Below are 288,358 nucleotides of genomic sequence, written 5' to 3'. Positions count from 1 at the left end.
AACAAGCTGTTGAAAGGGTGGAAGGTAGTTTGCAGTCTTTTCTGAGATCCTTGTTGGAGCTCTGCAGTTAGAAACAAAATGGGGAAAGAAAGTGTGGCCGGGAGTTGTGGGGCAGTGATGGGCTGAGAGAAAAGGGAAGGGGTCAAAGCTGGAATTTCAGCCATGTCAGGGTGTTACAGCAGGACAGCATTGATAGTCTGGGACGTTAGGAACCTGTGGTCAGGGTGAGGAATTCAGATTTAGTATTTTAAAGGTGGCTCAGTGCTGGGGATGCGAAGTGATGTGTTGCAAGAGGTGCTGACAAAGAACTAGTAACATGAGTAGAGGTGACAGAATGGCCATCTTCTAGCTGCATGTATCAAGGGGAACTTCATGGAGACGGTGACATCTGAAAGAGCATGGAAGAAAATGGGGAATGATGATTATTATTATTTACTGAAGCATAGTTGATTTATAATATGTGTCAGTTTTTGAGGTACAGTATAGTGATTCAGGATTTTTACAGATTTTACTACATTAAAAGTTATTATAAGATAATGGCTATAATTCGTTGTGCTACACAATATGTCCTCGTAGCTTATATATTTTATACCTAGTAGTTTGTTAATCCTGTACCCCTATTTTCCTCCTCCCCTATATTCTCTCCCTACTGGTAACTATTAGTTTGTTTTCTGTATCCATGAGTCTATTTCTGTTTGGCTATGTACATTCATTTCTTTTATTTTTTAGATTCCACCTATATAAGTGATATCACATAGTATTTGTCTTTTTCTATCTGACTTATTGTACTCAAGAAAATATTTTCTAAATCCTTCCACATTGCCAAAAATGGCAGGATTCCATTCTTTCTTATGGCTGAGTAATGTTCCGCTGTAAATGCACACCACATCTTCTTTATCCACTTGTCTGTTGATGGACACTTGGTTTGCTTGCGTATCTTGGCTGTTGTAAGTAGTGCTGCTATGAACATTGGGGTGCATATATCCTTTTGAATGAGTGTTTTCTTTTTTCCATATATATACCCAAGAGTGGATCATATGCTAGTTCTATTTAAAAAAATTTTTTTTAACATCTTTATTGGAGTATAATTGCTTTACAACGGTGTGTTAGTTTCTGCTGTATAACAAAGTGAATCAGCTATATGTATACATATATCCCCAGATCCCCTCCCTCTTGAGCCTCCCTCCCACCCTCCCTATCCCATCCCTCTAGGTGGTCACAAAGCACTGAGCTGATCTCCCTGTTCTATGCACTGCTTCCCACTAGCTAGCTATTTTACATTTGGTAGTGTATATATGTCCATGCCACTCTCTCACTTCATCCCAGCTTTTCCTTCCCCCTCCCCGTGTCCTCAAGTACATTCTCTACGTCTGCATCTTTATTCCTGTCCAGCCCCTAGGTTCTTCAGAACCATTTTTTCTTTTTTTGTAGATACCATATATATGTGTTAGCATAAGGTATTTGTTTTTCTCTTTCTGACTTACTTCACTCTGTATGACAGACTCTACGTCCATCTACCTCACTGCAAATCACTCAATTTCATTTCTTTTTATGCCTGAGTAATATTCCATTGTATATATGTGCCACATCTTCTTAATCCATTCATCTGTTGATGGACACTTAGGTTGCTTCCATGTCCTGGCTATTGTAACTAGAGCTGCAATGATCTTTGTGGTACATGACTCTTTTAGAATTATGATTGTCTCCGGGTATATGCCCAGTACTGGGATTGCTGGGTCATATGGTAGCTCTATTTTTAGTTTTTGAAGGAACCTCCATACTGTTCACCATAGTGGCTGTATCAATTTATATTCCCACCACCAACAGTGCAAGAGGGTTCCCTTTTCTCCACACCCTCTCCAGCATTTATTGTTTATAGATTTTTTGGTGATGGTCATTCTGACTGGTGTGAGGTGATGTCTCATTGTGGTTTTGATTTGCATTTCTCTAATGATTAGTGATGTTGAGCATTCTTTCATGTGTTTGTTGGCAATCTGTATATCTTCTTGGAGAAATGTCTGTTTAGGTCTTCTGCCCATTTTTGGATTGGGTTGTTTGTTTTTTTGTTATTGAGCTGCATGAGCACCTTGTAAGTTTTGGAGATTAATCCTTTGTCAGTTGCTTCATTTGCAAATATTTTCTCCCATTCTGCGGGTAATCTTGGGTAATCTTTTCATCTTGTTTATGTTTTCATTTGCTGTGCAAAAGCTTTTAAGTTTCATTAGGTCCCATTTGTTTATTTTTGTTTTTATTTCCATTTCTCTAGGAGGTGGTTCAAAAAGGATCTTGCTGTGATTTATGTTATAGAGTGTAAATATATAAATAAATAATAAATAAATAAATAAAAGTATTAAAATAAAAAATAATTATTAGAAATAAAAATTTAAAAGGTCATTTAAAAAAAGAAAAAAAAGAAAGACGAGAGCAACCAATCCAAAAAAACAAATCCACCAACGATAATAAGCAGTTAAAACTATGCTAAAACAAAAACAAAAACAGATAAACAAACAAACAAAGAAAAAAACAACAGACAGAACCCTAGGACAAATGGTAAAAGCAAAGCTATACAGACAAAATCACACAAAGAAGCATACCCATACATACTCATAAAAAGAGAAAAAGGAAAAATATATATATATATATAAAAATGAGGAAGAGAGCAACCAAATCAATAAATAAATCTACTAATGATAATATACTCTAAATACTAAACTAAGATAAACATAAAACCAGAAACAAATTAGAGGCAGAAAGCAAACCCCAAGTCTACAGTGGCTCCCAAAGCCCACCTCCTTAATTTGGGATGATTCGTTGTCTATTCAGGTATTCCACAGATGCAGGTACATCAAGTTGATTGTGGAGATTTAATCTGCTGCTCCTGACGCTGCTGGGAGAAATTTTCCTTTCTCTTCTTTGTTCGCACAGCTCCTGGGGTTCAGCTTTGGATTTGGCCCTGCCTCAATGTGCAGATCGCTTGAGGGCGTCTGTTCCCACTCAGACAGGATATGGTTAAAGTAGCAGCTGATTAGGGGGCTCTGGCTCACTCAGGCTGGGGGGAGGAAGTGGTACAGAATGCGGGGTGAACCTGCAGTGGCAGAGGCCGGCGTGACGTTGCACCAGTCTGAGGTGCGCCGTGTGTTCTCCTGGGGAAGTTGTCCTTGGATCACAGGACCCTGGCAGTGGCGGTCTGCACAGGTTCCCAGGAGGAGAGGTGTGGATAGTGTCCTGAGCTTGCAGATAGGCTTCTTCGTGGCTGCAGGAGCAGCCTTAGCATCTCATGCCGGTCTCTGGAGCTCGTTTCGGCAGTGCTCTGAATCCCCTCTCCTCGTGCATCCCGAAACAATGGTCTCTTGCCTCTTAGGCACTTCCAGACTTTTTCCCGACTCCCTCCTGGCTAGCTGTGGCTCACTAGCCGCCTTCAGGCCGTGTTCACGCAGCCAACCCCAGTCCTGTCCCTGGGATCTGCCCTCCGAAGCCAGAGCCTCAGCTCCCAGCCCCCACCCGTCCTGGCGGATGAGCAGACAAGGCTCTCAGGCTGGTGAGTGCTGGTCAGCACTTATCCTCTGTGCGGGAATCTCTCCGCTTTGCCCTCAGCACCCCTGTTGCTGCACTCTCCTCCATTTCTCTGAAGCTTCCCCCTCCGTGACCTCCCATCTCTGCCAGTGAAGGGGCTTCCTAGTGTGTGGAAACTTTTCCTCCTTCACAGCTCCCTCCCAGACGTGCGGGTCCCATCCCTATTCTTTTGTCTCTGTGTTTTTTCTTTTTTCTTTTGCCCTACCCAGGTATGTGGGGAGTTTCTTGCCTTTTGGGAAGTCTGAGATCTTCTGCCAGCGTTCAGTAGGTGTTCTGTAGGAGTTGTTCCACATGTAGATGTATTTCTGATGTATTTGTATGGAGGAAGGTGATCTCCATGTCTTACTCCTCTGCCGTTTTGAAGGTCTCCCCCCGGTAGTTCTATTTTTAGTTTTTTGAGGAACCTTCATACTGTTCTCCATAGTGGCGGTACCAATTTACATTTCCACCTGCAGTGTAAAAAGGTTCCATTTTCTCCACATCCTGGTCAACATTTGTTATTTTGTGTACTTTTTGATGATAGTCATTCTGACTGATGTAAGGTGATACCTTGCTGTTTTGATTTTCATTTCTCTAATAATTAGCAATGTTGAGCATATTTTCTTGTGCCTATTAGCCATCTGTATGTCTTCTTTGGAGAACTGTCTACTTAGGTCTTCTGCACATTTTTTGATTGGGATGTTTGTTTTTTCAATGTTCAGCAGTATTAACTGATTGTTTAATTTGGATATTAACCCCTTGTTTGTCATATCATTTGCAACTACTTTCTCCTATTCAGTAGGTTGTATTTTCATTTTGTTGATGGTTTCATTTGCTGTGAAAAAACTTTTAAGTTTAATTAGGTCCCATTCATTTATTTTTGTTTTTATTTCTTTTGCCTTAGGAACAGATCCAAAAAATATATTGTTGCAATTTATGTCAAAGTGTGTTCTACCTATGTTCTCTTTTAGGAGTTTTATGGTTTCAGGTCTTACATTTAGGCCTTTAATCCATTTTGATTTTATTTTTGTATATGTTGTGAGGAAATGTTCGAAACTCACTGTTTCACATGCAGCTGTCCTGTTTTCCCAGTACCGCTTATTGAAGAGACTCTCTTTTCTCCATTGTATATTCTCACTTCCTTTGTCATAGATTAATTGGCCATAGGTACATGAAGTTATTTCTGGGATTTCTATTCTGTTCTATTGATCTATGTGTCTGTTTTTGCACCAGTACCATACTGTTTTGATTATTGTAGCTTTGTAGTATAGAAGGAAGTCAGGGAGGGTGATACCTCCATCTTTGTTCGTTTTTTCTCAAGATTGTTTTGGCAATTTGGGTTTTTTGTGCGTTTTGCCATATACATTTTAGGGGTATTTGTTTCAGTTCTCTGAAAAATGGGTATTTTGATAGAGATTGAATTAAATCTGTAGTTTTTTGGGGTAGTATGGCCTTTTAAGCAATATTAATTCTTCCAATTCAAGAGCACAAGATATCTTTTCAATTTCTTTGAATCATCTTCAGTTTCCTTCATTAATGTTTTATAGTTTTTAGGGTATAAGTCTTTCACCTCCTTGGTTGAGTTTATTCCTGGGTATTTTATTTTTGATGAGATGTTAAACAGGATTGTTTTTTTACTTTCTATTTCTGATTGTTCATTATTAGTGTATAGAAAAGCAACAAATTTCTCTATATTAATCTTGAATTCTGCAACTTTTCTGAATTTATTTACTAGTTCTAATAATTTTGAGGTGGAGATGTAGTGTTTTCTATATAAAGTATCATGTCATCTGCAAATATTAACAGTGTTAGTTCTTCCCTTCCAATTTGGATGCCTTTTATTTCTTTTTCTTGTCTGACTGCTGTGGCTGGGACTTCCAATAGAATAGAAGTGGTGAGAGTGGGCATCCTTGTCTTACTCCTGAATTTAGGGAAAGGGTTATCAGCTTTTCACTGTTGAGTATGATGTTACCGGTGTGTTTGTCATAAATGGCTTTTATTATGTTGAGATTTGTTCCCTCTGTACTCACATTTTTGAGATTTTTTTTATCATGAATGGATGTTGAATTTTATCAAATGCATTTTCTGCATTTATTGGGATGATCATGTGATTTTTATACTTCCTTTTGTTTATGTGATGTTTCATGTAGATTGATTTGCAAATATTGAGCCATCCTTGTGTCCCTGGAATAAATTCAACTTGATCATTATGTATAATCCCCTTTATTACATATTGTTGGATTTGGTTTGCTAATATCTGGTGGGGACTTTTACATCAATATTTATTGAAGACATTGGCCTGTAATTTTCCCTTTTTTGTAATATCTTTGTCTGGTTTTGGTATCAGGGTAATAGTGGCCTCATAGAATGCATTAGGAGTGTTCTGCCCTCTTTAATTTTTTGGAATAGTTTGAGAAGGATAAGTAGTAGTTCTTCTTCATAATTTTGTAGAATTCCCATGTGAAGTCATCCAGTCCTAGATTTTTGTTTGCTGGGAGTTTTTTATTATTATTATTATTACAAATTCAGTTTCACTACTAGTGATCAGTCTGTTCAAATTGCCTGTTTCTTCTTGATTCAGTCTTGGAAGTTTGCATGTTTCTAGAAATTTGTCCATGTCTTCTAGTTTGTCCAATTTGTTGGCATAAAACTTTACATAGTATTCTCTTATGATATTTTATATCTCTGTGGTATTGGTTGCTATTTCTACTCTTCAATTTCTTATTGTTTATTTGGGTCCTCTTTCTTCTAGGTGAGCCTAGCTAAAGGTTAATCAGTTTTGTTTATGTTTTCAAAAAACCTGCTCTTGGTTTCATTGATCTTTTCTATTGTTTTTTTTATAATCTCTATTTTATTTATTTCCTCTCTGATCTGTATTGTTTCCTTCCTCTGCTGACTTTGGTTCTGTTTGTTTTTCTTTTTCTTATTCCTTTAGGTTTGTAGGTTGGCTTGTCTATTTGAGATTTTTCTTGTTTCTTGAGGAAGACTTGTAACTGTAAATTTCACTTTTAGAATTTTGTTGTATCCCATAGATTTTGGACTGTTGTGTTTCCATTTTCACTTGTCTCAAGGTATTTTCTGATATCCTCTTTGATTTTTTCATTGACTATTTTTTAGTTTTTTAGTAGCATGTTGTTTATTCTCCATGTGTTTGTTCTTTTCCCATGTTTCCTTCTGTAATTGATTTCTAGCTTTATACCACTGTGGTTAGAAAAAATGCTTGATATGATTTCTATCCTCTTAAGTTTATTGAGACTTGTTTTGTGGCTTAGTGTGTGATCTATCCTGGAGAATGCTCCATGTGTACTTGAAAAGAATGTGTATTCTACTGTTTGGGGATATAATATATTGTAGATATATTTAGGTCCAACTGGTCTATTGTGTCACTTAAGACCACTGTTGCCTTATTGATTTTCTATCTGGATGATCTATCCAGTCATATAAGTATGGTGTTAAAGTCCCCTACTATCATTGTATTATTGTCAATTTCTCCCTGGTAGTATTTACTTTATGTATTTAGGTGATCCTGTGTTGGGTGCATATATGTTAACAAGTGTAATATCCTCTTCTTATGTTGATCACTATAACATTATATAATGCCCTTCTTTGTCTTTTGTTATAGCCTTTGGTTTAAAGTTTACTTTGTCTGATATGAGTATTGCAAAACCTGCCACAAAGGAATATTTACTTTTTTTTTTGGAGAATCATAAAGACAAAAGTTCCACTGTTTCTATTTATCTAAAGATCCCAAGACACTATTTTCATTAAATTTAAGTTTATTGTTATCCTGTTTTATTCAGATTATATTGTTTACAAATTTCCTTTCCATGACAGATGCATATCTGTTGTTATCATTATTTTTAATGTCTACTTGGATCAGGCCCTGCAGAAGGCCTGGTGTACCAAGATAGAGGGGCTCAGACCCTGCCCTCAAACTGTCTATCCACTGCTGTTGGAAACCAACATACACACAGACCATAATATGATTAGAGATGTACAGAAGGTCCAGAAGAGAAGAAGAAAGTAGTACTTAGCTCTTTCTAAGAGAGGCATTCACAGAAGTGGTACTAATTAAGTTGGGTCTTAAAGAATAATAAAATGATAATAATCATAATAACATATATTTATGCCAGTCACAGTTATAAGTGCTTTACGTATATTGACTTTCCTTTAGTCTTCAAGGCAACTGTATGAGGTAGGTTCTGTTATTATCCTCAATTTACAGGGGGAGGAAACTAAGTCACAGGAAGTTTAAGTAACTTGACCAAGTTCATATAGCTAGTAAGCACTGCTGCCTGGGTTCAAACCAAGGCAGTCTGCTCATAACCACTACCTCACATTGGGTAAGTAGTTGTTTCCCTAGGAGACAAATATGGGAAGGCACGAGAGTATGGAATGTTCTGTAAATCACAGGCAGTTCAGTATTCTGGATGTAAATTACATAATTGAAGGTTGGAGGTAATTAGGGAGAAGGACATCATCTAAGGGAGTTTAGATATTAGTCTGTTGACCATGGGGACCGTTGAACAAGGTAGAGACAGAGAGTGCCCTGTATCAGGTTTCCCTCTTAGAAAAACTATTCTGGGCAAAGTATGGAGAGATTGGAAGGAGGCAAAAACTAAAGACGAAAAGAGCTCTACAGAGTTTTTTTGACAGATACCAGGTGAACGTGATGAAGTGAACCAGGACATTGCAATAGGCAGTTAGTTACCAGGCTGGTTTGGAAGCATTCTTGCCATTTGTGCTCTCAGATCTGTTCCCTGCCCTGATCATCCTTATTCTCTGTTCTTGTGGGCAAGAATTGCATTTCTCAAATTTCCTCCCTTCTGGCTTCCAAGTAGCCATGGGCAATGGAAGACAATAGCTGAGATTCAGAGAAAGGGAAAATCCAGGGTATTTCTTCTTTCTTAACAGTGCTGCATCTTCAGCAATAGCTGCATGTCCTCCACGGCTCCAGATCAGCTGGACAACCTCTCCCTACATGACCCCAGTTCCTACAGGACGGCCTCTGCAGTGTTATAGTTCTTACTCAAAGGTCCCACCTTCTGGCTTCTGACAGCACTACCTCTTCCATTTGTCCTTTTATCTCTAAGGCTGATAACAGCTTGTGGCTGTTACTAATTGCTGAGTTGTCTCACCACCCCCTTGTTGGCCACTTTCTGTCACCTGTGTAGCGAACGTCTTACATTAAATTCTCCACTGGAAACACCTAGAGTGATTTCTGTCTTCCTAACTGGACCCAGATTGATGCATATATCAAGAAGTCCAACCACTAACACCAACACCTCCCCAGGCTTAATATACAAATAAAGTTAAGAAAGAAGATAGAAACTGCTTGGGAGGAAAGGGTGGCGAGATACCATACTGCAGCCTGAGTAGCTCATAGGTTGAGGGACATTTTTGTAATAGGATTCTAATTTTTTTTCCCAGTTTTACTGAGATATAATTGACATATAGCACTGTATTAGTTTTAGAGGTACAACCCAATGATTTGATAGATGTCTATATTACAAAATAATCACCACAATAAATTTAGTTAACACCCATCACCTCACATAGTTACAAAAAATATTTTTTCTTGTGATGAAAAGAATTATTTTAAAAAGATAGATATTTTGACCTTTGTTTAGGTAATTTAGGTAATCTGGAATTAGACCTTATATGCCTTTTAAAGAAACAAAAAGGTGCTAAAATTACCTAAAGAGCTGAAGTACAAGTTGCAGTCAAGAGAATAAACTCTATTTGAACTGTTGTCACTTTCTTAGCTCTTTTACAGATCTTTGAAGTTTTCATTAGTTATTTATCTGTCACTTGTGTTTTATTCCGAATGTCCTCAGGGATGACGCTCTTGTGTATTTCAAGAGAACTGTGAAAAGGCCCATTTACATATTATTGTCAGTTAATATCGATGATCAGTCATGATGATCATTATTCTGAAAAATATTGATTAGGAACACACTATGTGATATTGTACCGTTTGTTATCTTCAGTACGTGAACGCTTCAAAAGGCTTATTTTTTTTAGTTTTTCAAACTTATTATCATAATGCCTATTATGTATAATAGAGCATAATATAATATAATTTAGTTATTATATTGTCATAACTCCTAATATAGTATGATGCCTTAAATTATAAAATTCAGCAGATAAAAATGATTATAGAAACTGAGAGTTTTGTCACAGGTTGGCTTCATACTCTGAGTTCTGATATATTTCTTGTATTTTTAGTAACATTTTTGACTCTTCAGTTAATGAACCTATTTATATAATGTGTATTTTTATTAACAAGACTCAAGGCTATGTTCTTCCAAGTTTAAGTCGTACCTTTCCTATAACTAGCATCTTACTATTATACAGAAGCTTGGAAATTAAAAACAAAATTAAATTCAACTCAGATGTTCCAATATGGCTTGGAACACGAATCTTGGAGAGAAACCACTTTTTTATGTGACTAGAGTCGCAGTAGTAAAGCAACTAATTGAAATTCTAGCTCTAAGGAAAGCCATTAAGGTTCACATACTTCTGGAGGGGAAAAAAAATTCTTGAGGCAAAGGAATGCTTCCTTGAAAATCTCATACAGTATTTTTAAAAGAATCAGCAGAATTTGTAATCGGATGCTTTTTCAGTTAATCCAACTAATTCGAAGAATCAGTTTTCTCCATCACCCCATCTTCAAGCAAAACCCCCAATTTTGTATTTTAAAATTAAGAAAAAATAGCATTTGGATTAAATATAAAGACAACCAAAGTCACAGTAAAATTTTGTGCGCCCTCTCATCGGTCTTAGGCGTTTTTTCAACGTCTCGTTTCGGGCTTTAAATTTAACCTAAGGAAGTTGTAGCAGGTTCTTCCTTTCAGCATTGCTCTCTGCGCTCCCTCTAGTGATCCCACCATGTATAAACATTATTTCTGTGTGTGGGAGAGAATTTCCCCAGAGGCCCACAAAACACTTAATGAAGTGCGAAGCACAAACATTTCATTACAACATGTTGTGTATTTTTGCCTTTAATAACTACATTCTTCATCCGAGAAGTCTCCACAGCTTTCAAAAATGAACTGCAGGAGTATTATTTTTCCCAGAACACAGTTTTTCCGTGACGGAAACAGCACTTTCCTCAACTATTGTATTTATTAGCAACCTGTTGCCCTTGGACACCGGAGCCGTTTTCATCCACCCCAACTGAGTATGGATCATTTAAACTTCCTTTTAAAATTATTAAAGTAGTTTTATGTTATTGGATTCTTTTTTTCTTTACTGTACACAGCCACCACCTAAAATGATGCACGGAGAGGGAAAGTGTGAATTCGCGGAACGTTATGTTGAGTGGAAAAGAACGTTCTCCACTGCCAAAGAGCAAGCATTTAATTGAGGAGTGAGGGGGTAGTGGGGGCATCTTTCCCATGACTGAGCACAAAGGAGGCAAGTAAGCCCTGAATTCCTGCATTTTTCTACTCAGCACTTTGGCCCCTCCAGAGAAACCCTCTGTCTTCTGCCTTCAGTCTCTTCCTTCACAAGGCAGCCTCCCATTGGCTCTTTTAAACACATCAAGTGATTAGGAAGCAACTTGCCCTGTTGACTATGGGCTTGTGCCTGTTAACAGAAGCTGATCGTCGTCCAACTCCATAACTCCAAAGGGACATTTAAAAGCTATCTTAAATGTTCACAGTGTGTGTGTGTACCTGTGTATTGTATCCTAAAACCACCTTTTCCACAAAATTAAAACAAACCCAAACAACAATAAAAACAGACCACACCAAGAACCTGTGGCGTGTAAGGAGAAAGCCGGCCCTTTTCAGTAGGTGTATATTCTTAATTTCAAATGATGTAGGGTTCCTCAGATGAGGTGGGTTATGTAATGGTATTTTATATTATTGCTTTCTATTTCCTTTGGAATCATAGCTGCATCTCATAGCTTCCCTGAATATCGGTTTCTACTAATAGTCTGTTCAGAGTTATGGGAAAATTAAAAGGAAAAATTTGCAAGTGATATAGAGTTTTACGTGGTTTAGGAACATGTTTGTGCAAGCAGATATAAAGCTAGGTTCCTTTCTTCCAGAATCTTTTTTTACTACAGTGAATTACCACGGAGCTTGGAAAAACAGCTATCTTACCTCTCCCTTCTCTAACAAAGCAATATTTCACTAAGCAAAAATATATTTTTACGGTTTCTTGAAATATTTCATTTGTGTTTTTTTATATAAATTTATTTATTTATGGCTGCATTGGGTCTTTGTTGCTGCACGTTGGCTTTCTCTAGTTGCGGCGAGCGGGGCCTACTCTTTGTTGCTGTGCGCAGGCTTCTCATTGCGGTGGCTTCTCTTGTTGTGGAGCACGGGCTCTAGGCATGCGGGCTTCAGTAGTTGTGGGACACAGACTCAGTAGTTGTGGCTCATGGGCTTCAGTAGTTGTGGCATGCGGGCTCAGTAGTTGTGACGCACGGGCTTAGTTGCTCTGTGGCATGTGGGATCTTCCCGGACCAACGCTCGAACCCGTGTCCCCTGCATTGGCAGGCAGATTCTTAACCACTGCACCATGAGGGAAGCCCCTCATTTGTGTTTATTAAAATGGGAGATTTTTATCCACCTTTATTTCCATTAGATGTGACCCTAGAAGCTGCTTTTGAATCTCTTAATAATCCTGGTATTTGAGTGATGAGCTGCCATTAACTCATTAGGGAAGGCAGAAGGGACTAAAGCTTGTTGGTAGCTGTGAACTTAGGGATGGCAACACTCAACGGCCAATATTATGAATATGATGTGAAATACTTTGTCTTTGTTCCATGGTAGCCTTCGTGGCTTTATCAGTGAAGTGAGTTATCTAAATGTTATTTCATATTGTTGACTTTTAATTCACTTTTTAATTGTTAATAGTTTATGTCTAAATTATCATTAATACAAAACACCCATTTTTTTACTTTCTTGGATTTTTTTTCTTGGATTTTTCTTAGAAGGTAACCTTTTAAGGATGTTATCAAAATCTGTTCCTTACTTGTGAATGAAATTAAATTGGCACATGATAAGGTTCTCTTAGGCAGATCTTGAATAGACGAAATAAGAAAAGTTATTTCAGTGATTTATAAATCTATTATGTATATATTACATATATCATCAGTTGTTTAAGGTTTCATTCTTGGCCTATAAACTTTCTGAAAAAAAAAACCACGTCTTTTTTTATTTTTGGAGGCAAAATGAACAAATTGCTATTTTCCTTGCAGTCAGAGCATCCAAGCAATTTTTCATCAGTGGTAAAAGAAAAAGGAGACAGTTGATGTTGAGGACCCTCTTTCTCTGCCACTTGCTTCTTTCTTCACAGCTTTCGGTAAACAAGGTAACTTATTTTAAAGGGTAGTAGTTTGATGATTTAAATAGAACTCTTAAATGAAACATCGAGGTTTTTACTGACTCCGGGTCCCTTTTCTTAACTCTCCTTTGTCCCTGTTTTCTATACCGTACCTGTAATATACATTCACTCAGACATTCATTCATTCAATACACAGTCACTGAGCAACTGCCTATGGGCAAATGGGAAACACAAAGCTGAACAAACATGGGTTATGTCCTCAGTATGCCTACTAGACCTGGTAGATCTTGTAGGTTGGGTTAATCTTCCCTGTCCCAGTTTTGTCATGCCTTTCTGTATTATAGAGGATGGACACCTAGGAATAACATTTCTCAGATGCCCTTGTAGCTAGAATTCCATGTAGGCACTAGGTTTCACTAAATAAATGCACCCACTTAAAACTTTGAAAATGGAAGTAAGTAACATGAGCTTGGAGTCACGTGTGGGGAGATTGAAGGTTGTGGTGGAAGTATTTGGTTTTCCCAAGGCATCGATTTTAGACTCTATGTTTTGTCCTTGGTAGTTACCATGAATTGAGAGGAGGCAGTAGAAATGGAATTTCTATGCAAACAGTCCCTTTGGCTGCATTGCTCCTGGATGTAAATGACCTATGCTTGATTCCCTGGCCTTCCCAGTAATTCTATAAGCTATATGTTTATAGTAATTCTATAAACTAATCTATATGTATACATTACATATATAATTCTATATGTAATAATCTGTAATGAATGCCATTCTGTGTAAGCTAACTGGAGTGGATTCTGTTGTCTGCATCGAAGTACTCTGACCTTTACACTATGCAAATGGCAGGTGTAGTGGGCACAGATTATTTTCATATCAAGTAAATAATAATGTGCTATGGAAAGGGAAATATAAATTTGTAAGAAAGATGGGAGAAAGAGTTATTATTTCTTGCTTGGGTGTTCAGAGAGAGAGCTATTGATTCTTGAGAAAGGCTTTGAAAACTTCTGGAATGGGGGAAATGGCACACCAAATGAAGGAAGAGCATAGAATAAGATATAAAAATAGGAGTAAAGCTGGAACTTAGAAACATAATAAGCAATCATGAAACAATGAGATATAGTGTTAGAAAGATAAAAATAATGAGACACTGACATTTTTGTGTAGGATGGAAAAGAATCATAGACTGATTTGTTCATTTAACAAGTGTTTCTTGAGACCCTATCCTGTGCCATGCATTGTGCCAGACAGAACTCTGCCTCGTTATGATTAATTTCATAGCAAACTAAAGAATAAATTTTAGTGATAAGAGCACTGAAGACAGGGATCCAGGAGACTTTTACTGTAGTCTAATGACAGATAATTAGCAGTGGCAATAAGAATGGAGTTTACTATTGTTTTCATTGTTAACTTCTTTACTTGTCCATTTTTATTGCATGGCACGATTTTTGACTTCGCTATAATAGTTTAAAAGTTCTGATGTATGTATTGACACACACATGATGAGTCGTGGCTTGCTTATAACTTCACGTGTGCCTGCTTTCTCACCTCCCATGAGATTGCAAGTTCCCAGTGAGTAAATGACTCATATTTTAGGCATACAATAGACACAATAAAAGTCTTGATAAAAATCCCCAAGTCTACATAAGATTTGCAGAAACCATCTGAGAGCTCTATGACCCCATGAAACCACATACAAGCCAGATATTAGCATGGGTCATCCAGGCTTTTGTGATTTAAGAAAAATTGGTTCAAACCTCCATCTCACCTGCAGTGGAAGACCTGGCCTCCCTGAGAACCTCTGAGTGTCCTCATGGGATGGGCTTGGGGTGGGTGAGGAAGGTTGGGATTATCCAGGTCTCCTCTGGTCCCAAGTCCTGGATCATCTAACTGTCCCAGTTTTGCCATTCTGTCCCATAGTGAACAACACCTGGACTCGTTCACTGACCAAAATACCAATACCAGCCTTGATGTAAACATTCTGATGGGTTCGAGTCACAGAGATGGTTTATATAGTTTATATTAAAGTAGGCAAGTGCTTTTCAGTTGGTTATTAAGAAGTCCTGTTTCTAATAGTCTTTTTAAGCACGATGCCTGTCAATCTTTCTGCATTCATTTCTCTGTCAGATCCAGCTTTTTAACATGCTGCTCTCTTTTTTGGTTCTGTTTTGTTCTCCTTTTCCTCCATTTTACTCCCATCTCCAGTCCTCATTAACTGTGTGAATGAAACAATCCAATTATTTGTTGGTTTACTACCCTCTCCTCCAGGTCATCCTCTTGGATTAAGTTAAGACCCAACTTCCTCATGCAAGGCTGCCATCCATCATGGAATTTTCCTAAACAATCAGGGAAACTCTTGTGTTAACTGATAAAATATATGCATTCTGCTATGCAATAGTAACAAAGACAGTATATTTCAGGAGATTCTTCTGTTAGAGGAGGACTTGTATTCCTGTCAGGAAAAAGGAAGTAAAATTGATGAGGGAGAATTCTCATCAATGAGAAAAAATTGATGCCAATTTATGAAAAATCATGTAGACAGAATTAAAATGTCAATTGTTAAATTGTGATAAATTCTTGAATTCCATTCCCTATGGAAAAAAAAGGAGTAAGGTATTATTAAAATTTTCTTTCTCTCTTTTTAAAAATTTGTCTAAAACTGTAAGAAGCGAACCTAATTTACTAGTCAATTCCACTATGGCAACACTGAAATACCATAGGGTTGTTGTGCTTAATAAAATGTAAATTTGTTTCAATGCCTTTAGAAGTTTAAATTCCAAATATTTTGCTACAGATCAACCAAACTTCTGAAAATTCTAAAAATCCTTCCAAAACATAAGATTTTAATGTATTAGATGGTTTAAAATAAACAAAAGCCTTATTCCTTTGCCCATCTGTGAGCCAGAAATATATCGGCTTCTAGAAAGTCACAAATCAATTAACAAAGGCGTCAGAGGCTTCTAAAGCCAGGGAAAGCATTCAATTAAGCCAGAAAAGCTCTGTCTGATGAGTCCTCTGTGGCTGGTTCACACTGATACTTCGTAAAACCTGAAAAAAGAACATCAGACAGTGCCAAACGAGGAATTTTTCTCTAACCTACTCATTGGCTTCCAAATGTGCTGCTTTGCGTCATGAACAAACAACCCTCATGCATCTTTCTGATTTTGGGTTAATGCAGGCTGTCAGTGGTTGATGTCATGTGACCTATTTCAATTCACTTCTCTGCGCATATGCAATACTTTCAGCTCAGAATTCTCGCTACTTTGGATAACTTACAGTCATTCTTTTTTTTTTTTTTTTTTTTTGCGGTACGCGGGCCTCTCACTGCTGTGGGCCCTCCCGTCGCAGAGCGCAGACTCAGCGGCCATGGCTCACGGGCGCAGCCGCTCCGCGGCATGTGGGATCTTCCCGGACCGGGGCACGAATCCGTGTCCCCTGCATCGGCAGGCGGACTCCTAACCACTGCGCCACCAGGGAAGCCCCTGTCATTCATTTTTGAACAAAAGATATGAGTGCCTAGGGAGGGAAATGGTCTCAATTCCCCCTAGCTTGAACTAGGGAAAGGCATTTCTCTAAGGCCATATTAAAAAAAGAGTTTGTTATATACTTTTTCTGAATATGGAAATGATACATTTTCATTTTGGAAAATATTGAAAAAGAAAAAAGTAATCATCATACCCAGAAATGATCATTGTTATTATTTTTTCTGTTTTTACTCTAGTCTTACAAATATATTTAAATGTGTATAAATGTATGTATTCTATTATACATAAAAGAAATCGTACTATTTTGTAAACCTTTTTTTTATATAATACATTGTGAGATCTTTCTATGTCACTGGATAGTCTCCTAGATTATTATTTTCACTGGCTACATAATATACACATATACCATCATTTATTTCAATCAGTCCCATACTGTTGCATATTTTGTTTGCTTCTGTTTAGTATTTCAAATCATGTTTCAAAAACTGCATATGCTTGCAAGTATGTATGAAATTGCACCTACTTCATTATAAAATAAATCCTGAGAAGCACAGTTTCTTCATTGAGAAAGGGTAAGGTTTTTAACTGTTTTTGATAAATAATGCTCTATCATTCTCAAGAAATGCTATACTGCCAGTGGTGTAGGAGAGTGGTCATTTTTTAGGTGGTCATTTGGATTGACATTGTTTACCTTAACCTTGTTTATTTCAATATTTATCATTTTTATGCTTTTTCTAGAAATTGCATTATATTAGCTTTTTGTTACTGGTATAACAAATTACCACAAATTTAGTGGCTTTAAAAAAAAACCCCACAAATTTACCATCTTATAAGTATCATCTTATAGTTCAAGGCCAGCAGTTTGCAATGATCTCATGGGGCTAAAATGAAGGTATCAGTAGAATTCTAGGGGATAATCAGTTTTCTTGCCTTTTCCAGCTTCCAGAGCCTGCCTGCCTTCCTTGGCTAGTGGCCCCCACTCCATCTTTAAAGCCAGCAAGGGCTGATTGAGTCTTTCTAATAACACTATCTCTATGGTTCTGATTCTTCTGCCTCTCCATCCCCTTTTTATGAACCCTTGTGTTTACATTGGCCCACCTGGATAATCCAGAATAACTTCTCTAGCTGATTAGCAACCTAAGTTCCATTTACAACCTTAATTTCCTCTTGCCTTGTAACACAACTCATTCACAGGCTCTGGGGTTAGGACATGGAAATCTTGGGGTGGATGGGTATTCTGCCTACAATTTGTTTCATCTCTTACAAGGAAAAATACAGCATAGCAAAGAATTTTTGATGAATTGGTACATGCAATTTGAATTCTACATTCACATTACCTACGTGCAGATATATATATGTATGTATATGCATGTCATTTTATGTATACAGATGATCCCCAACTTAGATGGTTCAACTTACAATTTTTTGACTTCATGATGGTGTGAAAGCAATATGTATTTAGTAGAACCTGTACTTCGCATTTTGAATTTTGATCTTTTCCCCAGCTAGTGATATACGGTAGGATACTCTCTCATGATGCTGGACTGTGACAGCCGTAGCTCCCAGTCAACTGTGCAATCACAGGGGTAAACAACCCATACACTGTTTGTGACTGTGTAAAAGTGACTTTTGGTACAGTAATCAATAAATTACATGAGATGTTCAACACTTTATTATAAAATAGGTTTTGTGTTAGATGATTTTGCCCAATTGTAGGCTAATGTAAGTGTTCTGAGCACTTTAATGTAGGCGAGGCTAAACTATGATATTCAGTAAGTTAGGCATGTTAAATGCATTTTTGACTTACAATATTTTCAACTTACGGTGGGCTGATCAGAATGTAACTTCATCCTAAGTCGAGGAAGTTCTGTATTGTACTTCTGTATGTATGGCTCTAGAAAAAAATCCTTAAGCTTCCTTCTGGATAATTTCTCCATTAAAAATGGGACTCTGATAGGAGCTCTGTCAACTTCACTTGGATACCTATGTATTTTGATAAGCAACAGTGATAGTTGAGCTTTAAAAAGTAAATCTTGAGAAATCACTATTTTGAAAAGAAATTGCCACATTGGTATATTCTGTACTCCAGCACTAAAAAATGTTTTGGTTGTACTTTCCTGGCTTTCCGTTCTGTCACTGATGCCCTACAGGATCTCAGAATACCTTCATTATTTTTGGCATTGCTTTATGGCAAAGGACAAATAGGTTACAGACAAAACAGCATATTGAATTTTGCAGTAGCCCTTTGAAATATATTCAAATCCAAATGTTTAGAAGGTGTATTACTTCTTTTTTGACTGTAAGTGATCTAAAAAATAGTTTTGTAGCTTTCCATGCACAGGATACATGCCACAGAGATACAGAGATGCCACAGAGATCAGCGCTACTGTATTCTACTGAAATATACAGAGGCTAGAGCAGAGTGCCAAGAAGAACCAGCCCAAATTAATTGTGAGGAGCCTCCCTGTAATAAAGTTTAAAGTGAAGTGATTAGAAATATTTTTTCCTTTAGAGTACACTTGAAAGGAAGGGCAGAAAGTAGGGAAAGCCAACCACCATGACATAACTTCATCAAGAAGCACTTAAAAGCAAGAGAGAACAGCCCAGACAGTTTTAACACCTCTGGTTTTCAGAACACAGTTGGATGTAATGTCAACATCAAGGAACTGACAGATTGAAGCTAACTGGTTTGAAAAAAATCCACCCCACTCCTTCCGAAGAAGCTTCTAAATACCAGTTGTCTAAACCTATTGGTAAGCATGGGTACATTATTAATGAAGCCAGCAGTCTGCCTGGTGCTACTCAGATGGTTCAAGCATTTAGTAGGAAACATTTCTGTGAAGTTCTGCACAAAATAATGACAGTGTCTGTCTTAAATCGAAACAAATGGCTGTTGCAGACTCTGGGGAGGCTGGGAGGAAGCAGCTGCTTTCCAGAGAAAGGCAGAGGGCCACCACCTGCTGAAGACAGACGGGCAGGCAGTGGCCCACTGAATATTGACTACTTAATAATTCAGGATAACAGGAACCCCTGGCTCTTCGAACATGGCACTGCTCCTTCATCACAGGGTTTTCATCACCCTAACGAGCTACTTGAAGAATGAGATGCTAAAATGTCTTCCAGCAATTCTCCAAAGTCTGGGACTCAAACTGCCACAATGGAAAGTTCTCCTCTGGAACTAAAGGCTCTGTTTTCCTACTTTCTCTCTCTGTTCCTTTCTCTTTTTTTCCTTCTCCCTCCCTCTTACCCTCTCTTCTTTTTTTTCTTTCATTGTTTGTATTTCTTCCATCCTTCCATTGACATCATAAGAATGCCAGGTAAAATACTAAGTTGGAGGAAAGCTTGAGAATCACTTTTCTCCATAAACTTCTGATGCATTGAAGGAACAAAAAAAGATACCTGGGTAGTCTGACTAGGTCCCTACAAGCATCATTTGGAAAAGGTTGTGTGCTTGATGGGGTGTTTGTCTCTCTCGGAGACTTTCATAGCCAAGCTTGCAGATGAATCCAACTTTCCTACCTTGTCATGCAGAGGGAGAGAAACTCTTGGGTTCAGCAGATTGAGTCCAGCCAGCTGAACTGCCTCGGTTGTCAAATATGAAGCCTGATTCTTGTGACTCAAACAGATCATAACTGTAAGAGGGGATTTAAGATTTAACTGGTCACACAAAAGGACGGTATTGGCAAAGTGATGTTTTTATTTATTCATTGAATAACAATTTTCTTGGTTTTTTTTTTTTCCTGATTTGTTTAACGAGGGTTTATTGAACCCTACAACACGTTAGGCATGAGAGGAGGTTCTGGGAAAACAAGAGTGTTGAAGGCTGACCTCTGCTCTTATGGGATTTACACTCTCTTTAGGGATATACAAGTAATAAACAATACATAAAAGCAGCAATTAGTGACTGTGTTAAGTGGTTTGGGAGATGAAGCAGGGTATCATGGAGAGAATAACAGGGTTAGGGATGGAGGCTCTTACAGACTAGAGTTGTGAGGACGGTCTGGCTGAGGAGATGGCATTTTACCTGAAAAGTGAGAAGGAGCCAGCCATGGAAAATGTCAGATGACAAACTTTCAATGGAGAAGGAAAGCACTTGTAGGAATTCTACAGGTCCTACCAGGAAGCTATTATGTTTGGAGCAGAGTGAGTGAACAGGAGAGGGCATGAGATAAGGTTGAAAATATTTATCTTCAAGTATATAAGTCATTTCAGCATTACAGAATGTGGTTTTCCCAATATCCATTCTTCTCTCATTCCTTACTAACAAAGTCATGATTTTATTCCAAGCAGCAACATGCCTAGATAAAGATTACTTTAGTTTACTAAACTAAAATGTTTATTTTTAGTTTAGTTTTTAGTGCTTGTTATCATTGGTGGATTTGTTTTTTGGTTTGGTTGCTCTCATCCTTCTTTTGGTAAGGATGGTTAATGAAGTATAAGCAGAAGATATTAACACATTGGGCAGGATTTCTGGGAAATCTCTTTAAGAGAATTGACTCAGCTAGGAAACATGACTTTTTTGTCCTTCTTCCCCTTCCTCTTTTTTCTTGCCTGGAATTCAGTAGTTAAGCTGGCGCTCCAACAGCTATGTTAGGCCATGTGTCAATACTGAGAATAAAAGCTGTGACTAAAAACAGTAGAGCACAAACTAGAAGAAGCAAAGTCCCTGTTGACTAGGGCATCTCCATATTAGCCAATGAGTGCCTAGCCCCCATATAATTAAATAATAAACCTCTTATCTGATTCAATTTATACTGAATTGCTATATGCAATTAGTGGAACATAATTCTTTCAGAAACACCACACCAAGTCGTGTTTTAGATTTTACCTTCTGGATTCAAATACTAGTTGTTGAAAGAATGAATATGATATAGTTTACTAGGAAAAGAGATATTGCTAAGATTTTTTTAAAAAGAGGAATTTTGAAAAGAATTTTCTCAGTACTAATAATGTTCTTGGAAAATTATTTTCAGAGATGACTCATATATACATTCTTTCACCCTTTTAACATTTAAAATGAGACAACTTGAAAGATCTTACAAGTAGAGAAATGAAAATCTCAAAATGTCTTATGAGGGAGACCCTACAAGATGGTGGAGGAGTAAGACGTGGAGATCACCTTCCTCCACACAAATACATCAAAAATACATCTACATGTGGAACAACTCCTACAGAACACCTACTGAATGCTGGCAGAAGACCTCAGACTTCCCAAAAGGCAAGAAATTCCCCACGTACCTGGGTAGGGCAAAAGAAAAAAGAAAAAACAGAGACAAAAGAATAGGGACAGGACCTGCACCTCTGGGAGGGAGCTGTGAAGGAGGAAAAGTTTTCACACGCTAGGGACCCCCTTCACTGGTAGGGACAGGGGGTGGGTGGGTGGGGAAGCTTTGGATCCATGGAGGAGAGCACAGCAACAGGGATGCAGAGGGCAAAGTGCAGAGATTCCCACAATGAAGATTGGTACTGACCAGCATTCACCAACCTGAGACGCTTTTCTGCTCACCCGCCGGGATGGGTGGGGGCTGGGAGCTGAGGCTTGGGCTTCGGAGGTCAGATCTCAGTAAGAAGACTGGGGTTGGCTGTGTGAACACAGCCTGAAGGGGGCTAGTGTACCACAGCTAGCCTAGCAGGAGTCTGGGAGAAAGTCTGGACCTGCCGGAGAGGCAAGAGACCATTGTTTTGGGGTGTGCGATGAGAAGGGATTCCCTCCCTGTGTGCCCACAGAAGGCAGAGCACTGACTCAATGATCTCCAGAGACGGGTGTGAGCAGCAGCTATCAGATCGGACCCCAGAGACGGGCCTGAACCGCTAACGCTTGCTGCCACTGCTGCCACCAAGAATCCTGTGTGCAAGCGCAGGGCACTACCCACAGCCCCCTGGAAACCTGTGCAGCCAGCCAATGCCAGGGTCTGTGATCCAGGGACAACATCCCTGCGGGAACACACGGAGTGCCTCAGGCTGTTGCAATGTCATGCTGGCCTCTGCAGCTGCAGGCTCGCCCCGCATTCCAATTATGACTACCATACCCCTCCCTTGCCCGGGCCTGAGTGAGGAAGAGAGCCCTAATCAGCTGCTGCTTTAATCCCCTGTCTGGGTGGGGAACAGATGCCTGAGGGCGGCCTACACATAGAGGCAGGGCCAAAACCAAAGCTGAACCCCAGGAGCTGTGGGAACAAAGAAGAGAAAGGGAAATTTCATCGTGCAGCCTCAGGAGCAGCGGATTAAATCCCCACCATCAACTTGATAAACACTGCATATGTGGAATACCTGAATAGACAATGAATATTCCCAAAAAGGAGGCGGTGGACTTTGGGAGCAGCTGTAGACTTGGGGTTTGCTTTCTGCATCTGATTTGTTTTTGGTTTAATGTTTATTTTAGTTTAGTTTTTAGTGCTTGTTATCACTGGTGGATTTGTTTTTTGGTTTGGTTGCTCTCTTCTTTTTTAAAAAAATTTTTATTCTTAATTTTTATAATTTTACTATTTTTATTTAAAATTTTTTTTCCTTTTTTCTCTTTTTGTGAGTGTGTATGTGTATGTTTCTTTGTGTGATTGTGTCTAACTTTACTTTTACCATTTGTCCTAGGGTTCTGTCTGTTCAGTTTTTTCTTTTTGTTTGTTTCTTTTTAGGACTGTGTATGTGTATGTTTCTTAGTGTGACTTTGCCTGTTTAGTTTTGCTTTTACCATTTGGTTTGGGGTTCTATCTGTTCTTTTTTTTTTCCTTCCTTTTCTTCTGAGCCGTGTGGCTGGCAGGGCCTTGTTGCTCCAGCCAGGTGTCGGGCCTGAACCTCTGAGGTGGGAGAGCTGAGTCCAGGACACTGGATGACCAGAGACCTCCTGGCCCCATGTAATATGAATTGGCAAGAGCTCTCCCAGGGATCTCCATCTTAACACTAAGACACAGTTCCACCCAATGGTCAGTAAGCTCCAGTGCTGTATGCCCCAGGCCAAACAACTAGCAAGACAGAAACATAACCCCACCCACTAGCAGAGAGGATGCCTAAAGTCATACTAAGTTCACAGACACCCCAAAACCACACCACCTGCTGTGGCCTACCCCACCAGAAGGACAAGATCCAGCCCCACCCACCAGAGCACAGGCACACCTCCACCAGGAAGCCTACACAAACCACTGAACCAACTTCACCCCCTGGGGCCGACACCAAAAATAACAGGAACTATGAACCTGCAGCCTGCGAAAAGGAGACCCCAAACACAGTAAGTTAAGCAAAATGAGACGACAGAGAAACACACAGCAGATGCAGGAGCAAGGTAAAAACCCAGCAGACCAAACAAGTGAAGAGGAGATAGTCTACCTGAAAAACAATTCAAAGTAATGATAGTAAAGATGATCCAAAATCTCAGAAATATAATGGAGAAAATAGAAGAAATGTTTAACAAGGACCTAGAAGAACAAAAGAGCAAACAAACAATGATGGCAACACAAGAAATGAAATTAAAAATACTCTAGAAGGGATCAAGAGGAGAATAACTGAGGCAGAAGAATGGATAAGTGACCTGGAAGATAAAATAGTGGAAATAACTGCTGCAGAGCAGAATTTGGATTTATACTGTATAAATGAAAATGGAAATCAAAAGAAAGCTGGAGTAGCAATTCTCATATCAGAAAAAATAGATTTTAAAATAAAGACTATTAAAAGAGACAAAGAAGGACACTACATAATGATCAAAGGATCAATCCAAGAAGAAGATATAACAATTGTAAATACTTATGCACCCAACATAGGAGTACCTCAATACATAAGGCAAATGCTAACAACCATAAAAGGGGAAATCAGCAGTGACACAATCATAGTAGGGGACTTTAACACTCCACTTTCACCAATGGACAGATCAACCAAAATGAAAATAAATAATGAAACACAAGCTTTAAATGATGCATTAGACTAGATGGACTTAATTGATATTTATAGGACATTCCATCCAAAAACAACAGAATACACCTTCTTCTCAAGTGCTCATGGAACATTCTCCAGGATAGATCATATCTTGGGTCACAAATCCAGCATTGGTAAATTTAAGAAAATTGAAACCATATCAAGTATCATTTCCAAGCACAATGCTATGAGACTAGATATCAATTACATGAAAAAAAGTGTAAAACATACAAATACATGGAGGCTAAACAATATGCTACTAAATAACTGAGAGATTGCTGAAGAAATCAAAGAGGAAATAAAAATATACCTAGGAACAAATGACAATGAAAACATGATGACCCAAAACCTATGGGATCCAGCAAAAGCATTTCTAAGAGGGGAGTTTATAGCAATACAATCCTACCTCAAGAAACAAGAAACATCTCAAATAAACAACTTAACCTTACACATAAAGCAATTAGAGAAAGAAAAAAAAAAAAAACCCCAAAGTTAGCAGAAGAAATCATAAAGATCAGATCAGAAATAAAAGAAAAAGAAATGAATGAAACGATAGCAAAGATCAATAAAACTGAAGCTGATTCTTTGAGAAGATAAACAAAATTGATAAACCATTAGCCAGACTCATCAAGAAAAAATGGGAGAAGACCCAAATCAACCAAATTAGAAATGAAAAAGGAGAAGTAACAACTGACAGTGCAGCAATACAAAGGATCATGAGAGATTACTACAAGCAACTATATGCCAATAAAATGGACAACCTGGAAGAAATGCACAAATTCTTAGAAAAGCACAAACTTCCGAGACTGAACCACGAAGAAATAGAAAATACAAACAGACCAATCACAAGCACTGAAATTGATAGTATGATTAACAATCTCCCAACAAACAAAAGTCCAGGACCAGATGGCTTCACAGGTGAATTCTATCAAACATTTAGAGAAGAGCTAACCCTATCCTTCTCAAACTCTTCCAAAATAGAGCAGAGAGAGGAACACTCCCAAACTCATTCTATGAGGCCACCATCACCCTGATACCAAAACCAGACAAAGATGTCACAAAGAAAGAAAACAGTAGGTCAATCTCACTGATGAACATAGATGCAAAAATCCTCAACAAAATACTAGCAAACAGAATCCAACAGCACATTAAAAGGATCATACACCATAATCAAGTGGGGTTTATCCCAGGAATGCAAGGATTCTTCAATCTACACAAATCACCCAATGTTTACACCATATTAACAAATTGAAGGATAAAAACCATATGATCATCTCGACAGATGCAGAAAAAGCTTTCGACACAATCCAACACCCATTTATGATTAAAAAAACTCTCCAGAGGGCTTCCCTGGTAGCTCAGTGGTTGAGAGCCCACCTGCCAATGCAGGGGACGTGGGGTCATGCCCTGGTCTGGGAGGAACCCACACGCCACAGAGCGGCTGGGCCCGTGAGCCATGGCCACTGAGCCTGCACGTCCGAAGCCTGTGCTCCACAACGAGAGAGGCCACAGCAGTGAGAGGCCCACGTACCGCAAAAAAAAAAAAAAAAAAAAGAACTCTCCAGAAAGTGAGCATAGAGGGTACCTACCTCAACATAATAAAGACCCATATATGACAAACCCACAGTCAATATTGTTCTCAGTGGTGAAAAAGTGAAACCATTTCCTCTAAGATGAGGAACAAAACAAGGTTGTCCACTGTCACCACTATTATTCAACATAGTTTTGGAAATTTTAGCCACAGCAGTCAGAGAAGAAAAAGAAATTAAAGGAATCCAAATTGGAAAAGAATGAGTAAAACTGTCACTGTTTACAGATGACATGATACTATACATAGAGAATCCTAAAGATGCTACCAGAAAACTACTAGAGCTAAACAATGAATTTGGTAAAGTTATTAGGATACAAAATTAATGTACAGAAATTTCTTGCATTCCTATACACTAATGACAAAAAATCTGGAAGAGAAATGAAGGAAACACTCCTATTTTCCACTGCAACAAAAAGGATAAAATACCTAGGAATAAACCTACCTAAGGAGACAAAAGACCTGTACTCAGAAAACTATAAGACACTGATGAAAGAAATTAAAGACAATACAAACAAATGGAGAGATACACCATGTCTTGGATTTGAAGAATGAATCAACACTGTGAAAATGACTATACTACCCAAAGCAATCTACAGATTCAATGCAATCCCTGTCAAACTACCCATGACATTTTGCAGAGAACTAGAACAAAAAAATTTCAAAATTTGTATAGAAACACAAAAGACCCCAAATAGACAAAGGAATCTTGAGAAATAAAAATGGAGCTGGAGGAATCGGGCTCCTGGACTTCAGACTATACTACAAAGCTACAGTAATCAAGACAGTATGGTACTGGCACAAAAACAGAAATATAGATCAATGGAACAGGATAGAAAGCCCAGAGGTAAACCCATGCACATTTGGTCACCTTATCTTTGATAAAGGAGGCAAGAATATACAATGGAGAAAAGACAGCCTCTTCAATAAGCAGTGCTGGGAAAACTGGACAGCTACATGTAAAAGAATGAAATTAGAACACTAACACCACACACAAAAATAAACTCAAAATGGATTAAAATCCTAAATGCAAGAGCAGACAGTATAGAACTCTTAGAGGAAAACATAGGCAGAAGACACCATGATATAAGTCACAGCAAGATCCTTTTTGACCCACCTCCTAGAGAAATGGAAATAAAAACAAAAATAAAAAATGGGACCTAATGAAACTTAAAAACTTGCACAGCAAAGGAAACCATAGACAAGATGAAAAGAAGCCCTCAAAATGGGAGAAAATATTTGCAAATGAAGCAACTGACAAAGGATTAATATCTAAAACATACAAGCAGCTTATGAAGTTCAATAAATGCCTGCTGTAAATGACTTACAAATGGTTGTTGTGAGACCTCATCATGTTCACAATCCTACGATATACCATCCACATTAGCAATGGCTGTTGACAAACTTTGTTCTCTGCTTTTAGCTGAAGAAAAGTAAACATGTAAAGGCAGAAATATAATTGTTCTCATTAAGTTGCCATTATCTGTCAAATGGAATTTGAATTACTTTACTATTAACTTGGTTTCTCAAATAGCAAAGATTTTAGACATTTCAATGAAAATTCTTATAGAGAAAACCATTGACTTCTTTACCAATTGTGTTTAATAAGTGGAAATATCCTTTGTCTATTAAGTTATACAATTTATTTGCTGAAAGGAGGTGAAGGCAGGGCATCAAATAAATATTGTCCAAAATTTAGAAAACCCATACTGAGAAAAATACCCCACACAATCAGAAGTGTGGTTATGAAGGTGACAGACCTCTATATACCCAACCTTGGTTCACACCAAGATGGGATTGATAATATAAATAAAGTGGTACTGTAACTCCAGGAGAAATTAATTCTGAATATGAGAATCAAAGAAGTCTTCTGAGATGGGAAGGCAGTTGAGTGGGGTCTTGAAAGACAAGAAAGATTTTGAAAGTCTGCAGATTGTGAGAGCACTATCCAGGCAGGGAGCAGTGTATTTGCAGAGCCTGGTGGGGTGGAAATGCTTGGTAAGTTTGGCAGAACAGGGAAAGTTCAATTCTTGGAGGCAGGAGATGGGGGAGTGGATGTGGGACTTAGCAGGACTCTTGTTCTTGAAAGCCACATCTTATTAAGGATACAGACATGAGACAAATACCTGAGTGATTAGGGAGGGAAGAATGAAAGGGGAAATAGGGTGTTAGGAGAGAGAACAGCCAAAGTAGGGCCCTGCTTGGGCAGGCTGCCAGGCCCTTCCAGCAGCAGTGAAACAGACCTGAAAAGAACCAGCCATGGAACGTTTGGTAAGGATCACTTAGACAGAGGGAGCAGAACACAGTATTTTTAAGAGACTGCAAGTGTGTTGAGAGGAGTTGAGCATTGATGGTGGAGTGGTGGGAGGTGAGGTTGGAGGCATGTATCAGCATCAGACCATGGCCAGCCTCTTGTGCCATGTAAGGAGCTTGGGTTTTATTCTGAGCACAGGTGAACCGTGAGTATTTATACCTGGAGGTGGCATGGTTTAGTTTATGATTTACTAGGTCATTAACTGACTTACAGATAATAGATTGGGGAGGAAGCAGAAAGACTAGGAGGCCATTGCAGGAATCTGAATGAGATATGGCAGTGGCTTAAACTGAGGGATGGAGGTGGATATGAGAGGTAGGTAGAATCAAGAGGATTCACTAAAAAAGCTGAATGTTGGGTTAGGGCAGTAGAGAGGGAGCAATCAAGTACGATTCCCTTAAAGTCCCATAACTAAAGTTATAATGAAATTCCTAGAGTCATCGAATTCGGGAAGAGGTTTTCAAAGAAGTTGGAATTCTCTAAAATTTTCAAGATTCCCATTCTACTTAAAAATTATAGAACAATAAACAGAGATAGGGACTGTGATGTTATAAAAGTCAGACCTGTTTAAATCATAGTCTCCCTTCAAAGGACCCACTACTCTAAGCAAATTATTTTTAAACAAATTTATCTTACTGACAGTCTAAAAGTGGGTGTCCTAAAATAAATATAATACTTTGTGGTAGTTGTAGGTTAATTTTTTATTTTTCTTGCCACATTTTTGAATGTCTTCTTTATGCCAGTTACATTTTCTTGTTGGTTCTGACAATTTATAGCTTAATCTCTTTTTTTCTGATGTTAATGTTGAAATATTTATCTCCTGTGATGGTGGACAGATTCAGCTGAATAACTGAATATTTCAAAACTAATTTTAATCATCTAATTATTTTTCCTACCAAGACTTTGGTTTGTTACAAAGAACAAGGAAGAAGGATTTATTGCACTCCTCAATTTTGCACTTGATTCGGTGGAATGATGATCTGAGCAATCCCAAAAGGAGTAGAAAAGGAACTATATTGTTTGAGTGCCATGACTTTACCCATATAATTGATTTTTGGCTAAAACTTATCTTTAAATAGTCTACATATTACTACCTCATGCACTGACAGATTTTTAAACATCTGAGAAGCCACACATCTCTTGTTATTTTCAAATTTCAAAAGAAAAGTTTTCAGAGCTCAGGTAAATGAGAAGGTCAGTAATATTTTTCCTGATTGCTGCTGTTCCACCATCTAGAAAGAAGAATTTCTTTTGAAAGATGTATTTTTAAGTGTCTTTTAAAGAAGTTTGGATTTGGACTCCTGGTGGTGTCCAGGAAGTAAAATGAACCATAAATGAGACACATCAAAAGTAACTTACAAAGAACTTTTTTAATATTAAAGTGATGAATCAGAGCTCAAATTAACAAGTAAAGGAATCCACCTATAATGAAAACCTTTTTCCAACATAACACTTCATTATAAAGGGAGTTTTTCTATAATAGAAGCAAGTGTAATTACATTTTTATATATAATTAGGACATTATTATCATTTCACCATATCAAAGTTCATTATGACATCTCTGATACATTTTTCATAGAGCAAAAATAAAAAGAGAACAGGAGTCCTTCAATTAGACTCATATAAGGACATCCACAGAGACTGAAAGAAGCTGATCAAACAGCTTACTTAGCCCAAAAGGGACCAGGTAGAACCCATGTTGCTTTTATGACACAGAAGGTGCTTTTTTTTGTATCCCGTATAATTTCTAATTATAGTTTTTCACTCCGTTCATATTCAACCATAAGAAATTAAAGGTGCAACATTCCCAGCTGGACCCAACTTTCTCCAACATTTCAAGCTCAGCTCCCCGGTGTTTACTGGGCTGGGCGGAATTCCTTTTGTGCCCAGTGCAAACACCTGTCAAACGTGAGGCAATCTACAAACTGTTCTGTTTTGCCAGTTTTATAAAAACGGCTAAGGCTCCCTTCTTCCCTTGCTCCCACCATCTTGTAATATCTTTGGAAGATAACTAAAGTAGCTTCTAAAAATATTGAAAGGTTCCATATTTTAGAACAGATTATCTAACAGAAATATCTTGAGCATGAAAAATGTGTCACGGGTCAGGATTTGTAAATGTATGATCAAATAAACTTTGACTTGTATAAATTAGCATATTAACATGTTCAAAGTTAATTAAAACAAAATGCATTTTTTATGCATGAGTTTACAGTGAATGTTGCTTTCGGTGCAGATGAAATGTTGAAGATAGCATGGTTTGGGGAACTGACTCTTAGTATTCCAATCTCAGAAATTTTTGCTCTTCAGTTTATTTAAGACCACTCACTAAGCAATGCCCCCATGAATTTATCATTATGTTCAGCTTGGTTTTAAGACCTTCAGCCTCTGCTCTACATGCAGGATGTGTGGGAAGTGCCAGAGAAAGATTCTTTCCGACCCCGTAATTGGAGCACATGAAGATCAGCACTGGGAGGGGTCAAGGGCTTCAACTTTGTATAGATGGGGAAACTGAAACACACAAAAAGCCATCCCTGCTCCTAGAACTGGACTTTCCTGACTCCATGGCCAGGGACCTTTCTGCTCCACTGCATTCCAATGGCACTTGTCACATTTCTCTACAATTCTCAGTTTCAAAAAAGATTTTTTAAAAATTAAATTGTTGTCTCTACTGCATTAAGTAATGTATTTTTATTTTAGAGATCTTTGTGTGTGTGTGTGTGTGTGTGTGTGTGTGTGTTTACGCTATACCACTGCAAACTTCCCACCCTTTTTTTTTGATAGCAATTTGGTATGAATTAATATCTGTAAACAAACAAAAGACATATACGCTATCTCCAAAACTAATGATTCAGAAGGTACTTCAAGGGTGCCATATATATAATTCTAAATAGCGATATTTTTTATTATTGTTAAACTATTGACAGAAATATCACAATTAGTTGGATTTTCTGATTAATATAATTTAAATAAATAGTTTACATATAACAGTTTTTTCTGGGCTCTATTGATCATTTTGTTCTTCGTTTTTGATTCTGCTGGATGCATGCTATTTCTTATAATATGCCCATAGACTGTACATCAACATGTTAAAGAAGAGGGCTTTCCTGGTGGCACAGTGGTTAAGAATCCGCCTGCCAATGCAGGGAACATGGGGTCGAGCCCTGGCCCGGGCAGATCCCACATGCCGCAGAGCAGCTAAGCCCGTGCGCCACAACTACTGAAGCCCGCGCGCCATGCTCTGCAATAAGAGAAGCCACTGCAATGAGAAGCCCGCGCACTGCAACGAAGACCCAACGCAGCCAAAAATAAAAATAAATAAAATAAAATTTTAAAAAAATGTTAAAGAAGACTCTAGAAAAACGGATCATTTATGGCAGAGATGGATTTGAAATAATGCTTTTATTATTTAAACCTAACCACACTGCTTTTCAAAATAAGTGGTAACTCATAGATGTTACAATTGTGACTAACTTGTTTGACCATTCACTTACACAGCTGCAAGTATAGCTGTTCAGACCGAGTGAATACTGTTAAAAATTAACTTGTCTCCCGAATTTCTTAACCCAAATATAGAGATCAGTAATTTCTTACTGTACTCATGTTCCTGCCTGTAATCCTACCATGTATATGATTGTATCATCGTTGTCTTATGGGTTGAATCTTTATTAAAAATATAGCAGCAAGTATTTCTGTACTCAGATAGACCTTCTGCTTATTCCTTTAGAATGTTTATGAGATTTGGCTGTAACTATTAAAATTTTCTATGAGAAATTATTTCTTAGAACCAGATACTTTCTTCTTTCTCTATCCTACTAAAATGTTAAGATGATTATAAAATTAAGATGATAGTCTCCGTTAGTGATTCTTAATGTAAGGGGGGAAAATCTGTTAAGATGCTTTTTTATTCCTTGCCTTGTAAATTTAAAATCCCTATATTAGCATAGAAATGTGTTGCAGTTCCTTCCAATTAACCTAAAAAATTATCTTCTTTCTGGTACATTCTTTAAATATTTCAAGTTAAAAACCTACAAACTATCGTGGCGTGTTTCTAATAGCTAAAGTAAAATTCATAGTCTGTTTCAATAGCTAAAGTAAAATTCATAGTCTGTGCAAGACAATCAACAGAAGACTGTAAATCAATTATTGGATTAATTTTATTAAATCTTTATCATATTATCAAACAGTAGAACTACTACCTTAACTCACAGTAAATAAATGCTTTGACAGAAAATGACCAAGTTGATATTGTGGACAGAACTGTCATGCAGCTGTGTTTCTGTGCCTGGCAGCCCAAGTTTGGAGGCCATCTCATATGAAATCAGCCTGCTAGTGAGGTGCCTTTGCACAAACTTGTGTGTATTCACTTGTGCTTGGTTTTGCATGTGCTGATTTTTAAAGATTCACATGCATTTGTTTATATATGTTTCTTCCATTTGACTATAGGCCTTTTGAGAAAAGGAACTCATTTGCTATTTTATTTATACCTTTCCATGGTACCTGGTAAAGACCTCTGCCCATCACAGGTCTTCAGTAAATATGATTGAATCATTTTCCAACTGCTGATTACATTATGGTTTTTTATTTCTTTCTTTCTTTCTTTTATTTTAGTTCTGTAGTATTGCTATCTCCCAAGTAAGCTGAAAACATCTTCCCTTTAAGAATATATGAATGCTGGTGGGGAAAACTGGGCCCGAGGAACTATAATGTCACCGCCACATTTGTGATAAATACATTCTAAGGTTTCAGATGTCTTCCTAAGGAAATGTCAAGTAGGTGCTTCTTATTTACAGCAGATGCATCTTTTCACGAATCAAAGGAAGTACAGGTTTTCCAATTTGCTTTCGGAGTACAGGGCTGGATGAAGCACCTGTTTTAGCCTATCAAAGGACTGATCCCACGGTCAGAGTCTGAAGTTATGTGGATTCATATTTAATTATGTTGGCCAATTATTTTGCTACACTCACAGGAGGGGAAGAGATTGTGACATAGAAGAGAATTCCCGGACCACATACTATTGTTATTCCTCTCAGCCATCACTCCAATACTATCTACATATTCCTGTATCCTTTTTTTAAAAAAAATGAAACTTTCAAAAAATAAAAAAATAAAAAATGAAACTTTCATCTGTGAAAAGAAAGCATTAACATAAAGCACAACAGAAGGAAGCTGCATTTGGCATTGAGCAATGTGCTAGAAGGGCTTGCAGTTTAGAAATGCATTTTTTGCTTCTTCAGAAAGAAAAATTCTTAATCTCACTGTGTTTACAGTAGAAAGCTCTAGACGTATTTTTACAGCCTTGACTCAAAATTGGACTGATTTATTACACTTGGAAATGGGAACTCTGCTCTTTTTAACCTTTAGCTCCTTGAGGTTAATATTAATTAATATTTTTCACAAAGAATGTGTGTATTATATTTGTATTTCTTTCTAAGTGGTGGCTATAATTGGGACAGCATTCAGGTAAAATTGAAAAGGTGCTTTGCAACACTTAATGAAGTGACCAGTTCTCAATTCAGTATGTCATTTTCTTGTGCAAGAAACTAGAAATTTTATGATAAATTAAAGTATCTAGATCTATTCCTTTTATTAATATTTCTGGCCCTAGGTAAGGGGCCATTAATAAAAGACTGAAATTATTTTAAGGTTTTGTTTGTGTCTTCATATATAAGATAGAGTAAATCCTGTTGTAATTCTCCAAGTGAACTTCTAACTTCATATTTCTACTCCAGAAAATTAGGTAAACAACAGTGAACTATCACTCACAGGAGAAGATCTTTTTATTTGACTGTACAACCAAACAAATAGACTTAAAATGTTTTTTCATCCATGACACCTGTTCTTCTTTTTAACATCTTTATTGGAGTATAATAGCTTTACAATGCTGTGCTAGTTTCTGCTGTATAACAAAGTGAATCAGCTATACATATACATATATCCCCATATTCCCTCCCTCTGGCGCCTCCATGCTACCCTCCCTATCCCACCCCTCTAGATCATCACAAAGCACTGAGCTGATCTCCCTGTGCAGCTGCTTTCCACTACTTATCTATTTTACATTTGGTAGTGTATATATGTCAATGCTACTCTCTCATTTCATCCCAGCTTCCCCTTCCCCCTCTCCGTGTCCTCAAGTCCATCCTCTGCGTCTGCATCTTTATTCCTGTCCTGCCCCTAGATTCATCAGAACAATTTATTTTTTTAGATTCTGTATATATGTGTTAGCATATGGTATTTGTTTTTCTCTTTCTGACATACATCACTCTGTGTGACAGACTCTAGGTACATCCACCTCACTACAAATCACTCAATTTCATTTCTATTTATGGCCAAGTAATATTCCATTGTATATATGTGCCACATCTTTATCCATTCATCTGTCGATGGACACTTAGGTTGCTATTGTAAATAGCTTTTGCACAACACAGGAAACCATAAACAAGACAAAAAGACAACCCTCAGAATTGGAGAGATATCTGCAAATGAAGCAACTGACAAAGGATTTATCTCCAAAATATATGAGGCTCATAAATCTCAATATCAAAAAAACAACCCAATCCAAAAATGGGCAGAAAACCTAAATAGACATTCTCCAAGGAAGATATACAGATTGCCAAGAAACACGTGAAAGGATGCTCAACATCACTAATCACTAAAATGCAAATCAAAACCATAATGAGGTAACAGCTCACAATGGTCAGAATGGCCATCATCAAAGAATCTACAAACTGCTCCAACTCAGCGCTGGGGCCTCTGAGGTGCCTGCAAGCAGCTGGAGCAGATCTGGGGCTTTGTGATCCACTTTCTGGGTGTCAAGGGGCTACTGGGCTGGGGCCAAGGCAGGGAGCAGCCCTCGGAGATGGTGGCTCATAGGTGCTTCTGCCAGTCTTCTAGGATTGCCATAATAAAATACCAGAAGATTGGGTGGCTTACACAACAGAAATTTATTTTTTCACTGTTCTGGAGGATGAAGTCTAAGGTCAGTCAAGGTTTGGTTTCTTCTGAGGCCTCTTCCTTGCCTTCTGTGTGGCTGACAGGGTCTTGGTGCTCTGGCCAGATGTCAGGCCTGTGCCTCTGAGGTGGAGGAGCCGAGTTCAGGACATTGGTCCAGCAGAGACCTCCCAGCTCCACGTAATATCAAACAATGAAAGCTTTCCCAGAGATCTCCATCTCAATGCTAAGACCCAGCTCCACACAACAACCAGCAATCTACAGTGCTGGACACCCCATGCCAAACAACCAGCAAGACAGGAACACAACCTCACCCATTAGCAGAGAGGCTGCCTAAAATCATAATAAGGTCACAGACACCCCAAAACACACCACGGGACACAGTCCTGCCCACCAGAGAGACAAGATCCAGCCTCATCCACCAGAAAACAGGCACTAGTCCCGTCCACCAGGAAGCCTACACACCCACTGAACCAACCCTAGGCACTGGGGGCAGACAGCAAAAACAACAGGAACTATGAACCTGCAGCCTGCAAAAAGGAGACCCCAAGCACAGTAAGTTAAGCAAAATGAGAAGACAGAAAAACACACAGCAGATGAAGGAGCAAGGTAAAAACACAGCAGACCAAACATATGAAGAGGAAATACGCAGTCGACCTGAAAAAAATTCAGAGTAATGATAGTAAAGATGAGCCAAAATCTTGGAAATACAATGGAGAAAATAAAAGAAACGTTTAACAAGGACCTGAAAGAACTAAAGAGCAAATGAACAATAACAGTCTTAGAGAACACAGGGACAACATTAAACACACCAACATTCGAATTTAGGGGTCCCAGAAGAAGAAGAGAAAAAGTAAGGGTATGAGAAAGTATTTGAAGAGATTATAGTTGAAAACTTCCCTAATATGGGGAAGGAAATAGTCAAGTCCAGGAAGCACAGAGAATCCCATACAGGATAAATCTAAGAAGAAACATGCCAAGACACATATTAATCAAACTATCAAAAATTAAATACAGAGAAAAAATATTAAAGCAGCAAGGGAAAAACAACAAATAACACACAAGGGAATCCCCATAAGGTTAACAGCGGATCCTTCAGCAGAAACTCTGAAAGCCAGAGGGGAGTGGCAAGACATATTTAAAGTGATGAAAGGGAAAAACATGCAACCAAGATTTCTCTACCCAGCAAGGATCTCATTCAGATTCGATGGAGAAATTAAAACCTTTACAGATAAGCAAAAGCTAAGAGAATTCAGCACCACTAAACCAGCTTTACAACAAATGTTAAAGGAACTTCTCTAGGCAGGAAACACAAGAGAAGGAAAAGACCTACAATAACAAACCCAAAACAATTAAGAAAATGGTAATAGGAGCATACATATCGATAATTACCTTAAATGTAAATGGTTTAAATGCTCCCACCAAAAGACATAGACTGGCTGCATGGATACAAAAGCAAGACCCATATATATGCTGGCTACAAGAGACCCACTTCAGACCTAGGGACACATACAGACAGAAAGTGAAGAGATAGAAAAAGATTCCATGCAAATGGAAATCAAAAGAAAGCTGGAGTAGCAATTCTCATATCAGAAAAAAATAGACTTTAAAATAAAGACTATTACAAGAGACAAAGAATGACACTATATAATGATCAAGGGATCAATCCAAGAAGAAGATACAGCAATTGTAAATATTTATGCACCCAACATAGGAGCACCTCAATACATAAGGCAAATGCTAACAGCCATAAAAGGGGAAGTTGACAGTAACACAACCATAGTAGGGGACTTTAACTAGGGGATTTTAACACCCCACTTTCACCAATGGACAGTTCATCCAAAATGAAAATAAATAAGGTAACACAAGCTTTAAATGATACATTAAACAAGGTGCACTTAATTGATATTTGTAGGACATTCCATCCAAAAACAACAGAATACACTTTCTCCTTAAGTGCTCATGGAACATTCTCCAGGATAGATCATATCTTGGGTCACAAATCAAGCATTGGTAAATTTAAGAAAATTGGAATCTTAACACGTAACTTTTCCGAACACAATGCTATGAGACTAGACATCAATTAAAATCTGTAAAAAATACAAAAACATGGAGGCTAAACAATACACTACTTAATAACCAAGAGATCACTGAAAAAATCAAAGAAATCAAAAAATACCTAGAAACAAATGACAATGATAACACAACGACTCAAAACCTATGGGATGAAGCAAAAGCATTTCTAAGAGGGAAGTTTATAGCAATACAATCCTACCTCAAGAAACAACAAACACCTCAAATAAACAACCTAACCTTACACGTAAAGCAATTAGAGAAAGAAAAACAAAAAAAAACCCCGAAGTTAGCAGAAGGAAGGAAATCATAAAGATCAGATCAGAAATAAAAAGAAATAAAGGAAATGATAGCAAAGATCAATAAAACTAAAAGCTGGTTGTTTGAGAAGAAGAACAAAATTGATAATCCATTAGCCAGGTTCATCAAGAAAAAAAGGAAGAGGACACAAATACAAAATTAGAAATGAAAAAGGAGAAGTAACAACTGACACTGCAGAAATACAAAGGATCATGGGAGATTACAACAAGCAACTATATGTCAATAAAATGGACAACCTGGAAGAAATGGACAAATTCTTAGAAAAGCACAACGTTCTGAGACTGAACTAGGAAGAAACAGAAAATATAAACAGACAAATCACAAGCACTGAAATTGAGACTGTGATTAAAAATCTTCCAAAAAATAAAAGCTCAGGACCAGATGACTTCACAGGAAAATTCTATCAAACATTTAGAGAAGAGGTAACACCTATCCTTCTCAAACTCTTCCAAAATATAGCAGAGGGAAGAACACTCCCAAGCTCATTCTATGAGGCCACCATTATCCTGACACCAAAACAAGACAAAGAAGGAAAACTACAGGCCAGTCTCACTGATGAACACAGATGCAAAAGTCCTCAACAAAATACTAGCAAACAGAATCCAACAGCACATTAAACGGATCATACACCATGATCAAGTGGGGTTTATCCCAGGAATCCAAGGATTCTTCAATATACGCAAATCAATCAATGTGATAAACCATATTAACAAATTGAAGGAGAAAAACCATATGATCATCTCAATAGATGCATAAAATGCTTTCGACAAAATTCAGCACCCACTTATGATAAAAAAAAAAACCTCCAGAAAGTAAGCATAGAGGGAACCTACCTGAACATAATAAAGGCCATATATGACAAACCCACAGCCAATATCATTCTCAATGGTGAAAAACTGAAAACTTTTTCTCTAAGAGCAGGAACAAGACAAGGTTTTCCACTTACTCAACATAGTTTTGGAAGTTTTAGCCACAGAGAAGAAAAAGAAATAAAAGGAATCCAAATCAGAAAACAAGAAGTAAAGCTGTCACTGTTTGCAGATGACTTGATATTATACATAGAGAATCCTAAAGATGCTACCAGAAAACTACTAGAGCTAATCAATAAATTTGGTAAAGTAGCAGGATACAAAGTTAATGCACAGAAATCTCTTGCATTCCTATACACTTATGATAAAAAATCTGAAAGAGAAATTAAGGAAACAGTCCCATTTACCACTGCAACAAAAAGAATAAAATACCTAGGAATAAACCTACCTAAGGAGACAAAAGGCCTGTATGCAGAAAACTATAAGACCCTGATGAAAGAAATTAAAGATGATACAAATAGATGGAGAGATATACTATGTTCTTGGATTGGAAGAATCAACATTGTGAAAATGACTATACTACCCAAAGCTATCTACAGATTCAATGCAATCCTTATAAAACTAACAATGGCATTTTTCACAGAATGAGAACAAAAAACTTCACACTTTGTATGGAAACACAAAAGACCCTGAATAGCCAAAGCAATCTTGAGAGAAAAAAAAAATGGAGCTGGAGGAATCAGGCTCCCGGACTTCAGACTATACTACAAAGCTACAGTAATCAAGACAGTATGGTACTGGCGCAAAAACAGAAATATAGGTCAATAGAACAGGATAGAAAGCCCAGAGTTAAACCCACACACATGTGGTCACCTTATTTTTGATAAAAGAGGCAAGAATATACAATGGAGAAAAGACAGCCTCTTCAATAAGTGGTGCTGGGATAACTGGACAGCTACATGTAAAAGAATGAAATTAGAACACTCCCTAACACCATACACAAAAATAAACTCAAAATGGATTAAAGCCCTACATGTAAGGTCAGACACTATAAAACTCTTAGAGGAAAACATAGGCATAACACTCCATGACATAAATCACAGCAAGATCCTTTTTGACCTACCTCTTAGAGAAATGGAATTAAAAAGAAAAATAAACAAATGGCACCTAATGAAACTTAAAAGGTTTTTCACAAAAAAAGGAAAACATAAACAAGATGAAAATCAAACCTCAGAATGGGAGAAAATATTTTCAAATGAAGCAACTGACAAAGGATTAATCTCCAAAATTTACAAGCATCTCATGCAGCTCAATATCAGAAAAACAAACAACCCAATCCAAAAACAAGCAGAAGACCTAAATAGACATTTCTCCAAAGAAGATATACAGATTGCCAACAAACACATGAAAGAATGCTCAATATCAATAATCATTAGAGAAATGCAAATCAAAGCTACAATGAGGTATCACCTCACACCAGTCAGAATGGCCATCATCAAAAAATCTACAAACAATAAATGCTGGAGAGGGTGTGGAGAAAAGAAAACATTCGTGCACTGTTGGTGGGAATATAAATTGATACAGCCACTATGGAGAACAGTATGGAAGTTCCTTAAAAACCTAAAAATGGAACTACCATACGACCCAGCAGCCCCACTACTGGGCATATACCCTGAGAAAACCATAATTCAAAAAGAGTCATGTACCACAATGTTCATTGCAGCTCTATTTACAATAGCCAAGGACATGGAAGCAATCTAAGTGTCCATCAACAGATGAATGGGTAAAGAAGATGTGGCACATATATAAAATGGAATATTACTCAGCCATAAAAAGAAATGAAATTGAGTTATTTGTAGTGAGGTGGATGCACCTAGAGTCTGTCATACAGAGTGAAGTAAGTCAGAAAGAGAAAGACAAATACCGTATGCTAACACATATACACGGAATTTTAAAAAATGGTTCTGAAGAACCTAGGGGCAGAACAGGAATAAAGACATAGACATAGAGAATGGACTTCAGGGCACGGGGAAGGGGAAGAGGAAGCTGGGGCAAAGTGAGAGAGTGGCATGGACTTATACACACTACCAAATGTAAAATAGATAGCTAGTGGGAAGCAGCCGCATAGCACAGGGAGATCAGCTTGGTGCTTTGTGACCACCTAGAGGAGTGGGATAGGAATTGTGAGAGGGAGACGCAAGGCAGAGGAGATATGGGGATATATGTATATAAATAGCTGATTCACTTTGTTATAAAGCGGAAACTAAGAGACCATTGTAAAACAATTATGCTACAATAAAAATGTTAAAAAACATCTACAAACAATAAATGCTGGAGAGGATGTGGAGAAAAGGGAACCCTCTTGCACTGTTGGTGGGAATGTAAATTGATACAGCCACTATGGAGAACAGTATGGAGGTTCCTTAAAAAACTAAAAATAGAACTACCACATGACCCAGCAATCCCACTACTGGGCATATACCCTGAGAAAACCATAATTCAAAAAGACACATGTACCACAATGTTCATCACATCTGTTCATAAAAAGCTCTCTCGTCAACTCTCTACACCAGGGTGTATGTGTTGTTTTTTGCTGTCATCATGCTGTCTGTTCATTCATGCCTGATACATGCTTTCATTCAGAGAGTTGCTTAAGGACTAGCCACAATGCTAATAACTGCTCTTGGGGAGCTTCGAGCCTGGCATTAAAGCTCACTAGACAAGCACAAACATGAGATTAATGCTTTTTATATTTTAAAAGCAGTATTTGCTTGCTTTTCCTACATCCTCCTCCAGGAGGGTTGCTTTGCCTGGGAGACTTGCCCCAGGGTTGAAACACCACAGCAGCAGCGAATCTGGTGGACAGAACCTCTTCTCCAAGAGAAGATGCAGCCCCAGCTCTGATGCTGTGAGTTGCATCTCAAGGGCAGCTTGGACAGCTGTCACGGCCAGCTCATCTCTCATCTTTTCTGACCTCTTCTGACCTCATTTCATCCATAAGTAATGTCTGAAGTTTCATGCAGTGGACGATGCTCTGGCTTTGATAATGTAATTATTAGGGTCCCGCAGTCGACCAGTTGGCCAGATGAGCATGGAGAGCATCTCTCCCAGATGCCCTCGGCGCCTGACAGATGGCTGTGTCAATTGTGTTTAAAGACACTGTGTCCTCCTGTTCCCTTTCAGGTTCTTTTAAAGCTGTAACCAGCCAAGCTGAGTGAGAGAGAAGGTGTAAACATCACGGTTGAAATGAAACTCGAAAACCACTGAGAAAAGAAATGAGGAAGATATTTTGAAAGGACACGATGCAGACTGGCGATAGGTATGATTGGGGCATTGTCTGTGAAACTGGTCCCAGCAATATGCTTTTCCATTCATTCTAGTCCTTTTACCTTGAGTCCAGGATCCCATTCTCCCATCCAGCTCTTGATTTTTTAAAAAAACCCTCAAGATGGACACAACTCTTAGATTTTAGTTACCACTTGCCCCTCGGCAGGGTGTCTTGGTGCAGTGCCCAACCTACCCACTGTCCCTGTCCGCTGTGTTCACCTAGTGCTTCTTTAGTAACATCAGCAGAAGGCAATGGATCTCTTATAGCATCGGGAGCTCACTACCTCCAAAAAGTCCAGGCCTGGACAGTCACTCCCTGAAGCACGTTTACCATGTAACCACATAGACCTGCTGTGTGTGCATCACTTGGAAATCTGGGAAATCAGCATTCTAGGTCACTACCTAAAAACTTAGTTTATACTTAGTTTATTTCTACAAAGAGGCGGGCACTCATTTCAATAAAGCCCCAGAGCATAGCTTTTTTATTGTTTACAATAAACTGATCTCTTTCCTTCTCTCAAAATAAAAAAATTAAAATAAATTTTATAATCTAGCAACTATTTTAAACAAACACAATGCTTTTTTACAATCTGGATGGGGAGGAGGGTGTTACACTCCAGTTTTGTCACTCATTTTGATTCATTCATTTGGGAAAACATCATAAATGTGTGTTCTCTTCAAAGTTCTATTTAGATGCCATCAGAGGTAACGAAGGGGATAAGGCATGGCTGCTGTCTGTGTTCACAAAGCTCGAGGTGTAAGAGGGAAGACCAATAAGATTTTTTTCATGTATCTTATTAGACCCTTATGTGCTGAGTGCGTTTTACCTGGAAAGGAGCCTGGGCTTCCGAGCAAGTTACCTTGGAACTGCAAGATAACGGTAAGATTATCCTGGAGGGGCAGGGGGACGATGTGGTTACTGGCAAAAATTTTGAGCTGAAGCTCAATTCTGCTCCTCTAAGTTTCTCAATAGTGTCTCTTGAATCCAGCCTTTTTTCTTCAGCTAACTATTGTCATCACAGTCTGGAGAACTGCACAGACGTCCTAAACAGTCTCTTCTAGAGGGGCCACGTCCCTTCCTTACAACTATCATTTATCATAGAAGGGACGTCAGATTGTGTCACCCTTCCCCTTTGCCACAAGCTTTCTGTTGGCTTTCTGTTGCCTGTAGTGTAAATTCTGAATGCCTTAGCTCAGCATAAGAGGCCATGATGGGCTTCCCCGGTGGCGCAGTGGTTGAGAGCCCGCCTGCTGATGCAGGGGACACGGGTTCGTGCCCCGGTCCGGGAAGATCCCACATGCCGCGGAGCAGCTGGGCCTGTGAGCCATGGCCGCTGAGCCTCCGCGTCCGGAGCCTGTGCTCCACAACTGGAGAGGCCACAACAGTGAGAGGCCTGCGTACCGCAAAAAAAAAAAAAAAAAAGAGGCCTTGTAGAGGCTGCTTCAAACCCTAATCTTATTGCCCGTCATTCTGTCCCCCAACCGTGGCCTTCCACTGAATACAGCTTAAGCTCTTGCCGTGCTGACGTCCTGATCACTCCCCAAAGCTCTGCTCATCCATGACTCCAGGCCTCAACACATGCTTCTCCATCATGTCTGTCCAGCTGGTATGTTTCTCCTCATGCCTTAAAGGTGCAGGATTCAGATGTAATCTTGCCCCATGTGGTCTGGCAGACAGAGCCATTCCCTCCTGGGAGAACCCACAGCACTGCTTCATTCCTTTAAAAGATGATATTATTGGTTTTCTGCTTGCACGTGTCTTCTCCACTAGACTATGAGTTCCTTGAGGGGAGGGGTTTTGTTATATCCTAGGGACCTAGCGAGGTCCCTGGCGTAGAGTGGCATGTTGACAAATGCTCCTTGAATGAACAGATACATGAAAGAGAAATTGCACCTGCTCCAAGGTCTTATGTCATCAATACCCCCTTTTATTCACTGTTTAAAAGAGCTCAATGACAAAGTCATTCCATGGACGTTTCCAGAGTGAGTATGTGACCACCTCTGGCACACACCTCATTCAATATCAGGTTACTGATGCTTCGAATGTAGCTACAAAAAGCCAAGTTCAGTATACAAGCAGATTACTTCTTAAGCCCAGAACCTCTGTCCCTGCTTTCTCTCAGCTCCCCCATCATTAGCATCTGGGTCAGGTCTCTCTGTATGGAGCTGCTGACAGTCTTTTTTTTCCCTATCTTTTTTTTCCCCATCTTTTTTTTCCCCCTGGCTTCGAAGAAGTACAGCAGTGCTGTTTGGATGATTGTGGCTCTGTGATGCCAAGATATTTTAGAACAATGTTATGGTGCCTGGTCACACCTACTACCACTGAGACAAGCCCAGAAGTTAAATTATGAAGCAAATGTAAGCTTTGAAGAAATTTTTATTTAATCTGAATTCCCCTGTTTCATCTGCACATCCATCCAACACAATCTGCATCGTTATTAGCCACAGCAACTTGCTAAAAAAAAAAAAAGAGAGAGAGTAAAAAGTAAGACATCTGTGTTATAGCATTAATATATTCAAAGGTTTTTACTTTCATCTTGCAGGCATTAACATTGTGTAAATGCAATGTAAGTGCAACTTACAACAGCACTAAGTTAGCAGAAGGAAAATGTACTCGGGAGCCTAGCCAAAGAAGGGAGCCAACAAAAGAGAAGAAAAAGAGAAAAAAAGGTATGTTTGTGTGGAGGGGACAAGCAGGTTAGGAATTATGTAAAAAGCAGAATTTTACCTAGAAATAGAGTCTTTTTCCTATTGCTCTCACAGAGCTTCCTTTCTAATTGCTAGCACAATTTCTAAGGCACTGAGGCAACCCTCAAGCAGTGTGCGGAAGGTGTGTTTGTGCTCCTATGCCCTCTGGCCTGGCTGCCAGCCTATTCCCTTAGATCAGAGCCAGCAGGCAGACTGTTTTCGAATACCGATCACTTCACCCGGACCTAATCCTTTGAGTTCTCTTTGGCATCCATTCCTTCTGCCAGTTTCCTCTTCTGTTCCTCTCTTTTCTTCTGAAGTTGACAACAAAGACATCCTCAGGGCCCTCCTTGATGTAAGACCACTCTTGATGTTATCACAGTGTGTTTTTTTTTTGTACCCTAAAGTTGTGCTACTTTTATATTCAGCTAGCACAATATTTGCACACCAGAAGATAAAGAACATGTGAATAAGTTATCCAGAGTGATCGTTTCTTTTTAATTTGTACCCCCCCGTGTTTTTTTGATGTAAACTCTTTCCTTTCCCTGTCACTCATCTCCATACCTGATCAAGAACCCGAAGCTCTCTTTAGAGACGATGTTACTTCTATACCTTAAATTGGCCTGACCTGCCACTTTTAATTTCAAAACTATGGCTGTATGAGATATGGATGAATATGGAATTTCTATGAAGCACAAAACTTTTGAACAGTTCCTGTCCTCTGTGATAGTGAGTTTTTAAAGAGAAATCTCCAAAGAGCTAATTAGTAGACAAGTAGAGCTCAGCCTGAACAAAGCTGAAAAGATAGCAGGTAACTAAAAGGACCTGGCCATAGCTGACAAAAATCAAAGCCCTGACAGAGAGCTGGCAGTAACCTTGGGCTGCTAACTGACAGAGACAATAAAAAAAAAAAAAACCCTCTGAACCTGGCAGAGAGTGACAGCCCCACTAGAGATTCTCCGAAGAGCACAGGATCTCCACTGCAAGGAAGTGGTAATCTTCCAGCAGGCAAATCCAAAGACTTTTACTGCCCATCTCAAGTCTAAAAGATGTGAACTGGTTCTGCTCCGACCATCCCTTATGGAGGGGAGAGAGAGAGAGAGAGAGAGAGAGAGAGAGAGAGAGAGAGAGAGAGGAGAGATGAGGCCCAGGAGTTTTTTTAAGTTACTTGAAAAGTTCCATGCTGACCGTGAACTTGAGGATGGAGTCGTGGGAAGGAAGACTGTGCAGCAGCCCGAGGTGGAGAAGAAGCCTGACTGTTCCTGGGGGTTCAGGCGGATGGCAGTGAGGAAGAGCCGGGAGCAAGTGTCCGTTGGCAAAAGCCAGTGCAGGCCAGGACTTAACGAGCCCAGCGACCTACAAAATATGGTTGGAAATAAAAGGGATTGCCGTTGAAAGAAACCTGAGGCATGACAGGGAAAAAAGAAAGTGGGAGTCAAGGAAAAGAGTCACAGCAAGGGCGAGAGTCGTTCCTTCTTAGAACACAGACTTTATGAGGGTGTAGAGCAGAGAGCTGCATTTTCAAAGTCCTAGAAGCAAGAGAAAACACACAAATAATGACCTTCTTTCTTTAAATTAATTTTTATTGGAGTATAGTTGCTTTACAATTAAAGAAGGTTTTTAAAAGATCATTATTTTTGACACAACATTGTAAAAAGAATGCTCTTTTAAAAACCCTCTTGAATCCTCTAAAAAGAGAGAGCAAGCTCTGACGGTTTTGTTAGGTTTAGGCACTCATGGGCCCTCTTCTAAAATTCCGAGGGTGCAAAGGGAGGTAAGAAAGGATGCTTCCGTTAACTGAGAGATCTGAAAATGTCTTTCTGTAAGCACGAGATTCCGTGGTGTAATTCTGGGCATACAAATAATTCTATTTAGGAAAGAAGCCAAGCTCTAACAAAGTGCTATAACTACGAGGAGGGAGAAAACTTGAAAGCAAGCAGTTAAAAAGCATTCTGCTTTGAAACCCAAATGCTAATAACATACATTAGGTGGTTTTCATTATCCCTAAAGAAGGTCTTAGTTCCAGACAAGTACTTCTGCTTCTATATTTATTCCTCCCCAAGATACTGAACTCTGAATCCTTACAGACATTGCAGCCCTTGAAGACACGACCAGTGTTTGCAGACCCCAGGGACATCATCTCAGAGGCAAATAAGCAGGACCAGGTGAAAGCTTTAAAAGGATAAACCCAAGGGATGGTTTAAAAAGAAAGGCATATAAATATGCTTACATTCAGGGAAAAATGCATCTCAGGTTTCTTGCTCAGACTCCAGTGTCTGTAATCATATACCTCAAAATGTGTATCATATTGATATAATTATATTTTTATGGTAAATATGATTATATGTGTCATTTATCTTAAGAGTGTCATCGACTCCTCCCTCCACGGCAACCCTATTTCCACAAAGAACACATTTGACGAGTTAAAAAGCTTGGCTTAACCCAGAATGAATCTGATCTCAGACATCTGTCGGAATCTGAGCAGGAATGACAAATAATTGAGAAAGGTCTCCCTGAGTCAAGCAAATATCTGAAGACTTGGATCATGGAAAATCTGCCCTGTATTAAACTTGGAGTAAAGGGAAAATTTTCTCTTTTAATTTGGGCTTGAGATTCATCATCCAGTTTGAAAAACATAAATGTATATCAGAACACTGTTTTATTAAAAATATATCTGCTCATAGTTAGAGCTGAGAATATAATCTAAAGCAAGTTTTTAAAAACAGTTATTGTTTTTAAAAAAAGCAAGTAACTTAGAAGCTATTATAAGGCACAGCCTAGCAAACTTTGGGGTTTGGGTTCTCCTTAACTAACATCTGTAAGAAAAACTAAGGGTTCTCTCTTTCATATTTAATAATTCAGGCATGGTGAAACATGTAATGAGTTATTTTCTCTAGGAATGGAAATAGATTTTTGGTGAGCCATTGGTGGGGCTAAGTCAAACATCCTCATCCCAGGGGCCTCCCTGGTGGTGCAGTGGTTGAGAGTCCGCCTGCCGATGCAGGGGACACGGGTTCGTGCCCTGGTCCGGGAAGATCCCACATGCCGCGGAGCGGCTGGGCCCGTGAGCCATGGCCGCTGAGCCTGCGCGTCCGGTGCCTGTGCTCCGCAACGGGAGAGGCCACAGCAGTGAGAGGCCCGCGTACCGCAAAAAAACAAAAACAAAAACAAAAACGCAAAAGAAACATCGTCATCCCAGACCACTAGCACATATTTGGGGTGCCTGCAGGATTCAGAGTAATAATAGGGAGAATCTAGAAGGGTTTTGGCCCCCTGCTGTACAGATGAGGTTCCCGAGTCCCAGAAAGGTTGGGAAACTTAAGCCGTGTGTTAAGCTGTATAGTGGCTAAGCCAGAAGTAGAGTGCAGGCCCGATTCTCTCCACCAGACCTTTCATCATTAAGAGACACATGAATCACACTGGTTTAGTCCTGTCTAGCTTATTGGTCTGCTTTAGTGTAAATCAATTACTGCTTTTTCTGTTTGTTTGTTTTGTTAGGGGTAAAAATAAACCTTCCAAAAATAAAGGCCTTAATGACCATCTCTAAGCTGTGTATCTTACTGCTGAAATCCCCCGCCCCCGACCCCTTTCTCCCCTGAAAGAGGCTCTCTTAGTCTGCTTGGGCTGCTGGCTCTCTTAGTCTGGCTCTCTGGCTCTCTTAGTCTGCTTGGGCTGCTATAACAAAATGCTATAGACTGGGTGGATTAAACAACAGATCTTTATTTCTCGGTCTGGAGTCTGGAAGTTCTCCAGCACAGGGTGCCAGCGTGGTTGGGTTCTTGGTGGGGGGACCCTCCTCCTGGCTGCTGTCTTGCTGTATCCTCACGTGGCAGACAGAGAGCAAGCTCTCTGATCTCTTCTTGTAAGGACACTCATTCCATCCTGAGGGTTTCATCCTCATGACCTCATGTAATGCTAATCACCTCCCAAAGGCCCCACTTCCAAATACCATCACACTGCGCATTAGGGTTTTAACATGAATTTGGGGGAAAGACACGCATTCAGTTCATAACACTTGCCATCGTTTGTAGTTCTCGTTTTCATTTACCTTCCTAAGACATATCAGTTTGAGAAAACACAAGTATGATTTTGGTTTTTCCCCTCTAGCATGTATAGTGGTTTCTGGCATACAGATACAATGATAGCAGGCATGCAGAAGGTGTTCAGTTATATTTTTTTGAATACGTGGATGAACCAGTTTTCAGTTCTTGGTTGAAAATCAGACAATAACTCTGCACACAAATCTTAGAACTCATGAACATGATCCTAATAGGCTCACTGCTCCTCTCTCAATTTTCCTGGTGGTTATGCCTTCCTGATTACCCATCTATGACTTATTGATTGAAACCTCTCCTACAATGGATTGATTGACACAAATGCTGAAAATCCTTCCTGTACTTAGTGATTTTTTCCTTTGTGGTTCCCTGTGACAAAACTTTGACGTATATCATAGCAAAATGGAAGAGAGAGTTGGAAACACACGGTCATGTTGACACAGATTATTTATGCTTCATTTACATAATGTCTGACAGACTGCCTTTTTTTTTTCCCTCTCTGAATTTCTTCAATGGGAACTCTTTAATGAATTCTTCAGATTCTTCAATGACTTTGAATAGATGCTTCCCAGTCGTTTTTTAGCCATCCAACTCAGCATTTTTTAACAGACTATGGCAGCACCCATGTACATTGCTATCAACATAATATACAAATACTACATTTTCCCAGTCTTCACACATTTTCTTTCTTTCTTCCTTTCTTTCTTTCTCTCTCTTTCCTCCCTCCCTCCTTCCTTCCTTCCTTCCATCTCAATATATCATTTGAAAGTACGGAAAAATCATGTTTGAGATCTTCTAAATACATTCGTTAATGTGATTTTCTTGTCTTCCTTTTTAAAGATTTACTTAAGTCCATGTATTTCAGTGTAGGCTACATTATACCAATCACTAAATTGCATTTAGAGATTTCTTGCAAGCTAAAATTCCTACGTTGCTTACATTGGAGTAAGGATTCTTGATGGGAAATTTTTCTCTATATATTTTTATATGAATGCTCCTACATTTCTATGAATGGAATAAGTCACAAGGAAGTTATCTATAAAGTTGATGCTTATAATAAGACCAAGACCTATGGTTCTAGAATAACTTTTGCTGGCTATTTAAAAAAATGATTTAGTTTTTTTAATGATTAATTATATGTTTTTTATAGATATAGAGAATAAATGTAGTGAGTCCTTTATGGCCGTTTTCTTATTCAATTTTACAAGGTTTTGCCTCATGAAACAGAGTAAATAAATTAAAGATCTTAAAGTGAATCTACATAATCAAGTTAAGTTGACAAAACTAGTTGAATTAAATCAAACAGTTATTCTCAGAACAAGCAGTTGAATTCAATCAAAGGCTATTTATAAAAGAACTCTGTTTAATGAACTCTTTTCATGTGTTTGTATGTATGTGTGTGTACATATCCACACATATGTACAAATATTCATATAGAAGAGATAGATAATCTCTAACTCTCAAAACAGTACATCACTCCTAAATACACAGCTCCAATGTCACGAAGAGCATGTAGACTAGTCCATGAAAGCCAATTTAATAGGCATGGTACACATTGGCAGTGAAAATTTCAATATATCCCCTCAGCCAAATTTTACCTTTATAATTTAAAAAATGATAATTGTGCTTATGACACAGCTTTTATTACCCTTTATCATCTAAAATATGACTTCTTAAATTTATACTTGTCATTTTAGCTGGGTGGGATTAAGAATAAAATTTATAAACTGATGAGTTGTAGTAATATATCCTTCTCTAACTCACTGTGACTTTGTAGGTTTCCCTTTCCTCAGTTATCTTATTTATAAAACAATGATTCCAATTATAGTTGAGAAATACATACACTCAAAAAAAGAGAGACTACTGCTTGTAATGATTACATTAGATGTCTCCCAAGCTTCCCCACTTCTCAAATACATAAACTAACACCAACAGAATCTATTATACTACGAGATCTCCAATTAGTGGCCAATACAAATCATTATGGTGTTTCAATTTAGAACTACATTTTGTATATATGTGGCAACAATTTCCATCTTAAAGTGCTTCATGTAAACGCTTGTCAATGATCTCCCCACTCAGTTTTATAGATGGCAAAAGCAGGGAGTGTGTTAGCAAAGTTTTAAATTCATGATTTCCTGATTCCCAGTTTATCCATGAGACACACTCTGGTGATTCAGTTGCCTCTTTGAACATACTGATGAAAAATGTGCTGTCTCCTTCATAAACGGCCACAGAATAATATTTAATATTAACATAATTTTTAATTAAAAAAGTAAAATAGCTTTCCAGTATAATAGCCTAATGCCTTTAGTATAATTACTTCAGAGTTAATTTTTCTAGGTGAAGATAAACATACCATGCTTTTCTCTAGACAATGCTTTTCTGTATTTTATCATCAAATCAAATGATGCATATATCACAGAACTGACTAAATAATGCTCACAGTAACACCAACAATGGCTGCACTCAGCATTGGATTGAAAGCATTGTAAAAGCCAGCAGCTGTTCTATGTAAGAGGCAAATTATACATGATGAGTGTCTAATTTGAGAATAACACAAAGCTCATTTCATCCAAACAGCAAAGAGATTGATGTGACATACTCAATGTATCTTATGGAGTTTTTGATTGACCTCACTAAGATGAGGAATAAGTGAATGCCAGTCTCTACTTGTGGCTCAGAAACCAGGGAAGGGGGTAAATTTTCCTCTGGGAATGACTTCTGACTTGTTCATGCTGCTGAATAATTCTAAGTACCTTACTATTTAAATAGGAATTTCTTGGTTCAGTACTGAGATGCTGGACGTTGTCATTGAAGGCCAGTGTTGCCTTTCCTCAATACCTCTGCAAACTATAAAAGTACCCATTGGGTAAGCACGTTGGTGAATTCAGAAAATCAACCACAAACTTTTCCTTTAATGACTTGTCTCATATTTATGAAATATCATGGTTGAAGTCTATCTGATAAAATAAATATTTTAAGCCTGACTAAATAGAGAACATTACTATCCTGCTGCCTTCTTTAAATTTCATAAATTATTTCAAAGAAGCAGTAGCTCTTTGTACTTTGTTTCTCATACTCTGAGGCAGGCTGCATGGAGCCATAGACCACTTCAGAGTCCAGAGGCCAATCTGTGCTATGCTGTCCTCTGTAGGGCCTTTCCATCTTGCGTGTCACTCTATCCCAAATGTCTATCCCAGATAGTTGGCAATCAATATGTTTTTGGTGAAAAAATTGAATGGATGGAAAGAGAGCAGTTATGGCTAACCAATTGCTTTGAGGTCTAATGATGTCATGTCTAGGTAGTTGTAAGGACAATTTCTTACAATTTCCAGTTTTTTCTAATCACTGTTTTGCCTTCTACAGGGGATATAGCATCATATATCACACATGGTGAGGTGAGACCCTTAGAGGGTTGAATCAATCAGATGATGTACTATCACCAGGTAAATGATAAGACCACTTAGAGGAAAGAACACATACCTTTGAAACAAATAGATTTAGGCTTGTATCCCAAGATACTTCAACTCTCAGCCCCTTGGGTACCTTGCCTTAAAATACCCACCTTGAAGAATTATTTTCTTAGATGAGAAAATGAATGTACACTCTATAGCATCACACCTAACGATATGTAGTAGATCTGGATTACATATCAGCTCCTTCCCTCTCCTTTATAGCCATATATAGGCGATTGTTATATTCATATGGAGAATTTGAGGGAAAGAATTCTTGAGAATGCATTAAAATACTAACCTTCCATTTTAGCTTCACTATAACCTGTGAATTATGCATCATTCTGCTGTTTCCACTTACAGCTCTGGACAGCCTGTCCTCTGCTTATTTGATCTAGTCTCTTTACAAAACACAGAACCTGACTCTTAGATGGACTCCTCATCCAAATTAAGCAAAGACACATAGACATAGATTTCCAGCAAGAAGAGAAACAGCTACTTAAAGGAAATCAACATTAAACTCAACAGACCATATTAAACCCACATTAAATCCACCTGAGCTGTACTCTCCTCTTGACAGGGTAATTGCAGGGGTGAGTCGTGAGGCTGGAAGGTGAAGTGATTGCACAGATGGTGGGAGGGGGAGAGACAGGTGTTTGAGTAGACTCACTAGTCTGTCCACCTCAATGATTTTCAATATATTTTTTTTGCCCCACAAGCTCCATTTTTTATTCGTATTGGTTCTGCAGATGGTCACTGAGTAAACAGATACAAATGACAGTAGAGTAGGTTTAAATATTAAACATGACATTGACATGGACTGATCTAACCATTGGAAAGATAATTGTGTACATGGTGTCCTTTTGTGATGAGAGGCTCTCAGTGTTTAATGCCATCAGTGGGCATGAATTCTGAAAGCTACAAGCAGGTTTGGCTGTCAGAAGAGAATCACCTAATCCTAACAGTTTTATCTGATCACTTACGTTGGAGTTAGCAGTGCACTGTCTACCCTACTCCCCGTCAACACCAGAAAGGGATAAGCATGCATAATAGGTCAGCTGATGTCAGTAATTTTAGAAGAATATTTGGGGACATAAGAACACAACTGGAAACTGCATTAGATTGAATCTGGCCCTGCTGGAGACTGTCCCAACCCAACTGGCAACATTTGGTCAAAAGTCCTTGAGGATCCTGGGATGTTAGAAACCAGTCATCGCACCGAGAAGCACAGATTTTTTAAAAAATTGAAGTGTAGTCGATTTACAGTGTTGTATTTGTTTCAGGTGTACAGCAAGGTGATTCAGTTATACATATATATATATATATATATATATATATATATATATATATATGTATCCTTTTTCAGATTCTTTTCCCTATAGGTTATTAAAAAATATTGAGTAGAGTTCTCTGTGCTATGCAGTAGGTCCTTGTTGGTTATCTATTTTATATATCGTAGTTTGTATCTGTTAATCCCAAACTCCTAATTTATCCCTCCCCCCTTCTCCCTTTCATAACCGTAAGTTTGTTTTCTATGTCTGCGGGTCTATTTCTGTTTTGTAAATTAGTCCATTTGTATCATTTTTTTTAAGATTCCACGTGTAAGTGCTATCATATGATATTTGTCTTTCTCTGACTTACTTCACTCAGTGTGATAATCTCTAGGACCATCCATGTTCCTGCAAATGGCATGATTTCATTCTTTCTTTACGGCCGAGTAATATTCCATTGTATACACGTACCACATCTTCTTTGTCCATTCATCTTTTGGTGGACACTTAGGTTAGAAGCACAGATTTTGGATGTCGTTGTTTCAGAATAAAGCATGAGGGCCCGGTGACCAGTGTGAAGAAGCTGTGCAGTTGCACGTCAGGGGAGGATAATAAGAGACTTGCTGCAAAGGAAGTGGTGTCAATAAGTAGAGAACCAAAGATATTGTCTCCTTTATTTCATACAACGTACTAGTCATTCTTCTCTTTCTTCCAACTACATTCTGCCCTTCAGCCAGATTCCACCTTAACTAAAAAGCCCCGCAACTCTTCTGCTTACAGTGGCTGAAAAGGTTGTGAATACTGAGCATCACATTGTTTTCATGGGGGGACAATGGCTGGCACCGCTCTGCACGTAGAAGGTTTGCAAGCTTGCTACTTCCATCCTTACCGTGGTGCTGCGATCTGGAGCCTATCCGGAACAATTCTACCTGGGGATGCAGAAGGGATCCTCTCTCTCCTCTCAGCAAATGAATGCATTGAAAGCATTGTATGTGCTCTACCTGAGGCAGACACCTTGGGATGGAAACAAATCTGGGTTGTTGGAAATGCAGATCTCATTTGTTCCTTCACCCAGTCTATTTAGTGCTTGTCACGTGATAGGAACTATGGCGGACACTAGGGAAAGAATGATGGGTAAGATACACCGGACTTGACTTTCATAAGACTTACAACCAACTGGGGGTCACAGACAGCACAAATAAGTACACAAATAAGTATTAAAGTATGTGACTTGGTATATAGAAGAAGCAAAATATGCCAGGAGCACGTGTAATAGAATGACCTGGCCTGGGCTGGGGCGGTCAGGCAAAGCTTCTCTGAGGAAAACAGTATTAATGCTGAGACAGGAAGCATGAGGGGTGGTTAGCCAGATGGAGAATGGGGAAGAGTGTTCCAGTCTTAGGACAGTACATATGTGAAGGCTCTGGGATGAAGAAGAGGGTGGCACATCTGAGGGGAAAAAGGAAGATGAGCAGAGTTGAACATAAAGATGGGATACACAGGGGCAAGATTGTGTAAGTCCTTATGGGAGCTTAGGTTTATCCCTTGTGCAGTGGAAACCATTGAAAATTTACATACAGGCTGAGGTACAATATTTTTAAAGGTTCACTTTGGATGCATTGTGGGTAACTGGAGAGATCAAAGGTGGAAAGGGGCTAAGAGACTCTCACAACATTTCAAGTCAGAGAGAGATGATGGTGAGTCGAACGAGGCTGGGGTGGTGAGGTTGGAGAGAGAAGCCTGTACATATGTGAACTGGCTTTTCTGCAAACTTGACCTGGGCTATGTCCTTTTTCACAGCTAATTAAGCCAAAGCATTTAAGCCAGGTCATTTCCTGGGTAATAATGGCTCCTCTTTCTGTAAAATGGTACATCCATACTTGTTCCATCACAAACAGTGCTTAGCGCAGCCGGACACCACCAGGAAGATTCCAACAATGTAAGGTTAATCCATATCTGAATAATAATAGATTTTAAGTGAGGTGATATCACTTCTACCCCTTGATAAGGGACCCTCAATACACGATACATGGAAAATAATTGGTTTCGTGTAATGAATAAAATTATAACTGTAACTTAATAAGATTAAATGGAACACCCAGATGTATCATAAATAGCTGAAACCATCCGAATTATAAACGAACGTGCATTTTATTTAGACCGCCAAGCCTTCCTTAAGTAGGTCGCTGACGGTGGCTCCTCGCATCTTTATGCATCTGCCTCCTGTCTCTTTCTCTTTGCCCACCCGTCCCTGCTGGGCAGTCTGGTGGGATCCTCTGTGTTTCACCACCTTCTTGCTGTGCTCATTCTCCTGCGCTCAGCTTTTCCGTTGCATTTCCTCCCTTTTTTCCTCTTACTTTGCAGCTCTCTCTTTTGTTCTCTCATTTCCCTTTGGCCTGATCTGCCCCTTCTCTTCTGCCGCTGCTCCCTGCACTGATTTCTTGCCCTCTCCTTCTGTTCTTTGTTCTTTCTTCTTTTCTATCCTCACTCATGGTTTCTCTCAGGCATCTCTGCTACTTTCCAGAGGAGAGAAAGAAAGTTAAATTCCAAACTTACCCAGTTGGGAATGAAGCCTGTGTCTCTAATGCAGTCAGGAGAAAAAGCTGATTGGATTAACCAGAGAGCTCCAGCCCTATTTCTGGGAAGCAAAAACAAGCGATGTTTACCAGAGACTTTTCAAGGCTCCATCAGCACCAATTTTTCCCCCAAGAAGTTAGCCTTGATGCCCGAGTTCTACCACTAAAGCTCCTCCTTTGGATGAAGGCTTTACCTTCTTCTTTACCCTCTTTATTACCAGACAGGGGGTAACTATTAGCACATTTTTTGATAAACTAATGTCATCGCACATACAGCAAACTGAAACAAACACACGGTCACCCGAGATCAGAGTTTTTAGAATTGCAAGGGACTTTAGAAAAGTTTGAACAGCACGTTAGTTGACAAGAGTAATTAGGTCTCACCTACCAAGGAGGAGGCTTTAGGCAATAAAAGTAACGACCGGTTCATTTTTATGGGATGTAGAGTAAAGGACAGCATGAGGGGAATGAAGAATGACTCGGCTGTGCTCAGGGTCCCTGGGAAGAAGATACCAGGACAGAAGCCCACCAGCATAAGGAAAGGCAAAGAACACAAGTGGTTCCCACTTTGTCTCTGGGCATATGCGGGTGCCAGACCAGGTAGGCACAGCTTTGACAATGGAGACTATATTCACTCACTGTGAATTTTCACTGCTCATATCCTGAAAGTCACAGAAAAAGGAATATGAAGGCTTGAAGTCATTTATGTATTCATGTCTTTAACAAATAATTATTAAGCCTTTACTTTGTGCTCGGTACTATTCTTGACAAAGAGAATACATAGTAAACTAAACGAAATGTCTGCCCTTAAGGAGCTTACGTTGTAGTGAGGGAGACAGATAATAAATCCCTAAACCTATAAATGAACCACTACAACTATTATTCCTCTTGTCATTACTACCACTACTGTTCCTCTACTATTAATAATGATAATCAACCCTTATCTGATGCTTACAATCGGCCAAATATTGTTCTGATTCTTTTTTTTTTTTTGTCTGCGCCACACGACTTACGGGATCTTAGTTCCCTGACCAGGGACTGAACCTGGGCCCTTGGCAGTGAAAACGCAGAGCCCTAACCATTGGACTGCCAGGAAATTCCCTGTTCTGATTCTTTTACATATATTAACTCCCTTAATTCTCACAACTCTCTTCTAAGGTAGGTGGTATAATGATTCTCATTTTTTTTAAACCTAATTTTTAAAAATTTATTTATTTTTGGCTGCGTTGGGTCTTCATTGCTGTGCACGGGCTTTCTCTAGTTGTGGCAAGTGGGAGCTACTCTTTGTTGTGGTGCACAGGCTTCTCATTGCCGTGGCTTCTCTTGTTGCGGAGCATGGGCTCTAGGCGTGTGGGCTTCAGTAGTTGTGGCATGCAGGCTCAGTAGTTATGGTGCATGGGCTTAGTTGCTCTGCGGCATGTAGGATCTTCCCAGACCAGGGATCGAACCCACGTCCCCTGCAATGGCAGGCATATTCTTAGCCACTGTGCCACCAGGGAAGTCCCATGATTCCCATTTTTACAGATGAAGCATAAATAGGTATTTGTGGTGTCAAGATCACCCGGCCATAAGTGGAAAAGTAACATAATGTCAGTGATAAATATTATGAATAAAAAGAAAAGTCCGTGCCTGCCATCTACGATGGAAGTAATAGAATGCAGAGAGTAACAACAGTACAGCACTTGGAATCTGAGATCTTGGGTCAGTGTGCTGTATCTGAGCTCTGTGACTTTAGGTAAAACGTATTGCTTATTTGGGGCCTCAGATTTCTCCTCTGTTAAATGCGGATAATGAAACCTAGTTAGTGGGGTTATAAACGTAAAATCAGATTGTGTAATGATCATAAAGGACTGAGCACAGGCATGGCATTCAATATATACATAAAAATTAAACAACGGGGCCAAAACAAAGTGAGGAGAAAACAAATTGCTTGTGGCTGAATGTTTCTGGGACAGGAAATAAGTGTGTTTTCTTAAGGATTCATTAAGTCAGAAGACTAAGAAGAAATAGAGGAGACTCAGATCTTTCTGAGGGAAACGAACTCTACAAGAAGTGATCATTTCCGGCAGATGTGTGAGGAGCTCAGGCTGGCTAGGAGAGAGCATCAGAGCAGAGGGAGAAGCCAAGCCCCGGGGGACTGTGGGACTTGACACACCACAGGGGCCCCTGGAGGGATCTCACAACCCCTCTTGGTCCTAAAACACAGGCTGAAAAAAAAACAAGGGCTGGGCCAGCCTGGGGCCTTGTTATTGAAAGACATCTCACCTCATGGTGTCTAGGTGGCTCTTTATAGAGATCTAACAGGAGAGAACTTGGCCTGAAGCAACGATGTCTATTTTCATTAGTCTTAGGCAACCTCATAATCCTCCCTTTTGCTTTTCCCAGACTTACTCTGCTCAGCAGGGATCTAGATAGTGTTTCCCATTATCATAAAATGAAAAGAAAAATCTTTAGTTGTCACTAATGTGTTCCTCGGTTGTTTTCTCCTTCCTGTAATCATGTTCTTTGCTTGTCAAACAATTCTCCTTCATTATTACCAGTCTGAGATGTGGCCAAGTTCATTCAAAGGATATTGTGGAGAGACATTTTATTCTTGGTTGGTTAGTTGGTATCCTGAAGAAATGTAGGCTTCGTGATCCCAGAGTGATTTTCTTGGTCAATCAAAAAGACTTCAGGAGCCATGACTTCTGCCCAAGGGCAAAATAAAGAATGTTTAGTTCTGGTGTTAGAATGTACCTTAGCATTGGAGTCAATACTCATGGTTTGGAAGTGAAGATAAATGGATTTTATGCTGGGTTTTGCCAATATAACATTTTTGGAAAGCCGTTTAGCCTGTTTATGACGTGCTTTTTTCAGTGGTAAATGGGAATAATAGAGGTTCATCAGGTGAGTGTATTAGACTGTGGTGTGGCTTCAGCGGGATTTGTCTTAACTCATACTGGGGCATTCAATCAAGAGAGAGTAACTTACTGCAATAACTTTGTGGGGACAGAAGACACATATGGTACAAGGTAAACTTTGTTATATTACAAAACGTGGAGTTTAACCCATGTAATATCCTTAATAAAAAATGTATTAAAAATAAACACATTCTTTCAAACTACTTGATTTTATTTAGTGCACTTGAGAAGTATACTAGGTGGAAAGTGCTGAGGGAAGAATTACCACATATTTGTCATTACCAATATTAACATGCTTCCTTAAATGACTAAGTATATGTCATCCTTTGTGGAATACCTAAAACACGCTTGCTGGTGGCATGCGTCAGTGAGGTCAACCTTGATCTAGCTTCCTTGGTTTACCAGATGGCCTATGGGCACTTTTGAGTGACTTCTAAGTGAGTCAAAGTTGGAGCTCTCAATTGTTTTTTGGCCTCTACTTTTTAAATTATGAAATTAATAATCAATTAATTTCCAGCTTTGACCTCCATATATTCTCTTGATTCAAATGCCTGACACTTGTTAGTTAAATTTTCTGAGACAAATAACCTGGAATGACTAATTGTCACCACAGCAACTTCAAGTTTTATTCATTAATATATATTCTTACCTGTAAATCCAAGTAGGTGCCCAATAAATACATGTAAGTCTATTAATAGTCATCACCAGTGTGAGTGATTAATGCTCTCCTCCTTTACTTGAAAGACCCTGTCCTTTGAGTGTGAAGCCATTTGGACATATAATTGATGGAGAATCAACACTTGATAGAGAGTTTTGATTCACTCAGAGGAGTTACAATAAGAGATTCAAAATGGCAACAACACACACAATATTTTTAAAAAAGCGTCAGGGAAACTGGCCTGTAAACCTGACAGGTACTTTGAGTGGGATTGGGATAGTAGTCTTTATGGAAAGACACACATTAGTAGCTCTAGAGTGGACCGATGGACTTGTAGGCAACATCTGAGCAAAAATGATTGATTGCCTTTTCAGTATAAAAAAAGTCAGTTTCACATTCACTTTTCAAACATTTTTTTTGCTGAGTTTCTAGCAAATCAAAAGCATCATCCTTCATTTTTTAAAAAGTAGAGTAGACTCTGCGAAACATTTTGAGCTCTTGGGATATAAAAACAGAAATACTCACGTTACTTTTCTTTTTCCCTAAGTTTATTAGAGCCCACTTTCCATCATGGCAGTTACCTAAGCTAACTCTGCCTCTCTCCCCACCAAGGTCAATAGCAGGTTATGGAAGGAATGGTAGCGACGCCCCATTCCCTGAGTGTGGGGTGTCATTTTGCTCTACTCTTCATGGGTAACTACATTCTTTCATTAATTCAACAATTATTTATTCAGAGCCTACTATGCGAGATGCTGAAGTAATTTATGGCTGAGGCAAACCCACCAAGCCAAGTGGGTTTTTTCACTGTTTCTTATGTAACCCTTTCAAAGAGAAAAACTTACCTGTCAAATACCCACCGCTATATTATCCTGTCCTATGAAGACATATGCCTCATATTACGTTTTTTTTTTAAATAAAGGATGAAGCTTTTGATTTGCTAGAAACTCAGCAAAAAGTGTTTGAAAAGTTAATGTGAAACGGACTTTTTTTATACTGAAAAGGCAATCACTTTTCTCAAATGCTGCCTACAAGAACCAGGGAGGCCAGATGTGGGTGTCCACACTTTCTAGTCCTTGTTTATGGAGAGTAGTGTTTGCACGCTGCTGTCCTGCTTGCAGTGCATCTGCTTCTCTCCCAGGACTGAGGTGATGCTACAACAAAGTACTCATGGAGCAATACAGAGTAGAGGTCAAGAGCTGGGGTCCTGGAGCCACCCTGCCTGGATTCCAAGCCTGATTCTCCATGTGTGAATCTGAGACCTTGAGCAATTTGCTTGAACTCTCTGTAACTCAGATTCTTCCTTGTAAATAGACAACACAAAAATAAATATATACTGTCAAAAAGATAAGTGCTATGCAGAAAAATAAATGATGGTGAGAGACTAGACAGATGGAGTCATCAGAACAGTCTTCTCTTAGAAGATGACATTTAACCAGAGGTCTGATTGTAGTGAAGAATAAACCCCATGTAACTGCTGTTCCTTTCATAGAAACATGCAGGTGCAAAGGCCCTGAGGCTGAAGTGTGCTTGGGATAATATTACCTATTAAATACAGTTGTGAGTTAATTCATTTAAGAACTTTAAATAGAGCCTGTACATAAATATTTCTTGATAAATGCTAGTTGTTAGTATTATAAGACTGCTTCATATATTATAGCACAGCTAGTTCAGATCCCCACCTGATGTGAGGCCACCCTGATGTTTGGGAACACTGCCACCTGCTGGAAAAACTAGTTCGTATGTGTAAAAAGTTGAGACGCCAGTGCTATGTCTCATCTGGGGCTCACCATTCCTCCCGTGTCTTTGTTTCTACTGGCCAGACATCCATTCAACTCCTTACGTCAACTCTATCTTCTGCTTCATATGAGATTTCTGTTGCCAGTACTGCCTATGTCACTTGCCAAGCCCCAGCCCTCTCACCACCATCGTGTCAGGGATCCAGGACAATTGTTTATCTTGTAGGGAGATGTCTTTAGACACAGAATACATGTGTCACTGGGGCCTGTATTTTTGTCAAATGGCTACTTTTCTCTTTGAGCTTAAGAAACCCTACAGAAGAATAAAGACACCCAATTATGGTGGAGTTTATTAGACCACCCACCTGCTCCAGGGGGGCTCTGGTGGTCTCATGAAAGAAAAATAGACAAGCTCCCACAGAGCTACCACTGTCTCAATGCACACACCAATGGGGGCTTGCACCTGCTCCCACGGACTCAGGGCCTTCTGAAACAGTTCTGTTGAATTATTCATGATTTGTCATTTTCAGAAAATTATACTTCTGGGTACCTACCATCTTGTCCATAGTTGGAAAAGTGACAAGTGGAAAATGGCCTTCTAGTCACACCTTGGTCTGGCTGTGCACACAGTGGTACCATTTGGTGTTTTCGTGTGTAAGAGTGTGGGTATCTACAGAACTTGCTTAAGGAACACATCTCATATGACCTTGTGTTCCATTGCCCTAACATAATCCCCTAACATGGTATTCCACAGTCAATCTCAATAACATCAGCAACAACAGATATTAATTGTCAGCCTATTAAACCTTAGATATCATGCTAAGGTTTTTCCTTTGTTACCTCATTTCAACCTCACAACAATACCACGTCACCCAGAAATTCCATACTTCGGTAGCACCATTAATACCCAGGTCGCAATCATCTGGGTCTATACTTTTGGTCACTATCAGTTGTCCAGCATCTTTACCAGTTTCCCTTCCATGAATCTCTTGGAACCCTAGGAGATTCTTCCCACCCCCAAACCTGGCTCTCTAGGCCAGGCTGGTGTGGATTTGGGCCACCCCTGGGCTTTTTGCAGGTCTCCTTTTCCTGCCCTGAGATTTGTTTCACTCAGGCAGCAGCTTCCGTTCTCCCTGACACAGCTTTGTCTCAAGTGTAGGCTCAGATGCTTCCCATATTTCCCTTCTGTGGTAGGGAAGGTTGAGCTGTGATGTTTTAGCGAGACTCACGAAGGCTTTGCGGAACAGATGGAATAATACACAGAATATTTAAAATTGGTTACTAGGTATGATTGCTTTCAGAGTCCTTGGGCCCAAGCCCCTCTGAGGCCCCTTCTGAGACCGAAGCCCCTACCATGTACTGATCTCCCACTCCTTTCTTCCAACATGTTGCAGAGGCCAGCTCATGTTGGCAATGAGGCTTCCTCACAAATGTGTCTTGTAGTCTGATTCCAAATTTCTCCTTCAGTTCTAAAGATGGACCAGCCATGGGGGCAGTTATCCCCATTATCTGAAACCTAATCCTTGGGCTCTCATTTTCCACCCCAGGATGTAGAAAAACCTGGTCCCTATCCACAAGGCCTTTCCCTAAGCCCTACCCCCATAGGCAATGCACAAAAGCACAACAAACCAACATCAGGACGTTTGCTAATTTCTGAGTTACTTCCTGTTGACTCACCTCACATTTGAGATATAAAGAGAGACATCCAAATTCAGCTTCAACATTCCCAGCCCAGGCCCTCATAAACATGAGACTAAGACTAGTGACTGTATCCCCCTGATACTTCCAGGCTGTGCTCCCAACCTCTACAGTACATATTATCCCAGTGGATTCCCACCACAGCCCTATGGAATAGGTAGTATAGGTGTGCCTTTTGTCATTTATTATGCATAAACATTGATGAGATTGGAACTATTATTAGGTCAATGTAACAGACAAGGAACACCAGGTTTAGAAAGTTTAAATAACTTGTCAGACATGGTGGACACTTGTGCACAGAGCGCATCTTGGGTACTACACGTTCCCTCATCCAATGCTACCCTCTTGGTCAAGGATAATCTACTATCCTTATAAACTCCTTGGCCATTTTGAGACAGGCTGGGACCTGGGACCTGGGATCCTTTGCTGCAGTGCTTGCACCTGAACAAACATCTCCTCAAGCAACAGAATACAAAGAAACTATAAGGGGCTAAAAATAGCTGTATGTGTGCACAGTTGGGGCAAATTATGGACAACAAGATACAAAAAGACCAGAAAAATCTGACTGCCACTTCTGAAGATCTGGGAGAAAAACCAGGGTACTGCAGCATGCCCCCTGCACTCAGCACCACCAAACGGGTGGACAAGCCACCTAAGACAATCCTCGCACCTCACCCCTGGACACATACCTACCCTCACCCCATATCAGGAACGAGTTCAGCTCATCCCTCCTCAGGGAGTAAAGCCTTGACTGAATTTCTTGTCTGGCCTCTTATCATTTTCTGTTGATTGGGGAAGGCCAAGAACCCTGATCAGTATCAATTTCACTAACTACCACTGTGTCTAGTTTGCCTTCTAGCTTGGGAGTGGGCTGTACAGATGTGCAAGCATGTCTCCAGGTCTATACCCACGGACTAATCACCAAAAAACACAAAAACCACATTTTTGAAACATGCCATCCCTGATTTATCACTCATGGACAACACAGCCCTCACTCCTCAACCTTGGAGTCTCTACAAAGACTTTTTTGGACTCCTTGATCCACAGAGACCTTCCTTGTCTGCACTGCTATAAGCACTTCTTTTTATTTTCCTTAAACCACAAAACATGGCGTTTTAGTATGTATTACAAAAGGTCTTTATTAATCACTACATTTCATCATACTTTGTTCCCTTATGCTTTTTATTTCTATATGTGTTGGACTTGTCTTCCACATACAATTAGAACTCATTTGAAGGTAAGGACCATGTCAAACTTATGTTTTCTCCGAAGAATTTAGTATTATGCTAAGTTCATACAAAATGCTAAATGAATATTGGCTTGATATATTGTTAACAAGAATTAACCAAAAAAAAAAGAAACTGGTACGAATAATTTTATAATGTCCCTTAAAGTGTATGTTTTGAATTATTTTCATATGGACAAAACATTTATAAGTGCTACAAATTGTCAGTGATCACTCTAGAAGCAAGTAGTAAAGCCTTTTTATCTTTATTAAAAATTTTTCAAAGAGATGAATCTCATAGTTCATAGATAAATGGTGGAAAAGGAAACATACACTTATGATTTTTAATAACTTGAAAAAAGAGTTAAATTAGTTTCTTAGGGTTTCTGAGTAATAATTTTCACACATTAATTGTTAAGTGGTCTTTTTGTTTTAAAGCTTGGTGCTATTTTAATATTGATTGATTGATTGAGTTTTGGCTGTGTCGGGTCTTAGTTGCGGCATGTGGACTTCTCTCTAGCTGTGGCGCAGGGGATCCAGAATGCGTGGACTTTGTAGTTGTGGCACACGGGCTTAGTCGTCCCTTGGGCATGTGGGATCTTAGTTCCCCGACCAGGGACTGAACCCGTGTTCCCTGCATCAGGAGGCATATTTTTAACCACTGGACCACTGGGGAAGTCCCAATTGTAGGTAGTCTTATCTCAACATTTTCTAAAGTGTCTCTAGATGTCTTAATCATCCACCTTATATAAACATATTAAAAACTTGAGCCTTGCAATTATATATAAAAAAAAAGGAGGGTAGTGTTTTGGTTTGATTTTGGTGACACTGCTTCATGAAGGCAAGTGCCAACACCTCCTGTTGAAGCATTTCAGTTTAATGAAGTTCCTTTTAACATATATTTAATAAAATACTGTATAAAAAGCTCAAGTATTTTACTACGTGCTTTGTGAACAGCACTTCTCTTTCTGCCTTTTTGGGAAACTCTGCTGCCTTCTGATTATAAATGATCTGTATTTTGTATTGTTTCTTAATGTTTCCGGAGTCTAACATTATGGAAAAACGAAACCTACCTCAGGAACATTAACATATAAAGCCAAAGATTATCTTGCCATGAGCCATCGCTATGCCCTTAAATAATATAAATTTGATCAAAATCAGGTATTGAAGTAGACGACATTCACTGTGGAAAGTTGGCATTCCTTTTCCTACTTTCTGAAAATCCCCAGAAACTTGTTTATTTCAGTAAAGAGCCCACCATCCTCCAAACACATCAGCCTTTCGAAAGCTTTCTTTAAATACCTCTGCCAAATGAAAGGTTCCTTTCATGCCATTTCAAGCCCTGAAGTACCAAAAGGGTAAATAACTTGAAGTATCACTTTTGACTGACTTGACTTTGAAAGAGGCACAGGCTGGGTAAACAGCCGCTCAGCTGCCAGACGCTCACCTGCCTCTCTAAACAGTCATCTGCTAATATTGGGAACAATGATCAACACCTTAATTCACCGGATTAATGAGTTAGAGCCCATAGAAAAGGACAAAAACCCATAACTTTTCCACAAACTTAGTTAAATGTCAAGGTGTTTAAAGGCCTAGTTAGCAAGTATATTAGATGAGATATGTCAGTTTCCCAATTTATGACTCTGACTTGTCTCTTGTGATTCCTTATAGCCTCTAGCCATTCTCCTCTTACCTGAGGCATTCTCTGGCAAAAACCTGATGCTTCCAGTCATTCTGCATTCTTGTGTTTCTTCAAAAATAATTGGACAGGCACCTTTCCATAAACAATCATCATTAGTTATATACGGTACACAGATCCGAACACCACACAAATAAGTTTCAATGGAATGTCTTGAGCCAAATAGTAGTAATTTGCCCTGTGTGTTACAGACGTGATTGACAGAGAGTTAATGCACTTAGCACTTTTCCAGGAGGCTCTGAGCATCGGCTCCTTGATGCTCAGAAAGTCCTGCTCCCAGAAAAGTGACATAGACATTGACCATTGAGTTTGTTGCTATTCAATAGACGGTCCGTTTCCAGAATCTATGATTAAAGTCATTATAGGAACTGTCAGCGGGGGAAAGAAATGGAAACTGTCACAAGAAGCAACTGTCTGAAATGTTCATGATTCCCATAATATTTAACAGTTTTAAAGCAGGGGATTTTAACCTAATGAAGATCAACCTGAATTATAAAGCTGCAAGCTTCAAATATTTTCTGCTAGGTTGATGAATCCCACATCCCTTTATTTTTCTTGACTTTTAACCTTCTTGGGAAAATTCCGAGAAAATAAAAATCAAAATAAACCTTTGTACTTACGGCTATGAATGAAGTTTACAACAAAAATGAATTAACATCTTTCAAGTATCTGTTATTAGAAGCAGGCATACTCTGTAGAAAGGTGAGGAAATAAAGCTGAAACAGTAAACTAGTAGCACATAATTTGAAAGATTTGAATCATTATTTTTATATTCAAAGATGATGATAAATGATAACTTTAATATTTGATAGAACACAGTATTTCCAATCCGGCAATGATCCTGGACATGTTTATAAGTTGCCAGCAGATTTTTTTTTTCTGATGTTAGAAATGAAAAATTCTGATTTAAAATGAGAATTTGTTATGTTTTTGAATCTTCTATAGAGAGCATTGGCTCTACAGACCGTTAAAATGATTTATAAGTTCAAACATATTTTTTGAAATGCATTCATTCCAAAAAGATTCTAAGTATATATTTTGAGTGTTTATTACCACTATTAGATGATCAATGACTAGTTTAGCTCATTTTGTACAGTATTTAAAAACAAATGCCATGTCTGAAAAACTGTCACAGACCAGAGGAGCTTCAGAGACGGAATGACTAATTGTAATGTGGTATCCTGAACGGGATCCCAGGACAGAAAAGAGACATTAGGAGAGGCTAGTGAAGTTGAATAAAGCATAGAGCTTAGTTAACCAGCACTGGTTCCTTAGTTGTGACAAATATGTAATAGCACTTAGAGTGTGCCATGGGACACATGTATACTAAAAAAATGATTTGTTGTTTATCTGAAATTCCAATTTAACTGCGTGTTCTGTACTTTATCCGCTAAATCTGGCAACCCTAGTAGCAACGTAAGATAATAATGTTAGGGGAAACTGGATGAGGGGTATACCGGAACTTTCTCTAATATCTTTGCAACTTTTCTGTAAATCTAAAATTATTCCAAAATAAAAAAGTGTATTTACATTTTTAAAAAGCAATGGGAAAACATACAGCCAAGAAATGTAGTTTGCTTCACTATTTTAGTTAGAGCATTTTACACACCTAAGAAAGATTAAAATCTGACACCAGCCTAAACTTTAATTTTTTTCAATATGTAAACAAGTTCACCCTTTAAAAATAATGTATGTTTTAACCCCATTTGTCAGTAAAAGGAGAGCCTAATACAATAATACTAACAGTAATATTCTTCTATTTATTTTTCGTTCCTCACCTGCTACGCCCAGGTTTTGACATTAAGAATATTGTGTTTGATATTTTCTGCATTAAAAGCCACTTTAGGCTTTGGTTCCATTTTACTCCCAGTCAGAAAGATCAGAAAAATCTCAGGTCACACAGTGAGAAACTTTATCCACTGAATGAGACATTATCCATTCCACCAGACTGCAAATCAAAGGGTATCTCTTAGGCTGCTTAAAAATTCATTTTAAAATCTGATCCTGATTGTACTTTTATGGTAATTTCATACCATCAATCATCCTTTTACCTTTAGTCTCTGGGTCCACTGGTCTCCCCATAGATCTCATTCACTCTCCCTCATTATAATTCTTTAGGTGAGAAAACAGGGGAAGAAACCTTAACAGAAAATGAGGGAAAGATGTAAATTTCTTGAGAAAAGTCAGGTTCACTAAGAAGCAGAGCTAATGATATGTTCTGATCTTCCCTTCTTTGGGCAATTAAAAGATGGGAGGAAAAAAGAACCCCAAGAAGGCAAAAAAAAAAAAAAATCTCCCATGCAAATAACATATTTGTAATCTGCATTTGATCTTACTAACAGACCTCATAGTTTTAAGTTATCAGCCTCCTGACTTGTTTTTGCCATTGGACGTGAACAAAAGAAATATTTTTGAAACTCTTGAGAACTCTTTCATTGTGTGATGCTTGCCTGCCCTTCACCGGGCTGCCTCCTTTCTAATTCTGTTTTTAGTAAACGGAATTATCAGAGTGTAGAATTATCAGCTGGCAGCTATGAGCCACACAGAGTAGGCCCCTCTCTAGGTATATAGGTTCACATAGAGTTATGGGAAATCAATAATATAACTTTGGTTATTATTCTCCATTTGGCAATGTATATATGCCTGCTCCAGCTAACAATTAATCACTGGAAGGGAGTAGCATGGGACCCTGTATCAGCCAGAAAGCACTCGTGGCAAGTGAAATGATTTCTAACATCCAGTTTAAGTCAAGCATTCAGTCAGCCTTTTCAGCATGATTCAATTTTACTAACAGTAAATGCTATATTTTGGCTCCATTGATTTGAATGCTGACTCCGGTGTAAAGCATATTTCTTAGAGCAACAAGAAATGTAGCAGGTAATAAACTCAGCAGCGAGCTCAGCCTCGGTACATTTAGATTGGAATAAAAAAAAAAAAATGGCCATTAACCACAAGGGAAGCGACTGACTTCACTGAAGCCCCAAGTCCAGCTGCACCATCGTTTTTAATGCCTTTAACAAAATGTTGCCATAAACCACAGAATGCCAATAATAGCAATAATCCCTCCAAAATGGGTTGTTACCAGCAGTTAGTGACCAGTTTCTTAGTTAATGGCCTGAGGGGAAAGGCTTTAAGAAAGCCGAATTCGCTATTTCCTCTCAGGCAATTTAACTGGATGCATTAAACTGCATTTTCAGTGGGATTTCAAAATGTTTGTGCTCTGACAAGGCACTCATCTTAAGGTCTTTTGATTAAATCTCCATCGCCACAGTCTTAGGAAGAACAAATAAGCAACCCATCTAAGTGTGGGAGGGGGATAATTTGAACAGTCTCTTAATTAATATCAAGTGACAATCTGAAATATGTAAAAATATATTTGCCGATATCATGCGGAGGTTCTTTGTTCTGATGTAACGCTCTCTGTTGTTGATGAGCCGTAAATGGAAGCCTCCCCTCCACCCCCACCCCCACCCCCGCCCCCTTCATTCATTTCTTCATGCAAATGATAATCTCACTGCTATCTTTGTGGGGTTGACTGTGAAGATCAAAGGCGATTCTATTTGTGGAAGAGATCTTGGTGATGCTGGGTACCAGAGGCAGGAACTGCTAGCCAGCCTCCACCTTCATCACTAGTAACCAGATGCGCTTTGGCACAGCTACCTGGTTGATTCTCACATACGCCCAGAGGGTTAAATGCTAACTTCCCTTGCAAAGGCAACTGGGGGTGGGAGTGAGGAGGTGACCAAGGAAATGAGCTTTTGGTAACTGCTCCCAGCCAGAGTTTAAGCCCATTCAAATTTAGATTGAAAAATCAGGATTTAAGGGATTCCGTTTTTATTTTAGGGCTTATAAAACACCAACCCCACTTCTGAAAATGTAAACTTTTTATCAGATGTCTGTTTCTTATAGGATAGTTTCTGTTAGAAAGAAATTGTGCTCAGCATGTAAATTAAATCAGGCCCATAGACCTGGGACTTTGAAGTGATTATGAGTTTTAAAGTCCCATAAGTGAAATAATATTGTAATTATTAACATTGGGACAAATTGTCTGATGCTGTTCTTATTGGGCACCATACTGTACATGAACACAGAGGTGTTTTACTCACATGTGTGAGAAAAGCTGACTTAAATATATTTCAGGTGATAATACAGTATACCATAGCTGAGATGGACTTAACTAAATAAGAATAATAGTAATAATGCATGTAACATTTTTCTCTCAGAAACTCCAACATAATATTTCAAATGCCATCTTTTGTGATGCATTGTTTTTCCTATTTACACCTAAAGTAATTTCTTCTGATTCATATTTTACATATGCAATTAACATATTAGCATGAGGCATGGCCATCAAAACACTTCTCTTACTTCAACACGTTAATCACAGGAATATACGTCTATATTTTTTTTTTTTTTTTTTTGTGGTACGCGGGCCTCTCACTGTTGTGGCCTCTCCCGTTGCGGAGCACAGGCTCTGGACTTGCAGGCTCAGTGGCCATGGCTCACGGGCCCAACTGCTCCGCGGCATGTGGGATCTTCCCGGACCGGGGCACGAACCTGTGTCCCCTGCATCGGCAGGCAGACTCTCAACCACTGCGCCATCAGGGAAGCCCCTATACTTCTAGATGTAAACTCAAATGTTCTGACACTTTTTATATACCAATCATTCAGAAAGGTGAATAGGTTAGGTAGTAGTATGTAATTCATCTACTTCCACAGTCTATTGGTTTTAAGTGAAACACTTCAGTTGTTCATTATTTGCAACCATTTATCTAACTTTGCAAATTAAGACAAAAATGATTGACATTACAAAGAAAATGGCCTGCCTCAGGCACTGGTCTGCTGCTAGTCCTCAGGTTCAGTGCAGTCTCAGATTACAGATGCTCACTTTTATGTCTGCACGGAGGGGACAAAAGTAAAGGGCATGCCGTTTGTACCATCTAATCTATCTATCTATCATCTATCGTCATCATCTTTTCTTACATATTATATGTAATATGTTTCATATTTCACTGTGTGGGAAAGAAAACAAGCAATATAAATGAAGCCTTACATAGTAAGTTTATCAAATTGAAATTGTATTTCAAGGAAAATCAAATATCCATTTGAAATCAGAAGTTCCTGTTTTCTTCATAACCAAAGTTCAGGTGGGTCTAGCACCAATCCCTTTTAAAGGATGGTTGGAAAATGACAAGAGGGCAGGGTTTGTCCCCTGAAGTGGTTGTGTTACGAATGAATGGAAAGGAGGATGCTGCCCCACTCTGAGGCGCCATTTTACAGTGTGAAGGGCAGGAGGGAGACGGCCCAGCTCGAGGCGGATGAATAGGAATCCTTGTCCCAGAAACAGAGTTGAGCTTGTGCAGAGGAGGGAGGTGCTGAAGCCGCTTCCCTCAAATCTGGCCTTTCTTCCCCAGCCCCCCAAATGGCCATTTTATAGATGTCTGAAGTTATTGTAGGGTAGAAAAAGCTGTTTATCCTGCAACGCACCTCAGGAGAAAATGATGTAAAAGGTCTGGTTGGAAGGGTGTGAGGTCATGGCTTCTGCAGGGGAAGAATGGAGGGATTCCAAGTGTAGGCATGGATGCATAAGGAGAGGCTGTGGACGCAGTGACCCAACTTTGCAACACTTCGGTGTTTCTTCATTTGGCCAGTCCTTTTGCCTGTAAATGCATCTCTCAGGAACGTTATACAGGTTCTAAGATAGATTAAGAGTGCTGAATTCCTCGGAAGGAAGATAAGCAAGCATTCCACTATGACCACGTCTTGAAAGATTACGAAGAATGGAGAGAAAATGCCATGTCTTGCATATAAAGCATAACATTAATTCAGAATTCTGCTAACTTAATTTTCTTTTATTTGACACAGTGCTAATGTATTATAATCCGAAGAGTAAACAAAATTGTGAAAGGAACGGTAACGAGTACAAATTCTTTTGGAGGACCCAAGTGCTTTGTTTTTTGTTTGTTTGATGTTTTGCGGTACATGGGCCTCTCACGTTGCGGAGCACAGGCTGCGGACGTGCAGGCTCAGCGGACGCACAGGCTCAGCGGCCATGGCTCACGGGCCCAGCTGCTCCGCGGCATGTGGGATCTTCCCGGACCGGGGCACAAACCCGTGTCCCCTGCATCGGCAGGCGGACTCTTAACCACTGCGCCACCAGGGAAGCCCCCAAGTGCTTTGTGTTCACTCACAAATGTTGCCATTAGTGGGAGAGAGTGATGAGGGGTCACAGGGAAGAGGAAGACAACATGCTGATTGTACTGTTTGGTGTTTTCTCACATATTATTACATTTTAATTCTCAACTATGAGGTAACTATTATTATCTCCAGTTTACAGCTGGGAAAGCCATAGCATTATGCCCAGGCTAGTATTTTGCACAGCTAGTTAAGTGGCTGAGACCCCAAACCCCACACCAAGTCTCCCAGATGCCAACACCCAAGCTCTTTCTCTGGCAATAATTTAGGGTCCCAGTACATGCAAAATCAGCCTAGCAGGGCCTCTGCCTACAAACCCGTCGATAACAATTAATTTGAATAATTAAAACATATCTGTTATTGCAGTTACATTTTTAAATACCAATTTTAAAGTCTACACATTTCCAAAATAAATTTTCCACATACAGTTTTGATCCCTGACATAAGTTTCCATATCATCTTGGCTGGAAAAAAAGGTCTTTGGAAAGGATGTTTTTACCTCCACTCATGGCCTACTTACTTTGCCAAATGATCAAAAGATTAAAAAGAGCTTTTCTGAAAGGTTTTCTTAGGATTATATAGTATGTACATTTCTTTCACTCACTGCTCCCTAATCTGCTTTTATTTTCAGACTTTAAGAGATTTCCTAGGGACACACTTTTCCAAAGAATCTGACACCAACCCTTGGGCTGCTTATGGAAATGGAATTGCAAACACACAGCCCTTGTACCTTGGGCTTAGCCAAATGTGAAAGATTTTTCAAATTACAAGGTTATTCAGTAACCTAAGCCATTTAATATGAAATCACAAAATTTTAGGGCTAAAAGGGACCCCTAAGAACATCAAGTCCAACTCCTCAAATGTGTTTGAAATCATTAAAGTGAAGCACAGAGTACCAAGTAAAGCTGATTTCTTCAAAAGTTTTTATCTCAATGTGGACCCTCCTTGCTAAGGACACTTTACTACAAGAAATCCTCAGCATTCTGGCTGGATAACAGTGCTTGACTGTGAACAAAGTAATGAAATCTGATTTGTGCACATAAACTATATTATAACAGGGCAATGAGTTTCAGACTGCTCCCATTCTACAAGCTGGACCGTGGGGCTTCACTGTTAAAACTTAATGAATGTCATCTTTTTTCAAGTATGTAGGAAAAGATTTAATCGATAGAATTTTCTCTGCTAAAATTTTTACCCCCCGGCATATTTTTAAAGCCTTCTCTGTATAAGACTTTACTATAAACTATCTCGTTTAGAACTAAACTGAATTTGTCCCTTTAATGTTTCATTATGTTTCACGTTACGACTTTTAGTTGTTCAACTAGTTGAATATCTTTGGGACTCACAGTAATAACAGGCTACTTTCCTGGCCAAGAAACTGGTGCCACAAAAGTAAATTTTTTTCCTTTTTTAAAAAAATGCTATCGAAGAATAGTTGATTTACAATGTTGTGTTTAATTTCTGCTGTACAGCAAAGTGACTCAGTTATACATATATTATTTTCCATTATGGTTTATCACAGAATATTGAATATAATTCCCTGTGCTACAGAGTAGGACCTTGTTGTTATTCCATCTTATGTATAATAGTTTGCACCGGCTAATCCCAAACTCCCACATCATCCCTCCCCCACCCCACCTCCCCCTTGGCAACCACAAGTCTGTTCTCTATATTTGTGGGTCTGTTGTGGTTTTGTAGATATGTTCATCCGTGTCATATTTTAGATTCCACATATAAGTGATATCATATGATATTTGTCTTTTTCTGCCTGACTTACTTCGATTAGTATGATAATCTCTAGGTCCATCCATGTTGCTGCAAATGGCATTATTTCATTCTTTTTAGTGGCTGACTAATACTCCATTGTATATATGTACCACATCTTCTCACAAAGATACCATTTAACCAATTGTCAGAACTACTTTTACATCACACGGCATAAAATGTTCTAACCACATTTCTGTAAATGGTACATTATAAATAACATTCTGTAACATGTTTGTTAATCAAGTAGGGAAGCAAGAAAAAAACCAATGATACACATTTATCCAATAGATTCCCAGAGAAGTCTGAGGAGGCAACTGAGGACTCCTGGGCTTGGGCCTGTCCTGGGTGGGCCTGGACCAAGGGGTCAGGTCAGCAAATGGGGGGAGGGGGGAGATGCACCCCAGCAGGTGGTACAGTTGGTTCATTCTCTTCAATAAAGAAAGTAAATAAATAACATGGGTATGATTTCCAGGATTTTGCCCCTATGGCTCATAGTAAGTCATTTGTGAGTCAAGAATGAATCATAGTACGAGTGATGAAAGCACAAAATAATAGAAAGGATTCTGTTGTCAAATACATGAAAAGAAAGTCTAATAGGAAAAGTTGAGTTCATAAAATAGAAAGGAAGTGGTTACTGCTAATTCTTCAAAGAACTGACATAGAAATTTGAGACTATTTTTTTTAATGGATCTGGAAAGACCTATAAATTGTGCCTGACCTGGAATCTTTTAAACAAGTTCCTAAGGCTGGTATTGTCTCCTTTTGTTGGTGTAGCATTGTGATTCCCATCTAGAATGTCCAAAGTCAATGTAGGATTGCAGGATTAGCTTCCCGACTGTTCGGTATCAGAACAGAAGTTAGATGCTGAAAAGAGCCACCTAAGAAAAATGGGGCAGAAAGGTGGTAGTAACATATATTAGGATTCAAGCCTACATAGCAAGTTGTATGGGTGTCTCAGTCAACCTCGTCAGCAGAGCAAGTCAGGGGAGCTGAAAGTAGGAACAATTCTTCTCCTAGCAAGTGTCTGGGGAAGCTCTCCTAGTTGGTCCTCTAATTGGCCATGAAGATGGATAAGAGGATATGAATGAGATGAAATCAGCAAATAGAATTCTATGGAATAAGGATAGACTATATGCAGAAAAAAATAAACTAAAGGATAGAATTCTCCTGGCTGTACATGTTAATCCCCCAGGTTTTTTTATGCCTTCTCTGTGTGAGACTTTAGCCTAAAATAGTATCTCATTCAGAACTTGTTTCTTAGGATGAAGTGGTTTGGTTTTGATGACTGAGCAAAATGATGTGTTGGAAACAGCTGTTCTTTATCCTTCAGGGTGTCCTTACCACCTTGCTCTGCATCTGACACATAGTAAGTGTGTAATAAACTATCATTAATGATAAAATAAATGAATAAATGCTGTATGCATGGGATTCTGACGAGTGGAGAGGGAGACGATTGTAAAGTAGAATATTAGTACTACCTCAAAAGGGTTGTAATTTCAAAATTTCTTTCCATTTCCACTGCTACCGCCTTGGTCCAAATGTTACCATCTCTCACGTCAACCACTGCTAGTTGGCCTTCCTGCTTTTACTCTTGCCTCTTACACCATTCTGTTCTCTGCAGAAAGGCTGAAGTAATCTTGTAAAAATATGAATCGTGTCATGTCATGCTCCGGCTTTAAACCCTTCGATGTGTTCCTGGAGCAGTTAAAGTACAATCCGACCTCCTCACTGAGCCTACAAGGGCCCTGCCTCTCCTGGCACCTGCCTAACTTTCTTACATTTTATGCTTTGCTATCTGCTTTAACCCCTGTGCTCATCTTACACTTACCTTCTTCCTATGCCAAGTATGTGCCAAACTTATTCCCACCACAGGGCCTATGCGCTAGCTGTTCTCTCGCCTGGTAAGCCCAGATGCTCAAAAAGCACACTCCTTCCTATCATGAAGCCCTCAGCTTACATCTCCTCTTTGGAGAAGGCTTCTCTGAACGCTCTGACCACTCAGCCAAAAAAGTTCCCAGGTGTTCTCTAGGACATCACTGATTATCCTCATCATTTGGCACTTGTAACAGTTTGCTCCTTTCTTGTTAACTTTTTTATTGTCTGTCGCCCCTGTGTTAAAGGATAAGTGTCCTGAGAACTTATTCCAACATGCACCCCCAGGAACCAACCTGGCATTTAGTAAGTGTTCAGTAAAAGATTGTAGAAAAAAATGGACAAATGAGTTGTCTTGTCGTGACTATGCAAAGAGAAGTGCTTAGAGGAGTTAGTACATGGGAGGGGGTCGCCGCAGCGTGTGGACACAGCACAGAACATAGCACGGGCCGCCGCCGGCGGGTTGGGGAACTGACGGCTGAGTGGATCCCGCAATCCGCTGCCCACTCGCCGTTATGGAAAAGCACGCCGCGCTACACTATTGGCTGTTCTACACCAGCCGAAAGAGGGAGGTGGGTCTACACTCCTGTAAGGGCTGGGGTGGGGTTCTCGTGAAGCCCCCCTGGATGAAGGGGACGCCAGGGGCAGGAGGGGTGGGCAGAGGAAGGTCTTGGGGAATCCTGACAAAAGAATGGATGTTCTGTGGGCTTATGGGTATTTCTTTGCGTGTCCCAAATGTCAAACAACAGATTAACACAAGGGAGACATCATTTAAACAAGAATATTTTTGGTATCGTGGAGACAAAGCAATGGCTTCTTGAATGGGATTCTTTTCTTTTCAGCCTTTTATTTGGAGCAGTCCTCAGATGTGAACTATTTAAATTTCATTTGAGCACGTTTGAAACGTAAAGTTTTCAAGTGGCTGTTTTCTCATAAGTTCTGGCCAGTTTCACAAAATCTATAGCGTTTGGGTGGAAAGAAGGGAACCCTCCTACACTGCTAGTGGGAATGTAAATTGCTGCAGCCACTATGGAGAACAGGATGGAGATTCCTTAAAAAACTAAAACTAGAACTACATATGACCCTGCAATCCCACTCCTGGGCATATAGCTGGAGAAAAACATGGTCCAAAAGGACACATGCACCCCAGTGTTCATGGCTATTTACAATAGCCAAGACATGGAAGCATCCTAAGTGTCCATCAACAGAGGAATGGAGAAAGATGTGGTACATATATACAATGGAATATTACTCAGCCATTAAAAAGAATGAAATAATGCCATTTGCAGCAACGTGGATAGACCTAGAGATTGTCATACTGAGTGAAGTCAGACAGAGAAAGAGAAATATCATATATCCCTTATATGCAGAATCTAGAAAGAAATGATACAAATGAACTTATTTACAAAACAGAAACAGACTCACAGACTTAGAGAGCAAACTTATGGTTACAGGGGTGGGGTGGCGAAGGGTCTGGGAGAGGGATAGTTAGGGAGCTTGTACACACGACTATATTTAAAATGGATAACCAGCAGGGACTTACTGTATAGCACAGGGAACTCTGCTCAATGTTATGTGGCAGCCGGGCTGGGCAGGGAGTTTGGGGGAGAATGGATACATGTATATGTATGGCTGAGTCCCTTTGCTGTGCACCTGAAACTATCACAGCATTGTTAATCAGCTATACTCCAATAGAAAATAAAAAGTTAAAAAAAAATCTGTAGTGTTTTAGTGCGATTCTTGCCAGCCAGTGCAGGCAGGATGGTTTTCTGTGTTTCAGGTGTATAAAATTGTTGACAAATAAACACTGACTGTGTCAGGAGCTAACATATTCCTAGGCAGGGTGTTCTAATAGGAATTTGCGATGGGCTGGGGGAAGGGGTGTGGGTGATGAAGTGGAAATCTGTCCACCCACACTGGTGGAAAACCTACTTTAAAACTCACCCAGCACCAACTGTACTTAATACGGTTGTTACAGAGAGTATGTGTGCTATGATGGCAATGTGTCAGGCCTAATTGGGACCTTCTGAGAGCTAAGAGGACGTGCAATTCTAGCAGGAAAATGTTAATCCAGTCACAAACACTGAATTCACAGGAAAACTTCCCTTCAGCCCTCCCTGACTTTCTTACTTAGCTATTCAAGGCAAGTGATGGGTGCATGCAAACTTATAAAAATTTAAACTATTTGGGTGCTTTCGGAAATGAGTTACAGAGCCCAACTCAACAAAAAAAATTCCTCCATGAAAATGTGGTACTTAATAGGTACAGCTGAATCCTCTCTCACATAGGGGCAGGTCCAGCAGTCAGAAAACCACCTGGATTTACAGGAGTGACATTTGCAGGTGATTCAAATACAAACCAAGCCTACCCTGCGAATGTAAGCCCCAAGGAATTCACAGCTCTCGGCATTCACCTTAATTTCCAATTTTAGGTAAGTGTTCGCCAAACCATTTCTGGAATGATAAATGGAAAGTGATATGAGAGAGACATCTCTCCTTCTCTGGCTTAGAGGGAAGCTGAGCAGGGGTGGAAGGTTGTCTATGTTGATGTAATCAATTCTGATGTCATTAATACCCAGAGAGGGGGCTATTCCCTGCAGGGGGCTGACCAAGCTTATGGTTTCCATTGGTCTTTTGCTGAAGTAGAAGCAAGGGGTCAAGGTACTTCTCAGGTCATGAGATGACTCTAGAGGTCATAACCTTCACATCACCTTGCTAATTAACAAACAGTGAATGAGAAAAGCAACAACTCATAGATGCTAAGAAACAGTTTCCACTTCTCACTTGTGGGTCATACAGTGTGGTCCACCATGAAAGGAAGCTTTGACCAGTAAACCGTGAAGACCATAAAGATAGATCTAAAGGGAGTAAAGCCAGAGAACTTAGGGAAATGTACTTTACCATGTCTCTCCTTTGTATTTGAAAACAACAAAAAAAAAAACTCTAATGGGTTTCATTGGGAATCTAGATGTATTGGGGAAGTTTGATGTAATTATTGAATATTTTTTGTCTTGGCCTGTCTGTAATAAAATTCACTGATCACATACTATGTGCCAGATACTACCCATGGGCTTTACATTCAGTTCTCACAACGCTATTCCCATTTTCACACACAAAGGAGGTGCACTAAATTGCAACACTCCAATGAGAATAAAATCCCACCTAATGTATTGTTTTCCAAAAAGGATTTGAGCAAAACTGGAAGAATATTTTGACTTGCAAGAAGTGCAGACTAGACGATCCTTAGGAAAGGACATTGGCCACGATGAGGAGGAAGAGAACAGCGTTCCAGACTTAAATGAGACTTTCAGACACTGGGTATGAGCACTCGTGAGTCAGAAGCAGAGCTTCCATGGATCAGAAATCTTGCAGTCAGACCTTTTCCCCTGCTACCTAAAATGAAAGAGACCCTGGTTCATAGTATTTGCCTGGACTGCTCACCTGTGTCCTGATAGCTGTTTACTGATGTGTTTGCTTTGTTTGTATAAACATGTTATCTCAAGGGCTGCGAGGGGAGCGATGTGGTAAATCTCCGTAACAAGAGCTCTTCTAGGAGATCATTTGTTTCCCTGCATCCACTGTGTAACTACACGTCACTTCCTGATCAGTTACATTTAGGACGAGGTGGGGTGATGTGTCCTGCCAGGTTCCCCAGAAGCAATTCTTTGTTTATCCAGATTTCTTCCAGATCATTTCCAAAGATCTGTCTACTTGTGTTTTAGTTCACCAATGTTTTGTTTACAGCATCTCACGGAGACCAGGCAGTATAGAGAGGGACGCTGTGTTTTGTGATGTTTTACTTTCAAAGCTTCAGGCTCAAAGAGAATTGACTAGTGTCAGGTGACCTTTAGCTGAGGCTTAACAAATCAGTACCATCCTCTGAACAAAAAACAGCTTTATTGGACATCACGCACCAAACAAACTACAGCAGCTTAAATCGTTCTCAAGGATTCAAAGTTAGAATAATGCCTATTATAAAATAAAATTTTAAAATTTCCCTTGGAGAATTTTTGTCCCTTAAAATATTATTCCTCTCTGATGAAACTTATACAGAAGTAGCAAACATTACTTTTCCAGCCAGAGACACTAACTCCCGCCTTGTCATACAAGCTAAAGTGCTCTCACTATCTGCCATGCCAGCTCTAAACTTACTCAAGGAAAAAAAAAAAAAGATCTCAGCATGAAACTCATTCTGACTGTAGGGGGCCCCATGAACCGTGTTTAAAAATTCAGCAGAAAATGTCCTCATCTCATATATGAAGTTCTTTTTATAAATGCTTAATGCTTTGAATTTTAGGAGCCACTTTCATGATTGTTTTTCTGGGGAATCTATGAACTCAAGAAAATATGCTATTACAGGTGGCGTTTTCGGAGAATACGGCATGCTTCTGGCTTAAGAAGACCATGCCGACACTGCTGGTCCTTGTTGGATTCACACAATGAATGCTTTTAACATTGTCTTGTAATGCTTATTTCTGAAACTGATGAACCAGCCGGTGGCAAAATGGGGAATATTGCAAAATGGTTTCGGACACGGGAAAGACCGGCTTGGTGAGTGTATCTGATACCTGTATCCCCAGTCTACACCCACACACAACCCACATCCCCCATTAAGGTGGAGGGACACAATAGTGAGGTTTCTAATGTGTAGGATAACGTATTCAAGGACAGTTGTCAATGCTACTCGATGCTCCATCATCAGTAGTAAATGTAGAATTTTCTTTCTTTTGTACTTACTCTCCCCAATTCATCTCAGGCATCTCTGCTTTGGGTCATATGCATCTGTGTCAAGGCCCTCTAAAAGACAGGGCCAGGGAGATTTCTCTTTCTCTTTGGGGTGTGAGTTAGGTCACAATTCCCCCAGAGCTGAATGGATATGACGGGATACATAAACTTAAGGACATAAAAGGAGAAGCAAAGCTTTAGATTCCAATGGTCCAAGAAGACTGACTAACTCACCAGGCCCTGATGGTTTTCCATGGTGACCCACTCAGCACCCCTTCTAGAAAACAAGGATTCTTTGTTACTTAAGATAATCCAATGTTGATATTTCTTAGTGTCCTCCTGGGACCAAAATCACTTACCATGGATACTCATTGCTCTAGGTCCACAACAGTGAAAGGGCACTGGGGAAGGATTTGGGCATGGCCAGGGTGTAGACTCAGGCTGTCTATGAAATTAACATCTCTAGCATGATGGTTCTCAAACTTTGCAGCCAGAGTTTAGAAGACACCGACACATGTCTCGTGGCTCTTGACAGAGGCAATCTGACTGATGCATCCTTTGCATAGTCTGCCTATAAAGAATAGCAATTTTTTTGTTTCATCCATTTGTTTTTTGTATTGAAGCCCTAAGATTGTGCAACCAAAGGGCAGATTACAATGACTTGATTCTGAACAAGAAGGCAGAAATTATTTACCATAAATCTGGGAGCCTGAACAAAGAGGGGAGGGTCAAAACTTTATGATATGTGTCATATATATTCATAAGTCAAATTTTGGTAACATGCTAATATATGGAGGTTTAGGCATATTAAGAATAATTTTGGGGGCTTCCCTGGTGGCACAGTGGTTGAGAGTCTGCCTGCCAATGCAGGGGACACGGGTTCGTGCCCCAGTCCGGAAAGATCCCACATGCCACAGAGCAGCTGGGCCCGTGAGCCATGGCCGCTCAGCCTGCACTTCCGGAGCCTGTGCTCCGCAACGGGAGAGGCCACAGCAGTGAGAGGCCCACATACCACAAAAAAAAAGAGAAAACATCTACATGTGGAACAACTCCTACAGAACACCTACTGAATGCTGGCAGAAGACCTCAGACTTCCCAAAAAGCAAGAAACTCCCCACGTACCTGGGTAAGGCAAAAGAAAAAACAGAGACAAAAGAATAGAGACAGGACCTGCACCACTGAGAGGGAGCTGTGAAGCAGGAAAAGTTTCTACACACTAGGAAGCTCCTTCACTGACGGAGACGGGGGTTGGTGGAGCGGAAGCTTCAGAGCCACGGAGGAGAGCACAGCAACAGGGTTGCAGAGGGGAAAGGGGAGATATTCCCACACAGGATCGATGCCGACCAGCACTCACCAGCCCAAGAGACTTGTCTGCTCACCCCCTGGGGCAGGTGGGAGCTGGGAACTGAGGCTCAAGCTTCGGAGGTCAGATCCCAGGGAGAGGATTGGGGCTGGCTGCGTGAACACAGCCTGAAGGGGGTTAGTGCACCACAGGTAACTGGAGGGAATCCTGGAAAAAGTCTGGAACTGCCTAAGAGTCAAGAGACCATTGTTTCAGGGTGTGTGAGGAGAGGGTATTCAGAGCACCGCCTAAACCAGCTTCAGAGATGGGTATGAGTGGCAGTTGTCAGCGCAGACCCCAGAGACGGGTATGAAATGCTAATGCTGCTCCTGCAGCCACCGAGAATCCTTTGTGTGAGCACAGGTCACTATCCACACCTCTCCTCCCAGGAGCCTGTGCAGCCCACCACTGCCAGGGTCCCATGATGCAGGGACAATTTCCCTGGGAGAACACACAGTGGGCCTCAGGCTGTTGCAACACCATGCCAGCCTCTGCCGCCACAAGCTCACCCTACATTCTGTACTCCTCCCTCCCCCTGGCCTGAGTGAGCCAGAGCCCCTGAATCAGCTGCTACTTTAACCCGGTCCTGTCTGAGTGCAGAACAGATGCCCTCAGGAGACCTACATGCAGAGGCAGGTCCAAATCCAAAGCTGAACCCCAGGAGCTGTGCGAACAAAGAAGCGAAAGGGGAATCTCTCCTAGCAGCCTCAGGAGCAGTGGATTAAATCTCCACTATCAACCTGATGTACCCTGCATCTGCGGAATACCTGAGTAGACAACGAATCATCCTAAAAATGAGGCAGTGGACTTTGGGAGCAACTGTAGACTTGGGGTTAGCTGTATGCGACTGACTAGTTTCTGCTTTATATGTTTATCTTAGCTTAGTTTTTAGTGCTTGTTATCATTGGTGGATTTGCTTATTGGTTTGGTTGCTCTCTTCTTTTTATTATGTTTTAAATTTTTTTATTTTAATTTAATTTTATTATTTTTTCTTTCTTTCTTTTCTTACTCCATTTTCTTCTGAGCCTTGTGGCTGACACAGTCTTGGTTCTCCAGCTGGATATCAGACCTGAGCCTCTGAGGTGAAAGAGCTGAGCTCAGGACATTGATCCACCAGAGACCTCCCGGCCACACATAATATCAATCAGCAAGAGCTCTCCAACAGATCTCCATCTCAATGATAAGACCCAACTCCACTCAATGACCAGCAAACTCCAAGGCTGGACACTGCATGCCAAACAACTAGCAAGACAGGTACACAACCCCACCCATTAGCAGAGAGGCTGCCTAAAATTATAAAAAGTTCACACATGCCCCAAAACACACCATGGGACGCGGTCCTGCCCACCAGAAAGACAAGATCTAGCCTCATTGACCAGAACACAGGCACCAGTGCCCTCCACCTGGAAGCCTACTCAACACACTGAACCAAATTTACCCACTGGGGGCAGACACCAAAAACCATGGGAACTACAAACGTGCAGCCTGAGAAAAGGAGACCACAAAAACAGTAAGTTAAGCAAAATGAGAAGACAGAGAAATACACAGCAAATGAAGGAGCAAGGAAAAAACCCAACAGACCAAACAAATGAGAGGAAATAGGCAGTTTACCTGAAAAAGAATTCAGAGTAATGGTAGTAAAGATGATCCCAAATCTTGGAAATAGAATGGATAAAATACAAGAAACATTTAACAAGGAACTAGAAGAAATAAAGAGCAAACAATGATGAACAACACAATAAATGAAATTAAAAATTCTCTAGAAGGAATCAATAGCAGAATAACTGAAGCAGAAAAACAGATAAGTGACCTGGAAGATAAAATAGTGGAAATAACTACCACAGTAGAGAATAAAGAAAAAAGAATGAAAACAATTGAGGACAGTCTCAGAGACATCTGGGACAACAGTAAACAAAACAACATTCAAATTATAGGGGTCCCAGAAGAAGAAGAGAAAGAGAAAGGGACTGAGAAAATACTTGAAGAGTTTATAGTTGAAAACTTCCCTAATATGAGAAAGGAAATAGTCAATCAAGTCCAGGAAGCACAGAGAGTCCCACACAGGATAAGTCCAAGAAGAAACACACCAAGACACATATTAATGAAACTATCAAAAATTAAATACAAAGAAAAAATGTTAAAAGCAGCAAGGGAAAAGCAGCATATAACATACAAGGGAATCCCCATAAGGTTAGAAGCTGATCTTTCAGCAGAAAATTTGAAAGCCAGAAGGGAGTGGCAGGAGATATTTAAAGTGACGAAAGGGAAAAACCTACAACCAAGATTATGCTACCCAGCAAGGATCTCATTCAGACTCAACAGAGAAATTAAAACCTTTACAGACAAGCAAAAGCTAAGAGAATTCAGCACCACCTAACCAGCTTTACAACAAATGCTAAAGGAACTTCTCTAGGCAGGAAACACAAAAGAAGGAAAAGACCTACAATAACAAACCCAAAACAATTAAGAAAATGGTAATGGGAATATACATATTGATAATTACCTTAAATATAAATGGACTAAATCCTCCAACAAAAAGACATAGACTGGCTGAATGGATACCAAAACAAGATGCATATATATGCTGTCTACAAGAGACCCACTTCAGACCTAGGGACACATACAGATTGAAAGTGAGGGGATGGAAAAAAATATTCCATGCAAATGAAAATCGAAAGCTGGAGCAGCAATTCTCATGTCAGACAAAATGGACTTTAAAGTAAAGACTATTACAAGAGACAAAGAAGAACACTACATAGTGTCACTACATAGTGATCACTACATAGTGATCAAGGAATCAATCCAAGAAGAAGATATAACAATTGTATATATTTATGCATCCAACATAGGAACACCTCAATACATAAGGCAAATGTTAACAACCATAAAAGGGGCAGTCAACAGTAACACAATCATAGAAGGGGACTTGAACCCCACTTTCACCAATGGACAGATCATCCAAAATGAAAATAAATAAGGAAACACAAGCTTTAAATGATACATTAAACAAGATGCACTTAACTGATATTTACAGGGCATTCCATCAAAAAACAACAAAATACACTTTCTTCTCAAGTGCTCATGGAACATTCTCCAGGATAGATCATATCTTGGGTCACATTCAAGCCTTGGTAAATTTAAGAAAATTGAAATTGTGTTGAGTATCTTTTCCAACCACAATGCTATGAGACTAGATATCAATTAAAGGAAAAAAATCTGTAAAAAATACAAACACATGGAGGCTAAAAAATAAACTACTAAATAACCAAGAGATCACTGAAGAAATCAAAGAGGAAATCAAAAAATACCTAGAAACAAATGACAATGAAAACACAACCCAAAACCTATGGGATGCAGCAAAAGCAGTTCTAAGAGGGAAATTTATAACAATACAATCCTACCTCAAGAAACAAGAAACATCTCAAATAAACTACCTAAACTTACACCTAAAGCAATTAGAGAAAGAAGAAAAAAATAAACCCAAAGTTAGCAGAAGGGAAGAAATCATAAAGATCAGATCAGAAATAAATGAAAAAGAAATGAAGGAATCAATAGCAAAGGTCCTCTCGGACCAGGGCTCATTGCAGCTCTATTTACAATAGCCCAGAGATGGAAACAACCTAAGTGTCCATCATCGGATGAATGGATAAAGAAGATGTGGCACATATATACCATGGAATATTACTCAGCCATAAAAAGAAACGAAATTGAGCTATTTGTAATGAGGTGGATAGACCTAGAGTGTGTCATACAGAGTGAAGTAAGTCAGAAAGAGAGAAACAAATACCGCATGCTAACACATATATATGGAATTTAAGAAAAAATAATGTCATGAAGAACCTAGGGGTAAAACAGGAATAAAGACACAGACTTACTGGAGAATGGAGTTGAGGATATGGGGAGGGGGAAGGGTAAGCTGTGACAAAGCGAGAGAGAGGCATGGACATATATACACTACCAAACCTAATGTAGATAGCTAGTGGGAAGCAGCCGCATAGCACAGGGAGATCAGCTCGGTGCTTTGTGACCACCTGGAGGGGTGGGATAGGGAGGGTGGGAGGGAGGGAGATGCAAGCGGGAAGAGATATGGGAACATATGTATATATATAACTGATTCATTTTGTTGTGAAGCTGAAACTAACATACCATTGTAAAGCAATTATACTCCAGTAAAGATGTTAAAAAAAAAATAGCAAAGATCAATAAACCTAAAAGCTGGTTCTTTGAGAAAATAAACAAAATTGATAAACCATTAGCCAGACTCATCAAGGAAAAAAGGGAGAAGACTCAAATCAATAGAATTTGAAATGCAAAAGGAGAAGTAACAACTGACGCCACAGAAATACAAAGGATCATGAGAGATTACTACAAGCAACTCTAGGCCAATAAAATGTACAACCTGGAAGAAATGCACAAATTCTTAGAAAAACACAACCTTCCCAGAATGAACCAGGAAGAAATAGAAAATATAAACAGACCAATCTCAAGCACTGAAATTGAAACTGTGATTAAAAATCTTCCAACAAACAAAAGCCCAGGACCAGATGGCTTCACAGGCAAATTCTATCAAACATTTAGAAAAGAGCTAACACCTATCCTTCTCAAATTCTTCCAAAATATAGCAGAGGAAGGAACACTCCCAAACTCCTTCTATGAGGCCACCGTCACCCTGATACCAAAACCAGACAAAGATGTCACAAAGAAGGAAAACTACAGGACAATATCCCTGATGAACACAGATGCAAAAATCCTCAACAAAATACTAGCAAACAGAATCCAGCAGCACATTAAAAGGATCATACACCATGATCCAGTGGGGTTTATCCCAGGAATGCAAGGATTCTTCAATATACACAAATCAATGTGATACACCATATTAACAAATTGAAGGATAAAAACCATATGATAATCTCAATGAATGTAGAAAAGTTTTTGACAAAATTAAACACTTACTTATGAGAAAAATTCTCCAGAATGTAGGCATAGAGGGAACGTAACTCAACATAATAAAGGCCATATATGACAAACGCACAGGCGACATCATTCTCAATGGTGAAAACCTGAAACCATTTCCCCTAAGATCAGGAACAAGACAAGGTTGCCCACTCTCACCACTCTTATTCAATATAGTTTTGGAAGTTTTAGCCAGGCAGTCAGAGAAGAAAAAGAAATAAAAGGAATCCAAATTGGAAAAGAAGAAGCAAAGCTGTCACTGTTTGCAGATGTCATGACACTACACATAGAGAATCCTAAAGATGCTACCAGAAAACTACTAGAGCTAATCAATGAATGTGGTAAGGTAGCACGATACAAAATTAATACACAGAAATCTCTTGCATTCCTACACACTAATGATGAAAAATCTGAAAGAGAAATTAAGAAAACACTTCCATATACCATTGCAACAAAAAGAAGCCAATACCTAGGAATAAACCTACCTAAGGAGACAAAAGACCTGTACTCAGAAAACTATAAGACACTGATAAAAGAAATTAAAAATGATACAAACAGATGGAGTGATATACCATGTTCCTGGATTGGAAGAATCAAACTTGTGAAAATGACTATACTACTCAAAGCAATCTACAGATTCAGTGCAACCCCTATCAAATTACCAATAGCATTTTTCACAGAGCGAGAACAAAAAATTTCACGATTTGTATGGAAACACAAAGGACCCTGAATAGCCAAAGCAATCTTGAGAAAGAAACACGGAGCTGTAGGAATCAGGCTCCCATACTTCAGGCTATACTACAAAGCTACAGTAATCAAGAGAGTATGGTAATGGCACAGAAACAGAAAGATAGATCAATGGAACAGGATAGAAAGCCCAGAGGTAAACCCATGCACATATGGTCACCTTATCTTTGATAAAGGAAGCAAGAATATACAATGGAGAAAAGACAGCCACTTCAATAAGTGGTGCTGTGAAAACTGGACAGCTACATGTAAAAGAATGAAATTATAACACTCCATAACACCATACATAAAAATAAACTCAGAATGGATTAAAGCCCTAAATGTAAGGCCAGACACTAAAAAGCTTTTAGAAGAAAACGTAGGCAGAACACTCTATGACATAAATCACAACAAGATCCTTTTACACCCACCTGCTAGAGAAATGGAAATAAAAACTAAAGTAAACAAATGAGACCTAATGAAACTTAAAAGTTTTTGCACAACAAAGTAAACCATAGACAAGATGAAAAGACAACCCTCAGATGGGAGAAAATATTTGCAAATGAAGCAACTGACAAAGGGTTAATCTCTAAAATATACAAGCAGCTCATGCAGCTCAATATCAAAAAAGCAATCAACCCCATCCCAAACTAGGCAGAAGACCCAAATAGACATTTCTCCAAAGAATACATACAGATTACCAACAATCACATGAAAGGATGCTCCACATCACTAATTTTTAGCAAAATGCACATCAAAACTACAATGAGGTATCACCTCACACCGGTCAGAATGGCCATCATCAAAAAATCTACAAACAATAAATGCTGGAGGAGGTGAGGAGAAAAGTGCGCTGTTGGTGGGAATGTAAATTGATACAGCCATTATAGAGAACAGTATGGACGTTCCTTAAAACCTAAAAATAGAACTACCATATGACCCAGCAATCCCACTACTGGGCATATACCCTGAGAAAACCAAAATTTATAAAGAGTCATGTTCATTGAAGCACCATTTACAATAGCCAGGACATGGAAGCAACCTAAATGTCCTTCAACAGATGAATGGATAAAGAAGATGTAGCAGATATATACAATGGAACATTACTCAGCCATAAAAAGAAACGAAATTGAGTTATTTGTAATGAGGTGGATGGACCTAGAGTCTGTCATACAGAGTGAAGTAAGTCAGAAAGAGAAAGACAAATACCGTATGCTAACACATGTATGTGGAATCTAAAAAAAAATGGTTCTGAAAAACCTGGTTCTGAAGAACCAGGATAGGAATAAAGATGCAGACATAGAGAATGGACTTGAGGACACGGGGAGGGGGAAGGGTAAGTTGGGACGAAGTGAGAGAGTGGCACTGACATATATACACTCCCAAATGTAAAATAGCTAGTGGGAAGCCGCCACATAGCACAGGGAGATCAGTTCCGGTGCTTTGTGACCACCTAGAGGGGTGGGATAGGGAGGGTGGGAAGGAGACGCAAGAGGGAGGGGATATGGGGATATATGTATACATATAGCTGAATCACTTTGTTATACAGCAGAAACTAACACAGCATTGTAAAGCAATTATACTCCAATAAAGATGTTAAATATATATATATAAAGAGGTTGTGGACAGTGAAAATAAATAAATAAATAAAATAAAACTTCTTCTCAAACACATATGGGAGTGCCCTGAAACCATGTAAAGACATACTGAAGGCAAGAGCCGAAAACTGTTTGCTCTACAGGGGCCTCTTTGAATGGGCTGGCTTCCACATGTAATTGCTAACAAGCCACAGGAGCCAGTGCTGGCCTGATTTTGAAAAGAGAAATGACAAGTCTTTACCCATCATTCATCCCAAGGTGCGCTTGTCATCTCTCATAGCACATAGCGTGTTACCTTTTTATTAGTGGCTTTGGAAATGTTTTCGCAAGTGAGAAGCTGCAGCACCCTTACCCGCAAAACTGCTCGTAAATGAGACTATGCTGGATGGAGGATGTGCGATCCACCTGCCAGGAGGATGAAAGTTGTGTGTGCCAAATCTCAGGCAGTCGGATTAGGGACTCTTTCCTTCCTGCCTGTCTCTTCACACCCGCCAAAATGATGGGCACATGTGCTTCTCCCATCTTCCCAATTTCCCTGACCATCTAACCTGGAAATAAAGAAAATACTTTAGAGTTTTAAAATACAAAAATCAAGTTAATTTTACTGGTTTGTTTAATAATACAATCTGATGTTTAGTTTTCAAAATGCTTTCTCATAAGTCATTTTGCTTGAGCCCTACCAAAGCTCTTAAGATGAATATTATCTACTCCTTACAGAGGAAACTGGGGTTCAGTGAAATTTAATGCCTTGTCCATGGAAATCATGGAACTTGAGAATAGAAGGCGAGTTTTCTGATTCAAGGTTCCAACACTGTGACTGTGGACAAGTCTCAATTATTCTGCACCACCACGTCCAACCATATTCACATATCGCTTCCTTTTTTATTCTAGCCAGAGTCATATTTCCTATTAACAAATTTATAAGAATAATTAGACCATTCTCATCCTTTGACTGATCTTCATGAGTCTTCTTGCTTGGTCTTCATGCCTTTATTGTGACCCCCTTAAATCCCTCATCACCCACTTCTGTCAGAGTCAACCTCTCCTCAACACCTTGGCAGGATTCCATCAATTTTCAGGTACTTTCAGTACCATTTAAGTACCATTCATGTATTTAAGATTTGTCCTTTTCATCCTATCTTTTATCTCAATCTCGTCTAAAGCTCTTTTTTCCTACTCCCAATGTAAGTAGGATTTAGCACTATAGATTCTAACATGGCAGTAAAAACATTATCTGGGTCTCCCATGTGTACTCTCCCTCCCTCTTCTAGGTTAGTTCCTCCAGTTTCAGGATGGGAAAAAGGGAGAAAATAAAGACTATCTCCTAACTTTACCAACTTGCAAAGACTCCAGACAGCAGACGGGAAGAAACATTATAAAATCGTTCCATATTCTGGAGCTTCCACTGGCACTGTGTTCTTGCTGACCTGCTGATTCACTTCCTTCGTCTGAAGCAGCAGCTGCGCCTTCAACTACTCTCTCTTTGCCCCTGGATCTGCCTTCAGTTTCTCTCACTCCTGGGTTCAGGTGTGTGTGTTCACCTCCATGAAGAAGAGTCCTGGCTTCTGAAGGAGACACTCGTCATCAAGGTCAGAGGCAACAGGAATGGACACAAGTTTCAATCTGTCCTTGTAGGGGTCTGTCATCTTCCGTTCTTGAGTGCCTGCCTGCCCACTTCCGGCTTCAGCATTTGACAGAGACATTTTCACAGAGACTGCTCAGCCAGCCCCTGCAATTGTGTAAACCGATTCTACCTCTTGTGTAAATCTATGGATGTGTGTGTGTGTGTGTGTGTGTGTAGACTTCTGGTTCTGCTTCTCTGGTCAAATCCTAACTATACAAAATTTGGTTGTGGGCGTTAAGAGGCCATTGCTTTAAGGATGATAGAAATGACTGCATACCTTTAGGCTGATGGGAATGAAGCCAAAATTGTAGAGTAGTGGGAGAGGATGGCTGAAGCCACACCCTCGAATAGCAAAAGGGGATAAGTGTGGTGTATAAGAGAGAGTCCTGGCCCTGGCTAGGTGCATGAAAAGGTCATCTACAACAGCTAGAGAAAACTAAGGCTTGTATGGCTCCGATGCTTGTAAGTGGATAATTATGGTGCTGGCGCCATGTGGAAATTTTCTTTAGAGCATTAAATCGAGTGGACATACAAAGTGGAATTTCTAAAATATGTACTTCAAGAAGAAGGAAAATAATATGCTCCTAGAAAGAAAATCTGAGATACAAAAAGTAATAATGAGCAAAGAAAACGGTAAATGTGTGGGTAAAACTAACAAGATAGGGCTAAGTGGGCCTATACACTTGAATTAAGATCCACAAAGAAAACTCCAGGCTGAGATGGCTTCAGTGGTGAATTCTACCAAAAATAGATGACAGAAAAAGTACTAGTTTTACCCAAACTATTCTAGATAATAGAAGAAGAGGGAAAACACCTCAACTCACTCTTTGCAACAAACATTACACTAGTTGCCAAAACCAGACAAAAACTCTTAACATTTTAGCAAGTCAAATCCAGCAACATGTAAGATGGATAAGGAATTTAAGTCAGGAATGCAACATTACCTTAACACACTAAAATAAATTATTATGATTCATAGTATAGAGTTTTAAAAAAAGTAAACATTTGATAAAATGTATCACCTATTTGTAGTAAAAGTTCTCAGTAAAGGAGACAGAAACTTTCTTAACCTGATGAATAACATCTACTAAAATATGTAGATAACACCACACTAAATGGTAAGAGACTGGGTGTTTTCCCCTTAAGATCAGTTATAAGGCAAGGATATCTGCCTTTCTGGTTTGCAAATGTTTAAGTAAAATTTTTTATGTAGAAGCAAACGAAAAGTCATGCCAACACGGGTAAATGAGTTAAGCAATGCTGCAGCATTCAAAAATTAATGGTATTTTTATATACTAGTAAGAAACAATTAGAAATTGAAATTAATAAAATAAAATCATACGAAGTAACATTACAATTTTGAAATAAATAGGGAAAATTTAACAAAATATGTGCAAGATCTGTACACTGAAAACTTCAATATATTACAAGAGAGATCAAGAAACACCTAAGTAAGTGAGAGGTATATCTTTTCCATGGGTCAGAAGACTCAATATTGCTAAGATGTCAATTATCCTAAAATTGACTTAGAGATTCAAGGCAACTCTGATCAAAATCCCAGCAAGATTTTTACTGGAAACTGACAGGGTAATTCTAGAAGTGTATGGAAATCGAAGAACCTATAATAACTAAACTATTTGGAAGAAAATAAAAACCAACAAAGTCAGAAGACTCACACTATTTGATTTTAAGACTTACTATAAAGTTAACAAGGATTCTAGTAAGGCTAAACATACAAATCAATGGAACAGAATAGAGAGTTGAGAAATAGACTCACTCAAAGATGGTTAACTGAGTTTCCATAAAGGGACCAAGGACACTCAAAAAAAGGAAAACATTGCTGGAACAAATGGATAATCTTAAGCAAAAAAAAAAAAAAGGAAAAAAAAATGAACCTTGATCCTTGCCTTACTCCATACATAAAAGATTAACTTGAAATGGATCACAGTCCTAAATGCAAGGGTAAATCTATAAAACTTCTAGAAGAAAACAGAAATTTTTGTGACCTCGAGATAGACAGAGATTTCTTACTAATTTTTATGTCTCATTTCAAGGATACAAAAAGCACAGATCATAAAAGAAAAAATTGTTAGATTCAGTTCATCAAAATTAAAAACATCTTCTCTTTGAAAGGCACTGTTAAGAAGATTTAAAAAAAGCAAGCCACGGACTGAGAGAATACATTCACAAAACGTATCTGGTAAAAGACTTGTTTACAGAACACATAAAGAATTTTTACAACTTAATAGTAAGACAAAGCAACATGATTAAAAAGCAGTAAAAAGCTTCGCATCGAATCTTCACCAAATAACATATGCAAAATATATACATAAGTGGCAAACATGCAAGAAAAGATGCAATGTCGTTAGTCATTAGGGAAATGCAAATTACACCCCCATTAGAAGGGCTGTAGTAGAAAGAATGGCGATAAGAACCAAGTATTGCCAAGAACTTGGAGCAATAGGAACTCCTGGATGTTGCTGTTGGGAAAGTGAAATTATATAGCTATTTGGAAAATAGCTTGGCAGCCATAAAGTGAGACGTTTACCATATTACCCAGTAATGCTATTCCTAAGTGTTTTCCCAAGATAAAAATATATATATATAATGTCCATACAAGGACTTATACTCAAATGATCACAACAGTTTTATTTATAACAAATTTAAAAACAGAAACAACCCAAATATCCATAAACCCATGAATTGATTTAAAAAATGTTGCATATTCATACAGTGGACTATTATCCAACAATAAAAGCTACAAACTCTTATTTGAAAAGATACATGCATCCCAATGTTCATAGCAGCACTATTTACAATAGCCAAGACATGGAAGCAACCTAAGTGTCCATCAACAGATGAATAGATAAAGAAGATGTGGTACATATATACAATGGAATACTACTCAGCGGTAAAAAAAAAAAGAATGACATAATGCCATTTTCAGCAACATGGATGGACCTAGAGATTGTCATACTAAGTGAAGTGAGTCAGACAGAGAAAGGCATATACCATATGGTATCACTTTTATGTGGAATCTAAAAAAAAATGATACAGATGAACTTATTTACAAAAAAGAAACAGACTCACAGACATAGAAAACAAACTTATGGTTACCAAAGGGGAAAGTTGGGGGAGGGATAAATCATGAATTTGGGATTGGCAGTACAAGCTACTGTGTATAAAATAGATAAACAACAAGGTCCTACTGTATAGCACAGGGAACTATATTCAATATCTTGTAATAAACTATAATGGAAAAGAAATTTTTAAAAAGACCCACTGCCTAGCCCGCTCCAGCTTAAGGAGACTTTTGTTCGGGACTCAATTCGCCCATTTGGCCAAATTATTGAATAAATTGTTGAATTGGAAGAACAGAAAGAATGGGTGAAGGATAGTCAAATGCCAAGTCAATTACCTTGACCCATGAGATAAATTTTCTCTTGTCATTTACAGTATGTGTTGCTTATTTAATAGCAAGCCCACCAGGCAGAAGCCTTATGTTTCTGCAAGTTTATCATGGAGTCAAAATGTCATCAGCATTCATTGAAAAAGAGTAATATACTGAAGCGAGCTACTTTTTTATAATTGTTCATAATGCTGCATTACATCCAGACCATACCAGCAATTATGTATCAGAAGGTAGAACTTTGTGGCTATTGGTGATAAACTATCATATGAATTTTTTTCTTTAAAATCATCATGGTGACCATTTAGCATTTATTGCATGCTGATAGTATACTGAGCGCTGTACCAAAAGGAAAAATGACAATCTTTCTCATAATATATTTTCTATCTATAATTCATTGATACAAAAAGAAAGAAACAAAAAAAACCCCAAATACTCAAACCCACAAGAAAGCTCCGAACTCACTTGCGTGCACTGCAGAGAATGTTCGCCAGCCTTCTCTGATAGGACAGGCAGCTAACTAGGGTACCGCGGGAGCCCGAATCTGCCCTCTGCTCAGTTCGTGTAATCAGAGACCCGAATATTCTTAACCTTTTCTGGGTGGATGAACAACAGATTAGGAATTTCTAATTGCCTTCTCTCTGAGGGCTCTCTCCCAATCAAGTGGCGAAGGTATTAGCAGAAAAGTGTTGTGCTTCCAAGGTGATGTTAACTTTTTGTGAAAGTAAGAGACCTTTATTTGAAAACAACTTCAATAGCTAGAGGCATAGAATAGAAAGAAAGGTACTCCAGGCTGTAATAATTGCTGGCTGCCCTGGGAAATGGCTCCAAGGCTGGAGCAGTCATGGTTTCATGCAAGCACATCCTCTAATTATTGAAAAACCGGTGTCGAGTCTACATGTTAATCAGTCTCTCAGAGACTTCAGCTTTATGTAGTTAGTGCAGATTTATAGCACTTTTCTTTTCCTGTTATTAAAACTGATATTTCACAAGGAAGAAACTATCTCCAGACAACTGTTAAAATGCAAAGTTTCAGTCCTAATAGAGAACTGCCAGATTATTCTGAGAAGATTCCATAGAGATTTCTAAACAAGGATAAGAAACAATACATCAAAGACAGGCGGTGGGGCGGTGGAATTCAAAAATAAAAGGGCATGAGTTTAAAACATTAACCAAAAGACTCAACAGTTGGCCCATAGAATCAAGAGGTTAGAGTGTAATTAATTTAAGTGCTTGTTACAATTATGGAAATAAACATTTCATGCATAAATGCAAACTGAATTATACATAATTATGAAGGCACTAAACTAATTGGAACATTTGGATTAACATAGTAGAAGCCAAATTGCCTTTTTAAACCAATGATACAGTGCTTTGTACGTATCCTGCATGTGCATGGCAAATATTAGTTAATAATGGAAAGGAGCATGTTTAGAAACATATATTTCTATCAAGCTAGCATTTTGTTTCTCTTGTAAAGTATACACAGATATTTATCGATTAAATGATGTGATTCTCACTGAAGAAGAACAAGGCTAGAGCTGGCTGGTTGTGTCCATTGCAGCTGATTTGTAAAAGAAGACCAAGGACAGAGACTTATGTTCCAGGCTCAACTCTCCTTCCCACTCACCATTGGATACCCCAAGCTTGATGGGATACACGAGGATTGGTGGCAGGAATTGGCGATCTGAGAAAAGTGAAAGAAATTTGTGCTTAGCTGGGATGAGGCAAAGAAGGTTGAGGATGAGTTTCTCTCTCATCAAGTCTAAATTTAAAAGCTTGTCTGCACCTTCCTAACTACCTTCTGGCATTTTTCAGCATTGTCCATTAATGTGCTCTCTCCTCTCCCACATGTACCACATCATTGCAAGACTTTAAGGCTGTGCAAATCTTTATCAGTATATGCAGACATGACCCTCCTTGAAGTGTCCTATGTTGCAAAAACAAAAAGAAAAACAAACAATTATAGTGACAAAAATTGTCCTTTTTCTACACTTCTTCTATCATTCAAAACTCGCTTTCCTATAGAGAAGCAGAATCTAATCATCGCTTGACTTTAGGAAAGCAATCTGATTAAAATACATTGTTCTAAGGTTGAAATGACTAACAAGATCCTTTTTAACTGTCTCAGTGATAACATGTTGTTAATCCAAGTGAATCTGTAATTAGGTGGAAACAGTTCCCCAGACATGACATTTACATCAGATGAGGGATCATATTAACAGTAGTGACTCTCATCTCACTGGCTTCGACTCTATGTGTTCATACATCATCTCATTCCCTTGCAAGACCTCACTTCATGATTTCTATAGTCCCGGGGAATATCTTCCACGTGCTTAGATACGAGGTAGCTGGTTACAATATGTAGTTATGCACCATGGTCCTCCTGTCCAACTGCGGTCTTTTTCATTTATGTGCTCTCTGCAAACCCCCTCACTATGACCATTGTTCCTGGTGCCCTTAATGAAAATCTTGGCACTCAGACCAAAAGTACTATGTACTCTTTGAGAATGTTAGGAACACAGTCATTGGGGTCTTCAGTGATTTAAAGCCATTCTACCCAGTAGTAAGGACAATGTTTTCATTTCTAACCCTAGGTCGCATGTAGACGCCAAGGTAACCCCATGAACATATTTCTCCTGGAATCTTATTAAAATAGTTTCTTGAGATTTTTTGCTTCAAGTCCTCTTTACACAGGGCTCTAATACAAATTTCTGGACGTAGGTTGCATGAAGCAATAGACTCAACCTTCAAGCATATTCCCTCCTTTCCCAACTCTTTTATCCAGACTCTCAACCCCACACAACTCAGTTTATAAAAATAATTGCCTGTGGGCCTTTACCTCACTAAACCTTCTGACTTTCAAACCTATAACTGTGTCTGGAAAATAGCAAGGGTTTGGTGAATCTTTATAGAATTGACAAATAAATGAATCAATGGAAAAAATAGAATATTATGGATCCCAGTAGTAGACATTGTTTAAGCTATCGCTGGAGCTACTTTTATAAGCAAATTTCCAGAGGAATATAAAAAAAGTATAGTGGCCTTTCTGAGGCTCCTGAAACCCACTTGCCCCTCTACCTGAACACAAACACACACAAACACACACATATATATATGGGACTACAGAGAAGGAAAAGAAGATTCTTGGTAGTCCTGGCCCTTCCTTCTCTTTGGGAAGAGTCCTCTGGTAATGTTTGCCCCCCCTTTTTTTTTTAACATCTTTATTGGAGTACAATTGCTTTACAATGGTGTGTTAGTTTCTGCTGTATAACAAAGTGTATCAGCTATATGTATACTTATACCCCCATATCCCCTCCCTCTTGCATCTCCCTCCCACCCTCCCTATCCCACCCCTCTATGTGGTCACAAAGCACCGAGCTGATCTCCCTGTGCTATGCATGCTTGCCCTTTTATTGCCAGTGTTAATGCCAGGTTACTTGACTGTGGGTCACGGTCAACTTGATGAACCAGGACAAGAGGATCTGTCATATGCTTAGCAGTTGGGGACCACAGGGCAAAGAGGAAGGAAACTGCAGGTAGATAATCAAAGCTTTGAAGGGAGACAACCACACCTGAAGTTGGCTACTTATCATTGAGGACTGAATATTTTATTAATGTTATCTGAGTCTCTGAGAGGTTATAAAACTTGCCTAAAGTCACATGTCTAGTGAGATTCGACCCTAGTCTGTTTGAATCAAGAACTTAAGCAATTACTACCCCGATGCAACCTCAAAGCTAGCACGTGTATCATAAAGTCTGATCCACAATGAATAAGTAAATGGAAGATAATTATCATTTGATTCTATAAATGTTACCTTTATAAGTTTTCCTCTTATCCTGAATACATTTTTCTTTTCATTTACAGAATTTCTATAGCAGACTAAAGTACTGTCCATTAAAACGAGATGAGATTTTAGTCTTAGTCTAGCATCCTACTGATTTAAAAGATGTAATCTTTAGTTAACTTTAGTAAAAATGTTTTTTATCCCGTCTATTGTCTATCCCTAATCAGAATCTCTAACCTTCATTCAATAATTGCTCTATGTCTGGCACTTTATACAGAGTATTTTATCTAATCCCTTTACTGTTGTTATAAAGCTATTATCATTAATCTCATAAAGTAGATGAATAAATTGATGTCTAGAAAATGTAAGTATCTTGCCAAGATTACATGAAGAGAAGTGTCAGGACTGGAACGTGCATTTGGATTAACAAAATGTGTGCTCCTCTCCAGATGGAAATTTTAACTGTCTTTCACCTCTTGAATTCCCACTTATTCTCCATTTTACTGATAGCATTCTGAAAGTCATTATCCCTTACTGTGGAAACATTTGGCAGTGTAATATTGTAACATATTGATCGATTACAGTTTATAGTGTTCTTAGACATCCAAGAGCTCATCAGCGGACTCTCAGGGTGGTCTTTTAAACCTAACCACTTCCCCCTTCTTTTCTCAGCTGCCCTTAGACATGTTCATCCTTTGCTACTCACTGCACTTCATCTTTTTTTAAATTAATTAATTAATTTTTGCTGCATTGGGTCTTCATTGCTGCGCGCGGGCTTTCCCTAGTTGAGGCGAGTGGGGGCTAGTCTTTGTTGCGGTGCACGAGCTTCTCATTGCGGTGGCTCCTCTTGTTGCAGAGCACGGGCTCTAGGCACGCGGGCTTCAGTACTGCCGCACGCAGGCTCAGTAGTTGTGGCTCACGGGCTCAGCTGCTCTGCGGCATGTGGGATCTTCCCCGACCAGGGCTCGAACCCGTGTCCCCTGCATTGGCAGGCAGACTTCCCACCACTGCGCCACCAGGGAAGCCCTGCACTTCATCTTTTTTACTTCCTCTCTCCTACTGGCAGGTTGAACTGCCAGTAGAGAAATTTGGATATGATTTATTAGATAGTTTTAACCAGAAGCATCTGTCCAAAAAGAGGTGGCCTGACTGCTTTGCCCTGGGTGGACTTCTCAGACCAGGTGTGTTTCCCTGGAGGGGCTTAGGTGTGATGGGACAGGTAAGCCAAGGGTTTTCCACCATAGTAGACTCCCCACGAGCTGTGGACCAGCATCTGCTGCTTTACAACATTGCTATCTACTTACCCTGTGTTTAAGCATCCACCTGCAATTTTTAAAAGTTTTATAGAATTTTTTATTAGAGCTAGAATCGCCTAAAGAGCCAATATCCCCCACTGGCCATCAGTGGACAAGCAAGGGACAATCTTTCAATCTAATGGTTGGTTGATTTAAGTATTAACTCTTTTTCAGAAGATTTTTAAAAATCATGAGAGTAAAAATAATCTAATCTCATAACAAAAGGATAAACATATGCATAATTAATCATTTGATCTTAATCATATTAAGTTCAATAGCTCCAAATGAATACAAGATTTAATAACTAAAGACCCTTTTTCAACAGATAATTGAAAGGTTAACAGACACATGGACCCAGCCCTGTATATTCTGATTTAGTACTTCTCAGGTAGGACTTGGGTGCCCACATAAAAAATAAAAACAACTCATAGATGAAACAGTACACAGATGCATATATAAATGAACATATATCCAGGGTTGAGAAGCTGATATACTATGTACCATTTCTTAATAGATACCACTTGCCTTTACAACATCTCTTAAGTGGAAATGGCACTCAGTTTAAGAGAGAGAAGCTGCCACCCACACTGGGAGAAAACAGAGTAAGCTCAAAGCTCCTTATGAAAAAATAAATGACATCCATCTTTGTTGCCCTCTCCCTTGTGCCTTGCATTGGTCAGAGTCCAGGGATGGAGGAGAGAGGAATTAAGTAAGCCCTTAGGCAGCCCAGCCAGTAACAGCCTGGCTGTTCACTTTGTGAGAGATAAAGCCACTCTCAATGCCTCCTGGTTCTCTCAGAAGGAACCTAAGGGAACATGCCTTAGGAACATGGTCCAGCTGGTGAGGTCGCTGTTCTTTCCTGGGGTTCTTCAAGTTGCTAGGACCACTTACCCTGTCCTGCCAGGGCCCTGGAGTTTTTTTCACCCACTCTGGAAGAGTGGCATCAAACCCTTTCATCTTCTTTGGGGTGAGGAAGCCCTCACTGGGTGTGGAAAAGTTGGGGGAGCATTAAAGGTTGCTTTGGTTTTACTCTGTTATAGGGTCTGTGAACCTGTGTAAAAAGTGTTTCATAAGACAGACTACCATAGCTCCCTTTCTACCTCATCTGAAATTGCCACCGTTAGAAGTACTTCTACAAATTCAGAACTCAGGAAGACAAAGTCGATTTGCACAGGTCACTTCAGATGGGAAAGGGGTAGGAAAATTATTAACTACCCAGATAAATTTGATATTGTCAGGTTCCAAGTGAATAGGTAATGAATCAGGCAAAGTTGGATGGAATATGGTGCCAGGGAAAAGGAACGTAACAGGAGAATGTTTAAACACCTCAATTCTAGTTTCAGACCTGCTATGAGTTTGCTTAAAGACCCCATGCAAAGTGGAAAGGTGCTGGATTGTTTCACAATTTTTGTGCCCTTGGTTGCAAAGCAAACATATAGGGCATGGACACCTACAAAAAGTATTAATTCAGAAAGAAGGAGATTGTAAAATTAGAAGGAGGCAGATGCTGAATATTAATTTAGAATTATTAAATCCTGGTATCCCATTGATTGGAAATGACCACAGAAAGCATTGATTCATTGGCGCTTCTTGTACAGATGGAAGAGATAGCCACCCCTGAAGTTAAACAATATGTTCCAGGCTGCAAAAACTAACACATATGTATGGAATCAAAAAAAAAAAGTGGTTCTGATGAACCTAGGGGCAGGACAGGAATAAAGACACAGCCGTAGAGAATGGACTTGGGGACACGGGGAGGGGGAAGGGTAAGCTGGGACAAAATGAGAGAGTAGCATTGCCATACATACACTACCAAATGTAAAATAGATAGCTAGTGGGAAGCAGCCGCATAGCACAGGGAGATCAGCTCTGTGCTTTGTGTCCACCTAGAGGGGTGGGATAGGGAGGGTGGGAGGGAGACACAAGAGGGAGGGGATATGGGGTTATATATATACATATAGCTGATCCACTTTGTTATACGGCAGAAACTAACGTAACATTGTAAAGCAATTACACTCCGATAAGGATGTTAAAAAAAAAGCATACTAAGTGATGTGTGTGTATGTATGTGCCTGTGTGTGCATGTGTGTGTGTACTTTAGGACAATGAAGATGGAGTCAAATAAACATATTAGAAAAAACCCCACAAAACTATTAATCCAACTAAAACCGTGATTGTCTGATTCCCGCAGTTCAATGTTTTCCATTTGGTTTAGAGCCAGTCCTGATTTCCAGCTAAAAGTTTTATTTTCAAGACTTTCAGTGTAACATAGTTACTCTCAATAAGTAACTTAGCCCCTCTAAACCTCAGTTTCCACATTTGTGACAGGCTTGGACCAGTTTTTCCTACTACCTTAATAGGTCCTTCAGAATCTGAGACCATGATTCTTGAAAGCAAAGCCATTTTTCCATCATCAGAAAAGATCTGAGGTAGGAACGTTTGCTACGTGGATGCAAACTTTGCAGGCACATGTGTTGGAAGCTGAATGAATCCAAGCCTTAGATGATCTTTCTTGTCTCCAATTCCTGTTGTTCTTATTTTCCATATCTCTCAAGAGGTATTTATCACTTGCCTTACGCATAGTTACAAGTACATATATGTACATGTTTACACACAGGTTTACTTGGAGTCCCTGGAGGGCGGGAACTGCGACAAAATTCTTCAAATTCTCAGTACCTTGTACATAAACGTATAATAACCTTTTGACAGCATGAAGTTAGATGCTTCATTATAACTTTCTTAGTAAAGACATAGATGGTAAATTCATAGGGTATCTGGCAGGATCATTTCCTTACAACTAGCTCAGGTTCTCATTGGTATGGACGCATCTCTTCAGATTTTCTTCTCATTGCAAGGGATACGGATGGGAGCAAGGATGGGCCTAAATACAGAACCAAACTGCAGAACCATTAAGCAATCTAACAGCTTCGCTCTCTCTCATTTTTTTAACAAAAGGAAACAAAAGTAGCTTTATTTTTGCAATATTCACATTGCTTAATGAAAATGTACGTCATATGTTCACATGGCTATATTTAAAATGGAAAAACAACAAGGACCTACTGTATAGCACAGGGAACTCTGCTCAATATTATGTAACAACCTAAATGGGAAAAGAATTTGAAAAATAATTTAAAAATAAATAAATAAAATAATTTCTAACACAACACTAGAAAGTTGCATTGTGAGAACTTTTCTAGTCAGCCTTCCCTTTTCATCTCTCAAAGAGAATGGAGGCGTGTGTGATGGGAAGAGTTTGGGTTTATACCAGATAAGGCAATGTGACAATTTCTCTGAGTCTCAGAATCTCCATCCTGAAATGGAAGCAATAATGCCTTTCAGGAGATTCTTGTGGGAATTAAATGGAATAGTCCAGAGGATCCAGAATTGTCCCTGGTCCATAACAGGTACTCAATAAAATACTTGAGTTTGCAAGAAAAATGGACAACTATACTACTTGTTCACTGTTCCCAGCCAGTCACTTTTCTCCTTAAAATACTTGTCACAATACTTACTTTTTTGCAAATCTCTCAATGAAATGGAATTTATCCTTCATAACTAGGAAGCGGACTATATACAGATACACACATGTACACACACACTACTGCTCTCTCCTGTAAGTTAAGAAAATTTTAATATTTATGCATACATATGGTCCATAGTTTTATATATGTATGTATTGTATACATATTATATACCTATTATGTAGTCATTTCGCATGTAACTTCTTTAAGTACTAGTTTAATTCTGTTTAGCTCCTCTGGATATGAGAACACTACATAAATGCTGTTTTGGTTGCATTTTGTTAGAATAAGAGTTTCACTCACCACTGACTCATCCCTCGAGTGTTTCATATTCTAAGCAATTTTTCCCTCCCCAATCCTCATGCCTCCTCCATGCATTTGTCTTTGTATTTACATTGTCTGGTAATTTGGATATTTTTATTTGAGATTATTTGGCCTATGTCAGGTATTCTTCTCTGTGGTCCCCAGGGTCTTGTATCTTGTTTTTAACTTCTTCTTTTGCCTTGCTCTCTTTTTATCAGATGTCATCCATTGTGCCTCACTGTTTTACCCTTGGGTGTTTCAATTATGCATGAATGAGATCTGCCTCACAGTTGCACGTTTCCATTTTCAGTCTAAATAACTGTGCACAAGAATGAACGTCTCTGCATTGCACTTGAGGGGCTCTCCAGCTGCTTGCAGGTTTCATCTGGACTCACTCCGGTCCCCTCCCAGTAGCAATTGTAGGGTTGTGTTGAAGTCAGCTGTCCTCGGCATTTACCCTGCTGTTAGTATCACCCAAGCTCTTGCATGCAGCTCTCTCCATCCCTTCCTCCAATATTCCAGCTAAGCCACTATTTCCACGTTCGTGTATTTGCGATGACTGTGGTTATTTGAGTTTCTTTTCAAACAAGCACCAGATAATTTAGCACCAGATTCCCTAAGAGTCTTAAATCAATGACCAGTGTTTCAGCAGTACCGATAAATCACTATTCCCCTAGAAAGTCCCATGGTTTAAATCAGTCAGGTTCTCAGAATTTCAAACTTACTATGCTTCTGGGGAGGCAGGAAAGAAAGGGATGGAAAATATCATCTTAGTTAGCCTTAAAAGGTGTGTGTGTCCAAGGTAGGTATGGAGAAGAGCAAAAAGGGGGTGAAGGTTAGGGTTGGTTTCCCTTTGTGAATCATCAGTCTGGCCATGAATTATATTGTAGCTTATAGCTCTCAGCTGCCCCAGACATAGAACTTACTGACATAGAACTTACCATTATTGTATTGCATTTGTATGATTTTGTGTCTCCAATACCCCGCACAATGCCTGACCCATAAAAGAAACTCAGTGAGGGATGAATGAAAGAATGAATCTCAAGGATGTTACAACTCTGACAATGAAAAGAATTATTATGCTATGTATTTTAATTATACAGTGTAAACTAGTAAAGTAAATCTGAGGTAGTCAATATAAACAGCTGACCTCTAAAATCCTAGCTTTGTAACTAGAACAATTTTAGGGGGTCTTTTTCTTGAGCATGATTCTTGTAATCCTTTGAATCCTATGCACAAAATGATTTTAAATATGTAACTGCCATCTTTATATAAGAAGGCTTCTTATACATTAATACAATCAGAGTGGCTTGTGTGGTTGGAGAAACACAATACAAAGTAACTCCTCGCTTGAGAGAGCAAGGTGGTTATGCCTGCACTTAGCGTCATACCTTAGAGCATTTGTAGGGTACTTTTCAGCCCAGTTAATGGTGTAATTCTCCTAACTCTGCAGAGCCCCAGACATGGTTCATGCTGTGTAGACAATCCTTAGAGGCAGCGTATAGAGCAGAGTCAAGGTCTGGCTAACAGTCTCATTTAGAAGAGAAGCACGTGCTGCCTGGGCAAACGCGTGTGCGGATTCCTGAGTTGTTCTAGCTCCATTCCATTAAAGGAGAGCACCTCCTTTAACAACTTTGTGTCAGACACTCCAGTAGTGCCATCTGGTCACAGAGATCAGTACCCTGCACCATGGAGGTGACAAACAACCACGTGTTCTCCATCGTGCAGACATACACTCTTACCACATCAGAGGGGTGACTAGAATTCGGAAGCCGTAGCATCAAACATAAGCAAGAAAGCTGTACGTTAGGCCAGCATTTTCCAGGCATTTTCATAAGACAGACAATTTCAAAATATTTTTTAAAAGAATGAGCCGAACCAACAGAGAGGCCATTAAAAAAACAAACACATGCACCAGACTATTAACTGTCACCATCTTACATGGAAGGATAAGTAATGCTAAAAAATAAATAAATCGGGAAGGGCATTATTTCAGTAGTTCTATAAATGGCAGTTCTTTGTTTCTTTTGGTTTTTTTGGGTTTTTTTTCACAAGGTTTGGCCCTTGTGGTTGAGCGTTCATCTTGGCAACCGCCCAGGGAAGCCACCTGCCTCATCCTCTTCAGGAACAATCGCGTAAATCCTGTACTGAAGACCTCACTAGCCACTTCTGTTCAGTCCTGTGTGGGCACACAAGACATGTTTCGATTTTTACTGTTTCTTTAAATAACCAAATAGAAGTCTGTGTTTGTCCTTAAAGTAAACATTCAAAACCCACTCCACCAATACCAGAGTGACCCTCTTGTCCTGTGGAAATCTACAGAATACCAGGACCAAGAAAATCCCTAGGATATAAAAGCATGTAAAAAAGATGGAAAACTGAGTTTTTTTCACTTGCCAGCTGTGTTTTTTTCTCTTAAGAGGCTTCATTGTCATTCAATCTGGTCAATAATTACTCTTGAGTATACATTTTCAAGGATACTAAACAAAAGTGTTCATCTGTGCTGTGATCAGCAGTGCTTCTAACTGGATAAGGAGGAGAAGCAAAGTAAATACACATCAATAAACAAATGACTTTAGAAAAAATAACACCATCCCTCTAGGGAACTTGAGAGGAAAAAAAAAACAAAACAGAAAACAATCAACTTGCTCAAAAAAGACTGGGTAGAAGAGACATGATGGTTAGTTAAACCATCTTAATGAAATGTACAGACCTATGTGCTCTTAGATAATTCACGTGCAATTTTATCTCTCAAGGTTTAATTAAATATTTGCATTTTGGCTAATCAACAGCAATTAATAAGAGATGCTTATAGTCATACAAGTTATAAGAAATGGGGACGGGCTTCCCTGGTGGCGTAGTGGTTGAGAGTCCGCCTGCCGATGCAGGGCACACAGGTTCGTGCCCGGGTCTGGGAGGATCCCACATGCCGCGGAGCGGCTGGGCCCGTGAGCCATGGCCGCTGAGCCTGTGCGTCCGGAGCCTGTGCTCCACAACGGGAGAGGCCACAGCAGTGAGAGGCCCGCAAAGAAAAAAAATGGGGACGTGGCCTGCGCTTGAATTTTAATGGTCTTTTTTTTTTTTGCCACTCCGTGGCATGTGGGATCCTCCCGGACCGGGGCACGAACCCACATCCCCTGCATCGGCAGGCGGACTCTCAACCACTGCACCACCAGGGAAGTCCCATAACAGGCTTTTTAAAAAACTGTTGATTTCACTCAGCCCAGTTACTCTTCATATCTGAACGAGGTTATTCCTCTTGCATTTTCCACACACAGCACATTCATTAAGTGATCAAACTTAGTTTTCCCTTTAGAAAAAGTGAGAGAAATTTCCCAGTCTTGGGCACTAGAGAAAAGAAAGAAATTGTTTTAAAAAACAAACAGGAAAAAGAAGTCACCCCTTTCTGCAGGGGTTACAGTCCTGGTTGGGGCACAAAGCAGGCAACCGGACATGGGCTGGATTTTAGCCCTCACTTCACATCCCCTCTCCTCAGGAGTCTTTGTGACAGGTCTGAGGTACACAGCGGTGTCTTTGACCCTGTACTCATGTTCCTGAGGGGTCTGAATGAGATATTTCACATGACCATATCTGCTAGGTAAATTCAGTATCTTTCTCTCTTTCTGCTGATGGGAGTTGTTATCAAGTTACACAGCATTATCCTAATAGATGGATACATAAAGCTTTTTAACAAAGAAAACTTCAACTCACGCAGCAACAACCAGAAATGGATTGTTTGGAGAGACAGATCGATTTTCTGCTCTTACATTCTGCTCACCCTTACTAGAATCTGCACCTAAAAAAGCCAGGAAGGGGATAGCTACTCACAGAAACAGGAGATGAGCCCCAGAAGAGTCACCCTGGTTGGCAGATGGGGCTGATTTTGTTAGATATTTCACCTTCAGACCAGACCTTTTCAGGGGTCACTTTCTTTTTCTGGATCCCCTATCCATTGCTCTCAGAATTAGAAAAATCCTCTTTTACCTTGCTAACAGGGAGACAAGCCAGGAGAAAATATCTGAAACTCTTGGTAGGTCTGGGCCACAGGAGTTGGTAGTTGCTCGGAAGGATGGGAGGAAATTTTTGTTTTTTAACTTTTTATTTTATATTGGAGCAGAGTTGATTAACACTGTTGTGTTAGTTTCAGGTGTACAGCAAAGTGATTCAGTTATGCATATACACGTATCTATTCTTCTTCAAATTCTTTTCCCATTTAGGTTGTTACAGAATATTGAGCAGAGTTCCCTGTGCTATACAGTAGGTCCTTGTTGGTTATTCATTTTAAATATAGCAGTGTGTACATGACAATCCCAAACTCCCTAACTATCCCTTCCCCTCACCCTTCTCCCCTGGTAACCATAAGTTTGTTCTCTAAGTCCGTTTCTGTTTTGTAAATAAGTTCATTTGTATTGATATCATTTCTTTTTAGATTCTGCATATCAGTGATATCATATGATATTTCTCTTTCTCTGTCTGACTTACTTTACTCAGTATGACAATCTCTAGGCCCATCCATGTTGCTGCAAATGGCATTATTTCATTCTTTTTAATGGCTGAGGGAAACGGTTTTAAAGGCCAAGGGATGGGGATTATCTGGGATTGGGAGGGTGGGGCTGAGATAAAAGAGTGTCAGGGAAGATGGACTCAGCAATGACCATGGAAGCTCTCTAACACATGGTGGGGTGGGGCTGGTGTGGAGGATGTGAGCCCAAGAAAGTCAGTGTGGGTAAGTTAGCCGCCCCAGGAAAACACTCTCCAAGGACTGTGTCCCTTTGGCATCTGTCTATTTGTCTGTATTGGTGTGTATGGAATGACAGCTCTTCATGAGGAAGCCGGCTGATTACACGTCCCTCGTGTGTGCATGCATGCTCGGAAGTGGAAAGGAACACCTCAGTTTTCCTCTCCCCAGTCTGAAGACCATCTGTTGCCTAAACTTCTCCGGGGCAGAAGATGGGAAGGTGAAGGAATCGTGCACGGAAATGACTCACCAGTAGACCATTTTCATGTTCAGTTACAACTGCGCCTCTTGTGATGAGAGTAATTGTGCCTGAGTTTCCTATGGCAGGTTTCAATCGATTCTGGGGGAGGCTGGCCAGTCTTTATATTCCAGAGCAATTGTTCTACCAGGTCCAGATTCACCTGTGCTCTTTGAGATCTGAAAATGTGGTGAAGATTTTTGATCTTTACCAAATAAATACGTTAGTGTTAACACTCAGTCCCATTGGGGCTTATTGGTCACTTGGTGGATTGTTCTGTATCCTTTGTTTTCTCTCCTTTTCTGATTTTTTGGCCGTTTCACTGCTCATTAGCAACCCCGTAAGAAATAAAAGAGGAAATAAAAGAAGATTAAACTCTGATCAACTATGTTCTGTTATTTCTCTCTGATTTACTCTGATTTAGCTCTGGGGAAAGTTGGACCTGTGGGCTGAAAAGTTCAGGGCTTATCTGTGAATTTCAATGATCCATGGAAGGATTCAAAGATCCATCTCTCTAAAGGAGAGAGGGCATATTGTGTGTTGGAGAGAGGCCTGACCTTGTAAGAGCTGGATGACCTGTGTTCTTCTGCCTTTGCTTTTAGCTGGATGCTCATGTCATCCTTTGGACCTCAATTTCCTCAATTATAATTTGGACTGGATGATCTGTATATACCTAGAAAGCTTCTGTTGAGCCACTGGAAGTTATGGAAATGTATTTGCAACTAAGAGTCCTTACACCTATCTAACCTCCTTGTAACTGTTAGGCATCATTTTTGAGAAAGGCATCATTTTATGGAAGTTTGGTGCAATTTTTTGGTCATAAAACAGAGCCAGAAATCTGGCCTTGCTTTCGTTAATCCTTTGCTCTTTCCCCTGCTCTCACCTCCCTACAGAGCTCTAACCAGTTCCTGTTGCCATGCCTTACTCTCCTTGTTCTCAAGTACTAATCAGAAGTGGCCACTTCTTCCATCCTCAGTGCTGGATGTGTGAACTTTACTGTGAATAACTCGCTTATCCTACAGTTCAGGGCCCTGGCTATCCGGTCTACCTCTTTAGCGTCTCTAGACTTCAAGTTATGTAACTAACACTTATTCTAACATAACTCAAACATGTATTCTAACGTAACTCTCTTATTCTATTATAACTCAAACATGCTGTTTCTGTCTCTTTTAACACTTTATGTTTTTTTTCTTCCAAATAGTCCTGTGAAGTCTTTAGCCAGAGAATGCAATTTTGGTCTGTGTCTGCATCTTTTGGAACTCACTTTGACTTTATCCTAATTTCATTCATGGTATGATGTATGTTTCTTCATAGGGAGCCAGTGTTCATAACCAACTATATGAATGAATTGATAAGATAAAAAGAAACGCACAAACTACTCAATGTAGTTCATTTAAATACACAAATACCAAATTGTTGTATGCTACAAACTAGAACAATTTTGTTGAAATGTAGATCATATGCAGCACAGCTTAATTTCTTCCATAAAAAGTATTCATATTGAATAATTATTTTTATTCCCCACCAATTGTTCCACATATTATACAATTTTGCTAAGTAATAAATTTTTTACTTCTTATTTTTTAAATAATTATTACAAATTTTTAAATGTGCTATTACTAATGATAACTAGAACCCTCTGGTTCTCTGAGGGTAAACTTTCCTTGTCATGCATCAGACTAGATCCTTCTTTGCCACTTTTTCCATTCTGTTTCACTCTTTTTTACCATAAACCCTCTGTTTTCATTCTCTTTCTGCAAAGGTGTATTGAAGTTTCTAAAGCTTCCAGACTCATACTGCATACCTGTGTCTTGAGAAATAGATGCAATGAGGAAGTTTGATATCTTTGTAATGATAATTTAATGGCTGTTCCACTTGATGTTAGAAAATTCCTCATAGTAAAATGGTCCAAGTGATATTACAACGTGTGCAGTCATTAAGAATATCTGATAGGCATGGTATGAATCATATATTGAAATGCATTCTGACTTAAACTTAAAGCATTAGCTTAAACAATTCTCTGCAGAATAAATAGTATCTTGACCTAGATTTTGATTATTATCTTTCATTCACTCTTGAAGAAGACCTTCAAACTCACTTGCCTGAGGCACTGCTGAGCTCCAGGCTTTTTTCAAGCTCATAAAAGAAAGATAAGAGTCACTCTTGAGAAGTGAGAAATCCTACCGTAAAAACTCAGTGTGAGATTGTCTGTTTCCTTTAACCAAATCACATCTTTGTAGACCCTTGGTTTATTTTCTTCAATTTGTTTGACTCTTAAACCATAGTCCATGGCTGTCATGTGCTGGCATTACCACAACTAAAGAGTAAGAGAGGGTATAGTTCAAATGTGTACCATTAGGTCATTTTATTTTGGAAGTAATCATTTCTAACTACTAAATTAAAATGGCAATTTAACAGGTATGACTAACAGCTGAAAGCAAGGAAACAGAGATCACACAAAACTAGGAAAGGGTGAAGGTAGATTAGTAGAGATGGCTCACCAGGGATGAATCAAAGGCTCAAATGGAAACAGGGGTGGTGATGATGGGGGAACAGAAAGGGCTACCCAGGGAGGAGCTGGCCACCAAGATGGCTGCAGTGGGACTTCAACCAAGCTTGGTTTCACTATATCTACATCACTCCCATTCTCCAAATTCCAAGCAAATACTAAGGGCACATAAAATAATTATTTTATGAATATTGTTGAACGTAGTGATAATAGCCTACTGATAGTGTATCTTCTGATAGTGTATCAAGTTCTTCTCGTCCACCTCCTCTGACCCAGCCCCAGTCTACTCACCATCTGTTGGAAGGATAGCACAAGCCCCTCACTCTACAGCTTCTCTCACCTTTCATTTATTCTCACTTAACCTGCTCTTTCTCCCCACTTCCTGCCCCACCCCTCCTTCTCAAAGCCCCCTGACATAGGTCCTTTGGACTGAGCTCCTCAGGGATGCCCATGCCACCCCCAGCTCCTCTTGGCATTGGTCTGAAGTCCAACCTGGGAGCTGGAGACTGGGTGTTTGCAGACATCTTCCTTTAGTTGTATGATCCTTTCCCATGGGCTTGATTTTGCCCTCCATAGTTGGGCAAAACTCTGGGCTGTCCCAGACAGAAAAGCTGATCAGCACTGAGGCACGGAGCTCTGTACATGGAGCTCTCTGCACACCTACATGGCTGGGCTCTGCTTGTGCTCCTCAGAGCCCAGAGCTTTCCAGGGCTCCCAGAAGGCATCAGAAAAAGACAACTTGAGTTTAACTGGCCTGACACCCTTCTCCAGGGAAAACCTGTGAACCTGAGCCAAAGGGCTAGTAACACTTTTTTACTGTGTAAGCAAGAGGAGGAGAATGTGTGATGTACAGTGGAACCTTGTACAGAAAACATGATAGATTTGAGAAACCAAAAAAATGATGTTGACAAAGCAAAATTCTCTATTCAGTGCCAGAAGTGAGTTTATGTATTTATTTAATTTTTTCCTTATTACGTATCATATTAACCCTTTGATGGTTTTCATCCCATTTCTGGTTTTAACTACAGTTGGTGTTTTTTGTTTTTCTGTTTTTTTTTTTAATTATTTATTTTTGCTGTGTTGCGTCTTTCGTTTCTGTGCAAGGGCTTTCTCTAGTTGTGGCAAGCAGGGGCCACTCTTCATCGCGGTGTGCGGGCCTCTCACTATCGTGGCCTCTCTTGTTGCGGAGCACAGGCTCCGGACACGCAGGCTCAGTAGTTGTGGCTCACGGGCCTAGTTGCTCCGCGGCATGTGGGATCTTCCCAGACCGGGCCTCGAACCCGTGTCCCCTGCATTGGCAGGCAGATTCTCAACCACTGCGCCACCAGGGAAGCCCTCCCAAGTCGGTGTTTTAATTACTTCCAAATGTATATCACTCATACTGAGTTCCAGACCTATTTATTCAACAGCTTCCTTGACAACTTACCCCTGAATATCTCACTGACATCTCAAATTTAACATGTCAAAATAGCACCCTGGATTTGCCCTCTTTCTGTTCTACCTGAGAAACCCAACAAAGGTCTAGGGTTTTGTAGACTGCATTCAAATATTTCCTGACTCTTCTTTCTCTTTCTCTCTCTCTCTCTTTTTTTTTTAACCATACTCCATTTCTACCATCCTCATCTGAGGCACCACATTCTCTCCCCTAGATGAATGAAGGCAGCTGGCTTCTGAGAAGTCTCCCTGTTTCACTCATAGTTCACCCTTCACAAGTAACCAGGAAACTTTCAATCATGTCACTCCTTTGCTTAAATCTCCGTGATGACTTTCTGATACACTTATAGTAAAATCTGATTTTCTTACCATGGCCTGAAGTTCTATGTAGTCACCCTTCTACCTCATTTCAAATGTACTCCTATCCCCTTGGTTCACTACCCTCCAACCAAATGTGTATTCTGACTGTTGGGCCATGAATTGACTTTTATGTTCTGTAACAGATTGCTACAAATTTAACAGGTTAGAGGAACAACACATCTATTATCTCGTAGTTTCTGTGGGTCAGGAGTCCAGGCATGGTTTACCTGGATCCTCTGCTTAGGGTCTCACATGCTGCAATCAAGGGATTGGCTAGGGCTGTGTTCTCATGTGGAGGCCCAACTAAGGAAACATCGGTGTCCCCACTGGTGTGGTTTTTGGAAGTATTCAGTTCCTTGTGGCTGTGGTTGTTCCAAAGCCAGCAAGAGAAAAAGAGACTAGAGTGAGTCTGATAGCAAGATAGAGTCCTATGTCACATAAAACAATCATGGAAATGACTGCTTATCATTTTATTTTTAACATCTTTATTGGGGTATAATTGCTTTACAATGGTGTGTTAGTTTCTGCTTTATATGCTTATCATTTTATTGGTTAGAAGTACATCACAGGTATTACCTACACATATGGGGAGAGGATTATCCAAAGATGTAAACACCAGAAAGAGTCAATCATAAGGAAGCCCCTGAATTGTCTGTCTGCCACAGGCCAACATACCGACTCTGTTCCCCCCTCTGGAGCTCTGCTTGTTCTATTCCATCTACCTGTGATGCTCTCTCCCCAGATCTGTGCCTGACTTCTCTAGTCCATCATTCACTCAGGTTTCAGCTCCAATGTTACTTTCACATGGAGGCCTTCTCTAAGAATTCAGCCCCCAAACACACACACACACACACACACACACAACTCTTATATTATCTTGTTTTGTCTTATTCATAGCCCTGAAATCATCTTGTTTACTTATTTACTATCTGTCTCCCATTTCCCCCACTAGAATGTAATGTCCAAAAGGCCAGTTAGACTAGAGACCTGTGTGTCTTTTTTCGCACTGTGTTTTCAGCACTTAAAAGTGGTATGTACTAGCATGAATAATGTTGTTGGGTAAATTTAAAATAATATTGGATTAAATAACTGATCGTTCATAATTTTACTTAGCATAAAGAACTGAAAGATTATAAGATTCACATCTGAAGTTTTTTTAAAAAATGAATAAGTTTATCAAAACCCTGTTCTAAAAATTAATCTGTTAATGTGAGCAACAAAGTATAAAATAAAATACTTGGACTATGAAAGTCTAAATTAAAGCTTATGATTATTTATGCCTTCTTATCTAAAAGGATTATGAAAGAGAAAGATAGGGCTTATAAAATTTTTATCTCTGCAGTGATAATTCTATTCCTAAATACATAATACTTATTTATATGAAGATTAGCATCTCCATGTATATATGGTAGTGTGTCATTTTGTGAATTGTGCAGACTCTAATCACGAAGTTTCATCTCAATTTAGATAACTCCTATGCCTTTCCAAGTTGGAAAAATAGAAAAAATGAATGGCTGTAATACTTACTGGAGTTACAGAGATACCGAAGTAAGCTGCTCCATAGAGTTTCATGGGAAGGCAATCTTTGGTGGAAGCACCAGCTCAGTGTTTGGTTTATAGCCCTGCAGTTTCCAAAAGAAAAATATTTCCCAGTTCACCAAGAAATAATCAGGAAACAGAAACCGATTTACATTAACCAAACATTTTAAAAGCTGGTTTATACACCAGATTGCCAATTTATGTTCAAATCTGTGTTTGACCAGACAACAAATCCTGATTACTTACTTAGGACATAACTTCCCATTTCACAGTAGAAAGCAAATTGTAGATCAGAAAGTCCACTGGTGAGCACAGAATAAGAATGGTGTCAGATGACCTTACAAGACATGTCTGCCAAGCTTTGGCCACCTATAGGACCGCATTACTCTAGGGCGATCTCTGGCTCGATGATTGGAATTTGCCATTGGAGTCAACCCCAGCTTCTCTGGAAACTGCTACAGGACACATGGCAAATTTTTCTTCATCTACTGCTTTCCGTTTTTGTCAGTCATGACATTATCTCTTCTAGGCAACTTATATTTCGGTGGAATCAATTACAGCACAAATTTCCGAAAATATTACTAGGTCTTGATAACCACAAGTCCTCAGTCTCAGAGGCAACACTGTTATAAGCCATTCATACAATGCGCTACTTTTACAGGGGTTTCATCTGCCCATGAGAGTTGATTTTCACAGCTCTCAGTTTCACTTGATAACTTCTTCTCACTGTTCTCAAATCCTCTTGATAACAACCTCTTTGGTACCTGTAGCTTCCTATGAATTGACTATATGCATTGTTCTTTGTTTTATTAAACAATCATCTGCTTCAATCATTTTGGTGGCACTAACAGAAAAACTAGAAACTATTTTCATTATGAATTTCATCAATATTTTAGAAGAATAAGCTATTGGAAAACATCTGAAACTTTCTATCACAATTTTCAACTTTTTCTCTCTGGAACAGAAGGTGATGAAGAGAAAAATGAAAATACTGAAATAAGCAATTTGGGTGTCAAATTTATTGAAAATATTTTACTCGTCTTTTGATGTGTTATTGGAAGTGAAACATGACATCGATATGCGCTTCTGGAATTTATGTGTTTAATGACTTGTGGGATGAGCTCTATCTACAGAGGACACATACAATGGTAGTTTATTTGATCTTCGACAGCTCTGCTGTCATCATCTCATCTTTAAATCTGAACATTTTTAAAGGGAGGGGTGATTTAGAATGGAAACAAAATGTGTCTCTTGGTAGAATCGTATCTCCCTTTGTTACTAAGAATTCTAACTCAGCACATCTTGGAGTTGTGTTGCTGAGAAGTAAATTTTTGCAAATGGTGTACTAAGTGTAATATCAAGCAGTACCATTCCCTCTTCTACCTCTTGGTTCTTGGACCCAAGTATCCTGGCTCTGGTACAAGTACTCCTGGTTCAGAGTACATGCTGTATCCTATAGCACAATACCCCAAGCTTAGAAAGAAGTGTATGCCAGCTGTTCAAGCCTTCATTTGTTTCTTTCTATAAGATCAAGTCTTTGTGGGTGACAGGTTATGTGTAAAGGCAGTTTATCCATGAATATCAACCCCTGACTTAATCCCCGGAAGTCATCGGTACTGTGGCCATAAATAAGGCATTTATAAGTCCATAGGTGATGCTGCTTTCAGAAGCATTGCCGATAAGGAAGGCAAGCCTGTATACAGAATACATGTCTATTCTAATTAGGACAAGATACTGCCTCCTCTGTGATGGAGGGCATATAATATGACCAACTTGCTACCATCTAGTAGGTTGGCCCTTCCAGGGTATTGTGTCAGGAACATGGGGTTGCCGAATGGGCTCTCAGCAGTGGGAAAGACCATGTCACTGTCTTGGGGAGGGCAAATTCTTGTTGCTGTGCCTGACCATGTATAACCTCCAATCCTATCAATACGACCAAGTGGTTCATAAGTTATTTAGTAAACATTGGAATACATTTACCTCCACTGAGCAAGAAAGTATGTCTACCTGGTTATTAAGAGCCTCTTCTGTCCATTCTGGGTCCATTCTAAGTAGTTGTCCATGTAACTCTTTCCCCAAACCCCATGTTAGCAATCGTGCTTATTTCAGGTCTCTGATCATTCAGGAAAGCTACTAGAAAATGCCCATATATCAGTGTGGACTCTTTTCTCAGACACTTTCTCCATCTGGGTAAAGTGGACAAGAGTAAATGCCATTTAATGGCCATTTAATGGCTAATGGAAGGATTAACCCAATTGGCATTCTGACTTCGAATATCAAGACATAATATGTTGATGATAATTTAGTTAAGTTTTTAGAGGTGCTTGTCAGGTCCTTCAAGAGCTGATGTAAGGATGGGGTAATATGCAAGGGTTTTATCTGAAGATATTCCTATTGGAGAGAAAATAGGGAAGGCGCTGAAGAAGGCTAAAAAAGCCGTCAGACTATGACGCAATTCTGACCCCAAGGAGAGAGGGAGAGGTCAATTGAAAGTAATCTTAGACAGCTAGGAAAACCATAGGGGAATCCTTTAGCTAAAGTTGGCTTTCTGGGGAGTCCAGTGTCTCTCAGGAATGGGTTTGCCTTAGTACCTTTTTTTTTTTTTTTTTTGCAGTACGCGGGCCTCTCACTGTTGTGGCCTCTTCCGTTGGGGAGCACAGGACGCGCAGGCTCAGTGGCCATGGCTCACGGGCCCAGCTGCTCTGCGGCATGTGGGATCTTCCCAGACCGGGGCACGAACCCATGTCCCCTGCATCGGCAGGCGGACTCTCAACCACTGCGCCACCAGGGAAGCCCTGCCTTAGTACCTTTGATGCAGAGTTATTGGCTGTGAATGACCCATGAAAGGTGAGGAAACAATTTTCAAAACACAGTAACTGGGACCCTTGATTAACTACACACCCTGCAGTTAGCAGCCTATAAGGTACACTCTCATGACCACTGCAATGGATGATATATCCTTAATTATCTTATTATTCTAGAAAAATATTAAGAGGTTACTGCTGAAGTTGTTTATAGAACCACTGAAATTATTGTTTTTTGAACACTTTGGTTTGTAATATCCAAAATTCTGCCTTCCTAGCTACGTTACTAATTAAGTTTCATTGATCTTCTATTTTCTCTTATGGTTCTTTATGGTACTTAAAAATTTTTAATAAATCACATGGACTCATTATTATTAGTAATAAAGAGAGTCATGATAGAGGTATTACCAGGAGAAGTCAATGGTCCCTAAACTGGCCAGTATAAGATGATCCTTCTTGGATCGATTACCCTAGTCAAAGACCTATTCCTCAATTTTGGAAATCCAGAAACATGACTTTGAAGTATACCCAGAGGTGATCGAGCTTAGTAAAGCCTTTAACCCTAAATAACCAAACTCACACATGTTGACACACAAACCAAATGCCGGTGTATTAATTTATAGTGAAAATATAATTTCCAGGAGAACATAAATATTCATGTTAGTTAGCCAGAACATAATTTCCACCCATTTAAGAATCTCTACACTATACATAAATTATACTTATGAGATTGCTTGGAAAGCATGGGATTAGTGGAAAAAGAGTTAATTAAAAGCATAATTTAGGAGAAAAGCTTTAGAGTCAGCCAGACCAAGGTTCTTTGTAGAATGTTTTTTATAAGTAACCAAATTTCACCAATTTCATAAAGGACTGATGAATCTTTTATTTTATTTTCAAAGAATGACTTTATTTCTCTTTTCTTTTTAAAATTTATTTATTTATTTATTTATGGCTGCGTTGGGTCTTCATTGCTGCATGCAGGCTTTCTCTAGTTGGGGCGAGCGGGGGCTACTCTTCGTTGCAGTGCACAGGCTTCTCATTGTGGTGGCTTCTATCATTGCAGGGCACAGGCTCTAGGCACACGGGCTTCAGTAGTTGCGGTGCCTGGGCTCAGTAGTTGTGCCGCACGGGCTTAGTTGCTCCGAGGCATGTGGGATCTTCCCGGACCAGGGATTGAACCCATGTCCCCTGCATTTGCAGGCGGATTCTTAACCACTGTGCCACCAGGGAAGTCCCAGAATTACTTTATTTCCATCTTCTTGAGGGGTATTCATAATTTTCCCATGTCCTAGCTATGACAAATACTATAAAATCAACATCTATTCCAATTATAATCCTAAATATGCTACATTAATGAATATGTTGCTGTGTGTTCAGGTTTTCATTTCCTTTGTTGGAGCTCAAAATGTTATACTGCTATATTTTTTTCTGTGGGATAGATTCATCTTCTACAGCTCTCTGCCTCTGTATTCTAGAATTGCTAGTATCCCCAAAGCTAAGGTTTTCTGTACTTCTATTCCCTTCAGTACACCTGACACACCTCTACTCTTTTTTTCACGGCTCGAAATCACATCTCAAGAACTATCCCCTATGTGAACACTTTTGTGACTGACAAACTTCCACGCAGTCCTGGGCAGCAGTGTGGTCCTTCCTTGAGGCACCAAACGTGATATCACTTTTATAGCACATGTTATGTGGACTGTGGATGTCCACAGGACTGGATGATCCAGGGAGGACTATCAATCACAATGGTCTGTGCTGTACCAAGTTCCATTGGGATAACTGGTTATGAAAACTGTCTGGAGGCAGGTAACTAATGGGGTATAAATGCATGGGAGGCCTGAGATCAGTACTAGAGAAGAAAGCGTCCCATCTAAGTGCCCAGTTTAAGACCCTATATAAGAAATGAAGAAAACCATGCTTCAAAAAGATACATGTACTCCAATGTTCATTGCAGCACTATTTACAATAGCCAGGACATAGGAGCAACCTAAATGTCCATCAACAGAGGAATGGATAAAGAAGATGTGGTATATATATATATATATATATATATATATATATATATATATATTTAAAAAATGGAATATTACTCAGCCATAAAAAGGAACGAAGTAGTGCCATTTGCAAAGATGTGGATAGACCTACAGACTGTCATACAGAGTGAAGTAAGTCAGAAAGAGAAAAACAAATATTGTATAATATCACTTGTATGTGGAATCTAGAAAAATGGTACAGATGAACTTACTTGCAAAGCAGAAATAGAGTCACAGATATAGAGAAGAAACTTATGGATACCAAGGTGGGGTGGGATGAATTGGGAGATTGGGATTGACATATATACACTACTATGTATAAAATAGATAACTAATGATAACCTACTGTATAGCACAGGGAACTCTACTCAGTGCTCTGTGGTGACCTAAATGGGAAGGAAATCTAAAAAAGAGGAGATATATGTATACTTATAACTGATTCACTTTGCTGTACAGCAGAAACTAACACAACATTGTAAAGCAACTACATGCCAATAAAAATTTTTTTTTAAAGTTAAAAAGAAACAAATTAGGAGCAGAGAGGATTAGGAACAGATTGGGGAACAGAATGTAATGGTAGAAGACAAGGACATCAGTCCAGCTCTCTTTGATTCTGGTGAAGATGGGGCATAGAGCACGAAAGCAAAAAAACAGTTGTCTCTTTTGCACATCTGTCTTCACTTCCAGGCTGTGAGTTCACTGAGGACATGACTTACCTTTATATTCCTACCCTAGCAGACCACCTGGTTTGTTGAATGATGGATGGATGGATGGATGGATGGATGGACAGACAGATGGATGGATAGACTTAGACTTGCAAATTTAGCATTTAGGACTGCTACTTTATATATATTTTTTCTGTTATATCTAATTCAGTTTTTATTTATACTTTTATTTAATAAGTATTTTCCCTGTGAGACTGAAGTGGAAGTTATAGAAGAATTTTACCAAATGTGATATTTGTCATTTGTTTATAATAGTCTTTGAAAAATGTCATTATATTCTATATTTTTGTTCATGAATTTACAATTCCCCTTGCACATACACAGTTAGATTTTTGTCCTTGGAGAATGGGAAATTTCATTTCTGAATTGCATTGGAAAAATACTGATATAGCTCTTAATATCTTACAATGGTATTCGTATACATATAAGTAACTGGATGGAAGTATAGACATGTATACATTTCTTATTATATACACACATAATTAAGGTTTCAAGAGATTTGACAACTACTGAAGCAGATTATTTTGTGGAAATTAGTATCCACTTGTAGAAAACATTGCCATTGTACCTTGATCCAGGGTGTGAAGGCACAAAATAGAGTGAAGTTAACAATAAAGCATATATGTATGTTCAAGTTCAAATGACATTTTTTTAAATTAGCAGATTTAGCAGTCAGAGAGAACAGAATTGCACCAATCAGAACCAAAAGTATGAAAATACTGAAAAAAATGAGCAAATAAGTTTTAATACCAACTGATGTTTATGAGAGATTATTAAAGGAAGTTGCTTCTCTGCATAACTTTGGATTTGAAAACAATGTGGTTGTACACATTAAGAAGAAAAAAGAACTAAAACTAGATTAAGACCAAGGAAGTATACATTTGATGTTAAAGAAGGTAGTTTAGGTTTTCAAGCTAGGTCCTGAAGACTTTCCAGGCTTCTTAGATGTTGATGTTTTTAAAGAAATCCTTTTCCAAACCCTCAGTTTCTTTCACATGCGCTCTTTCCTAGCCTTGGCATGCCTGAGTGTTATGCCTTCAGTCTGCTCCTTCTTCTACAATCCCTTTTCATTTTACAAAATCTTGCCAAGTAAAGGGACAATTTGAGAATGCATAATTCAAAAACTCTTCATGATTCTATTCAATTGAATCTTAAAAGCTATTTTTCAAAACTGAAACCATTTCCTCTAAGATCAGGAACAAGACAAGGTTGTCCTCTCACCACTATTATTCAACATAGTTTTAGCCACAGCACTTGGAGAAGAAAAAGAAATAAAAGGAATCCAAATTGGAAAAGAAGTAAAACTGTCATTGTTTGCAGATGACATGATACTATACATAGGGAATCCTAAAGATGCTACCAGAAAGCTACTAGAGCTAATCAATGAATATGATAAAGTAGCAGGATACAAAATTAAGGCACAGAAATCTCTTGCATTTCTGTACACTAATGATGAAAAATTTGAAATAGAAATTAAGAAAACAATCCTATATACCATTGCAACAAAAATAATAAAATACTGGGCTTCCCTCGTAGCACAGTGGTTGGGAGTCCACCTGCTGGTGCGGGGAGCATGGGTTCCTGCCCCGGTCCTGGAGGATCCCGTGTGCCATGGAGTGGCTGGGCCCATGCATCCGGGGCCTGTGCTCCAGGGCGGGAGGGGCTGCAGAGGTGAGAGGCCCGTGTACCACAAAAAATAAAAATAAAAAAAGAATAAAATACCTAGGAATAAACCTACCTAAGGAGACAAATGACCTGTATGCAGAAAACTATAAGACAATGATGAAAGAAATTAAAGATGATACAAACAGATGGAGCAATATACCACGTTCTTGGATTGGAAGAATCAAAATTGTGAAAATTACTATACTACCCAAAGCAATCTACAGATTCAATGCAATCCCTATCAAACTACCACTGGCATTTTTCAGAGAACTAGAACAAAAAATTTCACAATTTGTATGGAAACACAAAAGACCCCGAATAGCTAAAGCAATCTTGAGAAAAAAAAAATGGAACTGGAGGAATCAGGCTCCTGGACTTCAGACTATACAACAAAGCTACAGTAATGAAGACAGTGTGGTACTGGCACAAAAACAGAAAGATAGATCAATGGAATAGGATAGAAAGTCCAGAGATAAACCCACGCACGTACGGTCACCTTATTTTTTATAAAGGAGGCAAGAATATACAATGGAGAAAAGACAGCCTCTTCAATAAGTGGTGCTGGCAAAACTGGAAAGCTACATGTAAAAGAATGACATTAGAACACTCCCTAATATCATACACAAAAATAAACTCAAAATGAATTAAAAACCAAAACTCTAAGAGGAAAACATAGGCAGAACACTCTATGACATAAATCACAGCAAGATCCTTTTTGACCCACCTCCTAGAGAAAGGGAATTAAAAAGAAAAATAAACAAATGGGACCTAATGAAACTTAAAAGCTTTTGCACAGCAAAGGAAAACATAAGCAAGACGAAAAGACAACCCTCAGAATGGGAGAAAATATTTGCAAATGATGTAACTAACAAAGGATTAATCTCCAGATTTATAAGCAGCTCATGCAGCTCAATATCAAAAAAACAAAAAACCCAATCCAAAAATAGGCAGAAGACTTAAAATAGCCATTTCTCCAAAGAAGATATAGAGATTGCCCACAAACACATGAAAGGATGCTCAACATCACTAATTATTAGAGAAATGCAAATCAAAATTACAACGAGGTATCACCTCACACCAGTCAGAATGGCCATCCTCAAAAAATCTAGTAACAATAAATGCTGGAGTGGGTGTGGAGAAAAGGGAACCCTCTTGCACTGTTGATGGGAATGTAAATTGATACAGCCACTATGGAGAACAGCATGGTGGTTCCTTAAAAAACTAAAAATAGAACTGCCATATGACCCAGCAATCCCACTACTGGGCATATACCCTGAGAAAACCATAATTCAAAGAGAGTCATGTAGGGCTTCCCTGGTGGTGCAGTGGTTGAGAGTCCGCCTGCCAATGCAGGGGACACGGGTTCATGCCCTGGTCTGGGAAGATCCCACATGCCACGGAGCACCTGGGCCCATGAGCCATGGCCGCCAAGCCTGCGCTCCACAACGGGAGAGGCCACAACAGTGAGAGGCCCGTGTACCGCAAAAAAAAAAAAGAGTCATGTACCACAATGTTCATTGCAGCTCTGTTTACAATAGCCAGGACATGGAAGCAACCTTAAGTGTCCATCGACATATGAATGGATAAAGAAGATGTGGCATGTATATACAATGGAATATTACTCAGCCATAAAAAGAAATGAAATTGAGCTGTTTGTAATGAGGTGGATAGACCTAGAGTGTGTCATACAGAGTGAAGTAAGTCAGAAAGAGAGAGACAAATACCGTATGCCAACACGTATATATGGAATTTAAGGGAAAAAAAATGTCATGAAGAACCTAGGGGTAAAACAGGAATAAAGACACAGACTTACTAGAGAATGGACTTGAGGATATGGGGAGGGGGAAGGGTAAGCTGTGACAAAGTGAGAGAGAGGCATGGACCTATATACACTACCAAACCTAATGTAGATAGCTAGTGGGAAGCAGCCACATAGCACAGGGAGATCAGCTCGGTGCTTTGTGACCGCCTGGAGGGGTGGGATAGGGAGGGTGGGAGGGAGGGAGACGCAAGCAGGAAGAGATATGGGAACATATGTATATATATAACTGATTCATTTTGTTGTGAAGCAGAAACTAACACACCATTGTATAGCAATTATACTCCAAAAAAAAAAAAAAAAAACAGCAAGCAGGAGGAATAAGTCCAAAGAGGCAGGAAGGAGTCTCCAAAAAGCCACGCTGGAAGTCTCATGTAGGAAGGAAGGTGCATGGAATTCACAGACGTTGAACCTGAAAAGGCAGGAAGGACTGGAACAGAATTAACACAGGTCACCGTGGAGTTGTGTTAAGGTGTTGCTAGAAACTGGGAAATGAGTTCATGAGAATAGAATGATCCTTACTGATGTGAGGGATCGCATGGAGCCCAGTCACAGATAGTCACAGTGATCAACTGAATGTATAGTGTAAATTTACTTGGTGGAAATAATTTAGTAATTTATTGCAGCAAATTAGATGTTGGAATGAAAGCGTGGTTATGGTTGTTATGCTTGTAGTCCAAATAGAATCGATTTATGGTTAGTAGAATGATTGGTGTGAGCAGTATTGCTGGCTTTCCTACTGTGTGTGACAGTAGGCAATGAATAAAAGCCTTGCCTTCCAGCACGTCTATATTTGGTGGAGTAATAGACAACAGCCTCACTCTCTTGCCCTCTATCTGTATGCGACAATGAGCTAGGAAGCTCACTTTCTTACATTTATATGTGAGAGGAGGGATGAAAGCATGGGCTGGGATTAACAGGCTGACATTAAGTGGGTGTAAATATAAAATCCTGAGTTTCAGGGGAAATTTTAAAATATATACATATAAAGACAGGACGGAGGAGGAGTCCATGTAAGAGACCTCGGGTTTTTAGCTCACCACAACTCAAAATTGGATTCTTTTTCTGGAGACAGGATTGGGAAAGGTATTTGCATGGGGCTAGAAAAAGATGGTTCTGACAGCAACAGAGGCTAAGGAAGGACTTATTCATCTGGTTAAAGTGACTTCGGGTCTTGATGGTCTTGATTCCCAGCCTGAGCGTTTTTCCATCAATCTGTGGACGACAGGGAAATGTTGCAAAATACTGAGGATTCGGTGCCGTGAAGGAAATGATTCAGGGCGGCAAATTCGAGGCTCTTCGGTTGCGTGAACTAATTTCTGAAAGAAGTCTAACTTCTGAGAGCAGTCTGGCGGGAAAACCCTGTTGGGTCTGGAGACCCAGCACAGCGCTCAGTAGGCCCCGCCCCTATAGGCTCCGCCCCCGTGCCCGACGAGCCGGGAAACTGCCCCAATCCCGAATCCCGGTTTAGCCTAACCCCGCCCCCGCCCGGCCCTCCCCGCCCCCTCTGTATCCCTGGAAACGCTCTCGCGTCTTCTCTCTGCGCCTGCTCTGCAGGGTGCGGAAACTACCGCGGGAGGAGAGGGCAGCGCCGGCGCCCAGCACCTGCTACCGGTCGGGGACACACTTAGGCGGAACGGAAAACCAGAGCTGTTCACCAGGGCCAGTCCCTCGAGGTTCGTGACGAACTCTTAGAACAGACGAGTCGTTCTTTCAGGCAGTCCTTCCCCTGACCCCGACAGACCTTACTCCGTCAATCTAGGGACTCAGGCTTCCTGAGCCAAGGCCCTCACCATTTACTTCAAGAAATGCATAGAAGGAGGAGCGCAGAAAGGCGCTCTTCTCGCCGCCTAGTTCACCCTGTGAGGGCAATGGAAAAAATAAACAGGAGTAGGAATAAATCAATTAGTCCTGTTTAGAACTGGATGGGAGCACAAGGGAACTGAGATGCCCTCGGTTTTGGTAGATAACCCAGTCTGTCATAAGTTTGAGAGATCCCTAATGTCACATTTGTATAAGAATATATCAAAACACATACATATTTCAGATGTATTGGCATTTCATTGAATTAGTGATTAGTTTCTTCCATAGGAGCTATACTTTGTAATTTTTTTTTATGGTTTGCATCTTTAATCATCGACATAATAAGTCATCTATCACAGCAGGATTTTTTTTTTTAAGTTTATCTAACTGTATAGTAAGTACCTGGTTTCTGTTGTATGAATAAATCTTATTCCATTATTTGGAGCATGAAGGGGGGTTATTCTTTTAACTAATTTTTAACTTTTTTCTTTCTCTCCTTTGCTGTTATTCTTTGCTTCCAAATTTTTAGGCTGAAGTCTGTAAGCCTGGAGAGGCCTTCAGCCTTAAAATTTAGTCGAATGAAATGTAAGTCGAATGAAACATGGCCTGCCTTCAAACACTTTTCCCGCTTTAAATTTTGATTTAACTGTCAATAAATGTTAGTTAGTAGGAAATCTGTGATTTCTATTTATTTAACAACCTAATAACCTACCAAAGAATGCTAGATGTATGCAAAAATTATGATACAAGGGATAAACATTTACTGACTCTTTAAGCTATTTTATGTGATATTTTTTACTCTTTCCAGGAGCAAATTATTGATATTTCTTCTGTAGTTTTCTTTAAACTTTCATAGTAAAAGAGCTTATGGTGATAATGTGAATAGTTCCAATTCTTATCAATGATTTTGTTGGAGATAGTAAAATCATATTTTGAACTCTCTTGATGACACATGATACATTTGCTTGCTGTGGTTTATTGGCTTTATTTCTCACATTTCAGCTTTTACCCCCAAATGACTGAATTCTGGAGACAGTGGTCAGCCTCAGACATAGTTACTCCTAGGTAGCCTCTGCCTATACAACTCTAGGCCTCCCCCTCCTTTGTGTTTCCTGATAAAGATCTCTGGGGATCATGAGCAAGAGGGCTACTCTTTGAAGAATCTTACCTGGGGACCAGAAATTTAAACTCACACCATGGGACACATTCAGCCTGATCCAGCCCTCTCAAACCTTTCATCCTGTATTTCTCCATTCTCATTTGTTTTTGCATGTGCAGGCCAAACTTAGAGACTGTAAATGTGATACAAGAGCCAACCAGGAGATCAGAGAATCCACCAAATCTCTTCTGAATACCAAAAGTGGAATGGCTAAAGGCAGCCTTTTGATCTTTGTCTCAGCACCTGTGGTGGCCGGAGTAGACTGCCCATTTGGTAGCACTGGGGGAGCTGCCTCTCGGTCCCCTAACAGACTGCTTCACCCTAACCTCCTGGGGCTAAGCTCATTTTGGTACCAGCCAGAGTAGTACCTGTCATTATCCTCCCTTATATACCTGAATCTGAACCATTCCCCTTCCTGCAGTAGCGCCCACTTTATCATTCTGCCCTGACCACCCCCATTCAGAGTTGTGCCTTGAGGCTTGCCAGCAGGCCTTGCAATACTTACATTAAACTAAATTTAAGAGTAAAGGTGCTCCTGCTGCTAATGTTCTCAGATCAGAGAGGAGCAAAATGAAGGAACTGGCAGCTGAAACTTCAATGGGTGGAAACGTTGACTCTGATTTTGAAAAAGAAAAATCGCAGTTGATCTGGGTGACAAAGAAGACGTTTTCCTCTCCATGTATATAACATTTGCATAAGATTTCATTAGAGGCTTATATTTTCTAGGAAAAACAGCCTGACCCAAGTAAACATCAATAAGGATAAATTTTATGTCCCAACCTGGTAGGCCAGTTCTTGGGAGGCTTATACACACCTTGATGGGAAACGTGAGATGGATCGGAGCTTCTGGGGTTTGATCCCTCTATCTGTGTACAAGTAGGTGGGTCTTCCTAGTTTGGGGAGAAATTACAAGTACTCTTTTCTCGTTTTGAAGTTCCTTGGGGAACCCTTCGGAGGTCCCTGCAATTATGCAGAGATACCTCTGCCCAGTGCCCTTGGTGACCAAAGTGGGAGCTCTCAGAACAAAGTCTTAATTTGTCAGGGAAGGACCTGCGTGCTGAAGCCAGCACAGGTATTGTTTCTTTCCCCTTCCAAATCCCCTGGGGGCAGAGAGGTCTGGGTTAAGAACTGAGATGGCCCCGATTTGCTCCATATCCTTGGAGGACTCTGGAACGTAGGTCTTCTCAGCTTCTCTGAAATAGGCTTACAAGAGGTAGGTTTGGGGAGCCTTTGCCCTTCAAATCTGTACACGAGGTCTAATCCTATGTTAGTTTTAACTTCTTGCGCATGCTCTACATAATGTTGCCATTTAGTAAGTTCTGGTTATCCAATTAACTCAAAGAGTTGTTATAACATGTGATCAGAAAAATAGATTTCTTTTTAAATACAAAAGAGTTAAGTCACTATATTAGGAAGTTATGGAGTATAATACATTATGTTTCTAATGTTTGTTTTGGAGGAGAGGACTAACATTTGCTGTTTAGACTGAGTGCTTTAAAGCTATAACTGTATAAAAATAAGTTGACCTTATATTTCATGGATCATACCATGCACTGATAATCTGGGTAATATCAGGATTCTGTTATATCATGACACTGATCTCCATTAGAATATTCTCTTTAATTATGTGAATAATTATTTTCAGGCTGGAGTAATAATCTTTTTTTCAGAAACAAAAAACTGCCTATTTCTACACTGAATTTCAAAAGATTTTCTCTCAAATCTCATTGCTTTCCACCCTCCGTCCCCCCATGGCTTTGTAGCACTAGAGGAATATCTTGTCTCTGCTGGCCACAGGTGGTGCTACCTCAGCTGTGACCATGTCTGTCCACCTCTACCATTCTCTGTCACCCAGATTTCACAGCAACCTCCAACTGGCCTCCGCTGCCTTTCCTTCTGCCCCCTACAGTCTAAGTCCAAAAGAGAAACCAGAGCAATCCTTTCAAGGTGTAACTCAGACCACGTCACTCCTGGGCTCAAAATCCTCCAATCAGAGTAAAAGTCACATTTTTTTACAGTAACCTTCAAGACCCTATACCATCAGAACAGCACCAGATTTCTCCTTAGCTTCTCTGACTTCATCTTTTTCTGCTCTTATTCATTCCTTGGCTGCTGGTGAGCAGCCGATTTTTACAGTGGAAGAGATGCTATGTGACTTCCAAAGCCAGGCCCTAGAAGGGGATACAGCTTCCATCTGGCTTTTCTTTGGGTACTTGCCTTTGGAGCCCTGAGTTGCCACCTAAGAAGTCTGAGGCTGCCATGCTGAGAGGAAGCCCAAGTTGTATGAGGAGATCACATGTATGTGTTCTGACAGACAGCCCCAGCTGAGGTCCCAGCTAGTGGCATCAGCCACCAGTTACATGAGTGAAGACCTTACAGAAAATTCCTATTTCCCACCACTGAGTTACCCCATGCTTCTGAGTCTTCCCAGCAGAGGCCCCAGTCAAAATTGAGTAGAGAAAAGCCATCCATTCCCATTGTGCTTTCTCCTAATTCCTGACCCACATAAAGTAAAAGACTTCTTTTTTTTTTTTTTTTTTTTTTTGCGGTACGCGGGCCTCTCACTGTTGTGGCCTCTCCCGCTGCGGAGCACAGGCTCCGGACGCGCAGGCTCAGCGGCCATGGCCCACGGGCCCAGCCGCTCCGCGGCATGTGGGATTCTCCCGGAGCGGGGCACGAACCCGTGTCCCCTGCATCGGCAGGCGGACTCTCAACCACTGCGCCACCAGGGAAGCCCAAAAGACTTCTTTTTACTTTGATTATTGTTTTAAACTGCTACATTTTTTTTAGTTGAAGTATAGTTGATTTACAATGTTTCAAGTATATAGCAAATTGATTCAATTATATATATGAATATATATATGTATATTCTTTTTCAAATTCTTTTCCAGTGTAGGTTATTACAAGGTACTGAATATGGTTCTTTGTGCTCTACAGTAGATCCTATTGTTTATTTTATATATAGTAGTGTCTATCTGTTAATCCCAAATTTCTAATTTATCCCTCCCCTTTTCCTCTTTCGTAACCATAAGATTTTTTTACTGCATCTGTGAGTCTATTTCCACTTTGTAAATAAGGTCATTTGTATCATTTTTTTTTAAGATTCCACATATAAGTAATATCATATGGTATTTGTCTTTCTCTGTCTGACTTACTTCACTTAGTATGATAATCTCTAGGTCCATCCGTGTTGCTGCAAATGTCATTATTTCATTCTTTTTATGGCTGAGTAATATTTCCACTGTGTGTGTGTGTGTGTGTGTGTGTGTGTGTGTGTGTGTGTGTGTATCATATCTTCTTTATCCATTCATTGGTCAATGGGCATTTAGGTTGCTCCCATGTCTTGGCTATTGTAAATAGTGCTGCTGTGAACATGGGGATGCATGTATCTTTTTGATTTAGAGTTTTCATCTTTTCCAGATATGTGCCCAGGAATGGGATTGCTGGATCATATGGTAACTCTATTTTTAGTTTTTTTTAAGGAAACTCCATACTGTTTTCCATAGTGGCTGCACCAATTTACATTCCTACCCACAGTGTAGGAGATTTCCTTTTTTTTAACACTCTCTCCAGCATTTATTACTTGCAGGCTTTTTGATGATGGCCATTCTGACTCGTGTGAGGTGACACCTCATTGTAGTTTTGATTTGTATTTCTCTAATAATTAGTGACGTTGAGCATCTTTTCATGTGCCTGTTGGCCATCTGTATGTCTTCTTTGGAGAAATGTCTATTTAGGTCTCTGCCCATTTTTTGATTGGGTTGTTTGCTTTTTTGATATTGAGCTGTATGAGCTATTTGTACATTTTGGAAATTAATCCCTTGTCGGTCACATTGTTTGCAAATATTTTCTCTCATTTCATAGGTTGTCTTATCATTTTGTTTATGGTTTCCTTTGCTGTGCAAAGTCTTTTAAGTTTAATTAGGTGCTATTTGTTTATCTTTGCTTTTGTTTCCATTACTCTGGGGGACAGATCCAAAAAAATATTGCTACAATTTATGTCAAAGAATGTTCTGCCTATGTTTTCCTCTAGGAACTTTATATCCAGTCTTACATTTAGGTCTTTAATCCATTTTGAGTTTAATTTTGTATATGGTGTTAGAGAATGTTCTAATCTCATTCTTTTACATGTAACTGTCCAGTTTTCCCAGCACCACTTATTGAAGAGATTGTCTTTTTTCCATTGTATATTCTCGCCTCCTTCATCATAGATTTGTTGACCTTAAGAGTGTGGATTAATTTCTGGACTTTCTATCCCGTTCCATTGATCTTTGTGTCTGTTTTTGTGCTGGTACCATACTGTTTTGATTACTGTAGCTTTGTAGTATAGTGTGAAATGAGGGAGTGTGATTCCTCCAGCTCCATTCTTCTTTCTCAAGATTGTTTTGGCTCTTTGGGGTATTTTGTATTTCCATACATATTCTCAAATTTTTTGTTCCAGTTTTGTGAAAAATGCCATTGGTAATTTGATAGGGATTGCATTGAATCTGTAGATTGCCATGGGTAGTACAGTCATTTTAACAATATTTATTCTTCCAATCCAAGAACATGGTGTATCTTTCCATCTGTTTGTATTGTCTTCAACTTCTTTCATCAGCATCTTATAGGTTTCAGAGTACAGGTCTTTTGCCTCCTTAGGTAGGTTTATTCCTAGGTATTTTATTCTTTTTGGTGCGATTAAACCACTACATTTTGAAGTGATCTGTACACTGTTGTAGCTATGTGCTCTCTCAGGGAAGCTGTCTCCTTGTTGAGAATTGTTCTTAGCATTTATCACTTCTAAGGGAAAGGCTTTATTTGTGAGTGAGAAAGTTTTAGAAGACAGCAAAGTATGAAAAAATTTTAATTATTGATTGTAACAGGAGTGAAAAGCATGAGCATTTGAAATCTATAGCTGTCCTAAAAATCTTCACTTTTTAATTGCAACCAGCTCCACTAACAAAACCCATAACAAAGCTCCTAATTGTCTGAATCTTCAATGCATTTATCAAATTTTCTCCTTTTCCACTTTGTGATGGAGGTGCAGACAAGTAATAAATTGGCCAAAAGGCAGATAGTAGAAGAAAATAATGAGAGAAGCAACCTGCAGAATTCACTCTCTGAGCTTCATGACTGAATAACAGAGCTATAGATCTACACACAGAGGCATTCTCAGCTCAGACAACTGACTGTGGATCTCTAATAATGTCTTAAAAGATTCTTTGAATGATTTATTCTTTAAAATACCATTTCTGGTTTTTTTTTTTTTGGTAGTCCAAAATGACCACCCTGCCCCCACTGTGCATGACATGCCCAAAGCTTACGGCCTTAGCCAGACAGAAGCTGCCATGTTCCCCCAGAACAATTCCAAGGTACGTGACCCTGGCTTTCATTTTTTATTCCTACAGAATGAATTTCTTGCAGTAAAATATGTAAATAGCATATCTCAGAAAACAAAATTGTTTGAAAACAAAAGTATACTGTTATATTCAGAATATTCAAATTTGCTGTTTCAGAAGGATTGATGAACCTCATTCAAAGATTAAGAATATATTTATTTAGCAGGCTAGCACTCATTTGATCATTTTATTTTCTATTACCATTATATTGTGCTTCCTGTAAAGCTTTGGAAATACATTTCCTTTTTAAAATACGTGTGGAGAATTGAAAGCAGAAGCTTTAGGCATGAAAGATGTATGGCATCTAAACCACAAGGTCCCAAGCACTGATTTCTGTTTTGGAGGAAGGATGACACAGTCTTACTACCGGGGTAAACTGGCAGGCATGATTTAGCTCCTGAAATGATCCTGGAGCTTGAAAATGCATCATTGAACCACCACTGCCTGTGAATGTCTGCTGAGCTTATGGAGTTTTCAAATGCAGCCGAAAAACTGCAGGGCAGGAACTTGATGTATTTTATCATAATTATGAATATTAACTAAGATTGTGTTATTTAGAAATTTCCACTTATAGTTTTATTGATTTTTAGTAATGCACATATTATTTATCAATATAAACCTATATATAGGATAGGTGGATGTGGAGAAAAACCCATTTACTCAAGAATGCAGAGTATTTTAATGTGTTGGTGTTTTATTTGTTTACACACTGAGGTTAGTATTCTTCCCTGCCTCTTTCCATTCAAGAAAATTAAAACCTATATATAGGTTTGATTTTTTTAATGCTTACCTTTCAATTCCTACAAGGCATAATGATCAAAGTATTATGAGACTACTTTGTTCTGAGAAGGACCATACCTCATTTTTGGTATTTCTGGCAAAGACCAAAGCCCCTGGACCAAAATAAATACATTCAGCTAAACTACCATCAAAGTTCTTTGGTAATAGAATTGAAAACTGTAGAAATAGTAAAATAGAAGTGTAGAAAATTGTAATTTTATTTTCAAATAATGTGAAAAACAGAAAATTTTCAATAGATGCATAATTCCAGTATATACATTCTTATTTTCCATTTTTCTTTTGAATAATGTGATGTATTTACAAAATCTGAAATAGCTAGCTTCTTCTTCCTGTCTTTTGTAATAATTGAGAGTACATTTTCTTTTCAACACGAGCAAAAACATAGCCCAGTCTCACATCCCTAGAATAAGAGAGATTTTAAAGAAAATTTTTTTGTATTCATTTTATTGAAGAAAAACATTTTTATCATAACCATTTAAGGCAAAGCTTTGTATCAACATTCTCCATTAGCTTCTGAATAAAAAGGTATCTGTGTATCCCATACTCCTATTGTCATAAGATGTTCATAGTCTGCTTATTTTTAAAGGTGCCAGGTGTATGAAGATTGAACATACTACATGTGTAATATATTTCTCATTAAAGTCTTCTTAAAATCACTTTCACCTTGAAGTTTTAATAATAATTTGAGTTTTATGTGTGATTTTAAAAACCACTCAAACAGCATGTCAGAGCAAAATTCTGTAATGTTTGCAACCAATAATTTTAACACATTTGTATCAAATAAGTATTATTAGTTCAAGATCCTGTGCCAAACAGAATCTGACTTCTGTAGCTGGAAAGTTATATTGTGAGAGAACATGAGTAAAATGGAAGATCTTATAATGCTTTAAGGAGAAAACCCTATTTACTTAAGAATGCGAGTATTTTAATGTGTTGGTGTTTTATCTGTTTACACACTGAGGTTAGTGTTCTTCTCTGCCTCTTACCATTCAAGAAAATTAAAATTTTGAAATTATCAATGAACAACTTAACTCTATAGCTTTTACAGAACATTAATTATCTATGATATTGTCCCCAGAATATTTCTGTTCTTCTGGTGGCATTTTATATGTTTGGTAGCTTTTCAACTCGATTTAAGGCAGTGCTTTATTATTTCTTTCCATTTCATTTAGGTCTCAATTGATCAAAGAAAAAGACGACATAGATCATTATCTGGAGGTGAATTTCAAAGGATTGTCAAAAGAGGAGGTTGCTGCGTAAGTATATACCTCTTAAAGGTACTTTAATATAAAGTTTGTTTATTTTGTCTTGATTCTTTATTGAACTTTCAATTTTCCTGTGCAGTCCACTTTTTTATTGGAACATAGCATTTAAAAATTAAAGCTCATATTAAATAGTGATAAATCATGTCTATTGATCTTACACATATCAGTCTTTAATTTTATGACTTTCAAAATTCTCATATTTACCAAGATATTATACTATCATATTTGCAATATTTTAGTTAATTCTGTGTTATTAATTGCTTAATAACTTCCATTTTAAGGTATATTGCCTCCATGGGGGAGGGAAAAAAACTTTAAGAGAAGGATTCATATATCTTTTTTTCCTGGTGATTTAAAAAAAAATCCCTTACTAATGTATATTCTCTCTCCTGCCAAGAACCCACAAAAAGAATTAATGGATCATAGTTTATTGGTTAATTTAAAAATAATTCTAAATTGTCTGGATTTATTTTTTTAATGAACAAAGTAAACTTTGCCATTTTACGGCTAGTCAGAACCTAATTTATGATCTGAGTAAAAACAGTATAAAAATCCAAGTAGGTTAGTGAGAAATAAATAGAAACCTAGAATAATAGCTAAATAGGTTTAATATTTCTTACCTATAGACTTGGTGACTCAGTTATCAGATTTTTATATGTAAGTATTGACAAATAGAAATCTTATATATGCACATGCATCTTACAGAATTCATTAAATGATTCAACTATTCAACTATTCAAAAATATTTTATACAATAAATGCTTTTAAAAGATTGTCTCTATTAATGTTGCCTAGTGCTCTGGGATTCCACTGACAGGGTATTCCTATTGATGGTTTTGGTATAGGTTTTCACATAGTCTAAAATTCTAAGTCTCTTGATATATTTCATTAGATAATTGTCAGTATGCATATAGCGTGGAAAAATGGAATAGTTCATTCTATCAGTAGCTGGTTTATTTTATAGAGTGACAAAATTTATAGTAGCTATAATCACTGTCTTCCTTGGAGTTGTATTGACTGCCAAGTGTAATATCTGGGACCTTTGGTTTTTAACTGCTATTCTAATTGCTAATTCATTAGCTTTCCCTGGTAGCCTATCGGACAAAATTAAAGGTCAGTGTTGTCTGATGATACAATTCCTTCTTAAAAGAAAAATATATATGAGTGATATTTGCTTTCTGATTTAAATATAAGGATACCTAAATAGCTATAATTGGCTTAAGAATTAGGAATTAAATTTGGAATTAAACTTATGCTTCACATATTTTAACAAATTAGACATCTATATACTTAATACCTGCTTTCAGTCTGCACTGAAGAAAACATTATTATAAGACGGTGCAAAATAGGCTATGTTAATGAGTGTTCTGTTACAAATATTTTTTTTTTCACTAAGGATATTACCAAATTGATTTCAAATCCATATTATGCTACAGAACACAAGTAGCCCTGGGTAATTCTCAACCCTTACTGTTGAATTCTCCTTAAAGCTTCCTACATTGAATACTTTTTTATAACAAAGCTCAAAGATAGTGGGTGCAAACCTTAGTAGGAAGGTAACTTGTACTTGGCTCACTATTCTGCTCCTGATTGATATACCCTGTAGACCTTGCCCCAAACAAATTGAATAGCATGCAAAGGAGAAAATTGATTTCAGCATCTCTCAGCAGCACCCAGCAGGTGCCATGAGGAATTATGCATATTCCAAAGAATTTCTGTGTAAAACTTTTTATCAGCCATTGAACTCTAAAAGATAAATTGGTCAGCAAACATTTATTAAGTGCCTACTTTATATCTAACACTAGGTTTTTCACAGAGGGGAAAACAATGTTATTTTAGTATAAAGAACTTGGTCTTATCCTTGTCTCTATTTGAAATAATACAAGCAGGAAATAAACATGCAATGAATGAGTTGCATAATTATACTGTGAGGTGAAGCCTAGAGGTCTGGAAAAAATCAGAGAAACTTAAGATGTTGGATAAAACTTGCCAAAGAAGACAGATTTTGAGTTTGACTCCATATCTGTTAGCATTACAAAATGATCAAACTGGTGCATCACAGATCCTCAGTATACAAGAATATAAAGGAGGGAAATTGGTGAATCAAATTTCCAATCAGGCAAAAGCAGTATCTAAGATATATTCTCAAATTCTTCTCTAAACTGCCTTATTCTTCCCTAAGATGATAACAGAAATATATACTTAAATAACTCATGTACACTAGCTTTGATATCCTGTAATATGGATGTGTTCTTTGTCTAGTCCCAGAATAACACTTCATCATCTACTCCAAAACATACCAACCTACTAATACGTAAACTCACACTCTGTGTCCCACCTATTGCAATGGGTGGAGAGTTCCTGTTCTTGTCTAAGGATGATGTCTCTACTTGTGCTCTGGATACCATCCCCTCTTACTTGTTCCAAGACTTTCTTCACCAGTTAAATGTGTTTTCTTGCTATATCATCCGTATCTCCTTTTCCATTGAAGCAATCTCACTAACATTCGTATCTACCCTAGTATCTCCCTTGACTTCTTATCCTCCTCCAGTTTCTACCCCATTTTTCTGTACCCTTCTCAGTAACCAGAAGCATTGTCTCCATCTTTCCACATCCCATTCTTAGCTCAATTGACTCTAAATAGGTTTCCAGACCCAGAACTCACTGAAATCTGTTTACCGTGACTGATGTCCTCCATTTTTATCACATCTAATGGTCATGTTTCTGTCCTCATCTTGCTTGATGTCTTCACATTATTTGATGGAGATGAATACTCTCTCCTTGAACATTCTGTGCTTGTGGCTTCCAGGATGCCAAGTTCTATGGTTTTCCTCCAAACTCTTCAACTATGCTGCCTTCAGTCTCCTTTGCTGGCTGCTTTTCTGTTTTCAAACTCTCAGTGGTGGATTGTTCTAGGGGTGGGTCTTTGACCCTCTACTCCAGCTACACTCTCTACCTGGATCTAGTCCTATAGCTTTAAATACAAGCAATACCTGATGGCTATCACATTTATAAATCCAGCCCTGACCTCTCCATTAAGCTTCAAATTTTTATATCCAACTGTCTCCTTGACATATTTACTTGAATTTTTAATACACATTCCAAGGCTAACATGGCCCCCCACTGGACTCTTGCTTTACCTCTGCTGCCCCTCACACTCGCCCCTCCTGATATCCCTCCCCCAGTCTTCCCTCAGTTCAGTAAATGGTACCAAGGCAGCCTTGAGTTTCACCTTGCCTTACAAGAGTCTCCTACTTGCTCTTCTTAAATCCCCTTGAATTCCACCACAATTCAGCCACCAGAATGACCTTTTAAAAATTAGATCATGGGGACACTCCCCTGTTTAAAACCCTCCAAGAGCTTCCCATTGGTCTTATGATAAACTCTAAACTCTTCTTCATGACCTAAAGCTGTGTGTGATTTGGGCTTTGCTGACCTCTCTGGCCTTATCCCCCATTCTCTCTACCATTCACTCCTTTCAGTGTGGCCTTACTGCTGACACTTCTTGTCATGCAGGTGTCACCTTGAATGTGACCTCAGTCTGCTATTCCCTGACCCCATAATCAAGGAGCCCTCACCCCACTCACACTTATTCCCAGTCAAATCACCTGGGTGTATTTCTGCAGTCAGCTGGTCCTCATCTTCTATTGGGAGTTTGTACGTCAGCTGTGTCATCCCTAGTGGAATGGATGCCCCACAGGACAGGAACGTGTCTGTGTGTACGCCACTGTGTCCCCAGGACTTAAACAGGGCCTGGCACTCGGGCGGAGCTCAATAACTTGCTGTTAAATGAATAAATTAGTGAAGAATAAATGTCAGATTACTAACACCATGAAATAGGTATCCTGCTGTGAATATTTTTTGATTACAACATTTTTTAGTTCAGTGTTGTAGGTAGCTAGTTTAACTGTTGTATTGAGGAAGTTTAATTCCTCAAAAATGTGACATGTTTACAAGTAAGAGTATAAAATTTAAGTGAGTAATTGAGCAAGACAAGCTAAAGTAGTTGTTACTGGAATGGTCAAACCCAATTGATGGAGGATCATTTTACTTTGGAATGGGGTAAAATGGGTCAAAGGCAAAGGGCTTCTGAGCTTTTTATCATCCACATTTACAGAAGGAATTCTACTATACTTTATTACTTTTTAAGTGACCAGATTATTGCTGTGCCTAATAGGTATATTTTTTTCAAATGTATTGTACTAAAGTACAACATAGTTGACACTGGTAATTTGACTTTTTTAGATAAGCCGTTGAATAGTCCATTGATAGTATTTAACTGATCTTTACCAACTAAAGAAGGGCATGTTGTAGTTCTGTACTTTGTGCTTTTTTATTCTGTACTATATTATCAGAATGCATTATTTAAGTGATACTTAAAGTATCACTTATTATCATATCATAATTGCTTTGAGTAGCTAAGTAATAAAAGTGTATTTATAGATTCAAATAAAATTTTCTGGGGGGCAGTTTTTACAGCTTTAGCTGTGTATATGAGGATACTAATAAGCAAAATTATCAAGGAACAGAGAATGTTAATCTCAATATTATTTTCTGCTTCAGATATCAAGTTCTATTATACAGAAGAATAGATTTAGCTCAAAATTGTGTACATCTCTAAGATATTGCTTTCTTTCAGAATATCTTTCAGCGTCACCAATTGGTATTTACTGAGCGTCACTTGGGCAGCACAGCCTCTCTCTCCTGCCTTTGAACGGTATTATACTTACTCAGTTAAAGTAAATTAGCATTTTGCCCATCTTAGGTTTTCGTCTTGAAAATATTCCAAAATTGTCTTCCAAAGGTGCTTTTAACAAACTACAGATATACTTGTTATGAGCAAATTTAGCATTTGGATTTGCAGCATGGTCAGGCACTCAAAAGTATCTGTAACAAGGTGAAGATGTTTATTCAGGATATACTATTTCATGATAACATTATGGGAATTTAGGCCCCTTTAGGTGAGCTCTTCCTCTGCTTCATTCATCTTGTTTACTTTTGAATAATTTTGTGATATCATCTAGTTTTATCTTAACATTTTGCGTCTCTTTTAAAGTAATAAATTAAATTCCATGCAGAGGTTTGCCAGTTAAACTTTCTGAAGATGCCAATTTCTGAATAAATGGTTACTTGACTAACAGGAATAGGCAGGAGAGAGAAGGAAAGGAAGATGACCCTCTTTCCTCCTAAGTAGCAAATTGGGTTTTAAGATCTTCTTCCTTATTCAAGAAAAAGAGACAGGATTTTGGTGTTCTGAAGTGGAGAGACAACTATTCCTTACTTTCTCCTGAATGTATAAAAAAAAGCAACAGCAGAGAATACACATGGGAACACAGGAGAGATGCCACTCCTTTTTATTTTTATTATTTACTTATTTACATTCTGATACTGTCTTCCACAGCAGATCTCTAAGATGTGAAACTAGGAAAGAAAAGAATTTTTGACAATAAAGTTTTTAAAAAGAATATTGATATCAATAAAGTTTAAATTTGGGAATTAAAAAATTGCAGTTGAAAGGCACTTTTAAAAATTGTTTAATAAGTGCAAAAAGGATCTCAAATTTACACCAAAGCCAAGTCTAAATAAATACGAAAGGAGGAAAGATTTCAAATGTCAACGGAACACAGAAATGCCAATTTCTTAGGCATTTATGTCTTTATGTTCTTTAAACGTTTGCTTTAACAGCTGCATAGCACACAGGAAGATCAGCTCGGTGCTTTGTGACCACCTAGAGGGGTAGGATAGGGAGGGTGGAAGGGAGATGCAAGAGGGAAGGGATATGGGGATATAGGTAAACATATAGCTGATTCACTTTGTTATACAGCAGAAACTAAACATTGTAAAGCAATTATACTCCAATAAAGATGTTTAAAAAAGTTTTCTTTAAAATATTATTTTCACAGATGGTGTTTAAACTTATCAGCTCTAAATAGACCTAAAAAACATCTTTGTAAGGGAAAAGCATAGGAATCATGACATTGCAGCTCTGGCTGTTAGGGGAGATGATTCCTTCCTCAGCTGGAAATTTGACTTTGCTACTTAATACTTCTGTAATTTTTTGCAGTTACATGACTTTGCTAATCTTTGATTTCCACAACTATTTGGAGACCATAATAATAATAGGACATTCTTGTGGAAGTTAAAAGAGATTCTCTATATGAAACACATATAGACAATTCTCACTTCAGCTATTATCGTTAACTGTCATTGATCATTTTTCTTTGGCTTTTAAAAGTTATAATGTAAATATCCTAAATATTTTGCATTAACTTTGTCTTGATATAGGTAGTAATATTAATTTATCATTTTTCTTTAAATATGTATAGTTCCATATTTACTTTGTGCTAGGTATCATATCCATCATGTTTAGAAGACAGAGTTTTTAGTGAAATACATTTCAAACAGTAATGCTAACTAATGAGGGGAATTTTTTTTAAATTTCAACTTATAGTAAACTTTTCAGAAATTTTTTATGCTGTGCTAAACAATGTAATTTGAAGAGCCCACTGAGCTATTGCAAACAGTTTTTTCAAAGGTCTATAAGTTGCTTAAACTTATTGTTACTACCATAAGATTGCTTTAAGTATAAACCTACTGCTTTAGAGATGTGTAGACTATAGCCAGAGAATGTGACTTTTTCTACAATAGCTCATAAACCTGGAAGTGCATAATGGCACTCTATTTAGAAATCATTTGGGAAATTTAGTAATGAAGAACAAAGTGATAAAAAGGCATAAGCACCCAGGTACTACAGAGGTTGAATCAGTTGGAATTAAAAGTGGGGTGAACAATGATCAAGCCTCATCATGCATAATTCATGGAGCAAGATGATTTTACTAAGTTGAGCCTTGTTTCTGATATTGTGTTCTGTCCATATTAAGAAAAGCTTGCATGGGAATATCTGAAACTAATTTGACTCTTTCCCATTCTCTGTTACGGTTAAAACATAATCCTCAAAATGTTGATATTGCTGCAATTCTATAAAAATCATCCCCCTAACTCATATCCATACCCTATTCTGTTTTCCATGTTGGAAAATGGAGATATTGTAGTAAACAGTGTCATCTCAGTACTTAAAGCAAAATTAGATTATGGGCTCACAAGTACTCTTGTGCTTTCCTAGGGCTTGCAGTATCCTCAAGTTTCTTCCATGTTGTAGCATTTGTAACAATTTCCTTCCTTTTTAAGGCTGAATAATATTTCATGGTATGTTTATATTTTGCTTACCCATTCGTTTGTCAATGGACACTTGGGCTGCTTCAGTGTTTTACCTATTGTGAATAATGTTTCCTGTGAACACGGGTGTATAAATATCTCTTTAAGACCCTGTTCTCAATTCATTTGAGTATATACCCAGGAGTGGAATTACTGAATAATTTGATAACTTTATTTAAAATTTTTTGAGAACACCATTCTGCCACCACAATGGCTGTACCATTTTTCATTCTCACCAACAATGCACACGGGTTACAGTTGCTTCACATCTTCACCAACGTTTATCGTTTTCTGCTTTCATGCTAGTAGCCATCATAATGAGTGTGAGGGGTATCTCACTGAGCTCTTGATTTACATTTCTCCAGTGATTAGTAATGTTGAGCATCTTTTCATGTGCTTATTGGTCCTTTGGATCTCTTCTTTGGAGAACTGTTTATTCAAGTCCTTTCTGTTTTTGAATTGAGTTGTTTTTTATTATTAAGTTTTAGGAATACTTCTATATTCTGGATATTAATTCCTTATCAGATATGTGATTTGCAATTATTTTCTCCTATTCCATTGATTGCCTTTTACTCTGTCGATAGTCTCCTTTGATGACAAAATTTTTTTAATTTCATGAAGTCTAATTTGTCTATTTTTTCTTGTGTTGCCTGTACTATTGCTGTCATATCCAAGAAATCATTGCCAAATCCAACGTTGTAAAGCTTTTGCCCTATGATTTCTTCTAAGAGTTTTATGCTTTTAGCTACTGTGTTTAGGTCTTTGATCCATTTTGAGTTAATTTATGTCTATAGTGTTAGGTAAGCATCCAACTTCATTCTTTTGCATGTGGATATCTAGTTTTCCCATCATCATTTGTTGAAAAAAACTGTCCTTTCCCTTTTGAATAGTCTTAATACCCTTGTCAAAAATTGTTTGACCATATATGTGAAGATTTATTTCTGAGCTCTCTATCCTATTCCTTTGGTCTACATGTTTGTCTTTATGCCAGTACCATGCTGATTATTGTAACTGTGTAGTAAGTTTTGAAATCAGGAAATGTGAGTCCACCTTTTTTTTTTTCAAGATTATTTTGGTTATTCAGGTTCCTTGACATTACATATTAATTTTAGAATGAATTTTTCTACTTCTAAAAAAATTGTCATTGGTATTTTGATAGGGATTGCATTGAATCTGTAAATTACTTTAGGTAGAATTGACATCATAACAACATTAAATATTCTAATCCATGAACATAAGATGTCTTTTTATTTATTTATGTCTTCTTTAATTTCTTTCAGCAATGTTTTATAGTTTTCATTGCACAGGTCTTTTACCTCCTTGGTAAAGTTAATTCCTGAGTATTTTATTTTATTATTTTTGTTATTGTAAGTGGAATTGTTTTCTTAATTTCCTTTTCAGATTATTTATTCTTAGTGTATATATATACTACTGAATTTTGATCTTGTATCCAGAATTTGTTATTACTTTGCTGAATTTGTTTATTAGTTCTAATAGCTTTTTGTGGAATCTTTCGAGTTTTCGACATATAAAAATCACAACAGCTAGAAACAGAGATAATTTTACTTCTTCCTTTCCAGTTTGAATGCCTTTTATTTCTTTTTCTTGCCTAATTGCTCTAAGTACTGTGTTGAATAGAAGTGATGAAACTGGGCCTTCTTGCCTTGTTTCTAATCGTAGAGGAAAGCTTTCAGTCTCACTATTGTGTATGATGCTCACTGTGAGTTTTTCATATATGAGTTTTGTTATGTTGAGGCAGTTTCCTTCTATTCCTAATTTGTTGAGTATTTTATCATGAAAGGGTATTTAATTCTGTCAAATACTTTTTCTGCATTGAGATGATCATATGGTAATTTTTTCTTCATTTTTTTAATATGATGTATTACATTGATAAGTATTAGTATGTTGAACCATCCTTGCATTCCAATTGGCCATGATGTATAATACTTTTAATATGCTGCTGAATTCACTTCACTAGTATTTTGTTGAATTAATGTTCATAAGAGATATTTGTCTGTAGTTCTCTTTTCTTGAAGTATTTTTTTCTGACTTTGGTATCAGGGCAATGCTGGCCTAATAGAACAAAATAGGAAGTGTTCTCTCCCATTCAGTTTTTTGAAATGTTTGAGAAGAATTTGTGTTAGTCCGTTACATTTTTGGTAGAATGAATCAGTGAGGCCATCATCCAGGGCTTTTCTTTGTTGGGAGATTTTTTTATTACTGACTCATTATCCTTACAAGTTATAGGTCAGTTCAGGCTTATTATTTCTTCATGATTCAGTCTTGGTAGGTTTTGTTTCTAGGAATTTGTCCATTTCATCTAGGTTATCCAATTTTTTACACAGAGTTGTTCGCAGTACTCTCTAATAATCCTTTTTATCTCTAAAATTGGTAGTACTTTCATTTCTTCCTTTTTCATTTCTTCCTTTTTTTGGAGTATAGTTGCTTTACAATGTTGTGTTAGTTTCTGCTGTACAGCAAAGCCTACTTTTCATTTCTGATTGTAGTACTTTGAGTCTTCTCTGTTTTTTTCTTAGTTGATCTAGCTAAAGGTTTCTCAATTTTGTTGATCTTTTCAAAGAACCAACTTTTGTTTTCATTGAGTTCTTTTTCTATCCTCTGTTTCATTTATCTCTGCCCTAATCTTTATTATTTTTTTTCTTCTGAAAGCTTTGGGTTTAGTTTGTTCTTTTCCTAATTAATTAAATTGTACGGTTAGAATGTTGATTTGAGATCTTTCTGTTTTTAAATGTTTTTTAAAAGATCTTTCTTTTTTATAAATTTAAGCATTTATAGTTTAAAATTTCCCCTTTAGCACTGCTTTCATTGAATTCCATAAGTTTTGCCATGTTGTGTTTTCATTTTCATTAATCTCTAAGTATTTTCTAATTTCCCTTGTGATTTCTTCTTTGATCCATTGGTTGTTTAAGAGTGTGTTATTTAATTTCCACAATTTGTGAATTCTCCAGTTTTCCCTCCCTTAATGACTACTCTAGTTGTGGCCAAAGAAGGTACTTTGTGTGATATCTCTCAAGACTTAATTTTTGGCCTAATATATGGTCAATCCTGGAAAATGTCCTGTGTGCCCTTGAGAAGACTGTGTATTCTGTCATTGTTGGGTAGAGTGTTCTGCATATATCTGTTACATCTAGTTGGTTTATTATATGTTCAAGTCCTCTGTTTTCTTACTTATCTTCTGTTTGGTTGTTCTATCAATTATTGAGAGTCAGGTATTGAAATCTCCAGCTATTATTGTATAACTGTCTATTTCTCCCCTCAATTATGTCAATTTTTGCTTTATGTATTTTGATGGTCTCTTATTAAGTGCATGAATGTTTATGACAGTTGTATCTTCTTCCTGTGTTGGATCTGTTATTAATATATTACAGCCTCCTTTGTCTCTTATAGCCCTTTTTAAATTTCAAGTCTATTTTGTCTGACATTAGTATAACCACCTCTACTCTCTTTTTGTTACTATTGCCATGAAATATCTTTCCCCATCATTTCATTTTAAACCTGTTTGTGTCTTTGGATCTAAAGTGAGTGTCTTGTAGACAGCACATAGTTGGATCACGTTTTTTTATTCATTCTTCCAGTCTCTGTCCTTTGATTGGAGAGTTTAATCCACTTACATTTAAAGTAATTACTAATAAGGAGGGACTTCTGTCACTTACTATTTGTTTTTTATGTACCTTATAGCTTCTTTGTTCCTTATTTCCTGCATTACTGTATTCTTTTATGTTGATTTTTTTTTGTAGTGAAACCTTTGAATTCCCTTCTCATTTCCTTTTGTGTATATTCTGTAACTATTTTCTTTGTGGTTGCCATGGGGCTTACATCTGATATCCTAAAATTATAACCTCTCTTTTGAATTTATACCAGTTTATCTTCACTAACATACAAAAACTTTGCTTCTTGAGAGGTCCAATCCTACCTCTTTTGATTATCGATGTTATAAAACTACATCTTTATACATTTTGCATCCAAAAAACAAACTAATCATTTTGTTATTGAAAGGCTTTATTTTTTTAGAGTTTTAGGTTCACAGCAAAACTGATGGGAAGGTATAGAGATTTACAGATACCCTCTGCTCCCACACATACATTAATAATTATTTTTTTAATGCTATATCCTAAATTATGTAGAAAACAACATATGGAGTTACAAATCAAATATACAATACTGCTAGTTCTTAGAATAATTATTTTTATAAATACATTAGTCTCTTAAATTATGTAGAAAACAAAATGTGAAGTTACCAACTATTGTTACAAAAATACTAGCTTCTATAATTGACCATGTGTCTACCTTTACTGAGACTTTTATTTCTTCATATGACTTCAGGTTACTCTTTTTCAACCTGCAGGACTCCTTTTAGCACTTCTTGCTTTTGTTTATCTGGGAATGTTCTTAAATTCTTCCTCACTTTAGAAGGACAGTTTTGTCAGATGTAAGATTATTGGTTGACAGTTATTTTCTTTTAGCATTTTGAATATATAATTCACTTCATTGTACAGTAACTAACACAACATTGTAAAACAACTATACCCCAATTAAAAAAAAAAAAAAAAAAAGACCCTGCTTTCTGGCCTCCAAAGTTTCTAGTGAGAAATCTGCTTAAAACCTTGTTGAGGATGCTGTGTATGTGATGAGTTGCTTCTCTATTGCCGCTTTAAAGATTCACTCTTTGTCTTTGCCTTTGGGAGTTTGATTATAATATGCCTCAGTGTGTATCTCTTTGAATTTTCCTACTTAGAGTTTGTTGAATTTCTCAAATATTTATATTCATGACATTTATGAAACTTGGGAAGTTTTCACCACTTTTCTCAAAAGAATCTCTGTTCTCCTCCTAGGACTCCCACAATGCATATGTTGGTCTATTAAATTGAATATATAAATTTGTAGGAAATATTTTTCCTCTATTATTTTTAATTAGATTATTTGGAAATTTTCAAAATTTTGTACTGGGATGAGTCTCTGAGATCATTTTAAATACTCTGTACTTTGAGCTGGGAGGTGTGTGTTTATAAATACACATATGTTTATAAATAAATATATATAGCGTGTATTTGTATGTATGTATGGAGCCATGGCTACTTTGCTCACATGTGCATCCTCAGTACTCATACAGTGCTTGGCTCACAGGTGTTTGGGCAGTTGATGAATGGGGATCTTTTACCCCTTGGTAGCCTTATATATGTGCTCTGCCTGAAATGCCCTTCTTCTCCCATGCCTCGTGTACTTGATAAACTTCTCTACCAACCTCAGCTTAACTGTTTCTTGCCCTGTGAGGCCTCCTTTGATCCATCCTCACTCACATGGTAAGAGTTCAGAGTGCCTGCTCGAACTCTCTTAATAGCCATTGACAGTCATGTACATGTGTTTTGGTTTTTTTTCCTTCCTGATTAATGTTTAAAAATCTAAGATTGTGGTCCATTAGTGGGTAGTGATTATGACCCATGAGTTTGGGTATCATGATAAGCATTTAAAATATGGAAGACTATAGAATTAGAAAGGGATTCCTTACATAGAGCGGGTTGCCAGATGTAATGAGATAGAGCATAGGTTCTAAAACCAGACTCCCTGGACTAAAACCCAGCTTTATACTTGCTAACAAGGTAACTGGTCAACTTTGGCCAAGTTACTTAACCTTTCTGTGCCTCAGTTTTCTCATGTAAAAAATAGGGGTAACAATAAGAGGGCCTGGCTCATGGAATGGTTATGAGGATTAATTGAGTTAATATTTACAAAGAGATCAGATCATTTTGAGTATTAGTGCTTTTACATTTTGTTTCATATACATCCATATGTGAAATATATATGTACATGTACTGAATTGCAATGTAAAATGTCTTTCTTGTTGTGAATTGCCATAAGGAAAGGATTCTGCTCTAGACTCAGAGTTCTTTGAAAGCAGTGTTTCATTCTCCTTTAAGATTCTTCTGACTTACATAAAATAATGCTTTATTTCTTGTTAACTTTCTTTCTGGAGAGGATTGAAGAAACTTAAAATTAATGTTTTATATTACATAGCTGTCAGATTATATATAGAAAATGAAAGGCAAATAAAGGAAAAGTATATAAATATACTCCCCACCAGGGTTAATATAGTTCCCCTGAAGAAACATTAAATTTCACTCTGAACTTCTGGGCAGACTGGGCAAAAAGGGAGATGTGATGGACTAGAGAATCCTCATTACCCAATGAAAGGAAACATATCATTTCTTCAAGAGAGATAAGCTTTTTCCTGATACTAAATTCCAAAAGAAAGTTATCACATGATCTTATATAAGAAAAATGGAGCAATATAATAAAACTTGGCACACCTAATGAACAATGAAATGGATGTATAGGCAGCTAGTCATAGATATTACATCTCTTAGCCAGGTTTTATTTTAGGCCAAATAGTAATGGGTAAGACATATTACATTAATACTGTGTGCTGGTCTGTGTTTTTAGTGATCCTCACAATAAACCTGGAAATAAACCTTGTTATTACTTCCAGAGACCAAGGCATAGAGAGATTAAGTACTTTGACCAAGGCAATCTAATGTTATAAAGAAGCAGAAACAATGAGACAGAAAAAATGATTCATAGAGAGGAAGGAATGAACAAGCTAGAAAGAAAATGAATCAGAGATCAGATTTCTAGACTCCTCGTGAATTCCCAGTACTGTTATGGATCTAGAACCTCCCTCTGGGTTCACCTCTTAAGGACCCAGTTATTCTATAACCCTGACTCATATTTCCATAAAATCCCCTTAAGCTTGTCTGAAACAATCCCTTATCCTACAGCCAGTGTAGCCACAGAAATACATTGCTGAATGAGGCAATTGTCTTAAAAGTTTAGTTTAGGAGTTTTTCTACTTCAAGATCAAGATGGATGGCTAAACACATTTCCTTCCTATATTTGAAATGACCACTAAAATGTCCAAAAGATAGTAAATTCTTAACATGATAGGAAAGGAAGAAAAATGAGAGATTCCAAGATTTTCAGAAATACATTTTCAGAAAGCAGTTGGAATATTACCAGAGATAAAAAGTAACATTTCATAATGATACAAGAAGTTGATTCATCAAGAACACATAATCCTAAATGTTTGTGTTCCTATGACAGAACTTCAAAGTAATAAAACAAAAACTGATAGAAGGAAAAGGAAAAACAGACAAGTCCACAATTATAGTTGGAGATTCTAACACCACTCTCTCAATAATTGATTAAAAAATCAGTAGAATATTGAAGACTTGAACAATGCCATTGATCAGCTTAAATAACTGGCATTTACATACATTCCACCAAACAACAGCAGAACACACATTATTTTCAAGTACACATGGAATACTTTTCGAAGGAGATGATATTCTGAGCCATAAAACAAATTTCAATATACTTAAAAGGATTTAAATCCTAAAAATTATTTTCTCTTACAACAATGGAATTAAATTAGAAATAATGGCAGGAAGATCTCTGAAAAATCCCCACAAATTTGGAAACTAGACAGTGTATTTCTAAATAAACCATAGATCAAAGAAGAAATCAAGGCAAATTAGAAAATCCTTTGAACTGAATTAAAAAAATATGGTATATCAAAATTGGTAAGATGAAGCTAAAGCAGTGCTTAAAGGGAAGTTTATAGCATTAAAATGTTTATATTTGAAAAATAGAAATGTCTAAAGTTATTGCCCTAAGTTTTCATTTTAAAAAACTAGAAAAAAATTAAACTGAAAATAGAGAAAAAGGAGTAGTAAAATGGGGGCAGAAAACAGGAAGACAGTAGAAAAAATCAATGAAACTAAAAATGGCTTCTTTGAAAAGATCAGTAAAGTTGATCAATCTTTAGTCATAATGGTCAGAGAAAAAGAAAGAAGACACCATTTACCAATTTCAGAAGTGAAAGAGGGGACACATCACTACAGATTACATAAATATTAAAACTCTAATTAGGAAATAAACTTTATACTGGTAAACTCAACAACTTACAGAAATGGCTAAATTTCGTGAGACACTGCCAAAATTCACTTAAGTAGAAATAGATATCGCAGTAGATTCACTAAACACATTGAATTAATAGTTTAAAAACTTCCCACAAAGAAAATTCCAGGCCCATTTTGCTTCACTGGTGAATTCTACCTAACATTTGGGAAAAAAAAAAAAAAGCCATCAATTTGGCACAAACTCTTCAATAAAATAGAAGAAACACTTCTCAACTCATTCTATGAGACCAGAATTATCCTGATACCAATACCAGAAAAAGCCATTACATAAAAAGAAAACCACAGAATAATAATATCCCTCATAAACGGTGACGCAAAAAAACTTTAAAAAGTAACGGTTGGCCTGAGCTCCTGTCAGGGAAGCTGGTGTACCTTACAGAGTCCTTTTCATTTGGCATCAGTGCAAGGAATAGCCAGCTTGTGCTCTCCCTACCCATAAATCTCAGGATGAATCCTGCAAACAGAGGAAACCCAAATTCACTACCTATGTTAAGAAATTGAGAACTTCATTATTATGAATAGACAAATAGCCTCTGATATTTGAGAAAATATTACAATACAAAAGGAAAAAAGATGAACAAAGAGAACACTCAATGTCAGCTGAAACAGTTTCTATAGGGAAAAGAGGAACTTTGAGAGATTTCCAATTTCTTTCCTTACAGACGTTGTAGAAAATCTTACATCCCTCAAATGTAACCTGATGCTATGAAATCATTTAAAGAAAAAGAATTCTTCAAAATTAAAGGTAGCTGAAATATTTTTTTAAAACTCAAAGGAAAGGATGGAAAAGAAAGATAAGGCTATCAACATGTAGACTAAAAACAGAAAAGATATAGAAAATATTTTAAAAGCCATAAGTACAGAACACAGTCCAGGTGGTGAATATTTATCCAAGAGAAAGAGATGAGAGAATGAATGATGATAGCTATATAGGTAGATATTGATGGACAGTGATAGAGATATGGTTAGAGACACAGACACATATCTTAGACTGGAAAAAACCCACAGATCTTTGGGCTGTGACTACCAAAGTAACCAGAAAGGAAAGAACAACAACAAAACAAAACAAAAAAAAAAAAAAAAGGGAAAGAAAGAAAAAGGAAAAAAAGAAAAGAAAAAACCCACTTTGATACATCTTTATGAAATATCAAAATGCTAAGTATACAGAGAAGATACTAGAAGCTTTCAGGGTTTGGGAGAATGGTTGTCATCAAGAAACAAAGATCAGACTACCCTCACAGTTGTCAGTAATAATACTTGGTTCTATAAGAAAAGGGAGGATGTCTTTAAGATATGCAGAACGATTATTTTAACTTAGAATTCTGTACCCAGGTAAACTATTAATCAAAACTGAGGGCAAAACAAAAATCTTTTCAGATATGAGGACTGGAAAACATCTCTTCCTATGCAGTCTTTCTGGACCCTTCATCCCTGCCCCAAATGGCCACTTTAGAGTCTAGGGGAAAGAAAAGAGAATTCAAGAAAGAGGAAGCTAGGGGGCTAAGAAAAAAAGTACTTAACTCAGAAGTTCAAAATGAATGTTACAAAGTTGCTTTAAAACTGTTGTGATTAAGCACCTGAAAGTTCTTAGTGGTAAAGGTTTAATATATACGTAACACATACATTAAGGTCAAGAAAATGATTAGGAAATTGAGATTTGTGTATCACTTAAATGTTCCATTAAATGTGGAAAGGTAATATAACATATGCTATCATCTATATTATTTATATACAAAAATAATAATATAGAAATATTAATATATAAAACATACAACCAACAAAATTTGCAAATAGATCAGTTGTACCCAAAACTTTCCCCTGAACTGAAATGTCACTTCTATTAAATACCAAATTTTCATGTGTGTATACATACACATATACATATATATTCTGTTCCATTGACTTATTTGTCTTTTCTTGTGTCAGTGCCACAAATCACTTTATTAATATAGTTAAAGTGTATTTTATATCTGGCAGACAGTCCCCCTCTTTGTTCCAAATGATCAGGTTTTTCTTGTACATTAACCATTCTATATGAATTTTGAATTATCTTGCCAAGAGTCAGGAGAATATAATTGAGGTTTTATAAGGACTGCCTTGATTTTATGTTATTTTAGGAGAATTGGTATCATTAAAATATTGAATCCCACATTGGCAAGAACGTCCATTTAACAGTACATGGTGTTAAATAATAGGAGTGACAGCAGGGATCCCTTCAAATTCCTTACTTTAGTGGAAATGATTCTAATGTACCCCAAAACATGAAGCTTTATGCTATAGGGTTTTAATAGATACATATTACCAAGATAGAGAATTCATTTTTTAGGTTCCACTTTTCTTAATCATAAATGAGTTTTGAACTTTACTAAATAATTTTCTAACATCTCCTGAGATTATCATAAAGTTAAGAGATTTTCTAATTTTGAACCGTTCTTGGAATTCTGGAATAAACCCTACGTATTCATTATGGTTTTAGTTTGCTATGAGTTCTTTTTTTGGGGGGTGGTATGAGGGAAATTTGTATCTAAATTATAATACTATTAACCCATAATTTTCTTTTCTTTTGCTACACTAAAAGTTAGCAGTTACTATAATTGTAATAGAAGATATATTATCTCTTCCATTCCTGGTACAATTTTGATGACTTATCTATTTTTGTTTTTCTTGATTATAAAGTACTTGCAAAATTTATTTGTCTTTTCACATAACCAGGTTTTTTTGTTTGTTTGTTTTATGGGTCACATTTTTTGTTCTCTATTTTATGAATTCATGCATTTGCCTTTAATATTTCTCTTCCTGTCCTTTATTTGACTTCATGTCATTGTTTAATTTGTTAGGATTTTATTTCTAGCATCCTAAGGTGAAAGCTAGCTTTTTCACTCCCAAGTGCTGCTCTTGTTTTCTAACAAATGAATTTAACTTATAAATTTCCTTTTAATACCATGATGATTTCTTCCCCCAGGATTTAATGTTTAATTTTTTCTTTCAGTTCTAAGTGTATGAAAATTTCTACAGTGGTTTCCCCTTTTGGCCATGAATAAACTAGAAGTGTATTTATAAATTTGCAGGTGAATAGTTCTTTCTTGTGGCTTTTTGGGTTTTTTTTTTTTTTTTTTTTGCAAGAGGGAATGCAGGATTGGGGAGTGAATATATACTTGTGCTCAGGAAATGTGCCATATGTGATATCAGTTTATGACATTTTTAGTGTGGCCAGTACATGATTAATTTTATGAATATTCCTTGTATGTCTGAAAAATAAATATATATTTTCTATTTGGTAGATAGTTCTCATACAGAAATGATCAGAATCCAATAATTAGATTGAGCCTGTTATTTCAATCAAGATAGACAATTGTTATTCAAATCTTTTTTCCCCTCTATTTAATTATAATTTTCTGAAAAAAATATATTAAGATCAATTTCTCCTTTTTCTGTGAATTTTATATATTTTGAAGCTATTGTTATTAAGAGTGTTGTTTTCTAGCTGCCATATTTCTCAGTAAAATAATCTATTTATGAATCTCTAATATTCATATGCCCTTTTAATTTTTTATGCCCTGATTCTATTTTATTTGATAGTAATAATGTTATATGATCTTTATTTGTGTTGGCATTTGCGCTATTATAAAAAAATACAAAAGGAACAAATAACATGTTCTCCATTTCAAGGAAGTTATAATCCCTACTATATATCTATCTTGTATAATTTTTTTAAAGTTTGAATTCAAGGCTCTTTTATTTTATCTTCTCACAAATACTTCCTTTTGTTCTTCCAATATTCCTATTGTTGCACATATTTGATTTGATATACCCTAAGGTCTTAGTTATAAGTAGGAATTTCCTAAATGTTTGAGATAGCTGCAATAAAATTAACATTCAGGAAATGCAATAAAATGCAACATTCAGGAAAATAGGATAGCTATATACAGATATTGTCTGACAAAAGCTTCAAAATTATCAACTTATTTTTTGTTTTTATTAATTTAGTTATTACTAAATGTAAAATGAAAAGTACGTTCTGGAAGTTTGATCACTGTGTACATATAGTTTGTGAGAAATCCTGGCTTCACTGTTTGTATGTGTAATGCATACCTCCTTGGCAACGGTAATTAAAGAGCACACAGTATGAAAGGTTTCTTCACATGGCTTACAACATGGTAGTTACCTTTTTAAGCATTCATGTTTGAAAGGGGAAAATATATTCTTGATTTATTTTTTGATATGGGGAAAATTGAAATATATTTATTGGAAAGAATTATGACACAAAAAAATTTTAAAAACCTAATGAGGTCACCAGCTGCCCTAAAATAGTCAGAACTTGACATTTATCTTCAGTTAAATTTACTCCAGATTTCTCATCCAAGAAATAAAGAATGATAGAGCAAGAATGAGCCTAAAAATCATTTGTTTTTTGGGTTTTTTTAATCTTAAAAAAAGGCAAAAGAAAAAAGAGGGGTATATGTATACGTATAGCTGATTCACTTTGCTGTACAGTAGAAACTAACACAACATTGTAAAGCAACTATACTCCAATTAAAATTAATTTTTAAAAAAGACAAAAGAAAAAGAATATAGTTAACAGATCCCAACGGATAGTTTTGCAAGGAAAAGTTTTATAAAGGTACATATTTTTTTCTCATGACAAAATATTGCCTCACTAGAAGAAATGCCATAATAAGAGACATCTAAATGTAGGTTTTATTATTTACCCTCACACTATCTTCCATTACATTGTTGAAAAGAGCACAAATAATGTTTTGTTTTCATTTCTAATTTATGTGATTTTTCCCTTTGTAATTTAAACATCAGTTATATATTTCTTAGATACCTGTCATGTTTATAGCCCAATGTACACTATTTTTCTTGCCATCATTTTAATAACTACTTACACATTTTAAAGGGATATATGTTTGGAAAGAGCAACATTTGAATATGTATGATAAAGCCATAGGGGTAAGGAATTGATTGGTTTACTTTTCCCAAAGAAAACCTCCACATGCAGTTGTTTAATGTGAAAGGTTTTTTCCTGAAAAGGTTAAAAAAGTTCTAATCAACTTTTGTACATTATGTAGAACTTCATTTTCTAAACTCTGCAAAAGAAAGTTTCATATTTAATGGGAAATCATGAATTATTCCATTTATTATCTACTTCCTCCTTTCAAAGACATGATCTGGATAAAAGGCGGGGTGAATAATTTCAAAAAAATACAATACATTTTTAATGGGAAGGTGCAAACTACAGATTCTCATGACTATTAGCAAGTGTAGAGGAAACAGAATTTTACTTGCAAAATTCGTCAAACTCTTGCAAAGATAAAATGTATGACATACTTTAGTTAAAAAAAAATACAGTGAGCTGAAGTTTTCTTTTTAATGCAACTTGTTGTTTTTACTAAGTTTTGTCTTTATATTCTCCAGCTTTCCATCTTTATTAAAGTTTGATTATTTCCCTCAATTTATGTGGAAAATTGATAGTTCTTTTATTTATAGAGGTGTAAAGATGAAGGATTGAAAGAAAAGTTTTAAGTGATATTATTTGAGACAAAATTTCCTAAGTAATAGAATTTCAAGAAATTTGAAGAGCAATCACTGAATTGTTTAAAAAAAAACAGAGTGACTCATATTATATGGAGTTCTATGCTAATTAAAACTGTAAGTACTAATTTAGACAAAAATATGGCATTGAGCTAGAATGATCATGTTTACATGTGTGTATAGTCCATTGTTTGTAGCATGAACCTTATTTTTTGTTTTTCTTACATTTATTGCCATGAAAGTAGGATACAGAATCTGACAGGATGATATTATTTATTCAGGGTTTTTTTTATCATTATAACTTAATCCAAAAGCTAAGATTATTTTTAGGCTTTATTTTTCAGGCTCTATTTAACTTGATAAGTTACAATATAATCAATATAAATTGGTTATATAATTATGTTTTCCTATAGTGGAAAGTTACAGTGTAAATTGAAAGAAAAGGACTTGATACGATTGCTTCGTTTAGCCAAAGGTGTTTAGATTCAAGTGTGGTACTTCTGGGTTGAAAATATGTTCCCTGAAAATTCTTCTTAAACAATGACATTCATTTTATACCTTTCCATGTTTGATCTTTGGCATAAAACATTCTTTCATTAAAAAGTTTGAATTTCTTGAAGGGGTTTGCAAGTAATAAGACCATTTATAAAGATTATATCTGTAATTAGCCTCACATAAGGAAGTTTCTTCTGGTGCTTTTTCACTGAACTGCTAATGAAATACTTTAAAAATGTGTTTAAGTTTGAGATTTTTCCAGTAAAGAAAATCTTTCAGTAAAGAAAATGTGTGTGACAGCTACATGGGTAAATATTTTGGTAATACCTTATATTGATTGATGCATAGTTTATTCCTTCCTGATTGATGATGATCACTGTACTTCAAATATTTGACTGAATGGAAATCATTTGAGTAAATCATTCTTACAGGGTATACACATAAAAAAATGCCTTTATATTATTAAGGGAATCATTTAAAGACATTGTAAGGATTGCAGTCAGTACTTCTTGCTGAATAACCACAGCTTTCCTCTGATAAAGGCTAATAATCACCAGCAAAAATACTATTTGACAGATTAACATTTATTGATCTCACAAAAAGTTACTGCCTTTTGTGCTAAATACCAGCTCTAACATAATCGAATCTGAGAAATCATCTTTATTCCATTCTACACCTATAGCCCATATATCCTAAAATAAAAATCACTCATGTTGAAGTGAATTCTTACTGTGCTATTGGGAGAATTCTTTGCTGATCAGATTTTTTAGTATTTTATTTTTTGTCGAAAGAATTAAATTAGTAATAGTCACATTTACAAAATGCCATGGGGTAAACTCTTAGTTATTATTATTAACATTTTTAGAAAAGAATTAAACGTTGAACTTAGTTAAATAATTGTTTTCCAAATGGAATTTTTCAATGTACATATACCTTTAAAATGTTGAAATTCTAACTGTGCTTTCTAAGTTTGATTATTAATAGGTGAAAATTTGTATTTTCAAAAAACACAAAGCAAAACTTGTATATGTAACAGTTTCCTCTAAAAATTCAAATTAGCAAACTTCTAATTGTTTAGAAAATCACAAAAAATTATATTCCATAACCTCTTGGGGGTGGAATTTATTTATTTAGTTATCAAGTACATACAGCTATAAAATGAATCTAAATCTAAACTGAAACAAAAGTCCTGCTATATTAATAACTTATGTTCTGATTTGATAACGTTTTATGTTGATTAGTTTTTTCGGTTTATACAATTAAAGGTGATATCACATTTATTTGGATGGTAATTCTAGTGAAGTTTCCAGAAACTATAAACTTACACATGCGTTAGTGGTATTTCTTTGGAATGAAGCTAAAATGTTAAATATTTCAATCTTTATTAGAGGGGTTTATATAAAATTATAGCAATAAAAAGTATATTATAGTACAATTAAGTATAGCACAATAGATATATCTTCATAATTATTTTAAATATTTTCTCTTAAAGTAAATATGACCAATACATTTTACAAAGAAAATCAAGATTGTTATAATGCCTGATATTAAAAATTCCTGTTACAAGATTAGTCACAACTGCAATAATATTATGAGTTATTTGGTTTATTTTAAATATATGTTAAAACTATGCATGAGGGGCTTTCCTGGTGGCACAGTGGTTAAGAATCCGCCTGCCAATGCAGGGGGCACAGGTTCGAGCCCTGGTCCGGGAAGATCCCACATGCCGCGGAGCAACTAAGCCCGTGCACCACAACTACTGAGCCTGCGCTCTAGAGCCCACGAGTCACAACTACTGAAACCCCTGCACCTAGAGCACATGCTCTGCAAGAAGAGAAGCCACTTCAATGAGAAGCCCGTACACCGTAACGAAGAGTAGCCCCCGCTCCCCACACACAGCAGCGAAGACCCAACGCAGCCAATACTAACTAAATAAAAAATTAAAAAAAATATATATATATGAGCTGCAATGATTGTATCATGTTCATTATATGTTCATTTTTCTTAAAGTTCTCCAAAAATGTTAAGGAAAAATTAATAACAATATTTATATTAATAACTAATTGTAATATTAATTATAATGATAGATACATTCTTTTGTTCCAAGTATAACAAATTCTAAATACTTTTTGAGATAGTAACACATGAATAGTCAAATTATATAGAAAATAAGTAGTGATTACCAGGTTATTTATGATTCGTGGACATGCTGAGATACAAAATGAATTTGTTTTAGAGAAACCATCATAATTTTAAAAGTGTTTTTTTGTTTGTTTGTTTGTTTTGCGGTATGCGGGCCTCTCAATGTTGTGGCCTCTCCCGTTGCGGAGCACAGGCTCCAGACGCGCAGGCTCAGTGGCCATGGTTCACGGGCCCAGCCGCTCCGCGGCATGTGGGATCCTCCCGGACCGGGGCACGGACTGTGTCCCCTGCATGGGCAGGCGGACTCTCAACCACTGCGCCACCAGGGAAGCCCAAAAGTGCTTTTTATATGCATTTAACTTGGATTAATAAAAATTCCTTACTAAGTATGTATATGTTTCTGTCTAGAATATATTTTTAATTTGTCCAAGCTTGAGAATTGGATGGTTTGGAAACTGTTAAATCTGTGATATGCCACCTGCCCTATTTACATTTTTAACAGTTGAGTATTTGTTGACTGATCCCAAAGACAGCTACATGTTTTGTTGTTACCAGATGGATGAGATAGAATACCATGCATAACTTTACATTTATCTTCTTTGAGTGTCACCTTATTTGCATACCAATTAAAATAATATCTGTATTAAAATGGATAATGAAAGTTATCACATTTACATGATGTGACTGCAGTTTGTGAAATTTCCAGTAGATGCCCCCAGAGACCAGTCAACTCATTGGAAATCCTTTAAATTTAAAAAGAGCCTTTTCTGTATTGAAACTTTTTTCTTGCTCTATTTTGAAGTACATAGAAAATAAATTTAAAGTTCTAAAAATCTCAACTGCAATGGTTTATTACACAAAAATACGTATGAGTGATAGTAGTGTATTCTTAATCCATATCAATCGTTAAAAACCTAAGTGGGTAATATTAAGAAAAACGCTTTCAGTTTTCATTGTAAAAGCATTCTATATGCTTTTAAAGTAAAATCATTTAAAACATAATTTTTTTCCTTCTAATTCCTCTCTCTTTATGTATTTATGTGGCTAAAGAAATGCTATGTCCTTGTTTTAGCTTTTTAGGAAAGAAAAGTATCCTTTTCATACACACAAAAAAACTATAAAACATATCCATACGAGATATGAGTTTTATCAGTGTGTGTGTGTGTGTGTGTGTGAAGAAATGGATTTTTTCCTTCAAATTATACCTAATATCTACCTACACTGAAAAGTATGAGTAAGAATAGAGACTCACTTTATTCCATGGAAATTATATTAACTGAAGCTATTTAAGTATTCATTTAAGAGTCAATGTAATTATCCCGTCGTGATTCCAATAACATTTATCCCTACAATATGAATGTAAGGCTATTGTTACTGGCACATAGATAACCCACTGGTGACTTATAAATATTAACTTAATGGAATAAAAGTATTATCCTGACTTTTGATTAGGTATAGCATATCTTTTGAGTTTATCTTTGTCAGATTAAATAAAAGTTTTATGATCGTGTTTTAAAGTATTGAGCTTATTGAACTGCTTTTGAAATATTTTACTAAATGTGCAGCTTTACCTTGATACAGTATTTCAGTGTGACTTATGAAAAAATATGTTAAATATATTAATCATATACTAGAATGGTTGATAATGCATTTTCATTTTGAAAGGCCATGTAATAACTAGATAAATACCTAAATACAAAGAGAATAATGTAGACTGACATATCTATTCATTCATGTTTTTCATATTTGTACAGTATTATCCTTTTTTATGTTTGTTTTATGTTTGTCGGTGTTTTCCGCATTAGACTTTACACCCTTGTGTGGGAATTGCATCTATTTAATTTGCTTTGCACAGATGCTACTGGTTGTCTGCTCCCTCATTTTAAGGAAGGGGATTCTCTGAGTCACAAAATAACACCAGTCTCTTTCCCCAGTCCAGCGCAAATGTGGATTAAGATGGATAAAGAAAATGGCTTTCTTTTTTTTTTCTTTTTGATTGATTTACAATGTTGTGTTAGTTTCAGATGTACAACAAAGTGATTCAGTTATATATATATATGTATATTACAAAATATTGAGTATAGTTCCTTGTGTTATACAGTAGTTCCTTGTTGTTTATCTATTTTATATATAATGGTGTGTATGTGTTACTCCCAAGAAAGATAATGGCTTTCTAATTGGAGAGTGACATCATACTTGTATAATGATGTCAAATTTCTAAACAATCAATACAAATAAACCCAAAAAATGTGTGCATGATGAGGAGGAGAAGAAAACTTAACAATATTTGATATAATAGGAGGCAATGTGGTAAAGAGAAAAAATTCAGAATTTGTAATCAGAGAAACCTGAGTGTGAAACCCACCCCTGCCACTTATTAGCTTATATGATTTTGGGCAAGTCACAACCTCACTGAAGATCGTTTCTTTATCTGTAAAAATGGAAGTAGTATTTGTAGAGTTGTTGTGTGATTTAGAAATGATGTCTGACACATCATAGGCGCTCTATAAATAGTAGCTATTCAAAATGGTTTAAGGTAGAATTTAAAAATGATATAATATCTCCTCTGTGGCTGCTTAATAGAAAGCTCCCCATTTCCCAGCATCTCCACACATTCAACTGCTATGGAGTTATGTCAGATTGTTCAGATTTACTTTATTCCAGGATACAGATTTTTTTTAACTTAGAATTTTTGGGGAAGTTTGGATGTAAATTCAAAATATTTAGAATATCTATTGAATAATGCCTTTAAATAGTAATAAAAATCCATATGAAATGCATGACCACTTAATTCCATTCTTAAAACCATTCTTCTCCAGCTACATCCCTTAGCCTGGTAAAGCCTTAGGATACTGCAGTGGCAAAGATCTTCCTTAGGATGTAAGTTTCTAGATATTCAGCATATCTGTGAATGTCACAACTTCTACTTCTATGAATGGCCTCTTTTCTGTCAGGAGAACTCTCCTCAAACTCCATAATATCAAATCTCTCCAGAAATTTTACTAGAATTCTTAGCTTCCACCCAGTATAGTGACTTCAGGTCAAGGAGATTTTTCTTCTGATACTTAAAAAGAGCATGTTTTAATTTAGATAAGTATTTGTTTTAATATGTAAATAAAACCAAAGACTAATAACTTCATGTCCAAATGAAATAAATAAAATAATGAATTTGGATTCTCTTTGTATTTCTATTTGCGTTTTTTAAAAATTCCTTTTTGTAAGCAAGTAAACTTGGGCTATGATTCTCTGTTATGAAATATAAAGCCTGAGAAATTCACATATAATGGTAGATATTGACAATTTTATAAATATTTTCAGATAGCAAATTTAAAAGATGAAAATTATTCTGGCTAAAAGAAATGATATTCATTAACTATGAAGGTTGAAATAGGAACCCATTTAGTAAAACACTAACTGCTCTTTCTGGCTCTCAAATATTAGTAATGAGGCTTAAATAATACCATACGTACGTATGTGTGTGCACACAAAACTGTGTATAAAATAGAGATGATATCAGCATAGTTATATAGGCATTTTAAATACATGTCTATTTGAAATCTCTTTTGCAAAGAATGGTCTTTTTAAAAAATTTACTAGAAATTTAAAAAATTGATATTAATTATATATCATGGATGTTTTGAAGCTGAAAAATGTCTTGGGTACCAAGACAGTCCCTTCTGAAGCAGTTCATATTCTTTGCTCACAGGGAGCAAAAACTGATTCTGACCAAATAAAATGGAAATGATATTATTAGAAGGATATTTGGTAACTAGCTGAATTTAGGGGAGAACCCGGCTCAAAAGAACAGACATGGGACACTTGAATGGATCTAGGTAGCAAGAACTACTTGCAACTCTAGTCAGAATGTCGCTGCCAGGTTGACTGAGTTCCAGCAACCTTCTACATCTTTGTGTTTCTTGCCTCAAGATTCAAAGTCCTGGGAGAGAGGCCAGTGGCTTAATTTGGGTCACTGATCCACCCCTTGGCTAGGGAGTCTTTGAAATCAAGTCCCACCAAGATGACACACGATGTGCCATTTCCAAAAATACTTTGGAGTACTGCTGTCTGTGGACATGAAACTAGATACTGGGTGGACCAAATCCAGCCAAAGCACCTTCGTCTTCCAGGTGAGGGAAATAAGGCCTAGGGAATGATGTTCTGCATTTCTGTCCCAGCTGGGTTTAGAACTGAGATGGCCTCCTCACATGTACTTATTTTCATTGTTTAAATCAACGTTCTAATTTTTATTTATTTATAATTTTTTTGCCCCAGTATGCTTTCTTTACTCACAGGAAAACATGATGGCAGCCAAGGCATAGACATACAAAGGTGGCAGTGCTTGTTGTTGTTTTTTAATTGAAGTAGAGTTGATTTACAATGTTGTGTTAGTTTCAGGTATACAACAAAGCGATTCAGTTATATATACATGTGTATATATATATATATATATATATATATACACACACATATCTATATGTATACATATAGATATTCTTTTCCAGATTCTTTTCCATTATAGGTTATCACAAGATATTGAATACAGTTCCCTGTGCTATACAGTAGGTCCCTGCTTATCTATTTTATACACAGCAGTGTGTATCTGTTAATCCCAAACTCCTAATTTGTCCCTTTCCCCACCTTCCCCCTTTGGTAACCATAAGCTTGTTCTCTGTGTGGCAGTGCTTGTTTGAGGCAAGGTTGGATTTCCAGCCCCTGTCCCCTCAAACCTCCTTACCATCCCTCATACTGCCCTTTTGGGTACCATCTGGATGTCCCCTTCAGTCTCCTCAAACTCAAGTTATCTGAACCCAGACTTATTATCTTTCCCCAAACCTGTTCATTCTTTTGTGTTCCCCTCTTTAGCAAATTACCAAATACCCACACGTGACTCCTGTTGTCACCCTAGCTCTTCTCTTTCCATCAACCCCAACATCCAATCAGTCACCAAGTAATCGGTATTTTTATCTCCTAAATATGTATTGAATCCACCTACTTCTATTTATCCCCCGCCTTACTTCAGTTCAGCCCCCGTGGCCTCTCCTTTGCGTGAACACCAGAGTCTCCCGTTTCTTCTCCCTGCTCCCGCTTCTGTTCTCTTGGATCTGGTGTGAATTTCAGAGTCAACAAGCTCAAGCATGCTAAATTGAAAGTCTTTGTTTTTTTATGACTTAATTTTAATTCCTGGCCCTAAGCCTCGATCCTCCCTAGTGTAAAATTCCAATCTCATCCCTCTTAGGTAAAGTCAGTCCAATTCAGTGATTTGTCAGGTTATTCAGATTCTAACACTTCCCCTCACCCTGTTTTCCCACGTAGAAGCAACACAACATGGGTGCAGGGTAGAGGGAAATAGGGTTACTAGGTTTTGCAAATAAAAATACAACATACACTTCAATTTGAGTTTCAAAAAAACAGAAAGTTTTTTGGTGTAAGTATTCCCATGCAATATTTGGGGCATACTAATAATACTAAGAAAAAATCATTCGTGGTTTATGTGATATTCAAATTTAACTGGGTATCCTGCCCAGTTTTATCTGGCAAACTTCGGAGTGGGAGTTTGTCAGCATTTACTCCCAGGTCTTAATCTAGGACCTTGTGATAGACATTGAACTTGCCTCCCTGGTATCCATTTCTCCCTCTTTGCTAACATAACTCCAGTTTCATTTGGGAGCAGCAGTGTGCCCCAAAACAGGCAGGATATTTGTTTTTCTAGTCTCCTGCAGCCAGGGATGGCCAAGTGACACAGTCCTCACCCATGGAACCAAAGTGGAACTCCAACAGAAGTTGCAGGAATGCTTTTGTTTTCCCCAATAATGGAGAAAGACACAGCTGATGCCACCGAACTCTCCCCTTTCTTCTTGCCTTGAAGGTGGACGTAATGTCTGGAGCTGGGGCAGCCCTCCAGTGACCAGTGAGGGGAAGGATAAAATAATCCCAGAGGCATGGGCTTTGAACTTGCCAGGCCGTGGAACCAAGGCCAGCAGCTGCCTACCCTTAGGTGTCTTGTGCTGTGAGAAATAGAAACCTCTAGTTTTGAAGGCACTGTGAGCCGAGTTTTCTCTTCCTTGGAGGTGAATGCATTCCTCACCTATGGGATGCTGTCCAGGGGTCCGTCACTGATGTACTCTATTCGTCCTTTTCTGTCAGCTCTGGAAATATGCTGACCTGACTCTTTCAGTAGCTCCCCAGTGCTTCTTATCCGCAGAGTTACAGCTGTGTCCCCCTTCCGTCCCCAGTGGGCAGCGCATCCGACAGCCTTTTAGCACACATCCCCTTGCTGTGGCCAGCGACATTGTGGCAAACATACCAACCCTCTCTTCCCATTAACTCTTATGTCACACACTCGGAGCCCGCTAGACAATTACGGTGCTGGGCCTGTACCATTCAGAGGCTATGGGACATTGTGCGGGCTGATTCCAATCCTCTTCTGCTGAGAAAGTCTCTGCATTGACTTTTGCTGCCTTTCCATGCCCTTGTGTAGGGGCAGGGGGGTGGGGGACGGGGAGAGAGGACCTGGCCCTTCTGAGCATCTCACTGTTCCCTTCTCTACACTCTCAGCTAAAGGGCAGAAACAAAAATCTGTGATAGCTCATGTCCTCTCCATTTCAAATATTTTTGGTCAGCATTTTGACAAGATGGTGGTTTTTGACTTTTTGGCCTGGGACTGCGGTTTCCTTACTCTCTTTGTGAACTAGTTCTATAACAATAGGTGGCTTGTACTGGCCACCAGGTGCAGGAGGAGGAGGGTTGCAGTTCAGCTGGGACATTCCTTCCATATGATTTTTCTAAAAGACAATCTCTTTGACTCATTTCCCTGACCCAAACCCTTCTACGGCTCTATCCCACTCTTAGCTTGGAGTCCAAACTTCTTACCATGGCTTTGAGGTGTCCATGATCTGGGTCTTTCCCCCCCTTTTTTTTTTTCACTTCCCTCTCCCCACTCCCTTTCTCACTGTAAGTATTTTGTTCTAGACCTAAGCTGATCCCCTGAGTAAAAAATTATTGGTGATGGGAGCTGGGCATTTTTGTTTCATTTGTTTTTTAAACTCTGTAGGGTGAGTCTATTGCAGGACTTCATGTTTCTCAGAGCATCTTCACATACATAATTTTGCTTGGTTCTTAGAAGAATCCTGTGATGTAGGTAGGGCATAGATTAATACAGGTTAATATACACATTTCACAGATGAGAAGAAATGAAGTCCAGAAAGGTTAGAAAGAGCTGACCTCAACCTTGGGTGTTCTAATTCCAGACTGTCTCTACTCCACACTGAAATGCTTATTGATAGTAGTAGAACATCAAGTCAGTTCTAAATATTTAATTGTCTCCTATTTAAAAAAATGTAAAATAATTAGTATAAAGGTATATCATTAGGCCTCTTGCTTAGTGTAATAATAGCCACCACAGAGCTGTTATTCCATAACCCTGTTTTATTTCCTATATAGCAATTTTCATCATCTGAAATTATTTATGATTTGTTTGCTTATTTGTTGGTTGTGTTCTCCCACTAGAATATACACTTCACAAGGGCATTGAATCTGTTTGGTCTAGAACAATGCCTGGCACTTAGCAGGAAACTCAATAGCTATTTGTTGAATAAATAAATGGGCTATTCAATTGTCATTTCATCTCCTTGCGTATGATTTATTATTGTTAGAAGTGAAATAGTACATAACAAATCATTAAGTTAGTCCTAACTGAAAATAATTTTTAAAATATATTTAGCAAGAGATTTCAATAAACATTTTCTGCATAAATGAATTAATGAATGAATGAACCTCCATAATATACAGTGAAACCACTTAATAGAGCTTTGTTTTGATATTCGACAACACATTTAAATTTTGCTTGCCTTACTGGTTTTTTGCTTTGTTTTGGTGGGTGGCTAACATATTAAGTATTTTTGGATACTGTCAGTTGCTATGGTCTGAATGTTGTGTTCCCTAAAATTCATGTACTGAAATCCTAATCCCCAAAGCTGTAGGTCACTGGGGCTTTTAGAAGGTGATTAGGTCAGGAGGGTGGGGCGCTCATGAATGGGATTAGTGCTCTTATAAAAGAGGTTCCAGATTATTCCCTAGCTCCTTATACTATGTGAGGATATGACTAGAAAATGCCGGCTGTGAACCAGGAAGAGGGCCCTCAGCAGAAGGCGACCTTCCTGGAGCCTTGATCTTGGACTTCCAGCCTGCAGAACTCTGAGCAATAAATTTCAGTTGTTTATAAGCTACTCAGTCAGGGGTATTTTGTTATATCAGCCCAAACAGACTAAAACATCAGTCAGCTAGCTTATTTATCCTTATCAAAGGGAGCTCAGCTCTGGAACTGATATGTTTATAATGTAATTTCACTAAAATTACTGTATTTAGATAGTTCTTGGCATCTTTCATTAAACTGAAGTTGTTCAGTTATAAGTATTTGAGGTCAAGATTGTTTTCAGCGCTTCCACTGAGGGAAAAAAATGCAGCGTGATTCAACTTTTAATTATTATAAAGATCAAAACACTGCACAGATTTAAAGGATTAAAATGACGTGTTCAGTGTTCTGTTCTTATTCCCAGTTACCGGAACTCGTACAAGAAGAACATCTGTGTGGACATGCTGCGAGATGGTTATCATAAGTCTTTTACTGAGCTCTTTGCTCTGATGGAGAAGTGGGATGCCCTGAGGGAGGCTGCAAAAGTAAGGTCCCTCTTCTGGCTGCAGAGACCCCTGGAAGAGCAGCCTGACAAGCTGGATCACATCTACTACTACCTGACCAGGGCCGAAGCAGCTGAAAGGAAAGGTGAGTGGATGGATTTGGGGAAGCAGCACTGCAGAAGGCAGAACAGTGAGCGCCTGAGGGAAGGTTCCAAATTGTTTCAAGTATGAATTTAAAACATTGAGACACCTTAGCACAATTCAACCTAGTCAGCTAAGCATCTAAATGGAATAAATGGTAGAGAACGCTGAATCACAAGGCTGGCCAGACACACAGCCATCCTGGTATTGTCACTCTAAGCCAGGGAAGACGATGAATAGCACCTAATAACATCTCCAGGGCTTTCCAATGTATTAAAATCTTTGGTATCATTAATTATACATCTTTCCATAGTTTTTTTTTATATATAATCTGATTATTGACTTTCACTGAGGAGACACTTTCAGAGTACTATAACTTGACAATTATACTTATTTTCTAGTATTTGTATAATGTAATTTAAAGATTTTATCCATAAGTTCTATAGATTTCTATCAGAGAATTTTTATTAGTGAATAGTGAGGAGACATAAAAAGCCTGCAATTTACAATTACGAATAAAATTGTTAATTTTATATTTTCTATCACATCATCTCTAATAAATTCCTTTTTTTTTGGTATCCTAAAAATTTCCAGAAAGTCTATATGCTTCAAGTATTGAAGAAAATATTTTAATCTCTACTATAATTATACCAATATTGTCATAAGTATTTATTTACATATTCATAATTGGTCATTTTATATAATCAAAGAAAGGAAATCCCAAAAGTTGGCATATAAATTTGGTGTTTTCACCAAACAAATCCTTTTGTTCAACTTTTTGTGTGAAAACACCATAGGACTCAAAAAGAGAAGCTCAGGCCACAACATGACGATGTCTGTACTTCATTTCAGGCCTTTCTATGGGAAAATAGAGTATTAGACAACGTTTTGTTAGCCAGTGCTGCAATGTGGAAAATTGATAGGGACGTAGAAACAGCATCAGAGGGGTAGCAGGAGTCTTTTAGCCTCTATAGTGTAGTCAATATACATATTTCCTATCTGGTTGTGACCTGACTTAAAAATATGAGATATACAAAAGTCCTAACAACACCACATGTGAACTAGAGTGTGTGTGTGTGTGTGTGTGTGTGTGTGTGTGTGTGTGTGTAGACAAGAGGTGATTATTTGTATAATGAAAATTATTTAACTGCAGAACTGACTTTAAAAATAGAGTCCTTTGGTGAATTTTAAAATGTGATTTACATATAATTTCTCAAGAAATTAACTGTTTAAAATTTTTAAATGCTATTGTAAGAAAACCTACATTCTAGTGTCAGCCCCAAACTCTGAAATGATATTTTTACTGAAAATAGAATTGATCCAGATGAAATTTGCTCATAGTCATTTTCTAAGGTGAATTAATCACATTCACTAAATGTTTTAAATAGAAGCATTCATTTTAGTAGCATAATATGAGCCAAACACATCACTAGTCATAAAGTGTCATAAATATGAGAAACTTGTCGTAAAGCATTTTGTAATTGTAAAGAAACTAAATGCCAAATAATCTGAAGGTAGAAAACTTTTAATTTGTAATCTTTTATTAAAGAAAAGTAAATATACATATAAATTAAAATGATTCTCCAATTCCAAATATTTTAAAAGTCCAAACTTTACAATAGCCAATGTCTTATACACATGGTACAAGTAATGACATATTTTCTTTACTGAGTGGTTTATCATATATTCATGGTAACTGAGGTTACATTTGTTAAATGGAACAAAATTACCTCTTGCTCAGAACAACTCTTCTGTAAGGTAATCGACTTCAAAATGCAGTGGTTTTTGCCTGGTTAAAATACAGAAAGTTAAAATTATTGCAAAAAAGTATTATTGGAAATACTTCAGTTGAAGGGCATGTAAATATTTGTATGCTCTTTTTAAAAAATGTGTGTAATTTTTTCACATTTAACACAGGAACTTCATAGGAGAAAAATTGTGATTGAGTTAAGCATGTCCCAGAAAATGGTATAGGGGATATGCACAGAAACTCTTATTAACTTGAATTAATTTTAAATCTTAAAACCCATACACACACACACACACACACACACACACACACACACACTTAATCTAGAATACAGAGATCTCTTAATAGTGCCTTGAAGATTTCACCCCATATGGTTGTGGAATCTGAGACAATTATCTTGAAGCAGCATATCTCTGAGTATTCTCATTGCTTTTCACTGGAAAGACCATCACTCTAGGGTCACAGTGAAGTCCATGTAATCAAAGCTATGGCACTAACAATAGTCATCTCAGGTCAATTCTGTCCCTTGAGACTTGGCAGAGCAGGAACCTAGAGTTATTTAAATTACTTTTCAAAATAGCACTTTCTGTTTTATAGCAAAGAAGTGTTTAAAGTAAGGCAGTCATTTCTTTTTGGATTATTTTCTATTTGTTAAAGTGTTTCTTTGTCCCTGATAGCATTTCTTATATTTCCCATTGTTGTGAATCATCTCTGTACCATCTGTAACATTATGATTAGGGCCTTGTGCCCCATGGGACTGGGGAAGAGATGGCAATAATGGTAATGGGTAGCCAAATCAATAGATAATTCAAACATGATTTACACTTGACTTTAAATTATTGTTAAGGGTTAAGCAGCAATTTTCTTTTCTAATAACATTTATTTAAGATACCCAAAGTATGTTCTACTCAAGCAGAGTTGGTTTATTGCAGGACTTATCAGAGCCTTTAACATGCTCATGTATATTGTGTGGTTCACTGAAAGAGGGAAATTAGCAAGAGCATTTTCCAAATTTATTTCATCATGAGATCTCCTTTTTAGGTAGCATAACGAATATTGGTCTCAATAATAAATCAACAATAAAATTGATTTTCATCTTATAAATATACCTGCTGACAATTCAAGGAAGTGTTCCACAAGCAAGGAGAAAAGGCTGCTTAGAATGTAAAGGGTACAGACCATATATTTGGATTATTCAAAGATTCAAAACTTGATATAGTCCTTTATACTTAATACTCTGAAAAACACTCAATTTTTCCATAGAAAAATAGCTTAGCTGACAAGTAGTCTTTAAGTATGTAATCTAAATAGCTTATATAACTCATTCTAAACAGAACCAAAAACTTCATTTATGAAATGTTGGAAATGTTTTTCTATTAAGGTTTAATTACTGAAAAAATTACTGAAAAAAGGAAAAATTATTTCAGGATTACATATATTTTTAAAAATCTCTTCATGTAACTTTTAAAAATGGAAGATATGAAATGTTTTATTTACAGGTTTTAAAAAACAGCAACCCTCTAATCATTAAATATGAGAAAGAATATAAAATGTTACAAAACATATTTTAGTGCTCTATTCATATTAGGCAGAAGGTTCAGAATGGAAAGATAAAGCATAGGAGAAGTCAGTTCTGAAATGAGAGTATTCGTTTTAAGTAAATAGCTCAGGGTACCCTCTACTTTTCACCTAAGCTATTGCCTGTTGTGAATACCTTAAAAAGCAGAATGGTCTCCAGAATCCCCAGTGCCTTCAAAAATGGGAGATAGGAGAACTGTTTTTTAACTTTAATTTTTAGGTCTAAAACTTATTTTGAGATAAATCTTCATTTCCTATGGAATTATGAAGCAATGTCTGTAAAAACATGACATAGGTTTTAGAAATTTCTTTGGAAACCTTGGAGTGAATTATGTACAGTTTTTGAAAGTTAATTTTTGTGGTAATCAGCCTAATGTCATTTTTTCTGAGCCTTTTGATTTTAATCTTATAGGAGTATCGGTGGGCAATATACAAATGCTTTTCATAATTGTAATTCTTTCAGGAGTATATAGGTTGACTCTTCTGATAGTAGTGAACAATTAATATCAGTTAATTCCAATAGATAATTATTGTTGTTAAAAATCCTTGGAAGGGTAATCCAGAGGCTACCACCCATTTACTGCTGTGCTTTAAGCACAAATGCAAAGAAACATAAAGCTAATGAATTTGTTCATATCCACCAATAGAATGAAATTTATGAGGGTGAGGCACAATTTAACATACACATTTTTGTTTAAGTTTATGACTGATTGCAGTGGAGTTTATAAGACTGATTCACAGTTTATTAATATACTTTTTTGTGTACAAATAGGTCAGATGCCACTTTGGGAAAAAAAAAGGGGGTGTTTAATAAACTGACAACTAATAAACTAGTAACTGAGTGAGAGGGATGACTAATATTAATGCATTTTCAGAAAAAATACTCATAGAAAAGATAAGCATAGAAATCCACTTTTTCTTAACATTGTTGGTAACTTGTATTGTCAGAAACAGCACTAGAAAGTGTAAGGAGGTTATGTGGTCATTTTGCTCATCATTTCTTCTATCTATAAGCTGCATGCTTGCCTTTTCTTCTGGGTGAAAATACCTTGCTATTTTCAGATTCCATCTGCTTTCTTCATTCATCTTTTTGCCATGGTTAAGAAACATTGCTTTCTCTGGAATCTCTAAATAATTTTCATACCTTCAATGGGAAAAGTACTTGCTGATACCACATACTTATTTCTTCCAAAAGAACTGAGCACATTGCTGGTAGATATCTTTCTGGTTTTTTGTGTTATATAAAGACTCCTGTTTCAACCAAAGAGTATGTCAATTTCTAACAGAGTCTAAGCTCTCCGAAAGAATTTTGTTGTTTTTCTCGTGTGCACATCCTTTAATTAATGTAATTATTTAAATAGTTAAAACATTAATTTTTGCATTTCCATTTTTTAAATGGTTAATCATGCTTTTAAGGAAAAATAGAAGATAAATGTCACTATATTCGTTTGTCATTTGAAGGGATGTACCTTGAGACATCTTTCTAATGCATTTTTTGATGTTTTTCTCTCTTTGAAGAATACTTTGAAGAGGTCTATAATAACTTGTATGCTCTGGCCTGTTACTTCAATAATTCTGAAGACAAGTGGGTAAGGAACCACTTCTATGAACGATGTTTTGAGATTGCTCAACTCATCAAAATTGACGGTGGGAAGAAGGAAGCCGAGGCGCACGCACACATGGGGCTGCTCTTCGAGGAGGATGGTGAGTAGCCATTTGTCAGGCTGCTGCGGGGGCTTTGAAGCATCCCAAGTCCAGGCAACCAGAAAGCACATGGGGGTAGAGAAAAAGACCCGAGGCTGAGTAGAAGAATGTGAGTTACTGAGTTAAAAAGCAAAAGGGGGCTTCCCTGGTGGCAGTGGTTGAGAGTCCGCCTGCCGATGCAGGGGACACGGGTTCGTGCCCCGGTCCGGGAAGATCCCACATGCGGCGGAGCGGCTGTGCCCGTGAGCCATGGCCGCTGAGCCTGTGCGTCCAGAGCCTGTGCTCCACAGCGGGAGAGGCCACAGCAGTGAGAGGCCCGCGTACCGCAGGAAAAAAAAAAAAAAGCAAAAGGGTGAGACTTTGGACTCACCCCCCATATTGCTACAGTCATACCTCTGCTGAGTGTTCAGCCTAGAGTTCCCAGCAGCGTCATCACAGAGCGAAAGCATCTTCCTCCAGGCCTCCACACACACCCTTCACCCACATATGTGCTGCACTGTTTTGAAATGCTTTTCCTTTCTTACAGACCTGCTTGTTCATTTTAACTTGATTTCTCATGTATGAAAATGGGAAAAAGGAAAGGCACACTTTGTGAATTTCCTAGCATCCCAAGTCCCTTATATATAACCTATATAACTCGGGTACCACCCCGTTGTGATTTTTTAATAATTTCTGAAGGAAATGTTCCTTTAAAAATAATGTCATTCTTAATAATGTTATCTTAAGACAAGCCAAAGTCTGAAAGGACAACAAAAATTCATTAGAAACATATTTTATTTGGTGGTTTAATAAGGATTGCAAACAGAAAGTTAAGAATTAAATTTATTTATAGAAGGATAGTGGGTAGATAGTATGCAAATAAAATATGTGAGAAGATGAAAATATTTGCTCAGAAATAATTGTTTCTTCCCTCAGAACACTGTCTCATTTTCCACAAGAGTTTTGACTTTGGCAAAAGAGTTAAATTAGAAAATATTTATTATCTTGTGGCTAGGACTGCATAGGGCTTTGAGAAGGGAGGGGAAAAGGTTTTTGTGCTTCAGGAAATTGCACTTTGTAATCTACAGCATGGTCGATGCTGGAACGTGGCTGATAGTCAGGGGCTCTCTTGAGTGATAGGTATGGGGAAGAACAGAACAATTCAAAGAAGTGAGAGATCGTACAAATTATATCCAAGGAAGCCACGATGGAGTCAGAAGGGACTGGTGGGGGACCTGGACGATGGGTGGACTTTAGGCGGGTAAAGAAACAGGAATATATTCTGTAAGAGGGAACTACATACGAAAGCATAATTAGAGAAACTGATAAGAGGAGTGACCTGGTTAAAGTGGAAAGTATATTTCTGAGCAGTGATGGGAACTGAGTATGGAAAGGCAAACTAGGAACATGCCAGCGTTCAGAGTTTGGGCTGAACCAAACCCTATAGAGTTTGGGCTATACCTTCAGGCCAAGGAAAGGAGTGTGATGGAAGTCTGGCTCTGATACACCCTGTGGGAAGAGGAATAAGAGAAAGGAGGGATGGTTAGGAAGCTGCCCCACTAATTCAACCCTGAAGAAACAATCCAAAAATATTGAAGAGAATGTGTTTAAGTGTATCCATGGCAGTACAATTTATGATGTCTCAAAACAGGGGATTAGCAGCATTAAGCAACACCCATGCAACAGAGTTCTATGCAGTCATGAAATTACAAACTAGAGCCAAATTCATTCATTCAACAAATATTTGTTTAGAACCTAGTACCTGGGGATAAAGCAGTAAACAAGACAGACAAAATCTTTGCCCTCCTGGCACTAACATTCTACTGGGAAAAACAGGCCTTAACCACTCATAGCTATATAACATATGAAGCATTGGTACGTGCTGTGATGAAATATAAAACAAGGCAAAGGGATAGGTAGTGGTTGCTACTTTACATAAGGTGTTCACCTTTTCGAAGGTGAGGCATGAATAAAGTGAGGGAGTAAGCCTTATGAGAATCTGGAGGAAGAGGTTTTTAGAGAGAGGACACGGGAAGTGCAAAGGCCCTGAGGCAAGTGCATGCTGAGCACTGTCTGGAGCCCAGTGAGGAAGGTTGGGGGTAGACGGAAAGGAGCTAAGCTTAGACCAGGAGGCTTGGGATCACACTGGGGCTTGTAGGACAAGCTGAGGACTTTGGATTTTATTCTAAATTGTATAGGAAATCTCAAATGTATATTGATTTGAGAAAATGCTCATGATATGTTAAATAGAAAACAAGATTCAAAACACAATGTAAAGTATCATTATATTTGGTATGTATCATATACCAATGTGTCAACAGCGCTTGTTTTTGAATGTGGAACCGTAGGTGATTATAGAATTGTGTACTGAAGGGTTATTACTTACTATAATTGAGAGGTTACCTGTTAAAACTCTTAGCCTATTGTTAAAAGTAGAGTTTAGTGTTTTAATTTGTAAAAATGGAATAAATTCTTGCTTAAGTAAAATTCAAAGTAAAACCTTTGCTTAAGCTTTTTAAAATTATTATTCTCATTTCATCAGTGATGTAAATACTTTTTTAAGCTTTTAGAAATTATTAACTTCATTTTGAATGATGAGGATACTGGGGCACAAAGAAATTAAGCTGGTTAGTGGCGGGGCTAGTGTTAAGTCAGCTGGATTCAGAGCCTGTGCTAGCAGCCATTACTCTATGCAGACCAAGAATTGCTTTACTTTCATGATGTGCTAATGGTGAAAATTCCTGAAAATTATACACTAAAGTATAGTTTAGCACTTTTTTGTTCTCTACTCTAGAAACATCCCTCAGTTGAAAAGAATTGTTTATTGTTTTCAGTCTTATTTTGTTTTTATAATTGAAAGCATCAAATTCTCCAATTATGAGAAATCAAATAATGGAACTGTCAATTACTGGCTCCGAAAAAAGAAGTCACAAAATAAATATGAAATAATATATGAAAATGAGGGCTGAAGACGCCAGGGCTACATTGATGAAAATTTAAGAGTGGCCTCAGTGAGGTTCAGATAGCTATCATAAATATATTCTGAATTTTCCTATAAATTTTATTTCTGACTTTTAAATTTGGTTTGATTTTTTGAAAATTTATTGCAGTAAACAATGTGTAACAGAATTTACCATCTTAACTATGTGTACGTGTACAGTTCGGTAGTTTTAAGTATAATCGCCCTATTCTGCAACTGGTCTCCAGAACTTTTTCATCAGCAAAACTGGCACTCAATACTCGTTAAACTACAACTCCTGATTTCTCTCGCCTTCTGATTTTTTATAATCTGTGAATGTATTTCTATTGGAGGATTTATTCATTGCTTCCTTTACTTATTTATTTATTCATTCATCTATCCATTCACTCATTCAACAAATATTGGAGCACTTACTAATGGCTACTAATACGATCAGTAACCATGGCACTGTATCATTTTAGTAGCTGAGAGTGAGGATGAGTTTGGGAGATGTGATCAGGGAGGGGCTGCTGTGATATTATCTTCACGGGTCAGTGGCTTACTCACAGTTAGATGCCCCACCCCATAGCATGATAAAATGCACCCAAATTCCATAATACGTAGAGAGTTTTGGCTATAAACCTATTTTTAAGTTAGATCGTGTTATTTTGTTTTGCAACCACTTTTTGAAAGATCTAAACTATTTTTCTTTGGCCTTAATCAGTTCATTGGCCACAAGAACAATGCCTGTATTATTTGATGGATAAAATGACAGAGTTGATGCTGATGGCAATTCTAGAGATTTACTGAGTATCTGATGTACTTAGCCATGGTGAAAATTATCTGTGCAGCTTTTGTAATCTGGGGTAGAATTTTTATGAGGAGGGTAAACTAGGACTACTTAAAATATGCAGCTAGAGTGCAGTGAGGGCTCACCTGAATATGGGGGTCCCCCTGAGGTGATGATGGTGTAGCTTCCACATACCTGAGCTGATTGGTCCAGACAAGCCCCACATATGGAGGCCCTGCAGCAACAGCTAGGCGGTAGCTGTGCTCAGGGGCAGGTGGCACCCTCCTGGTTCCAGGGGTGCCCATTCAGATTAAAAAAGCAGGATACCAGCCGGCAGATGGCAAAGGGCAGGTTGTCAGGGCCCAGCAAAGCAGCTGTAGGCCAGGGCATGGCTCCAGCACCCTCAGGGAACTAGAGAGCAAATGAACATGAGCAGAAACCGTGTCACAGGGACTGGGCACCTGGGTGCAGTCAGGGCCAACGTTCAGCCCACGAGCACACATGGGACCAGAGCCCCCTGGCCAGAGCTGAGCACAAGCTCTAGTTCCCACTGCTGCTGAAGATGGTGCTCGAGTATGCAATGGCCTGGCTTCTATTGGCGCAAGCGCTGGCAGTCCCATTCTTCAGGTGGAATATCTGCTGGGGTAGCAGGTGTGGAGTAGTTGTGGTCAGACAAATACTTGTAGCACATCAGTGGCTGTATCTTCTTTCAGAATTGACACCTATTTGGAAGGACAAATGGACAAGCGATATTCACACCACGTCTGTGGAGCATTGGAGAAAGCTCGCAGACCCTGGACCTCAAAGAAATGTGCCCATACATTCTAGAGCAGCACACAGAGGTCTATAGCAGGGCCAGTGTCAGAGCCTGGGAGAGAGAGGGTTTTTTAAGAGCCATGACTAGGGAAGCACCAACTTCCCCCCAGGTATGGTCTGCAGCCAAGGCAACAATAATAAGATGATGTGTCAGAACCTTAACTTCAATCCTCCCTTGCCAGGTCAGTATTTAGTGGTTGGGTCAGGGGACTAGGGTCCAAGACTTGCAGTTGCAGCTTTATTGGTGGGGAGCAAACCAGTGGCAGGGTTGATCAGTTGGCATTCATAGTTGAGCAAGCACCAACACCTTTCACCTTCTCCCCTTCCATTGATTTAGGATCTGAGTCCAAGCCTTGCCTTTGACCAGATCAATGAACTTAGCACTGAGACTGGCTGGTTTCCACGGAGCCTTGTAGGAGGCAAGTCTGTTTTCAGCAGGGGCTAGGCTAGAGGATTAGTATCGGTCAGGGTAACCCTTGATTTCTGTCTAGCTTTTTGTTATGTTCCTTCTCCCCCAATTCAAAGAGGGGTGGCTTCTAAGTAGCGTCTCTCACTCTGTCAGCAATCCATTCCATTTCAACCCATATGGGCTTGGGGTCTAGACCTCGCATCCTGAGAGACCAGGAGGATGATTAGAAGTAGATGTTGGCTGACAACGACGGGTGCTGATCATGTTCACTGAGAACAGGCAGGGGAAGGCCATTGTAGGTGCAGCTTGGAAAGTGCACATCTTCCAGTTCTGCAGGCCTTCATCTGCGATTTTAGCGTAGGGATTGAGTAAAGGCTAACCCAGATCTATAACATTGACCCCAAATTCTCCTAATGACCGGGAACTTCTGAAGAAGAGTTATCCTGGTTGGCTTGCTCAGTTCAGGGCCTAGAATTGATAGTTGACAGTCAGTTCTTTGGACACATTCTAGATGGTGTATCCCAGTGTGATTTGCCAGGGGCTGGAAGGAACGAGGAGAAGAGCAGTGTTGTGAATATACAGTGGAATGGTCCCCCTCTGCCCTGATGCATCCAGTAGTGAAAGGCAGCTACAGCAACAGATTTGTGGAGGAATCCACCACTGTAAGGGACCGTCTACCTTACAATCTTGATCTCATGGAAGAGAGTAGAACTTGGAAGTCCACTTATCCTGTCTTGCTCAGTCCTTCCCTAACACATGCTCCACCCATTTTTAGTGATCATGGGGAAGATGCCCCCTTTCATTTTTTTGGCATGAATTTTATGAGGGGCAGTAGTTCAGCTTTCCTCTCAGTGAAGTATCCCCCATGTATTAGGCCATTCCTTTCCATATCACACACACACACCAAAAGGAATTCTATCACTGAGAGTCTTAACCCCATAGGGTTCCCACTGCCAAGGATTTTTCAAGGCTAGTTACTGCTAATGGTCACTAACCAGACATCCTGAAGGCTGACCACAACAGCATCACTAGCAGACTCTTCCCACTCCCATCTTGGTCTTTGATCTATTTCCAGTCCCCTAACTTGCTTCCAGAAGGCCATGTTATTGGCCTGGAGAGATGCCCAGTTTGCTGAGACAACTGCCATGCTAACAAAGTAATGGGTCAGCAGCACTCACAGCAGGCCTGCTGGAGCAGTGCTGCTCTGAGAAAACTCAGAGAGACAGGAGCTGAGCAGGTGTGCTGGTCTCCCGTTGCCCTTTCATTGGATGCTCTATGTTTAGGGGAGTATTGTCTGATCGGGGCCAGACACAATACCAACATGACGTGGCAGAGCCTTGACACACGCTCTATCCTGCCATCCCAGCATTCATCTTTTGAGGTAGGATCAACCAGCCCCTCCGGGGGAGGGCGCAAAGGGGAGGGGCAGGGGATAAGGTCTCTGCCTTGTGGTTGCAGTCATAGGATATGGCACACAAATAGCAAGACTTGCCACATAGGCATTCATAATTTGGGGAGCCCCAACCTCTCCCCTGTCAGGAGAGAAGAACTCTAGGGTCTAAGTCTAGGGTCTAGGTCAGAATTAATTGTCCTAAAAGCACTGAGCCTAACTGGTTTCCTTGGAATTTTGCTAGAGTCCATCTCCTTTTCTAGGAAACTGGCCTGCAGGGTATCAGTCCTGGACAAGTTAACACTTACCGCTTAAATCTAGAAGTTCTGAATAAGGACTGATGCTAACATAGAGAGACCAGGGTCAGATTATGACCACAGAGTGCTGTCTTTTAAGAACTAGGACAAAGATAGAACCATGAGCAAGACTAAAAGTGTCAAAACGAGCTCTACCACCAAAGACTAGCTATTTTAAAGAACGGATTAAAGTAGAAGAGAAGCAGTCAGTTAAAGGAAGAGAAGATCCAATCTCAGTCCTAGAAGAATGCCTGCTAGACACTGGTACTGAGTGAGTGCTGTTCTTACCAACTGGAGGTAGAAGCGGAGGATTCTACTAGCTCCACGTAGCCAGCGAGCAGAGCCTAGGGCAGACTGTCTACTCTGCTTGCCTTTAATTACCTGGACTAAAAAGACCGCTCCTAATTGAGGGATGTAGAAAATACAAGGAAAACAAAACACTAATCTGAAGAACAAACCTGTAAATGTGATCATTTTAGAAAAATTCTTGATGTCTTCAGAAAGATACAAGTAGGAGACAGAAAGGCTTAAGGATAGAACCAAATGAGATGACAGTGAGCCCCAGATGAAATAAGGAAGGCTTTCTAAGAAAAGTGTTGGTAGAATTAAAATGCAGAGCAGAAAAAGGGCAGGATTGGCCCAATGGAATATTGAATCAGTGATGTTGAGGACAAGCTCAAAACATTTCCCCAAAATGCAAGTGAAAGACTAAGAAGTGAAAACAATGACATTATCAGTATGGAAGTTTCTGAGGTAGAGTAGATGATAACCAAAATGAAAGTCATAACCAAAGACATTTTAAGAAAACTTTCTTGACCCTAAAAAGATATGAATATTCAGATTGAAATAGCTCTTTATGCTCCAGTCAAAACTATAAGGAAAAATCCATTGCTAGATAATTCTCGGGAATTTTTTGAATGACTCAGATTAAGACAGACTCCCACCTGCATCCAAAGAAAAAGCACAGATTGCCTTCATTGGAACAAAAATTAGATAAGACTCACTTTTTTCTCCTTTGCTACAATAAGTGCCAAAAAAAAAAAAAAAGTAGAGTCCAGGGGGTTTGAGGGTAAAGAGAGTGGAACCCTATAAACTTGAGAACTGATAGTATGCTACAGAAGTAAGTTCTGTCCCATAAGAAGCAATGGGAAGGTATTCTTACTTATGTACTTCAGAAAGTACACTGTGAATGTAGTTTCTGTGTATGCTGTATTCTATCTACAACCCAACAAGAGATAAATCAAAATTAAAAATTTTAAGAAGAGGGAAGTCCTAATATCAAAGAACTGACAGTATACACTGGAACTGATTAAATGTTGTCTACAAAAAATGTCAATAATTTTAGAAGTAGAAGATACAAAGTATAAAAACTAAGTGTGATTTAAATTTTTCTCTTTATGATTTTCCAAACATTTTATGGTAATGTTAATTACTTCTTTATCTTATTTTAAAATTACATTTTATGAGAAACATTTAAAAATAAACGATGAAAAAAGTAGAAACTCGAGGCAAATATTTATTTCAGTCTTAGATGAGAAAGACCTTCGAAACGTGAAAACAATGAAACAAAGCACAAAGAAAAATGATGGGCTTTATAGGAGAGGTAATTATAATCTTCTCACTGCTCCAAGTTCAGAACCAATTCAGAAGAAACATGGGAATCAGATCATAATAGCTAAGGCTAGTTAGGGAACAGAGCTTATATCTGTTCAAATCAAACTCTATTATCTTGCAGAATTCATCATAACCACCTAGTTACTGAAAGACTGGTCATGTTCAGACTCTTCTACAGGTTCTAAGCCTGTGCCTGTGAACTTCAGCATGGAGCTTGAGAACAGAGTCCAGAGAGAATGGAAGTTCAGGATTTCACCAGTCAGATACATTGTTTTTCCTCCTCTGTGGTGAGAAGTGAAGAGGGAAGGAGAGAGGAGGTCCCCTCATGGAAACACGAGGCTAGCGGTACAGCATTCCCACTATCAGAAACAAACACTGAGAGAGTTGACATGTACTTAAAGAAAAAATTATTTATTAAAGACCTCATATAATTAAAGATAAACTAAAATTGGGAATTATTGGAAACAAATATAACTGGTTAGTATCATTATTATATAAAGGACATTTATAAATTGGTAAGAAAAAACACACACCAGTAGAAGAAATTAAACTGGGTATTAAACATTAAAATAAAAGCGAACATTAACAATAAAAAGCACAAATTAAAGCACTAAAGATATGCTACTTTTCCCCTGTAATTTTCTAACAAGCATTTATTGTACTTCTACTATGTGCAAGATACTGTGATAAGTGCTGGAAGTATATGGCTGAAAAAGATATTTATGGCCCCTTGATTCAGAGGCTTACATTTTAGTGGAAGAGGCAAGTCAATACTCTATAATTACAGTAATCTGAGAGAGTCGACTGATAGGATAGGTACAGAAGGTTTAAATGTTTAAATGTGCAGGGATAAATGTTGTCTATTTACTTATTAAAGATAGCATTTAATGCTGTGAAATTTTAAAAATTTAAGCAAGTTTTTCACATTGCTGGTGATAGGATCAATTAGCCTGACATTTCTAGCAAACAATTTAGGATTACATATCTAGGAAAAAATCAGATATGAAGACAAAAATTTATGTGAAGGCATATTATATCTTTATACATGTATTATTGGTAATAATAAAAATAAATGAAAACAATACAAATGTCCTACATTAGGGTAATAATCAATGGTGCTAGTTACACATGATAAATTCTATCCAGCTAGTCAAAATGCTGTTTTCCATTGACTATAATGATAAGAGCTACCACTTATTGAGTGCTATGTGTCAGCCACTATAAAAGTGCTAATTCTGGCCAATGGTCTATGAGCAGTCACTTCCAGGCTGAAACTTGGAGGAACAGATATGAGTCCTCCCTACTATCTCTGTTTTTGCCATGGTGACCATGGAGGAATTATGTTGAGATGGTGAAACCATGAGATGGAAGCAACCAGTTCCCTGAATGAGCATTGGGTGACTCTAGAGAGTCACCCACCCTCAGTGGACTTCACGTGAGCAAGAAAACTACTTTGTCTAAGCCTCTGGGATTTCAGGGTCTATTTACTACCACAGTGTAGCCTAATCTAACTTTGACTGATACAATCTCCAACACTTATATGCCCTTATTTTGAATGAGGGATTTTCACGAGCCGTCTGAGTGGTTTTTTGCTATTTCTTCGAAAATTTTACACTAAAGATTCCCTTTGGGATGTGATATATAATGTCTTTGTGCTTTTCCAAAAACTTCCATTTTAACATTTTTAGACACTTTACAAATCTCTCAATTTACTAATATAATTTAGTCTTCCAAAGATTCCATTTTTATTTTTAATATAGAACAAATATATGCATTTTTGTAACACATTTCTGTATTGTTTGAATATAATAGATGAACAACATATTTATAATCCAAAAAATAAAAATAGACAACTTTTTAAGCTCACTGACATAGAATGACTCCATCACAAGTCTACAATAGTGTTTTGCCTGCTATCCAGGGTCCTAGACTATTTCAAGATCCCATGATTATCATTATTTAATCCAGGAGGAAATAGTGGGTCCCTTGGCTGATCCAGTCTTGAAGTGTTTCCATCTGGAGCAGAGACTCATTCCCTGATCATGGGTCTTGGAATTGGGATCCAAACTTGAGTTCTCTGACTCAATTCTGGACTCCTAATTCCCCTCACTGAAGTCTCCTGGAAGCTCCTGCCAGGCTAACTCAGTAACTCAGTGTAGAAGAAGAACCAACCATTAGAGCAAAGATGTCAAAGGCGCAGGCATAGCAGTTGTGATTGTTAACATTGAAAACTGCTCACAGACACTTCAGACACTCGTCAAATGGAAACATTTAGCTGATGTAACAGATTCTGTAGATGCCTTATCTGAGAACTCAGGGGTGTCTGATCTGCTACCCCCCAGATAACCTACCCTGCAAGTATCTTTGCCACTCAGTCCCACTTCAACTATCATCTCAGGTAATTCATACAACTAGAAACATCTAGATATCTGTGGACATTCCCAGAACAGGCTTCCATTGCTGAAGAACAGCTTTAGAGAGATGTGTTACCTGTAGATCCCCACCATGGGCACACAGACTCTCGTGTTCTGCCTGTAGAAACATTTGGTGGCCTCAAACCATGTCAGTATATCTGCTCAAAAGAAAAAAAATCCCTGTACCCCTGCTCACCACCTATTGTTCATGAGCTTCTATATCTTTTTTATTTTTATCTTCCAGCTGCCCCAGCCTTGGGGCAGTGATTCTGTGCAGGATGGCTGCCATTCTCAACCTAGTTTCTCAGGGAAGCAAATATGATTGTTAATGTTGACCTAGAGAGCATTCTTATGAGACTGCTGAAATCCCAACACACGCATCCTGCCCCGGAAGCAGAAGTAGTAACACCACCACAGATTATGGGCTGTGGTCAAACGGAAATAGGCTGAGGGTCATGTGCTCCCTGAAGTCCTACAGCCTCTCTCTCCCACCTAGAAAGCACATTGGGATTCAAATAAAGAGGACTTTTTAAAATGGATAATAACAGATCATCATTATATGTAAAAAAAAAGCAAACCATTCCACAAGTTTGGTTGTTTTTTGTTATAAAAATTATTGGCAGTGCCTTTTACAATTGATCATGACACAGAACTGGGCCTCAACATGGTTCAGAGTAGTTTCTAGCTCTGCTCGATCCATCCACCCCAAAGTTTGACTAATACACTTCTGAAACCCTTTTCATCATCGCCACCATCCATCTGGCTTTCTTCCCTCCCACCTTCCCTTCTTTATCTCTCTGTGTACACTCCATATTTTCAAATCCATCATCTGCCAGACCATGAGACCCCATCCTTCATTTGATGCCTCTCCCAGTGGGTCCTTCAGAAGATAAAGGAGCCCTCCATACCACCCTGTCTCCTCTCTGCTTTGAGCTCAGATTTGCCACTGGCTTGGGCTCCCACACACACCTTGCTCGTAACTGTGTCTGTGATTCTAGTTGTCTCCGTGTTTGGTGGGGTAAGCCTTTTCACACCCAGCCTGCAGTCTCTTGTCATAGAGTCACATGTGCTGCACTGCTTGGCTTTCCTTCCCCAGTGTTGGTGCTGAATGGTTTTAGTAACTACACAGCCAAGACAGGACAAGTATTGCATGGGATGCTGGTACTTTCTGCTTTCTCATTTGAGAGAAAAAATTTCAACCCTATTTGTCATGAGTTGCATTGTGGAACCCCCAAAAGATGTTGAATTCTTAACCTTAACCTCCACTACCCATGAATGTGACCTTATTTGGAAATAGGATCTTTGCAGACAATCAAGTTAATATGAAGTTATTAGGGTGGCCCTAATCCAATATGACTGGTATCCTTATAAAAAGGGGAAATTTGGGCACAAAGAGAGACATGTTCAGAGAGAAGATTATGTGAAGATATAGAGAGAACACCATCTACAAACCAAGAAACACCTGCTACCAAAAGCTAGGAGGGAGACACTGAACAGATTCTCCCCCCTCAGTCCTGAGGAGGAACCAGCCCTGCAAATCCACAACTTGATTTTGGACTTCCAGCCCCCAGTTTAAGCCACCCAGTTTGTGGTACTGTTATGGCAGCTTCAGGAAACCGGTACAATATTCAATGTAGTGTCAGTGACTTTTCTTAACTAAAAAAATAAAAAAGATGTTATTTTAGGAAAAAATAAAGGAATATAATAATGGTGGAGTGATATGATTTGACATGTGAAAAATGTAATGTTCTTTCATTTTAAATTCTGACAGAACATTTATTGTGAGAATACTATCTAAAATAATATAAGGCAATTTTTAAAAACTCCTTAGAATCTGATGTAAACAATCTCTTCCTAGAGTTTTGGCTTTTTACCTTATTCTATATTCTATTATAAATATCACTTCATTTGGTGAATACTTTTATTCTTCAGCATTTGAAATGAAGTTTATTATCACAGTATTCAGTTCTCCAAAAAAAGGTTAAAATACAATTAATATCATCAAAGATTTTAATATCATCAAAGATGCCACATCAAAATTGATAGATATTTCATGGTAATTTCTATTTTGTCATGGAATAATGTTTGCCAGTTTCTTTAGAAAAACAGCCTTAATAACTAAAAGAAATGCAAAGGATATATCAGTTTTTAGTGTGGTGTTTTATTTTCTCTTTCATTTTATTAAAAATTAATAGAGATGTAAACGCTGTTGAGAAGATTTAAAACCCATCAAATACACAAAATCTCAACTGAGGCTACCCCAGAGAAGGGCACCAATGATGTGGAATGGCAGGAGGTATTTTGCATTATACGCCGTTTTGCACTATTAGAATTGGTTATCTTGTGCGTGTGTTATTTTTTAATGGGGAGGGAACTAGCTAATTTTAAAGATTTCATTGAATTAAAAAGTATTGAAAAGGACAGAAGGTTTTTACAGTTGGTAAGAAAAAAAATGGTGATGATTAAAGAACTATTAGAGATCCAATGATATTATTATCATGTCGAAAAGTGGGAGGAAATGTTAATTATTGATGGTTTTTCCAATAGTAAGGGAAGCCCAAATCTACAGGGATATTAGAAATATGGGACAAAAGCTTTTATAAAGATATAAGTCGGAAGCCTGCAAATTCATAACAGAGATTAAATTAGTGATGGTTGGATGATTGACGTTGGATGACTATCTTGGTCTGCACAGTTAACCTAACAGCATTTGAGCATCAGATTAGAGATGAAGTCTAGCAGAGGAAGAACTATTAGATTGGGCAGTAAACTTAGACTCTCTTTGGGCACTGCCACTTGCTAAGTAACTGTGTATCTGGGTAAGTTATTTAATCATTGTGGATCTTGCTCTCCTCGTCTGTAAAATGAGGCAGTGGGAGCAGATGCTCTTTGCTCTGAGTTCACGTCCAGCTCTGACTTTTGTGGTCACTTAAATGTCTACTGAAAGTTCAGTCCTTAAAAACTGTCAACTTCTTTACTCTTCCTTCAGAACATTAAGCCTATCTGGAGACGGGAGGCCTTGCTTCCATGAATAACTTGCCTGCTGCCTTTCCAAGTGGTAGGGTAACTTTTGTTTGTGCAGTAGGTGCTTAGTAGGTATGTATTCTCTTGGTCTCTAGGGCTTGCAGGCTTTTTATGCTTGTCCTTGTTGTACCACTTGGATGCTGGGCTACTGCATACAAATGAGGAAACCCTTTGAAGGGTAGTAGCTTGGGTGGGAAATAGAAGAGAATCGTTCTCTGAGGGATTAATTTTATATGTGTTCATGATTCCTGCAGTTGATGTTCAGGAAGGGATGATATAAGGGTGGCCCTAAGGGTCAGGAAAAACCTTTTCTATGGATTAACAGGTAGACATGTATTTAGTAGATTGTAAAATTGTTCTCAATTGTTGAAAACTGGGTTGGGAAATTATGTTGTTTAATTCTTTTAGATGAATGAATGTTAGAGCCATATTAGGTCTTAAAAGTCATCTGTTCCAGACCCTAATCTACTAGATGAAGAAGCTGAAACAGAGTAATGAAACAATTTTGCCATGGCCACATATTTTGTTAGTAGCAGGCACAAGACTTGGATTCAGAGTTCTACATTCATGTCAGCTCCCTCTCCACTCTCTGTGTCATACTCAACACAAATACACACAAACATCTCTATATGTGCATGGCTCTGCAAACTGGTTTAACTAACATTTAGGCAGGCATAGAACAAATCAGACGTATCTTCAACGTACATAATGGCAGTCACATATAGAAAGGTGTATTAGTAGATATAGATGATACAGATGTCATGCTTTTTCTCATGAATGAGGTAGGAGATATTATTCCCCTTTCAGATTTGCAGAAAATAGGATTCTGAGAGGTTAAATGACAACTAAAGCCTGTCAGAGCCAAGGCGGGACCCTGTGTCCTCAGATCTTTGGTTCAGTGTCTTTCCCACTCCCCAACAACACCTCCCTAGACAAAGGTTTGCTCAGCGGACACCTCACAAAGTTGACCTTCTGGGTTTATTTTTCCTGCATTTATTTTTACTTAGATTGTCACAAGAAAAGGCTTCTGAAAAAAAAAAAACTGGCCCTCACAAAATTATGAATAAAAAAAATTGTATCTCCTTTTCTGTGTCCTCTGTCATTTGCCAACTTGTCCAACCATTTGCCTCCATGGTCCTTCCCCAGCCCTACCCCTCCAGATGCCCTGGAGTGCTCAGTGAGAAGCCCATTCCATCAGGGAGTACCAGTGACATGACTCCCTCATGACTTAATTTCTGCTGCCATTTTAGCCTATCCAGATTACACATATAAAGGATGGTTCTCTAAGAAAACTAAATCCATAAAGGTTAATACTGTATAGAGGGCCTTCCAAATATGGAGAGCAAAGTGGAAAAGAAAATGACTAGCAAACTGAGTGAGTGGGGACCGGAAGGCTTGGGTGGTTTTACAACAAAGCTTTTTGTCATTTGGTGGAATCCATGTATGAATTAGGTTGTCCAGTAATTGTGGTGGGGTAACCTAGAACTGGGGGAACTAGAAGCAGGGGAAGATTAAGGAGGCATTAAGACTGATAAGGAGTGAGCCAGTCTGCTGGCTGAATCGATGGAAAGGATGAATTCCAGACATTTCAACAGAAGAGACAGTATTCAGATATGGAGTAGGGGGTGGGAGAAAGGAGAAAAAATAACTTTATATGCAGCATATATTACAAAGAAATTAGTAGGTGTATTCTGTGTAATGAATACATCAGTTGGTAAGGAAAATGTTAAGACCACTGTAATGAGTAGAAAAGGGATACAAACAGATAATTTGCCAAAAAGGAAATATGATATGTAATGAACATATAGGAAAATAGCTAACTTCTCTAAAAATCAGTTTGAATAATTGTGAAATATTTGTAAAATGCGAAAACAAAGCAATCATGGTTTGTTAAAATAATACTTATGTGTATTGCTGGTGATAATATGAATCATTTAAATGGTTTTGGACAGTAATATGGCAATGCATAGGAACTACAAAATTTTCCATACATCTTTATCTATTAATTTCACTTGTAGAAATTTAAAAAAAATTCAATATAGAAAAATACATGAAGGGGTTCATTGAAACATTATTTATAGTGGAGAAATAATCTAAATATAAAAGCACTAGACAGATGATTAAAGTATACATCCCCCCGCAAAAAAATATCATGCAGCCTTTTATAATGCAGTTATGGAAATATTTAATATGGAAAGTAATAGTTCTAATAAAATAATTTAGATAGGCAAACTAACTATAGTAACCTCTTTATAACTGTGTAAAAATTATGCATGGATAAGGAGTAGAATGATGCTTGACCAAAAAAACATTTTCATTGACTGATGGTGTCATTGTTAGTAATTTTTAAGATTTTTCCATGTAGTATTTCATTCATGCTGATGTAATATTTTTGCCCATAAAACAAGTAAGACACATACTGCGTTATGCTTTCGCTAAATATCACTTTTGTGTTTTACTCAATTATATTTTCAAAATTCTTTGTATTTTGGGTCAGTGTTTCAGAGACTGATCATCCCATTTGCCTGAGAATCAGGGGGTTCCCAGGACTCCACACTTTTGGGGTAGGAACAAAAAATGTCCGGGCAAACCTGGAGGAATTGGTCATCCTAAATATAGTGAAGATTCAAATTTTTCTTTTGTCTTTCTAAACCTAGTAGTTTATTCATGTACCAAACAGTGGTGAGAAAATGACATCTTTGTTATTTGCTATTAATAGATTTTGACAAGCATAATACGGTTATTTTTGGTTTTAAACAACTCTTATTTTCTATTTAAATTACTATCATATTTTAAAATTTGTAACAATGAAGCTTCCATTACATACAGAACACTGTAAGAGAAAACAGCACTTGAATCAACAAAGGACATCATATTCCATGTTTATCCTTGAAAGTAGATTCACTGGTGGACACTGTGGATATTTCAAAACAGGGAAAACAAACAAAAACCAACTGTAACAAAACCTCCCAATGGTTGCCACTGAATCATGACCAAAACTCTGCTGGCTTTCCCGCTGGCCTCTTTAAGTCCTACTGTACTTGCCCTACCTGTTCATACCTCTAGTACAACTCTGCCTGTTCATTGGGAACATTTTTTTCCTCTTCATAGTTAAAAAAATAAGTCCTGTTTGTTTGTTTTCCCCCACTTTTAAACTGCTTCTAATTTAGCATCTTAAAGTTTCCCTTTGGAGGAAACTTTTCCAAAAAGATTCTCTGGAAGAGCAAAGGCGTTATTCCATTGAGGTTTCCTAGTAACAATATGAAGTAAAGCCAATCCAGAAAGTGTCTAAGTATGAGCATTGATTACTCTCACACACCCACCCATCACTAAGGCTCTTGGGTTGACTGTAGGCCTGTTGAAGCATCTCCCCTTTAATCTCTGCAAGATTGCAAGACTTGCTACTTCCAGGATTTCATTTTCCAGGTAAATTCCAAAAATGGATTTAGAAAGTGGGCACTAGTATATGTTTTCTGAGGGGCATCTGATTTGATCAGTATTAGAAACTGAGTCACTTTATATTTGAATAAAAGTGAACGTCATAGTTAAAAAGTTTTTTTTTTTTCCAGAAGTTAAGTGAATTAGCATCGCTATTTCTACATAAATTAACTGTCACTTTTAAGGGCATGTCAGTTTATTCTCCATCTACTATGTGTACACGTTCCTAAGACCTTATAGTATTTAATGAAGAGATCCTTTTTAAGTATTGATAGCCACAAGAAAATTATTCCATGTTTGATCTGTGTTAAAGAATCAAAGTCCAAGATCTTTGAATGGAACTTAGAATAAAAATGTAATTAGGTTACATCCCTAAAGTCTGATATATCTTTAAACAAGACTGCAAATGAAACTTTATTAGAGCTTCAAATGAATTATTTCATTGCCTTTTTTTAATTCATTTTTTTCCCCTTCTCTTTCATGTCTGTGTTACTGACATTGTGGCTTGTATTTTACCTGTCTTTTTCAGGGTGTTTTAATTATTTACTGCTTAAGGAGTAGCACGCAGAGGAAGCCTCATTCAGAGGTGCCTGCTCTGTAGCGGGTTTCTCTTTTTCAAAGCTTTGCAAGGAGGTCTTGAATCGCTGCACTGAATCTGCAGTTCCTGCCCCACTGATTCACCCTTCTGGACGCAGTATCTCCTCTGACTCTCTGAGAAGAGGCACTGCTCCTAGGAGGTACCACTCACCAAGAGTGAGAGGGGTGCTGGGCGCAAGTTGGATGAAGTGTGCTGTTTCCAACTAGTGTCTTAAAAGGCTTTCCATTTGAATAAGCGACACTGTTGCATAACGTTTTGACGTTGAAGCATTCCACACAACAGGCTCATCCAGATATGGCTCCAAATGGCAAACCTGAAAAAAAAAATAGATAAAATGGCATGAAAACTTACTGAACGTCCGCAAAGCACCAGGCACTTTGCAGGGTGCCGACGCAGCTCTTTTAGTGCCTGTTACAGTCATACCCTGAGGTTGGCATTGCTGTCCTTGTTTCAGAGCCCTTAAAGAAAGGGTGCGAGGGGCCCAATGATATCATGGTGCTCAGGTTTAAACCTTGGCCTTTGCTTTTAAGTCAAACTGTCCTCCTTGTACAGTTTCCAAAGAGGGGTCACCTTGAGCAGATAAAGCCATCATGAGCTTTGGGCATCAGCTCTGCCACCTGCTTGGTATGTGAAATTTAGGCAAGAAAACCCCTGAGGCTCATTTTCTCCATCCCTAAAATATAGATACTATTATCGCGTATATATGGAATCTAAAAAAATTAACAAATGACAATAACAAAATAGAAATGGACTCACACATACAGAGAACAAACTAGTGGTTACCAGTGGAGAGAGGGAAGGGGAGAGGGGCAAGAGAAGGGTAGGGAGTTACGAGGTACAAACTACAATGTACAAAATAAATAAGCTACAAGGATGTATTGCACAACACAGGGAATATAGCCAATAATTTATAACATTAAATAATCTACAACAATTTGGAATCACTCTGTTGTACAACTGAAACTAATATAATATTGTAAATCAACTATACCTCAGTAAAAAATAAATAAAAATTTAAAATAAGATGTAGATACTTATATATGTATAAATATATATATACACACACATATATATCAGTTACTATTCATGCTAGGCATATGATGGTAAGGGCTCCACTAATATTATTTTTCTCCCTCCATACTCACCTAAATAGATTACTTTCAGTTAATTAGGTTTTTGTAATATCCAAAATTTGCACATGCATGTTGTCAATCAGAGCGACAATGTAAAGGGGAAAAGTTAATATCCTCACTCGCCACCATCTCCCATAAGAGAATCAATACTGATACTTTGGCAAATACGCTCTACACCTTTCTCTTTGCTCATATAAGCATATAGTACACACAATCCGAATGTGGTTTATTTAAAATCATGAGCAATCTATAATTCAAGCAAGAATTACATTATTGATTAAGTCCAGAGCAATAGAATTCATTAGCTGATCTAATGTCAATATTGACTTTATTTCTCCTCCGACTTTTACACTTGTCGACACATTTTACTTAGTATTTTGAGATGAGGTGGAATGTTTATAAGCTTTTTAATGGCTAGTATCAATTTCCTATTGTTTATTCATTATACAAGTGGTTTACATTTTTAAAAATTATTTGAGTGATTTCAATACTTCCAATTGTGAGCATTTAAAAGCAAAACTGCCCAATGCTTAATCCTTAGAAATTATAACACTTGGATGGAAACTACCATCTGAGGTTTAGTATGACAAGTTTATTATGACAAGTTTGGGCACCATGTCCATCCCTGACCACAATTCAGTAATCTAAAATCACAAACAACAACAATTAATAACAGTTCCTCCAGAATATTTGAAAAGTCCAGGCAAATTTTCTGGAATTTAAAAATTAACTCACCAGTATTGCCAACATCAGTGATAAAGCCTCTGGTGAGTTTCACCCACACCTGGCTTCCTGTCTTCCTGGGATCCTTTTCATTGTCTGGTTTAGTGACCTGTACTCTTTAACAGGGATATGATAGCATTCCTGTAATGTCTGTCTGAAATCTTTGCTCAAAATGATAAAGGATTCCATTTTTTAAATAACACTTCAAATTTCTTCTAAGTATCCCAAAGCAGCTACTCAAAAGTATGGGCACATTTTCTTCCCAGTTTATTAGGGAAGCCATTGAGTTACAGAAACCCAATCTTTGTTTTCCAGCATTCCATTTTGCAATGGTGTGCAGTGGGTTATAGTACAGAGCAAATCTCCCCTGACGAGAGATAAACCCTTGAAAGTGATAGTTTCCATTGGGAAGTATGACGAGCCCTTAATATTTCAGTGTGTATGGTGCCGTTATAATTATCATAATTGAATGTTACAACCTAAAGATAATATAAATTGCTCATGCAGTTAAACTGAAATGGAAAGCAATGTCTTTTGTTTTTACAAAAAGGCAATAACATATTTCTCTTTTTTCTGCTGTTCAATTTGCTTCCAGCAGATTTTATGTCTACGTTGCACAGAATAGTAACTTAACCGCCAAAGAGGTCCAGGAGCTCCAGATTAAAATGTAATATAATATACAAAAAGCTTTATTGTTCCTTTAGGTTGTTGTTTTAAACCAAAGTGGAATATTTCCCTAAATTCTTCAACAAATGTGCACCATTTACAACTAAATATGCTTATAACTTATACCAGGGCTGCTGAAGAAATAGGCCTTACGGACCTGTCAAATTATTTTCATGCAATTTTTCCTGTAGCGTTATTTTTACTGGCAAGTGTGCAAGTTGATAGAAAAGGAAATAATTAGCTATTTTCAGAATTGCTGATGCATGGAGCTAAAGCAGGCCCGCCTGGGCATCTTAGAGATTGTGACATTTGAAATTACCTGAACGATACCAGAGCCATTTTTGGACATAATTAACACCTTGCCTAATTAATGTCAGGTCTAGACAGAGTCACACTCTATTTAGGAAATTTTATTTCAAACTTGCTTACGCCTTTATTATATTGCAAACTTTAGATTTGTTTGCTGTTTTCTTAAGTGGAGCAACTTCTTCTTTTTTTTCTTTTTTCTTTTCCCTCCCCCTTCAAGTAATCAATGCACTGCTGAACGAGTTCATTTTAATGCACTCAATCATGCCTCTAATGTTCGTAGCTTACGGGCGCAAGCATCAGTAATGCAGGAATGTTATATGGCTTTAGTTTGGGCCATTTCATAAAATATTCATGGAATCAAAAATGTGCATCAAAATAGCGGCTGGGAGAATTACATTTATGTTCTTGCTTTTATGGCAGCTTCACATTTAAACCCATTTGTGTTAATATCTAGTCAATCTTCCTACTTTAAAAAAAAACTAAAATGGGAGAGATCATATACATTCTCCTTTGCTTAATATTTGTTCTAGACATCTGCTGTGATACAACAAATATCTATAAACTTTCAGAGATGTTGTACCAGGGAAGAGGGGTAAGCAACAACCTGGGTAATACCCAAATGTATAAAATCTTATTTTCTCTGTGTAGTATTTATCTTAACATCATACCAGACATTTTGCAGTTTACAACATTGTTTGGGTTTTGTTCGTATTTTTAAATAAATGGCTAGGTTTGTTGTTTATGTGGGCTTTAGGTAAAGTGAAGCTCCTTTGTAATAGTTTTATTTTAAGAGTACACTTTCTTTTGGGTGAAAAACTATAAATGCATACAACATTGTCGTTTATGTAGATGTTATATAATTGTTTAAAAAAAAACTAAAGCAAACCAAAAGAAAAAAACGAGACTGAGGCTACTTCTATCCATGCCTGGATTCTTGTCTTACACAATTGTTCAGTGTCTCCCATGATGTGTTTTCTGATACTATCTCATGTTCTTGAGCTAAATCCATTACTGATGGTATGGGTGGAAGGTCACCACCGGTCACTCCCACAAAACATCTTGGCTCCATTTTCTTCCCTGATTCATGTGAAATATTAGTGGACACTGGATTTTTTTCTTAGCATAGAACCAGGCACTTCGCTGAACAATGGTTAGTATGCCTTTCTTGTCACAGTTACTCCTGTGATGTTTGTTACTCATAGTGATGAGTAATTCCTGGTGCAACAAGATAAAGCTCATTTCCCCTCAGGATACCTTTAACATCTATGAATGTGCTCTTCTCTTTTCTGTTTTCAGTAAACTTTTACTTTTGTGATACCTTGGTGTAATTCTTCTTCTTCTCTCTGCCCTCTTTCTCAATGAAAAATAATGTTAACACTTGTGAATTCCACAGAGGGACGATTATCTAGACGCTTGTCCTTCAAGAAGATTGATGGTGGGATCTGGGAATCTTGTCTGGTCCTGATATATTAAAGTTTATTTGGTAACAAAGGGCAGACAACACATGAACACCGTGAAGAAGCTATAAAGGTTTGCCATGAGCCAAATTTGAAAATCTGGTTTATGATGTTCATTTGTATTTACATGTGTAGTGTCAGAATGACCACTTACAACATTTCTCTCAGGTATATTAAATTTAAAAATTTCAGATAAAAACAGGATGCATTATGTCTTAATAAATATCTAGGGCTGCCCCGGTGGAGCAGTGGTTGAAAGTCCGCCTGCCGATGCACGGGACGCGGATTCGTGCCCTGGTCCGGGAAGATCCCACATGCCGCGGAGCGGCTGGGCCCGTGAGCCATGGCCGCTGAGCCTGTGCGTCTGGAGCCTGTGCTCCGCAACAGGAGAGGCCACAACAGTGAGAGGCCCGCGTACCGCAAAAAAACAAAAACAAAAAAATAAATAAATAAAAGTGAGCTTAGGGCTTCCCTGGTAGCGCAGTGGTTGAGAATCTGCCTACCAATGCAGGGGACACGGGTTCGAGCCCTGGTCTGGGAAAATCCCACATGCCGCGGAGCAACTGGGCCCGTGAGCCACAATTACTGAGCCTGCACATCTGGAGCCTGTGCTCCGCAACAAGAGAGGCCGCAATAGTGAGAGGCCCGCGCACTGCGATGAAGAGTGGCCCCCACTTGCCGCAACTAGAGAAAGCCCTCAGGAAAAAAAAAAAAGTGAGCTTAGACTATTTACAATAACCAAGACATGGAAGAAACCCAAAGGGCCCATCAACAGATGATTGGTTTAATAAGATGTGGTGTGTATATATCTATATATATCTATAGATATCTATAGATATATATATAATGGAATATTACTCAGCCATAAAAAAGAATGAAATATTGCCATTTGCAGCAATATGGATGGACCTAGAGATTATCATACTAAGCGAATGTCAGACAAAGACAAATATTATATATCACTTACATGTGTGGAATCTAAAAAACAATGCAAATGAATCTATGTACGAAACAGAAACAGACTCACAGATATAGAAAACAAACTTATGGTTACCAAGAAGGAGAAGGCGGGGGATAAATGAGGAGTATGAGATTAACAGATAAAAACTACTATACATACAACAGATATGCAACAGGGATTCACTGTATAGCACAGGGAACAATATTCAATATTTGTAATGACCTATAACAGAAAACAATCTGAAATATATACACATATATATACTCTGTGTGTATATATATAACTGAAAAAAATGTTTAATTAAAAAAAATTTTTTTTTTTTTTTTTAAGAGTCAGCTTAGGGCTTCCCTGGTGGCGCAGTGGTTGAGAGTCCGCCTGCCGATGCAGGGGACGCGGGTTTGTGCCCCGGTCCGGGAAGATCCCACATGCCGCGGAGCGGCTGGGCCTGTGAGCCATGGCCGCTGAGCCTGCACGTCCGGAGCCTGTGCTCCGCAACGGGAGAGGCCTCGACAGTGAGAGGCCCACGTACCACAAAATAAATAAATAAATATAAATATATAAATAAATATATAAATAAATATCTAGTCAATAGTAATATGAGTCTTTACTCAGAAAGTAAGAAAACCTTTAAAATCTTGTTCATAGTTGGAAATATAAATTGCATGGAAATGATATCATTGTTAATCATGCTTAAAGGGAAATACTTGCCTATTTAAACTACTATGCTCCCTTCATAGTGTAGACATATTTTAATATTTTAAAATCAAATATTATACCATATTATAATATGTACTTTCAAATTCTGACCAGCCTTTAGAAATTTCAGCCTGGTCATTTGTGTGCTTCTGATTATTTGGATCAAATCCTTGCTGGCTTACTTATAGTCCTATTTGCCACCAAATAACTTCAGAAACGATTCCCTACATCTGAGAAGGGCTGGAAAACTCTTCTTCTTCTACGTATTCACCTTGGTTTAAAACAGTGCTAATCACTACTATATATAAAATAGATAACTAGTAAGGGCCTACTGGGTAGCACAGGAAACTCTACTCAATATTCTTTAATAACCTGTATGGGAAAAAAATCTAAAAAGAATGGATACATGTATATGTATAACTGAATCACTTTGCTGTGCACGTGAAACTAACACAACATTGTAAATTAACTAAACTCCAATAAAAATTTTTAAATAAAAAATAAAATTTAAAAACCGTGCTGTGCTGATCACAATCCCCAGTGACCTCCTCTGTGGCAAAGTGGTTAAGGAAGGGGACATGAAACCATGAATAACCTGTGACCACAGGTTAGGACTAAGTATGGGACATCCTAGGTGGCATCACCCCATGGATGTCACCTCACGGTTTAGGTTAGAGAATTTAGATGCAGGTTACAGAGCTGTTTTTACGTCAGACTCCTTCAGGTAGACCAATGAGAAGCACATCAGTGGCCAGTATCTGTTCTTTCATGTTGGAGGATCTTGTGATTGCCTGAGTAGAGTCACAGAATTATAGAACTGGTAGAGACTAGAAATCACATAACTCAAGCATTGTTTTTAACTTCAGATATTTATGTCCAGAGAATCTAACTTACTCCACCCAAGTTTTCTGACTTGTACGTAATGTGGCAGAACTAAGTTGTGTGGGCATTTGGTGATCCTGGGTTTAAATCCCAAATATCACTTTTTAGCTATTTGAGTCATTAAATGTTTGTGAGCCTCGGTTTTCTCTTTGGTGCAAAAGAAAAGTCATATTTACTGCACCAGTTTTGGAAGGTTAAATAAGATAATGTCTGGGGAAAAAAACGTTCCATTTTGACTAGCACCCAGTAGGCCTTCAAGAAATAGTAGCTCCCTGTTCCTTTTACCCAAGCGTCTTGGACTGCTCCTTCGTCATGGCAGACTTCAAATATGTCCTTGTAAGAGCTGAACCTTGGCAGATATTCATGACCTAAGCAGTACACTGATACTAGTCCCAAGTACTCAAGCAAAATTCAAACTCAACTGAAAAGTCTGTTTCTCAATCATTCCAAGGCCCCCTTCCATAGTAGCCAATTGAAACCAATGTCCCGAGAACCTCCCATTTCATTTCTGCTTAGCCTGTGCAGGAAACCTAATCATATCAGTAACAGAGGGAAGTCTGGCTTGTTTGGAATACAGAGACATGGTCCCCACCTTTGTCTCCCCCCTTCCCCCACTTCAGCCCTCTCCGCATTTCCTCCACATATCCTTTCCCCACTTTCACCCTCCCCTCTACTTACCTCCCCTTTCTTCCACCATGTGGATCAAATCTTGGACCCAGCTATCAGTTCTCATATGCTATTTACATCATTATGCCTCATTTGCACCTCATTGTAATTAGTTGGGTTATCCAAAGCTTCATCTCCTGGCTCTCCTCCTGGAATTCTTAGTGAATCTGTTATTTTATAATGCACTTTTGGACCCTCTTTCCATATGGTTACTGTGTGTGACCACAGATGCTGTTAGGCCCTTCCTAGTCTCCTTAAGGTCCCAAGTTTTTCTGGAACTACCTGGTTTACTCACAGTTCCCTGTATCCACTTGCCCCTATTCACATGGCCAAAAAGAAATATGTATCCATACTTTATAAATAGATGGATGCTGGATAAAAAAAAGAACTCTCGTATACATCTTTCCAGGGATACAGAGCTATACTTTACAGGCAGAAATATAGTTAACAGAGGAAACATAACATACATATATGTCAACGCTCCATTCGAGTTTTAAAAAAGAAACGAGAGTCCTGGGTATTTGGAGAAAGGTGTTTCTGGCAGAGGTGCTGCAGGAGAGAGGTGAAAAACTATGCCTGCTTTTGTGGGAGGTAAGAGAAAAATTGTCAGTTAAATGTAAAGATAGAACAGTAAACTTCAACCTTCAGTATTTGCATCAAAATGAAAAAGGACTGGGCATTAATTTTAAAATAGTTTCCATTATATATTTCTCTTTACAAACTGAACACATTTTGATGATAGAAACATTAGAAAATGCCAATAATCCGGAAAAAAAGCAGAAAAGAAACCAATTCATCACCCATATAACACTGATAATGCTTTGTAAATGTTATCTGACGTTTTTCAGTATTTTCACTTATCATAAGCACCTGTCCATGTAATCAGATATTCTTCTGTAATATATTTATGGCTTTGTAGTCTTTTATCATGTGGAAATTTCATAATACAAGTTTATAAACAGCTCAGAAGCACACACCCGCCTCTCTCTATGTATCTTTCCTGATATGCCCTCCTTCTGCATGGGACTCAGACTGGCCATGTCTTTACTGAATTTTTGTACAGCTTATTTGCTGATTATACATCTCTGTTGTGTTTCCTTTAAAATACTATTTGTCTTTGTGCATTTTTAATATTTATTCTGATAGCAAATTCAGTGCAAAAATAGGAGGAAATTATATACAATAGTGATGGCAGTGGCTACAGTATCCTGGAATGTCCAATCTGTAATATGCAGTGCATCTTATTTGAGGAAATGTATTGAGCCTAATATGGCCTACATAGGTTAATTTAATGAGTTGTGATAATATTGTCATAAGGACTCAACTACATATTTTGCAGGAAGACTATGTTGTACTTAAAGAAAGGGAAAATAAATAGTGGCGATAATCCAATTGGCCTGTGGGTTTTTAAAAATATTCTCACTGTGCCAGCTGGTAACAGCAGCTGTGTTTATTGAGTACCTACTCTGTATCAGATATTGAACAGGTATTAATTCATTTCTCACGATAACACCTTGAATAGTTACACTATAATCTTACTTGCAGAAGAATTAAATTTGGGCACAGAGAGTGTAGTAATTAACCTGAGGCTAAACAGCAAAAATGGTAAAACTGGTATAGGGATTCAGGCTGTCTGTTTGGAGCCTGCACTCACTCTTAACTACGACTGTTGAAATGCCTAGATGTAAGTGATTTTCCAGTTCATTCCAATTAGGTAACTCCAATACCATAAAGGAGCATTTACATTACAGGATTTTGTGTGCATTTCTACAAGGCAATTCACAAGTAAAATACAATCTGTATCATGGAACTACAAACTACCCTTCCAGAAACGTGCTTGCTCACATTTCAAGGAATCAAATGACTTAAAGTTAATTTAGAGTTTTGGCTTTGAGAAGATATATTTCGGGCTATATTATAAAATATAATTGAGAAGGGCAGTTAAGTTACATTGTAATTTTAAAATTAAATAACTTGGAAAGTCCAATCAAACGTTGAGAAGTAGTTTAAAGCTCCATAATACTTAAATTTGAAATTTGTAACAGTTGCATCCTTTCTCAAGACACCTGAATTCTCGAGAATGAAGAACTGCTTTCTGTTGGGAAAGCAGTGCAAGAAAGTGGTTTAGAGTGTGGGCTCTGGAATCAGACTGCCTGGACCTACTAAGCCACTGGCCAGGCAATCTTGCACAGAATTCTTAACCTCACTCTTTTCTACCTTAAAATGGAATCATAACAATCTCTTTTCCACAGGCCTGTTTTGACAATTAAATGAGTAATGCATATAAAGTGCACAGCACAGTTCCTTGCATATATAATGTTGAATAAATGTTAGCTAATATGATTGTTATTAATAATTATTACTTTACATTCACACCGTCTTTAAACATTTGCAATTCTCCTCAATTTCTGCTAGCCCAAGTATATCCCTTTAGCGGGTGTCCATTCAAAATCAGTGCTGAATCTGAGGTCCAAATTGAGATAGCTCCTTTCCCAGCTGAAGTCCTCTTCAGCCTTAGAAATACTTGGCTGCATTCCGTTGTTCTCTCCCCGCCCACACACACTTTAATAGTAAAGCACAAGATGTATGCAAAATATTTGAAAATATGTTCTGGCCTGTGGTTTGTATTTAGGAATGGCTTTTATTCTTCAGGTCAGCTTCTGGAAGCTGCGGAGCATTATGAGGCCTTCCATCAATTGACGCAGGGACGGATATGGAAGGATGAGACAGGCCGCGTTCTCAACTTGTTGGCCTGTGAGAGTCTCCTGAGGACTTACAGATTACTCTCAGACAAAATGCTGGAAAATAAAGAATACAAACAGGCCATCAGAATTCTTATAAAAGCTTCTGAAATAGCCAAAGAAGGTGGGTGGAAAAGAGCACTCTCACGTTGCTGCCTTTAATGGGCAGGTACTGCTTCTCCCAAGAGGGAGGTAAAAATTGTCAAGTGTTTGGGTGATTATTTCCTATGAAATGCAGGGACAAATGCCATCAATATACTTTCAAATTTCACTGTAAAACAGAGGGGCCTTAGTGCTGACAGCAAGAAATCCATTAGTTTCTTGAAAGCTTTATCTCCAAAATTGCAACCCTCTGGGAATAATGTTATAAAACAGTAAACCCATGATGAGAAGGTAAGGTCATTTGCAAAAGTTAACTCTGTGTGTGTGTGTGTGTGTGTGTGTGTGTGTGTGTGTGTGTGTGTGCGCTTAAGGTCATATATTCCTTACAATCTGAGAGACCTTTCATTGTTTGTAAATTCCCTATTGTCGGGTAATAGGAAAGATATGATAAATATTTAGTTAAGAGTAACAGGAAGATAGAACTTTAATATATTTTAGACCCATGCCTGTCAAAGTGTGTGGCCTTTGGACTGGCAGCATCAGCATCACCAGGAAGCTTATAAGAAACGCAGCATCTCAGGCCCCACCCCAGACCGACTGCATCAGAACCTGCAGGTTTGCAAGATCTCCAGGTGATTTGTATGCACGCTTACAGCAGTGAAAATGCTTTTGTGACAGCTGATCACATCCTTAATATTCTATTATCATTAAAATATGTATAAAATATAAAGAAAAAAATTGGAACATATACTCATAAGCTTTTACTTTGTGAGATGCAAGGATATTTTGTGACCTCAGAGTAGTATATTAATAAATTACTTTTCATGAAGGAGAAAAAGATGGAAGTTACGCTCTTGAACTAAGTTCATTAGCTCGTGGACATATTTAATCAGTTGGCTTATTGAGTAACAAATGGCTTATATGGAGTAAACAGGACTGATTTTCTGGGTTTGATTTTAATTTTTTAAAGAATGAAAGTAAAATCTTAGCTTATTCTCTCTGTTAATTTTTAAAAGTAATATTAGTTAAATTACCCATAGGACATCACCCCCAGTGAAAGATGTATCCCATTGAATGAACTGCTTCTGAGTGAATGGTGATCTAGTACCTTCCCCAAAGGGGTACACACTGAGATAAATAGTTAGCTCTTAGATCAATTTCAGCAGCTAAATTTAGTCACGTGAAAAGTTATGTGGATTTTTTTACACATCTTTATTGGAGTATAATTGCTTTACAATGGTATGTTAGTTTCTGCTTTACAACAAAATGAATCAGTTATATATATACATATGTTCCCATATCTCTTCCCTCTTGCGTCTCCGTCCCTCCCACCCTCCCTATCCCACCCCTCTAGGTGGTCACAAAGCACTGAGCTGATCTCCCTGTGCTATGCGGCTGCTTCCCACTAGCTATCTACCTTACGTTTGGTAGTGTATATATGTCCATGTCTCTCTCTCGCTTTGTCACAGCTTACCCCTCCCCCTCCCCATATCCTCAAGTCCATTCTCTAGTAGGTCTGTGTCTTTATTCCTGTCTTACCACTAGGTTCTTCATGACATTTTTTTTTCTTAAATTCCATATATATGTGTTAGCATACGGTATTTGTCTCTCTCTTTCTGACTTACTTCACTCTGTATGACAGACTCTAGGTCTATCCACCTCATTACAAATAGCTCAATTTCGTTTCTTTTTATGGCTGAGTAATATTCCATTGTATATATGTGCCACATCTTCTTTATCTGTGTCCATCTGTTGATGGACACTCAGGTTGTTTCCATCTCCAGGCTATTGTAAATAGAGCCGTAATGAACATTTTGGTACATGACTCTTTTTGAATTATCGTTTTCTCAGGGTATATGCCCAGTAGTGGGATTGCTGGGTCATATGGTAGTTCTATTTGTAGTTTTTTAAGGAACCTCCATACTGTTCTCCACAGTGGCTGTATCAATTTACATTCCCACCAACAGTGCAAGAGTGTTCCCTTTTCTCCACACCCTCTCCAGCATTTATTGTTACTAGATTTTTTGATGATGGCCATTCTGACTGGTATGAGATGATATCTCATTGTAGTTTTGATTTGCATTTCTCTAATGATTAGTGATGTTGAGCATTCTTTCATGTGTTTGTTGGCAGTCTGTATATCTTCTTTGGAGAAATGTCTATTTAGGTCTTCTGCCCATTATTGGATTGGGATGGTTTTTTTTGTTATTCAGCTGCATGAGCTGCTTATAAATTTTGGAGATTAATCCTTTGTCAGTTGCTTCATTTGCAAATATTTTCTCCCATTCTGAGGGTTGTCTTTTTTATGGTTTCCTTTGCTGTGCAAAAGCTTTGAAGTTTCATTGGGTCCCATTTGTTTATTTTTGTTTTTATTTCCATTTCTCTAGGAGGTGGGTCAAAAAGGATCTTGCTGTGATTTATGTCATACAGTGTCCGGCCTATATTTTCCTCTATGAGTTTGATAGTGTCTGGCCTTACATTTAGGTCTTTAATCCATTTTGAGCTTATTTTTCTGTATGGTGTTAGGGAATGATCTAATCCCATACTTTTACATGTACCTGTCCAGTTTTCCCAGCACCACTTATTGAAGAGGCTGTCCTTTCTCCACTGTACATTCCTGCCTCCTTTATCAAAGATAAGGTGACCATATGTGCGTGGATTTATCTCTGGGCTTTCTATCCTGTTCCATTGATCTATCTTTCTGTTTTTGTGCCAGTACCATACTGTCTTGATTACTGTAGCTTTGTAGTATAGTCTGAAGTCAGGGAGCCTGATTCCTCCAGCTCCGTTTTTTGTTCTCAAGATTGCTTTGGCTATTCGGGGTCTTTTGTGTTTCCATACAAATTGTGAAATTTTTTGTTCTACTTCTGTGAAAAATGCCAGTAGTAGTTTGATAGGGATTGGGATTGCATTGAATCTGTAGATTGCTTTGGGTAGTAGAGTCATTTGCACAATATTGATTCTTCCAATCCAAGAACATGGTATATCTCTCCATCTATTTGTATCATCTTTAATATCTTTCATCAGTGTCTTATAATTTGCTGCATACAGGTCTTTTGTCTCCTTAGGTAGGTTTATTCCTAGATATTTTATTCTTTTTGTTGCAGTAGTAAATGGGAGTGTTTTCTTGATTTCACTTTCAGATTTTTCATCATTAGTGTATAGGAATGCCAGAGATTTGTGTGCATTAATTTTGTATCTTGCTACTTTACCAAATTCATTGATTAGCTGTAGTAGGTTTCTGGTAGCATCTTTAGGATTCTCTATGTATAGTATCATGTCATCTGCAAACAGTGACAGCTTTACTTCTTCTTTTCCGATATGGATTTCTTTTATTTCCTTTTCTTCTCTGATTGCTGTGGCTAAAACTTCCAAAACTATGTTGAATAAGAGTGGTTAGAGTGGGCAACCTTGTCTTGTTCCTGATCTTAGTGGAAATGCTTTCAGTTTTTCACCATTGAGGACGATGTTGGCTGTGGGTTTGTCATATATAGCCTTTATTATGTTGAGGAAAGTTCCCTCTATGCCTACTTTCTGCAGGGTTTTTATCATAAATGGGTGTTGAATTTTTTTGAAAGCTTTCTCTGCATTCTATTGAGATGATCATGTGGTTTTTCTCCTTCAATTTGTTAATATGGTGTATCACGTTGATTGATTTGCATATATTGAAGAATCCTTGCATTCCTGGAATAAACCCCACTTGATCATGGTGTATGATCTGTTTATTGTGCTGTTGGATTCTGTTTGCTAGTATTTTGTTGAGGATTTTTGCATCTATGTTCATCAGTGATATTGGCCTGTAGTTTTCTTTCTTTGTGACATCCTTGTCTGGTTTTGGTATCAGGGTGATGGTGGCCTCGTAGAATGAGTTTGGGTGTGTTCCTCCCTCTGCTATATTTTGCAAGAGTTTGAGAAGGATAGGTGTTAGGTCTTCTCTAAATGTTTGATAGAATTCGCCTGTGAAGCCATCTGGTCCTGGGCTTTTGTTTGTTGGAAGATTTTTAATCACAGTTTCAGTTTCAGTGCTTGTGATTGGTCTGTTCATATTTTCTCTTTATTCCTGATTCACTCTTGGCAGGTTGTGCATTTCTAAGAATTTGTCCATTTCTTCCAGGTTGTCCATTTTATTGGCATAGAGTTGCTTGTAGTAATCTCTCATGATCTTTTGTATTTCTGCAGTGTCAGTTGTTACTTCTCCTTTTTCATTTCTAATTCTATTGATTTGAGTCTCCTCCCTTTTTATCTTGATGAGTCTGGCTAATGGTTTATCTATTTTGTTTAACTTCTCAAAAAACCAGCTTTTAGTTTTATTGATCTTTGCTATTGTTTCCTTCATTTCTTTTTCATTTATTTCTGATCTGATTTTTATGATTTCTTTCCTTCTGCTAACTTTGGGGGTTTTTTTGTTCTTCTTTCTATAGTTGTTTTAAGTGTAGGGTTAGATTGTTTATTTGACATTTTTCTTGTTTCTTGAGGTGAGATTGTATTGCTATAAACTTCCCTCTTAGAACTGCTTTTGCTGTATCCCATAGGTTTTGGGTCATTGTGTCTCCATTGTCATTTGTTTCTAGGTATTTTTTATTTCCTCTTTGATTTCTTCAATGATCACTTCGTTATTAAGTAGTGTATTGTTTAGCCTCCATGTGTTTGTATTTTTTACAGATCTTTTCCTGTAATTGATATTTAGTCTCATAGCGTTGTGGTCGAAAAAGATACTTGATACAATTTCAATTTTCTTAAATTTACCAAGGCTTGATTTGTGACCCAAGATATGATCTATCCTGGAGAATGTTCCATGAGCACTTGAGAAAAATGTGTATTCTGTTGTTTTTGGATGCAATGTCCTATAAATATCAATTAGGTCCATCTTGTTTAATATATCATTTAAAGCTTCTGTTTCCTTATTTATTTTCATTTTGGATGATCTGTCCATTGGTGAAAGTGGGGTGTTAAAGTCCCCTACTATGAATGTGTTACTGTTGATTTCCCGTTTTATGGCTGTTAGTATTTGCCTTATGTATTGTGGTGCTCCTATGTTGGGTGCATAAATATTTACAATTGTTATATCTTCTTGGATCGATCCCTTGATCATTATGTAGTGTCCCTCTTTGTCTCTTCTAGTAGTCTTTAAAGTCTATTTTGTCTGATATGAGAATTGCTACTCCAGCTTTATTTTGGTTTCCATTTGCATGAAATATCTTTTTCCATACCCTTACTTTCAGTCTGTATGTGTCTCTAGGTCTGAAGTGGGTCTCTGGTAGACAGCAAATATATGGGTCTTGTTTTTGTATCCATTCAGCCAATCTGTGTCTTTTGGTGGGAGCATTTAGTCCATTTACATTAAGGTAATTATCAATATGTATGTTCCTATTCCCATTTTCTTAATTGTTTTGGGTTCGTTATTGTAGGTCTTTTCCTTCTCTTGTGTTTCTTGCCTAGAGAAGTTCCTTTAGCAGTTGTTGTAGAGCTGGTTTGGTGGTGCTGTTAACCTTATGGGGATTCCCTTGTGTGTTATTTGTTGTTTTTCCCTTGCTGCCTTTATTATGTTTTCTTTGTATTTAATTTTTGACAGTTTGATTAATATGTGTCTTGGCATATTTCTCCTTGGATTTATCCTGTATGGGACTCTCTGTGCTTCCTGGACTTGATTAACTATTTCCTTTCCCATATTAGGGAAGTTTTCAACTAGAATCTCTTCAAATATTTTCTCAGTCCCTTTCTTTTTCTCTTCTTCTTCTGGAACCCCTATAATTCGGATGTTGGTGCATTCAATGTTGTCCCAGAGGTCTCTGAGACTGTCCTCAGTTATTTTCATTCTTTTTTCTTTATTCTGCTCTGCAGTAGTTATTTCCACTATTTTATCTTCCAGGTCACTTATCCGTTCTTCTACCTCAGTTATTCTGCTATTGATCCCATCTAGAGTATTTTTCATTTCATTTATTGTATTCAACATTGTTTGTTTCACATTTAGTTCTTCTAGGTCCTTGTTAAATGTTTCTTGCATTTTGTCAATTCTATTTCCAAGATTTTGGATCATCTTTACTATCTTTACTATCATTATTCTGAATTCTTTTTCAGGTAGACTGCCTATTTCCTCTTCATTTGTTAGGTCTGGTGGGTTTTTATCTTGCTCCTTCATTTTCTGTGTGTTTTTCTGTCTTCTCATTTTGCTTATCTTACTGTGTTTGGGGTCTTCTTTTTGCAGGCTGCAGGTTCATAGTACCCGTTGTTTTTGGTGTCTGTCCCCAGTGTCTAAGGTTGGTTCAGTGGGTTGTGTAGGCTTCCTGGTGGAGGGGACTAGTGCCTGTGTTCTGGTGGATGAGGCTGGATATTGTCTTTCTGGTGGGCAGGTCCACGTCTGGTTGTGTGTTTTGGGGTGTCTGTGGACTTAGTATGATTTTAGGCAGCCTCTCTGCTAATGGGTGGGGTTGTGTTCCTGTCTTACTAGTGTTTTGGCATAGGGTGTCCAGCACTGTAGCTTGCTGGTGGTTGAGTGAAGCTGGGTGTTGGTGTTGAGATGGAGATCTCTGGGAGATTTTTGCTGTTTGATATTATGTGGAGCTGGGAGGTCTCTTGTGGACCAGTGTCCTGAAGTTGGCTCTCCCACCTCAGAGGTACAGCACTGACTCCTGGCTGCAGCACAAAGAGCCTTTCATCCACACGGCTCAGAATAAAAGGGAGAAAAAGTAGAAAGAAAGAATTAGTAGAAGTAGAAAGAAAGAAAGGAGGGAGGGTGGGAGGGAGGAAGGAAGGAGGGAGGGAAGGAACGAAAAAAGAAAGAAAGAATATAAAGTAAAATAAAATAAAGTAAGATAAAATATAATAAGGTTATTAAAATAAAAAAATTATTAAGAAAAAAATTAAAAAACAAACAAATATAAAAAAACGGACGGATAGAACCCTAGGACAAATGGTGGAAGCAAAGCTATACAGACAAAATCTCACACAGAGGCATACACAGACACACTCACAAAAAGAGGAAAAGTGGAAGAAATCATAAATCTTGCTCTCAAAGTCCACCTCCTCAATTTGGGATGACTCGTTGTCTATTCAGGTATTCCACAGATGGCAGGGTACATCAAGTTGATCCTGGAGCTTTAATCCGCTGCTCCTGAGGCTGCTGGGAGAGATTTCCCTTTCTCTTCTTTGTTCTCACAGCTCCCAGGGGCTCAGCTTTGGATTTGGCCCCGCCTTTGCGTGTAGGTCACTGGAGGGCGTCTGTTCTTCGCTCAGACAGGACGGGGTTAAAGGAGCCGCTGATTCGGGGCCTCTGTCTCACTCAGGCCGCGGGGAGGGAGGGGCACGGCGTGCGGGGCGGGCCTGCGGCGGCAGAGGCCAGCATGACATTGCACCAGCCTGAAGCACGCCGTGCGTTCTCCCGGGTAAGTTGTCCCTGGATCCCGGGACCCTGGCAGTGGCAGGCTGCACAGGCTCCCCGGAAGGGGGGTGTGGATAGTGACTTGTGCTCACACACAGGCTTCTTGGTGGCGGCGGCAGCAGCCGCCTTAGCGTCTCAGGCCCGTCTCTGGGGTCCGCGCTTTTAGCCGCGGCTCGCGCCCGTCTCTGGAGCTCCTTTAAGCAGCGCTGTTAATCCCCTCCACGCACCAGGAAACAAAGAGGGAAGAAAAAGTCTCTTTGGCAGGTCCAGACTTTTTCCCGGACTCCCTCCCGGCTAGCCGTGGCGCACTAACCCCCTGCAGGCTGTGTTCACGCCGCCAACCCCAGTCCTCTCCCGGCGCTCCGACCGAAGCCCGAGCCTCAGCTCCCAGCCCCGCCCGCCCTGGCGGGGGAGCAGACAAGCCTCTCGGGCTGGTGAGTGCCAGTCGGCCCTCATCCTCTGTGCGGGAATCTCCCCGCTTTTTCCTCTGCACCCCTGTTGCTGTGCTCTCCTCCTCCGCAGCTCTGAAGCTTTCCCCTTCCGCCACCCGAAGTCTCCGCCCGCGAAGGGGCTTCCTAGTGTGTGGCTTCCTCCTTCACAGCTCCCTCCCACTGGTGCAGGTCCCGTCCCTATCCTTTTGTCTCTGTTTATTCTTTTTTCTTTTGCCCTACCCAGGTACGTGGGGGTTTCTTGCCTTTTGGGAGGTCTGAGGTCTTCTGCCAGCATTCAGTAGGTGTTCTGTAGGAGTTGTTCCACGTGTAGATGTATTTCTGGTGTATCTGGGGGGAGGAAGGTGATCTCCGCGTCTTACTCTCCCGCCATCTTCCCGGAAGTTCCTATGTGGACTTTTAATGTAAGTTAATGTTATCAGGTAAGAAAAGGTATTTCACTTTAGGTTCACATTTGCTAAATTGTAAGGTTGTTCACAAAGAAAGCAAGGTTCCTAGGCCCTCTTCCAATAGTCAGAGCCTGCCAAGCCGTCTCCTTTCTGAAAGCATCTCTCACTTTCTGAAGAACAGATGAAGAGAATAGGAGAAAACTTGCTTCTTCTGCTTCTTCTGCTGTAATAATTTTTAATATCTTTTAAAGCCAGTAAATATTTGTGCCCATGTTTTTCATATAAGATAGTAGACAGGTTAAAAGATTGCACAGCATTTTACAGAGCTCTGACAGCCGCTGAAACGCTCTGGGACAAAGCATCCCTTCTTACTGTTGTCTCCTACTTTGGTCAGGGAACCTGAAGCAGCAAGCTGACGATTGCATGGATAACGCCTGCCTCCCACATTGATTTACATGGTACTTAAGGAGGACTGACATCCACTGTGCACCTTAGTTAGGACACCTTGGTGTAATGCACAAGTATAGTACCATACATACAGTGGTCTCATGAGTCTATTATTCTATTATTTTCATCTTTCAGACATCAGTGCTCTTTAATAAATCCACAAAGTTGTACAAACATCAACACTGACCCCATACTCATTAGAAGGCATTCTCCATACCCTCCTTCCCCTATGCCCTAGCAACCATTAATCTACTTTCCATCTCTGTGGATTTACCTCTTCTGGATAGTTCACACAGATGGAATCATGCTATGTGTATTCTTTTGAGTCCAGCTTCTTTCACTTAGCATCATGTTTTCAAGGTTCATCCATCTTGTAGATGGTATCACTACTTCATTCATTTTTATGGCCAAATAATACACTATTGTATGGTTGTATCACATTTTCTTTATCCATTCATCAGTTGATGGACATTTACGTTGTTCCCACCTTTTGTCTATTATGATTAATGCTACTATGAACATCTGTGTACATGTTTTCAGTTCCTTTGGGTATATACGTAGACGTGGCATTGCTGGGTGGTACAATTCTATGTTTAACTTCTTGAGGAACTGGCAAAGAGTTTTCCCAAGTTGCTGAACCATTTTACATTCCCATCAACAATGTATAAAGGGTTTCAATTTAGCCACATCCTCACCACTACCTGTTACTCTCTGTCTTTTTACTGTAGTCATCTTAGTAGGTATAAAGTGATATCTCACTGTGAATTTATTTTGCATCTCCCTGTTGGTTAATGATGTTGATCATCTTTTCACGTGCTTATTGCCCATTTGTATATCTTCTTTGCAGAAATGTCTATTCAGTTCCTTTGCCCATTTTTAATTGGATTATTTTGTCCTTTTATTATTGAGTTACAAGAATCCTCTAATATTCGAGATGCAAGTCCTTCATCAGATTTGGTTTCTTTTCACTTCTGATGGTATCCATTGAAGCCCGAGTTTTTAATTTGATAAAGTGCAAAGTAATTTGTTTTTTCTTTCGTTGTTTGTGCTTTTGGTTTCATAACTAAGAAGGCTTCCACTAATCCAAACTCATGAAGATTTACTTCTGCACTTTATTCTAAGAGTTTTATAGTTTTAACTCCTGTATTTAGGTGTGCGTATGTGTGTGTGTGTGTGTGTGATGTCAAGAGGGTCCAACTTCACGTTTTGTATGTGGATATCCAGTTGCCCCAGTACCAGTTGTTGAAAATGCTGTTCTTTCTCAATAAATTGCCTTGGGACCCTTGTTAAAGATAATTGACCATAAATGTGAGGGTTGTTTTCTGGATTCTTAATTCTATTGCAGTGATCCTCATGTCTGTCCTTATTCTACTACTACATATTTTTTATTGTGGTTTTGTAGTAAGTTTTAAAATTGGAAAGTGAGAGTCTTCCAAATTGTCCTTTTTCAATATTGTTTTGGTCCTTCCACATTGCTTATATTTCCACATGATGTTTAGGATCAGTCTGTCTACTTCTCCAAAAATGACAGCTGGGATTTTGATAGGGATTGCATTGAATTTGTAGGTCAGTTTGGGAAATATCGCTATCTTCACACTGTCTTTCATTTCATGAATATGGTTATCAGTCTATTTACATGTTATCTAATTTCTTTTAATGATGTTTTATAGTTTTCAGTGTACACATTTTGCCCTCGGTTTGTTACATTTATTTCTAATATTTTATACTTTTTGATGCTGTTGAAAATGGAATTTTTTCTTTTATTTTCAGATTGTTCATTGCTCGTGTGTAGAAATAAAATCAACTTTTTTTTTTTCTTTTTTGCGGTACGCGGGCCTCTCACTGTTGTGGCCTCTCCCGTTGCGGAGCACAGGCTCCGGATGCGCAGGCCCAGCGGCCATGGCTCACGGGCCCAGCCGCTCCGCGGCATGTGGGATCTTCCCGGACCAGGGCACGAACCCGTGTCCCCTGCATCGGCGGGCGGACTCTCAACCACTGCACCACCAGGGAAGCCTAGGCTGATACTCTTTATCAATTATTTCACATATGTAGTCGCAGCTATGATGAATGACTATAGGTTTTACATGGTGGACCGGTATGGAATTTATATATGAATGTCAAAATGCTAATACTGGGTTTTGTATGTAGAGGGAAACTCCTCATAATTATATTGCTAATGCATGTTACTCACTTATTATCTGTGACCCAGGTAAATTGTATTAACATCAGCCTTATTTTTTTTTAACATCTTTATTGGGGTATAATTGCTTTACAATGGTGTGTTAGTTTCTGCTTTATAACAAAGTGAATCAGTTATACATATACATATGTTCCCATATCTCTTCCCTCTTGCGTCTCCCTCCCGCTCACCCTCCCTATCCCACCCCTCCAGGCGGTCACAAAGCACCGAGCCGATATCCCTGTGCCATGCGGCTGCTTCCCACTAGCTATCTACCTACGTTTGGTAGTGTATATATGTCCATGCCTCTCTCTCGCCCTGTCACAGCTCACCCTTCCCCCTCCCCATATCCTCAAGTCCGTTCTCCAGTAGGTCTGTGTCTTTATTCCTGTCTTACCCCTAGGTTCTTCATGACCTTTTTTTCTTAAATTCCATATATATGTGTTAGCATACGGTATTTGTCTCTCTCTTTCTGACTTACTTCACTCTGTATGACAGACTCTAAGTCCATCCACCTCACTACAAATAACTCAATTTTGTTTCTTTTTATGGCTGAGTAATATTCCATTATATATATGTGCCACATCTTCTTTATCCATTCACCTGTTTATGGACATTTAGGTTGCTTCCATGTCCTGGCTATTGTAAATAGAGCTGCAGTGAACATTTTGGTACATGACTCTTTTTGAATTATGGTTTTCTCAGGGTATATGCCCAGTAGTGGGATTGCTGGGTCATATGGTAGTTCTATTTGTAGTTTTTTAAGGAACCTCCATACTGTTCTCCATAGTGGCTGAACCAATTCACATTCCCACCAGCAGTGCAAGAGTGTTCCCTTTTCTCCAACGTCAGCCTTTTTGATGAGTACACAGTTAGGTTTCAGAGATTGTTGATATAAATCTGTATACTTTGTTATAATAACTTTCTACTCTGTTAAAAAGCAAAGATTCTGTTTGTTGTAATAAACCAATTTCTTTAATACCATAATGATTTTTTCTACATTTTCGTTTTAGGAAATGACAAAAAGATGGAAGAAGAAGCTTCCTATTACTTGGGCTTAGCGTACTTGGCTGCTGGAGAGTATGAAACAGCATTAGCAGTAAGTTCAAGTTGACTTTAATCACTGTCACTTTTAATTTTTATTTTATTATATTTGTTCTATTTTATTATGTTTGTTTTATATTTTTTATTGTATGTTGTTATAAGGCCAACAGAAATGGGGTGAGCTGGATGTCAGTGTACCTATTTATAGAGACTAAAGCAGAATAGCCCTATTCTAGAAGCATTAAAAATTGGTTTTATTGATGAAAGTTAAATATATGGAGTAATGGGACCCTCCACTCCTATATCACCAAGGACAAGAGGAAATGGGTTTAAATGACAGCAAATAGTAAAAAAAAAAATTACGGCACACATAATATGATCTGAGAAAGTTTTCTTAGAAAAAACTGTAGTTAATAAGCAATAGATTGAATTGCATCGCAGTGAACCTTTCCTTTGTGGGGAGCAGAGGGAAGGCGGGCTGCAAAGGTGGAAGGCATTGCTAGTCCCAATCTGAGAAGTAACCTGCTTCAGGATAAAAATCAGTGTTTGCCTATTTTACGACCGGGCTTGGTGTGTTTGACTAAAAAACCCAAAAACAAAATGTCAAGAGCTATCTTTTCCATATTAAAACTGAAATCATTTTTCTTTCATTCTTCTCTTACCTCTAATATATTCCAACTGTAACTTCTTATTGAATTTCACATACATCTCATGTAATAATCCTATTCGATAAGAAGTATTGGCTTTATTTTTCAGCTTTGAGGAGCTCTTGTTGGCTCTTTTAGATATTCATGCTAAATAGCATTTCTGTGATTGGGCTAAATATTTTCCTCTATCATCCTTAAAATTGGGTTTAATCGTAAGAGACTTGGGTTTTCCTAGTTGACTCTTCTACTTAATATTTTTTAGTTAATGACATGCACACAGCAAGGCTGTTGTGTTCCAGGTACTTTGAGGAACGCAGAGGCCAACAAGATGCACATTTCCCTTTAGGAGCTAGTTGAATTAGGGGGACCAACTTGTAAACAACTATAATTCAAAGCAGGATGAACAGGGGTTTTCTGAGTTCAGAGTAGTTAGTTTCAACACTGAAGATCAGGAAGGTTGCACAGAAGAGCTTTTGAGGGGCAGGATTTATACAGGCAGAAAGCGTGAGAGTCAAGGATGATAGCATATTAGACACACACACACTCCCACACTCTCAATATGATCATAGTCAGTGGGTTTGAGAAGCAATGAATTGTCATGTACAAGATAGGATACAGTAGGAGATCAAATTGGAAAATTAGGTGAAAATTAGCTTATAGATTCTCTCTGTCTCTCTATCACATGGCAGGCACATGGCAAAATAAATTCAAACAATACAATAGAGTTTACAGTGAAAAATAAATCTTCCTTCTGTCCCTGTACTCAGTCTCACAGTTCTTTTCTCAAAGGCAAATACAGTTACAAGTTTCTGGTTTATCCTTCCAAAAATATTCATAGGTATCCCTGGCATATAGGTGCATATATATATGTGTGTCCTTTTTGTTGTTTACAAAATGGTAACATTTTATACACACTGTTCTGTCCCCTGAGTTAACTTCCTCCATACTAATGTATATATAGACATGCCTCATTTTAAAAGGGACTCATAGTATCCCATGATATAGTTGTACTGTAATGGATTTAACTATCTCCTATTGGTGGGCATTTAGGTTATTTCCAATCAGTTTTGTTTCACAAAGGGTATAGCAGTGAAAGCTTTGTGCCAAAGTGAGAGAAGATCTACAGAATAAATTCCTAAGGGTGGAAATGCTGGTTCAAAGAGGAGAGGATATGAATTTAAAGATAAGTTTATTTTTATTTCTAATCTTCCCTTCAAAGAAACTTAACAAGTTTATTGTCACACAACAATAAATGAAGGTGCCTGTTTCCTCAGGAGCTATGTATATCTTTAGGAAATTAGGCATATGTATTAATACATGTTGGGAATATTTTTCCAGGCCACTGTTTTTTGGCCTTATTATGAAATTCTTCCATCAACTTTTAGATATGTGTGTGGCCAAATTTATCAATTTCTTCTTGTATGATTTCTGGACATTCTTAGAAAGGCTGTACTCATTCTAAGTACAGCCTTTCTAAGAATTAGGAATTCATCGTAATTCTGGGATTATACTTTTTAATCTTTTGGAGGGTTGGAGGGTCTTGAATGCTTTGTTGGAATGTGAAGCTTATTTTTTAAGCAATGTGGAATGTTTGGTGACTTTGATGAGGCTGGTGGCATGATCTCATTCATTTATTGACAACTGTTTATTGAGCACCTTCTAAGTGACAGACAACATGCCAGGCATGATGGATCTGATCTATAGTTTTGGAAGATAACACTAGTGGTATAGGATAGTCTAGTAATGAATGTATTTAAGAAGCAGCATTTGGCATCCAAGTGACAAATTTCTTGATACTGTTACTCCTTTCAGAAAAGTATTGAAATTATTTTTCTGGAGGTAAAGAAGCCATAAATCAAATGTGAAGCTCACATTCATATTAACTGTGTGACCTTGGACAAATCCCTTAAATTCTCTAAGTCTCAACTGACTCAACTAATAAGTATATTTACTTTTTGGGGGGTTGAATTGTGTTTTAAAAAGATATGTCCACTTTCTAACCCCTGGAATCTATGAATTTTACCATACTTAGAAAAAAGGTCTTTGCAGAGGTAATTAAGTTAAGGCTCTTGAGATGAGGTGATCATTGTGCTGGATTTTCTGGCTGGGCTCTAAATCCAGTGACAGGGTCCTTATAAGAAAAAGGCAGAAGGAGGTTTGAAACAGACAGAAGACAAGAAGACATGCCCGCAGAAGACAAGTCCCTGTGAAGATGGTGGTAGAGATTGAAGTTGCAGTGCCACAAGTCAGGTGGCTCCAGGGATGCCTGGAGCCACCAGAAGCTTGAAGAGACAGGAAGGATCCCTTCCCCATAAGAACATGGTCCTGCCAACCCTTTGATTTCAGATTGCTAGGCTTCAAAACTGTGAAAGAATCCATTCCTTTATTTTACTTTTAACATCTTTATTGGAGTGTAATTGCTTTACATTGTTGTGTTAGTTTCTACTGTATAGTAAAGTGAATCAGCTATACATACACATATATCCCCATATCCCCTCTCTCTTGGTCTCACTCCCACCCTCCCTATCCCACCCTTCTAGGTGGTCACAAAGCACCAAGCTGATCTCCCTGTGCTATGCGGCTGCTTCCCACTAGCTATCTATTTTACATTTGGTAGTGTACATATGTCCATGCCACTCTGTCACTTCTTCCCAGCTTACCCTTCCCCCTCCCCGTGTCCACAAGTCCATTCTCTATGTCTGCATCTTCATTCCTGTCCTGCCCCTAGGTTCTTCAGAATCTTTTTTTTTTAGATTCCATATATATGTGATAGCATACAGTAATTGTTTTTCTCTTTCTGACTTACTTCACTCTGTATGACAGACTCTAGGTCCATCCCCCTCATTACCAATAACTCAATTTCGTTTCTTTTTATGGCTGAGTAATATTCCATTGTATATATGTGCCACATCTTCTTTATCCATTCATCTGTCGATGGACACTTAGGTTGCTTTCATGTCCTGGCTATTGCAAATAGTGCTGCAATGAACATTGTGGTACATGACTCTTTGAATTATGGCTTTCTCAGGGTATATGCCCAGTAGTGGGATTGCTGGGTCATATGGTAGTTCTATTTTTAGTTTTTTAGGGAATCTCCATACTGTTCTCCATAGTGGCTGTATCAATTTACATTCCAACTATAAGACACTGATGAAAGTAATTAAAGATGATACAAACAGATGGAGAGATATACCATGTTCTCGGATTGGAAGAATCAACACTGAAAATGACTACACTACCCAAAGCAATCTACAGATTCAATGCAATCCCTATCAAACTACCAATGGGATTTTTCACAGAACTAGAACAGAAAATTGCACAGTTTGTATAGAAACAAAAAAGACCCCGAATAGTCAAAGGAATCTTGAGAAAGAAAAACGGAGCTGGAGAAATCAGGCTCCTGGACTTCAGACTATACCACAAAGCTACAGTAATCAAGACAGTATGGTACTGACACAAAAACAGAAATATAGATCAATGGAACCGGATAGAAAGCCCAGAGATAAACCCATGCACATATGGTCACCTTATCTTTGATAAAGGAGGCAAGAATATACAATGGAGAAAAGACAGCCTCTTCAATAAGTGGTGCTGGGAAAACTGGAAAGCTACATGTAAGAGAATGAAATTAGAACACTCCCTAACACCATACACAAAACTCAAAATAGATTAAAGACCTAAATGTAAGGCCAGACACTATAAAACTCTTAGAGGAAAACATAGGCAGAACACTCTATGACATAAATCGCAGCAAGATCCTTTTTGACCCACCTCCTAGAGAAAGGGAAATAAAAACAAAAATAAACAATGGCACCTAATGAAACCTAAAAGCACAGCGAAGGAAACCATAAACAAGATGAAAAGGCAACGCTTTGCAAACGAAGCAACTGACAAAGGATTAATCTCCAAAATATACAAGCAGCTCATGCAGCTCAATATCAAAATAACAAACAACCCAATCCAAAAATGGGCAGAAGACCTAAACAGACATTTCTCCAAAGAAGATATACAGATTGCCAACAAACACATGAAAGGATGCTCAACATCACTAATTATTAGAGAAATGCAAATCAAAACTACAGTGAGGTATCACCTCACACCGGTCAGAATGGCCATCATCAAAAATTTTACAAACAATAAATGCTGGAGAGGGTGCAGAGAAAAGGGAACTCTTGCATTCCTTTATTTTTGAGCCATTTAGTTTGCCTTGTTACTTCAGTCCTACGAAACTAATAATAGGATTATTAGAAAAGACAATTTATATCAAGTTTTAAAAGAGTGCCTGCCTGGTATATAAAAACTTTTGATAATTAGTAGCTTTTATTATTTTTACACTAATCAACTAAGTCTCTGGGCTTTAGTAGTAGTAGTGAATATGGAAGGAAATAGATTCAGAAGTTCTGGAGGACTTGGAATTAGATTAAATCTGGGAGGTGCAGGAGACAGTGGGGTCCAGATGGGCCTAGGTTCCTGGCTGTAGAGCTGCATGGCCTCTGGTGGGGGATGCCACAGGACGCCCAGGCTTGGGGGTAAACGAGGAGTTCAGTTTTGAATATGTTGAGTTTGAGGAGTTTTTGAGATAGCCAAAGAGAGATCTATAGACAGTGGTATATGTGGGCCTGGAGCTCAAGAGGAGGTCTGGATTGAAGATGCTGTGTAAATTTGAGGCTGTATAAATTTGCAAGTTTTCAGCATATTGAAATTGTTGAGTGCAGGAGATTTCCTAGAGACAGTTAATGTTGAATGCAAAAGTTCAAGGGCCAAGCTGGGAGAAGGAGGTGCCAAGGAGATTAAGCAGTGTCTCTGGAGAGGTAGCAGGAAAACCAGGAATAGATGATGGCATGTAAGCCAAGGAAACCAGCATGTCTAAAGGAGAGAAATGAGCACATTCCTTCTGTCTCCTATCCCTGTTTGGGGCTGGAATGAGAGAGCCCCTTGCAGATATTTCCAGTAAGATCTCAACCCCCTTACCCAGGCATGTACCTCACTGAGAGTCAAGGTTAGTTCATTCTTGTCATGTAACTCTCCAGGCAGGGCAGAGTCTTTGGAAAACCAGGCAGGCCATATTCCAGGCCTTGGCTCACTGCTACTGTCAAGAGTAGCCTGTGTGGTTGGGAAGAACCAGGGACTTGCTTGAGGCAGAATATTGTTACCTTTTTGGAACACAGCTCACCCAGAACTGAGAATTTGCAGGAATCGAGCATAAGATTTGAGCCAGACCCATGGGCAGAGCTGCAGTGCCAGTGAAGAATCTGTTGTCAGGTCTAGATACAAGATGCTAAAAGCAAACTCGAAAATGCATCAGATTCACAGCTGGAAAACAGGAGGCAGGAAACAGGTACCAGGGAATCACCAGAGAATGGGAATTTGGCACTGGGGTGTGGCTGGGTGGAGAGTGGACACTGAACAGTTGTACCTGATTCGGGGCATGGAGGTCTTCCAGCTCGGGCTGATTTTAGAGGGCAGCGTGTTTTTGCTGTTGCACTGAAATTAGTTCCCACAAAACCTGACATCTTGCTTTGATTTCAGATAGATGGCCACCATCTTTTCATTCTCTCTAGTATCTTACTTTAGCCACTTTTCCCTCCTTCCTTTCAGATATAAAAGGACATTCTTCCGACTTGAGTTTGAATCCCCTTTCAGTTTTTCTAAAATTTATTTTATTGAAGTACAGTTGATACACAATGTTGTGTTAATTTCTGCTGAACAGCAAAGTGATTCAGTTATATATACATTATTTTTTTATATTCTTTTCCATTATGGTTTATCACAGGACACTGGATAAAGTTCCCTGTGCCTTTTCACTTTTTTCTTTCTGGACTTGGTGAAGGTGATCGTATAAACTAGTGACCTATTTTCTATTTGCAAACTACAGCCTGTCTTTCCTTCTGCAGCTGCTCTCCATCTGAAGGCATGGCTTCTAGTTTACAAGATGTCTATTGGAAACCCACACCTTATTTAGTGAATGTATTGTAAAAGAAGAATTACATGATCAATTAATAAATAAGATTGATTCCCTGATTGGTTGATTAGGTATCTGCCTGGTTATCTAATCACAAGGTAAAAATTCAACACATAAAAAAAGAATTTTTCTTTTGAAGTCCTTTTTTATCCTACTTTCCCACCCTGTGCAGTATTACCAACACTATCTTCATCTGTTCTAAAGCATCGATGGTGTTTCTGTCACACTGTAGTTCTGGAGGGCAGTAAGAATGCCTTGAAATCAGCTTCGTCATGTGGGAACCAGCGTGAGAAGCTGTCCAGTTAGATTTAACATTGCCTTTTCATATTCAGTCTATCTCATCATCAATTCTGTACACTGTTTTTATTCTCTCACTTGTATTTTAAGCTTATAATTTGGAATATTTTCCAATTTTCAGGATCTTGCCCCTAGATTCAACCACTACCTCTAACAAATTTCTTCTCCCTTCCAGTAATGTTCATCTGTTTAAAGATTTTTACGTGAATTTTTCAAAGAATCTTGGCTTAGAGAAACCTGTCACAGGTAAATATCCCTAATTAATGGTTCTGATGATCTGAAACAGAAGGGACTCTGAAATTTTGCTAATGTATCTCAATTGAAAAGCTTTAATTTATTAATAAATGATTAATACATGTAATAGAAGAATATGTTGACAAGTGTATAAATAAGGTTTGGTCATCCATTCCTTGCTGACCAAGCATTCTTTACTGAATGATGGACTAGCACTAAGTTAAAAACAAATAATGGATTTATTTAGGGCTGAAATCTACTAATGAGAAAAGGGCATTTGGTGAAGAGAAGTGATAGTTCCTGTAATAAACCTGTGCAGCAGGTCACAGAGACACTGACATTTAAAGAGGAGAAAGCTACCCACGTATATCAATCAGGTGCTGAGGAAAGTAGTAATTCCCTTTGGCCATCATCAATTTCCACCTGAAAATGTTCCAAGTAGAGTAGATTCTGAATTTTAGAAAGTAAATACATCTTATGAGGGCTTCCCTGGTGGCGCAGTGGTTGGGAGTCCGCCTGCCAATGCGGGGGACAGGGGTTTGTGCCCCGGTCCGGGAGGATCCCACGTGCCACGGAGCGGCTGGGCCCCTGAGCCGTTGCCGCTGGGCCTGCGCATCTGGAGCCTGTGCTCTGCGGCGGGAGAGGCCACAGCAAGGAGAGGCCGTTGTACCGCAAAAAAAAGAAAAAAAAAATGTATCTTATGAAGTCCTAAGATTTCAAAGAGAAAAATATTTTACCAAAAATCACATTCAAGACCTTATGCAAAGTTGGCCCAGCTCCCGCAATCAAATATTGCAACCATAAAGTTATTTTAAGAAAAAGGATGGTCCTATCGTAGTAAATTGTTTTCATGCACGAATTTTCTTTCTCTCTAAATGCTCTATTCCACTTACTAATCTTAGGAACATCAACTTTACTTTGTCTTCGGTACATTCAGTGAGTTATTTGCTTCCCATTGTTTAGTGATAATGTAGCCTATCAAAAATTATATTGTGAAAGGAAAATTCACCATATTGATTTTGCTTTTGTAGTACAAAATTCTTGTCCTAGTATTTAATTATTCCATATACAAAACAGTAGCTATTTGTATGTTTGAAGACATGTCATCATCTTTATAATAACTTAGAATGCTTCTAATACTGGTGTTAGCTTGTATGCATGGTTAACCCAAATCTCTAGCCTCATCAGCAGCACCCCATAGAGAAATGCATGTAAACGATGTAGCAGAAAAAAATAGTTACACTAATATTCTAGCAGCTAATGGATTGTAGGTAAATATTAACAATGGAGGGTATGGGTCATATTTGTAAAATGATATATTCTTAAGTTTTCACTAAGTAATTGTAATTAAATTTTATTTATTATTTTAACTCAATAGATGCAAACAAAGACAAAGCTATTATATATCAGCAGGCATTTTTAACAAAGGATGATTTATTTGATTTGTAATGTTTAAGGCACAGAAAGTTTGGGGATTCTTACAGTTGTTTCCATTTAGTTTCTTCTGTGTTCAATTTGATACCTTCTCCCTTAAAAGTCACTCCATCCTTGATGACAGTGGGCTCTTCATCTAAATGGTAATCTAGCTGACACATACATGCCTTGGCAGATTCTAAGGTAACATACATAAAACAAATTTTCCTTTTGGTCACTTTTATAAGTGAAGATTTTTATCTACCATGAAACCATGATGCAACCTGAATAAATGTGAGCTCTTCATGGCTCTCTTGGTGGAATACCATATTAAAAGGAAAACATCCACCAAGCTAAAAGGAAAGTAATATCAATTTCTCCTTACTTGTCCTCAAAGAACAAGAGGTAAAGTTCTTAACTCACAGTAACATCGTTTAGACTCTTCTCTCCTTCCATTTAAAATTTTTTTTCAATTTGTCTTTCTCTAGATATCCTGAAGCCTGTATCTTCATGTCACTCTCTGGACCCCAAAGTTCCTTCCTGTGTTCCACTCACACATGGTTAATCACCCCTCTCCCTTCCCTCTCTCATCTGCCTGCTTTTCTTTCTCACATCTCTTCAACAGGCACATGAAAAGATGCTCAACATTGCTAATTATTAGAGAAATGCAAGTCAAAACTATAATAAGGTACACCTCACACTGGTCAGAATGGCCATCATTAAAAAGTCTACCAATAACAAATGCTGGAGAAGGTGTGGAGAAAAGGGAACCCTCATACACCATTGGTGGGAAAGTAAATTAGTGTAGCCACTATGGAAAACAGTATGGAGGTTCCTCAAAAAACTCAAAGTAGAGTTGCCATATGATCCAACAATCCCACTCCTGGGCATATATCTAGAGAAAACTCCAATTCGAAAACATACATGCACCCCAGTGTTCATAGCAGCACTATTTACAATAAGCCAAGACATGGAAACAACCTAAATGTCCATGGACAGATGAATGGATAAAGAAGATGTGGTATATATATATAATGGAATACTACTGAGCCATAAAAAAGAATGAAATAATGCCATTTGCAGCAACATGGACGGACCTAGAGATTATCATACTAAGTGAAGTAAGTCAGACACCATATGATATCACTTATATGTGGAATCTGAAATATGACGCAGATGAACCTATCTATGAAACAGAAACAGACTCACAGACATTGAGAACAGACCTGTGGTTGCCAAGGGGGAGGTGGAGTGGGGGAGAGATGGATTGGGAGTTTGGTATTAGCAGATGCAAAGTATTATATATGGAATGGTCGGACAACAAAGTCCTACTGTATAGTACTGGGAACTATATTCATAGTTTCCTGTGATTAACCATAAGGGAAAAGAATATGAAAAGAATGTATATGTATATATGTATAACTGAATCACTTTGCTATACAGTAGAAATTAACACAACATTGTAAAGTACTATACTTTAATAAAATAAATTTAAAAGAAATTGTGGTTCTTTTTAGCAGACTCATTTCTACTTCTTCTATCCTTACTCTTCCCCCCCAAAATTCTAACTCTCATCTGCATAGTAGAGGCCCAGTATGGGGGGCTGGTTTGGGGGAGGAAGGAGGAGTGGGCCAGGCCAGAACTAGTAGCTGGGAAAGGAAACAAATACTCGTGCAGGAATTGCTTTTGATTCTCTTGCTCTTTTTTTTTTTTTTTTTTTTTTAACGCGGGCCTCTCACTGCTGTGGCCTCTCCTGTTGCGGAGCACAGGCTCCGGACGCGCAGGCTCAGCGGCCATGGCTCACGGGCCCAGCCGCTCCGCGATATGTGGGATCTTCCCGGACCGGGGCATGAACCTGTGTCCCCTGCATCGGCAGGTGGACTCTCAACCGCTGTGCCACCAGGGAAGCCTGATTCTCTTGCTCTTTATGTGACACATTGTTGAAAACTATATGTGAAAAGAAAAGAAATGTTAAAAAAAAAAAAAAAAAAGAGAGAAATGGAAAGAAAGTAAAGAAGCCAAGGACCAAGGCAAAGGAGAGATGGAGAAAGAGGTGCTCTGAGGCTCTATCTTCATTTAGGTCTTTGGTGCATTCATTCACATGCTTCAACTCTGCAAAGTTCTGCACATTTGCAGTATAGGATGATATGATAAATCTTTCTGATGGACCATACCTACTAATGCACATAGTCTGAATCAGTTTGTCTACAGGAGGAATTGCTTCTTCAATCTGCCTTTCACCCTTTCCTGTCTTCTTTCAGCTCTGTGTACTAGACTGTGAGAAGTTTAGGACCAGTTTAATAGGGTATCATAATATTTAGTTAGAGTTGCCTGAGTGGATACAATGCTCACATCTGTTACCAAATCTGTGATTCTTAGAAGTCTGCATGAAGTAAAGGCAGTAAATGCTAGCATTCTTCAGATAAGGAACTCTCAATTGCTTTTTAGAGAGTACATTTAACAACTCTTTGAAAAGAGAGGACAATGTGAAATGGTTAAGATGGTGGACTTTAAAATCAGCTGATGGAGGATGGAATCCCAGCTCTGCTATCAGCGTACCATATGACATTACATAAGCAAAGTGACGATTCTGAGCATTAGTTTCTTCGTCTGTAAAATGGGAATAATACTGCTCCCTAACTCAGCACAGCTCTGTGAAAATTAAGTGAGAAAACGTGTGTAAAGTTTGTGGCATAAAGTCTAACATATAGAAAACTGTGACTATTATATTACCATTAATATGCATAAAATAACTAGTTTCCAAAGTGCTAGATGGTCAAACATCTACAGAAATCACAATTTCTGATTTTTGCTCTAGGCCCAAGTATTCCCAAACCAACAGTTAACATAGGATAAAATGTTAAATATGTAGGTGAAAGTCTTTAAAAAGCTGTTGGAAGTAGGATTTTATTTAGAAAGTATGTTACATGATAAAGATCATCTTTATGTAATATAGTTCAATTGTAATAGCAATATCTCTCTAATTGTTTTTTTATTGAAGTATAGTTGATTTATTATACAATGTTTCAGGTGTACCAGCAAAGTGATTCACATATACATATGAATATATATTTATTCTTTATATATATATATATTTTTTTCTTTTCCAGATTCTTTTCCATTATAGGTTATTACAAGATGTTAAATATAGTTCCCTGTGCTACACAGTAGGTCCTTGTTGTTTACCTATTTTATATATAGTAGTATCTGTTAATGCCAAATTCCTAATTTATGCCCCCCTTTCCCCTTTTGTAACCATTAGTTTATTTTCTATGTCTGTGAGTCTATTTCTGTTTTGTAAATAAGTTCATTTGTATCTTTTTTTTTTTTTAGATTTCACATATAAGTGTTATCTCTAATTGTTAAGTGGTTAAATATTTGAACTGACAGTAGGTTTTGAGCTATAGTCTTTATAAGGAAGGTAACTACGGTGTAGAAAGAGCATGTGAGAGTTGAAGTTGGAAGAGATGGCTCTTAGGCCTGTCTGCCACATACGAGCTGCTGACCTTAGCTTAGTCAGTTAATTTCTTGGAGGCTCAGTTTCATTTGTAAAATAAGGATGACGATGACAGCTTCACTATATCTTTGTGAAAATCAAAAGAAATAAAAGTATCTTTACACTTTAGACTACCAACAGTTTTCAGATGTAAGGTACCATTATTACTACAGGCTATGATATAATTAGCACTGAGCACTGACAGCAATGATACTCTAGTAGGTAATATTTACTGAGTATCTATTGAGAGCTCCTGCTTTGTACTTATTTTTTTCTTAACCGTAATTCACTAAATGTATCATATGTAAATTACATAGTGCTTACATTTATCTTTGTAGTGGCACATATTTTTCTAATGGAAATATAATAAACCAACATTTTATGGAAAACTTTTTATTAATTTATTAATAACTTTTCCTTGAGTTAAAAAAGGCATTTATCTCCCCCCAAAAAAGAAATATGAGTCATTTCTTAAAGATCAGAGCTCTTCACTGTCGACAACAATAGAAGTTGTCTTTACTTGCAATTAGAAATCATTACCTAAAATTGACCCTTCTGTTCCTGTTTAATGGCCTCAGTGTCTGAGAGGAGCTCAGATGCTGGCACAGAGGAAACATGGCCTCCTCCTCCCAGAGGACCTCTGGTTATCATTATACAAAACAGGCAGACAGTCCTGTGTGCAGCCAGTGCGCCTCCTGGTCCTGTGTAGTTCATCACCAGCTTGGGAAGCATGCTACAGAGGGCTCGCCATGCAGCTTGAGACGGTTCAGGTGTAAGCTCAAGGGACTCGGCAGTCATTTTCCTGCTTTGCATCAGAGTTTTTATCCGCCTTATCCTTTTGGCTCATGACCCACCTCAAGCAGTCTCCTTCTCGGGAATCTAAAGGAGCAGCTGTCCCATATCCCATTTCCCCCAGTTGTCGCCATGCAGGCCTCTTTCTATTCGGCATCGTAGACCCTCCACACACACACCCCAACCACTATCCAAATTAGCGCTTCCTTCATTTTCATTCTATACATTTTGCTAAGTAGAGAAATGTTCAAAATATCCTTATCTGACAAGCAAAAAAAGGTCATAGGATTAAAAAAAACACCGATATAAGAAGAAAATAGTCATATTTCCTAATTTTAAAAAATGGATTTATTTCCAAATCATAGAATTCTATTACTCTAAATTATTAAGCAATAACTTACAGCATGGTATGTGTGTATTCCACATCTGATGTTATTTAATACCTTTTGAACAGTTAGCCTTATTTGGAAAATAGTATTTTAAGTAGCTCATTAAAAATGTGTTTTAATAATTTGGAGATTATGAAAACATAAAATGTTTTACTAATAATTTTGCTACTGTTATCTCTGTATTTAAAGTCATGACCTTTCTAAAGCATTAAAACAGATGACCTTACAGTAACAAGTTAATAAAAATTTCTGTAGCAAAGACTGCAGACTAAAATCTTAGTAAATTAAATTTTAAAATTTCCCTGTTAATGGGGAGCTAACTCTCTTTAAACCCTTTATTTATTTATTTTTTTAGGTTTCCTAATGGTTCTTTTTCTTTACAATGTTACAGCTTAGGAAAATAGCATGTGTGTTTTTCTTCTTTTTAAATGATGAATACATAATGGTACTTCTCATAGAAATTACAGTATTTGTCACTTAAATGACAAAAGCATTATAGAAAAATTTAAAAACTCAAGAAAAAATAAAAGTCTGGTTTTTTGTTGTTTTTTTTTTTTGTGTGTGTGTGTGTGGTATGCGGGCCTCTCACTGTTGTAGCCTCTCCTGTTGCGGAGCACAGGCTCCGGATGCGCAGGCTCAGCGGCCATGGCTCACGGGCCCAGCCGCTCCACGGCATGTGGGATCCTCCCGGACCAGGGCATGAACCTGTGTCCCCCGCATCGGCAGGCGGACTCTCAACCACTGCACCACCAGGGAAGCCCAGAAGTCTGTATTTTTAAAAACAGTAATCTGTATGGCAAAATTTACAAGTTGTAGACTTTCACGGAAATGAAAAGAAGTTTTATGTCAGGAAAGAAAGTTCATGGCCTAAATGAATATAAACAGTGATTTTCTAGTAATAAAATTTATTTATTTATTTTTTAAATGTGAAAGCTGGTTTTAAATTCCCTTGAGCTCTAGAATACCACTTTAATCAAAACTTTCTGAATATTATTATTATTTCTTGTAAAAAAAAAAGTGCTGCTAGACTAGCTCTTTTCAAAGCTGCTGAAATTTTTGTTTCCAGTCATTTTAAGAAATAGTGCACAAATTTCGGATATCTGCTTTGAGAGAAAATGAAGAGAAGGATAATTATTTCTATTTGGTTCATTCTAAAGAGGGTGAACTTCAAGACTCTGAAAATTGAGACTCTAATCAACTATCCCGAATAGTGACATATGGAACATAATGTATGTAGACTCCTTAAAGTTCAAGGCCTAGCATATGAAAATGTTCTCTGGAGCAATAAAGCAACCTGCATAGTTCATCACAAGACTAATTGTATGACAGACCTAGAGGCAACGGCACAGCTGTTAGCAAACGTTAATCCAGAGGCCCCCAAAGAAGAGGCATCACACCTGCAAGAAGCCAGGGATGATTATAGGATTAGATGGGTTAAACAGCAATCCTGTGCAGATCATACTTCATCATTATAAATCGAGCCAAATTGTATATTTTTCCTCTACAACATGAGAGGGATAACTTCAGAAAGAAAAATGTCATTCAACATCTTAAAACTTATCCAAAGTATTCTCAAATGTATCTGCAGTGTAGATAGTTTCTTGATCTTCAATTAACAGCCGTATTGACTTATAGAGATTATCAGTATATTAGTGCTCAATAAAAACAACGTATACTAGACTCTAAAAGATAGCATTAATCCTATACTACTAATATTCAATCTATATACTTAAAAATATTTAAAAACTATTTTACCCAGTAATTTCAACCCTCTCCCTAAATAAACGTGTAAAAGTTTAGTTAATAACTAATAAAAATCGACTTGTTGAAGATTTAATCACCGTTTTTTTCATGAATGTCTTCTTTTGACCCTCTTTTTTTCTAGTATGTAACAGCTTTCGTTTGTGAGCGTTTCAAGGGAGAAGGTTAATATTCTTTTACATAAAAGTGTGACCTAGAGGCAAAAAAATTAGAAGGTCAAATAGTATCAAAGTCTGGCAAGGATGTGAAACAGCAGGAACTATGGTTAGAAGTGGAGTCTCGTTCAGAGTGATGGGTGGGGGCCAGTTAGTATATGATTACCCTGTGGTGCCAGCCCCACTCCACAGAGAAACTCTTCAGTGACATGTTACAGAGGGCCTTTGAGTGGAAAGGGAATAAAAGAGGGAGAGAGAATGGAGAAAAAAATTTATTAAAAACAATCGAGAGGGCGTGCACAAATCAATAGTGTGCCCTGCTCTAAAGAGTGCGGCTAACTTGATTCTGTGTGCTAGAGTTTCATAATAAATAATCACATAATGTAGCAGTGACAAAATGCTTTTTGATTGCAGCCTGAATGTGTCTCATGGTTCTTGCTCAAATAGATATTTGAGATATTTAGATGTTTGTTTTTTTTTTACAAAGCTCACAAAGAGTTCTTTGAGTTTCTGGTGGACATTTTTGCACTAGTATTCAACTAACCATCTTGATGTTTTGATTTGGGTTCCCCAGTAGCAGACTTTGAGACATGGTTTTGAGTACAGGTTGTTTATCTGGGAGAGGTTCCACAAGCAGAAGCATCCAGCCAAAGAAGGAGGCCACAGAAGGTGTGTTGCCGCCAATGGAACTCCATCCTGCTGGCACACTCTGGGAAACAGATCAGTTATCCCAATGGAGGAACAAGGGAGCTGGTGTATTTATCCACCAATTCGCAGCCTCTGTTGGTTGAGAGCTGCTTCCAGGGACACATTCTCTGGCAATTCCAGTTTACCATGAGGCCAGCCATCAGACAGAAAATTCCAGGTGCTGCCTCAGCAGCCTTTGGCTGCAGAGATGACAGGAGCGGCACTGACAGTGTCAGCTACACCCGTGCAAATCATTTGATTTCTAAGCTTCCTTTTCCATCCCATAAAATGGGATGATATAGTTGCTGTGAGGATTAAATGAGACAAGATAGTAATGTGCTTGGCACTTAGTAAGCATTCAATAAATGGTAGCTTTGTTCTGTTTTAAGAACACTCACAATTTTGCATATCTTTTGACTCAGGAATTACTCATTTCAGAATTTATCTAAAGGAAATAATTATTAATGTATACAAATATTTAGCTGTAATATTGTTTGTATAATTATTAATATATTCAGAGATTCAGCTATAACTTTTTTATACAATGTTATGTGTTGTTTATAATGGGGAAAAATCCAGAAGCAAAGTAAATGTACAATAGCAAATTAATTAAACATCGTTGAGTATCCTGACACAAAAAAATAAATATTTTATAACAATAAAAGCAATATCAATATATTAAATAAAATATCAGGATACAATACAATGTACATTATGACTGTACTTATATGTTTATATACACACATATACATATGTATATATGAAAATACTAGAAACACCAAATTGTTTTCAGTGATTATCTGTGGAAGCTGGGATACGGATGATTTTAATTTTCTATTTTGGGGGGAGTGATGGGTCTGTATTCCCCCAAATTTCTAACAATTAACATATATGGATTTTGTAATAAGAAAAAGCTATTATTTTTCCATTCCATTAAAATTTAAAGACCTTAATTAATGTTTTCAGTAGGTTTTATATAGACTGTTTTCATAGTAAAAATCTTCTACACAGGATTGATAGTAGCAGTTAGCCATTTCTGCAGCTCATCTTATCCCAAAACATTAGAGAAAGTTATTAAATGCTTGACAACTAATAAAGGACATATAAAGATGACCTGATAAAGTGAAAAGACAATCATATGAATTATAAAGCAAAAACAATAAAATAGGGAGAAAACTACAGCCCTGTGCCTTTTGGTATCCTGAGTAAATCTGGCCAAAGTCCATGTAAACAAGAATAGTAACTACTATGTTGATGATGGACTATTTTATGTGTTTATTTATTTATTGAAGTGTAGTTGATTTACAGTGTTGTGTTAGTTTCAGGTGTACAGCAGAATGAATCAGTTATACATATATATGTGCATATATCTATTCTTTTTCAGATTCTTTTCCATTATAGGTTATTACAAGATATTGAGTATAGTTCCCATATTCATATAGTGCCATACAGTAGGACCTTGTTGTTTATCTGTTTTATATATAGTGATGATTTGTTTTAAATTTCAGTTTGGTGCACATTTTTGAATAACAGATCTGAGCCATTTCCTCACGCTCAAGTAGATTCTTATTATGCTGCAAGACTGAATTGCCTGTACAGGAAATGGGCACCTAACACGTACTTGTGCCATACTTTAACAGGAACCAAGAGCTAGAGAAGCAGCAGGGAAACTTTGTCTTATTTGGAGATGTCTTGTTTCTAACGTTGGGTTACAGATATCACCACCACTATTACATCTCACCCCAGCGAATCTCTAGGAGAGGGTCCTGAAATAAGCTAAGCCAATCAGATTGCTTACCTGATAAGTTTGTTTATTTAAATCAGAGCCAGTCCTCTGTGGTGAGGCTGGGAGCTTCTAGAGCCATGGAGGATGGTGCGCTGAGAGAATAAAGCTAATACACAGAGGAAAAACCAAGATAAGAAATGGAGAGAACAATTCCTAGTGGCATTTGAGTCCTTAGTTTCCCCTTTGGCCTAAATTAGATTGGGGTGGTTTTTGTCCCGTGAAATGAAATGAGCCCTAACTGATAGAACAGCAACATCCTGAATAACAACTGATGTGTCTTTGTGTGTTATGTGTCTAGAACTGTACCCAAAGCTTTATCTCATTTAATACTCACAAGAACCCTAAGAGGCAGATATTACTAGTATTTTCTATTTACTCCCGTTTCACAGATGAAGAAGGCTGAGACTTAGACTAAGTGACCTCCCCATGGAGATCTCGAAGCTAGCAAACGCAGAGCCAAGACTGAGGAGTCAGCTACGCCCCTAACTGCTAATGCTGTTGCAACTGACGAAGTCGTCAGTAAGATGATTTTTTTTTTGGGAGGCGGGGTACGCGGATCTCTCACTGTTGTGGCCTCTCCCGTTGCGGAGCACAGGCTCCGGACGCGCAGGCCCAGCGGCCATGGCTCACGGGCCCAGCCGCTCCGCGGCATGTGGGATCTTCCCGGACCGGGGCACGAACCCGTGTCCCCTGCATCAGCAGGCGGGCCCCCAACCACTGCACCACCAGGGAAGCCCCAGTAAGATGATTTTAAACTCCTTTGTTAAGTCTCATCACAAATTTCTCATGTACATTTAAAAAAATATTCTCATCTGTTCTGCTTAATGAACTACTTATTGGCATAAATAACACTTTGTTATTCTTGTCCAGTAGAAATTATTATTGAATAACACTTGATGCCTAAAAAGAAAAATCACCTCCCTGCTGCCAGGCCAGTTCAGAATCAGCACAGAATTGGGGGAAGAGAGTGAGAGGGTACAGGACGTGGGAGTGTCAAGTGGCATCAGGCTAAGAGTGACCCACTGCTTTGTAGCTTCTCCAGAGAAAGAGACGCCAGGAATTCTCACCTCTCATTTTCATTTCCCATCTCCCTCTTACGCTCCATTGGCATAGATAAAGGCGTACCATAGATTCCTCGTTGGTTATGACTTACCTGCTTAGCTGAATTTGCCTTGTTTTCTCTGGATGTTTTGCTGACAATGAACTATGTAGCAGCGCTAGAGTTAATACATCTGTAAAAAGCAAAAAAAAAAAAAGTAGTAGAGTTCTTTCTCAAAAGCAGTGTGTTCAACACATTATTCCTATAACCCCTGGTCTCTTCTTGCTAGTGATACAAATTTGCTATCTACAAGCAACTCTTAGTAAATGCAAGGGAAAGAGCATAAAAAGTATCATTTGTTAGATTTTCAGTTGAAAAATCTGGTAGAGCAGAATGTTTGTCACTTTTGGATAAAATAAATTGGGGGAGAGAGATAGGTCCTTCCTGTACGTTTCAAATCTCTTTGTTACTGTCTTAACCATTATCACAGTGTGATGTCGTGGTTAAGAGCACGGCCCCTGGAGTCACATCGCCTGATTCCACATCCTGGTCCTGCCACTTCTAATCCTGTGACCTTGGGTGAGTTACTTAACCTCTCTTGTGCCTCCGTTTCTCACTTGCAGCATAAGGATTATGTTAGTACCAGTTAGGTACTAATAGGTACACATAGGGTGGTTGTGAAGGTTGAATAGGTTCATATGTAGAAAGTACTTAGATCTATGCCTGGCATACTGCACTCCCTCAATAAATGCTGGTGAATAGTATGGAATAGTAAAAGAATGATTTGCTGGGTTAGTGCAAGGATTATGTTATTCCTGCTGCCATCGCTGACTTACCACATCATAGACAAATCTCTTAGCATCCCACTTTGTAAAATGAAGATGATATTTATTAATATAGCATGTAGCTGAAAATTCCATTGGAATAGTAACGAGATAATGGTCTATTGGTCCTTATTATTGTACTGCAAATGATTTAACTATACCTTTTTCCTAAATTTAATTAAATATATTCATTTTCCCTATGAGCTTATATTAGCTTACAGCAGAGTGACTGTTTATGATGTTCATTTTTATATGTTATAATATCACAGATATTACCAAAATAAACATTTTCACTTTAAAATATTATGTAAATAATTACTGTTTGTCACAAGCTTGCAAGGCAAAAATTACTCTTTAATTGTTTATTGTAATAGATTATGTGGGAATGGAAAAGTACTGTCCAGGCAATCATTATGATCTTCAAAATTGGTTTTGAAAGTACTAGAGAGACCACCAAACTGGGAGTCAGACATCCTGAGTTCTAGTTGTGGTTTTGTTAACAAGCTCTTTGGCCTTGGACAAGTCATTAAACCTTGTTCAATTTCCTTAACAACATTGTTGCAGGACACCATTGTTGTAATCTTGGTTGACAGTAGGACAGGTGGTACCAAAAGGAACCAGAACTTGGAGCCTGGTCTGCATGGTGGCAGACTGCAGGCAGCATCGTGGCACTGAGGTGGGAGAGAGGACCAGATAAAAGTGCTGTCTCTGAAATCAGATGGCTTGGGTCCAAATCTTTCCTTAATCACTTACCACTTATATGACCTTGGCCCAGTGGCTTCACCTCTATGTGCCTCAGTTTTCTCACCTTTAAAAAAAATGTAATAATAATAATAATAATGCCTACCTGTGGGTGTCAGGGAGATTAAATTAGTTAATATGTGTAGTCTTAAGAGTAATCTATGACTTACTCACTCAGCAAATAGTTTTGGAGCACCTATTGCCAAATCCTACTCTAGACACTTGGAATACATAAACAGCAAAACAAAGACCTTTGTCCTCATGGGCTTCCATCCCATTGGAGAAAGACGGACAACGAAGATGAAACATAATGAACAATTGAGTTATGACAGCAGTTGATAGTTTGTTAGACAATCATAAGCGATAGAGAAATAAAGAAAAAAAATACAAAGGAATGATTCAGGAATGCCAAAGCAAGTGGTGGGTGGGAGGAATTTTAAACAGATGATCAGAGAAGGAAGGCGTTGTGGAGAAGTTGACTTTGCTGCAAGACTGAAGCAGATGAGAGAGTTAGTCATGCAGGTGAGGGAAGTACATTCCAAGCAGGGGCGATCGTCAAGGTCAGAGGCCCTAGGCAGCAATGTGCCTCAGAGGCTTGGGGCCAGGAAGGCTGAAAAGAAGCAAAAGGAGAGCAAAGTAATAGGAGCCGAAGTTGGAGAGATGAGGGGTGGGATCACGGAAGGCATCCCATTATAATGAGATGTGTTTTTTGTCTGGGTGAAAAGGGGGTCATGCAGGCAGAGGAATGACATAAGAAATACTCCTGCTATCATCAGTTATTATCATTAGGCCATGTGGTGAAAAAAGTAGCAGCTGGTAATAGGCAAAGCTGAAACCAGACCAGCATGAGGTTAACATCCAGAACATCGGACACCAGGCAGTGGGTAGCCCTGTAGGTAAGTGAAGAGTACCTTCCGGGAAAGGCACCAGGAGGCAGTAAGCTGTGAGGTCTCCGTCAGCACAGCCACCCTCAGGGTCACCCTGCAGTAGGCATATCACAGTGCTCTAGAAGAAAACAAGTAGGATTCGAAGTCCAATAAACCCAGTCCAAATCCTTTCTCCTCCTCCAACTCTAGGACTGTGCGCACCAGAGAGAGTTACTCAGCCTCTCTGTGCTTCGTGTTTCTCGTTTGTGCAATGGGAATGTTAATATTTATCTCAAAGAGCTCTGTGAAGAGTAAATGTACCAAGAATATAAAACACTCTGCATAGGTAGTTTTTGCTCAGTTAATGGTAGTGACCGCCATTGGCAAGTGACAAGCACCAAGTCACAGGGACTGGGGTTCAGGAATGGGACTTGTGGTGGGAGCACATTGATGGTGGTAAGGTAGGTCTCCAGACTCACAGTAAGTAGGGACCCAACCACGTACCAAGTACCAAGACAGAGATTCAAGCAAGAAGAATAAGGGATGCAGCTCCAAAGGCTGCGATACATGTTGGGGCCTTGGTCTCAAGGCACCCAGCAAGAGCCTGGTCACTTTTTTTTTTTTTTTTAATTTATTTTTGGCTGCATTGGGTCTTCGTTGCTGCGCACGGGCTTTCTCTAGCTGCGGTGAGCAGGGGCTACTCTTTGCTTCGGTGCACGGGCTTCTTATTGCGGTGGCTTCTCTTGTTGCCGAGCACGGGCTCTAGGCACGCGGGCTCGGAAGTTGTGGCACGTGGGCTCAGTAGTTGTGGCTGGTGGGCTGTAGGAGCGCAGGCTTGGTAGTTGTGGTGCATGGGCTTAGTTGCTCCATGGCATGTGGGATCTTCCCAGACCAGGGCTCGAACCCATGTCCCCTGCATTGGCAGGCGTATTCTTAACCACTGCGCCACCAGGGAAGCCTGAGCCTGGTCACTTTTAACAAAGGTTAAAATCAGAATATAATCTGCGACAAACTAATGTGATACCAAGCTTCTACCCTGGTAGACCAGGGGCAGAGATGGTCCCGGAGACTGGGGTAGGTCGAAGTTGCTAACTGGGTGGACCCCCAGCAGGGCAGACGGCAGAGCTCAGGGAGCAGAGTAACTAGCACGTTATTACAGAAATTATCTTTGCGGCTCTATTAATTCTCCGTTTCTAAGTATTGATAAATAATTTGAAAATGCGAAATATAATGGAAATTTTCTAGTTTAGCCTACAAAGCCTAAAGCTTACTATAGAATGTAAGCAGCAATTTTTTTACCATTTTATTTTCAGCTCATATGTTGTTTCAGAGCTGATCAAAGGCATTGGTTGCAAAGTATAAAATAAATCACACTTCTAAATAAACCACTAAGGAGTGTTAAATTGATTTAAGTGATTTTCGGAATATTAATATTTCAAACGTCTCTGTCCCAAGCCTCTTTACAGCTACCTATAGCAATAATAACTACCATTTCATTCTACCATTCTTCATCTTATAATATTACATAGTAAACTGTGTAAAAAGAACATTGTTTTTTAGCACTGGAATAGAAATGTAGGATTTCAGCTGTTTATTTATGTTTAACTATCTTGAATTTTATTCAGTCAATAAAAGTATACTCGATTAATGCATTTCTTATACTCTTTGCCTAGGTTGAGGTACTAGAGTGCCATGTTTGTTTTTCATTATTAAAGAAAACTTTGCCTTCCACTCCCATTCCTTTGCGGTAAATTTGATTTTAAGCAGCATGTATTTCAGGGTTAGTCTCAGTCTTGAGAAATTTTCCAGCCACAGAATTATGCATCTTTGGCTTATCTAAAAATATGGTTTAAATTGTACACATGATTTTCCTAGAATGTTTTTAATATATACGGAAGAAAAACCGGTATCTGCAGCGTTAAATGGAATGTCAATGAATATCCCTCAGTGGGGGGTTTGGACACCAAAGCGTCCCACGCATACACTTTGGTGGTAGAGTCAGCCGGGTGGCACAGTGTGACAGCCAGCGATGTGAGCAAAGACACGTCGGTGATGAAAGCAGCCACCAGACGGCTGCATCACGGTGCACGCGTTCAAAGGTATTTCTGAACCGCACGCATTTGTACTTACCTGGGTCCCCAGCCTTACCCTGGGCCACCATCCTTTTCTTCTCTGCCTCCAAATGTCTCCCCTTTTTTTCTTTTTGTACTTCAGCAACCTCCCTTTTCCTTTTCAAGTCCCCTCCATCTGCTTGTGTGTCAGTGTGTCCTACTGCCTCTCGGCTTGCTGAGGAATCCTGGCGTCCTCCCTGCCTCTGCTCAGCCCTGTCGCCCGCCTGTCACTGCTCCGCGCTCTGTGCCACGCTGGCTTGTTTTGTCAATAACCATTTATTTGTTGCTGGAATAGTAGCAGCCATTACATCTGACCTCCCTGTTTCATCAATTATGGATAGATTATTGGATGTGAACATCTGCAAAAGCTTGCTGTTGAACTCACCTCCTGGCTAGGATTAGATAAAGTACTAAACTGTTGTTTATTGTCAGGCCAAAACTCTACTGGGAAGGCAGGGAATTCCAAGAGAAGCAGAGCCCCATCCTAAGTACCCAAAACCGTTTCATATTGCCAGCATTTCCCCTAAGATTCCAGCGATTTATTATTTACACTTATTAGTCGTCGTTATAACCTACTTGATAAAAGCTCTTGGCAGGCTTCGCATTTCCCGTCATTGTCACATCTGTCAGAATGGAAATGACTCATAAATTGTTTTCTTGTCTCGTCTATCATGGTGAAAGGGTAATAGATGAAGCTTCCTCTGTGTTCAAGCCTTCAGAGGAAGACTTTCCTACCATGTTTTATTTTAAAGAAACATTTTCGCGCAGCCAGTTATGAAAGCATTACATCGTGGACCTAAATTAGGGTTTACCGAGTTTACCAGAATAATGGCCTGTGGTGGAAAGGATATCAAATTGTACAGACACAATATGCTCAAAATGTTTTTCAAGGCTTTTATGGATTTCTGAGAAGGGGGAAACAAAATGAAATTTTATTGAATCCTGCCTTAAATGAGGAAGAAATCTAGTAAGAGGGATTATGAATAGATGATGGCTTTACCGCCAGGGGAAAGACACATCTCCTAGTGGTAATTGGTTCATACAGAAATATAGAAATTTTCACAGGATTAGTGTTTATTAAAACCTTCTAGATCGTCACTCGCTAGTATAGAACCTTCCTTGATCCTTCCCTGCGGAACCAGAAACCGTTTTGTGCAAAATGGTCCAATGGGAGGAGGTTGCTAAGTGGCCATTTCAGGAGAAGCGGAGGAGCTTGGTGTGTCGCCGAGCTAGTGGCTTTTCACAGTTCACCTCTCCGTCTTAACTTGTTGCTTGTGAAGGTAGAAACTGTAGTTGCTCACCATTCTAGATTAAAAGAGAGAAAAAAACTCTTTTATATTTCTTCCAAAGACAGGAAGAATTACTCCTCAAGATGCCATGACGAATCTAACATAATTTCAACCTCTGATCTGCGTGTACTCACTGAGCATAAAGCCACATGGGCTCGTAATGGGGGAAAGCTATTTATTTGGGAATGTGACTGGATGAAACAGGCCCGCATTTAGATGGGGGGGTTCTTATGTCATTTTAAAATGTCATTTAGGCACTTCCCTGGTGGTCCAGTGGTTAGGACTCCACACTTTCACTGCCGTGGCCCTGGAACTAAGATCCCGCAAGCCACACGGCACGGCCCCTCCTGCCAAAAGTGTCATTTATGTCTTCCTTTAGGAATCTGGCTTGTTTGCTGATACTTGAACTCTCTAGGATGGCTGTTAACTGAAAATATTCACATACTTTCCATTTGCCATAGTTTTAAAGTGCCATATTTTTTCCTTTATTGAGACATAATGCAAAACATTATGTAATATAATTAATATATAACAAGCTCTAACATACATTATATGTAATATATTAATATTATATAATACTTGATTTATGAGCTTAATTTCCTTTAAGCCAAGTAAATAGTTATATATAATAGTATATTATGTAATACAACAGCTCATTATATCCACATTAATGCTTCTGCAGGTACTTTACCACCAGCACCTTCCAAAAGCTCTACCATATTCATTCAACAATATTCTATGTTAACGTAAGACTAGGAGCTAGGGGTGCAATGGAGAGCAAAACACATGTGGTTCCTGATCTCGTGGCAGCTACGATCTAATTGAAGAGAGATGAATATTATTAAGCAGATACATGCGGTGCTTTGCTAAGCGGTGGAACAGCACAGAGAAGTGGTCAGTGTGGTGAAGGCCTGGGGAGCACGGGACAGGCACTGGAGGAGCCGGGCGTGAAATAAGAAAGAGCAATGCAGTCAGAGGGGCGTGGAAGTGGAGAGAACTGAGTTTATTCCTGACAGTGGGAGGTCTGTGTGGCTAGAGGGAGGTTCCCAGAGTCCTGCCCATTCCAGCAAGCCATAATTGTTGCCATTTCTGCATGGACAAAGTGACCATACATGTTTGGTCAAACTAGATTTGACTGGCACTTCATTTGATTCCATTTGCCATCACCATCTTTAGTCTCCATCAGTAACAGAGAACTGAAATTACTGATAATGTTATCATAGGTGTAATAGAGTCACTTGTCACACTCGCTTTTCATCTTCCCATAAACATAATCAAGTGGAATTGGAGACTTTCTTAGTTTAAAAAAATATGCAAACCTTTTTCCCCCAAATCTTTTCTGACAATGAGATCTCTAATCATTTTATATAACCTGTGTCTCTCGCCATAGAAGGAATCCACCCGTATTGTCTTTCACTGACAAACATAGAAGGGGAAAAGGCTTGAAGTTACGTCCTTGCCACTTTAGCTCTAGAGAACCCTTTTATTTCTCCCTTGAAGAAATACTTATATTTTGTTAGAAGGCCCTATTTTTTTTTCTTGGCAAATACTGAGGATTTTTGAATAAGAAGTGTAATTGAGATAATATTTTTAAGATGCTAAACTAATTTTTAAAAACTGTCCCCCAAGTTTTGTTGCCTCATAACTCTCAATCCAGAGAATCAATTGTGTGCATTGCATCAGTGGGTACAGTAGAGAATAAAGTCAATGTTCAACTTGGAATTTCAAGTTCAAATGGGTTTTTTTGGTTTAATTTTAGGGGCTTTTATTTTGTTTTTTGGTTCAGAGCAAGGCAATATCTACCAAGTTAGGTTTTCGTGAAAAAAAAAAAGATTTCTATATCCTGAATCTTCCTTTTTGTATCAAGGATGAAACTTTGGATTCAAGGCAGAATAAAAGGGTCCTCTAGAGCTAAAACTTCTCCGTTTTTTTCTTTGGGTGCTAGAAAGAGATTCTTTCAGATTACCTCAGGCAAGGGGATTGTTTGCAAAGATTCCTGTGGCCATGAGGGAGATCATGGCCCATGAGTACCCAGGATGAACAGACAGTTGGGCTTCATAAACTGAAAGACTCCTGGGAACTGGAGGAGCCCTGGGAGAAGAGGGGCTGAGTTTCCCTATTATCTCCTCAGCAGTAGCCGTCAGTCTGACCCACTCTGTTGACATAACTTGATCACGCTCTTGGTGGTCTTTGAGCACCTTCTCACTTTTGCCATTACCCACTGCTCAGTGGGTCTGGATTTCCTGAGAGAACGTGATTGAACTAACTAATCACTCTACTCTTCCACTGAATATTTTCATGTCAGACCACTGCACAGATGACTGAACTGCCTTTGGGCACCGGCCTTCTAACAAAATATAAAGCAAAACCTTCTATGGATTTCCCTTGTAGGAGATTAAGGGCAGGGAGATTTTCTTTTCAAGGACCTATAAATATAACTCACACCATGATTGGGTTGCACAAGATAAATGTTTGCTTCTGATTCAAAGTACAGAAATAGTTGAGAGTTAGAATAGAAATTCTTCATGAATATGTCCCTTGTTAACATAGTATACAAGTATAATGACCGATTTAGAAAATGGCAGTATTAAGCAATACATTCCAATTTACTGCTGAGGAAACTTTGTTTTTAACTGTAAGTGGAATTCTATTTCATTGTTTGGGGGTTTGAGAGTCATCTCTATATTGAATGTGTAGAGAGAGAGTTTTTGCTGAAAGAAAATTCTTGGAAATTTTTGAGATATATTTCTATCCTTATAGCTTTTGAAAATACAATGTAAACTCCTACTGTGTGAGAGATTAACTAGTAATTCTAATTTTATGAATTTAAGGATAACCTTGAATTTTCATCACATTTTTAAATATTTCAGGCTGTAAAAAAATTGCTATTCTTGAAGAGCACTGATCATTGCATTTGTAACAATTGGTATTTAATATGAACCAAAAGCTTTGTAGATTTACCTCTCCTTGTTATCACCTATTGCGTGGTAGGGGCATTTTTTAAAAGCAGTTCATTAAGAATATGCAAGCTGGGGCTTCCCTGGTGGCGCAGTGGTTGAGAGTCCGCCTGCCGATGCAGGGGACACGGGTTCGTGCCCCGGTCCGGGAAGATCCCACATGCCGTGGAGCGGCTGTGCCCGTGAGCCATGGCCACTGAGCCTGCACGTCCGGAGCCTGTTGCTCCGCAACGGGAGAGGCCACAACAGTGAGAGGCCCGCGTACCACAAAAAAAAAAAAAAAAAAAAAAAGAATATGCAAGCTTTTTCAAATGAGGGGGAAGGCTGAAAATAAAATTTCAACTGAATGAAATGACTCATCATTTTGTTTCTCGTGTTTTAAAAAGTATTTTTAAACATAAAATAAATTCATCAGGGATTTTTAAAGCCAAAGATAAATGATTGAAAATAATTAAGGCATATCTTCAATTAGTAAATACAGCCATGTAGAGTCTAAAATCAAAATCATATTTTTGGAAGGGAGAATTCTAGGTCATTTGGTCCTACCCCTTTATCTTTCAGACTTCAAAACTGAAGCTCAAGTTAACCAAGTGACCTGTCCGAGGTCACACCCTGAGCTCATGGCAAAAGAGAAGCGAGAGCTCGTATCTTTTAACACTCAGTTCTTTCTGCGCTGGACTATTCAGCCCTCACTTTATGTGTCAGGTGATGTAAACAGTCCAAATGATGAGTAATGCATTTCAGGGAGAAAGAGTACACTGTCCAAATGATCAGTGTAAATAGCAAGGCAAGACTACTCCTAACTTAAGGATATAGTTTCAGCAGAATGCAAAATATATAACTACTTTCATGTGTTATTGTTTGCAGAGCTACACACTTCACTGTCCTCAGTGTTCATTCAATATAACATATTTGTAGCAAAAGATTACTGTATTTATCGCATGTCAGATACTATGCCTTCGCAGAAAGTGTATAAGAGCCTTTAAGTGATGGGAAACCAGTTCTGTGTACCCCTGTTTTTATCATCTTCTCCCATTGCCTATTCCTGGCTCTAGTAAAATGCTCTGAATGCTGTTGCTACCCAGTCTGGTCCTCAGCCTGTTACTGCAGGGCTTGTCAGAAATCATTAGCCACTGATTTCTTTGACTAATGTTGCAGTTGATTGTCTGAATCATGTTCAGACGCTGTAAATGAGGCAGAAACATCCTTTCTGCTCACCAACTGTGAAATGGCTAAAGGGGGTTAGATTGCCAGAAATCAGAATAAATGTATTTCCGATAAGATTTGACAATGATTTCAAGCTCAAGATGGCAAACTTGATTTTTTTATTTCTATATTTCTTATTTCACAAGAATAAGTCTGTATCATTGCCTTTTCCTCCTCAAAGCAATGCCCTGTATTGAGCTCAGTGCTGAACCTTTGTTACGAAATGGCACAATTTGGGGTTTGTGTAGGGATTGTATAACAAAGTGTTAGCTCCGCTGCCTTTTTATGGTGGGCAAGGAAGAAAGAGATAAAAAACACACCCTAGGCAATGGACTCATAACTTATTTACAGAGAAGTCCGATGGATGCCCCTTATGGTTTTATAGATGTATTTTGGTCCAGGTGGCTTTATTTAAACTCTTCTAGAACTCTTAGACTTGTAGACAAAATTAGAAATAAAACGTTCAAATGTAGTGCAGCTGCTGGGGTTTCATCCTCACATGTTTCAGAGCATCCTGGATGCCTCTATAAGTTTGGATGCTTTGAGGAGGAAGAACAGCTTTCTTTCAGTATTGGAAGAGCCGTCACATGGAGGAAGGATGCACTCATCTTGTCCCACAAAACACAACCTTGGCTAGCAGGCAGAGTTACAGATTTTGCTTCCACTTAACCAATAGGTTTTTCACATAACTCTCCGATGATTGAGTAGTCTCACAAGAGGATAGTTTCCCATCAGGAAAATTGTTCAAGAAAAGGCTTCATGAGGATTTCGCAACAGCAACACTATTCACATTTGGAGCTGGATCATTCTTTTTTACGGGGGGGGGATATTGTGTGAATTGTAGGCTATTGGGCAGCATCCCTGGCTTCTCCCAATGACGACAACCTAAAATGTCTCCAGACATTCCCAAGTATCCCCAGGAGGCAAAATCGCCCCCATGTGAGAACCAATAGGTTAGATGGTTAGATAAGCACTCGGGGAAACTAAGCAGTTGCTTCATTCAAATCCTTGGTAAGTACTTTTAAATTCCTCATCTTAGTGGAAACTTATAACATCATTTCAAGGTAGACTTTACTCATTTTCATTTTACACCCGAGGAGGTAAACTCACAGACATTAAATCACTTGACATACGTCACTCAGCTCGGTAGTGAACCTGCCTGAATCAAAAGCCTATGATATTTGGAGAAACTTTGAACACCCAGAGGGAGATTTGATTAATTTTCCCATAAGGCCCTTCCAAAGCCTGGTCTATGCCCTCAGAGTAGGGGTCCCTACTGATTTCAAGTATTAAATTAACTAAGGAAGAGAGCAGTGGGGGGAGGGTAGTAAGTGGAGAAAGGAATTTACATAGAAAAAAATACGAAGAATATGAAATAAAAGTAGAATTGGAGTTTACAGAAAATTTTCAGAAACTACAAAATTTCCATCTCAAATGGGCTAGATGCTGTAACTTATTTTATATGATATTTTCCATGGGTTATTTTCCTACAGAAACAATGGCAGTTCGGGTCACCAGCCAGAGCACAGAGACCCATTTAAACTTCATGTCACTGATCTGTATTAGTTTGAGTTGTTCGTGCTCTGTGTTATGCCTGAAGGAGAAATAAAAGTATTTCCTCTCCTTTTCCTAGGCATGAGAATAACTCTGCATAAAATTTGGAAAACTTGGAATGTTGGGAAACAAGGCAGCCAACTGCACCATCTTACCTGTGGCATTTTTCACCAAACACGTTGAGCTGCCTAGAAAGCAGAAAAGACAAAAACTATGAATAAAAATGTCCTGCAAAAGACTGCTTTTATGTACATGTAGAATAAAGGATGAAAGTGAAGGACCTGCCTTACCTTCAAAACAATAGTCAAATTCTTTCTTTGTCATCAGAAAGATAAATTGCAGCTTGAAAGTTTGTCACTTCATACCATCAGTTAAAACTGTGATTAGTTAGTGGATGTTACTAGAAAAAACATTCTATGCAGGAACCTTAAAGCAAACTTTTCTATTGGTCATTGTTGCTACTATGTACCTGGGAAAGCTTCTTTTCCTCATTGTATCACCCATTCCCATCTCCAGTCCTTGGCTTAAGCTCCTCTCAGTAGGGACCCAATTCTATCATTCCTTTAAAATGTAGATTGTTTCCCTTTCTATAGGAAGCCTTTCCCCATTGTATTTTCTTCATTGCTCTTATTACTATTTGAGATTTATTCATTTATTTATTTAATTACAAATTATCTCCCCATCACCTAAATACAACGTAGACTGCATGGAGGCCAGGGATTTGCTGCTATATCATTAGCACCTAGAACAAAGCTTGGCTCATAGAAAACACTCAGTATTTGTTTAATGAGTTAAAAAAATTTTTAGCTCTTTATGCAAGCTTATAGCACTATATAGTTTCTGCGCCTGTATGTCTTATTGCCTTAGATAGTAAGGTCTTTAAGAGTAGGGATATGTCTCTATCTGGAAAAGATGAAAACTCTAATTCAAAAAGATACAGGTACCCCAATATTCATAGCAGCACTATTTACAATAGCCAAGACATGGAAGCAACCTAAATGTCCATTGACAGATGAATGGATAATGAAGATGTGGTATATATACAATGGAATACTACTCAGCCATAAAAATTATGTGTGTGTGTGTGTGTGTCTGTGTGTATATATACATACACACACACACACACACATAATTTTATCCTGCAGTCACATCTAATAATGGAATGGAATGGACTGGAAGAGTTCTTTGCATAATACCTTGGTTCCGAAGGCTAAGCATTATGAAAAAAGTGGTAACAAGCGGGAATAAAAATAGCATGTAGTTATCGTTTCAGGGAACGGTGACTTACAAATGCCTGATTTTCACATCTGCTGCTTCACATTTCCCTCCTCCCTGTTTTCATGTCTTCCACACCACTGTGATAAGGAACGTTGTGGAAAAGCGTGTGGAGCATCTAGAAAATCTGAAGGCGCAGAAGTAGACCGCAAAGGAGGTTATAAAAATCAGTACCTGCTTAAGGGATCATATCATAAGGTGGAATTTCAAAACAAGGCTGGTCTTTTTTTTAATAACCTTTGCCCCAAATTATCCTGCCAGACACTATCTGTATTGTTTCATTTCCCTTCGTTAGACTGCAAAACACTCCCCCAGAAGAAATAATTGGGACCTACAAAGCATCCTCTTTTTATTTTTTATTTATTTATTTATTTATTTTAGCATCCTCTTTTTAAAACAACAACTTCTTCTGGGAGGATTAATGATTTTTGAGTCATTCATACCAAAGTATAAATTTGTTTAATCAACTACTATTCTTCTGTCACTTAACTGAGGAAATTTCCCTGGGGAGATACAAACACACAAGGTAGGGGAGGTGTACCAAAAGGGAAGAGGTCAGATGCCAAGTTATTTCAGAATTTTTCCCAAGGCAGACCTTTCTTTAACCCAAGGCAGACCTTTCTTTAACCTAAGGAAAAGAGAAAAAAAATTTTTTTCCATCTCTCTCTCTTCTAAGCAGCAAACATATTAAAAATTAATTGAGAAAGGGTAGTATGAGAGATCATTGTAGTGATAGAACTTTTCTGTATCTTGACTGTGGTGGTGGTTACGTGAATATATACATGTGATGAAATGGCATAAAATTAACATGCCATATGTGCATGCATGGGTGCACACACACACACACGCACACGAGTGTGTGTAAAACTGGTGAAATAAGGTGGGTGGATTGTGAATTCCCTGGTTGTGATATACTATCGCTGTGCAAGATTTAACCACTGGGAAAAGCTAGCTGAAGGATATATGAGCATGCTCTGTATTGTTTCTTACAATTGCATATGAATCTACAATTATCTTAAAATTAAAAAAGATTTAAAACAAATGAAGGGGACAGTATTTTCTTATAATAGCTGGCTGGGCAGAGGGGTGGGGAGAGAATTCCATCTAATTTGGGAAAATTAGGCCAGGAGTGATCATCATCATAGTGGCTTAAAGTAAGTTTCAGTTTTGAAAGCAAATATGAGGGCCATGATTTCTGGAATTTCTTCTGTTTTAATGTCTAAAATAAAGGGACTATAAGAGAGGAACTGCAGTGGAGTAAGGGATGGGAAAATAGTGGAAGACAAGAAGGGGCATCAATATCAGATGGTTCGGGCTTCCCTGGTGGCGCAGTGGTTGAGAGTCCGCCTGCCGGTGCAGGGGACGCGGGTTCGTGCCCCGGTCTTGGAAGATCCCACATGCTGTGGAGCGGCTGGGCCCGTGAGCCATGGCCGCTGGGCCTGCGCGTCCGGAGCCTGTGCTCCACAACGGGAGAGGCCACAACAGTGAAAGGCCCGCGTACCGCAAAAGAAAAAAAAAAAATCAGATAATTCATTTTCTTTTGTTCCAAGGTGCCCTGATCATTGGAAATCCTAAAGATGTAGAAGAAAGAAAACAACTGGGTGTCTGATGTTTTTAGACATAGTAATGTGTTACGTTTTCTGCCTTAAAGGTGCTCAGGCACAGAATTTATTCCTATAATCTTCCGGGGGGACCAGGCTCCTTTTCTATTTTCTTTCTCAATCTCTCTAGATCTAGATCTAGATCTAGTCTAATATTCGTGTACATCTATCTATGTAAACACTATATATATATATATATATATATATATATATATATATATATATATACCACTCACTTACTTTACCGATGACAATCTTGACTTAAATCCAATGTTTCCTTGAAGGCTATTGCAGCAAAATGAATTAATGATCCTTAAAATTTGATTTTCCAGCAAACAATCCTTCAAAGAACTTGTAGCATATTGCCAGCATTATTCTTTTGCACACTCTCATTTTTTATGTTAAGTATTCTACTGGTTTCGCTTTTAGGTAACCAATAGAAATTATCTCATTTTAAGAACCTGGATTTTATTTGAAAATATCTTTTCAAGTTAATCAGTTTTATTTCAGTGGGAAGATAAAGTCCATTGCCTTTAAAACTTCTAGTACAATAGCTTTCAAAACTTCATCTCCATTATTCAGGGAAAATATTGGAGCAATGTGATTGAGTGGGCACAAAGCACTCAATTTTTATTAGGTACGTGAACTGACTTTTCCAACTTTGGTAATCTTGTAATCATGCTCATTGAAATTGACATAGTAGCACGCTTAAGCAGTGTTTTCCTTGGTCTTTTGACAAAGATTGATTAAGTTCATTGTCCATAAAATTTAAGAATCTATAATGAATTTTGAACTCATCAAAATATTTTTCACCTGAGATTCTTTTTTCTCTCCTCTTATCTCTGATTTGCAATGACAGAATTTAACCTTCCACACCCTGGATTTGTTTCCAACATATTGCATGCCACAGGGATATTCAGTCAAGTACAGTGGATCCCTCAGATTTCCACACTGTATTTTCTCACTTGAAGTAATCTTTGTAAAGAAGATTCCTGTTTGTCTGATGATTCAAGTTGATCAATATTTATTAATTTGTAAATTATACCTTAATTAAAAAGCAGGTAACATAATTTACCGTAAGGTCAATATAAAACATCTTTATTTTCTACACAATTTGGGTTTGTTGAGATATTTAATATTCATGCTTTTTAAAATTGAAGTATAGTTGACTTACAATATTTTGTTAGTTTCAGGTGTATAGCAAAGTGATTCAGTTATATATATTTTTTCAGATTATTTTCCATTATAGGTTATTACACCTATCTATTTCATATATAGTAGTGTGTATCTGTTAATCCCATACTCCCAATATATCCCTCCCTTTCCTCTTTAGTAACTATAAGTTTGTTTTCTATGTCTGTGAGTCTGTTTCTATTTTGTATATAGATTCTTTTGTATTATTTTTTAGATTTCACATATAAGTGATATCACATAATATTTGTCTTTGCCTGACTTATTTCACTTAGTTTGATAATCTCTAGGTCCATCCATGTTGCTACAAATGGCATTATTTCATTCTTTTTTATGGCTGAGTAATACTCCATTGTATATGTGTACCACATCTTCTTTATCCACTCATCTGTTGATGGACATTTAGGTTGCTTCCATATCTTGGCTATTGTAAATAGTGCTGCTATGCACATTGGGGTGCATGTATCTTTTTGAATTAGAGTTTTTTTTTCTTTTCTGCATATTTGCCCAGGAGTGGGATTGCTGGATCATATGGCAACTCTATTTTTAGTTTTTTGTTTTTTATTGGGGGACAGTTGCTTTACAATGTAGTGTTAGTTTCTGCTGTACAGCAAAGTGAATCAGCTCTATGTATACATATATCCCCTCTTTTTTGGATTTACAAAAAAAGAATCAATTTACATTCCCACCAACAGTTATTTTCTGCACAATTTGTAATCTCGTTATTTTTCCACTTACTTTTATTTTTTTTTCCTTTTTCTTTTAACACTATCCTTCCTACTTCCCTTAGGTTGGACTACACAATTCACCAATCTGCTGAGTCTTGTCTTGGGTTCCCCTTATGATTTTACCTGAGTTGGCTCTCTCCAGTCAGAGCTCACATTCCTGAGGAGCAGAGGCCCTGTCTTTGATTTAGAATGAGCTCCCCTGTAGCACTTTCAAGGTTCTCAGTACTGACTTCATGAACAGTAGTCCCCCCTTACCTGTGTTTTCACTTTCCGAAGTTTCAGTTACCCACGGTCAACTGAGGTCTGAAAATATTAAATGGAAATTTCCAGAAATAAACAATTCATAGGTTTTAAATTGTGCAGTGTTCTAAGTAGCATGATGAAATCTTGTGGCTTCCATCCTGATCCATCCCGGACGTGAATCATCCCCTTGTCGAGCATATCCCGACCATTAGTCACTTAGTAGCCATCAAGGTTACTGGGTTATTGTTGAGATATCATAGTGCTTGTGTTCAGATAACCCTTATTTTACTTAATAACGGTCCGAAAGGGGAGTGATGCTGGCAATTTGGATATGCCAAAGAAGAGCCCAGAGTGCTTCCTTTAAGTAAAAAGGTGAAAGTTCTCAACTTAGGAAGGAAAGAAAAAAAATTGTATGCTGAGTTTGCTAAAATCTATAGTAAGAACGAATCTTCTATGTGTGAAACTGTGAAGAAGGAAAAAGAAATTCATGCTAGTTTTGCTGTCACACCTCAAACAGCAAGTTATAGCCACAGTGTGTGATAAGTGCTTAGTTAAGATGCAAAATACATTAAATTTGTAAGATATTTTGAGAAAGAGTGACCACATTTACATAACTTTTATTACAGTATATTGTTATGATTGTTCTATGTTATTGTAAGTTATAGTTGTTAACCTCTTACTGTGCCTAATTTATAAATTAAACTTTATCATAGGTATGTATGTACAGGAGAAAGCATAGTATATGTCCAAGATTTCAGGCATCCACTGGTGGTCTGGGAATGTAGCCCCCGTGGATATGGGAGGGTCCAGTGTAATTGATTATTTCCCTATTGGGCCAGTAGTGAACTATGTTCTTCCCACTGCCTATATATTTCCTGTTTTTAGGTAAAGCATTTAAGCTGAGAGAGGCACTCTCTCAAGTCACAAATAAAATGTGTCGCCTTTACTCTGAGGAGGGAACTCTCCAGGAGCTCTTCACTGATGGCTGGTTAACAGAGTCCCAGAAACTTCTCATCCCAGGTTCAAATAGAACTCTGTATCATCTCACAGCAGCCTCATAACAACTCTCAGAGGGAGGTTTTCTTTTTTGCTTCGAGGAAAGCTTCTCAGGGAGATTGCTTGGGCCAGGTGTGTTGAGTGTGGTAGAATTAGGTCTTGAATCCAAGTCTTCTTACTCTAAGGTGGGTGTTCATTTCAGGAAACCCCATCGGGTTCCATGAGGAAGCTTCTATAGAATCAAGTCCAAGGCCAAAACCAGAAGCCCAGGCTGAGTTGGTATTTGCTCCTTGATTCTATAGAAGCTTCCTCATGGAAACTACCCTCCTAACCACGGTCCAAGGAGTCACAGCCCTAAGATAATGTTGGGTACTTCCGGATGCTACTGTACTGCTTCCGGGTTCATGGTGGCCAGGGGTGTGGGAGAGTGGTGCAGAGTAAGCACAGCTGAAGCCCTGGAGAAATCTGTTTTCAGCTAATTCACACAGCTGCATCAGTGCAAACCTCTGTACCACTAGACTGTAAATGCCTCGAAGGTTTGCAAGCATACTCTCTTCTCTTTAAGATTTCCTAGGGTTTAACACAACGTTGGCACACAGTAACAATATTTACCGAAAAACGAACTATTTTTGACACAAAATATATAATATTCAATCTTTAACTTTCTAGAATGCCATCTAAAACATATATGAACCAAAAGAGACACTTGACAGTCTCTTCCTGAATATTTTGATATTTGGATTTAATAAGGTCTCTTACAAATTCACAAAATTCAGAGGTTCTGCCCCTTAACGCAGAAAGCTCAATGTCAAGTCATATCGGACTTAATCTGGGTGAATCAGTTTTGCACAACAGAGTGAAAAGAATAGTCTCAGGTTTATACAAGGCTTTTTAAGAGACTTAAAAAGAAGAATCAAAATGATGAACTTTGCAGGTTTAACAGGAATTAAAATACTGGGTCAATATGTATCAGTAAGTTTTAATATCAGTATTATTTCAAGTCACTTGTAAACCACACACACACACACACACACAGACACACATACACACACAAATTAGGAGGTATCACATGGCCTCACTGAAGTTTTTTCCCAAATATTAACTTTAAGAAAGTAAAGCTGAATATCAACACCGCCTTTCATACACAAACTTTCTAAGATGCCTAATTCAGGCCGGATGTACATCCTCCCTCATGCTGACTCTCCCACTCAACGCCATCAAATGACCTTTGCTAATTTCTTCTTAGAAAATGAGCAAAAAGGATTTCCATAGAGGTCTTTGGAGATTTCCTGTGTCTTCATGTGTGTAATAGGTTGGTTCAAGTAACAATGAAGGAGGAAGAGGAAAAGGGGATTTTGTTTTACATATTTTCCTTCTTCTGGCCTTTGAAAGGGAAAAAGAATAAAAAGGAAAATTATACCATGCAGATGATGTCAGTGTTAAGATCATACGTTTGGCTGTGGCAGCTGTAATCTTTTGATTATTGAAGAGATTGTTGGTAATGAAGTACATTTGTAAGAAATATTTTTAGTGTATACTGAATATGTGTACAAACTGTGAGATATGCCTCTAATAAAATGATAGATTTAGAAATTGCCTGGCACATAAATTCATGCTTTTCAAACAGCTATTTATAGAAGGAAAAGTGATATTTAAGCTACCCTAGTAGACTATTATAATCTGCCTTATATTACCTAAGATAGTGGTCCCATATTTGAAAATAATGTTGTAAACCATTCAATTGTTTACTCACCCCTAAGTTATATCAATTGGAAGATTTTGGATTGTTCAGGAAAAGAATTACTTTTACAAAAGTAAGACTTCACTGTCATGGCTCAAAGAGATCACTGCAAAACAAGTTATACTATAGATAAAAATAAACCAAACCAACATGAATTTTTAATAAACAAAAAAATATTTTATGGTGATGTGAAAAACAACTATTAATTGGAATCTTTTCTGTTATGAAATGAAACATCAGTGAATCTGGTGTTGTTATATGTTTAATAAGGATTCCTCTTCCCCCATAGGTCCTTAACACTTATGCTAACATCTCTGCAGACCTGGATGATGATCTCAGCCTGGGAAGAGCCTATGAAGCAACAGCCAAGGTCCTGCAGAGGTAAGTTAGCACATCCTTGTCTTGCTGTCACTGTGAATTCACTCAACTGTGAAAGACAAATTGTTTGAGGTCTGTCGCTTTCCATTACTGCCTGCTTAAATTTTAAGCAGTGCCCTTCTTAAGTGACCCTTTCATTGTAAGTTATTTTAAACCAATGTGGTATTTTTAAATATACACCTAAACTCTTCTTTGTCTTTTCCTCCTTCATGTTATTTTATTTTTGATATTCTGGAAGTTTAGTGATGACCTTGATTGAATGAGAGGGAAAAATCAGGTCACATCTCACAGGTTAAAAAGGCAGAGAGCACAGAGATACACAGTACGCTTCAGTAACTCTGTTTCACCGTAACCTTTCCAGATCTCTTCTTTGAGGCAAGTTTCCATTTTGTGCTTCAATCGTCCTTCTTCCATTAAGACATCTCTCCTTTGAGCATGTCTGGATAAACAATTGGGTGCAAAACCAATATTTCCTTTAAAACAGAAAATTGAACAAAAGTATATATGAACAATTTGTGATACAAATTTTTCCATGGAAAATATATGATATAGCCTTCACTTATTGTATTGTGATTGCTGTGTACTCCATTTAATCACAGCATTATATTTAAGCCAAGATAGAGTAAGAATAAAAAAAGTTATCAAAGTTATGGCCTTGGTTTTTGGTATGTTACCTTATATCCAAGATATAGCTGTTAAATAATTTTGTAGTAGTAGTAGTAGCAATAATAATAATAATAAACGTAGATTGTGTCAAATTCTAATCTTCCCATTTGTATTTCAGTTGTAAACACATACAAAGTGGTGTTTTAAAAGGCAAAATTGTTATTCCAAAGGCATTTGAAATGTGTAATGCCTTGAAAGTGGTTCTTCATTATGTAATTACAATTCCAATATAATAATCATTAAATATTAAATAAATGATTAATTAAAGATCAAAACACCAACACGAATAAAATGTATAAGGTGCCCGACAACATAAATACAATGCACTGCAGTCATCACTGGATGAACAGTAAGGGACAGACATAGTTATAAGGAGAGTATAGACATTTACTCAAGGAAGGCAGGGCCAGCCATGAGTGAAGCAAGCAACCTGTGAGTGTTGTGGTCCCTCCACATAAAGACTGATAACCATCCTGTGCGTGATGAACCCAGCTATCCCTTAAACTTTTATTTTCCAAATAATCACCGGAAAGAAGCAGATGTTTGAACACGAAAAAGAGATGTATAAGGATTCAATGTAATGTCTGTTTGGAACACACCAACTCTGTGCCCTTTTATCAAGCTCATTTTGATTATTTCATTATTTGATTCTGCTGTTAACACTGCCCAGAATCAGTAGAAAATGATTGATTTGTCTTGCTTTATAGTAGCAGACCTGGTCTAAGCCTAAACAGTTAAATAAATGCATCCCTCAACATGTTTATAAAATAATTTCTAAAAATAACATTGTGTTCCAACCTAGATAGAGAGAGAAAACTTCAGGGAAAAAAGTTTTCTTTCATAAACCTGTACTGAGCACTTACTATGTCACATGACAAGTGTTGGATTTCCCCTTCAGTTACTGATAGTCTTTATAATTATTTTTGAAACTTCTGGAGACCTGAGGTTATCTTAAAATACTTCTCACCTGTTAAACCGGGGTCTCATCTGGAATATTTTAGTTTCCACTCCGGGATTTGAATTCCTGCTCTATACTGTGAAAGTTAAGGGGAAGGGTTGAATAAGTATCTTGGCAACAACAACAACAGATAATCAAATGTTTTAATTTGGTTGCTTAAGTATTATTTTAGGTTGAGGTATGGAAAATGATCCATATATATATATTTTTGAAGTGTAGTTAATTTACAATGTTGTGTTATTTTCTGGTGTACAGCAAAGTGATTCAGTTATATATATACACACATATATATATTCTTTTTCATATTCTTTTCCTTTATGGTTTATTATAGGATATTGAACATAGTTCCCTGTGATGTATAGTAGGACCTTGTTGTTCATCTATTTTATATATAGTGGTTTGTATCTGCTAATCCAAAACTCCTAATTTATCCCTCCTTCCCCTTCCCCTTTGGTAATCATAAGTTTGTTTTCTATGTCTATGATCATAGTCTGTTTCTGTTTTGTAAATAAGTCCATGTGTATCGTATTTTAAATTCCATATATAAGTGTTATCATATGATATGTCTTTCTCTGTCTGACTTACTTCACCTAGTATGGTAATCTCTAGGTCCATCCATGTTGCTGCAAACGGCATTATTTCATTCTTTTTTATCGCTGAGTAGTATTCCATTGTATATATGTACCACATTTTCTTTATCCATTCATCTGTTGATACTTAGGTTGCTTCCATGTGTTGGTTATTATAAATACTGCTGCTATGAACATTGGGGTGTGTGAATCTTTTCAAATTAGTGTTTTTGTTTTTTTCCGATATATAACCAGGAGTGGAATTGCTGGGCCATATGGTAGTTCTATTTTTAGTTTTTTTCCGTACTATTTTCCACAGTGGCTGCACCAATTTACATTCCCGCCAACAGTGTAGGAGGGTTCCCTTTTCTCCACACCCTCTCCAGCATTTATTATTTGTAGACTTTTTAATGATGGCCATTCTGACCAGTGTGAGATGCTTGTAGTTTTGATTTGAGTTTCTCTAATAATTAACAAAGTTGAGCATCTTTTCATGCGCCTATTGGCCATCTGTACGTCTTATTTGGAGAAATGTCTATTTAGGTCTTCTGTCCATTTTTTGATTGGGTTGGGTTTTTTTGATGTTGAGTTGTATGAGCTGTTTGTATATTTAGGAAATTAAGCCCTTATTGGTCGCATCATTTGCAAATATTTTCTTGCAGTCCATAGGTTGTCTTCATTTTGTATATGGTTTCATTCACTGTGCAAAAGCTTATAAGTTTAATTCGGTACCATGTGTTTAGTTTTACTTTTATTTCTTTTGTCTTGGGAGGCTGATCTAAGATAACATTTCTAGAATTCATGTCAGAGAATGTTTTACCTATGTTCTTTTCTAGGAGTTTTTTGGTGTCATGTCTTATATTTAAGTCTTTAAGCCATTTTGAGTTTATTTTTGTGTATGGTGTGAGGGTGTGTTCTAACTTCACTAATTTAAATGTGGCTATCCAACTTTCCCAACATCACTTGCTGAGGAGACTGTCTTTTCTCCATGTACATTCTTGCCTTCTGTGTGAAAGATTAATTGACTGTCGGTGTGTGGGTTTATTTCTGGACTGTCTATTCTGTTCCATTGATCCATATGTCTGTTTTTGTGCCGATACCACACTGTTTCGATTACTGTAGCTTTGTAGTATTGTCTGAAGTCTGGGAAGGTTATGCCTCCTGCTTTGTTCTTTTACTTCAGGATTGCTTTGGCAATTCTGGGTCTTTTATGGTTCCACATAAATTTTTAGATTATTTGTTCTAGGTTTGTGAAAAATGTCATGGGTAATTTGATAGGGATCACATTAAATCTGTAGATTGCTTTGGGTAATATGGCCATTTTAATGATATTAATTCTTCCAATCTAAGAGCATGGGCTACCTTTCCATTTCTTTCTTATCATCTTCATTTTACTTTATCAATCTTTTACAGTTCTCAGAATATAAGTCTTTTAACTCCTTGGATAGGTTTATTCCTAAGTATTTTAATTTATTAACATTTTTATTGGAGTATAGTTGATTTACAATGTTGTATTAATTTCTGCTGTATAACGAAGTAAATCAGCTATATGTATACATATATCCCCATACCCCCTCCCTCTTGTTAATCCCTCCCACCCTCCCTATCCCACCCCTCTAAGTCTTAACAAAGTGCGGAGCTGATCGCCCTGTGCTATGCAGCTGCTACCCACTAGCTATCTATTTTACATTTGGTAGTGTATATTGTCAGTGCTACTCTGTCACTTCGTCCCAGCTTACCCTTCCCCCTCCCCGTGTCCTCAAGTCCATTCTCTACGCCTGCATCTTTATCCTTGTCCTGCCCCTTGGTTCATCAAAACCATTTTTTTTTTAGATTCCATATATATGTGTTAGCATAGGATATTTGTTTTGTTTCATTGTTTTTGTTTTTTTGCTAGTATGATAAGCTTTATATTTTTTTAACATCTTTATTGGAGTATAATTGCTTAACAATGGTGTATTAGTTTCTGCTTTATAACAAAGTGAATCAACTATACATATACATATATCCCCATATCTCCTCCCTCTTGTGTCACCCTCCCACCCTCCCTAAACCATCCCTCTAGGTGGTCACAAAGCACTGAGCTGATCTCCCTGTGCAATGTGGCTGCTTCCCACTAGCTATCTATTCTACATTTGGTAGTGTATATATGTCCATGCCACTCTCTCACTTCATCCCACCTTACCCTTCCCTCTCCCCATGTCCTCAAGTCCATTCTCTACCTCTGTGATTTTATTTCTTTCCTGCCCCTAGGTGCATCAGAACCATTTTTCTTTTTTTTAGATTCGATATACATGTGTTAGCATATGGTATTTATTTTTCTTTTCCTGACTTACTTCACTCTGTATGACAGACTCTAGATCCATTCACCTCACTACAAATAACTCAATTTCATTTCTTTTTATGGCTAAGTAATATTCCATTGTATATAGGGGCCACATCTTCTTTATCCATTCATCTGTCAGTGGACATTTAGGTTGCTTCCACGTCCAGGCTGTTGCAAATAGTGCTGCAATGAACATTGTGGTACATGTCTCTCTTTGAATTATGGTTTTCTCAGGGTATATGCCCAGTACTGGGATTGCTGGGTCATATGGTAGTTCTATTTTTATTTTCTAAGGAAGCTCCATACTGTTCTCCAGAGTGGCTGTATTAATTTACATTCCCATCAACAGTGCAAGAGGGTTCCCTTTTCTCCACACCCTCTCCAGCATTTATTGTTTCTAGATTTTTTGATGATGACCACTCTGACCGGTGTGAGGTGATACCTCATCGTGCTTTTGATTTGCATTTCTCTAATGATTAGTGATGTTGAGCAGTCTTTCATGTGTTTGTTGGCAATCTGTATATCTTTTTTGGAGAAATGTCTATTAAGCTCTACCATGCATTTTTGGATTGGGTTGTTTGTTTATTTGATATTGTACTACATGAGCTGGTTGTATATTTTGGAAATTAATCCTTTGTCAGTTGCTTCATTTGCAAATATTTTCTCCCATCTGAGGGTTGTCTTTTTGTCTTGTCTCTGGTTTCCTTTGCTGTGCAAAAGCTTTGAAGTTTCATTAGGTCCCATTTGTTTATTTTTGATTTTATTTCCATTTATCTAGGAGGTGGGTCAAAAAGGATCTTGCTGTGATTTATGTCATAGAGTGTTCTATGTTTTCCTCTAAGAGTTTGATAGTGTCTGGCCTTACATTTAGGTCTTTAATCCATTTTGAGTTTATTTTTGTGTATGGTGTTAGAGAGTGTTCTAATGTCATTCTTTTACATGTGGTTGTCCAGTTTTCCCAGCACCACTTATTGAAGAGGCTGTCTTTTCTCCATTGTATAATCTTGCCTCCTTTATCAAATATAAGGTGACCGTATCTGCGTGGGTTTATCTCTGGGCTTTCTATCCAGTTCCATTGATCTATATTTCTGTTTTTGTGCCAGTACCATATTGTCTTGATTACTGTAGCTTTGTAGTATAGTCTGAAGTTCAGGAGCCTGATTCCTCCAGCTCCATTTTTCTTTCACAAGATTGCTTTGGCTATTTGGGGTCTTTTGTGTTTCCATACAAATTATTCAATTTTTTGTTCTAGTTCTGTGAAAAATGCCATTGATAATTTGGTAGGAATTGCATTGAATCTGTAGATTGCTTTGGGTAGTATAGTCATTTTCATAGTGTTGATTCTTCCAGTCCAAGAACATGGTATATCTCTCCATCTGTTTGTATCATCTTTAATTTCTTTTATCAGTGTCTTATAATTTTCTGCATACAGGTCTTTTGTCTCCTTAGGTAACTTTATTTCTAGATATTTTATTCTTTATGTTGCAATGGTAAATGAGAGTGTTTCCTTAATTTCTCTTTCAGCTATTTCATTGTTAGTGTATAGGAATGCAAGAGATTTCTGTGCATTAATTTTTTATCATGCTATTTTACCAAATTCATTGATTATACTTTTCTGGTAGCATCTTTATGATTCTCTATATATAGTATGATGTCATCTGCAAGGAGTGACAGTTTTATTTCTTCTTTTCTGATTTGGATTCTTTTTATTTCTTTTATTTGTCTGAATGCCATGGCTAAAGCTTCCAAAACTGTGTTGAATAATGGTGGTGAGAGTGGGCAACCTTGTCTTGTTCCTGACCTTAGAGGAAATGCTTTCTGTTTTTCACCACTGAGAACAATGTTGGCTGTCGGTTTGTCATATATGGCCTTTATTATGTTGAAGTAGGTTCCCTCTATGCCCACTTTCTGGAGAGTTTTTATCATAAATGCGTGTTGAATTTTGTCAAAGGCTTTTTCTGCATCTACTGAGATGATCATATAGTTTTTATTCTTCAATTTGTTAATATGGTGTATCACTTTGATTGATTTGCATATAATGAAGAATCCTTGCATTCCTGGGATAAACCCCACTTGATCGTGGTGTATGATTATTTTAATGCACTGTTGGATTCTCTTTGCTAGTATTTTGTTGAGGATTTTTGCATCTATATTCAACAGTGATATTGTCCTGTAGCTTTCCTTCTTTGTGACATCTTTGTCTGGTTTTGGTATCAGGGTGATGGTGGCCTCATAGAATGATTTTGGGATTGTTCCTCCCTCTGCTATATTTTGGAAGAGTTTGAGTAGGATAGATGTTAGCTGTTCTCTAAATGTTTGATGGAATTTGCCTGTGAAGCCATGTGGTGCTGGGCTTTTGTTTGTTGGAAGACTTTTTATCACAGTTCCAGTTTCAGTGCTTGTGATTGGTCTTTTCATGTTTTCTATTTTGTCCTGGTTCAGTCATGGAACGTTGTGCTTTTCTAAGAATTTGTCCATTTCTTCCAGGTTTCCATTTTATTGACATAGAGTTGCTTGTAGTAGTTTCTCATAATCTTTGTATTTCTGCAGTGTCAGTTTCATTTCTAATTCTATTGATTTGAGTCTTCTCCCTTTGTTTCTTGATGAGTCTGGCTAATGGTTTATCAATTTTGCTTATCTTCTCAAAGAACCAGCTTTTATTTATACTGATCTTTGCTATACTTTCCTTCATTTCTTTTTTATTTAGGATCTGATCTTTATGATTTCTTTCCTTCTGTTAACTTTGGGTTTTTTTTGTTCTTCATTTTATAATTGCTTTAGGTGTAAGTTTAGGTTGTTTATTTGAATTTTTTCTCATTTCTTGAGGTAGGATTATATTGCTATAAACTTCCCTCTTAGAGATGCTTTTGCTGCGTCCCATAGAATTTGGGTCATTGTGTTTTCATTGTGATTTGTTTCTAGGTGTTTTTTGATTTCCTCTTTGATTTCTTCAGTGACCTCTTGATTATTAATAGTGTATTGTTTAGCCCCCATGTGTTTGTATTTTTTTAACTTTTTGCCCTGTAATTGATATCTAGTCTCATAGCATTGTGGTCAGAATAGATACTTGATATACTTTCAACTTTCTTAAATACACCAAGGCTTGATTTGTGACCCAAGATATGATCTATCCTGGAGAATGTTCCGTGAGCACTTGAGAAGAAAGTGTACTCTGTTGTTTTTGGATGGAATGTCCTATAAATATCAATTAGGTCCATCTTGTTTAATATATCATTTAAAGCTTCTGTTTCCTTATTTATTTTCATTTTGGATGATCTGTCCATTGGTGAAAGTGGGGTGTTAAAGTCCCCTACTATGGTTGTGTTACTGTCAATTTCCCCTTTTATGGCTGTTAGCATTTGCCTTATGTATTGAGGTGTTCCTATGCTGGGTGCATAAATATTTACAATTGTTATATCTTCTTCTTGGATTGATCCCTTGATCATTATGTAGTGTCCTTCTTTGTCTCTTGTAAGAGTCTTTATGTTAAAGTCTATTTTGTCTGATAAGAGAATTGCTACTCCAGATTTCTTTTGATTCCCATTTGCATGGAATATCTTTTTCCATCCCTCCACTTTCTGTCTGTATGTGTCCCTGAGTCTGAAGTGGGTCTCTTGTAGACAGAATAGACAGCATATATATGGGTCTTGTTTTTGTATCCATTCAGCCAGTCTGTGTCTTTTGGTGGGAGCATTTAATCCATTTACATTTAAGGAAATTATTGATATGTATGTTCCTATTACCATTTTCTTAATTGTTTTGGGTTTGTTATTGTAGGTCTTTTCCTTCCTTCTCTTGTCCTTCCTGCCTAGGGAAGTTCTTTTAGCATTTGTCATATAGCTGGTTTGGTGGTGCTGAATTCTCTTAGCTTTTGCATGTCTGCAAAGGTTTTAATTTCTCTGTCAAATCTGAATGAGATCCTTGCTGGGTTGAGAAATCTTGGCTGCAGGTTTTTCCCTTTCATCACTTTAAATATCTCCTGTCAGTCCCTTCTGGCTTGCAAATTTTCTCCTGAAAGATCAGCTGCTAACCTTATGGGGACCCTTGTATGTTATTTGTTGCTTTTCCCTTGCTGCTTTAATATTTTTTCTTTGTATTTAATTTTTGATAGTTTGATTAATATATGTCATGGCATGTTTCTCCTTGGATTTATCCTGTATGGGACTCTCTGTGCTTCCTGGACTTGATTGCCTATTTCCTTTCCCATGGAAATCTCTAACTATTTTGTCAGACTGTTTCTTTTTCTCTTCTTCTTCTGGGTCCCCTATAATTCGAATGTTGTGCGTTTAATGTTGTCCCAGAGGTCTCTGAGACTGTCCTCAATTCTTTTCATTCTTCATTCTGCTCTGTGGCAGTTATTTGCACTATTGTATCTTCCAGGTCACTATACATTCTTCTGCCTCAGATATTCTGCTATTGATCCCTTCTAGAGAATTTTTAATTTCATTTATTGTGTTGTTCATCATTGTTGGTTTGCTCTTCAATTCTTCTGGGTCCTTGTTAAACGTTTATTGTATTTTCTCCATTCTATTTCCAAGATTTTGGATCATCTTTACTTTCATTATTCCTAATTCTTTTTTCAGGTAGACTGCCTATCTCATTTTCATTTGTTTGGTCTGGTAGGTTTTTACCTTGCTACTTCAACTGCTGTGTACTTCTCTATCTTCTCATTTTGTTTAACTTATTGTGTTTGGGATCTCCTTTTTTCAGGCTGCAGGTTCATAGTTCCCGTTGTATTTGATGTGTGCCCCCAGCGGGTGAGGTTGGTTCAGTGGCTTTTGTAGGCTTCCTGGTAGAGGGGACTGGTGCCTCTGCTCTGGTGGGTGGGACTGGATCTTGTCTTTCTGGTGGGCAGGGCCGCGTCCAGTGGTGTGCTTTGGAGTGTTTCTGAACTTAGTATGATTTTAGGCAGCCTCTCTGCTAATGGGTAGGATTGTGTTCCTATCTTGCTAGTTGTTTGGCATGAGGTGTCTAGCAGTGGAGCTTGCTAGCCATTGGGTATAGCTGGGTCTTAGCATTGAGATTGAGATCTCTGGGAGAGCTCTCACCAATTGATATTACATGGGGCCAGGAAGTCTCTGGTGGTCCAATGTGCTGGACTTGGCTCTCCCTCCTCATAAGCTCAGGCCTGACACGTGGCCGGGGCACCAAGACTCTTTCAGCCACATGACTCAGAAGAAAAGGAAGGAAAAGAAGGAAGAAAAATATAATAAATAAATATAAATAATAAATTTTTAAAATAATAAAAAATTTTTTTTAATTTAAGTTTTTTTTAAAAAGAAGAGAGCAACCAAACCAATGAACAAATCCACCAATAATAGCAAGCACTAAAATGTAAACTAAGATAAACATAAAACTCAGAAACAAATCAGTTGCAGACAGCAAGCCCTAGTCTACAGTTGCTCCCAAAATCCACCACCTCATTTTTGGGAGCATTCATTGTCTCTGCAGGTATTCCACAGATGCAGCATTCATCAAGTTGATTGTGGGAATTTAATCTGCTGCTCCTGAGGGTACATGGAGAAATTTCCCTTTCTCTTCTTTGTTCACACAGCTCTTGGGGTTCAGCCTCAGTTTTGGCCCCACCTCTGCGTGTGGGTCATCTTCAGATGTCTGTTCCCCACCCAGACAGGTGAGGGTTAAAGCAGAGGCTGATTAGAGCTCTCTTGCTCTCTCAGGCTGGGGAGAGGGAGGGGTACTGTAGTCATAATTGGAATGCAGGGCTAGCCTCCAGTGTCAGAGGCCCAAGTGACATTGCAACAGCCTGTGGTGTGCCAGGTATTCTCCCAGGGAAGTTGTGCCTGGATTTCAGGACTCTGGCAGTGGCAGTCTGCACAGGCTCCTGGAGGTGGGGGTGGGGGTTGGGGGGGTAGTAACCTGTGCTTGCACACAGGATTCTTCGTGGCAGTGGCAGCAGCATTAGCATTTCATGACCATCTCTGGGGTCCAAGCTGATAGCCGCAGCTCACACCCATCTCTGGAGCTTGCTTAGGCGGTGCTCTGCCTTCTGTGGGCATACAGGGAAGGAATCCCCTCTCCTGTGCACCCCGAAACAATGATCTCTTGCCTCTTCGGCAGGTCCAGACTTTTTACCTGACTCCCTCCCAGCTAGCTGTGATGCACTAGCCCCCTTCAGGCTGTCTTCACACAGCCAACCAACCCCAGTCCGCTTCCTGTGGTCTGACCTCCGAAGCCTGAGCCTCAGCTGTCAGCCTCCACCCACCCTGGCTGGTGAGGAGACAAGCGTCTCAGACTGGTGAGTGCTGGTCGGCACCGATCCTCTCTGTGGGAATCTCTCTGCTTTGCCCTCTTCACCCCCGTGCTGCACTCTCCTCCATGGCTCTGAAGCTTGCCCCCCCACTCACACCCTGTCTCTGCCAGTGTAGTGGCTCCCTAGTGTGTGGAAACTTTTCCTCCTTCACAGCTGCCTCCCAGAGGTGCAAGTCAGTTCCTATTCTTTTGTCTCTGTTGTTCCTTTTTTCTTTTGCCCTACCCAAGTAAGTGGGGATTTTCTTGCCTTTTGGGAAGTCTGAGGTCTTCCGCCAGTGTTCAGTAGGTGTTCTGTAGGAGTTGTTCCACATGTAGGTGTATTTTTGATGTATTTGTGGGGAGGAAGGTGATCTCCACATCTTACTCCTCCACCATCTTGAAGGTCCCCCTAAGTATTTTATTTTTTGATGTGACTTTAAAAGGGATTTTTTTTAACTTTTACTTTCTGATATTTCATTGTTGTTGTAAAGAAATGCAACAGATTTCTGTATGTTAATCTTGTATCCTGCTACCTTTCTGAATTTGTTCATCAGTTCTAGTAGTTTTTATGTGGAGTCTTTAGGGTTTTCTACATAGCGTAACATGTTATCTGCATATATTGACAATTTTACCTCTTCCCTTCCAATCTGGATACTTTTAATTTCTTTTTCTTGTCTGATTGCTGTGGCTAGGATTTCTAATAGTATGTTGAACAGAAGTGGTGAGAGTGGGCATTCTTGTCTTGTTCCAGATTTTAGCAGTAAGGCTTTCAGCTTTTTATTGTTGAGTATTATGTTGGCTGTGGGTTTGTCATAAATAGCTTTTATTATGTTGAGATATGTTCCCTCTATACCCACTTTGGTAACACTTTTTATCATGAATGGATGTTGAATTTTATCAAATGCTTTCTGCATCTATTGAGGTGATCATGTGATTTTTGTCTTTTTTTTTGGTTGATATGGTGTATCACATTGATTGATTTGCATATGTTAAACAATCCTTGTGACCATGGGAGGAATCCACCTTGATCATGATGTTTGACCTTTTTTATGTGTTGTTGGATTTGGTTTTCTAATATTTTGTTAAGAATCTTTGCATCTTATTCATCAAAGATATGACCTGTAATTTTCTTTTTTGGTAGTGTCTTTATGGTATCAGGCTTCATAGAATGACTTTGGTATCAGGCTTCATAGAATGACTTTGAGAGTGTCCTCTCCTTCCAATATTTTGGAAGAGGTTGAGAAGAATTGGTATGAGTTCTTTGTATGTTTGGGTAGAATTCCCCAGTGAAGCCATCTGGTCCTGGACTTTTGTTTGCAGGGAGTTTGTTTCATTTTGTTTTACAGATTCTATTTCACTTCTAGTGATCAGTCTGCTCAAAATATCTATTTCTTCTTGATTCAGTTTTGGTGGGCTGTATGCTTCTAGAAACCTGTTCATTTTTTCTAGGTTGTCTAATTTGCTGGCATATAATTGTTCATAGTATTCTTTTACGTTTTTTTGTATTTCTGTGGTGTCAGTTGTTATTTCACCTCTTTCGTTCTTATTTTGTTTATTTGGGTCCTCTCTGCAGGACTGGAGCACTCTCACTGTGAGAGGAGCCACTGAGTATTCCTCCACAGGAGCTTCCCACCAGGAAGTGTGCTCTGTGGTGTTGCCTGTCATCTGCTGTGTGGGTTCACAAAGTACGCTGTTTTGGACACTGCCCTCAGCAATGCCTCAACTGTGGAATGCAGGCAGTCAGCCTTGGTGTCCCTCAGGCACTGTGTTCACAAACCCACCAGTGCAGATTTGTAGTCACAGATCCACTGAAGTCACGTACCAGGACCACAGCAGTCACGCACCTGGACATGCCATGGGACCTATGGAAGCAGCCTAGACCCTTGCCCTGTCTCCATGTGTGTGCACCCACAAAGCCCACATCTTCTAACTCTGGATCTGCCCCAGACACGGGAGCACATGTAATCTACTTGGGTGACCCACAGGCACTGAGTTTATAAAGCCAGCGGTGGCAGCAGTGGCATAAATCCACAGATCACACAACCACAAGGAGAGGACTCAGATTTCAGCCCTGCTTCCATAGTGGCATGGCCCATGGAGATTGGCTCTGATTTCAGCCCAGCCTCCATGTGTGGGCAACCTGCTTGCATGCTCCCAGAGCTCATAGAGGTGGAGCCACACCAGCTGTGAGCCCTCCAAGAATGAGGCTACTATAGTGTGGGCTCTGCCCCTCCCTTCATGTACCTGTTAACAGTGGTATTTCACTTTTATGGAGGGCCCAGGCTCCTTCTGCATACACCCCCCCAGTTGCAGCCTGTCCCACACGCTATCCCCTTCAGGCTGTCTCTGTGAAGCCAACCCCAGTCCTCTCCCTGGGTCTGTCTTCTGAAGCCTGAGTTTCAGCACCCAGCCCCTGTGCACACCAGCAAATGTACACATTGGGCTGGGGAGTGCAGTGAGGTGACACGGACTATCTGTGTAGGTCTCTCTGTTCTGCCTGCTGCACTTTTCTCTGAACGTCTGAAGTTCCCTTCCTGTCCCAGCTGATCTTCTCACCCATGAAGGAGGCTTCCCAGGGTGAGGGAACCTTCCCTCTTTCACAGCTCCCTCCCAGGGTCACAGGTCCTGTCACAATTCCTATTTTTCTCTTTTTTTTCTTTCATCCTGCATGGTTACATGGTGATCTTTCTTTCAATTTTGACTGTCTGAGATCTTGTGCCAGCATTCAGTAGGTATTCTGTCAGAATTTTTCCACATGTAGAAGTATTTTTGGTGTATTTGTGGGAGGAGGTGAGCTCCAAGTCCTTCTATTCCACCATGTTGATTGGAGCCCTTCGGATCCAGCTATGTTTGATATATCATGAAGTAGGGTATGTTTCTGGTAGGAATGGGGACGATTATATCCCAACACTCTCAACAATCTAGCAACCTGCCTTGGGGCAAACATATAATGGGCAAGAAAATGTATCGCCATCTCACTTTTATACCAAATGAAGTGAATTCCACTTGTAAGAATTCCCATCTACTAAAATACCAGTGAAGTCATCAATGATTTGTATGGTAGGCATGGGTTCTTAATTGTATAATGTTATGTAATGCACAAAAGAGTACAGGAAAAGCTTCCTCTGAGGTCATAAGGAAATAGTGTCCCGAGGCCACCGCAGGATTTCCAATCCAAATCTGCCATTTTGCTGCAGTGTTGCTGTATTTGGAGGCGCCCTCAGGGGAGTGTAAACCTCAGCATGTTCTTTCACCATTTGTGCATGCTAACTCAGAAACGTATGTTTCAAAACCAAAAATTCTATATACAGGTAGGCAACAGCACCCTAGATATCTGATAAGCCTTATTAAATTGAGTCCACTAATTACTAGAAGTCTTTTGATATACATTTTGTGGTCATTTTTCGAATATTTCGCTTCAAGGGCTTGGTGTTCTTTGACACACGCACACACACACAAATGCACGCACACCCACATAGATCCCTTTCATCATCCTACACGGTCCCCAGATTAGCAGTGACATGCAAGAAAAGGAGCACAACCAAAATAGGGGAAATTATTGTGGTGGTGACTGAAAACTAAATCAAGCTGCATATGAAGCTTAGCATCGCCTCTAAACCTCTCTCTCCTACCCTGTGCAATTGTACAAGTTTCGCTAATGGGAGCCTATCTCTATAAACATATTTTATCTCTTTAAAGGAAATGGAAGAGGATAGCCATGTCTAGGATAAGTGTGTGTTTAAGGCCATCAGCAGAGCATGCATGAAAGGTGAATCAGCTGTAATGCTGGAAGCTTCTAAAATGGTTATCAGAATTTACACTAAGCCTTCAATTGAAAAACATGCCACATTCCCTCAAGACTCAGGACTTGGTGATACAGTTGCCCATTTGGTAAGGCTAGGCTCAGCCCTGGCATTAGGGTTATCGATGAAGGTTTCAATAGTGAGCAGGGTTTTTTATTTTTGCTATTGGTCTGAATTATATTAATTGCACAAGGGTTTAAGTAGCATAACAGAAAAATAAGGATTTACAATGTCTTTTCCCGTCCACCTTGAATACTGGTGAAAAAAAAAGTTGGTATTCTAAAATGAGAAAAATTGCCTATGACACAGCTATAAAAGCCAGAATTATGGTCCATAAAACAAAGAGATAGTGAGTTGAGAAATTACCAAGTAAATATTATTATTACATAGATAAACAATTTGAGTAAATACAGAGGGAAAAATCCTTATTTTCCTTATGGCATTCTTTTTTTTGCCTCATTTACTGAAATGCTACAACTCTCCAAATAATCAGGATGACTTTTAAAAAGAATCTAGGGGGAAAATCACAAAACCGAGAGTCATTCAAGACATACTGGTCACAACTAGCCCATCTCTGGGTTTATTCCTTACCAACTGTTAAATTTTCTTGCAAACTCGGGTTAAATTATTTCCTAGAAAATTTTCCACAGTGGAGATCTTTAAATCAATCAGTACAAAGTTTCAAGTGTGAAAATTACCCTTTCTGTTATAGCTGAAAATTAATTTCTTCTTGCTTGAGAGAAATGACATGCCCTAGTAATTTTCATACATTCTTTAAAATGGAGCATCCAGGCTTCGATGTGAAATTTCCTAAAACTGACCCCCCAAAATACATCAAAACATTTCTATTAATTCATGAAATTACAAATAGCTTTTTACATTTTCTCCTGTCACTGATTCCATTTGCCTTATTACTTTCATCCATGGCCCACAAACTTGGTGGCACCATCAACAAACCCCTCAGTGGCTGTTTCATCTCTGCTCTATTTGATTTCTTCTCTCTGAGTAAATGATTAAGTTTTCATGCATTGGTTCAACCAAAATCTGTGTTCACTCAACCACATCCTTTATTGATTACTTCTACTGCAAACAGTAGGCCAAGTGTGATATACATAATTGGACAGTTGTCAGGGGATGTGGGTGTTAACAGTCCTGTTTTCCCAGTTGGAAACTGGAATCACCTTGATACACAAATATTCTGCACTGTTTCATTCTCATTCTTTGGACCGAGGAGTCCTGTTCCTCAGAATATATGTTTTTAACTCTCTAAGGTCTGGTTGAATTAATTTAATGATTATACCATATAATATGCTGTTCAAGTTGCACCTGTGCACTGCATATAGAAAACTGGAATTAATATTTGTCTAACATTTTAACCCTGTCCTTTAACTTATACAAATAATCTGTAGCTTTTCTGTAAGAAAATATTTGATTCCTCCCCTTCCAAAGAAAGACTGGTTTCTAAATCTATTGCTAACTTTTAAATTTGGAAATCCTTTAAGCAGCATATAATGTTTATATTTCAGATGCTATATTAACAACTTTCCTGGCTATAGCACTGTACATTCACTGAGTGGGGCATATAATTTATAATAGGAAGCCTTTCTCTCTAGCATTATTTGTTAGAACAAGTTCCAGATCATTCTGGATGTTTTGGAGATCTGTTGCTCCTTTGTGAGAAAAACAACTTGACTCACCCAGCGATAGTTATTTATTTATTTATGCTGTTGTGTTTCTTGTTCACTGAACTCGTTTTTTGGTTTGTGTATGTTGTGATTTAACAATCCTCAGCCAGCCAAACCTAATCCAAAATGTTCTTCCATCAAAGATAGATCAGCTTTTATAAAACATATATATGGAATCTAAAAAAAAACCCAAAATGGTTCCGATGAACCTAGGGGCAGGACAGGAATAAAGACGCAGACGTAGAGAATGGACTTGAGGACATGGGGAGAGGGAAGGGTAAGCTGGGACGAAGTGAGAGAGCGGCATGGACATATATACACTGCCAAATGTAAAACAGATAGCTAGTGGGAAGCAGCCGCAGAGCACAGGGAGATCAGCTCGGTGCTTTGTGACGGCCTAGAGGGGTGGGATAGGGAGGGTGAGAGGGAGACACAAGAGGGAGGGGATATGGGGATATATGGATACATATAGCTGATTCACTTTGTTATACAGCAGAAACTAACACAACATTGTAGAACAATTATACTCCAATAAAGATGTTAAAAAAAATTTAAATAAGATGTTAAAAAAATAGATCAGCTTTTAGAAACATGAACATGAATAAGCTTCAGTGAATCCATTTTTACTGAATAAAAATAGTAATCTTCCCCTACAGTTTTAAAATGCTATGCAAAGTCTCTACTTTTTTCTTATTTCATCAATTTTTTCTTGAATATTACAGTACAAGAAAGATCTTTGAGAGCTAACACTAATATGATAAATTTAGTCCTAGAAATCCGCAAGTTTGCTTAAAATTCTAAGTAAAATAACTATTTTATTTACTAATTTTTTATACTCTCGAGCTCTTTCAATACCATTTTAGTTGTTCCACAAAACAAATTTTAAATTAATGAGTGCACCTCTCATGATATTTTACTCCATGTCTGCATTTGAAATATTCCTCAAACAATTCATAATTTTTCTGGAGAATTGAACTATGCCGAAGTGTGGAAGAAGATTATTCATAATGTTATGAAAAGGTGAGAACAGAATCATAAAAAGCAGTATTCGGGCTTCCCTGGTGGCGCAGTGGTTGAGAGTCTGCCTGCCGATGCAGGGGACATGGGTTCGTGCCCCGGTCCGGGAAGATCCCACATGCCGTGGAGCGGCTGGGCCCGTGAGCGATGGCCGCTGAGCCTGCGTGTCCGGAGCCTGTGCTCCGCAACGGGAGAGGCCACAGCAGTGAGAGGCCCGCGTACCGCAAAAAACAAACAAACAAACAAACAAAAAAAGCACGCAAGCAGTATTCACAACTTTGGGAATATAAAATTCCATTCCATTTCTGATATGTAGAGCATTCTTTTACCAATAAGAAAGGAAAAAAGAATGCATTGACAGTACCTGATACTCAAGTAAACAAAAAGTGTTAGTTCTTTGACTGTGTCCCCTAGAAAATAGACATCAAGGCTTTATGTGCCTGTCTTTGAGAATGTGTGTTTAATTCGTTGTATAATGGAAGACTTTCAAACAGTAATGCTTAGCTAAATTGACTTTTCTATCAGCTGGTGGTAGATAATACCAAGTAGAGAGCTATGGATATGATAGCTTTTTATTTCACTGAGAGGTAATAGTAGTAACTAGCTGTCATTTATTGAATTGTTACTATGTGCCAGGTTATATATATGTGTAGCTTTTCATTTCACAGTAACTTATGGCCGTTTTTAAAATGAGGAAACAAACAAAAAAAAAAATGAGGAAACAAGCTGAGAAAGAGTGCAGATGTCATCAAACTTGTTCGTCTAAGAGGCCAAACTGGGATTCAAGCTTAGATCTTTCTAATATCCACCATAGCACACATAGTGATTTTAAAGCAATTTAATTTATTTTCACAAACATACCACAGCTTATCTATGAAAATAAATGTTGTTCTCATCAAATCTTGGGAGATTATGCAACGTTATACCTCTAATCCTGCCACTACCTGCTTAAAATCAAACTCTTTTGAAATACTTTCTGAGCTGTCGCATATCCTTTTGAATAGCTCCTATAGCCACACATCACTGATTGAGAGGTAGGCTTGATCTTTGAAAACAGCCAAAAGGATCTAGAGACACGTTTAGAAAACACAGAAAATAATCTTTCTGGGTAATCCCATTTTTAGGACAAAATACATTAAATTACTTGTGAACACTTTATACCGCTATACTATAAAAGGGTTTCCTGATGATTAATTCCCAGAATGCCATCATTCTCATCATTAGATGACATCACTTGGAGGGAACTGTCTTCCTTTGCATGCCTTGTATGTCTGGACAATTGGAAATATGGATGTGAAGTACAGGGGAAAATCAGGGCTAGAAATATAGATGTGCCAGGCATGTACATATAGGAATTAGAACATACTGTAGCAGTATATGAAATTGCCCATAGATGCATTTAATGGAGGGGAGAGAAAGGCCTTGGACAGAACCCTGCAAACAGCCAACTTTGGATAAACAGAGACCTCAGTGTCAGTAAGATACTGAGAAAATGAGAGATATAGGAAAAATGAGAGAATAAGAGACTGGCTGGGAGTGCTAGGCACTAGACAGGGAGAAACATTTGGAGAAAGATGGATGGTTAACAGCAGTGACCCCCAATCTGTGCTGAAGGCCTGGGTAAGGGTGGAAGAGGAAGAAAGATGGAATGGAGCAAAGAGCCTGTGACTCTCTAAGCACACTAAACCTTTTATGCAGTTCAAAGATACCTCCCACAATGCATATTACAATTTTTCAAATTTCTATTGATGCTTTGAGATCCCCATTGTATTCACTAGATCTGGCTCCATATCCTTTTGGCTCCCTTTTAAGACCAAATTTACCCCACAAACACTAGACCTGCTCTTGCGAAGATATTCAAATGAATGTGCTCCGGGTTTCAAAGCACTACAGACAGTTCATAGTATTTATCACAGTTAATCCCGCATATGAATGTATAAATTAATCTCTCCAAACAGTGAAACTGTTTAGTGGCAGGAACCATATTCCCCAGTCATGACAACATTCTAGGGTGTTTGATAGTCTCTCAAAGATGTTCCCAAAATAAAAAGATGTTCTTTTTTTTTTTTTTCTTTTCTTTTTTGCGGTACACTGGCCTCTCACTGCTGTGGCCTCTCCCGCTGCAGAGCACAGGCTCCGGACGCGCAGGCTCAACGGCCATGGCCCACGGGCCCAGCCGCTCCGCGCCATGTGGAACCCTCCCGGACCGGGGCACGAACCCGTGTCCCCTGCATCGGCAGGCGGACTCCCAACCACTGTGCCACCAGGGAAGCCCTAAAAAGATGTTCTTGATGTTACTGAAATATCCAGGATACAGGAGTTTACAGTCATGGTCTCCAAATATCCAATGACAGGTTCTCCAATGACTTACCTGGAAGCTTAACTTTTATGTGTACTACATAAGTATTTCCCTTCTCAAATTTTCGACTGTTTCTTTATTCAGAAACATATGAAGGCCTAATACATGCCAAGCACTCTGCTAGAACCTGTATGTCTTTCTAAGCATTTTGTCACTTGTATAGGTGATTTTAGTGATACCTGAGATTTCACCACTGAGGGATACTTGCAAGGACAAACTACCATTCAGCTTTTATAAACTTTTTTTTTTTCATCTTAATGACAGCACTGTTATTTCGTTGTAATTCCTTCCAGTATTTTTCCCCAGTGTTTGTTATTTAGATATTTGCAAACATATTTAGTAAAATTTGAGTCATGATTTTTAACTGAACATATATTAAGATTTTTATTTGCAGGTGGATGAATTTCTTCAGAAAAAAATATTTTAGGCCACTAACCACTGCGTTGTTAGAATCAGTTTACATAACCATTCTTTGGCACCTATTTTGATTCCACTTGTTTGCAGACTAATGCAGTGGTGAATATCATTCCCCTTCTATTTAAAACAACATCCATTAGGACAGATTTCCACATGTCTGATCGCAGAGCCCAATGATACAAAAATTTATAATAGCTCCTCAGGTGTGTTAACTGATACTTTCCTATTCATTATTATTATTTATTATTATTATTATTCCCATTTGCTGGTTTACCAGATGCTTCCAGAGATATACAAGAATGCCAATTTCATTACACTGTTGCCAGCACTAGGTATTTCCACTAAATACATTTTAATGTTAGTTTAATAGGCAAAAGGGACCTGCTGCCTGTTTTCACTTCCATTCCTTTGTGGAACAGTCAGGTGGAATATTCCAGTCCCCTGGAGAGGGCAGAAGCATCACATCTCCAAGGAGACCTCCCCCATAGCCTCTGCTCCCCTCCCCAGCTCCTGCAGGAAGCTGCCCCTGGCCTCCCGCGGTTGGAACAGGCTTCCTGTCCGTGAATCAGTCCCAGCGTCACGCATGTGCCTTTGTCACGGCACGTTTGTTCCACGGTCCGCTTCGTCACAAGGCTGCCTATGCCCTTTCTCTGTCCTTGCCAGAGACCCAGCTCTGGGGATAGAAACTTTTTAAAGGTTTTATCCTTTTAAATAACCATACAATTCACCCCTCTTTTTTTGACATTTAAAGACTAATTTTATTAAGTGCTTAGTATAGATCAAAGACTGTGGACTAATGATATGCAGTTTTTCCTCAGAGCTGCTGTGTTTATTTCCATACAGGTTATAGAATAATAGCACTTAGACAAAATATTTCATTTCAGTCAGTGTTTCACGGCAGTTTGACATTTTTTCCAAGTTAAATATGAGTTCTAATCTTAGATAATTCTTCCTTGGTTATAAGCATAATTTTCCAACTCATTTTATTTGATTTTGTAAAACAGCCAAGCAAATTTAATTTTCCCAATAGTGATGCTAACATATGCACCTCATTCATGGGATTATTTTATGAAAATTCTAAATGTATGAAAATGTTTTTGCATGAACTTATTTATTCCGTATACTGACCATTTCTGGTGTGACAAATCTCAAGTTCTTACCACTAAAAACCAAATATTACCTTTTACCTTACTTCTTAGTGCTTTTCCAACTATTTATTGCATATGGTAATGCTCATTGATTATTGATTATAGATATTCTTGGAAAAAATGATTCTGTGGTGAGTTCTAGTTGCTCAGAGATTTGGGTGAATGTTAACTTTTCCTGTTTTAACTGCAACCAGGAAAATGAGGGCCATTTCACAAATAAGTATGTAAGGTTAGAACTGTTAATATTTTGATGCCCAGCATACAAACAGAACAGTGTTGAATATTTGATTGCTTTATGGCTATACACATATGACATAAACACAAACAAAAAATTAGGTAAGTTAATTTTTGCATAAAATTAAATTGAGTCAGTACAGATAGAAATTTATTAGAACTATAAAGTAATTAGACCAGTTTTAGAGTTGTTCAATCTCATATGTCCTAGTCATATCATGTATACACATATAAATTTAATGTGAATTTTAAACTTCCTCGCAAATTTTAATCAAAAATTTACTAACCAATGAACTAACCTAATCCATTATACTGAACGAGTAGCTTTATTTTCACATTTCACCGAATCTAACTTTTTTTATTGGACTACACACCCTACATACCCAAGGAAGAAAAATATTCTAACTAAACTGTGACATAATATTTTCCTATTGCTTAGAATTTTGATCTTATACTTAATAAAAGAGCTATTTTAGACTCACACATAGGTATTTTTTACGACTCTTGAGAATTCATGTAAAAAGAAAATATAGACAAAGTGAGTTTATTATACTCCTCAAACATCTTTCCATTCAAAGTCCAATTTTTCTGAATCACTTTTAAACTCAGAATTGACACTATCTTTTTTTCCTCATCCATATTATCTTTTGTGTCATCAAGAACGTTGGTGCTATGTAGCCTTTCTTAAAATAGTGCCCCAGTACCCCCTCCAGTATTTCTTCCAAGTCATGGACACTCAGTCTGCCAATCTTGAAGCCAGTACTTTCTTATCTTCCAGAATTTCAGTGAAAGGTTTTTAGAAAACAACCAGTCCTCATATTTCTCTCTGAAATTATCCTTTAATAGTTGTTGACAGAAAGATCAAGGCATTGTGATTGCAAGTCATAACCAGAAACATGGACAAATCCAGCAACAGCTATGACTTGACTGCTCTCTGTCTGACAGAGATTATAAGATGCCACCTGTTCTAAGGGATCCTGATTTCAGAAATGTTAAAATATGGGAAAGTAGGTGTTTTAGAATCAGTGAAGTATGTATTAGAGTTGCTAAATTTTTCTATAGTTGCAATAATTTAAAAATTTGTAGCAAAGCTTCTCCATATGCCATATTTGACACCATCCTATCTGGAACTCCTATGAGTAGATCCTTGCCCTATAAACATAAAGAAATGCCCATGCAAGAATCAGCTTAATTGTAAAACAACCTCTTCCTTTCAGAATTTCATCTTGTGATTTATTAAGGGTCGTGGCACAGATGCTCACTGGGAACTGCTGACCTATGAAAGCAAAGAGAGGGAGGTAGTTCTAGGGATTCAGACATGTTCAGGAGTAAGAGTTTTCCCTTTATTATGCTCCATCGAAGAACACAGTTACAGGGGTTTTTGTTATTTTAAAATCTCTAAATTCTGGATTTTGTCACTTTAATAAAACAATTTCAAAAGTTCTGACATGATTTAATAGTGGAATTGCATATCATCTTAGATTCACCATTCTTTTTTAGGGATTGACCAAAAAAAAAAAAAAAAAAAAAAAGCCAGACATTCAACAGATATTGAATTTCTTCAGCATGCTTAATTTGGAGCCATTATTTTGAAATCGCTTCTTGCTTTGTCCGTAACGTTTTAATTCTTTGTGGCTCAGAATCAGCAGTCCTTGAATCAGCAGTCAAATGTCCCTTGAGCAGGACTTTGGCTTCAACTACCTCTGCAAAAGGCAGTCACAGCTTATGATACCTTGGATGGAGCTGTTTTCAAAAATTACTGTTTGTCTCTTTGGTTGCTCAAGGATTTTTCACCTTGGTTCTTAATCTTGTAGGCCCCCAAGTGTTCTTCACATAGGACATCACTACAACCGGCTCCTAGAAGAAAAGAGCCCGTCTCTTTAGACTGGCTTTCAAATGATTAGCTCCTTTAGAGAAATTTTTAGACTCTTTCCACTTCTTATTTTACTGTTTAGCTCTTACTCATATGAAACTAAGATTTGTGTATCTTTGAGGTAGCATTCAGATCATGAGGAACTAATGAGTATTTGGGACTCAGATTTGTAAAATGAGAGCAAAATTCAAATAATAGAAGTTTCTGAATATAATTCATTGAAATCTTTAAAATGATGTGGCTCTCTTATTTTTTTTGGCCGATGCTCCCCACGTATTATTTATTTGTTTGTTCAATATTCTAGATACAAGTACTTTATTATTTTCTCTTCCAGTTTTATTGAGATGTTATTGACATACAGCACTAATTTTACAGTATAATGATGTACAGTATAATGATCTGACTGACCCCTCTGTTCTTTATGAAAGAAAAAACAATAGCCAAACTTGTTTTAGTCATTCTGGGTTATTTGAGCTGTGCTAACAGTCGCCAAAATCTCAGTGACGTATGACAATAAAGCCTTATTTCTTGTTTATTCTTGCCGTTTGCCAGATTCTTGTGCGAGGAACCAGGCTCCTTCCATCTTCAGGCTTTATCTTTCCTTCCTTGAATCCTGGTTAGGAGATTTCAGAATCCTCTGTTTTCATCATATTTGTTCTAATACCTCCAGAAGGTATTATATGAATCGCGTATGACACCCCTCAAAGAACTGGTTTCATTTGCAAAGGAATGTGGAAATTTTCAACCTTTTTAGAGGTTTTATTTTTTCAAAAAAAATAACAGCTATACTGAGATATAATCCATACACCATACATTTCTCCTTTTAAAGTCTACAATTCAGTAGTTCTTAGTATGCTCACAGAGTTGTGCAGCCATCGCCACTATTTAATTTCAGATAATTTTCTTCACTTCAAAAAGAAACCCACACCCATTAGCAGCCACTCCCAAATTCCCCACCCGCACCCCCATGGCCTCTGGTAACTGTTAACCTACTTCCTGTTTCTGTAGATCTGCCTGTTCTGGACATTTCATGTAGATGGAATCATACAATATGTGGGGTTTTTTGTGTAACTGGCGTCTTTCACTTCGCATATCTTCAAGGTTTATCCATGTCGTAGTATGTATCACTACTGCATTCCTTTTTGTGGCTGAATAATGTTCCACTGTACGAATACAGCACATTTTGCTTCCCAGTCAATTGATAGACATTTGGGTTGTTTCCACTTCTTAGCTATTATTATAGCATTGATATGAACATTCATGTCCAAGTGTTTGTGTTTTCATTTCTCTTGGGTATATACATAGGAGTGGAATTCTTGGGTCATATGGTAACTGTATATTATACTTTTTGAAGAACTGACAAGTTGTTTTTCCAAGCAGCTGCACTATTTTACAATCCTACCAGCAATGCATAAGAGTTTAAAGGCTTAAGTTCTAACTCACTGTATACTCCGTCAAAGACGAGCCACATATTTTTAAAATATACACTTTACATTTCATTATCCTGATAACTGTCTTACACTTTCTAAAGCAAAGACACAAAACAATCTTCTCTTTACTGTGATATTAAATGAGACGACACTCCAGTAGTTTCTTATTTTATTTTTTCTAGCCAAGGACAGATGGCAGAAGCAGTGAAATACTTGAAAAAAATGGTGAAAATTGCAAGAAAAAAATTTCAAAGCCTAGATTTTGTGAGAGCAAGTACAATGCTTGGAGACATCTACAACGAAAAAGTGAGTATAATGTGTTTCTTGCTTATACGGGAGAAATTTGCAGAATTTTAAACTTCTGTTTTTATTTGATTCTCACCTTCGCATAGCATGTTGTACAGAATGGCCCCAGGACTGCAGGACTTAGTCAATGCACAAGGCAGTGACTGGGAAGAGAAATGCCTCTTACTTCTTCCTCTTCCAGGACCTGACCGCCACCTTAGCCCAGTCACCACAATCTGCTAACGCTGATTCCTATCTTCACATCCAAGTCAGAGTCAAGTGATTTGGGATTTGAAGAGCAATTAAAATATGTCAATTCAAAGAAACTTCATTATAACAGTTGGTTCTTATCTGCTGGCACTAACATTCACCTCTCTTGCTACAAATTCTTGTTTTATTAATCCAGGTGTAATGCCTCCATTAGGTCCCTCAAGTGAACAACGGACAATCCCAAGAGTAATTCTGAAGGAAATATGGAAATCTAGCAACAGGTTGGCTATGTGAAAAAAAAAGGGAAAGAAGAGGAAAAAGTCTAAAAGTATCTCATTCAGGGGCTATTACTGGTGAAACGCATTCATCATAATGGACTTCTGGTTTATTTTCTCCTGACTTTATCTTTTATTACGCAGATTCTCCTTTAGAAGCAGTATGAAAAAGGCTTGTTTCTCCAGTTATAATTGCAGCTTTGATCACGAGTAGGATCTATCATTTTTGAGGGTAGTGACATTCTCACGCTGTGTTGATACACCTTGTCTGAATCTTTTTGAGAGACTGTGTATATAGTAATGAAAAGTACTAACTCTGAGACCATACTGGAGTAAAAGCCCAGTTTTTTCCCTAATAAGATCTGTGACCTGAGACAAGCTACTTACCTTCTAAACACTTCAATTTTCTCACCTCATAAGGCTGCTGTGAATGTTGACTTAATATATGGAAGGCACTTACAACAGTACTTGGCAGGGGAAGCAAGTGCCATCTATATAAAGCAGTACAGCCATTCTTAATCTCCATATCCTTATGTGATACCACACAATTCCCCTTTTCCCGAGGCTCAGAGGGTTTGAGTAACCTACGCCAGGTCTCCAAGCTTCCAGGCAGCAGTGGTATTCAAACTCATACCCTGAACCACTATAGTCCTTTATTTGCCATATAATTGATTTTGATTATTTCAGAATTATTTAGGCTTTTTTAAAATTTAATTTTATTTGTTTTTTTATACAGCAGATTCTTATTAGTCATCAATTTTATACACATCAGTGTATACATGTCAATCCCAGTCGCCCAATTCAGCACCCCACCATCTCCAGACCCCCACGGCTTTCCCCTCTTGGTGTCCATATGTTTGTTCTCTACATCTGTGTCTCAACTTCTGCCCTGCAAACCAGTTCATCTGTACCATTTTTCTAGGTTCCACACACATGCATTAATATACAATATTTGTTTTTATCTTTCTGACTTACTTCACTCTGTCTCTAGATCCATCTGTGTCTCAACAAATGACTCAATTTCATTCCTTTTTACGGCTGAGTAATATTCCATTTTATATATGTACCACATCTTCTTTATCCATTTGTCTGTTGATGGGCATTTAGGTTGCTTCCATGACCTGGCTATTGTAAATAGTGCTGTAATGAACATTGGAGTGCATGTGTCTTTTTGAATTATGGTTTTCTCTGGGTATATGCCTAGTAGTGGGATTGCTGGATCATATGGTAATTCTATTTTTAATTTTTTAAGGAACCTCCATACTGTTCTCCATAGTGGCTGTATCAATTTACATTCCCACCAACAGTGCAAGAGGGTTCCCTTTTCTCCACACCCTCTTCAGCATTTGTTGTTTGTAGATTTTCTGATGATGCCTGTTCTAACTGGTGTGAGGTGATACCTCACTGTAGTTTTGATTTGCATTTCTCTAATAATTAGTGATGTTGAGCAGCTTTTCATGTGCTTCTTGGCCATCTGTATGTCTTCTTTGGAGAAATGTCTGTTTAGGTCTTCTGCCCATTTTTGGATTGGGTTGTTTGTTTCTTTAATATTGAGCTGCATGAGCTGTTTATATATTTTAGAGATTAATCCTTTGTCCATTGATTCATTTGCAAATATTTTCTCCCATTCTGAGGGTTGCCTTTTCGTCTTGTTTATGGTTTCCTCTGCTGTGCAAAAGCTTTGAAGTTTCATTAGGTCCCATTTGTTTATTTTTGTTTTTATTTCCATTACTCTAGCAGGTGGATCAAAAAAGATCTTGCTGTGATTTATGTCAAAGAGTGTTCTTCCTATGTTTTCCTCTAAGAGTTTTATAGAGTCCAGTCTTACATTTAGGTCTCGACTCCATTTAAAGTTTATTTTTGTGTATGGTGTTAGGGAGAGTCCTAATTTCATTCCTTAACATGTAGCTGTCTAGTTTTCCCAGCACCACTTATTGAAGAGACTGTCTTTTCTCCATTGTGTATCCTTGCCTCCTTTGTCATAGATTAGTTGTCCATAGGTGCGTGGGTTTATCTCTGGGCTTTCTATCTTGTTCCATTGATCTATGTTTCTATTTTTGTGCCAGTACCATATTGTCTTGATTACTGTAGCTTTGCAGTGTATTCTGAAGTCAGGGAGTCTGATTCCTCCAGCTCTGTTTTTTTCCCTCAAGACTGCTTTGGATATTCGGGGTCTTTTATGTCTCCATACATATTTTAAGACTTTTTGTTCTAGTTCTGTAAAAAATGCCATTTTTAATTTGATAGGGATTGCATTGAATCTGTAGATTGCTTTGGGTAGTATAGTCATTTTCACAATATTGATTCTTCCAATCCAAGAATATGGTATATCTCTCCATCTGTTGGTATCATCTTTAATTTCTTTCTCATACTTTTCTGCATACAGGTCTTTTGTCTCCCTAGGTAGGTTTATTCCTAGGTATTTTATAATTTTGTTTGCAATGGTAAATGGGAGTGTTTCCTTAATTTCTCTTTCAGATTTTTCATCATTAGTGTATAGGAATGCAAGAGATTTCTGTGCATTAATTTTGTATCTTGCAACTTTACCAAATTCATTGATTAGCTCTGGTAGTTTTCTGATGGCATCTTTAGGATTCTCTATGTACAGTAGCATGTCATCTGTAAACAGTGACAGTTTTACTTCTTCTTTTCCAATTTGTATTCCTTTTATTTCTTTTTCTTCTCTGATTGCTGTGGCTAGGACTTCCAAAACTATGTTGAATAATAGTTATGAGAGTGGATATCCTTGTCTTGTTCCTGATCTTAGAGGAAATGCTTTCAGTTTTTCACCATTGAGAATGATGTTTGCTGTGGATTTGTCATATGTGGGCTTTAATAGGTTGAGGTAAGTTCACTCTATGCCTACTTTCTGGAGGGTTTTTATCATAAATGGGTGTTGAACTTTGTCGAAAGCTTTTTCTGCATCTGTTGAGATGATCATATGGTTTCAATTTGTTAATATGGTGTATCACATTGATTGATTTGCATATATTGAAGCATCTTTGCATCCCTGGGATAAATCCCACCTGATCATGGTGTATGTTCCTTTTAATGAGTTGTTGGGTTCTGTTTGCTAGTATTTTGTTGAGGATTTTTGCATCTATATTCATCAGTGATATTGGTCTGTAATTTTCTTTTTTTGTAGTATCTTTGGTTTTGGTATCAGGGTGATGGTGACCTCCTAGAATGAGTTTGGGAGTGTTCCTTCCTCTGCAATTTTTTGGAAGGTTTTGAGAAGGATGGGTGTTAGCTCTTCTCTAAATGTTTCATAGAATTCACCTGTGAAGCCATCTGGTCCTGGACTTTTGTTTGTTGGAAGAATTTTAATCACAGTTTCAATTTCAGTGCTCGTGATTGGTCTGTTCATATTTTCTATTTCTTCCTGGTTCAGCCTTGGAAGGTCATACCTTTCTAAGAATTTGTCCATTTCTTCCAGTTTGTCCATTTTGTTGGCATAGAGTTGCTTGTAGTAGTCTCTTAGGATGCTCTGTATCTCTGCGGCGTCTGTTGTAACTTCTCCTTTTTCATTTTTAATTTTATTGATTTGAGTCCTCTCCTTTTTCTTGATGTGTCTGGCTAATGGTTTATCAATTTTGTTTATCTTCTTAAAGAACCAGCTTTTAGTTTTATTGATCTTTGCTATTGTTTTCTTTGTTTCTATTTCATTTATTTCTGCTCTGATCTTTATGATTTCTTTCCTTCTGCTAACTTTTGGTTTTGTTTGCTCTTCTTTCTGTAGTTCCTTTAGGTGTAAGGTTAGATTGTTTATTTGAAATTTTTCTTGTTTCTTGAGGTAGGTTTGTATAGCTATAAACTTCCCTCCTAGAACTGCTTTTCCTGCATCCCATAGGTTTTAGATCGACGTATTTTCATTGTCATTTGTCTCTAGGTATTTTTTGATTTCCTCTTTGATTTCTTCAGTGATCTCTTGGTTATTTAGTAACGTATTGTTTAGCCTCCGTGTGTTTGTGTTTTTTTACGTTTTTTTCCCTGTAATTCATTTCTAATCTCATAGCGTTGTGGTCAGAAAATATGCTTGATATGGTTTCAATTTACTTAAATTTACTGAGGCTTGATTTGTGACCCAAGATGAGATCTATCCTGGAGAATGTTCCATGTGCACTTGAGAAGAAAGTGTAATCTGTTGTTTTTGGATGGAATGTTCTATAAATATCAGTTAAATCTTTCTGGTCTATTGTGTCATTTAAGGCTTCTGTTTCCTTATTTATTTTCATTTTGGATGATCTATCCATTGGTGTAAGTGAGGTGTTGAAGTCCCCCACTATTATTGTTTCACTGTCGATTTCCTCTTTTATAGCTGTTAGCAGTTGCCTTATGTATTGAGGTGCTCCTATGTTGGGTGCATATATATTTATAATTTTTATATCTTCTTGGATTGATCCCTTGATCATTATGTAGTGTCCTTCCTTGTCTCTTATAACATTCTTTATTTTAAAGTCTATTTTATCTGATATGAGTATTGCTACTCCAGCTTTCTTTTTTTTTTTTTTTTTAAAGAAGATGTTGGGGGTAGGAGTTTATTAATTTATTTATTTTGCTGTGTTGGGTCTTCGTTTCTGTGCGAGGGCTTTCTCTAGTTATGGCAAGCGGGGTCCACTCTTCATTGCGGTGCGTGGGCCTCTCACTATCGTGGCCTCTCTTGTTGCGGGGCACGGCTCCAGACGCACAGGCTCAGTAGTTGTGGCTCATGGGCCTAGTTGCTCCATGGCATGTGGGATCTTCCCAGACCAGGGCTCGAACCCATGTCCCCTGCATTAACAGGCAGACTCTCAACCACTGCGCCACCAGGGAAGCCCTCCAGCTTTATTTTGATTTCCATTTGCATGGAATATCTTTTTCCATCCCCTCACTTTCAGTCTGTATGTGTCGCTAGGTCTGAAATGGGTCTCTTGTAGACAGCATATGTATGGGTCTTGTTTTTGTATCCATTCAGCAAGTCTGTGTCTTTTGCTTGGAGCATTTATTAAATTCACGTTTAAGGTAATTATCGATATGTATGTTCTTATGACCATTGTCTTAATTGTTTTGGGTTTGTTCTTGTAGGTCCTTTTCTTCTCTTGTGTCTCCCACTTAGAGAAGTTCCTTTAGCATTTGTTGTAGAGCTGCTCTGGTGGTGCTGAATTCTCTTAGGTTTTGCTTGTCTGTAAAGCTTTTGATTTCTCCAGCGAATCTGAATGAGATCCTTGCCAGGTAGAGTAATCTTGGTTGTAGGTTCTTCCCTTTCATCACTTTAAGTATATCAGGCCACTCCCTTCTGGCTTGTAGAGTGTCTGCTGAGAAATCAGCTGTTAACTTTATGGGAGTTCCCTCGTATGTTTTTTGTCATTTTTCCCTTGCTGCCTCCAATAATTTTTCTTTGTCTTACTTTTTGCCAATTTGATTACTATGTGTCTCGGCGTGTTTCTCCTTGGGTTTATTCTGTATGGGACTTGCTGCACCTCCTGGACTTGGGTGGCTATTTCCTTTCCCATGTTAGGGAAATTTTCAACTATAATTTCTTCAGCTATATTCTCTGGTCCTTCCTCTGTCTCTTCTCCTTCTGGGACCCCTATAATGCGAATGCTGTTGCATTTAATGTTGTCCCAGAGGTCTCTTAGGCTGTCTCATTTCTTTTCATTCTTTTTTCTTTATTCTGTTCTGCAGCAGTGAATTCCACCATTCTGTCTTCCAGGTCACTTATCCATTCTTCTGCCTCACTTATTCTGCTATTGATTCCTTCTAGTGTAGTTTTCATTTCAGTTATTGTATTGTTCATCTCTGTTTGTTTGTTCTTTAATTCTTCTAGGTCTTTGTTAAACATTTCTTGCATCTTCTTGATCTTTGCCTCCATTCTTTTTCTGAGGTCCTGGATCATCTTCACTATCATTATTCTGAATTCTGTTTCTGGAAGTTTGCCTATCTCCACTTCATTTAGTCACTTTTCTGGGGTTTTATCTTGTTCCTTCATCTGGTACATAGCCCTCTGCCTTTTCACCTTGTCTATCTTCTGTGAATGTGGCTTTTGTTCCACAGGCTGCAGGATTGTAGTTCTTCTTGCTTCTGCTGTCTGCCCTCTGGTGGATGAGGCTATCTAAGAGGCTTGTGTAAGTTTCCTGATGGGAATGACTGGTGGTGGGTAGAGCTGACTGTTGCTCTGGTGGGCAAAGCTCAGTAAAACTTTAATCCACTTGACTGTTGATTGGTGGGGCTGGGTTCCCTTGCTGTTGGTTGTTTGGCCTGAGGCAACCCAATACTGGAGGCTACCAGGCTCTTTGGTGGGGCTAATGACAGCCTCTGGGAGGGCTCATGCCAGGGAGTACTTCCCAGAACTTCTGCTGCCAGTGTCCTTGTCCCCACGGTGAGCCACAGCCATGCCCCGCCTCTGCAGTAGACCCTCCAACACTAGCAGGTAGGTCTGGTTCAGTCTCCCCTGGGGTCACTGCTCCTTCCCCTGGGTCCCAATGCACACACTACTTTGTGCATGCCCTCCAAGAGTGGAGTCTCTGTTTCCCCCAGTCCTGTTGAAGTCCTGCAATCAAATCCCACTAGGCTTCAAAGTCTGATTCTCTAGGAATTCCTCCTCCCGTTGCCGGAACCCCAGGTTGGGAAGCCTGAAGTGGGCCTCAGAACCTTTACTCCAGTGGGTGGACTTCTGTGGTATAAGTGTTCTCCAGTCTGTGAGTCACCCACCCACCCAGTAGTTATGGGATTTGATTTTACTGTGATTGTGCCCCTCCTACCATCTCATTGTTGCTTCTCCTTTGTCTTTGGATGTGAGGTATCTTTTTTGATGAGTTCCATTGTCTTCCTGTTGATGATTGTCCCTATTTAGGCTTTTTTTTTTTAAGGAAATAAGAGCTTGAAATTAATTTGAATGAATAAAATTACTGTCTTCAGTTCCTGCTATGGGAAGCATGCTTTCAAACAGGGCATCTCATCTCTTTTTACACCCCTCTCTCTTGCTCACCCAGGCTCATTGGCCTCCTCCCTCCCCTCCCCTCTCACTCACAATCAGAAACCCCCTTTTGTCTTGACTGTCACTCTCTTTCTTCTCTCTTCCTCCCTCATCCCCCTTGCTCTCTTCTCTCCTGCCCCTGTCTTTCTAGAACCGCTCTCTCCCTCTCGGTTGTCCTGTCCTTCTCCCCCTGGTCTCCCCTGATTTGTTGTCCCTCTTTCTTTGTGCCCCCCCCAGTCTTTCACCCCCACATTTTTCTCTCTGCTGGTTGCTCCTTCTGCCACCCTCATCTCTGTGATCTGCTCTCTGCCTCTGGTGACTCCTGTCCTGTTGATTTTGTATTTCCTTTTGTTTGCTTTTCAGAATACAGTGGTTAAAAAAAAGAGAGAGACAAGGCTTATGCCCTTGTAAGGCTTATGGTCTAATGGGCAAGCTTATCCTATAGTGGCAGATTTGACATTTCTAGTAAATATATGAGTCCTACCTTTTAAAAAGATTGTTCTTCAAAAGTGAAGTGCAAAAAGCACAAATTGTTTTACCCTACCACCAAACAATATCCAGAACTCAGTTTTTTAGTATAATGTGGACATCAAGTATTAGCCTGTATTTTCCCAATTACAGAAAGCATAAGGAAGATAAAAACAATAAACATTTCTGAGGGGTAATATTTTTATACTTGCATTTTCTTAATTTTTTTTAACAAGAGTTTGTATCTTAACAATATATATTTTATTCTCTGATTATTAATTCTTGAAGAAGAGTTTAATATCTAAAGCTAGAGACATGAGTAATATCCAAAGGCTGTGTCAACTACCAAAAGTTAATTTTTTTTACCAGCTTATCCTTATTCTAGTATAAAATTTGTAGGATTCCAAGTATTCATGCTCTCTTCAAATATTCATGCCTTCAAATATATAAGTTGATTCATATACCTTCATGGTTGCTTACATCTTAATGTAATAAATAGTCACTGATAAATAGTATAGTATTAAGAACATAATGCTATAATAATTTTATGACATCATAGGCTTCAAGAGAAAGCTTTATTTGATACTAAACTTATTAAAATTGCATTCAGTTTTTGTGCATTACTGTGATTCTTTGCGGGTATTTTCTCAAGTCGGAAAATCTACTGATGACTTCTCAGGCTGACTCTGAGTTGTTATATCATTACTATAAGAGTATAATTTGAAAATGTATAGCTAAGTGGATTAGAACTAAGTGATAGTTATCTTTTTCTCCTTGTAATTTTGAGACAAAGTGATAGCCTTGATGACATCCTGAATTTCCTCCTAGTTCTACAAAGCCATTTCCTAGGAAAGCATTGACAAAGAGTTATTTCATGTCTGCTATTCAGTCGCTTATGAATGTTTCCTAATTGTATCAACTACCTTTGTTCCAATTTTACACCCAAACAGTTTCACAAACTATTTGCACCACACACTATCTATTAAGCTTTCCCTTGAAGGAAACTGTAGCAGGACAAAGGAGCTACACCAAGTTTTGCCCACCTGACTTTGAATCTGCACTCAGCTGTTTATTAACTGTGACCTTGGGTGAGTTAATTCTTTGATCCTCAGTTTCCTCATCTTTCAAATGTCAATAACAAGATACCTTGAAGACTGGTTATATGAGGATTAGAAATTTTAAAACATGTACATGGTACCTAATAGAGTTCCTAGCATATATTGGGTACACAATAGCACTTACCTTCTTAATATCTCAAACTCAAATTTCTCTCCTCCATTGCAGACTCATTCTCACTGCCTATTTGACATCTTCACTTAGATCTCTTCAAATGTAGCCTATTAAAAACTTAACTGAACTCATCAGCTTTCCCCTAAATTCTGTTTCTCTCCATACTTAATGTTCAGCCAGGATAGAATACCATTCAGGCATTTCATAGGCAACCTTCTTTTCTCAATCTGTGAGCTCTTCTTATCTGACCTCATACAGGCCCATGGTTTAAATACCATCCATACACTGATGACTCTCAAATTTATATCTCCAACCCTGATCTCTCCTTGGGACTCCAGACTTGTGAATCCAGCTGCCTCCCTAGCATCTCTCCCTGGATGTCTTCTAATTGACATCTCAAGTTTAATGTGATTCTTCCCTCCTTGACCTACTTCTCCCCAGTCCTCCACATCTTAATAAATGGTACCATTATCCATCAACTCGATTGCTCAAGCCAATAATCTGGATAATCTTGCTTCATCTTTCCCCTCCTGCTCCATATCCAATCCAGAAGCAAACCCTGACCTTCATGCCACCAAAACGCATCTCAAATCCACCCACTTCTTCTCTCTATCTCTGCTACTATCACCACATCTGGTTATGACACTGTGTTTTCTCACTTGTACTATTGCAATAAGCTCTGAACCCATTTTCCCATTTCTCCTCCATCCAATCCAGTCTCCACACAGAAGCCCAAGTAATCCTTTCAAAATGTAAATAAAATCATGTTATTTCTCAGCTTAAAATACTTCCATTGCTGCCCAGTCTTCTGAGAACATAAATATAAATCCTCACCCTGACTTGAAACAATCTATATGAGATGCATTACCTCCCCCACTCCCAGTCTCTGACTTTATTGCCTTCTACTCTCCTTATGCTGTCCACCAGAGCCAAAGGGACTTTTGTGGAGTTCTTCAAACATGCTGAGCTGATTTCTACCTGAGGACACTTGCTTTAGCTGCAATGCTTTGCGTGGACCACTCCCCATTCTGAACTTCACATTGCTGGCTTCTTGTCATTCAGAGCTCAGCTAAATGCCACAACTTCAGAAAGGTCTTCCTTGACTCAGCCCAATCAAAAGTAGCCACCAACTCACTCTTGAATACTACTTTAATTTTCCATGCAGCACTTGTCTTGTAGTTTTCTTGTTTGTGATATTTTTCTTCTTGTTGTTGAATGTGTCTAGAATGGAAGCTTAATGAGAAAAGAGACCAGATCTGCCTGTTTTTTTATTTCATTCCAATTTCTAGAAGAGAACCTGGCACAGAGTTGGTGAACAAAAATATGCGAGTTCATTGAATCGATCCATAAAGTTGTAACCAATTTTATACCAGTTGAGAGTAGTAGTCTCTCACTTTTGAAATTCCAAACTTCTGTTTCATTTTTGTCCAATATTTTGGCATTTTGAAAACTTGCACTGAATCTTTAAAAGCAACTCTGATATTACTGATATTTGTCAGTCTACCTTTTAAGGACCTCTACCAACTGCCCTTATCGTACCTTTTCTGGTTTCATATTATTCATGCAACGTATTCTAATTGTATTCTTAACAGTAATTTCCAAGAAATAATATTGTTATAAGACCACAATTATCATATAAAACTGTATGTGGAAAAATACAGTTTTCTCTAGTTATTATAGTGTTATTATAATTTAAGTTAACACATCTTAAAGACATCCTAATTAGTTTACCTTTTACTATATAATCATGGAAGATGGGCCACCCATCTCACCCTCCTGATGTGATTGGTTTTTGTTTTTGTTTTTGTTTTTTTTTTGCGGTATGCGGGCCTCTCACTGCTGTGGCCTCTCCCGCTGCGGAGCACAGGCTCCGGACGCACAGGCTCAGCGGCCATGGCTCACGGGCCCAGCCGCTCCGCGGCATGTGGGATCCTCCCGGACCGGAGCACGAACCCGCGTCCCCTGCATCGGCAGGCGGACTCTCAACCACTGCGCCACCAGGGAAGCCCTGATTGGTTTTTAATTGAAAATATATCATCAATGTAAAGGGGTCTAGTGAGAATATTTTAGGGAAAATAACTAGGTATAGACCCTTCATGAGATCTTTTATTCTCTAATAAGAGCAAAGCATAATCACATAGTTAAAACAATGGTAGTTCCAACACTAACACAGTAAGGAAATTGTGTAAGAAAAGAGTCTTCCTCGGTACTGAGAAAATGCCCGTTTATTTTGAGCTTGCTCATTGGACAGAGTGACAATTCAGACACTAAGAAGGATCTGATAAGAATCACAATAATGCATGAAAATTCTATGTTATAGTGTAATAATGCAAGTTTTGTTTCAACGTCTATGATGTCAAGATCTTGTCCTGATATTGTCCACCTAATGCTTATTAATGATATTTATAACATTAAATGAAGTTTTCTCTTCCAATAAGATGCACTTACGAAGTGCATAAATTCACTTCTGTATTCCCAAACTCATATTTAAGATTGCCAGGATTCATTACTAGAATCTTCTGAATTTTATAACAGCCTAGGGATTCACTGATAACAGGAACTGTGGAAAGTTGGACAGAAGCTTTAGAGAAGAGATTAAATTTCGATAGTAAACTCTTTAAGAATGAAAAATCTGGAAATACAATGCACATTAATGAAACCTCGTTCTAAAAAGGTATGTATAAAAATTCTTGTGTCTGAGAGGAACTAAGGTTGTATTTCTTAAGGGTGCCTTAAACTAGAAAAATCTAGCTTGATACCAGTTTTATGACAGGTATGTGTGTGTCTCAAGATTGAACACTAGGCACAATTTGAGGGAAGAATAGCTACCTAATTATAATGCCTAATTACCTATTATAATAATAGAAGTATTCAGGGGGAAAAGGCATTTGTTAAAAAAGATCTAATAAAAGTTATAGGCAGATGACTACTTCCACTAGCAGCAAGCTCACCTACTTGTCCTTGAACTTTGTTCACTGCTGAATCTCTACTGCCTGGCATCGGCCTGGTCAATAGTAGTTATTCATTGGATGACTGAGTTTGTTCCAAAATAATAATATATCAAAATAATTCTGGAAATTCAAATATATGTCCATTTATTTATGGTCCCTAATTCTCCTAATTGAGACTCTCATCTAAAGCAATGAACAGCCTAAAGCTCAGGACTATAGCTAGAACAATAATTAGATATTTATACTTCTCTATTTTTAAAAATAGAAACGTTTGGTCTAGTCATATATTTTCATCTATTTTGTCCCATATCTTTGATATCTAACAGGGCAATCTATAATTTTAACTAGTTTTATTGTCTTCAATATTGATATTATTTCTCAATCATATAATTTGTTTCATTGACATACAAATATCTTTGAAATACTTTTATATTTTCTTAATTAAGTGATCTTAGTCTCATATAAATCCTGTTTTATGCTTTGAAATAAGAGAAAGAATTGTTCATCTCAACAAACAAAAATTGTTATTGATGTAATATAGAGGAAGTCTGTTTAAATTAGAAAATTTAATTGGAGTGAGCCATTTGAATGATTCACCTAAATTGTCCCTGTGGGTATATAGCAGTGTTACATGTGCTGCTCATGTATGTAACATAACTGTCACATAAGCCCTACTCCTCACCTTGCCAGCAGCCTCTTTATTCAATCAGTTTTTCTGCTCTTTGGACTCTGTGATTGTACAGAGATGTGTGGTTGTTGAGTATGCATTTTACCTGTACTGGCATATGGTATAAAGCTGTTTCTATGGTGTTTTTTCATTTCCTGTTCCATCATAATACATTGTGAGAAAAATGACTTGAAAGCTCATAGTAAAACATTTCTCTTCAAGAGTGTGCATACATGTTTTTGTACATATGAGAGAGAGAAAGAAAGGAGAGGGGAGGAAAGGGAAGAGGATGGACTCCCCAGGGTTATAAATCAGTGAAGAAAGGAACTTTTTCTTCCCTAGAGTCTTTACAAGTATAGCTTAATCCTAAAATTAATATCCCCTTTTGAGGAAGAGTTTTTAAAGGAAGATTTTTAGAAGACTTGGGGAGGTGACAGAAGATAGTCTTTTCTCTGAGGCTCAATTTCATTATTTGTAAAATAAGAATAATATTTCCTCATAGAGTGACCTATGAAAGCTAATGACATAATACATATGAAGTATTTACCACTGTCCCTGACACTTCATAAGAGTTAGGTAAATGTTATTTATTTGTAGTCAGTAGCTTTTAGAAGGAGAGATGAGAATGAGAAAGAAGAAAGAAAGAAAGAAAGAAGAAAGAGAAAGGAAGAGAGAGGGAGAGAGAGAAGGGAGGGAGGGAGGAAGGAAGGAAGGAAGGAAGGGAAGGGGAGGAAACCTTGAGTTTTTGCAAGTTAAAATGTTGCAAGGAACTTGGAGAAGATATAAACATTTAAATAATCTTTTGAGTTATGCTAGTGCTGTTGTCAAGATATGTTATTTCGAAATCTTGTCTTCCACATTCTTAGTCAAGAATGACATGTGCACATGGGAAAATACAAGTAATAACGGAAGAGCAGGAATATACATCCGTTTTCACTCACCACTGGTTAAATGGGTTGGCTAGAATGATCTCTTGCTGTGATCAAAAATGGTTAAAAAGATTTCATTTGGTAAATCCAATGCAACAAGTAAGAAAATTCCATCCAAATCAAAGTGAATCAGTTCACTCTTTCCCAAACTTCTTTTTTCTTCCTTATATTAGGAAGCAGAATGCTAATATTTGACCATTTTTAATCCAAAAAAAATTAAGTTTCATACAGTTCAACCTGGTAGATACACCTTTCTTGGTGAATGAACTTCAAGATATTGCATGGTTAGTAATCACAGCTTTTAAAAGGAAACTTATTCTAATAGAGGCCCTGCTTGCCATCTCTTTCTTCTTGAAGATGAACTGCTAAAACTGCTGAAGGATCAGTGTGGCACATGCCAAGGTGGGCAGACATGTGGAATGGTAAATTAAAATTAAGAAAAAATTATTTCTCTTACATTTTTAGGGATACTACAACAAAGCTTCTGAATACTTTCAGCAAGCTTTTGACACAACAGCAGAGTTAACGAACATACCTCTGATGGATGAGACAAAAGTTCATTATGGAATAGCGAAAGCTCATCAGATGATGCTGACCGTTAATAGTTATATAGAATCTGCAGATCTCACCAGCCTTGACTACCTGCTGTCATGGAAGGAGAATAGAAGTGACATTGCACCTGATCCGACTATTGGTAAGGTCTTGGTTTCTGAAAACAATTTAGATCTTTGTACCATTCTTATTGGCTAAGTCATTTTCTTTGCAAAGGTTTATTCGACCATTGGCAATTTTATTTTTATTTATTCATTACTATGTTAATGTTGGATGCATTTTTGTGCTGTATCGTACCTTCAGTGTTTAAGGGAGGTGTACAATAGTGATAGATATATTCAACTTGATAAATTACCATTTTTTCAGTTATCTTAAATATTCAACAGTAGGTACTGATCAGTTGTAAGGAATTTGAAATAGGTTTATGTTTTTAAAAATGTTCAGTGTTGTACCTTATGGACAAGAGCAAGTGTTCATAGATGCTAGTTAGTATTATACTCTTACTTTTCTGATGATAGTAAGTTTTCCTATTTTTTCTCAATTCAGGTATGAATGTTAATTGAGAAAATATTTGATAGTAATTTCTCTTAATTCTACTTTTTTTTTCCTACATACTTTTCTTGTGATAATTAGTCA

The 288,358-nt window shown here is 38.2% G+C and overlaps 1 protein-coding gene and 1 pseudogene across 1 annotated transcript; one reads left to right on the top strand and one right to left on the bottom strand.

Moving 5' to 3' along the window:
• Positions 1-53,837: 53,837 nt before the first annotated feature.
• On the bottom strand, positions 53,838-54,651 carry LOC136123127 (uncharacterized; annotated as a pseudogene).
• A 76,134-nt stretch (positions 54,652-130,785) lies between these two features.
• On the top strand, positions 130,786-287,920 carry TTC29 (tetratricopeptide repeat domain 29). Its single transcript, XM_065877199.1, has 9 exons — positions 130,786-130,877; positions 132,878-132,961; positions 164,907-165,130; positions 169,973-170,158; positions 198,031-198,243; positions 210,077-210,162; positions 248,378-248,469; positions 273,383-273,506; positions 287,636-287,920. Exons 1-9 carry the CDS (start codon positions 130,786-130,788, stop codon positions 287,918-287,920), a joined length of 1,386 nt encoding a protein of 461 aa, XP_065733271.1.
• The last annotated feature ends 438 nt before the right edge of the window (positions 287,921-288,358 follow it).

This window comes from Phocoena phocoena, chromosome 5 (assembly GCF_963924675.1).
Source record: "Phocoena phocoena chromosome 5, mPhoPho1.1, whole genome shotgun sequence".
In the NCBI taxonomy this organism is placed as follows: domain Eukaryota; kingdom Metazoa; phylum Chordata; class Mammalia; order Artiodactyla; family Phocoenidae; genus Phocoena; species Phocoena phocoena.
Note: the sequence above shows the minus strand (reverse complement) of the source record. Positions and strands in the feature narration are given on the sequence as shown.

Coding starts and splice junctions, on each gene's coding strand:
- TTC29 (XM_065877199.1), top strand. CDS start 130,786: ATGACCACCCTGCCCCCACTGTGCATGACATGCCCAAAGCTTACGGCC. Junction 170,159..198,030: donor GCTGCTCTTCGAGGAGGATG/GTGAGTAGCCAT, acceptor TTTATTCTTCAG/GTCAGCTTCTGGAAGCTGCG. Junction 248,470..273,382: donor ACAGCCAAGGTCCTGCAGAG/GTAAGTTAGCAC, acceptor TATTTTTTCTAG/CCAAGGACAGATGGCAGAAG.